General features: G+C 45.6%; 3 protein-coding genes and 2 pseudogenes across 5 annotated transcripts; 3 read left to right on the top strand and 2 right to left on the bottom strand.

Annotated features, from left to right (window-relative positions):
* Positions 1-16,362: 16,362 nt before the first annotated feature.
* Syt2 (synaptotagmin 2) lies at positions 16,363-59,652 on the top strand. The gene is made up of 9 exons (XM_032915173.1): positions 16,363-16,498; positions 51,054-51,257; positions 52,156-52,322; positions 54,070-54,189; positions 54,512-54,679; positions 54,935-55,102; positions 56,265-56,382; positions 57,373-57,506; positions 58,115-59,652. The coding sequence occupies exons 2-9, from the start codon at positions 51,071-51,073 to the stop codon at positions 58,319-58,321; spliced, it is 1,269 nt and encodes a 422-aa protein (XP_032771064.1). The 5' UTR covers positions 16,363-16,498; positions 51,054-51,070; the 3' UTR covers positions 58,322-59,652.
* A 10,773-nt stretch (positions 59,653-70,425) lies between these two features.
* Ppp1r12b (protein phosphatase 1 regulatory subunit 12B) lies at positions 70,426-262,120 on the bottom strand. Of its 3 annotated transcripts, XM_032915242.1 has the most exons (25): positions 261,678-262,120; positions 215,672-215,802; positions 209,678-209,796; positions 206,934-207,093; positions 205,662-205,806; positions 204,338-204,412; positions 201,873-201,952; positions 200,982-201,121; positions 193,256-193,368; positions 189,972-190,172; positions 188,215-188,297; positions 187,111-187,236; positions 184,406-184,588; positions 180,270-180,449; positions 155,658-155,748; positions 149,513-149,716; positions 147,741-147,921; positions 147,548-147,660; positions 146,159-146,200; positions 91,255-91,271; positions 86,883-87,027; positions 85,953-86,057; positions 83,130-83,183; positions 81,628-81,678; positions 70,426-71,322 (listed from the first exon to the last, which is right to left on the bottom strand). In XM_032915242.1, the coding sequence occupies exons 1-25, from the start codon at positions 261,966-261,968 to the stop codon at positions 71,236-71,238; spliced, it is 3,117 nt and encodes a 1,038-aa protein (XP_032771133.1). In that variant the 5' UTR covers positions 261,969-262,120; the 3' UTR covers positions 70,426-71,235. The 3 variants fall into 3 exon arrangements, with proteins under 3 accessions (XP_032771133.1, XP_032771134.1, XP_032771135.1); XM_032915243.1 differs by lacking the exon at positions 184,406-184,588; XM_032915244.1 differs by lacking the exons at positions 146,159-146,200; positions 147,548-147,660; positions 147,741-147,921; ... (14 more) ...; positions 215,672-215,802; positions 261,678-262,120 and adding an exon at positions 111,129-112,051.
* Positions 102,709-105,286, bottom strand: LOC116911324 (annotated as a pseudogene).
* On the top strand, positions 169,267-169,633 carry LOC116911325 (annotated as a pseudogene).
* Positions 262,121-273,325: 11,205 nt separating the features above from the next.
* Ube2t (ubiquitin conjugating enzyme E2 T) lies at positions 273,326-278,908 on the top strand. The gene is made up of 6 exons (XM_032915038.1): positions 273,326-273,491; positions 274,278-274,347; positions 275,987-276,092; positions 276,626-276,724; positions 276,840-276,923; positions 278,564-278,908. The coding sequence occupies exons 1-6, from the start codon at positions 273,383-273,385 to the stop codon at positions 278,690-278,692; spliced, it is 597 nt and encodes a 198-aa protein (XP_032770929.1). The 5' UTR covers positions 273,326-273,382; the 3' UTR covers positions 278,693-278,908.
* The last annotated feature ends 9,450 nt before the right edge of the window (positions 278,909-288,358 follow it).

Here is a 288,358-nt window from a genome sequence, read left to right as displayed (position 1 = left end):
CTACTAAAGCGAACCTTTGAGTTACTGGGACTACTGGTGCTGGTCAGCTGGAGCTAAGAAATTAGTGGTGATTAAGAAGAGATCAGCATCATTAAGGTGAAATCTTCTGGGAAGTGTTTTCTGAGAGCGCAAAGAGGCTGTGTTCCAGAGATAGTCAAGGTTGTACCTTGTGCTGCAGCTGTACTTGGTAATGTGTAAAAGTCACCCAGGTGGTACAGGTTTTGAAGGCATGAAGGGGTCATGAAGAACAGCTGAGGCTGGGCACTGTGAGAGGCCATGGAAGGCCATTGGTGAAGGTGCAATTGATGGTCCAGGACTGAAGGGGTCATGCAAAGGAGCTGAGACTTGGCACCATGAAGAGAGCCTGTGAGAAGCTATAGGTGAAGCCTAGCTGCAAAGGAAGACAGCAGAGTTTTGGAGATGCCAGTGCCATGAGATGACCACCAAGAGCAGCAGCAGCAGTGGAGTACAGGCATCTGGAGCCTAGAAGACAAGATGTGTGCTACAAAGGACAGGGCTGGAGAAGGGACCCAAGCCCTTGGAGGAGCCTAGAAGATCGTGAGTGGATCCCAGACATTGGACAGTTAGTTTGATTTCGCTTTTGATTGTGACTGTGCCCTGATATTTTTCCCCCTTGAAGTAAGAAGTATTTTAGTGGAGTCCACAGTTAAGAGACTTTGAATTTTAAAAAGACTGAATTTTAAAAGATATTGGATATTTTAAATGGACTGAACTTTTAATATGTAAAGACTGTGGAACTCAAAGTTATTTAGATCTTGGGGATGAATAAGAAAGTAAGGGTTGAGGCTTAATAGTGATGTGTTTGTGTGTCAAGTTGACAAGGGGTCAATTGTACTGGCTAGTTTTGTGTGTTAACTTGACACAAGCTGGAGTTATCACAGAAAAGGAGCCTCAGTTGTGGAAATGCCTTCATGAGACCCAGCTGTAAGGCATTTTCTCAACTAGTGGTCAAGATGGGAGGACACAGCCCATTATGGGTGGTGCCATCCCTGGGCTGGTGGTCTTGGGTTCTATAAGAGAGCAAGCTGAGGGCTGGAGAGATGGCTCAGCGGTTAAGAGCACCTGACTACTCTTCCAGAGGTCCTGAGTTCAATTCCCAGCAACCACATGGTGGCTCACAACTATCTGTAAAGAGATCCGATGCCCTCTTCTGGTGTGTCTGAAGACAGCTACAGTGTATTTATATATAATAAATGAATAAATCTTAAAAAAAAAAAAGCAAGCTGAGCAAGCCAGTAACATCCCTCCATGGCCTCTGCATCAGCTCCTGCCTCCTGACCTGCTTGAGTTCCAGTCCTGACTTTCTTTGGTGATGAACAGCAGTGTGGAAGTGTAAGCTGAATAACCCCTTCCTCCCCAACTTGCTTCTTGGTCATGATGTTTGTGCAGGAATAGGAACCCTGACTAAGACAGTAAGTCTGTGGGGTATTTATTAGGGCATTCAGTGCCGAGTACAAAGGGTGAATGAAGCGGTAAGGGGTTGGATGAGGTTGGACTTGCCGCCTCCTGAGTCTTTAGAATTAACCATGAGTTTGCAGGAAACAGGAGCAGCTGAGGAAGGAGGCGGGAGCACCCAGCTGGCCCAGGGTGTGGAACCATGTGTGCAGGACACAGGGCGTGGGGCCGGCCATGTGGGAGACAAATGATCTGTTTCATCCACTTAACCAATGAGGTGAAAAGGGAGAAGGAAGCTGGGTGTACGGATACACACTCGCAATCTCAGTACTCTGCAGGAGTCAGGAGGACCAGCTACGTAGTGAATTCAAGGCCAACTTTAGTTACATGAGACACTGTCTCAAGAAAGCAGAACAAACAGGGTGAACAGAATCTTGTAGAATCAAAGGAAGTCAACAGACTCAACAACCAAGAGGAACAGTGTTGACCGGAGGAGGTTTTTGTTTTCTTGTTTGTTTTGAGACGGAATCTCACTCTACAGCCCTGACTAGCGTAGAACTCGCAGTATAGACCAGGCTAGCCCCGGGGCTTCTGCTTCTCAAGTGTTGAGATTACAGGTGTGTGTCACCACACTTCACAGTTAAAGAAGCTTTAAGAAGCTTTGAGCCCCTTAGGGATATTTGAGTGTGAATTTTTCCTAGTGTAGAATCTGAGTATGCAAGGCAAGATGATGCCGTGATGTGTAGGGATGTGTGTCCAGCCTTCTTTAAGGTAGAGGGCTGTACTGAGATTCTTAGGAAATAGCATTGAAAGACTCCTGGAGCAGGGAGACCCTCACTCAAGTCTCGGGGACGGGACCCCCCAAGAACTCATGTGAGGCCGTCCTTGCTGTAATCACACGAGGTTTATTGATAGGAACCAGTGCACTGGGGTCGAGACTCATATCCCACACAGGGGTAGAGGAGTTTGACCCCGAGTAGCTGGGAGAAGGAGTATTTAAAGGAAGAAGCCACAACCTAAGGGGGCAGGGATGGCGTCATTGGAAAGTGTCGAGAATACCAGTGAAAAATCACAAGGAGAAGCTTCCTGTTTCTCAAGATTGTTTTTAAGATTTTAATCTAACTTTATGGTCAGCTAGTTCCTGGGAGAGAGTTGTCGAACCGGCTGGCGTAATCATCAGTTCTGTGGTCAGTCAAGTTCCTGGAACAGAGTCACTGAACTGGCTAACCTACACTTTTGGCTCTACTCTGTTTGCTAGGGGGTCTGAATGTTTTCCTGGTCCTTCAGCACGATATCCTGATTCATTTTAAAATAACTCCAAGAACAAGACACAGAACCCCCATAGTCCCAGGTGTGGAGGGTAATAGGTAAAACGAGACTACAAATTTTCATAAACGTTAGCACTCGCAGGCTCTTTCCCAATCCTATGTAAATTTTAAGAATGTTTATAATGAAAGTTCTCTTCATAAAGATGCCCACAAGAATGGACCATGAGCTATGAATAGACACAGAACATGGTGGGAAGAAACCTGGTGAATGGCCCAGGACTGCTGTGTATGGAATATGTGTAGTGGGGACACTTAGCCAACACAGGGAAAGGATCAGCAAGGGCTGAAAGCACATGAACTTCAGGGGACCTCAGTGTGCTTGGGGAAAGGATTGTCAGGTCTACCTGAGAACCCAGGTGGCTAAGGGAGTGGCTTCCATAGCCCGGCTAGGCGGTGGTGACACAGCCTTTTAATCCAGCACTTGGGGGGCAGAAGCAGGTAGATCTCTATGAGTGTGAGGCCAGCCTGGTCTACAGAGCAAGTTCCGTGTGTGTGTGCGTGCGTGTGTGTGTGTGTGCGTGCGTGTGTGTGTGTGTGTGTGTGTGTGTGTGTGTGTGTGGTGGTCTCTTGCTGTATTGAAGCACCACGACTAAGGACAACTTACAAAAGAAAGCGTTTAGTTGAGGGTCTTGGGGGTTTGCTTACATTTCCAGAGGGTCAGTACCTGACCATCATGGTGGGGTGTGAGGTGGCAGGCAGGCAGCTATGAGCCTCATAGGTTTGGCCACCGTCTTTCTTTACATACCTGTAATCCAGGATTATGTAAGAATGTTTAAGAAGAGTTGTGCCAGAGCTGACGCCAAGCGGAGTTCAGCGACTCGGCTATCACAGAGCACATCTGCGGACCGCTGCTGTTCCCTGCTGCCATCTCCTTCCACAGACAGAGAGCAAGCGTTTCCTCTCCAGCCCCACCCGGCACCGCTGCCTCTGTGGTTAGACAATCACTCAATGTGGGCCAGATACTTTGCCAGTAGTATTTTATTTGAGAACGGGGTCTTTTGTAGCTCAAGCTGACCTTCAACTCACGTAACCTTTTTCTTTATTTATTTTGGTTTTTCCTCAAGAAAAACTTTCACTGTGCAGCACTGGCTGTCCTGAAACTCACCATGCAGACCAGGTTGGCCTCGAACTCACAGAGATCTGTTTGCCTCTGTCTCCTGGGTGCTGGGATTAAAGGCTTGCACCACCACACTGTCCTTCTAGTATATGGACAGTTTTAGCATTGTGTGTGGTTGTGCGTGTGCCATAGTGTCAGAGGACAATTTTTAGGATTTTGTCCTATTCTGGGGGTTCTTGGGGTTCAAACTCATCATTAGGCTTTTGATGGTAAGCACCTTTACCTGTTAAGCAGCCTCCATGGTCCCAATCTTGAATTTCTGATTGGCTTGACTTTACCTTAGTTAAGTCTGAGCTGACCGTCAAACAAAGCCTGTGCCATGCCAAAAGCCTGTATTTGGTACCACAGGGCATATCTTGTGGTGAACTCGGCATGTGGCTGAAGAAGTTAGGAGCCTGCATACTCAGCTCAGAGAAGGTGGGACCCCAGGATCTCCTCAGTCACTCCGCTCCACCCCCTGCTGATGATTGACATCTGTCCTATTGGCGCCTGTGTTGTGTCTGCCTGTGGTGTGGTCACGTGTGCCTCCTCACTGGAGTGGGAGCTGCCTGAGGTTAGACACCATCTCGTCATTGTTGTATGTCCGGTGGTGAATGCAGTTTCAGCGTGGGGAGCACTCTCAAGGCATTTGCCAAGTGAATTAGTGATGGAATAAACAGGTGAAATAAATGACTAGGTCTGAAGTCGACTTTGAGCAAATCCGGGCCTCTTTTTCACACCGCCCTGTTTACAAACCATGACGCTCCCTTTGTGTGTCCACAGACCCTCCAGAGGCTGCACTGTAGTATAGCTCAGTGGTGGATCCCTGAGTAGCAAGCATGAGGTCCTGGATTCAGTTCCCAGCACTGAGAAATCAGTTAAAAATTTCCAGTAAGCGCTCCAGCAGGGCTGGTGGAGCAGGCCAGCAGCAGCACCTGCAGAGTGTTCTCTTGGAGCACGAAGCGGAGCTGGCAGGCTGGTGATGGATGTGGGCATGGCATGAAAAATCGAGGCCACGGGCTGAGCTCTCCCTGCCAGGCTGCTCGAGGGCTGCAGAATGGTGCAGGGCGGCCATGAGGGAATGTTATCGATGGCCTGCCACGACATTTGGGGGAATTCGCTTACCCTCACATGTAATTATGAAGCACAGAATTATACGAAGGGACAGAACCGGATGGGAGAAAGAAGAAATGGTTTGTACCCAGCAGTGACGGTAAGTGAGCCAGGGAGAAAGGCCAAGCCATCTACCTCTTCCAGGTGCTTCCTGATCTGCAGTTGGCGAGGCTAGCAGATGGCTTTGGGGGTGGGGGGGTGGGGGAGGCAGAACCTGAAAGACTTAGGAGCTCGCATGCTCAGCTCAGAGAAGGTGGGACCCCAGGATCTCCTCAGCCACTCAGCTCCACCCCCTGCTGATGATTGACATTTGTCCTACTGGCACCTGTGGTGTGACTGCCTGTGGTGGGGTCACTGCCCTAAGTCTTAGGGGGTTTGGAACAGAAAACCCATAGGGCTTGGGTGGCCCCCAAGGATCCTCCCCCCTTAGATTTCTTCTGGTCAGCATCTCTGTACTCCGCTTTAGTGTCTGTCATAGTGCTTGGCAAGTGGGTATTTATTGAATGAATGCCAATAAACATATGAATTATAGGGTCCATGAGGACAAGGGTGCTTTGTTATGTTTTGAGACGGAGTCTTGCTATGTAGGACAGGCTGGCTTTGAACTTGGGATTGTCCTGCCTCAGCTGTCCAAATACTGGAATTACAGGCATGCACCACTACGCCTGGTGGGGAGTTTTGTGCCCTTTTTAATTGCTCTCTCTGTCCTCAGCATGTAGAACAGCGTCAGACGTAGCACACGCTCAGTGAGCATTTGCTGATTGACTAAATGAGTGCAAAGAGAATGGTTGCAGAAGTGTGAGACTGGCAGGGAAAGCCAGAATGCTCGAAGGCAGGGGTGACGGGCTGAGGGAAGGGAGGCTGGGACAGAATTCTGCCCCTTGCAAGCATGGCTCTATGCCCATACAGTCCTTGGCAGTAGCCTCAGGACCAGCTCTTCTGTCTTTTGGGGTGATGGTTCTCAAAATGCAGCCCATAGAGTCCCAGCTCAGGCTCTTCTGGGAAGACTAAACTCAACCCTTCTTTTAATTGAATCTGGAATCGAGCCTGGGAATATGCATTTTAAGGAAAATTCCACAAGTTTTTGTTTGTTTATTTGTTTTGTTTTTGACGCCTCTTAAATCTAGGAGCCAATGAGGTATGTCTGCCTGGAGAGGGATTTCTTGCCATTCTCTGGTATTCTGGACTAGTTGTAGCCTCTGCCTACTGGGCGGATGCTTTGCCACTGTCCTGCCTGGTGAGGTAGGGGTATCGTTGTTCCTTCACCTTTGAGGAAAAGGAGGCTGACTCGCTAGTGACATTGCCTCAGGTCACAGCAGTGAGCCAGTAGCAGGGTCAGGGTGAACAACCGGGTTTTTCCTGATCTGGCTTCTGCATTCCTAGACTGATCTCTTTCACGGCTAACCCTCGGCCTGCTTCAGCCTCTTGTCTGGACCCCGCTGGAGGAGGACTGTCATTTCCACTGCAGTGACCTTGTGCTCTGGCCTGTTTTGATGGACACATGGGAGGTGGAGGGCAGCCCCTCTCTGCAGACAGGCGTCAGTCTGTTTTCACTGAAGACCTACATGCTAGACCCAGGGCCGAGAGAATCTGTGGGTTGGGGGTAAGGTCCTATAGGAAGCAGCCCTGACCCTATCGACCAGACCGTCTGTCCCTCACCCCGCCTTCCGTGTCAGCAGCTGTCACCTGCTCGGCAGATGGGCCGACTGGCAGTATCCCTCCCTGGGCTGTTCTCAGATTGGCTCTGTTGTACCCTGGCTGCCCCTGAGCTACAGCCATCTGTGCCTGAGAGAGACTAAACATCACAGAAGGGCAGACAGGGCCCTCGCAGCCCTTCCAGCTTGTGGGGAGGGAGTTTGGGACCTCTTAGTACATAGACCTCTGGTACTCAGTCCAGGCACAGAGCTGGGTCTGTTAAGCCTCTCTGAGGCGGAAATGCCACTAACTACACGTATCTAGCCAAGCGGTGCTGGCCCAGCCTGGCCTCTAAGCCACCTCTTTCTGTGGCTTTCTGTCTGTCAGCTAAGTGACCCTGGTGTCTCTCCACTGCAGCCAGAATTCCTGGAAACCTTTCTCTGAGGGAGTGCTAAGTCAGTTCCTGATTTAATCCAACCATTCTTCTGGTTTTATTTTCATAAGCGATTCAGCTTAGAGCCTTTGTTTCATTGTTTGTACTTATGAGATAGAATCTTACTATATAACCCAGGCTGGCTTTGAACTCATGATTCTTTTGCCTTAACTGGCCAGGAACTGGGATTACAGGCCCATGTTCGGTTGTCTGGCTGTTGTTGCCTTTCTAATAGGAAATGCAAAACCTTGCATTTTCTGACTGTAAGACTCTAAGACCAGAAGAAAATGAACCCAGGCAAGCTTGCAGGGTCCTTGTATAAGCACTCCCTTCCCCAAACCCTGCAGCTTACAGTGTATTTGGTATTGCCAAAGAGGGCACTGCTCCCACTGCAAAGGTTCATTAAGAGAAAGAGAGAGTGATTGATCTTTGGTGAGCCCAGCCACATCCCAGCCTCTCTGTGGAGGAACCTGAAGCCCCAGCCCCAGGGACCGGGGAGCTCAGAAGTGCTCTAATTCAACAGACGTTTATGTTCCGTCTGTGCCTGGCTTTTAGGAAGGGAAAATCAGCTCCTTTACATTCCTCTGACCAGGAGCAGGGTCCAGGGGCTCTTCACGGCCAGGCTGGTGTCCCCGATGGTAAGGAGTTGGCATAGTCCCAGGCAATCTGGCCACCCCCTTTGGAGAGCATTTGGCTTCACATTTCCCTAAAAAAAGAAGAATTTTAAGAAAAAAAAAAAAAACAAAAAAAAAAAGAAAAAAAAAAAAAAAAAAAAAAAAAAAAAGGACTACTGCATTGCAGTGCGGCTGAAATGCAGGCTGCCCAGCAGAGCACAGGGACTCTCCAGGCACCCGGGCTGCTGCCTCCTCGCCCCCTCAGGCAGCCGCTGTCACAGCCCTGAAGCCTAGAGTTGGGGGAGGGGGCTCCGGGAGCTCTGGACAACCCAGGCAGAACTTAGGAGGTAAACAGTAGAGACCTAGGTAGGGATGGTATGGCAGAGGAGGGGGAGGACAGCAGACAGGTCCGAGCTGGGAGGCAGCTATGTGTCTTATACTCAGGGAACCTTCAGTTAAGACCTATGCATGCCCATTGAGGGCCCCGTTAAGAGTGAGACACCCTCTTAATTCTCTCCGAGGTCTCTCAAAATAAAAAGTGGGAGGATGCCTTTTCCATCCACCCACTTAGAGTATCCCAGCTTAGAGATTCAAACGCATGGACCATAGGGGCTGAAAGGGGAGCTAAGAGATCATCTTCTCTTCCCTTTATCTGCAGGAGAAGGAGGCAGCTTAGCCAAGGTTGCTCAGCTGGGACAGAGCTTGTTGTAGAGCCCAGGGGCAAGGCAAGAAGGGATGGGAGCTTGCTGAGGGAAACCCAGCCAGAGGGCTCTCAGCGGGGGCCAGTGGCTTCCTCCTGACTCACTAATGAAGTCATCCAGAAGCTGCTGTTCACGGCAGCCAAGGAGGTGATAACAGGATTTGTGTGGTGTGTCTCTTTCCTCCTGCATACACATGTGTGTACATATATGTATGTATGGGAGTAGGGATGTATACATGTGACTATGAATGTGTGTGCACACAGGTACACGTGTGTGTGTGCATGCACACGCACGAGTGCACACACGTGCAGACGTGTACACATGGTTAAGTGTTCCAGAGCTCACTTCCTCCCTACTGCCACACTGTGTTCTAGCACCACTGATGATACTGGCCAGGTGCTGGGAAACATCTCAGTCATCCAAGGGCTTCTGCAGCCCCTCCTCGACCCTTCACCCTTCTGGAAACGTCCAGGCCCTGTCCCAGGCTTGGGCTTTCAGCTTCCTTCAGTTGGGATCACAGGTATGCACTGGGTATCAGGTGAGTGGTGTAGGTGTGGGCAGAACATACTCGGAGCCCTTTGCCCTGAGGGTTGTACAATGGCACAAGGTGCCCAGACGCTTGCTTCTTTCTTCTCTTGCTGCCTGACTTCCAGCCACAAGCTAATACCTTGGGAGTTACTTCCAAAAAAAGTTTTTATTATTTAAATCGTGTATATGTACTTGTGTCTGTGTGTGTAAGGGTGTCCATGGGGGTCAGATCCCTCTAGGTTAGGTCTAGAGTTAGAGCAGTTCCCAGCTGCCTGGGACTCTAACTCCAGTCCTCTGAGAGAGCTGTCCCTGCTCTGACCCACCTCTCCAGCCAAAAGGACTCTTGATGCTTCTTCTCTCTCCTCACAGTTAATCCATCCCCAAAGTCTGGTCCAGCTATTAGCACAGGCTAACCTTCCTAATGGCTGAGACCCCTTAATACAATTCTTCGTGTTGTGAGGACCCCCCCAACCCTAAAATTATGTTCGTTGCTACTTCATAACTGCGATTTTGCTACTGTTGTGCATCAATTGTAATCTAAACACCTGGCATGCGAATGGTTTTAGGCGTCCCTTGAGAAAGGGGTTGGTCAGCCGTCACAGGGATTGAAACCCACAGATTGAGAACAACTGCATTAGCATCTCTCCTGCGTCATGCACAATCTAAATAATCTGCCCACAGTGCACGTTCTTCCTCACTGTACTCTTACTATCTGTCCAGCCTCCGAGTCAGATCAAACTCTCCTTCCTCCAGGAAGCCACCCTGGTTTCCCTTTGTTGCACAGCGCTGTCCCATTTTTTTTTTTTAATACCACCGGTTGCATCACAGATATGAGGGCACGGGTGTGTGTGTGTGTGTGTGTGTGTGTGTGTGTGTGTGTGTGTGTGTGTGTGTGTGTGTGTTGAGTGGTTGGTGTCACCTCTGCAAGCAAGCCAAGGGCTCCCTGAGGACACGGCCTTGTTTGCTTCTGCTTACCGCTGACTCCTCAGCTAAGCCTTAAGTGTAAGCTGCCGAGTGGGTGGGGAATTGGCAGGTAAGTAGAGGCAGGCTTCGTGGACAGAGGCAGGTGGGATGCGGGGCTGAGAGTTCAGCTGTAGGAACTGGCCTGAACGCAGAGTGCGGTGGCTCTGTTCCCAGCACCACAGGAAGCTGGTTCATCGGTGGGGGTATGTAGGCAGCAGAAAGGCCATGAAGAATGTGTTTCCTTGGGTCATGTGACTGAAAATATTAGACCTTGGGAGCAATTAGTTAAGTTAATTGGCTCATCTATTTAAGCAGCAGCTAAAGCAACGGGGCCTGAAGACCATTTTGGGAAAGACACTCAATTATTTGCACCAATGTCACCCTAATTTCCCAGTAAGCTCGGCGGTGCCTGGGCAAGGGAAGAGGCTTGAACACTCAATTAATTTCCCCATTTGGAGGCTGAAGTGGGAGGAGGCTGGCGAAAAGCAGGCTGTTAGTGCCTGGAAGCCCCAGTGGTCATCTTACTGAAGGGTACTGACCCTTCTGACACAGGCTGAGATGTGACCCAAAGACAGACCGATTTAGTCAAGGTCACCAGCAAATCAGAGCCGGTGACACACCAGATCCCGGGTCCCTGCCTCCCAGCCCAGGACCTCCACTTCACTGCCAGGTATCACCATGGTGACAGAAGGCTGCAGCATGGCTCACCTAGGGTAATGTCCAGAAATGAGGCCACGCCTCTGTTCTGGATTCTGAGCCCGTTTCATCTGGTGCTTATTTGAAGTGGGGTTGGACATATATTAATTCCCTCTTCCTAGACTATGAGGAAAGTCGTTCATGCTTCCAGTCATTCTCAGATACAAGGTCAGCAGCAGTCAAAGGTGATGGGGGGGGTAACTGCAGAGACCCACAACCCACCAGCAGAGCCTCTGGAGACCGGTGAGGGACAGAGCAGAGGAAGTTCATGAAGCCTGGGTGTGGAGGGCAGGAGTAAGAAGCTCTGACTCAATCAGGAAGCTGAGCAGGGAAGAGGGCAGGGCAGAGACTGGAGGCAGTGGTGGGGCCAGAGGACTGAGTGCTGAGTGACCAGGTGGGGCCATGGGAGAGGGGCCATGGGAGAGGGGCCTTCGTTGTCAGAAAGTAGCACATTGGCTGGATGCTTCTGGGAAGAGGGGTGTTAGCGGTTTTTGTTTGTTTTTTTCCTCAGTTACATTTAGAATGATGCCATTGAGACAGTAAGCCGTACTATTATATGCAAAAAGACAAGGACATTCTGCCCTGGGAAGGGGCATGTTCCATGGATTGTCAGGTAAGGGCTTGCACTGATGGCTCAGGAATCAAAACTCAAAGGCGGGTGGTGGGAAGAAGAATTAGTCAGCACCGGACCCCAAAGATCCAGGATAGAATCCAGTTACGGGCATGGGTTTTCCCTCTAGGATGACTTCCAAAGGCACGTCTCCTGTCCAGAGCTTCTTCTGAACCCCACATCTGCATACATACGTGACGTACGTGCCTGCAGGGTGTTGATCCCTGAATGCAGTCCAGGATTCCAAACTGGACATGTCCCAGACCAAACTCAACTCCAGTCTCCCTGCACCCTGGTGACAGACTCCACCATTGCCTCAGTGAGGCACTCCAGTGTCCCAGAAGTTGCCCCGGATGCCTGGCTCTCTCCCTTGCTTTCTGATGCAGCTTCTCAGTCAGCAGGGAGCCTTCTAGCCACACCAGCCCACTCTTGCCTTTCTACTCGCATGGCCCTGCCATGGGCCACCTGTCTTGCCTTTCCCATACGCATATCTGCAGTACTGGCTCTGCTCTGTCTGGGTCTCTCTGGCTGCCAGTCTAGCCCTGATATACGCTTTCTACTGTGCCTCATTGCTCACGGCCTGACCTCGAAGGCCCTTTGAATTCAGGCCCCTGACACTTGAGTCCCATTCTTCTCCTTCTGACCCTGTTTATTCCTACAGTGTGCATGAGGCTGGGAGGAGTCCCTGTCTTTTCAGCAGGATCAGAGCAGAAGATGAACTCTGGGTGCCAGTTAGAGTCTGTCTGCCTTGGGAGTTTTCTCTGAGGGTCAGGCTTTCTGCTTCCAAGGACACACCCTCACCCGGTGGGTTTGCCCTTCCCTGAGCTCTTGTGCCTTTCTCTGCTAGTAAGGAAAGTGACCTCCAGCATGTCTTCCCAGGCCTAGGAGAGTGTGTGGTACATAGTGCCTCCTCGGGAAGCTTCTCCAAAGAATGTGGGACAGAAAGTTCCAGGCTGCATTCTTTTTCTCTGCAGGAAAAACCCAACTGTACTAGATGGGATCATACAGATGTGTGTTCTGACCAGTAGATGGCGATAGAGGTCACTGCGTGAGCAACGCCCGCCCCCAACCCCTTTCAGGTGGGCAGGCTTACCTGGAGGGTGGTACCCTCGATGAGGTACCTCCCTCCCGCAACTGTGAGAGGCTGTCATTTTGGCTTCTTAAATTCTCTGGAGAGAGGCTCAGTGTACAGCTCCAGTTTCCTTTCCCTCTTCAAGGCCCCTCTGCCAGACACGGATTCTTCATAGGTGGCCTGGGAATTGCTACTCATGTCTAGGAAAAGCTCTCCTTGGGGGGACATGGAGATGCTGTCTTTGAGTACAGCTGGCGCTGGAGCTATGACAGGAAAGAGACTAAAACTGGCAGTATGGTCTTGGACTGTCCCTTCCCTCCCCAGGAGGTGGGTGGCTGTCAGAACCCACAGATCGGGCCTTGAATTCCTCAGGCCCTTGCTCTGGAGGCTGTAGCAAGGCAAACCCTTGGCCTTTTCCGAGCCTCGGTTTTCTCAGCTGTGAAGCCTGGTGCTTCTGGATCTGGAAGGGCTCCTGCCTCAGTGACTAGGATGGGTGGAGGGAGGGACAACACGTCAGCACTGGTGGCGGTCATGGTGGCATCTGCAGGAGCTGGCACTCTTTGCAGAAATCTTAATTTCTGCGTCTTTGGAAGGGAAGGACTGGAACTATTGTTTTGTCTGGAACGGCAGGAAGGCGGGAGCGGACCTGGTCACTTGCTGCCACCTCTCCCCTCATCCCTCTCCCCTTCCTCAGGGGAGACCCAGGGGCGCTAACTTCCAGCAGGGTTCCCTCTGCACTGTTCGAGCAGCAATCTCACTACTTTGCAGGTACCAGCTGTGGTGTGCTCCTGCAGGTGGAGCCTCCAGCTCAGGCAGCACTGACAGGAAGGAGGACATCTGGGTGGTGACAGGGAGAATGCAGAGTGGGTTTCAGGGTACCCCTTGTGTGGATGATCCCACCACCCTCTGTATTCCATCCAGGGGCTCTGGAAACAAAAGGCCAGGCTGTGTTGCTTAGACACAACCAGCAGCTCCCTGTCTATGTGGGAGGGCTTAGAGCTGCCTCTCATTGGACTGGAAGGGGAAAGACACTTTGCTCACTCATAGATAGTATGTGGACTTATTGGAAGTGACCTTACCCTAGCCATGGAGGAAGCAAGAACCTCTTACCCCTTCCCTGGCCACTCCTGGGTTGGCCAAGGCATGAGATCATGTTTTGGGGCTGGGTTGGTTTGAGTTAGCACCTGAGACTCAGGGAGAACAATGGGTCACAGCCTCACTGGGGTGAAGCCAGGTGGAGAGGGGGAGAGCTGGTCCCAGCTGCAGTCCACTTTCCCCAGGAAGTCTAGAGCAGAAGTCAGGGCTCAAGAGCCACCAAGTGAGGTATTATGGGGTGTGGGGGGATGGTAGGTGAGGAGTTCATCGTGAGTGAGCACCTATACAGCTTTGCCTGAATTCCCTCCCACCTACCGTCCCTCAATCCTTTGGCTAACAACCCTGTTTTATAGTTAAATTCCTACATCGCTGATGAGAAAGATGCTTGAGTGGTTTCACTGTCAAGTCCCAACCTGGATGTGTGGCAGTCTTGGCATTGGATACTCAGCCTTGAGGCTACACTTGCTGAGGGTTTTCTGTGCCCAGAGGCTAGACTCAACAGGAAGGCCTCCTGTGGAGATGACAGTTAGAATTTAGGGGATGGGGACCAGGCAGGACAAGGGGAGGGGTAGGGCTGATATGAGATTTTGAGGGGATAGAGGACAGTGCCCTGCTCTAAGAGAACAGCATACACAAAGGTCCTGAACAGGACAGAGCCTGGCCCTTTCAGGTCCTGCTGGGCAGGGAAGACATCTGAGAACAGGGATGTGGGCCAGGGCAGAACCAGCTGAAACTGGAGAGTGGGAAAAGGTTAGCCAAAGGATTGAGGGAAACTCTGGTACAGGATGCTTGCTCGAAGACGAAGGACAATTGGATGGGAGGAGCCACAGGGAGGAGGGGGGAGGTATAGAGAAGTACTCAGCCCACAGGGACTAGGGAAAATCAGCATTGAGAATCACAAGGCCCACGGCTGGGCTACCATGACTCCTTGGTTCAATCACCCACATTTTAGGGGACTTCTGGTCCTTCATGGCATAACAAAATATCCCTGTCTTGCCCCGAAGCTTCCAGTGATGGTCTACATGGATTAAGAGATCAAAGCTGTAAGGTTTATTGTTACCACCCCTGCCAGGGGAGGGAGCCAACTATAGATGCCTTTCTCAGAGGACCTGCCCCATCTGCATAGGTGCCACAGGGTCCTGCCCCATCTGCATAGGTGCCACTGGATCCTGTCCCGGCTGCATACGTGCCACCAATAGTCCACTGTCCCTCCACCCCAGGAAGGGACAAGCACATGGAAGCAGTCTGTAAACGAAACAGACATTTCTAAAGAGTGTGGACATAGCTTTACAGATGGACTCCATCTCTGCCGTAGACCCCACTGCATGGCGGCAGTTTTGAGGAAGGCTCAAGGCCTCTTTCCATCCATTGACAATTTACCCATTCCCATCCTGAAGGCACGGGGTCTCCTAGCGCAGGATGCTGTTGGGCACTCTTAGCTACAGGAAATCCTGTAGTCTAACCTGAGTGCAACCTACTGAGCCTCCTTCAGTGGGGGACTCCAAGGAGGGGTGCTGCTACCCCCCAAGGAGGAGCGGGCCCCTTACATGGAGCAGTTCTCAGCTCTGTGGGTGGCATGGGCAGGCATGGGCACGGGAAGACTCCTAGTACTCCTTAGAGTCTGACCTTGAGCTCTTGACCCTCAGGCCACCCTTTCTGGAGAATGGACGCCTGGGAACAGCCTTCCCAGCACCCACGGGCAGCCCCTGTCAGGTGTCCAGAAACATGCTCCTGCATGAAATCAGCTCTTCTGTAGCCGAGGGCCCTTCAGCAAGCAGCGGCCATTCTAAAAGGAGCCACTAGCCCTACCGAGAGCAGCAGTGTTGTGGGAGCATTGCAGCTGGTGGGGATCCACCGAGAGGGGAGGAAGAATGGGTTGATGGTAGATTGGTAATTTCCGGTCTCCTCAGGTATGCCCATGAAAACACAACACACACACACACACACACACACACACACACACACACACACACACACACACACACACTCATCACTTCCTGTGTCAGGTCCTGAACTTGATTTCTGTTTGAGTGTACAGAACAGGAGGGAAAGAGGAAGGTGTTGCCGCAGAGGGTGGAGCAAGCTGGACCGGCTAGAGCGAAGGTGGGCTGGGCCCGGTAAGCAAGCCCGACACTCCACTTGGGGACCGGGATCCTGAGGACTTAGCAGCAGGGGAGCTGAGGACTGAGGGTGAGGCACAAGGGTCCGACCAAGGCACTGGGGATGAGGGGGCACCATGGTTTCAAGCCTCCCTGTCACTCCCTACTCAGTGTCCCCGCTCAGGGTTTGTGGAAATCCTTGCCCAAGAAGAAGAAAGCAAGATTTAGGGGCAAGTAGGAAGGGCTCCAGGATACAACCCTTTTACAGGTAGCTTTTCCACTTCCACGCTGTCCCCCCTCCCATAGCTACCTATGGAAAGACCCCGCACCCTGTACAGACTCCACCCTCCAGAGACTGGTGCAGTGCCCCCTGGACGACTCTCTTTTCCTCCCTTCGCTGTCCCCTTTTTGTTCCCCTTCTTTTCTTTTCTCTCTTGACTCTGAAAAGCCTTTAATCTGTATCCCTGAAGCGCGTCACCCCTCTCTCCTCTCCCCTGCGATTCCGTCAGGCGGAGGTCCCCCTTTCTCACTCCCCTCCCCCAGCCACTCTTGAGAACCGAGAAGCTCCCGGAAAAGCTTGCAGTAGCGGGGCGGGTGGGGAGTGTCGTAGGAGGGCACTGCGCGAGAGTGGTGGGGATTCTCCGCAGAGCCGGGGGGAGCCCCATGCGGTTCCGGGGTCTGAGCCGCCCAGCCTGCAACTTCTGAAATGACCGCATGCGGCTAAACCCCTCTGCCCTGTGATTCCAGGCAGCACCTCCCGGGGACTTCTCAGCTGCCCTCTGCGGACTGTCCGGGCTGAAGAACGGGGTGTGGGGTGCCAGGACAGGTTCCTGCTCCCCGAGATCCGGGATCTGGATCGGGGATCGCCTCCGAGGGGCCGCACGCGCGTGTGCAGGCGGATGTGAGGCGCATCTCAATTGGCGGGCGGGGGAAGCGGATCAGGTTGTTACTACTGCAGAGCGCGCGAGCGAGGGAGCGGGAGGAGAGCCGCAGCGCTGGCCGGCGCGGGAGTGGGAAGAGGGGACCTGGACTTCGGGGCGGCAGACTCCCGCTGCCTTCTCCACCAGCCCACACCGATCGGCTCCCGGAACATCTCCGGGTAAGAGGGAGCCCAGGCAGGGAGCCCTGCGAGGGCATCCCAAGTCCCGCAGTCCCAAGTGAGGCCACACCCAGGACACCAGCAGCTTCCCAGGGCCTGGTGTTGGACCCCTGGGATGCTGGATCACCAAATGTGACCCTGACTTTCTGGGTTTGGCACTTGCTGAGGTATAAACTAAGAGCAGGATCAGCCCTTGGTGAGATCGGGCTCCCGAAATCCACTTCTTTGTCCCAGGGGATATGTCCCGAATATCCTAGGAACCCCTCCACCTAGACCTGTTCTAGTGCTGTGCCTAGGATAACGCATCTGTGCTGGGACAGCGGGCAGCTAGGGAGCGAGGGCACTCACAGCTCATCTTGGGAAGAGGTGCCCTAGAGGGCGGATGGAGTGGGTGTGTGGTGAGAGCATGTGCGGGGAGTGGGGGACCCTGCTTGCCCCCACCGCAGTGAGGATGAGTTGGTGGATCCCACGTGCTCCGAGCTTTGGAGCCCCCTGGCGCAGAGTGGAGCGCAGTGGGGTGCTGGCAGGACGCAGGACTCAAATGTGCTTTACACCCCTCGGCCTGGTCTATCCAGACCAGAATCTGCGGACATATTTAGTGCCCCGTTCTCTCCCGAGAACTTTTTCATCTACCACCCAGAGCCATGGCTTTGTGCACTGGAGGAATGGGGGTTCTCAAGAATTGTGGCAAGCAGCCAGGGAAGGGAGAGTGGGCAGTGGCTCTCTCTGGGTTTGCTGTGTGACCTTGGACAACTGGTGTACCTCTGGGAGTTTCAGTCTGATGTAGGGGAGTGGTGTACCACACAGGGGTGATGGAGGGGAGATGGAGAAGGGGAGGAGGAAGGCTGTCCGGTGATCCGAGTCCATGAGTGAGTCTGCCAAGCTTTCTGTGCCTGGGAATTCACTGTCTTTGATTCTTGGCCTCTGCAGAGAGCCCTGTGCACACTTGGAGGGTAACAGTGTGAAACTCTGACCCTAGAAGAACCTCAGGGGGCGTCAGAAGGCATTCTGACCTGTTTGCTGACCTTGAGTAACTAACTCATTTACTACTCTAGGCCTTATTCTCTAGATCTGGAAATGGGGGTTTGGGATATTAAGGATCTTAAGTTTTCCCCATCCTGATACCTCTTGTCTGAATTGAAGGGGAAGAGGAAATGGGGGTACAGAAGGCTAGCCCCTGGGTATGTAGTTCTTTAACCTTCCAAGTGGACTGAGGCCTACAGTCCATACCTTTAGCACTGCTCCTCACAGAGTCCCCAGCCCTGACAGGCCAGTGTCAGTCCAGGACTGCTTACCCTCTGCACAGGCTTAACTTTCTCTGGGGAGAGGGTCCCTGGGGTAGATGAGAGAGTCAGGGGCCTCCCAAGGTCACACTGTCTTCTCTGCTGTCCCACTGCCTCAAGAACCCTTCCTTCGTAGAAAGAGCTCCAGTGTGAGCAACACCAGCCCATTGTGCAGCCCAGGCTGCCTGCATGGCTTCTCACTGAGGTCTTCCTTGGGGACTCCAGCTGAGAGGAGTCGCTAGCTTGGCACTGTGGCACTGGTGCTTCCGGAAGACTCCTGGACAAAGACAGGAAAGTTAGGCTGAGTTTCCAGGCTTTGGTTCTCATCTGTACGAGCTTATGTGACCTTGGGGAAGTCCCTTTCTTGCCTACCTCACCTGTGTATGAAGCAAGTTCAGCCAGAGACCGCCCCAGAACCCATTCATCTCTGACGACTTGGTGCTTACTGAGTACCAGGAAGCTCAACGGGAGCAGGGGTGACCTCTGGAACTCCCTGCACACAGCCCCTCCCTGCTTCTACCCCCCCCTCCAGAGATGCCTTGAGACATGGTCTGAGAAACAGAGTCCTCTGCCAGGCTCTACACAGCCCTGGAGTGAGACCTGGAGCCCCCATTCTGCTGGTTACCACTCAGTGACCTTGAGTGAGCGCCTTTATATCTTTGAGCTCCAGCGACTTCATTGTCAAAACACAGTGATAAAGGCGGCAGTGTTCTAGTGTTCCTATGGAGATTAAAGAAGAAACGTGTGAAGTGCTTAATACAGCGTGGCTCCCAGAAGAGCCGCAAGAGCCTTGGCCATTATTCATAGTATCACTCAAAGCCCTTGGCAAATTGGCAGTGGGGCGGCTAGAAGCAGTGACCAAGGGGGTGGGGTGGGAGACTCACAGTATGCTCAACCCCAAGGAGCTCAAAGCTTCCTCGGGGTGTGGGAGTAGCCACTATCCCTGTCCCTCTGGCCACTGGGCACTGTGCAGTAGAACTTGATGGGGAGGAGACATCGATGGCTTTCTTAGACTGTCATACCCACTTTTCCTCAGTTCTGCCTTCCTCATCTGATGTCACTTCTGGTCCTTTCTGGGGTTATGACAAAATGGGCTTTTACCTCACTCCAGGAACTGACTGGGGAAGGATGAGGCTAGATGTCTCTGGAGTATGTATGTCCAGCAGCAGAGCAAAGAGACCAGCTTCACGGGGGCTCCTAGGATTCTGGGTCTGCACCAGACCGTGTGTGCGGGGTGATGGGGAGAGGGACACAGGGCCAGGGTTTACCCAGACTTGCTGTGTGAGCTTAGATAGATTAGCCTCTCCTCTGGCTCTCCTTAAGTGGGTGGAAGGCCAGCCTAGAGGAATGGGCATTGGCCTGTTGGGAAGTTTGCTAGGATCGTTCAGGCATCTAATGTTCACTGCCCCTTGGTATCTATCTTGTGACTCAGCCTGACTTGGAGAGGTGATGACAATCCCCAGCCAGCCCTGAGGGTTAAGAGCAGAGGTTTCTTCTTAGTGCATTCTTTAGTAACTCTGTGAATTTAGGCTAGTTCTTTTATGGCCCTGAGCCTCATTTGTCTCATCTGTGAAATGGGCACCATGTTCCTTACCTTTGAGGTTTCTTAGGAAGAACACAGGGATAATTTATGTAAAACTCTTGGGGTCTGAGATGTTCCTGGTGTGACCATGGATGCTGCCTGGGCTTCTCTGTCGTACAGTGGGAGATCAGAGTTCTCTGTCTTGCAGTTGCCACATGCACAGGCATCCAAGAGAGAGCTGTGTCTCCTGTGTCCTCCCGCTCTGCATCCTGGAGTGTGTGCGCTGGGCCAGTCCTGGTCACAGGGCATGTGTCGGGGAAGCTCAGCCATGGGGTGGCCATCATAATGAGTCAGTTGAGGGCACTGGAGGCAGAGAAACAGAGGTGCAGCATCCTCCTGTTCAAGGTTTCTGTGAGGAAGGACTCATGGAGCCAGGACATTGCTGCCTGCTGGGGGTCACTGGGTAAGGGGACCTGGGAACAAGGCATCCAGAGGGACCTCAGGGCCATCGCCATTCATTCCTTTGATTCTGATTGTAGGGTGACAGACTCAGGGAGAGCACCTTGCCCAGTGTCACACAGGGTGTTAGGAGGATGGAGCTGAGTCTGCACTCTGGAGCCTCAATCTAAGGCTCTTTCCACAGTCTTTTTAAAGCACAAGAGACAGCTATTTTCCGTCGCTTCTAGGGATCAGAGCACGAGGTACAGTGCTTTGATAGCCAGAAGGACATGGGTCCTGAGAAGGGACGTCCTCATCTAGACACTGAGTTCTCTGAGTCTTACAGCCCCATTTTGTTGATGAGAATGTTGAGTCCTTGGAAAAATCCAGAGCTAGCCCAGAGTTCCTCAGTGTGAGGCTGGAGCTTTGTAGGCCACCCCATTCTGCTCTTCTCAACCCAGACATGCGTGAGAATAAACCCTCGTGGGCTTGGAAATGGGGGAGGGGGCTGGGGGAGGAGCAAACCAAGGCTAAAGGACAGACATCTGACTCTAGGACCAGCTCTGCTTTCTTGACCCATGTGGGATGGCGGCTGCTCTGGGCCGACGGGTTGACAGCCTGCCCTGCCTCCCAGAGGAGGGAGACAACAGCCAGTGCTTTGCTCTCAGTTCCACTGGCCAGCTGAGTGAAAGAAAGTCAATATTTGCCAGCGGCAAAGGACAGCAGGACTTGGGCTGGGGCAGGGAGGGTGGAGTTGGGGACTGAGTGCTCTCATCCTTCAGGCTCCCCGTCATGAATAACACTTTGTGTGTCCGAGTGCATCCTGAGCTGATCTGGTCTGGCCCGCATGCCCACGTGCCCTCCCTGCAATGCTCTCCCCTAGTACATCCCCTTTATTACAAGCCACTGCCTCCCCGGCTTCCAGCCCCCTAGAGAGATGGGATTGGAGGCTTTTTTGTAGGAAGGTCTGACAGCAGATGGCCCATTGAGCTGCCTGCAGAAGATACTGCAGAGGCACAGGAAGGCAGGCTTCCGTACCTGGATCCCCGAGCCCAGGGACAGATGCGAGCCCAGGGACAGATGTGCAGAGGCCTTGGCCGGTCAGGAAGACAATGACTTCTTTTGGCCTTTGTCATGCTGCCTGCAATTTCTTTTCAACTCAAAATCCCACTCCCTTTTCTCTGTCCTGAAGTCCCAGAGGGGCTGCAGGAAGACTGGGCCATGCCGCCTCCCTCTACCAGAGTGACACCCGCCAACTGTTGGAACGCTTCTTTTGATTTGTGCGGCTCACCGAATCTTCACCTAGCAACTTAACAAAGGGTGCGTCTGGCGGCAGATGCCTGTTGTGTGTGGCGACAGGGTTAGCAGGATGAGCTTCTGTGAGGTGGAAGGAAGGGCTCCGACTGTGGCAATCATCAGTGAGTGGTGAATCTGCCAGATGGGCACCCACAGGAAGCAACGTATGGAGCTTGCTTACTTTTTAGGACCAAGTCAGCATTGTTACTTAACCCTGAGGGGGACAGCACCTAAGAAGAGAACTGGCCAAGGCCACCGGCTCTAGGCAGGAAAGATGGAGACCATCAACAGGAGTTGCTGTGTGGCTGAGACCTCCAGCTTGGACTCGAGGGTGGTCCACTGCTTGGGACACATTATAGTCTGGCCCTGGCCTTCCCTCTAGCACAAGGCTCTTAGCACACTTCCTTTCTGGCCCCTGTGATTCTGGGAACCCACAGGATCTCTTGTCATCTTGAACATGGCTGGACCCAGTGCCCCAAGTGCTCTCCAGGTTAAGCTAAGGCGGGAAGAGGTTCTGTGTGCAAATCCCAGCTCCTCCAGCATTTTGTCCCGGGAGGTGGGGTGGGGCGCTCTGACTAACTTTCCTTATGTATAGAAATGGAAGTAACGTGGTTCGAAAGCCGTAGGGTTGACATGAGGCTCTAACGTATTAATATTTACCTAGATCCTGGAGGATATTAGTGACCATGAAGATAATGTAGTCAAATGCTTCCATGGTCTCTGTAGGTTGTTTGATAAAACAGAAGGGAGCAGGCTGAGGAGAAGGAGGTTTAGAGCTGGGAGTGGGTGAGGCAGGATATGAGCGAATTTGATTTGATAAGAAGGTTCTGAAGTATGGTGGGCCCCCACGAGTAACCGTGGACAAGCTACCTTATATCCTTGCCTTTATAATGCCTTAGTCTCAGTCGTGCCTTCTTGTGAAGTGCAATGAAGGCCGGTCTTCCCCCCTCTCCCCCAGTGTCCTGCAGTGCATGACGGCCTGGCAGAGCCAGCAGGCCTGGCAGATCCATGGGGTGGCTTCTTCCTGCCTCTTCTCTGGACGCATGCAGGTATCCTGGCTGAATCCCTGGCACCAGACCCAGTGGGCTGCTGTCCCGGTGAGGCCGCTTGGCTTCTGGGTGGCTTTGGCTAAATCTGGTTGTTTTTTTTTCTGGTCTTTGTTTATCTAGGGAAACAGCCTGGTGGTTTTGTGCTCTGAAATGCGGAGGCAGGACACTGCCACGTTGTTGTGGCTTGATGGCCAAGCAGAGAGCAGGGCGGAGGGGACTTCCTTCAAGCCTGAATGCTCTGGCTGAGAACCCTAGACAACCTGAGGTGGAACCAGCTCAAAGCAGGTGGCCCAGAATCAGAATCTTGGCTTCATACCTCATCCAGCATCTTTCCTGTTTGGAGAGCGAATGCCCTGTCCTTTCCTTCTTCCTGAGGTGAAGCAAGTAGCCAACAGGATCTGACAGGCCACAGGCCTCTCATACATCTGCCAGAGACTGTGGGCTGACCAGGCTGTGCACACCCAAAGCCAGCAACTGGGAGATGTCCACCGCCCCTTAACTCTCCATCCACTCGTGACTAGAAGACTAGAAGAGGGGAGTGTATTGCTTCAGTGCTGTCCGGGGTCTTGGAAAGGACTGCCTAGGGACTGTCCCTGAGTGTCTCCCCAAATATCATCTTACCAAAAGCCCAAAATATGAGGTTGCTTGGCCAAGATCACTTCTAAAGTCAACTATGAGCTCATGGCTTGGGAGTCAGCTGTGTTTTTTTTTTTTTTTCCTGCCCCATTCCCCAAGCTTCACTCGATAAGGCTTCAACATTGGCTGGCACTGTGGGGTTCTCCTCTGGTGCTTGTCCCCTGCGACCTTGGTCCTGACCTTTAATCTCCCTGTATATCATCCTTGTGTAAATTGCATGTGTTTAGACTAGATAACAGGTAGAACTTGTGGCGTCCTTGGTATGGGTGTAGAGGCTCTTCCCACGATGAGTATGTATGTGCATATGATGTATATGTATATGATGATGTACATGTATATGCATGTACTTGAGACAGTGTCTCTCCATATAGCCCAGGTGGTCTCAAGTTCACCGTGTGCCCCAGACTGGTACAAGACTCACTATGGAGCCCAGGCTGGCTTCAGACTTGCTGTGATCCTCCAGTAGTTCCTAGTGTCAGGGTTAGGGCCATGAGCTGCCATGCCTGGCCCTTCTAGGACATTCGAGGGCAGGCATGGTCTCCCATGGATCTGAGCTGATATAGGACATAGGGAGCCCTGGACTTGAAGTTTTAGCTGAGGTGCTAAGGGTGCCTGCCACCATCCCTGACGACCCGAGTTCGGTCCCTGGAACCCATGGTGGAGGGGGAGAAGCAGCTCCAGCACACGGTCTTCTGACCTCCACACGTGCACCGTGGCTTGTGCACCTCTATATATGAATATGCCCTCACAAATAAGTAAATTATAAACAAAAAATCCAAAATCAGGCCCTGAACCTACTAGCTTTGGTCATGTGGCTTTGGGCAGGTTTCTATTTGTTTCCTCTCTTTTCCTTCCTTCCTTCCTTCCTTCCTTCCTCCCTTCTTCCTTCCTTCCTCCCTTCTTCCTCCTTTCCTTCCTTCCGGTTTGATGCACTTCCTCTGGCTTTGAACTCATTAGGTAGCTAAGGATAACCTTGCGTCTGTCCTCCTGTCTCTACCTCCGGAGTGCTGAGATTAGGGTTTGCTCTATTGTATATAGTTTTACATGGTGCTGGGGACAGGACCCCGCCATGTCCTGTGCGTGCTAGGCTAACGGCCCAACCTTCCCAGCCTAAAATGATGTCAGCACTACCTGGAGGGTTTGTAATACCCACCTCCTTCAAAATTAGAGCTCGGTTGCTCACATGCCAAACAACTTAGGCATTTTAAGCTGCCGTACACCTCGATGACGTCACCACAGCATACTCACCTTTAGAACATTTTACCCACCCCAGAAGCCCCAGATATGTCGTAGTTCATTCTCCTACCCCTGGCCAGCTAGTAACCGGCTTTCTGTCTCTATAACTTTGCTTCCTCTGGATCGTTCCCTAGGTCAGGTCCCGCACTGTATGGCAGTGCTCCGAGGTGCCCTACTGAGGCGACCCCACACTCCCTTTGTCCCTCGTGGATGTCCTCTGGATGTGGACATGCACTGTGCTTCTGTGTTCATCGGCTGACAGGCGTTTGGGTGGCTGTTCATGGCTCCTGGACACCGCTTTGCTGCAGGAACTGGGGACACGGCTGTCAGTGCCATATTTCCATTCCTCTCGGCTGTGTACCTGGTGTTGGAATTGCTGTATTCAATTATCTATTTTTTAAAAATAAATCTTTAACTATATTTATTTCCTTATGGGGGTGGCACATGTCGCAGTACTCATGTAAAGGTCAAAGGACAACTCACAAGAGTTAGTTCTTGGGCTGGTGAGATGGCTCAGTGGTTGAGAGCACTGACTGCGCTTCCAGAGGTCCTGAGTTCAATTCCCAGCAACCACATGGTGGCTCACAACCATCTGTAATGAGATCTGATGCCCTTTTCTGGTGTGTCTGAAGACAGCTACAGTGTACTTATATATAAGTAAATAAATCTTAAAAAAAAATAAAAAAAGATCTCATTCTGATCTTCCCTAGATTGGCTTGAAAAAAAAAAAAAAAGAGTTCTTCCACATTGGGCTTTCTGGGAGTCAAAATTGGGTCATTAGACTTGACAGCAGGAACTTACTGCTGGGGCATCTGGTTGGCCCAAAGGTTTGAATGATTGGACTTAAGCTGTGTAGACCAGGCTGGCCTTGAACTCACAGAGTGTGCTCACCTCTGTCTTCCGTGTGCTGGAGTTAAAGGCTTGTGCCACCACACCTGGTATTTGTGTATATGTGTGTTTGTGAATGTTTATACACATGTATGTGCCTCTGATACTTGTGGGGATCAGAAGAGGGCACAGATCTCCTGTAGCTGAGATTATAGGAAGTTGTAAATTGATTGATGTGGATACTGAAAGCCAAGATGTGTATCTTCCGCAAGGTTAGCAAGCACTCCTAACCACTGAGCTATCTTTCCAGTTCAAAGGACTTATTTTTTTTTTTCTTTTTTTTTTTTTTCTTTTTCGGAGCTGGGGACCGAACCCAGGGCCTTGCGCTTGCTAGGCAAGCGCTCTACCACTGAGCTAAATCCCCAACCCCCAAAGGACTTATTCTTAAGTGGCATGTTTATATCCTAAGGCCCTAATCTGAGTATTCATGTGGCTTAGCTCCTTAGTCAGCACAAGACAGGCACTGTTATTTCTACATTTCTCCAATGAGGAAACCAAGGCATCATTCGTAAGACCTTCAGTTAATGGAGCTAGGACTTGGATGCTGGACTGTTAGGTCACGACTCTTGCCTCTATGTGCACAGAGTGGGAGAGCACTGCCAGCTCCTGCTAGGCCTTCTGTAGGGACTCCGTGCTCGGTTGCTAAATCCTGGAATGGTGACCAGACACTGTGTTTCTCTCTCTGACTATGGTGTGGTTTTAGGGAATTTATTTGAGCCTCAGTTTAGTTCTCTTCGAAATATAAAGCATTCGGCATGGCATCCAGTAAGAAGGAGGGAGGGAGGGAGGCAGGGAGGCCTGCTCTTCTCCTGTGAGTCCTTTCTGTCTACCCCTGCCCCGGTCCTGTTCCCTCTGTAGCTGCTGCAGCCACCTCTGAGGCTGGCCCAGCTCCTGGTACCGAGTGTCACGGATGCCCAGCATGTGTTGGTTGACTGGGGCATGGCTCCATATTGGCCAGTGGTGGCTGCAGCAGCTGATCCCCAGAGCACTTTTCCGAACCCCCTTTCTGTGAAAGCGTGACTTGTATCTGCACCGGAACCCTTTTCAGTGGACATGACTTGGCATTCTTCCTCATCAAGCAAGGCAGCCACAGCCACGTTGCATTTCCCAACCGGAGCGTGCATGTCCTCCAAGAGCCCCCTCTACTCCTCCAGTCAGCTCACCTCCTGGGTTTCAGCGGGACGTGCAGGTGCTGCAGTTAGCCTTGTGTGCCGGAGGATACAGCATCTCTACAGTGGGGGAGCAAGCTGAGGGCAGAGAAGGGACCTCTCTAAGATCATCCTGCCGGAAGGGGGCAAGGGGGAGATTTGAGTGAAAGCCATCGAGTCCTGATGCCTGTGGCACCAGGCTGAGAGGAGTGGTGAGGACTTCTAAGGGGGATGCCTGGAAGACCCAAGGCTGCCAACTCTTGGCGGGCTCACTCTGCCTTCCACTAGCCCTCTTGTCTCTTTAACCTTGAACAAAGTAGGGGTCCCAACTTGGTTCTGTCTGTCTGTCTGTCCTCTTCTGAGCCATTGTCTTTCCTTACCCTCTCCCTCAGTTTTTTAAATTATTATTCTGTTTTTGTTTGTTCGTTTGTTTGAGACACATTCTCCTATAGCCTAGGTTGATCTCAAATTCTATGTAGCTAGGGCTAGAATTGAACTCCTGATTTTCGTGCGTCTACCTCTCAAGCACTGGGATTAACAAGCCTTCACCATCACACCAGACTTGGTTTTTTGAGTGTCTAGCCCAGACTGGCCTTGAATTCACTGTCCTCTTGCCTCTGCCTCCGAGCGTGCATCACCTCACGGCAGGGCTGCCGGCGAGTGGTACCCTGGCATCCTGTATGTCAGACTTTACACAGAGGGCTTGGTGCTGACCCAGTGGCTTTCTGCATGACCGTGGAGGCCTCTGCCATGCTGCTCCTGCCTCTGGTATGCTGAGTCCCAGTGCAGCCCAGCGCCCTTCCCCCTCTGCCTGCGCACTTCCCTATTTTTAAGCTCTGTGGGCTTAATGAGCTGCGTACTGTTACACATCTCAGCAGTCACCTTGCTCTCTAGCAACCTCAGAAACTGGCTGGGCTCTTCATATCTGACAGCCCTGTCCTATCTCAGGCCAGAGCTGGCCAGGTTCCCATCCAGACCCAGCAATGGCTTCCGGATGGGCTGGGCAGTGGGACCTTGGCTGCCTTGCGGGTGGCCTGCAGATCTCAGACCCTTGAGAAAGGCCCTTTCTCCTTATGCTGTGGTCTGTCTCTTTTCCCTTCCTCCCCCATGTCAGTCCATCCTGCAAGAACAGTGGAGCATCTCACATACTGGCAGATGCTTCCCTTTGAGTATAAACTAGAGACCTAAGGGTCTGGGTAAGGCTAACTTGAAGCAAGGCCTGGGACAGTGATGTCAGAGTTGAAAGACAGTTGAAAGGGAACCCTGATGTCCTCCAGGCCAGTCCTTTGTCACCTGTCTGGACATATCCTCAATGACAGGGCACCTGTGCCTCCAGAGATGCTCCTCGATGCCTTCACATAACAGTGCTGACCTTGCAAAGATTCTTCATGTTGATTCTAAGTCAAAGGTCCCACACCAAAACGAGGGAAGGACCATCTTCCTCCAGTCTTCATTGTGTTAGAGGAGAGGGGAGTCAGAGGAAATGTTGGTCATCTTTCTAAGGAGCCACAGCACGGTACCTTGGGCAGAGCCAGAGGACCTCAGAGCCACGGACCAATGTAGTAGACACTTTTGCTGAAGGGACTCAGCTTGGGCAGCGGCTCCCTAGGAAGACATGATGCTGGATGATTCTGCCTTCCTGCCACTCACAAGGAGGTCCTCAGGTCTGTGACAGAAAAGTTAGAAATGTTGAGTTACACCAGTGACCTCTGTGGATACAAGCGAGTTCTGGCTCCCCAGGGACTTGGTCAGGTGATTGCAACACACGCACACACCGAGGGCTCCAGAACACTGCTCCAAACTGGGGTGGGGGTAGGAGAACAGTGGCTTGGGAGTCAGACTACTCTGTCACTCTGTAGCCTTGGTTTGTCACACCCTCTGGCTTAGTGACTGTAAAGTGTGCTGTAAGGACCTCCCCGGGTGGTGTAGGTGGACGTGTGCACCCTGGGGTGTGCTCTGCAGGGCAGTGTCTTCAGTGGGCATGTGACATGTGATGGGAATAGTCCCCTGCACACTTTCTGGGGGCAGCCCTCCTGACTTCTGTGCCTCTGATGCAGAACAGGGAGGCCAGAGCTCTGGGCGTTTCTCCTCTAGTTAGAGAGGGACGGTTTCCACATGTTCATCCTCCTCGACATCAGTGTAGACGAAGTGTCACCTCCTGAGAGAGGCTTTTGTCAGGGTCACCTGCCCACAAGCCAGGTGACATGACCACCTCTCTCCCCATGCAGCCATCCAGGGTGTCAGCTCTGAGTGGTAGACTCTTGGTTCCTACAGAGGAGGCGCTGATATGCACCTGCTACTCTGCTAGATGCTTGCTGCTGGCACCTGGACGCTGCCTCTGAGCCCAAATGTCTCCTTGAAACCCTTGCTTCAGAGCTGCTAACGCAGGAACCTCCCCGCGTGGGCCTCTGCACCCTTCCTTTGTGCCTCAGTGGCCCCTATATTCCCCTGTCTGGGGTTGTCCTGGAGGGCTGGAGAGAGAGCTGAGATGCTGTGTGACACTGGCCATGGCTTCCTGTGTTGTGTGCTCTGTTTTTCTTCTTCCTCCTTATTGTATTTTAACCCACACAGAGCTAACAGCTTCACCAACCACATGCAGATGTAGTGGCCATGGTGGATGAAGGAGCCAATGTTGAGATGCATAGGAGGGTGAACTGGGGTTAGGGCCAAATCAAGCAGAGGGAACAGAGGCTTTGCCACAAGCCATACTTGACAAGGTAGGCTGGGTCAGCTGAGACACGATGAGAAAAGGAAGGTTTATGCGGGGAGGTAGAGTTTGAGACAGGGTTTCTCTGTGCAGCTCTGGCTGTCCTGAAACTCGCTCTTTAAACCAGACTGGCCTTGAATCCAGAGATCTCCCTCTCTCTGCCTCCTGAGTGCTGAGATCAAAGGCCCATGTTATCAATGACTGAAGGAGGGTTTCTTAGTGGAAGTTTGCCAGGTTGAGCAGAAGCCTGTATCCGTGGCTCTCAACCTGTGGGTCCATGACACCTTTTGGGGGGTTGAACAGCCCTGTCGCAGGGGTCCCCCAAGACCATCAGAACAGATATTTACATGACGATTCATGATAGTGGCAAGCCTGTAGTGATGAGGTATAGTGTGGCCCGGAGTCCCCACAGCATGAGGAACTGTGTTAAGGGGTCCCAGCATTAGGACGGTTGAGAGCCACTGCTCTAGAAGGCACGTCCAGCGCACCGAGCCCGTCCTAGGAAATGACAGGCATCCAGTCGACTGCTAACCTTGCCTTCCCTGTTGGGTCAGGCGCAGTTGTTCCTTGAAGGCCGGTCCCTGAAGTCCCCAGAACCTGTTCTGTGTGTGACATCCTGCTTCCCTCACTGTTTCCAAACCTGCTTACTCTCTGGAGGCAGGTTCTGCCCTGATGCGACTCTGCAGGTAGAGAGAAGAGGCCCAGAGAGGTTAAGAGACCCACGTAAGCCCACTGACCTAGCTGTCCCTGCCAGGTGCTGGCTCAGCCCACTTGGTGGCATCTGCTCTCTACTTGGCCCCTTGCCATCAGGTTGAATCACCCAGGATTCCAAGGTGGGGCTTTGCAGCATACATCTTCCCCCACGGTGCTCCCTCTGCCAGCCTGTTGGCGCTCTGCGCTTTCTCCAGGCCCGTTTCCATAGCTCTTCCAGCCCCAGGTCATGCAGGAGCTTCTGGGACTCTAATTATGCCCCCAGGACTTGGCATGACCCACTTTCCTTCCCGGATACTGTGAGCTGTCAGGGGCGCTGGCAGTAATGGGCATCTCTGTCTGGGCTGACATTTCTTGGTCCTTGTTTCTGGCCAGCGTCTGGGAGGAGAGTATACTCTCGAAACAAAGGGACCAGCCTGTTCTCCCTTGGTGACCCTTTGCTGAATATCAGAGCCCCCGTTATGCGCCAGGACAGACTAGGATCTCTAGACTTTTGGGGACTTCTCACAGCCCACCCGGCCACCCGTTACTAGAAGGTGCAGCTCTCTTCAGCATTTGGGAAAGGTTAACAAGGGGGTGATGTGACAACGCTCTCTCTTGTTACCTGCTCGGCCTCAGTTTCCCCTTCTGTCAACTGGGAGTCATCAGCGTTCCCTCGGTGTCTAAGAGCATGAACTTCACCTTAGGGTTGGTACCCCTTCATGTCTCCCCTGTGAGGCCGGCCTTCTCAGAGTGGCTGATGGAAAGAGAACCCTTGGGTGGCTGTGCCAGGGCATTCAGGGGTTCACCGTGCCATCTTGGGTACGTCCTATCAGGAGTCAGGTCTGCCCCACCATCTCGCAGAGGCCTGAGTTGGCATCTCCTTGGTGAGCTGCTTCGGGATAGAGTTGGGTCTTCTTCAGGGTATATATATATATATATATATATATATATATATATATATATATATATATATGGTTAGCTTTCAGCACAGGACATAGTATGTGGTTTGGGGTGGAAGAAATCGAGTATCAGAAGAACGGACATGACTTGAGTGCGCTAGGAAGGGTCAGTCTCAAGGCTGGGGAAGGTAGGCGTCAGTGAGCAACGTCATCCCGTAGGTTTTGTTGCCAGACGTGGAGGGTGTGATGGCCAGGATACTGCCCACCCTCCCCTCAGGTGAGTCACTCCAGGGTGGCGGGCTTTGCCACCACCCTGCCACCACCCTGCCACCACCCTGCCCTGATCAGTCATTCTGGCTTGCAGCCTCGGAGTCTGGCCTAGAAGTGAAACAGGTTTCTGGGAGAAGCCCTTCCTGGTGAGACCCCACCTTCTCGGTCGTCCATTGCCAGAACGTCACCAGGCTGTTTCTTTGGGCAGGGTTGGGGTAGAAGTGAGAAAAACACAGGAAGAAGAAACAAGCCACTTCTTTCCCATGGCCTTTGTGGGCTGCGGGTTATTGATACCAGGTAGCAGTGGGCAGTCTCAGAGGAATGGATGTATACAGCTGGGGGAGAAGGCTCTGGATCTGACTCCCAGCCACCTAGCTCACCACCAACCCACCTACCCACCCTTCCACCCTCCCACCCAGTTACCCATTCACCCACCCAGTCATCCATCCATCTACCCAGGCTCTCACCCACTCACCCTCCCACCCAGTCACCCATCCACCCACCCACCCTCCCACCCAGTCACCCATCCATCTACCCCACCCTCCCCACCCAGTCACCGAAGTCCCATCCATCTACCCACGCTCTCCTGCACCCACCCACCCTCCCACCCAGTCCCCATCCATCTACCCATGCTCTCATGCACCCACTTTCCCACCCTCCCAGTTACCTATCCACCACCTACGCTCTCACCCATCCACCCACCCACCTACCTGTCTGTGTGGTAGCCCTGGCTTTCTCAGACAGAGCCCAGGCTTGTGGTCAGAGCATAGCTCTGGGCTTTCCTGTGGATAAGGATCGCAGCCCTGGCTATTCTGCAGCCCACATGGTGCTATTTGTGTCTGAGGATGGAGCTGTCCTACATTCAGGTGAGGTCTTCAAGGCTGTGGGCCATCTTAGCAGATGCAGAGCACTTTCCAAGGGCAGTCAGATAATATCTTCATTACCCAAGTGTAGGGCCTTCAGCTGTGACCACAGCGTCTCGGGCAGGTGCTGAGTGGGAGACCCAGCTGTCCCTTCCCCTGGGCTCACTGTTTTGCCCCTATGGCCACACTCACACCTAGAGTTATGCTCAAACACGTGGTGTCCACTTGTAGGTGGGCACACACAGCCTCCTGACAACATGTATACCCTTCATGGCCTGAGATTGGAGCCAGCACCCCTTCTAGCTGAGGTTGAAGATGGCCTGGCACCAACGTCAGGTTCCATTACTTGGCTGGCAGAGCCACCTTCTGCAGCTTCCCTCCTCTTTCCGTTTTCAGTTCCTTGGCCGGAACCTTGCCCAGGCCTGTGGTCAGCCTGGCTCCTGGACAGACAGCAGGGGGCACTGTGGGCCCAAACACTCAGTTCAAGCAGCAAGCAAGGAGAGGAACCTTAGCCACCTTCCCTGTCACCTGGCCACTGTCCCTGTCACCCAGTCCCTGTCTCCCCATCGCAGTCCCTGTCACCCAGGCCACCCTCCCTGCTTTTAAGGCTATCCTCTCCTTACACGTTGATACTTCCCACCAGGTAGGAATACCCACCACGCCATAAATATACCCCACATCCATTATACACAACACACCCACCGCACCACGTACCTTTATGAGCTCCCCTGGCTCAAGCGCCATTCCCAGCCCATCCCCACCGACCCCTACCCATCACAGACACCATATAGCCTCCAGAGCCCCTCCATATACCACGCCACATACACCCTACTTACCACACAGCATATGACCTGATGACACACCAGTCGGCACACCATATACACACCACCATACACCTGTCACTCATAGCCCCAGCCCACCCCATACACCCTACCTATCACACCTCTACCTGCCCCCACACCCCTACCTCTGTGCCCCACCCCACTAACTACCTGCACCTCGCTTTCCACTGTATGCTAAACTTCATACACCTATAACCTGTGACACATACATGTATACACATATGTACACACACACACACTGCACACATTCAGTATATCCCACCCACCCATGTACCTCATACTCTTGCCAGCCACACCACTACCTACTACACACACCACACACCACAGTTCTATGTCCCCGTGCCCTATTACATACTACATATGTAGCACACATTCCTAACCCCCATTATGTGCTACAGATTCACATATGACCCCCTCCTCACACCACACTCTTAGATTCCATGTCTAAACAGCTGCCCGTGACACCTCACACATTCCGTGTTTACACACCACACGCCCGTCTGAAAGCCCGAGATGTTGAGCAGGGTGTTTGTGTGGTCAGAGAGGAGGAGCGTCCATTCTGAATGAAGATAGGCCTCTGCTGTGAAGGGCAGCAGGGCAGGAGGGGACACAGCGTGCTTCATGGATGCAGAATGTCTCTCTCTCTCTCTCTCTCTCTCTCTCTCTCTCTCTCTCTCTCTCTCTCTCTCTCTCTCTCTGTCCCTCTCTCCTCTCTCCCTCTCTCTCTCTCTCTCTGTGTGTGTGTGTGTGTGTGAGTGTGTGTCTGTATATCTGTCCCTCCTCTGGGCTATCTTGTCCCCAGCCATACTTCCCTAGATTATGACCCGGGTCAGAGAATGCCTCTACCCTGCTTGTCTCTCTCCTCTCAGACCATGTGCACACCAAGGCTCCCTAAGGCCCCATAGCCAGTGCCCTACCCCTTGCTTCCCCCTGTCCCCACTTAGCACCTATGTGGGGACCCCACCCCTCTGTCCTTCCAAGTGTCATGATGCCTAGGCAGTAGATGCCCAGATAGTGGGCAGTAAGGCATCCTTCCTTCCGGAGAGCTGCCTGCAGGGGCAGGGTTGGGGGATTCTCTGGAGGCAGCTGGGGTCAGGTGACCTGGTTGGCGACTGGTCCAGCAACTTAACTGTCTTGGCTGACAAGGTCAAGGAAGCCTCGTCCCTGTCCTTAAAGTGGTGGCTTTTCCACTCTGTCTAGTCAGGCTGAGGCCTCACTTGAGGGGTGGAGAGGAGGCTGCAGATGGAGGCTGATGGGAACTCTTCCACCCTGATGGTTAGTAGCCAAGGGTACAGTAAGTACCCCACCGGTCGGGCTTGGTGGGGTGTGGAAGGGGGTGGGCAGGGGCAGGGAGTCCAGAGGTGACTGCCGTGGTCAGCCATGTGACATATCAGGCTTGGGGGGACGTTCTGCCTTCAGTTTAGGTGTCTCCAAAAGGCGGGTTTGACCATGCAAGCTCTGAGAGGCTCCTCGGTGCTCAGACCCTGGGTGTGGGTTGAGAGCTCTGAGCCTTGGGGACCACAGTGACCCTTCAGGAGCAGAGCAGGATGGGTAACCTTTGCTTAGGGCTGTGCAAGAGCTCAGGCCCAGGGAGGCTGACAGCCCTGCCCAAGGTCACACACTGCCACTGAACATGCAGCAGGGCTCAGTCCCAGCTGTCGGATCCCGAGCCTCAGCCCGCAGCCTTTGGCTTCAGGCCATCTCCCAGGTGGCCTGAGACTTACCCATCTCGGCCTAGATGTAAAGGAAGGCGAGTGAGTATTGCTGCTGCAGCAGGAGAGATGGAAGTTAGACTCAGGGATGGAGGAGTGGGGGATGAGGGGACCCGGGGGTGGGCAGCTTCCCCGAGTCTGATCAAGAACAGACCCTGTTTTTCTGTGTGAGGAATGACAGCCTGTTCTAAGGCAGAGGGACATGTGGCTGACCTGGGAAGGTGCACCAGGCCGGCATGCACAAGCAGCTCAAAGAAATGGGTGATTTATTTTCAATGTGAGCTAGAGAATGAACTCATTAAAACTTTATTCTCTGCCTCCCGGCACCAAATGTTGGACTGGAGCTTTGGTGCAAACTGAAGTTGTGAATTTATCCTTGAATATCGATCGCTTGAGCCCGACATCAGCGGCCGCCACCCTCTGGCTGGCCGTCTCCATGTCATTACCCCGCCTGCTACAAACACTGAGCTAGGAAAGAGTAAACCAGCTGAATCTAGTCACCCCTCCTCCCACCCCCTCCCCCACAACTCCCCTGCCTCAGTCAAGGCCAGAGCCGAGCAGAAAATCCGCAGGAGTCCACGGTCCCCAAATCACAGTTAATTGGTAGAGGTGGCAGTTGTGGGTGGAGTGTGCACACACGGGCGCTTTTGCCGTTCTGGAGTCAGACGTGGAAGGAAGGCTTGGTGAACTCCCATGCTGCAGGATGGGGTGGGACTCCAGGGAAGGAGCCTACGGCAGGGCCGAGGGGAAATGGGGCCCTTGGGGGTAAGTGTGGCCCTGGTGACATTTCCAGCTGTAAGGCCTCTCGGTGTGGGGCCTGTTGCTCTCTCTGATGGTGGGCACCACCTCCTGGGTGGTAAGGGGTGATTCTGTGCAGATGTGTTATTCTCGGATTCAAACACTCAAAACATAGAGACTCAAAGGGGAGCATTTACATGTCTCCATTCCCAGGGTCTCCTTGGGGGGCCATGACAGCCAGTGCCATCCTGCTTTCCTGAGCACCGTGCTGTGATATGGTCTCTGTGAAGGTTATTCCGTGTCCTTGCGTGGAAGCTAGCCTGCTGCGATGGTGAATGACTCTCTTAGGAGGCCTTCACCTCTGCTCCTGGACCTTCCTTGACATGCTCAGAGCTGAATGGGAATACAGCAAGGTCTTTTCATTCCCACCTAACTGCTCTCCCCAAGTCTAAGGGCATAGACAGTCTGCAGACAGGGGCCATTGACGCTGTAAGGTAGAGGAGGGGCCCTGTCCACCATCTTGGATTTCCTAGCTTGCTCTCTTCTCTGCCCAACCACAGTCCTGCTTCTGGCCCCAAGAGGTAGCTTCCTGTCAGTTTGTTCCACAGAGGAACAGACAGATGAAAAGACTCTTCTGCCAGGTGGTCACCTGCTCTCCAACCCATCCACTTCAAGTCACACTAGTTATCAGACAGAGATCAGGGACCCCTGGTGTCCTAGGCTTTGCTAGGATGCAGGCTCTGCTCACCTGCCCAGTGGTTCCCTGCCTGGGGCCATGTCTACGCTGTGCGTTGTAACTGACACTGTGGCCAGGGAAGGAGGGGCCTTTTGTACCTTCTCTCCTGTTCAGTCCTCACACTAGGGCTCCGTCCTCTGGCACGGTTCCCAGTTGGCCCACAGCTCCTCCCCGAGCCTTACACCTAACAGAGTGGAAAGGCAGATTTAGGCTTGAATTGTTGTTCTGCTGAACCAAAAGTGTGACCTTGGGCAGGCTGCCACTCACCTGTCTTCCCAGCAGCACTAGCCAACCATGTTTGTCCTGGCTGCCTCCCACACCAGGTGAGCTGTGGTCACTAAGCCTGCTGTTGCCATGGTGTTCCTGGTAGTTCCTTCACTTCCCAATTCTCTAGGCCTCTGCCTTCTCTGGCAGATCTTTTCAAATCACATGGACACCAGTGTCCCCATATACTCTCCCCCACCCCTAATATACTCCCCCCCCCCAGTATACTCTCCTCCTCCAACCCCATATACAGAGGACCTTGGGGTGAAGTTGCAATGCACATTGCCGGGCAATATCGCAGCCCGCTGGCCTGCTGGCCTGCTGTGGGAGGTACCAAAGGGCATGTGCATGCCAGCCAGTCTCCAGGGTCACAATAGTGACCATGCATGCCTGGGAGACCCTTCCCCAACCCGTCTTCCCCCCACAGGCCTTGACCTCAGGCCCTGTATACAGGCCACTTCAGCGGGGCTCCTCTGGAGTAGCTTCCGCCAGCTCTACCTAATGGGCCATTTCATGCTTCCCTGGTCAGGTGATGCCAGGCGGCCAGGAGCTCCTCTGGTCTGGGAGCGCCTGGAGCCGATCCATTTATCATCTTCCAGTCCTCAGCTGGCTGCCTTAGGATCCTTGCTGGGCCACAGGAGCCCTGCATCTCAGAGTGTGCCCAAGCCGGGGGCGGGGTGCAGTTAGGAGCTAGGACTAGGGGTCCAGAGACAGATTCTGTTGCCTATTACCCATGTGACCTTGACCCAGTCGGTCACTTCCCTCTCTGGCCCTCCTTTTCTTATGGGAGTCGAGGCTCCAAGCTGTGTCTTCAGCCTCTCCTCTCCTAGCTTCTGGGGATCTTTGGGGATGGAGACTCCCCATCTCTCCTCTTATATAAAGACAAGAGGAAGGTGGTTTTCTGAAGTGCTGTAGACGTGGTTGGTAAGCGGCTCAATCTGAGGTATCTGAGGAGAGCCACTGTTGACCTAATGGTTAGGAGAGCTAGCAGCCAGTCTTGTCACTTAGTTACTGAGCACCTACTAAGTGTTAGTCCAAACTCCAGCGAGTTTGTGAATATTGAACTCTAGGGAGTGGAGATGGACAGTTGTGGTGGATAAAATAAAGTGTCTGTGGTGAGCAGGTGGTGAAACTAAGTCTGGGAAGGAAGCGTGAGGTGCCACTGTTGGGCAGAGATGCTGTTTTAAACGCAGTCTTCCATGATGGCCTTTGCCATCTGAGGACATGAGCTATGTAGACCTGGGCGGGAAAGAGTGGATTTTTGGAAAAGGAACAGCAGCTGTAGGGCCTGAGGTGATGTCTGGCATGTTTGGGATATGCAGGGAATCTAATGTGACCTGAGGGACGATTGCAAGACCTGCGGGAGAGACAGGGGTGAGGGCCAGCCTTGGAACATGGCCCCAAGGGCTGGCATGATGTTGTAATCATGATACAAGCAAAAAGCAAGCAATACTTGCTTGTAATCCCAGCACTGAGAGACTGAGGCAGGAGGATTACCAGTTGGCTGCCAACCTGAGGTTATAGTAAGATCCTGTCTCAAAACAACAGCAAAAAGTGTCACTGTGGAGTTATTTCACAGAATCACTCTGCCTGGTGGACAGAAAACAGACTGGGAGGATACTGGGGACAGGAGATTTCCCCAGGGGGACTTAAATGCAGGTAGGAGGGGCAGAGGGGGAAGTAAGGCAGATACCTGTCTCTTTTTCCTCTTTGGCTTTCCTTATATCCACTGCTAAGACGATGGGGGATGGCATCTAGGGGACAGGGGTAGTTGGTCACTTTAGGGCTAGGCTCCTGATGATGTCTGAGTTCTGCTGTAGTTAGTGATGGATCTGAGGGCAGGTAGACTCAAGTAGACGAGGGGCAGGCTCTGCACTGGGCATCCAGGCTGGGTGTGTGGGTCCGCAGCGTCAGCCCCAGTCCAATACCAGCCCCAAACCCACACTGGGTGTCATAGCTGCCTCCCATGGCTCAGAAGTCTGGTGCCCAGAAAGAAACTACCCCAGGTCACATGGCTGACTGAAGTACTGGTCTGATTCCAGAGCTTGGGCCTGAGACAGGAGAGGGAGGGAGGGTGGGTGGTTCTCATAAGCTCCAGGCTTCGGTTTCCTCCAGTCTGTTTTTGGGTGATGCCCTGACTTGGTGGATGCCTTCTGGAATAGTCCAGTCCATAGCTGTGGAAAGACCTGTAGATTCTACCTGTCCCCAGTGCTCTGGTGATGTGGAAAGCCATGGTCATTGGCTTCAGGATAGCCTGGGAATGACATGGTCTGACCCAGTGACCTAAGGATCTCCTGTGAGCGCTGTGAGGCAGGAATCTGTGTTTGCGCCCATCTGCTCCAGGAGGTGGCTTCCTGGTCTGTGAGTATAGTGGAATAACCGTTAGGGGTCATTTTACGACTACTTTTGAAAAAGACCAATGGCACTTGGTTTTACCCAGTGTCTCTGGACTATATTCTCTGGTTTTGGCCATCCAAGCAATGTTAGGTATGAGTTAGATCTTGTGGAATGGGTCTCAGACATTGACTCGTCACCCCAACAAGCTTTGTGTCAACTTACCCCAGCATAGCTTGCAGGCAGGACAGCATTGCAGATCAAAGGTTTGTGACTGGATTGGTGTATACATCTTCCTTCCTTCCTTCCCCTTCCCTTCCCTTCCTTCCTTCCCTTCCTTCCTTCCCTTCCCTTCCTTCCTTCCTTCCCTTCCTTCCCTCTCTTCTCTTCCTCTCTCCTCCTCTCCTTTGGTCCAGAGTTTCCAGAAAAAATCTAGGATTGAGGACCCAGAACTCTCCTTTATTCCTTATTTCCCTTCCCTCCTTCCCCTTCCCAGTTTCTCTCCCTCTCTCCTTCCTTATTGTTCCCTCCTCTTCCCCCCCATTACCACCCCTCTTCCAATCACGTTCACTGGGGGTTCAGTCTTGGGGACCCAGGGCTTCCCCTCTCTCTCTCTTACTCTATTCATTGCTCTCGCTCCAGGGTCAGTCCATCTATAGTCTTTCTGGCTTAGTCCTCTCTGGTTGGTTGCTCTTCTCTTGTTCTGGGGTCTCTAGGCCCCTCTCTCAAGCTCTTCCAGTCCTTTCTCTGATTCCTTCAATGGGGTCCGTTCTCAGTTCAGTGGTTTGTTGTGGATTCGCCTAGTATTTGCTGTAATCTAGGATGAAGGACACAGAACTCTTAAGTCACCTGAGCCAAGCTCATGTAAACTCACAGAGACCGAAGCAGCAAGCACAGGGTGTGGATCTGCACACCCCGTCTTTGCGTGTGTGATGGATTTTAGTTTCGTGTTTTTATGGAACTCCTGAGTGTGGATGAGTGAGTCTCCAATTCTTGTGCCTTCTCGTGGGCTCTTTTCCTTCTGTTGTTTTTTTTTTTTCCTTGTCCAACTTTGATGCGCTGGTTTTGTTTTGTGTTAGTGTGTTTTATTTTGTTGTGTTTTGTTATCTCTTAGAGGTCTGCTATGTTCCAGCGAGACACAGAAAGGGAGTGACCCAGAGGGAGGCACGTAGGGAAAAGACTGGGAGGGCCGCATGTAGGGAAACTGTAATTCAGGGTATATTAGATGAGAAGAGAATGTTTTCGATAAGAGGGGAGAAAAAAGAATATAGCAAGAGAGGCTAGAGAAATAGCTCAGCTGGGAAGAGTATTGACTGCTCTCGTGGAGAACTGGGGTTCAGTTCCCAGCATACACATGGTTGGTGACAACCATTTGTAACCCTATTTCAAGGTGATCTGACTTCCTCTTCTGGAAATGCTGGAACTGACTGTAACCGATGAGCATTGACTGTTACAACAGGAAAACAACAGAGAAAGCCTAAACCTAAGTGAGGTCACAGCTTTGAGGTTAGGGACGAATCTATCTCTGTGACAGCTGAACTAGTACAGGACCACAGCCCATACTCAGGGCTTAAATGTTTTATCCTCTTTATTTATTGCTGTGATGTGTGTGTGTGTGTGTGTGTGTGTGTGTGTGTGTGTGTGTGTGTGTGTGTGTGCGCACGCGGACGTGCGCGTATGTGGGCCTATGCATGCCACAGTGCATATGGGATTCTTTCCTTCCAACACACAGGGTCTGGGGATCGAACTCCGATCCTTACACTTGGCAGCAAGCACTTTTACATATGGGAGCGTCTCACCAGCACCATACTGAAGGTTTATTGAGGAGGTCTGTAAGGTTCCAGGCACTGTTTGTCCCCCTTTTAAGGTTTAGAATTGAGTTTAATGGAGCTTTTTTTTGTGTGTGTGTGCGTTGTGCGTGCGTGTGTGTGTGTGTGTGTGTGTGTAATTACCAATTGTTTTATTCTTTGGCTACATCTTCCTGCTGGCTGTTTAAGTCCATGCAAGGTGGCCCCAGGTTAGCTCTTTTCCAGTTACTAATAAGGTCCTCAGAAGTTACTCTTAGGGACTTGGTAGGAGCTCCATGGCTCCTTTAGGTGGTGGTGGATTTTTTTAAATTTATTTTTAATTTTGTGTAGTGGCTGTGTGTGGGTTTGTGCAGGTCAGTGCAGGTGCACATGGAGGCCAGAGGATGTCGGATCCCCTGGAGCTGGAGTTACAGTCCAGCTGTGAGCTGCCCTGTGTGGGTGATTGAACTCAGGGCCTGGCAGGAGCGGTATGCAGTTTTAGGCACTGAGCCATCTCTCCGGGCCCTGTGCCCCACCCCACTGGTGTTATCTCCTGGGATGGGTCAGAGTCTTCCTGACCAAGTGGCTTTTCTTGGAGGTGTTGGGGACCTTTTCCTCTGCGCTCATCTTTCTCTTTGTAGAATAAACCTGGTGAGTTCAGCCTGCGGACTCTCCAGGTCTCGCTGATCAGGAGACCATGGCATGTGACTAGCTGGAGCTGCAGGGTCCTTCCTGGGTTGTCCCCTCCCCTGAGACCTCATTGACTGGGGAATAAATGCCAGCTGTCCTTTGGGTCCCTTATGTTCTCATCGCTGTGTCCATTGAGGGTGGTTTTGAACACCCAGCCCATGACATCATTGAAAGAAGGAATGGCGTTTAAAACTTAGCTTTTGTGTGACACCTTGGTAAAGCTCGGACAGGGACATTTAAAAAGAAATCCTGACTCTGTAAAGGCTTCTTTTTCCTGATTAGAAACTGAACTCATATCTTAATAAAATCTTAAGAGAAATGAAATCATGGTTTTTTAGGTAAGTTTCTGTAAACCCATGCTGATTTTAAGGTTTAAATTCCATAAAGCAATCTGTGACGTTAACTCTGTGACATTAACCCTGTGACTGTGATGTTAACCCGTTGGTTTTACCCTAATCTCTCTCTCTTCTTATTCTGATAGTCCTTTGCCTTTGGACAGAATTTCTGTACAAAATCCTCTCTCATCTAAATAAATTTCTTTTCTCTTTAACCTTCATTAAAATATTTTATATTTATAACATACACACATACATACACATATAATTTTTTTTGCTTTTAACAGAATGTCTTTTACTAATTCTTTGCCAATTTCATACATGAAAGCAGCGTATCTTGGTCATATCACCCTCAGCTATCCTTTCACACTTCTTGGGGTACCCTTCCCCACTTCAGGCCCTCCCCACTTTTTTGTTGTGACTCACTGAGCCTCTTAATGTTGCTCGTTGGAATATTGACTGATTTTTGTTGACTTGATCTTGTGCAAGTCACCATAGCTGAGTTGGGTTCCCAGGAGGTAACACCCCAGGGGTGGTGCACAAGGGGCTGCAGAGATGGCTCAGTGCTTAGGAGTGCATACTGCTCCTGCAGAGGTCCTGAGCTCAGTTTGCAGCTCCCACATAGGACAGCTTATGTGAACCCCGTGGCCAGGTCATTTCCTGAAGACAGAATTTCACAGGACGTCCCCCTGTCCCGCTCTTACTTTCTGTCTTCCTCTTCCAAGATGAGATGCTCCCTGAGCCTCGGGTGGGAGTGGGTGTGTCTGATACAGAGGCCCCGCTTAGAGCTGAGCACCCAGTAGTCGATTTATTTTCAATACTTGTACAAGTTGTCTCTGCCATGACCGCTACAGAAAGCAGCTTCTCTGGCCAAGGCTGGGGGCAGCACTAATCTACAAATGTAAATACTTAGAAAATGGTCTGGCATCATGCCCATATAGACATAGTAGAGCTCCCTCGAGGGCCTACGCCCTCTGTACTTACAGGCTTTTGACCCATTTCGCAGAACCTGGTATCAGTTTCCTCCTGTGGAGTAGACCTCAAATCCAATCCAAAATTGGTTGATTATCCATGTAACTGTCATGCCTCTATTATAGCAGTGGGCACGTCATGCCTAGAAAGTCAGTATTGTAGCATGCAGTGCTCATGGCTTGGTAATACCACTGCTGGCTTTTCTCCCCCTACCCCCCAGCGGCATAGCACATTGTGGCACTATGAAAGCCAGCTGTCTTAAGTTACTTTTCTACTGCGGTGGTAAAACACCATGAGCAAGAAACATAGCTAGAAAATGTTTATTGGGGGCTTACCGTTTCGAAGAGTGAGAATCCATGACCATAATGGTAGGAAGCATGACAATAGGCAGGCAGGCATGGTGCTGGAGCAGTGGCTGAGAAGTTCACATTTTGAGACCCAACTAGGAGCCAGAGAGAGCTAGCTGGGAATGGTGTGAGCTTCTGAGACCTTAAAACCCACCCCTAGAGAGACACTTCCTTTAACAAGGCCACACCTCCTAATCCTTCCCAAACAGTTCCACCAAATATTCAAACATATGGCCTATAGGGGTCATGCTCACTCAAGCCACCATGCTAGCTATTAGGAAGGTTTTAGGTGACCCCCCAGCTTGATTATCTCTGTCCTGAAACCAAGGTGTGTTAGGTTCCTACTATCTAGGTCTGGCAGATAACTAAGAAGAGTGGTCACGGTGTGGTCCTATGAGGCTTTCCTGACTAACAATACCTAGGGAGACATCCCACACTTGGCACTGAGATTTTCATTAAGTAACCATGTCTTTTTGGGGGGCACGGTTCACCTATATAGGGAGGGTATCTGTGCTCAAACTCCTTTAAAAAAAAAACCTATATTTTAAAATAAGCTTACCAAGTAGTGGATCGCTAAAGGATTTGTCACATATCCTAGGTTTTAAGTGACTCGCTCTCCCCTGTTTATCTCCTTTTTAATTTTTTGTTTGTTTTATTTTTCCTTACAAAATTTAGAAGACATTTTTAATGCAGCTTCTTTGTATTTTAATGAAACCCAGAAAGCTATGTCTGAAATAAAGGCAAAACATTTATAGCAGCCATCGAGATAATACATGGGTTTTTTTTTTTTAAACCAATAAACTTAAATGAACTAATTCGTTAAAGGTTTAAGTATTTAGAAACTGCATTTGTTTTTTTAAAAAAAAAAATCCTTTCTTATTTAGGCTCACGAAGCTACAAATCAGGACACAGCTCTGGCTTTTACTTTGCATTTGTTTAGTGTCTGCCCCTTCCCTGCGGTCTAGGTGTATACTTCTGCGGGTGAGCGTCTCATTTCTCTGGGAGAGCTGACAGCACAGGCGTAATTCATCATTCCAGGTTGGGCTTGCGGGAGTAGCAGAGCCCATCGAGTCCGGTCCCCGAAGAGGGCTGTGCCCTATTGTGAAGGCCAGGTTATTCACTCAGCGGATAGAGACTCCAGAACTAATATCAACTAAATCCCGCCTGACGGAGGCTGTTAGGTTAAATATACCCTTCGCTTTTTATTTTACTGTCTTAGTTACATTATAAACTAAAAGGCACTTGGGCCAACAACACCATTGGCTTATGGACCACGTGAACAATATAGAAGCCCTAGTATATGCCAGCAGCATACAGATACACACATAAAGACCAGTTTTAAAGGTACAGAGCCTGACATGATTGGTCAGGGGTATACACAGGGTGAACAGGCACCAATGCTACGTTCTGAAATTTATTATTATTATTATTATTATTATTATTATTATTATTAATTGAACAAGAGCCTTGAAAGGTCTGATTTCAGAAGGGGAAGCACAGGTGAACAGGCAATATCTTTTATATTTTAATGTCAATAAAAGTAAGTTGAAATGTACCTTAAATTTTAGGGATTAGTATTACTTCAAGATTTAATAACAGCCATTTTTATTGCATTTGGAGCGAGCGTACCCAGATTTTAATTTACTGCTGGTTTGGAGTGCACTGCCTATAATTTTCACTGTGAAAGGGAAATTTAATGTAAAGACCTTTGGTAAACATTTTATCCACTTTTGAAGGAAATCTATGTATCCAATGTAGAATTTCGTGGAGTTTTCTTTACCTTATGACACTGGTGAATATTGTTTTATATAAGGGAACAGCATTTTCAAGTCTTATGAGGAGCTGGTTGGATGTGTTGGGGATAGTGGGACTGGCAGTCAAGCCGGATGACCTGGGTCGATCCCTGGAACACACACAGTAGGAAGCAAGAACTGAGTGCCCTCTGACCTTCACGTGTGCGCTGTGACACGTGAGTAACCCCATCAAACAAAGGCAGACAGGCAAATGCTTTATGAGATATTTAGTAGACCCAGAGGTATCACACGAATACTTTTTTCTTTTAAAGATTTACTTATTTTATGTATGTGAATACACTGTCTCTGTCTTCAGACACACCAGGGGAGGGCATCAGATCCCATTACCGATGGTTCTGAGCCACCATGTGGTTGCTGGGAATTGAACTCAGGGCCTCTGGAAGAGCAGTCAGTGCTCTTAACCGCTGAGCCATCTCTCCAGCACTTCTAATAGGTTTAAGAAGCTAAAAGTGCCTACACTTTTAAGGCAGGGTGCCTCTATTAGGACTTTTAACACAGTCCACAGACACTCATATTTATACATAGGCCCATACAGTTTTAAACTCCGCACGCCAAAAGAGAAATAGAAAGTAAATTTAATGCACATTTTTAAAAATAAAAAAAAAGCATAAGAAAAAACTGACGCAGCTACAGGTTGAGCTGGGGGATGTTCTGGAGACAATGACATGATAGTCACGTGGAGGCCACCTGAACACACATGACACAACTATGTTAGTGAAGTAAAAAGTTTTTTTCCTCTGCCTTTGGAGAGAAAGAGGCTGAGTCTCAGGGCATCGATAATTCCGACTTTTGTTTGTCTGTCGGTGTTTTGTCTGGTACCTTCAGTCCTGTCCCGTGAGGTTGCCACGCCAGGGCCCCTTCGTCCAGGCTGCAGTGTGAGCACCAAGAAGGCAGTGTGCAAGCACTGAACTCGGGGGTCTGAAGGTAAAGTTCCTGGGCTAAAATATTCATGTGGCTAATGAGTTCTGGAATAGTCTTTGGGCAGTAAGAAGAGAGAGCCATAGGTCTGGCAGAAGGAATGTGGTTGTACCCTGGGAGGGCAAGCGTAGGAAGGCAAGAGTCTTTGAAGTCCCCATGAGACCAGAGACAATTAAGCTAGAATACAGACCGAGGCACGGCAATTCCTGTGTGCTGGTTCTTAGTCATGTTCTGGGGAGCTTTTAGAGAACACCCCAGCTTTCTCTTGAATTGCTGAAGTTCCATGGCTGAAGAAGGAGCACGGACTCTAACCGTCCACAATGTCCAGACACTTCCCTAAGGGGAGAGCTGTAGGTAGAGGAAAGATCGGAGAAAGTAACTGTGCCGTGTCCCACCATCCTCCCTCTGCTGTGTCCCATAGTCCTCCTCCCTCTGCCGTGTCCCACCATCCTCCCTCTGCTGTGTCCCATAGTCCTCCTCCCCCTGCTCTGTCCCACAGTCCTCCCTCTGCTGTGTCCCATAGTCCTCCTCCCCCTGCTCTGTCCCACAGTCCTCCCTCTGCTGTGTCCCACAGTCCTCCCTCTGCTGTGTCCCACAGTCCTCCCTCTGCTGTGTCCCACAGTCCTCCCTCTGCTGTGTCCCACAGTCCTCCCTCTGCTGTGTCCCCCAGTCCTCCTCTGCTGTGTCCCACAGTCCTCCTCCCTCTGCTGTGTGCACAGCCCCACAGTCCTCCCTCAGTCCCCAGTCCTCCCTCTGCTGTGTCCCACAGTCCCCCCTCTGCTGTGTCCCACAGTCCTCCTCCCTCCCTGCCCCATAGTCCTCCCCTCTGCTGTGTCCCACAGTCCTCCCTCTGCTGTGTCCCACAGTCCTCCTCCCTCTGCTGTGTCCCCAGTCCTCCCTCTGCTGTGTCCACAGTCCTCCTCCCTCTGCTGCCCCACAGTCCTCCCTCTGCTGTGTCCCACAGTCCTCCTCCCTCTGCTGCCCCACAGTCCTCCCCTCTGCTGTGTCCCACAGTCCTCCTCCCTCTGCTGTGTCCCCCAGTCCTCCTCCCTCTGCTGTGTCCCACCGTCCTCCTCCCTCTGCTGTGTCCCACAGTCCTCCCTCTGCTGTGTCCCACAGTCCTCCTCCCTCTGCTGTGTCCCACAGTCCTCCCTCTGCTGTGTCCCACAGTCCTCCCTCTGCTGTGTCCCACAGTCCTCCTCCCTCTGCTGTGTCCCACAGTCCTCCTCCCTCTGCTGTGCCCTACAGTCCTCCCTCTGCTGTGTCCCACAGTCCTCCCTCTGCTGTGTCCCACAGTCCTCCCTCTGCTGTGTCCCACAGTCCTCCCTCTGCTGTGTCCCACAGTCCTCCTCCCTCTGCTGTGTCCCACAGTCCTCCCTCTGCTGTGTCCCACAGTCCTCCTCCCTCTGCTGTGTCCTACTCCTCCCTCTGCTGTGTCCCCCAGTCCTCCCTCTGCTGTGTCCCACAGTCCTCCCCCTGTGTCCCACAGTCCCTCCCTCTGCTGTGTCCCACAGTCCTCCTCCCTCTGCTGTGTCCCCAGTCCTCCCTCTGCTGTGTCCCACAGTCCTCCTCCCTCTGCTGTGTCCCACAGTCCTCCCTCTGCTGTGTCCCACAGTCGTCCTCCCTCTGCTGTGTCCCACAGTCCTCCCTCTGCTGTGTCCTACAGTCCTCCTCCCTCTGCTGTGCCCCACAGTCCTCCCTCTGCTGTGTCCCACAGTCCTCCTCCCTCTGCTGTGTCCCACAGTCCTCCTCCCTCTGCTGTGTCCTACAGTCCTCCTCCCTCCTCTGTCTGTGTCCCACAGTCCTCCCTCTGCTATGTCCCACAGTCCTCCTCCCTCTGCTCTGTCCCACAGTCCTCCCTTTGTTGTGCCCCAGTCCTCTCTCTGCTGTGTCCCACAGTCCTCCCTCTGCTGTGTCCCACAGTCCTCCTCCCTCTGCTGTGTCCCACAGTCCTCCCTCTGCTGTGTCCCACAGTCCTCCCTCTGCTGTGTCCCACAGACCTCCTCCCTCTGTCGTGTTTCACAGTCCTCCTTCCTCTGCTGTGTCCCACAGTCCTCCCTCTGCTGTGCCCCACAGTCCTCCTCCCTCTTTAATGGGTAAGGTGGATTGAGTAAGAGGGAATGGAGGTGGTCCAGAGTGCTGCAGAGTGGGACAGAACATGTTACCTGAGTCCTGTTGCCCACTGCTTCTGTTTAAAGGGGGTGGGCACTAGGGGGACGTTGCCGCCGGACGTTGCCGTTTCTCTTTGCATCTCCCCCATTGCTCACAGAGAGCCATGAGAGGCTCTGTATCCTTTCTGTCTGTTCTTACCAAACCTGTCCTGCAGCAGGATGATGTTATCATTTAATTTCCCGTCTTTATCTGGATTTCCCATCACACAGCTTGTACTGAGGCCAGAGAGGATTACAGGAAAAAAACTGGTTCCTATCCCTACGTGGTTTCAGGATAAACCTTATTCCAATACTTGAGGCTGAATGGCCACAAGGGACAGGCGTACATGAAGAGAAAAGTGTTGGGGCCTCTGGCGAGAGTCCGCCTCATGTCCACCCCAAGTCCTAAGGACATCTGATGGATCTCTCCCATCACTTGTTGCCCGGGCATCCCAAGGCAGGTCTGAGAGTAGCCACAGAAGGACCGAAGCTCTCTCTGGTTTGGATCTATCAGCTCGTCCACACTTACTCGCTCCCCAGTCAGGGTCCGAACCCACCCCTTACACTGTCTCTCCCAGGACTGAGTCCTGTGGTCCTGTCCCTGCTGTGACGCCTGTGGGGTGATTTCAGTTTCCTTGGTGAATTAGGATAATTCTCTCACGAAGTGGGGAGCAATCAACAATCTGTCAGAGAAGACACTGAGTTTTATGAATGGCTTTGGCTTTGTTTTTAGTTTTAAATTGCCATTGAGGAAAGAGCGCAAATGGGTAGCTCCCCCCACCTCCTTTGGACCTCATATTCTGAAGACTTCTTGTCACCTGGGGAATTATCTCAGAATTCTTGGGGATAAGCAACAGTAAAGGGACACCACGAATTGAATGTGAATGTGGTTAGGGTATAATGAAGTAAACAAGGCATTGATGTGGTGATGTGGGCGGTCACAGTTAGCGAAGAGTTCCCTGGGAGTCTGCATGTGAAGCCTGTTGGATTTAGGACCCTGAGGGAGACAGAGTCCAGTGGCATCTATGGGGAACTGTGTCTGTAGGGTAAGAGCCATTGCAGTACCCTGTCCACAGCCCTGCCTGCCATTCCAGTCACCTTGGTGGGTGCTGGGGAAGGTGGAAGGAAGGGTAGAAGAGACTGAGTGACTCAACAGCCCAGGAAAGCGTGAGTGTGTAGGGTCTCATTAGCACCCGCATGGCTGTCCCCTATATGGTCACCCTGTGGTCAGTGACCATGCGGTCGGTGGTCAGCTCCATGAAATTCCCACATTCAGCCAATCTGAAATGCCACTATACTATACAGTCAACACTCAGTGTGTGCACCATTGTCTGGCTTACATCCCAGAAGAGCCTTGGCCATATGGACTATGGGAAAAAGACAGGCAGGGAGAGGCGGCCCCGTGCTACCCGTCTGTGGGAGCTTGCCACAGACTTCCGAGTGCTCTGGGCAAAGAAGGAAGGCAGGCAGGCAGGCAGGCAGGCAGAAAAGGAAGGATGAAAAGGAAGGAAGGAAGGACGGACGGACGGACAGATGGAAGGAAGGAGAAACGATGCCTATCGTTCTTCCTGGCTGGCTTGCCAGCTGATTCAGATACAGATTTGAATCCAAGGCTGACCTGCTGAGACTTCCAGGATCTTGTGTCCCAGAACAATAAATGAGATGAGGGACACACAGAAATAGAAACAGAGCCAGTTTATTAAGAGAGGAAACAGCCCCCCCCCAAAGGTGGAAGCAGGCTAGTGATTTGGGAAGGCAGACGCTCAAAAGTCCAGTGTTGTATTTAGGGCACTTCCATAGCACCTGCCCTCCCAACATTTGTGTATTAAGGGCATTTCTCACGCATGCCCTGCTCTGTTAGTTACACATGGCCAGAATGGTGCTGCTTGCCGTGTCAAATGGACAGTCACACGACCCCTTCCCTCCACGTCGCAGATACCCACCACTCAACGTGGCTGTAGACCTTCACGCAAGAGCTAAACTTATAATCGCAAACCTCCGATAAATCTGGGTGACATTCGCTGTGCGACTGGTTCTTAGCCACACCACTGAAAACAAGCAATCAAAGACATGGGCGTCATCAAAATTAAAGGCTTTTGTATTTTGAAACTCATCACAGAAAATAGAAAGGTGGCCCTAAGGTTAAAGAATCGTTTTTGTAAATCACGTGTCTGATGCTCCCCTGGTTCTCCGTGGGGTGGAGACACTGCCGTTGTCTCTCGAAGCAGTGTAGGTAGAGAATGCAACCTGTCAGGCTGTAACTCCCCAGCTGACAGGAAGCTGAAAGCCAGAATCTGTAAAGGACATGATTCAGCAGTGTAAAGACAGATATTCAAAGGGGGAGAATGGATTCCTTAAGTGGTCCTCTGATCACCACAGTTACACAGTGCCCAATAAAAATAAAATGATTTTTTTTAAATTGGTAAAGGATTTGAATAGATATTTTCCTAAAGAAAATAATCAGGGCTGGAGAGAGGGCTCAGCGGTTAAGAGCACTGACTGCTCTTCCAGAGGTCCCGAGTTCAATTCCCAGCAACCACGTGGTGGCTCACAACCACCTGTAATGGGATCCGATGCCCTCTTCTGGTGTGTGTGAAGACAGCGACAGTGCACTCATATACATTAAACAAACAAACAAACAAAATCACCCAATAGCTGATGAGTGGTGTCCAGCTGCCATTCAGTCAGTAGGGAAATGCAGGTTATGACCAACAGGAAATGCAAACAAGCTAGGAGGGGCGTATGTGACACAGAAGCAGCCAGTGTGAACACAGCGCAGCCCTGTCCTGTCAGGACGTGAGTTGAAGAGGCACACGACCCTTTGAGAAGGGGAACGGTGTCAGAGAGCGCACAGAGCGCAGGGGAGAGTTTGGAAGCTCATCAGGGCACAGCTTTAAATGAAGATCAGAGTTATGCTATCTTACTATAGCTGTGTGTGTATAGATGTGTGGTTATAGCCACACGTGTATGCATAGTGTATATAGCATATATACCATGCATGGTTATATAATATGTATATGTGGATGTATATATTATACATACGTGTGTCTGTATAGTGGTGCTGAGTATAGAGCTCGGGCAAGCGCGTGCTAAACAAGTGCTACCATTTAACTTGACCTCCAGCCACAGCACTGGAAACTCTGTTACTCATGGGGTGAAAACCTCACGGTATCTCCATGCACACTAGGATTATTGAGCCATTAGTGATGAAGACAAAATGAACTCACAAAGGAAAAGATAAAGAAGAATGCCAACTCCTGCATGGTGTGGTCTAGACACGTAAGGCAGAATGGATACAGGCGCAAAGTGCACCAAGAGTCTTAGTTCTCTGGTTGGTGGGATCGTTGGGTCCCCCCATGTCTCTGCCTCTGCCTTTCATCCCCCTCTCCTCTGGCTTCCCAACTTCAGTGAACGCCACCTCTTTGCTCTAGGGCTGTTGGGAGGAGCAGGGCTAGAGATGTGGACCTGAAAAGACCCAGAGCAAGGACTGGAGATTAGTGCAGAAAGGGAAGGGGCTGGGGGTGCCCTCGTGTCATGGGGGGGGGGTTGAGCCATTCTGTGGAAGTCAGGGAGCATGGAGTGGACCTCAGTGAGAGCCTTGGCCTTCCTAGAACTGTGGGAGATTAGATTGAATGACACAGGTTTTGGGGCCAGGCAGATTCTGTCAGGCTGGGTTCCCACTGGCAGCTGGGGGGTCTCAGGACAGTTCAGTGTCTCAGCCGGTTCCCCCAGCTGTTAAGTGAGAAGAATAAAGAAACAACGCAAAGGGCCTCAGAATGTAGTGGCCCACATCCAGTAGGTGCCTGTCACAGTCCGAGCGTCCGCACTACCCTACTGAGGGCTGTTGTCTCTGCACACTGTGAACACTGTGCTTAGCACCTTTGGCTACAGAGGGAGGAGCATTCTTAGCCTTTGGCGCAGAAGCGGTTCCTGGGCCTTTGTGCAGAGCATCTGGGAAAGCACCCTGCCTTCTTCCTCTCATCCCCAGCTGTCTCCTCTGCCACCATGAGAAACATCTTCAAGAGGAACCAGGAGCCCATTGTGGCCCCGGCCACCACCACTGCCACAATGCCTCTGGCACCCGCCGCGCCTGCCGATAACTCCACAGAGAGCACGGGCACCGGGGAGAGCCAAGAAGACATGTTCGCCAAGCTGAAGGACAAATTCTTCAACGAGATCAACAAGATCCCCTGTGAGTGGCCCTGGTGGCCAGGAGGGTTACAGGGCTAGCCTGAGAGGCCTTTGACAGGCCAGAGGAGGTGGGGAGCCACTGGGGTGGGATTGGCTGGCTTCCTTCTTTGGTCTCAGTTTGGATTTTTTCCCCCAGAGGCATGGGCTGGGGAGTATGATCTGGAATTAAGGAAGCCACCAAGGGAGTTTATGGTACATGCCCCAAGCTACAGGGGCCAAGTCAACTTTAAGTATGACTACCCCTCAAAAGAGGAAGATAAAAGGTGAAACAGGATAAAGACATTATTCAGGGTTTCAGCAGCATTCAGAAACTGCCGTACTTTGGAGTGTGTAAAATGAGGCTTTCTGAACTCCCGGGAAAGACTCTCTGTGTGGAACCAGGTCTGCTTGCAGGGTCAGCCACATTGGTGGGAGCCAGGACTTCAGGTATCATAGGAAGCAGGGTAGGCATTCTCTAGCCCCTCTGGCTAAGCAGGACCAGCCTTCTGGGAGAACTAGAGCTCAGAAAACCTACCTCTGAGGACTGTCCCAAGGCTGTGATGAGTATCTGCTAGTGGTGGAAAGATCAAAGTAACCAGAAAACCCCAACCCTAGCAACAGCCTGAACTTACTCCATGTACACTGCAGGCTGCTAGCTCAGCAGGCTGTGTCCACAAGGAGGCAGCCAAGAGCAAGGTGTACACACACACACACACACACACACACACACACACACACACACACACACACACACAGGGGGCAGGAGAATGGGAGAGAGCGTGCACACACACACACACACACACACACACACACACACACACGACAGGAGAATGGGGGAGTCACAGTCCCAGCCCACACACGCCCATGCTTGGGATGGGGCTGGTGAGACTCAGAGTGTTTGTGCTGTGCTGTGTCCACAGTGCCCCCCTGGGCTCTGATAGCCATGGCCGTGGTTGCTGGCCTCCTGCTGCTCACCTGCTGCTTCTGCATCTGTAAGAAGTGCTGCTGCAAGAAGAAGAAGAACAAGAAGGAGAAGGGCAAAGGCATGAAGAACGCCATGAACATGAAGGACATGAAGGGGGGCCAGGTAGGGTGCTGGGGAGGGGCCGGGCTGAGAGGTGAGGCAAGGGCTTCTGGGCTCCTCCTCTGTGTGAGCCGTTCCCCTCTGCACTCTCTAAGCAGGGGCCATAGTCTCCACATGGCCCCAGTGGCTGCACCTGTGCTATCAGGTCATCCACCCCAAGCTGGAGGGGAGGGGACTTCGCCACGTGCCAGCATGCGCTCAGCCTGGAAAAGGTGAGAAAGACGGGGACAATGTATGGACTCCCGAGGAGGCCACTGGGACTAAGTGCTAGACACCATGATGATCATCAGGAAGTCACTGTGGGTAACACTGACTCTTCCTGCCGGGAGATCTGAGGGACAGACACACTTGGCTGGGCTGGGTCCGGCCTCAGATGGGTTGGGGGCAGGTTCGAAGGCACCAAGACAGGGCCATGTGGAATCCATCACTATCGGATGATGATCTGTCACCCCCTGCCTGTTGGTGTTGGTCTCAGCAGGTCCCTTGGCAAATTGGTGCTTCCTCTAAGTTTAGTCTGGGGCTTCACTGTCCTCTGTTGTCTGTTTGGGGAATGACTGGGAGAAGTCTTTTCTCAAGGCTTTACACTGAAGGCTGGAAGGAGGGACTGAGCCCCCAAAGCAGCCAAGGGTCATGATGGCCTTTGAATGCCTGTTGGGCCTCAAAGCCAGAGTGTGTGTGTGTGTTTGTGTGTGTGTGTGTGTGTGTCTGTGCACATGTGTGTGCCATGTGCATGTGGGCCATGTGTTAGTATGTAAATGTGTGTATGCATTATGCATACATGTGTGTTCCTGTGTATATACATATGTGCGTGCACACATGTGCACATGGATGTGTGCATGCTTGTGTGTGTTAGTATGTATATGCATGTATGCATGTGTATGTGCATGCATGTGTGTTCATGGGCATATACATGTGTGTGTGCGTATACGTGTGTGTGTATGCACATGCACATGTGTGTGCACATGTGCATGTGCACATGCACATGGAAGGTGTATATGTTTGCCCATGTGTTAGTATGTATATGCATGTGTGTATGCATTATGCATACATGTGTGTTCCTGTGTATATACATATGTGCGTGCACACATGTGCACATGGATGTGTGCATGCTTGTGTGTGTTAGTATGTATATGCATGTATGCATGTGTATGTGCATGCATGTGTGTTCCTGGGCATATACATATGTGTGTGCGTGTGTGTGTGTGTGTGTGTGTGTGTGTGTGTGTGTGTGTGTGCGCGCACGCAACCCAGCCTGGTCTCACCAAGCAGCCATGCTCTTATACCACTTCCTTCTCTTTCTGCCTCTCTGGACTCGCTCTGTTCCTGACTGGACTGCAATCCTGGTATGTCTCATCCAGGTTGGGGAAATCTGGGCCGGGCAAAGGACTGAGAGGGTTTTACAAGGGAAGTGAGCCCCTGCCCCTAGAAGCTGTTTGGCCTGTGCTGTGGTGCCTGACCCCACAGGGAGGAGAGATTCTTGCCCAAGCCAGAGTCATGTCTTCCAAGTGTGGGGCTGTGGTCTGCCTGGGGGTCCTGTGAGCTGTGGGGGAGCCGAGCCCTGCACAGGCTCAGCTGAACGTTGGTTACTGTTACCTGCCTTGTACCCTAAGGCAACACAGGTCCAAGTCCTCGGATCTTCCCGGGGCATCCCCTGGAAGTGCTGAGTCACGCTTTGGGGCAGCTTCTGCTGCTTTGTGAAGGCCGTTCTGCCTTCTCCTTCAAACTTTCTCCCTACCTGCAGCTCTCCTAGGATGATGACGACGCGGAGACAGGCCTGACTGAAGGAGAAGGAGAAGGCGAGGAGGAGAAAGAGCCGGAGAACCTGGGCAAATTGCAGTTTTCTCTGGACTATGATTTCCAGGCCAACCAGGTGTGTGTGGCTGGGCAATGGGGATTGCGTGAGTGGAAGCCGTTACCCTAGAGACAGGCAGGCCTTGTGCCTTTCTGTGGAGCAGGACAGTTGGAAGCCACAGGACATATACATCTTTAACCTTGACCCTGGCTTTCACCATAAACCTCTACTGGGGAATGTCTTAGATGAACTCAGCTGTTAACTTACTGGCTAAGCTTGGCCTGGGCCCACTCCCAAGATTCCCACTTGGGGTGAGGGTGGGGTGTTGGCAGGAACCCACTGGGACTAGATCTGGTGCTGGAACAGTCCAGAGACTCAGACATATCCCCTTTTTCCACAGCTCACCGTGGGCGTCCTGCAGGCCGCTGAACTCCCGGCCCTGGACATGGGTGGCACGTCAGACCCTTATGTCAAAGTCTTCCTCCTCCCAGACAAGAAGAAGAAATATGAGACCAAGGTGCACCGGAAGACACTGAACCCAGCCTTCAACGAGACTTTCACTTTCAAGGTGATGGAAACTGATGATGGCTCTTGCTCTCTCTGCCCCTGGGTTCTGCACTCCTTGCTCCGGTCCTCAGCCGTGGCTGGAGCCCTGGGCTGTCTGGCCCAGTAGCAGGCTGTGGTAGCCTCCCTTCCATCTAACACGATGGGTTTTCCAGTCTGTCTGGTACCCTGTGAGCAACACAGGCCCACGCCCTGGGATCGTCCCATAGCATCCCCCCGGGAGTGAGGAAGCCACTTTGACCCTCTCTGTGCCCCACAGGTGCCGTACCAGGAGTTAGGAGGCAAAACCCTGGTGATGGCTATCTATGACTTTGACCGCTTCTCTAAGCATGACATCATCGGGGAGGTGAAAGTGCCCATGAACACGGTGGACCTTGGCCAGCCCATCGAGGAATGGAGAGACCTACAAGGCGGAGAGAAGGAAGAGGTAAGGTCGGAGCAGCCAGGCTTCTCACCGTTTGATGAGGTTGGCTCCGACACACGATCACAGGGAGAGCGGTGGTTTGGGTCAGGTCTGCTGGTGAAGAGTCTAGTTCCCCGCTGTCTGGCTGATGATGATCCCAGGGGAGCTAATTAACCTGAGGCTTTGGTGCCTTCCTCTAGACGGTTACAGCTGGGAATTAGCTGCCCATCTGAAGTACCTTGTACAGTGCCTGGTGTCTGTCAAGCAAACTGTGAAATAAGGACGCCATTATCACTTCTTCCCATCAGACTCTGTGCCTCGGTTTACCCACCAGAAAAGCCAGCCTTGATTCAATAGGACTCTCCATGTTTGGCTTGTCTTCTAGCCACAGCCATCAACCCCTCGTTTGCTGTGTGCTGGAATTCTCATCTTAGCTACTTTGCCAGCACCAGTGACCTGTTTCAGCCTATGTGGGGCCCTGAGGAGGTTTGGGAATAAAAGCACTCGGCCTCCTTCTGTTGTCCGAGGTGAAGGTCTGCATCCTGGAAGGAGGGCATGATTGATTGGTCTTATCCTTACCTTGGCGGCCCCATCCCTGAGAAACTGGGTGCTGGCAGAACCTCAGGTTGGGAGTCCTGAGACCTCTCCTGCCCAGAGCTGTGCTGCTGTCTGACTCTGAGAACAGGTCTCCCTGGCAACCTGGATTTCTTGTTGGTTACAAAGTGTCCTTGTGCCTTGTCACACACGAGGTTTAAGGGACATAATAAATGGGAAAGGAAGTGCTCTGAGAACCATGCTAAGCCCCACAGCTGACAGCAAAGGATGATGGGGCAGGAGAGATCAAAGAAGAAGGTCCCCAACCGATTGGCCGCCCACCTGCTTCTTGTGTCCCTTTTACTCAGCTCGGTGGGGATCTGTGCATACCCAACATCCTCCAGGTCGGCTAGGTCCCTCCGCTATGGCTTATCCTCTGCCTTCTTGAATGTCAGCTTCCTCAGGCCGTGGCTGCAAACCACAGTGTGAGGTACTGATGTTGGAAGCTGAAGATCACCTCCGCTTCAGATGTGGGCACTGGTGACTGGGCTGAAATCCCTGCTTTGCCGATCTTGGCAAGATGGGGTCAGCCACACTAGAGGCCATTGGAATTGCTGACGTGACCTGAATCCTGTTTCTTTCCCCCAAACAGCCAGAGAAGCTGGGTGACATCTGTACCTCCTTGCGCTACGTGCCCACTGCTGGGAAGCTCACCGTCTGTATCCTGGAGGCCAAGAACCTGAAGAAGATGGATGTGGGGGGCCTCTCAGGTGATGCAGAACCACTGTGAGCCACTGTGTGGCAGCAGTGAGCTAGCCACCGTTCCGAGTCCCCGGGGGAGAATAGAAGGTCTTACCCCATTCTGGTCACAGGCTTTTCAGTCCTCCACAGATGCCTGTCCCTATCTGAGTGTCTTCCATAACCTTCTGGCCTTGCTCTGTGGGCCAAGGAGGAGAAGACAGAAAAATGTCATTCTCCAAATGAGCTAACCGCACAGAACTTTTTTCAGGAAGTGTTAGAAGTGTCAGGGCAGGGCTTAACCCAGTCAGTCTTTCTGCCATGCCATCAGAGTAGGGGACGTTTTTTTCCAGAAGAGGCTGCAGGCTCTGCCAACTCTATTCTGGAAGTGGGTGCTGCTGGCTTCAGATTTACCTGACAGTAAATCTGGCATAGGGCTAGCCTGTGCCACAGGATGCTAATGGTAAAGCTTACTACCTCTGTTGAGCCTCCTCTGACAACGAGCCTTATAGCTGAGATTTGGCTGTCACTGATCGGACTTATCACCTTGGGCTGATCGTTTTCCTTGTGCGTCCTCAGATTCTCATCAGCCAGGTTAGGAAGACTGGATATGCAGGGTCAGGACTCTCAGTCACCTCCTAGCCCAGGCACCTGACCAGTTAGTCCCCACCCTTCCTTACAAGGTCTTTCTTTTTTTTTTTTTTTTTCTTTTTTTGGAGCTGGGGACCGAACCCAGGGCCTTCTTGCTAAAGCGCTCTACCACTGAGTTCCCCAACCCTACAAGGTCTTTCTTAAACTCAGAAGTTCCCCCAACTTTGTGCACTAGGAACCTGTAAGTGAACAACAGCTAGAGACAGCCTAATGCCCTTCCTACCGGTGACCCAGATGACCCCTCTGCTTCTGGGGCTTCCTGTCCCTCCTCTGGGCTTCCCAGGGGCCTGGTTCTAGCACAGTGGAGACCTTGGAACACGAGGAGGGTTGTCGGGGCTGAGGCACCTCTTGGGTTGGGACTCTCTCTGCAGACCCCTATGTGAAGATCCACCTGATGCAGAACGGCAAGAGACTCAAGAAGAAGAAGACGACGGTGAAGAAGAAGACCCTGAACCCCTACTTCAACGAGTCCTTCAGCTTCGAGATCCCCTTTGAGCAGATCCAGGTGCTTAAGCCTCCAGGGCCTGGGGTTCTCGGGCTCTGAGCTAACCAGACGAGTATGGGGAGTTAGAGGTCAGCCACGGGCCGGGTGCATTCCAGTGGGGAAGGATCTGGATCCGACAGTGCTGGGTGGGACCCTGCAGAGGACCCTGTCGAAGGGCCCCCATTATCTGAACATGAATTACTTTTTAAAAAGTTAGATATTTTTGTATATCCATACCGTTCACGGTATAGACTGACAGAGGTGAGAGTGTGCATTTAAAACGTCATTTCTATTTGAGGGACACCCGTGTATTTATTATGTCTAACACTTGCCTGTTTTTTATTACGCGTCCACTGACATCATTAGAGGCCGTTCCCCTTCCATAAGGTCTTACAGTGCCTAGAGCGTTGCGTATGTTCAAGTGCGCCTGCTGGCAGAAATATAGGTTACTTAAAAAAAAAAAAGCTATGTCTTCTACACTGACATTTAATGGCATTGGGCTGAAAGTCAGAAACCTGGAGGCACTTCCCTCCTTATCATTTGCAGTGCGGAGGGACAGAGGGACAGAGGGCATGCCACCGGCTTCCACGTCTCCTCTGAAGTCCTTCCTTCCTTTTCTTGCCTTGCAGAAAGTCCAGGTGGTCGTCACCGTGCTAGACTATGACAAACTGGGCAAGAATGAAGCCATCGGGAAGATCTTCGTAGGCAGCAACGCCACAGGCACGGAGCTGCGGCACTGGTCCGACATGCTGGCTAACCCTCGGAGGCCCATCGCCCAGTGGCACTCTCTGAAGCCTGAGGAAGAAGTGGATGCTCTTCTGGGCAAGAACAAGTAGGCAGCGGCGGCTGGGGCCTCGCCCCAGAGGACACTGACGAGCTCCAGAGCTATCAATACCTCAGTTACGCGACCTTAGAGGTTTCTTCATTTGTTTGCGGTGTGTCCTGTTTTCCTTTCCTTTTTCTTTTTCTCTTTTTAAAAACCAACTTCCTTTTGGTGGCTGTGTGGAGAGTCCCCTAAGACGTGAACGAGAAGCCTGGCTCTGTTACTGTCCCAGTAGCTGTCCTTGTTGCATGCCCTATCACGGTTTCCCCTCACCCCAAGTGGGGCCCTCTACTGTCAGAGTGGAAGCACTTCCTGCTTTTCCTGGGTTTTGGACCAACAAAGTGGCAAGCACATTCTGTGTCTCGACGAGTGTGTGTGTGTGTGTGTGTGTGTGTGTGTGTGTGTGTGTGTGTGTGTACACGTGTGCCCATCCATCCCCACCTTGCCTCTGTTTGGAATATCTCTTCGTTTCTGGAATGAGTCACGGACAATGAAGCCGTGTGAGAGAGGAAAGTCTTCAGGTACTCCGAGGTGAGGAGAGCCCACTGCTTAAGCGGTCAGAGGCCAGAAGCTCCCATAGTCCTTGCGAAAGGCCATTTGGAAGACGGCAAGATGTGATACTGGATGTGTTCCGAACTAGGACCAAAGGCTTGATGCCATCCCAGACTCCAAGGAGTGGGGCTTTGGGATCATTCATGGAAATAAACTATTTACTCGAATGGTCGGATTCAACCAGGGACCGCCAGCTCCAGGATGTCATTCTTGTTGACGACATCAAACTTTGAAGAAACAGAAGTCCCATTACTCAGCTCTGGATCTTTGCCTCGTCCAGTGGGAGGCAGATGCTTCTTCCCTCTGCAGAGTACAAGCGGTGCGTTCATTTGCATTCACGCACCATCTTGCTTTTGCCTCTGTTTCCCTTTTTGTGTAAGTGGAAAAATACCATCTGACGATAAGTGCTTTGCACAGAGCCAGAGACATATTAGAGGGATGCTTGGGTGTTTAGTTCCCTCGAGGTCCAGGTAAGGAGGGGATGTCAAGAAGGGGACCGTTGGTGGACAGTGACAAGCTAGACATTGCAGAGCTCCTCACAACTCCTATTCCTGACCCTCTGGACCCTTTGACCCTCAGTGATGGTAGCCGGAGTAGCCCAGGCAGACCTTAGGAGAGGCCCCGTCCTTCCCTTCCTTAGACAGTTTTCTCAGAATGCCAGGAAACACAGCGCATTCATTTCAGATGGGTGGTGGAGAAAATGTCCTAAGGTTTGCACCCTATGTTCAGTTTGTGTTTCCTTCCTGTTCCCTAGTTGTCCCCAGCATTGATAAAAAAGCCATATATATGTTAGTCAGGCTTGGACTAAGTATCCTTCCCAACCTTCAGCCTGGGCAAGGGGCGTAGGCTCCTTGTAACCTGAGGCTGCTCCTTTCCCTGGGTCTTACATTTGTTCTCCAATCTCTCAGGCCTTTGCTCTCCTACCACAGGAAGTATACAGCTTTCCTGAAGCCGGCGGGGGTGGGGGTGGGGGGGATGTAGGGCACTCGATTCAACAGCAAGTGTGGCAGGACTTCTGCTCTGCCCCACCTGGGTCCTTCTGCTTCTTGTAGGTCTCAGAGATGAATGGTGTTGTAGAGTTTGGCTATGAGAGCCCAGCATGGAGAAGGTGTAGTGTCTTAATTTTAGTGAAAATGGGGGATATGTGGGTTTGCTTTGCTTTTTTGGTTTGTTTGTTTGTTTGTTTTTGGTTTAAGTAGGGAGTGAGGTAACACTCCACCAGAAACAGACTGTGAAGTAGGTTCGACCTGCCTCTCTTTTAGAGACCCTTCTGCTATTGGCCCCTGGTACATGGGAAGTTGTGTATTTTATACACTCTCTGTGTTTATGCTACCCACGGAGAAGGGAGGACTCTGATAGGATTATGGGCTGTAGTCCTTGGGACCAGAGTTCCCATCGTTAGGCCATCAGGTACACTCAGAGTTCAGGTGGTTGGAGAGTACCAGAGTCCTGGCATGGACGTCTGATGTCACTGGATTCCTTTCTGTAGAATTTTGGTGCTTTCCCGGCCCCTCCCCACTGGCTCTTCTCTCACATTCCATGAACTCCATTCACAGAAACTCCCGTCAATCTTACCCTTCTTCCTGTGTTCTTCTAGCTTTCCCCAGTCATACTTAACTCCTTGGGTTCTCTCCTATAAACCTCATCCAGCCCTTCCTTCTACAGTCCTACTGTGCTGCTGACAGAGGGAAGGAGGGAAGGGATGGTGGGTGCCTCTGCGGTTTGAATGTCCCTGGGCTGAGACAGGCTAGGGCTCATTACTGTGGGCAGCCTGCCAGGACTTTTTAACTCTAGTTTGGAGCCAGCGTGGATGCTGGGAGTGGTTCCTCTTCAGGCTTGGGGCTGGTCCCGGACTAGCCACCCAAGCAGATGGCAGCGGTCCAGGTCCAGAGACTAGGCAGGAACATGTTGGGGCTTCAGGTTTTCTGCACTGGGGGGGTGTGTGTGATATGACCCAGACCTCAGCACTGCATTCCAAACCTTCACTGCCACCGGGCTTCTCTTGGGATGCCAGGGTCCTGGGTTATCAACACTAAGCAGAGAGAGTCGATGTTTCTGGCTGGCGAGGGATTCTGGATACTTTTGTGGATGAAAGTTTTTATCCCAAAGAGAGGAAAGTATTTACTCGAGGGTTTGTTTGCTTTCGTTTTTAAAGAGAACTTACGACCATGACTACCCACTCAACTCCACTGAGGATCTGGGGGCACCAGGTCTCCCTGAATGATCCTCCCAGAAGCGAAGCAGCCTCTGCAGTGCCTGGGGGAAGTTTTGGTGACTTAGAAACACAGGCTGGCCCGGGGACCAGGGAGCTCCCAGCCAAACAACTGCTTGGAATGAGCAGGGTGAGGCCCAGCCAGAGACCTCAGTCTTTCTTCCCAGGAAGCCAACATTGTTTTGTTTTGGTAGAAGTGGTCTGTGGTGATTTTGCTGGCCCAAGACCCAGTGAAGGAGGTGGGAGGCTTTTCACCACAGGCCTCTTCATAAAGGTAGTTTTTAGAAACACGCCTCTGTGCTGGACGTAAGGGTAGCTGATGCTAGCAAAGTGGAAGGACTCCCTCGTTCATTTAATGTCATGTCAGTTCTTGAGAATCCCAGGCCTCTGACCCCTGCCTAACCCTAACCCTAACCCTAACCCTAACTCTATATAGCAGCCGTCTTCCTGAAGGTAGGGAGAGATCAAAGTTTCCCCATCCTGTGCTCAGCCTGCTGCTGTGTGTTCCTCTCTCTGCAGGCTGCCTGGGGTCTTTTCTCAGAGCCAGTGGGTAGCAGTAGGGGACCTACAGCCCCACAATGGCTGCCAGATTTGGCAAATACAAATACAGGATATTTGGTTAAACTTGAATTTCAGATAAGCAAATAATTTTGGAAGTATAAGGATGTCCTATGCAATATTTGGGACATACTGTACTATAAAGTGACCCACTGTTTAATGTGAAATTTAAGTTTAACTGGCTAATCCTGCACTGTGTCTGGCAACGCACCCTCTGGCTACTTCGTCCCTCTTTTCTTCAGTCCCAGGGGCCAGAGGCCGGTGACCACCATTTTGATTTAGCCTGTCTTTTGAACTGCAATATCAAGAAGGGGACACTGTGACTTGAAGATATAGGAATATACTTTATTTTTGAAGTAACAACAAAACAGGAACCTTCTGAAGCCATTGAGCCTCATTGGATCCCCCCCCCGCCCCCCATGTTTATTTAGTTATATATTATAAAAGAAGATGCTATCTATAAACACATGAGCAGAATCTTGTTTAATCAAGATGCATGTCTACAATTCTGTAAATAGCCGCATGGCCATGCTGAGAGCCCCCTTGATCTCCCAACCCCACACCCGTTTTACAGAACTGGCTGCTCCTTGATTCTATGTTGTGTAAAGTCTTTGTCCTCACCTCCCCTACAGGGAATGACCACAGTGGGAGATAATGTTCTGGCCCTGGTGCCAGCCCTGGCCAGGGAAGATGCTGAAGGATACTAGCCCTGAAGGCAGGTCTGCTGCGTGTCTACAGGGCTAACCCTTGGGGCACGGTGCACTGTCTAGCCTGGCGTCTGGTGTCCCGTTGCTTCTGTGTTCCATGTGTGTGACGTGATTCTTTCTTCCCACTGTCTTGAATAAACTGAAAAGCCATAAAGGGCCTCCTACTGGAGGGTGCCCTCGACTCCTTCCAGGAGCCCCCCTGTCCCTCTAACTGGCTCCCCACAGAACACTTGTGAAGGGCTCACCTGTCTGTCACCCTCTCTTGCTCCCTTAGCCCTGTGTCATGAGGACAGTTGGTGTTTCAGGGCTTCTGGTGGGGTCTCAGGAGATGCCCCTGGCTGGCTTTTGTGGCCTCAGTCTGATGGTTGAACTCTACTGAGTATAGGCAGGGCAGTGGTTGTGACTCTGCAGCTTGGATATCCTCCGAGAGGCCTGGAGGCAACCAGGGTTTTCAGAAGCGGTCAGCAGCCCAGCCTATAGTCAGGTTCTCAGTGGCAGCCTGGGATGAGCAAGGCCAGCCCTGCCTACTTTTCCCTGAGCTGTCAGGACCACAGAAAGCAGTGGAGGAGTGGACCATGGGGAAAACCTGAAACTGCAGTGGTTAAACTCCCCACCAACTCTCTCTTTTGTCTAGCAGTGCCACAGAGCAGGGTGCTCAAGAGCATGGTGGTAGGTGTGGTGGTGATAAGGGGTCACTCACAATGGAGGAGCACTAGGCTCTGACCCTCACATCCGCTCCCAGGGCAGCCTGAGCAGGCATGGCATGTAGTGATTGTTTGGGTAGACAGGGCTGGAGCAGCTTGGGCACCCGGAGGACTCCCCAGAAGCCAGTCGTATGGTACTAATCCAGGGGACCTCAGGCAGAATTGGGCAAGTGTATTGGCCATGGCCAGGGGCAACAAAGTGGGGTTGGCTGGAGACTTTCAGCCTCCACAGAAACTGAAATTGGGAACCGTGGCAGCGGAGTCACGCAAGGTGGCAGGAGCTGTGTGTGGGTCTCAGTTTCACCCCTAGCTTTCCTCGGCAGCCGAGAGTTCAGGGAAGCGATCTGGAAGTCCAACCATCCTGCCCTAACTCCAGCTCATCTAAGGATTTGATTTGCTTTCTGAAAACCATGGGCCCAGAAACTTCCAAAGCTGGGGCAGAAGCTGAGTGAGCCCTGTTCCCCTTGGAATACACTGGCCCCACCAGGAGCCCTCCCTGTCTCCCTAAGAAGGACACGTGTAGCCCTCCCCCTCCCCACTCTGCTTGGCAATGCTTTCTCCATTCCCTTATGTGGACTCCATTGTTGTCTGATCTCTTGTCAAATTGTTATTTTGTAATGAGCTGCGTCTCCTTATTAAAGAAAAGAGCTGAAAGCAACCTGGGGGCGGGGAGCATTTCTTTTCTTTTTCTTTCTTCTTTTAGTGGGCCAGGGCAGGGGGCAGGGAGCTGCCGGCAAGGGCCAGTAAGGTTGGGGAGGGAGGAGAGCTGGTTTCCAGCTCAAAATGAAAGAGTCATGGCCTACTCTCTTCTGGGTTTGGGAGGAGGACAGATGGAGTATCTAGTGGATCGGAGTCACAGGGGGTCTACCCGCCCAGGGTGATAAGGACTGTCCTGTATCCTTAAGTTCTCTCTAGAGGACCTGGGCTTAGGGAACAGCAGCAGTCGGACCCTGACAATAGGGAGGCTGCTGGTCCCAGGGTGTAGATGTTTAAAAAGCGGAAAGTACAGTCTCCAATCTTACACTGTAAAGACTGCTGTCTTTGATGACGCAGAGATAACAAGGACCAGTAAGGCTTCGGAATGCTTAGGGACAGGGTCTGGGGCAGTATGGCCAAGACAGGAAAGGATTAAGCTCTGTTTTAGTTCCCAGCTCCAAAGACTGTCACTTGTCTAGGACCATAATGTATGGTCCATTGTGTATTGTGTCAAATCCAGATGGCCAAGGAGCAGGAGGGCAGGTGAGCAGCGCCTGTGTGCTGGCAGGGCCCGGATCTGGCTGTCGGGCTGTTTCGGCCCGGGTGGAGGCCATGGGCTAGGTGGCCTGGTTGCACAGGGCAGAGTTTGGGCACCTTGCTCTGTGGCTGGGAAGAACCAGGAGGGAGGGCCGGTGCCCATGAGCAGTAGAAGAAACTGCTTTACAGGACCTTCCCCAGCCGGTGGGGTCCCAGAGGAACCATGTCTGTGGTCTAGGAGCCTCTGTATCAAGCTCTGCCTGTGCCTCAAGTCCCAAGGCCAGGGCTGAACTCTTCAACTGTGACATCATCCCCAGTTCTTGCTGCTGGAGCTACAAACAGCTGGGTGACAGCAGGGGAAAAGAATCTTCCCTCCCTCCCAAGTCAGTGACCAAGGATTTCCACTTGGCAGAAAGCAGACCCAGAGTCTGGCTGCCCACTCCCCAGCCTTGCCAGCAGCCTGTGCAGTGACTCCCTGAGGTAGGCGCCCTTCCATCAGGATTCAGAGCCAACTTCTAATGACCTCAGAGTTAGTTTCATTTGCATAGTTTGCAAGTGGTTTTTGGAACTTCTGAACCAGTGACCTAAGGAACCCTTCCTTACACAGTGGAGGATGGAGGTAGTGTTGGAAACCTTAAGAGCCCAGCACCACCACCAGCCCTTACACAGTGGAGGATGGAGATAGTGTTGGAAGCCTTAAGAGCCCAGCACCACCACCAGCCCTTACACAGTGGAGGATGGAGATAGTGTTGGAAGCCTTAAGAGCCCAGCACCACCACCAGCCCTTAGCCTAACTTCCCTGTGGGGCATGGCTGTTAGGGTGTTTCTTCTCAGGGTTGTTCCAAACCTTCACTCGAGGCTTTTCTTGCCCCAGGAAATAGGTCAGGGTCCCAAGAGCCCTTCCCTGGGGAGGGTCAGGTGGTGGCTGCCTGTGGCAGAGACTTCTCAGTGGCGACGGTTGGGGCTGCCTGGTGGATGGGAGGTTCTATCAATCTCATGGCATAAAGTTAAAACACAGTTTTATTTACTCATTTATAAATACTGTTGTGTTTACAGGCATCATATAGATGTGAATATTATTCCCAAACTTTCAAACACAGAATACTTAATACTATATAACAACAACCAGTAAAACAAATCCATCCATCTCAGGGTTGAAAAGGCCACTCAAAATTGCATAAAAATACATTCAGTTCGGAAAGCCAGTCTGGCTCCCTCCCTCTGGAGCTCCTCCAGGTGTATTTACAGCTGACTGAAGTTAATCCTCACAGCTCAGCTGGCAAACAGTTCCACTCGGTGCGTTAAGCGTGGGTGAAGGGTGGAGAGAGGAAATAACACAATGCCCGCACTGAAGAGGTGACCAACATGGAGCTGAGGACACTTGCCCAGAAGGAAACCGTAAGCCAAAGCTGGGGTCTGAACCACTGATGACCCTGCAGAGGGAATCATGGCTCTGCTTGAAGGGACCAGCCAGGAGGGGGCTGAGGTGCCGAGGGATCAGGGGATGCTGACTAGAAGGTGGACGTGCTAGCTGGGCGCATCCTCTCAGAATCCTGTCCCCTGTACTGGCCTGCTGGTACCTTTACCTACAGCTGCTTTCGCATAGTGTCCCCCATCCTAGGATAAGCTGCGATCTGCTCGAGGTTTCCGGAGAGCAGGGTTGAGAGCAGCACAGACGCATGCGCTTCAGAGAGAACCAATGGTACCAGCCTGAAGTGTCCCTTGTTCAGGATCCAAGCTGAGTTCAAGAGCACGTTAGAGGCTCTTCTGACTCCTCATGGTCAGGCCTTTTGTGAATCTTCTCTCCTGCCTGGCTGAGTGGCTGTCACTATGCAGACAAACTCAGCCAACCTGTGCTGAGAAAACACTTCTGCCTTAAGCCGGCACCAGTCACATCTTTCAGAAAAGATGGGATGACAGATGTGACCCCGAAACAGAGGGGTCCTGTAGACCTATATAAGCCAAGCCTGGTCTCTGAGGTTTGAAAGCGAATGGGGGCTAGCCATGGGTGGTGGGCAGAATGACATGCTGTTGGCATTTGAAAATCTGCCAGAACTCTTGGCCGATTCATGGAAAACCTCTTCCCTCAAGCACCATCAAGTCTGAGTGTAGAAAAGCCAGGCCTAAGGCTCGTGGAGGGAGCTGGGAGGGAGGGCGGGGGAGGTGTGCTTATTTTTGAGAAGCCTGGTTTAGTATCTTGGTGACACCTTAAGGGGCCACCCAAGCAAAATTTTATTGGAAACATTAGGGGAAAATTTAGAGGCAAAAATGAAATGTTGTTCTGGCAGATTCCCAGTCTGGAAGATAAGCAGAGGAGTGGGAGAAGTGCTCCGGGAAGCTGGGAGGGTATTCGAGGAGCAGGAGACAGTGCACTGGGATAAATGCATTCTCATTCTAATCGAGGAAATGCAGACCTTTTTTTGAAAGCTTCAGCTGCGTGCGTGCATGTGTGCGTGTGTGTATTTTGTGTATGTATGGTGCGTATGTGTGTATGTTGTATATATGTGTGTGTGTGTGTGTGTGTGTGTGTGTGTGTGTGTGTGTGTGTGTGCGCGCGCGCGCGTGCATGTGTGGTGGTCCCGGGCTTGGAGAGACCCTCACATGTCAAGCCTGCTGAGGTGAGGCCAGACTATGCTTCAGTGCCAAGAGCTTAGATACCCCTCCTCTACCATCTAGCCACGGTGGGCGTCTGGGAACTGGGTAGCAAGGCACCCCAGGAGATTTGTGACCCTTAACCACAGCTCTCAAGGATACAACTTGAACCTACTCTCTGGCTTCTCAGGGGTCCAGCTGATTTTCCTCAGCCCTCGGAGGCCACTTCATTCCTTTGTAGCTGTGACAATGACAGCTTCTGGGCTCTAATGAAGTTGATCTATTTTTCCAATCTAATCAGAACACAAGCCATCAATAGTTGTCCCTGACAGAGTTGACTGCTCCGAGGAGTGTCAATACCCATTAGAGGAGCTGATTAAAATCTCGCTCAGCTGGAGCTGAGGGGAGAACGCAGTGAGACAGAACACACTTCCAGGTGCTGAAGCCTGGCTTCCTTTCTCCCAGGCTCCGGCCTCCATCCCGTTCCACATTCACAGACCTTCTTTTGCCTTTTACACACAGAGCATGCAGGCACCCAGTTCCAGGGTTTGTCCCTTTCCTCCATCCAAGCCCCAACTGTAGGTGTCTGGTAGAGCTGGGCCCCATTCTGTGCTATGTGGCCATGGCCTCTCCCGTGAACGAGCACCTTGCACATCTGCCCGAAGAATGCGCTCCTGCTGCTCAAGGCAGAGCTCAAGACTAGAAACCAGTTGGTGCCCAGCAGAAAGCCTGCTGCTTGGGTGCCGAGAAGCAGGCTGGTCACGTGGAGTAGAGCAAACCTCCCGCAGCAGCTGGTTCCCCGTGATGGACAGTGTGTCCTCTGGCAGCCTGGAACACTGCTCTAGCCTTCCCCGCCAGCTCCCACCTCCACCTCTGCGGTTGGTAATATTTTTACCTAGCCCCCAGGAGGAAAAGCAATCACACCCCTATTCAATTGTTCTCAATGTTAATCTCACTTTCCAACATGGAGGGACGGTCGCCCTTGACAGGCCAATCTTAAACAGCTTGAATTTGGGAAGAAAGCAAGACTGATCTTGAAAATTCAAAGTTAAGCACTTTTTGAATCAGAAATCTAAGTGTAAAAAAGTCCTCATATTTGAAGTATCCTGCCCTCAAAGCTGCCTTGCTTCCTGGGTTAAAGGAGCCCATATTGTTTTGAGTTTCCATCTTCAGAGTAGAATGGCAGCTGGGCATGGGTCTGGACAGGGCCCGCCTCTGAAAGGGCAAACAATGGGTTGGAGCTGCCTCTGCTAGGAAAGGGGCCAGAGAGCAGAGTCCCACAGGAGCCTGGCGTGGAGAGCCTTTCAGCTCTGGTTCCTATACTCTTCTGAGGCCTGCAGACTGTGCCTGCACTTCCTGAGTGGAAGCTGCTGGCAACCCCACCAAACAATGCTTGTGGGTCAGAGGCTGAGGGCTGGGGCAGAGGCAGGAAAAGCAGAGCAGGACATGCCCCACTGCTGGACAGACAGCTGTTCTAAAGAGTCTCTCTAAAGAGTCTTTAAAGGCAACCCTGAGAATGTGCATGGCTCTTCCCCTAGAGACAGGGACGGAGCTGAGGAACAGCACTTCTGGGAGCTGTCTGGGAAGGGTCTGAAACCCCTGAACATCACTAGACAAACTCCGGCCAGAGATCCTCTGGACTGACCGACCAGCTGTTACTCTCAAAGTCGGCTGGGTATGGAAAACTGTCCAGCGAGTAAGAACATTCTCGTCCTGTCTTGATTTCCCTTGAAGACTGGTGTGACCAGGCTGAGTCCTTCCTGCATGCTTGCCTGCTTGCTTGGCTCGGTAAGCTCCAGCCACAAGGTTACTCACGAGAAGCCAGTAGGTGAGGCTGGTGGCCACTGGGGAGACCAACGGTGTGTAACTGGCCAAGCAACACGAGAAAGGGAGACTGCACACACACAACAGCCGGCCTCAGGAGGCCCATGTCTGTCTTGGGAGCGCTCAGTCAGTATGAAGAATGCAGATCTCTTCTCTGGAAGAGACCAAATTCACAATGCTTCTAATAAAATTAGTGGCCTGAAAGGAATTGCCAGGAATGGCCTGGGACCAGGTGTGCTCTGATGGGCTCTCGGCCACAGAGGCTAGCACTACTGAGATTGAAAAGCTTGTCACAAGAAAACAGTCCTGGCAAGAGGTGGTATCTTAACATGAAGGCCAGGTAGAGCCGCAATATAATGCCAGTTTGAGGGTTTCTGAGAACCTTCCCTACAAGGCCCAAAGGCACACAACTCTGAACACCTCCTCTTGGCCTGAGAAGGAGGAGGCTCAAACTGTTTCCCTACAATCCCACTTTCTTTTCCCAAGACTGAGGCAGCAATCCCTTTCCCCAGTATACAACCCATGCCAGGAGGGCCGGCTGGCTGACATCTTGTTGACGTCTCCTAGCAAGAATGGAGTGCTTCCTATAGCAGAAGACTGGTCTCTCTCCCTGCAGGGCTCTTGTTTCACAAGAGTAGTGCAGCCCAACACAAGACTCCTCAGAAGAATGGGTTGAAGTGGAAAAGAGAATCTTATGTGCTGAAAGTGTGTAAGAGGAGATACAGTTCCCATTCTGTATCAGGGACCCTGAATTAGAACTTTAGAACTTCTGTTTAAGAGCACACAAAGTCTGCAAGGGCCACCAAAAAGGACAGTGGCGTCCTCATGAAAGAAACTAACAGAGGTAGTGTTAGAATGGTCCACATCACTAGCAACCCTCAAACAATGAGGCATTAAAGGACACGCCCTTTAATGTGAACCAAAGGACAAAATGCCTACAAAGCCACATTGTACCCATCAGCACGGGATCAGTGACAAGAGCTAGCAGTTTAACTGTGTGTTGGAATTACGGATAAGCTGAAGGGCTGCTTTTGTCTAGACTCTGGGGGATGGCAGTCAAGATGTGACAGGCACAACATCACATCCGAGGAGGAACTCAAGGGACTAAGTAAGGAGAGATAATAGCTAATGTGCTATCCCGGAAGGAAGCAGTAGACCGCAGCTTCTACCAGTAAAAACTGTAGTAGAGGTGCCCAAACGTCAAGTATGACATGCATAACTCCCAGAGGCTGACCACAGGTCAGAGTTATGGCAGCAGGGAGGCACAGGACGCTGGGCCAGGTGATCTATGGGCTTTGCCACTCTTAAGAGTCCACGAGTACTCTTCTTCATCTTCAGTCTCTACCCAGCAGCCACCTCTCCTGTTGGCTCCTAAGGACAGATCTCTCCCCTGAATATGGAAGCAAGTTACCTCCATCCTCTGAGCGTAAGCACAGCGTTCCCAGTGTCCTCAGATGCTCTCCATGTCTCTCTGGCTGCTTCCATTCTCTAACCTAGCTTCCATCCCTGCTCTCTCCCAGGCCTCCTTGCAATGACTCCACTTCTCATTAGGAGCAGGGGCCTGAGTGGAGAGTAGAACAAAGCCAAAGGAAGTGAGGTGAACTGAACATCCAACACCCAGGCTTCCTTTTTCTAGAGAGAGGGTCTTGCTATGTAGCTGGGCTCAAACTCCTGATCCTCCTGCCTCAGCTTCCCGAGTGCTGGGATTAAAGATGCACACTACTTGTACAACTTGAAGAGTTCAGAAAATCATTTTGTAAGCAGACAAGCGGGAGACATGAACAACGGGCTGACCCTTAAGACGTCCTCTAGCTTCGCAGGGACAGGGTCATGGTACCAAGGCAGCAGTGACAAGTTTCCAAACAGCTGAGGGTGGGAGCTCAGTTTCAGCTTTTACACCATCAGGGCGGGAGGAGAAATCACCAAAGGATAGAAAAGGAGCAAGAGAGTCCAAGGCTGCCTGGGCCTTGTGGAGAGGGAGAAATGAGGTTAAGACTAGTCAGCGATGTTCCTAGGTCACTGATAGGAAAGTAAAAACAAGTCAGTTCCTGAGGTGAGTAAAAGACTCAGCAGCAGAGCCACAGCCACCCTGGACTATGAGCACACAGCCCCAGAGGCAGCCCAGGCAGATCCCACATCCGCCCTTGCTCTTGGCACCCACATAGGATCCCAGAGTGGCCACCACAAGACTCACCTAAATCAAAGAACACTGGGTCAGTGTAAAGGCTATGGGTCAAAGCCTTACATATCTGGACCAAAACCAATGTGGACAAAGCAGCAGAAAGTTGGGCGTCACAGCTGAGCTTGGTGTACCCCACAAAGCTTTCTCCAGATTGCTTGAAATGGTCACAATCATGCTTCAGTTAAAACTGCCATAAAACTTGGGGTAGAGGTGCGGGGGCAACGGGGCATGGAGAGTGCAGAGACAATGTACAGTGCAGAGGAGGTGCCCTTCTCCAGCACATTCAGGTCTTTCAGCCAGAGGGCCAGAGCTGGAAACGGAGGGAGGGCAGCAAACGCCGTCTCCCCCCAGACCTGACCTCGTCTATTTGGACAGTTTGCTGATGACTCGGATGAGGGCACCATTTTCATCTTTCAGCCTCTGATTGTCAGATTTCAGTTCTGTCAACACCTGTGGAGACAGAGGGAAAGGTGTGTCAGAGCCCAGCATAATGGCTGCCTTGACCCTCCCAGGGCCTCCTGGCAGCCACGTGATCAGCTGTCACTACCCTTCTGCTCAGGGGTAAAACCCCTGGATCTTCCTATTTACTGGGTCAGAAATGTAAGCCTTCAGGGGAGACACAGCTGCTCATCTTCTGGGCCAGCTTCACCGGCTACAGTGTGTGGCTCTCTTCTGCCGAGCCAGGAACTATCTGCAGTTGTCCCTAGAGAATCTGGGGAGACTGCCAGAGCAGCTGGGGGGCACAGAGGGGAGGAGTTCGGCAAGGAGCCAGAGAGACGGTGACCTTTAAGAGTTAAAAGTTCTGCTTCCCACCCGAGAACAACATATCCAGATGACGGAGGTCATCCTGCTGTCTTTGGCAACCAGAATCCATCCAGGTTCTTACTGGTCACACTATACACGCCTATTCTCAACATTAACACCCAGAGAACTCACAGCTACGGTCAGGACCCGGGGCCTTCACCAGCACTTTAGTGGATGGTGCTGTAATTCTGGCGGACAGAGGCTTCTGGAAGAGGGGTGGAGTGGAGACTCCATCTGTCAGTTTTTCCATCTTGGAACACAACACACATTGTGTCTCAACTCAAAGAACACAGGAAAATCGAGTTCCAGCTTGGACACCCAAGGCTTTAATACATGATCAGGCACTTTGACAGATGTTTTGTATATCTGAAAAATCTTACTGAACTACAGTTCATGTATGGGCCTTCCAGGGATTAGAAGGTAATTTTCACAACGAAGGCTCCAGAAATCTGTGTCCTCCCTGTTATGCAGATGCCCTTTCTTTACTGATCAGTCATTTCAACCCTCAGAACCCACACAGTAAGAAAGGCCTTCAGAAAAGGGTGGCCGGGCTCAGGAATCACAAGGCCCATGTAGTTTTAGCTCTTGGCACTGCTGTTAAACTTATATTCCTGAAGGAATATAATCTTTGTCTTCCAAACCTCACAAGGACAATGCAGGTTATGTCATACATCGTGTGTGTGTGTGTGTGTGTGTGTGTGTACACGTATCTCCACACCCATGTCAGGGGACAGAGAGCAACGTCTACAGTGTGGGGAGTCTGACAGTCTCTCTGGCTCCTTGGGAACCGGTGCTGCAGCTGTTCTTATCTCTGAAAGTGAGGACATATGTTTGCCTCTCGTCTACGGCAGTTACTAGTAATGTACCGACGATGACATTATGCCCATCTGTGCCCAAGTCCGTAGGCCGTCTCTTCATTACAGGTGGGGATAGAAAACAAACACCAGAGCACTCGTAGCCCAGAGACAAACTCAGAAGTGGTCACTGTCAAGACCCTCTCATTGAGGTCACCTAATACCACTGGAAAACACAGGTATATATATTATTATTCATAACAGTACAGAATCACAGTTATGAAGTAGCAATGAAAATGGTATGGTTGGGGGTCACCGTAACATGAGGTATTAAAGGTCACAGCACTAGGAAGGTTGAGAATGGCTGCTAAGGCACAGTAAGTGCCGTGTTCCCTCAGATGGGCCTTGAAGAGGCTGGCATCTTCGACGGGCCCCCTGGACCCCTGGGAGAGCAGGCAAGTCATCTGCAGTCAGCAGTAAGACTGTATCTAAGAGCACAACGGAGAGCTTGCCTTTGACCCTGTCCTCCCTGACAGAGCAGCGCCCGTCAGAATGGGGTGCTCAGAAACTCAGTCAGCGAGCTCTGCCCAGGCTGCCACCTTCCATCTCTGCTCTAATGCTCCATGTCTGGGGGCTTGCGTGCCTGGGTGGGACGTCTTAATTAAAAAAAAAAAAAAGGTTCTTTTATGTGTATGGCTGTTTTGCCTGCATGCGTGTCTGTGTCTGGTGCATGTGGAGGCCAGAAGAAGGCATTAGATTCTCTGGAACAGGAGTTACAGATGGTTAGTTGTGAGACCACGTGGGTGCTGGGAATTGAACTTGGATCCTCTGGAAAAACAGCCAGTGCTCTTAACCAGCCCCTGAAAACCCTATTTCTAGTAGGATCGCCCAGGTATGAAGAAGCTGTGGGTTGTGTTCCCTGCTTATCAGAATTGAGCTGCTTTAAAAAGGAGGTACAAGTTGTTGAGTGTTGGTGACTTTCTTTTCCTCATTAAGAACTCAATTCCTTGGGGGTTGGGGAAGAGGGACAAGACAGCTTCATAGCTGCAACGTCTAACATCTTAAGAAAACGTAAAAAAGTGCCAGTAGCGTGCAGAAGACCAAGAAAGAGCACAGACTCCAGGCTCAGAGGGGGAGGGAGAGTGCTGTCTGACATTAAGCTGACGTCAGGGTTAAGTAAGAACATGTGTGAAGAACTGAGCATGCGTGAGGTTTTACAGGGTGCACCTTAACTCTCTAACTTCAGTTTCGCCACTCCTAGTCGGTTTGATGTTCAGATACTTCAGATATACAAGATCAAGTGCACATCTTCTTACATATTACTTCTTATAGCCCATGACGATGACTGTGTTCAAGCAGGGGGTGGGGCCAGGGGTCCTAGAGCTTTAGGATGTGCCAGGGCAAGGCAGGCTGTGGGTGGGAAGCACAGTGAGCCTTCCCCGTGGGAGGGGTCTTCCCTTTCTGGAAGGCAGAGCTGCCTAGCACTAAGGCAGGGGACGACCCAAGAGGGGTGACGGTGGGTTAAACTCTCTTGACCATATCGCCTGGAGTCAGCCGGCAGGCTTTTTGTGTTGAGGCCTGCACAGTGAGAACCTTAGACTAGACCACAGGCCACACAGGCTTGCTGTGACCACTTTGTCCCCTGAGTGTGGCCTAACACATACTGATAACCAGACACTTAAGTTTTGATTTGCTTTCAATAAATCTTAGTTTCTGGACATTAAAATTTGAATTCCGTGGGGATTTTATTTGTCAAATACAATTCTTTTGACATCTTTTCTAACTACTGGCTGGCTGTGAGCCACCGTTTGCTTTCCCTGTTACAGGTCATGTACCAGGGAGAGACTTTATAGTGACAGTCTTTGTAGACTATGCTGGCTTCACACTTCCAGAGATCTGCCCGCCTGCCTCCCAAGTGCTGGGGTTAAAGGCATGTGCCACCATGCCTGGCTGAAACTGGCCTGTGAAGCCAGGGTAGTGAGGAAGTACAGTTCTGTCTGACTCCTGTGCTGTAGTTGCTTGACAGATTGTTCCTACATTGTTTAGACTATGTGCTTAACAAATGATTAAGGTTGTACAAAATATGCAGAGTGCAGACTCCGGAGACTAACAGTGTTTTAGCTTCTATTCAACTGTTTACTCTCCAAGGGACCTTGAGTTTGGTTCTGATCTGTAACCTATGCTTTAAACCTATGTTTAAGCACTGGTGCTGAGGAATCCATGAGAAAACAAAGCACTCAGCCTATGCTTCAATAAATGCTAGGATGACATCTAATTTTGCCGCATGTCCTACACTGTCTTGCAACAAATAGGGAGACCAAAAATAACTGGGCCATCTTGGCGGGGGGGGGGGTCTCTTATTTCACTCCAAGTCAAAATCTCCCATGCATGCCAAGACTGAACCAAGGGTTCAAGGGTGAGGACTAGGAGCATGCCCACCACACAGCTACATGTTAGCACCCTTTCGGGATGGTTGAGGCTGAGACACAGAGTTTAGACCTAACGCTGGCTGCTCACTGCCTGGCACGGCAACACATCCCTTTCCATTTTCTTTCTACCCGTGACAGCACCCATGAGAGGACATTAGCTCAGCCTATGGTAATCTGGGTGTGTCAGTACTAGTGGGTATTAGTTGCCGGCTACTGACCCCCAAAGGCAAATGTAAATCGGCAGAAAAAAGGACAGGCCCTAGCAAGACTAATTAGATTGTTACTGAAAATCAAAAACTCATTTGGGGCAGTGTGGTCCCATCACACTATCTTCCAACGGGAAAACAATCTGCTTGAGAGTCTGAGGAAGGTTCTAGTTTGCCAAACTTTTTTTTTTTTTTTTGCGGGGTGGTTTCAGCTGAAAACAAACCCTACTCTCACTCCACTGCCTGTCACTTCCTTTGCAAGTCAGACTCATTAGGAGGGGCCCACTTAGACCCCTGCATTCTGTCACAAGGCCCCCACACACAGGGCAGGGAGGGAGGCATCTCTCCAGCCAGAAGACTTGGGAGGGGAATGAGACGAATGTTTCAGGAGGAGGACAAAAAAGCAAAGACTTAGAAGGAGGTAAAGAATTCGGATCTAGCTCTGCCCCAGTGGTGGAATGGAGGCTGTTTTGCTGGTAACAGAGGTAGGCTTGGGAGGCGGGGCCTTAGGCCTAGTTCTTTCCATCAGGAGTGCTGTCTGTCACTTAGATTAAGTTCCATCTGGTATTCAAAGGGCTGTGATACTCAACCATGGTCACATACACATCGTAGGGGACTGATGCCCAGGTCTCAATCAATCCAAACCATAGAGCACTTGGAATGGGTCCACACATGGTACATGGTAACAGCCCCGGAAGGATCTAACGTTCAGGCACATTGGAGAGCTCCTGTTCTTGGTTACTTTAGTCCCTAATTGGTACACATACATTTGGGTTGCTGTTGGCTGAGAAAGTGCTCTGTCCACTTGACAAAGACCCCACCAGTGAAATAAATATGTGTCCATGGATGCACACAGGTAAATATACACAGTTGTGTATCTATGTGCAGCTGAGTCTCTAGGGAAGAGAAGGTGATAATGGCAACTCTAACAGTGACCCCTGCTTGCCCACCACCACCCTGAACTGGTTCTTATGTCCATCCCATCGTACAGACTCCATCTCCAGAACCAGTTTTACAGATACCTGGACGTGGAGGCTCTCATGGAAAGGATGGGTACTGGGCTTCTGGGACCAACAAGAAGAGTAAACCTGCCTGGAGTAGCAGAGGAGGGAAGTGAGGTGGACAGGAAGGGCAAGAGCTAGAGCTCCTGGGTGTCCGAGGACTCGATGGACTTGGAGAGTCTGGCCACCACTCGGGTCAGGGCCCTGTTCTCAGCCTGCAGTTGCTCGTTCATCTGCTTCAAGGTTTGAATCTGTTTTAGCTGGTGAAGGTTCTGCAGAGAGTGAGACACGAAGACAGACAAGACAGACAAGACGGACAGAGGGGGAAAGTAGGACAAAGAAACGACGTGACTTTCTGTTCCTGTTTTAGTGTGCATGCAAAGAGGGAGATGGGAAAGGTAGGCGTAATGAGCGCGAGCTGAGTCAGGAGGAGGAGGAGGAAGAGGACGAGGAGGAAGAAGAGGAGGAGGAGGAGGAGGAGGAGGAGGAGGAGGAGGAGGAGGAAATGCACTAGAAGAGGAAGAGCTGTCTGTGGTCTGTGGATGAGTCCTGAGCATGCTGGGATTAGCTACATGAGCATCAAACCCCTTAAGTGGATCACTTGAGAATGAGAGGCCAACAAATGGCTTGGACCTTCTGACAAATTCACATGCAGAGCCACAGCCTGGGGACTCTCCTTCATTGTCACTGGGACTGGGCTGAAGATTTGGGAGGGGATTCCTAAATCAAACATCACCCTTCTCTCTTCATCTTGTCCTCACACTTGACCCCTATTTGTTTTCTTGCTTAATTAAAAAACACAACCAGAGGGGTGTTTTCTTTAAGCACTTCCTGCATAGAGCATGCATTAGTAAGAAGGCTGATGTGACACCTGCCAGCTCTTTGGGTGGACCTGCAACTTGTTTTGCAGGAAGCATAGTCAACTTTCCCAGTTCTCCCTAAAGCACACAGAGCTCATCCAGGTCCTGCAACTGTCAAACGGCCTCTGACCTACTATACATGAGTATATATATCACGAAGTTCACAGCTAACTTGTGCTCTCTGCCCTAGGTCATGTCGAGGCTTGGAACTACATAAATGTGTTTAAACAGATTATAGTCTGGGAATTATAAATGCACAAAAGCAGAGACCTCGTAAGTGCCAGGTGATGATGGAACTGGCTAGGTCACTGTGGTCTAACCTTGCCCGTGCCTCAGTGTTGCAAAGGAATAGATAACCAACACAGTCAGTCTTCCTAATATTTCACGTGTGACTCACAGACTTCAATAAAGGGATCACAGCACAGGCTGCCAACTCTGCCACGTGCCTTCCTAAGGACCCTCTGCACTGACCTTGAATCTAAGACTATCAGCCCTCTTGGAAGAGGGAAATGACTTTGTTATGCAAGGTCTGGGTCATAGTGGTGACAGAAAGGTTCCAGGTATCAGAGCAGACTCTCGTACTACATACACAGTGAGCGAGGACAGAAGCGAGAGATTAGTGGGGTGATGGTCTGGGAGTGAACCAGCAAGGAAATGAAAGTAGCAGGAGAGAAACAGTAAAAAGGAAAACAAATGGAGACACACTGCTGAAGAGTTCTTTGCCCAGAGAGGAAGAATGACTACCCCAGAAAAGGAATGGCCCCCAGGCACCTCTGGCAACTCTAAGTATCTTGACCACAGAGGGGACAGGTAAGGGAGACCAGAACCGCCATGGAGGGCTTTAAAGACATGAGTAGAAACACGGAAACCCCTGGTAATGCCGTTCATTGGTGCTGACCTCTGATCAAAGCTTGGAATACACACAGTCATTACAGGGAGTGGCCATTGTCTCTGAGGGGTTTCATAGCAATCCACTATAAAAGTGGCCTAGTCTGCCATGTGGACACAGGCAGCTCTAGGTGGAAGAATCTGGAAGCTATCTGCGTGGAGGGTGGTAGGGAACATCTGGTGGAGTGTTCTGCAGGAAGCAGTCATGAACACAAGCATGGCAGAGACTTGATGAGGACAAGGAGGAAGAGGAAGAGGAGGAGGAGGAGGGCAGAGCATGGAGCCCAGGGTGGGGCACAGGGCAAGCTGGCTAGCATACTTCCAGAGTAAGCAAAGTGGAGTCCAGAAGCACCTTACAGGGGGATGGCTGCTGGGCCCTTCTCATGCAAGGGCCTGAGATAGGGAGGGTAGGGTCTAGCAAGAAGCTGAAGCTTAGTGGAGGATGCATCAGTACAAAGTCGTTGGATGTGGACACCCAAGACAAGGGCAGAGCAGCTCAGCTCAACTGACATGCACCCCTGTCAGATCTGTCATATAGCTCTACTCCGATCTGGTGGAGTAGAGTTTCTCCTAGGGAGAGGCACACTTACCTTTGTGGGTAGACATCATGACCATCTCTCAACCACAGAGCCCTCCATACGCCTGGGAGGGCCCTTCTCATGGACCTTTGTGTTTTGTTGGTATCGGGGAAAATAGGCAGTGATGTCACTTTTGGACTTGAGTGACCACTGAGCTTTCAAGCAAGCACAGGAAGTCACCCCTACACATAGCGCCCTATTAATGGCTCCAGGAAACACTGGACTGCATAATCTGAATGTGCACAAACAGAACGGGTCCCGAGGCCTGGTAAGATTCCCCAGACGTGACAACTGTACTATTCACTGACCATCTCACACAGATGTTCAGTCACCAATCCTCAGAGAGTTGGTGAGCATACGTGATAACCTAATGAAGACCTTGAGAACCAAACAGTCACATTCTTCAACTCCTTTAGAGCCAGCCACAGGATTTCATAATATATTCATAAAATTGAAGAAGGTACAGACAGAAACTTAACTGAAGCGTGACTGGGCAGTCTGAAGTGCTTCCCCCTTAGGCCTGTACAAATTATGTTTAGGGCAGTACAGCCTAGGTATTTCTCCCCCATTTGGCTTTGCAAATGGCAGGAGAGAATAATGGGGACTGAGTGATGAGGTGGATTTCTAACACAATCTCAGAAGCAACTTACTCACTGGTTTGGGGGCGAGTTACGATCTGGTTCTACTTGATAATTTATATATTTCCCCCATTATGTCTATGGGCTTTAATTGCATACATGTCTGTGCACCACATGTGTGCAGTACCAGAGGTGGCCAGAGGGCGCACTGGAACCTCTGGACTGGAGTTAGAGACGGTTGTGAGCCACCAGGTGGGTGTTGAAAATTGAACTCAGGTCCTCTGGAAGCAGCTGATGCTCTAATCTCTGAGCCCTCTCTCCAGGCTCTTAAATTTGGCAAATGACTTTTGATTAGAAGGAATAAACACTTGCATGTGTTGTAAGCTCTTGAAATGCTGAAGAAATGAATGCATGGCCTAGTTTAGAAAAACACAGTTTGACAGGATAAGAATACAGAAACATGCAAACCTGTGTCAGCCCAAAGGATCGAGAGCAACTTGGAATACCAAAGAGCTTCTGCACTTGGCAGTTTAGTGTGTGTGTGTGTGTGTGTGTGTGTGTGTGTGTGTGTGTGTGTGGTGTGTGTGTGAGAGAGAGAGAGAGAGAGAGAGCGCTTCCGTCTGATTCCTAAGCTCCAGGTCAGCATTTCAGTCCGTTCTCTCTGCCCCCTGCATCTCCCTTCCCTTGTTTTTGAGATTGGGCCTCATGTATCTTACACTGGCCCAGAGCTTGCTGGGTTACACATATGCATCACCATGGTTGGTTTACGTGGTCTGAGGATCAAACCCAGGGCTAACTGCATGTTTTGTAAGCACTCTACCTAGTAAGCTACATTCTTTTTTCTTATTTTAATTATTTTTTGAGGTTGCTTATTTTCTCTTCTCTTCTCTTCTCTTCTCTTCTCTTCTCTTCTCTTCTCTTCTCTCCTCTCCTCTCCTCTCCCCTCCCCTCCCCTCCCTCCCCTCCCCTCCCCCTCTCTGTCTGTCCTGAAAAGGTCTTTATGTAGACCAGGCTGGTCTTGAACTCACAGAGATATATATGCACAATGTATGTGCTTAGTGCTCACAGAACTAGAGTTGTGGATTATTGTAAAACATCACGTGGGTGCTGGGAACTGAACCCAAGTCTTCTGCAAGAACAGCGAGTGCCCTCAACCACTGAGCTGACTCTCTAGCCATCCATGTCTAGGCCCTTCTTACCAAATGTATGGACAGCAGCCTAACCACAGAGTGCAGAGGACACAGCCGAAGGTCTCAGCTGGGAAGCCCTCAAGCAGATGGAACTGTAAGTGTCATTCATGAAGAACTGCTTGGCAATACTAGTGCACTCTGCTAGGAGGAAGATACTACAGTACGTGGGGTGGGTTTGGAAAATCCAGAAGATGAAAAAATGCCATGGTGTTTGTGAGGGTAGTGTTCTGTCTGCTCAAGAGAATCAAACACTATTCCTACTTGCTGGTATTTTTGGGTCAATTAGGAAATGTGTAGTGTCTGAAGGGTACCTGTTATTGCTTCAGATTCTACATGGCTATTACTAGTCACATGGTGGGTTGGTGACCAGGAAATGAGGGGTAGGCTTGACATTTCCCCTTCACTACAACTGTAAGGGGTACTGGGACTGAGTACAGGCTCTGAAAACTTTCCTTGTGTGCGGTGAGGTATCCATAAGCAACATCTTTTTAGGCCATTAAAACCACCACTGTCTCTTGGGAAGTAATCCACTTGCACACCAGAGACCTCACTCACTGAGGACACTGGGGATTTGTCTGACACTGCCCCAGGGTTTCTGCCTGCTAGAAATCTACATCTGACATCGCAGTCCCACTAAAATAACATTTGTGGAGGAAGGAAGACGCTGAGCAAGCTGACATGGCCGTGTAGCGCCATGAACTTCAGGGATGAGCTGCTCCGATATCTTAGACAGGTGGCTCCCCTAAGCAGCCCCATGTTCCTTGCTTCCTTCCTATAGCAACAGACTGGCACTCAACATTGGCAACTCAACATTTCCATTCAGGAAGCTAAGGGAAGTAGTACTGGTTGCTGTTGGTCATCCTTGAGAAGGATGGCAGTAAGCCCTCAAGTAGGTCACGTGGAGGTATGAGTTGCTCTAGTTCTAGTGGGTGAAGGTCAAGAACTCTAGAATACTGCAGAGGAAATGGCCTAGGACAGGAAATCAATATGCAAATCAATTTTGATACTGCTATAGAATGACTCAGCGGCTTTCCTCCTGCTAGAGCTGTGTTTGGTGAGGAAAGCCTGAGGCCACGCCAGAGCGGGGAGAATTTGTCCTAGCTCTTTCACCAGTCTCCCAATGGGAAGTCACTGCTTTGAAAACCTTGCAAGTTCAGCTTGGGAGTTTTGCCTCCAGCCTGCTGAAGGTCTCCCCTGTGTCCCAGTCAGTTGCTCCTACAGGGCCCCTGCGGTGGCCACAGTAGATGCGGTATGAACTGAGAGAGCACAAGAGGTGCTAAGGGGAGGTGCTCACTTCCGGACTTCAGCATCCCTTCCTGAGCATGCAGTTGGCAGTGACATTTAGAGCAGGCGAGCCCAGGCTCAAGTGTCTACCTCAGCAGGCGTTCAGACAACAGGCACGCGAGACAGAGAGAACGTCTTCATACCTTCATCTCTTCCTCCATCTCCGACATTTTCCGTTCCAGCGCTCGCCTCTCCTATTGAGAAACAAGGAGCTTGCTGAAGAGAGAATGGCATCTCGAAGCTGCCTCCACATGCCACACCACGAGCAGCTTCATGATCTTTGAGTCTGTCTCGACTAGGGCCGCCCTTTCTCCACACATGCACTGTCCTGCCACCATGGGACAGTGCTACTTCACTGATGATGGATGGTCCTATTACCTAAGTCTTCTATAAGAAAAGTAGAAGAAACAGGGGTGGCATCTGGCTAACGTCCTTTGCAAGTTAAAATTTTCAAATGACTGCAAGTAACTAGGACCCTTGCTCTCTACAAACAAAAATCCATCGCCTTTAGTAACATTCCACCTAGGTTCCCAGAGAACTTCACCTCAGGGAGCAGATGGGCAGACATCACTGCCTGCAACTTCTCTCTCCCCTTGCTTTCTCTCAAGTTAGTAACTCTTAGTTTAGCCTGAATTCAGCGAGGAGCTGTTAAGCAGATGAGATGCCAAGGAGGACTAGTTATAGGCCAAGGGAACGAAACAGAAAACTTAGCTTTTCCCACAGACAATGAGAAAGACAGGAATATACTATATCCTTAGAGTCAGATAGGGGTCATCACTAAATCTAACTGGGATTCCCCAATCCAAGGATATAAAGTCCCAGATATACATATCTGACATCAGGTCAGGAATCTGACTAGAACGTCCTCTGCCAGAGGGCTGATGAAAGTCTGACTGCCCAGGTCTTAAATCATAAGACCTAGATCAATGGCAAAGAGTCTTGATGAAAAACTTCCTTTAAAAAATATTTGAGTGTGTGCACATGTGCGTGCGTGTGTATCCACACCGTGGTATGGAGGTCAGAGAACAACCTCGGCCCAGTTCTCTCCATCCACGGTGGGTTCTGCTGTCAGGCTTCATACAGCAGCACTTTGACCTTTGAGCCACCACACAGGCGTCCGCCTTCTTTTGAGACTAGGTTTGCTAGTTTTGTGGATGGCCTGGAACTCACTATGAAATACAGGCTGGACTTGAATTTGTGACAATCTTCCTGCCTCTGCCTCTCAAATGGGATTACAGGTGTGTGACCAGATAAAAGTTTCCTTTCTGTCTGAGGCCATGGAGAAAGGGAGAAAGCCCTTAGACCTGTGTGCATGTTTAAATAACCAAATACCTTGGAGCTGTGTGTATGTGTGCAGTTCTGAAGGCAGAAGAAGAATGCACAGGATGACTTCCCAAGGCTCCTTCCCACCCCAAAACTGGCACGTTCAAAGTAACCAACTATACGGGAAAGTCAGACTGGTCATCAAATTACTGTCCAGAGTCAGACAAAAAAAAAAAAAAAAAAAAAAGATTAAGCTGGGAACGGAATGTGGCAGAGCTCCTGCCTTCTTAAGATGAACTTTTTCCATTGGCACGGACAACAAAGTTAGAGAAGGTCAGAGGAAGACGTGCAGCAGGCGGCCAAGGGAGACAGATGAGCATACCCGCTTCTCCACCTCCAGCACCGAGGACCGGTCAGAGGTCTTCTCTTGTTTCTGCTGTGCAAACACAAGGACAACACCTGTTGTTTAGGCTGTCTCACGTGTAGTCAGGAGCCCCGCTTTGCTCTGCTTCACCACTACGTCCAGAAAGAGGCAGCAGGGTTCTGGGATTTCCCTTTAGCGAGGGTCTCAAGCAAACAGACTGTGAGATTTCGAACCCTGACACTTGCCTTGAACAGGAAGTAGGATGGCCCCCAGGGAGGGGAAGGCAACAACAGTTTCTGAGGCTAAGCATGTGTGTGTACAGATGCTACTCGTAATACATCCCCGGCTCTCATCTTCCCTCTCCCAAATACTAACTCTCCTTACACCAGATCACCCCTGCTCCACTCGAGAGACTCAGCTTCTCTTTACAGTCTGCAGGGCCCCAAACTTGAATGCAGTCCTTGGGGCACTCTTGTAGCCATCTTTCCCTGTCACTTCTGTTCTGAGCACTGAGGCCATTTCCCTTCTAGTGCGGTAGTCTCCTTAGACAGCTTCAGGTGTCTGAACAGAACATTTCCACGTTTATCTGTTTGGCTTCCTTCTTAATCTGTTAAGATTTTACCTGACAAAGGATTTACAGTACATTTAGATCACTACTGACTTTCAGTTCAATCCTGCGGAGGAGTAAGATGATTTGTCCACTACACCTAAGAAGAGTAACTCAGGGAGCGGCCCTGCCTTCAGTCAAGGAATGTAGGAATCTCTAAGTCTCCTTTGGTCTTCAGGTTAGAGGACTAGGCAGAATTTCGTGTGTTCAATGGGCGTTTAGTGACAAAGGAGGACTCTCCTCTCCTGCCTAGCACAATGTCCAGACTGCTGCAGTAAGAGGGGACACTAGGCTGCCCTGCAGATGCTCCCTCCTCTTCCTTCCTTTCTTCTCAATTACCAAGTAGCTAAAAGTAACAACAAAACTTAGAATTCTGGCTCTCATCCTAGACTTTCACCTTCTGCTCTCAAGGTCATGGCTGTCTGCCTTTATATCGCATCTCCTGAGAAGTGGAAAGGAAAGGGGGAAACGTATTAGGGATCTCGGAATTTGTTTATAACTTCTTTTGTTTCTTTCCTAAGCTTGAAGAGCTGGGAAGATTTCGATATTTGCGAAGTTCAGAAAACAAAGGACTAGCTTTTTGTTTGCTTGTGTAGTTTTAAGTGAGTTGGCGTTTATGTAGGATGCTGCATGTGTCCATGTGGGGACTGTCTCCAAACAAATGCATGAGGCTGACAGGCCCGCCTGCCCTCCCTCCACAATCCCAGCAAACATCTCCATTTTTGGTAAATAGACTTGGTCTGTAGCACTATCATTTCTTTCTAAGCTTCAAATAGCTTGTACTTGGTAAAATTAAGTATATCCCAGCATACCTAGCAGAGCAGCTGGCTGGGTTGCGATGGCACCCCAGGGACTGGGAAGGACCAACTAGATTCTGATCTGTGTGGGTCACTCTGAGCAGTTTGTTATGCTGGGGAAGAACTCCAGGAGCCCCGGCTAGTGTCAGCAGCCCCCACTGAGGAGCAGGGCTGCAGTGCTTTTCGTGGGGAGGCTCCTTTATGTTCTGAGAGGGGCACAGCTTCTGGGAACAGCGTAAGGGCTGCATTTAGTACTAACGCTGCCCATCTGGAAGCTATTCAGAACCAAACTAGTCTCTGACAAGACATACTGCCTAGTTTAGCAATGCAGAGGGGAAAGTGACCATAAAACGTATTTATCCTGCCCCCCACCTGATGGCAGGGTTATAATTTTGTCATGGACTTTTCTTTAAATCAGAGACCTTCCTTCCCACCCCCACAACATGGCTTTAAACCTAGTGTGTGTTAGCTGTAGGCCTCAGAAAGTGCAGTAAGAGCCACGTATGGCTCCTGTACCCCTCTTTGCTGCCTTGTGCACCCCACAGGGGCTACAGTAAGATGCTAAGATAGTACTCAACCCTTCCCTGACTACATACTGTGTGCCTGGGATCCCAGGAGCCTGTAATTTCATTTTTCATTTGGGTTATATCATATTACCAGATTAAGCAGCCACCTCTGGTTTTCATTTTATATTCTCGTAAAGAATCCTTTTTTACCTCAGTTCTGCTTTTGAAATACTCAGTCCGCAGGCATTCTGGGAGGGAAATAACTGAACAGGCTTCCTGTTAACTCTGCACCAACAGAAGGCTAGCTGCTGTAGCTTTCAGCTGCAGGGCTTGTTTCGTGGGCAATGAGACCATGTCCCCCAGCGGCCTCTCAGATTTGTGTAATTAAATCAGGCCTGGTGGTAAGAGGGAGTGGCTTACCCCATCTCACTGTCACCAGTTCCATAGAACCAGATGCAAGGGGCAACACCTTTGCTTCAAGGTGGAGTCCCCTGGAACCTAATCTGGACCACTTCATCTCGGACGTAAACAAACCACTTAGGTTATTTGGGCTCCATGTTGGGTTTTCTATACTCGGTTATAGTCTAGTGCTTATTTCTCTCCACAAGGTGAGGCACAGAGGACCTGAACTGGAGCACCAGCAGGACGGGAAGAACCACTTAGAACTGACCCAGTACTGTCCCGACCTGTACTTCCGCCGTGAGAAGCTATATTAATATCAACGACTAGCATTCAGAACATCAGTTAGTGGTTCATGGAACTCAACCGTCAGTTTTCAAAATATTCCATTATTTAAGAGCTCCCACCTGTCGGCTTGAGGAAGTGTCACCTGGACTCCATCTCCCAGCCTGCCCCCTAGATAGATATCTCCCCCCTCCCTTTCACCTTCCCCTCCCCTTCCCCCTCCCTGGCCTTGCCCACCCTTCCTTACCTGGGCCATCTTCTCAAGCTTGGCTTTGATATCAGCAAGCTCCAGCTGGGCCTCCTGAAGCTTTGTTTTTAGCTTTTGGTTTTCGGTCAGGGCACTCTCATAGAGCTGTGAAGGGAACAGAACCAAGTCACTGGATGGGCTCCTAGTAGGAGAACTCACAGTTCTGCTTCGAGCTTCCATGACCACCCAGGTGCAGAAAGGAGGGTGGTCTATGAAGAGCCACTGCTCTCTGGCTCAGGGCAGTGCTCTCAGGTGCTGACACAGGAGAGAGATGGAGAGCCCCACCGTCAGGGAAGCTAAACCCTGGGGGAAAAACCACACACCCATTTCTCCCATGTGATATAAAACAGAATTATTGCTTTTGGAACTGGGTTTGTTGGGTTTGGTTTGTTTTTTTTTTTTTTTTTTTGGTCAAATTTTGCTTAACAACAACAAAAAATATCAACCAAAAAAATTCCTTAACCAAAATGTTTTGTTCCCCATCACCCCCTGCATCTCAAACACCTGAAAGGGAATGTTTCCAAAGTCCAAAGAGCAAGAGCCGAGAGAAGTAGATGATAATTTTTAAAAACTAGCACCAAAAAGTATTTGGTTGATATTCAAAACACCTTATTAAAAGCACATGTTTCTTAAAGTAAGTCTTAACCAAATAATGCTCATGGGCTCAGGCACACAGAATTATGCTTTTTACTCTTTAAAAGTAGTACATTTCTTACTTTACCCTACACTTCTGAATATTTAACTCTAGGCATACGCTAACTACGGTAATAAAAACAACACGAATAGTCTTCCGTGGGTAGAAGGTGAAGCAAACAGCTCTGAGAAGTACCGCCATACTCCTTATTTAGAACTTTGTTTTACTACTGGTGGAAAAGGCTACAAGGTTTATATGGCAAAAGTCAAGAATAGGAACCTGGAGAGAGATCCTACTTTTTTATAATCCCTGCTGCTGTCCTCTTCTACCCGGCTGGTCAGGCTGGCTAGACGAGCCTCCCTGGCCTCCCGACGGGCTCTTGCTGAAGCACGGTCACTGTGAGCGTCGCTACTGGTCGGGTTACTGCCTCCTGACTCCAACCTGTAAGAGAAATAGTGAAGTTGAAAGTTGGTTTTCAGAACAAAGTGTGTGTGTGTGTGTGTGTGTGTGTGTGTGTGTGTGTGTGTGTGTAAGAGAGAGACAGAGAGACAGATATAGACAGAGACAGACAGAGAGAGACAGCCTAAGTCTAGTCTGTGCCTTTTCTAAGAGGCTAAGAACTCTGGCCAGAAACTTACCTTCCTTGACTCTCTTAGCCAGCATGCACAGGTCTCATGGACGCACTGTGAGCGTGCGAATGAGCAATAACACAGATTGGGGCGAGATGCTATCATTTGCCAAGAATGGAGCTCACTTGAAAAATTGGTGGCTGGGACCATGTGCTGCTTTAAGTGTTAGAGCTTTGAAATTAACTGGAGTTGAACAGCTTCCTTCCCTAAAGAGTGTGCCTTTAAAACCAGTCTCTTGTGTCTGAAGGGCTCTTGGAAAATGATCACCACGCACCGTCAATGAATCGGAAACACATGGGTTTGGAGAACGAGCCATGGGGAGAGAGGCACCCACAGCAGGCCGCTTGGACTTGTGGGTGCACAACAGGTTTGCTGGAGTGAGTCCCAAGCAGCCGATTCTCTTCCCTGTATCCCACATCAAGACTCAGGCTTGTGGTTAAGATGTCTATGCCTGGCAGGCGAGCTTCGAGAGCTGCTGGTGGCTCTATTTCCAGCACTGCTCAGAGTATCAGGTAGGAGTCTCTGAGCTAATTACCAGCTAAGTGTCCTGGTGTCCTTTTAACCCTTCACACTAACTCCTGTTTTCCTGTGTGTTGTGGGCAGCACATACCAAAGCGCTGTACACTAACCAGCCCTCCAGAGCACTGGCCCCTGAACTGCTTTGGTTTGCACCATCACAGCTGTGAGACTGTCTGGTGTCTGTGGTGGCTGCCGGCAGAGCTGGCAGAGCTGGAGTAAGCACCGGGAAGGGCAGAGGAGCAGGTCCTGGAGGAGAGGGAGGTGAGAGGAAGGTGGCAGCTGCACGGGGAGCTGGGCCTTTTTCTCTTAGAGATGCCAGAACCTGTGTCTTATCGCCCTCCCCTCTCCCTGTTCACAGAAATCTTTGCACTGGTGATTTTCCTGACTACAAAAGATTGCTCCATAATCTTACCCAAGAAATAACTGCCATTAACAGTAGGTTTCATATACTTCTGTAATGTCAAATAGCAATATGTTAAAGTATATAATCCTATAAAGCCAGATGAGACTTCCATTATTTAACTCCTCCCTACACTTAGGATTCTGTGAGCACCTTCCCATAAAAATAAAAATGTACTTCCTCCTTAAAAATGACTACATAGTTCATTCTTTGGTTATCTGGTAATTTAACCAAATGTCAGGTGAGAGACGCACTGCTTCACAGTTGTTAGCTGTCACCACATCTACTAACAACACTAAAACGTGCAGTCTTATTTGTAAGTCTTGGTTCAGCTAGCCAATCACCTACCTACCTACCTACCTTCCTTCCTTCCTTCCTTCCTTCCTTCCTTCCTTCCTTATGTATTTAATTAATTAATTAATTTATTTATTTATTTGGTGGTGGTTGCTTTCTGTTCGAGACAGGGCCTCTCACAGGCCAGAGTAGCCTAAAACTTGCTGTGTAGTGGATGTTGAACTCCTGACCCTTCTGTTTCTACCTCTTGAATGCTGGAATTACTGATGTGTGCCACTTGCCACTTTTTTAGAAAAATGTTTAGAAATGTAGTATGTGATCTCGGCCAACTAGATTTTGAACACTTATTATGTGCAGCTATACTGCCTTCCAAAGAGACTTATCTCACTCCACCTGTCCTGTTTGCTTTCTGTATCTGTAATAAACACCGTGACCAAAAGCAACGTGGTGAGGAGAGGGGTTCATTTCACTTTATATGACAGTCTGTCATCCAAGAAAGTCACAGCAGGAACTTGAGGCAGGGGCTTCAGGCAGACTAACTGGGAAACAGTATGTACTCGCTGGCTTCCAGGCTCGAGTGCTGTTATCTCTTCTTATACAGCCCAGGTCCACCTGTCTAGGGATGACAACACCCACAGTGGGCTTGGCCCTTCTGAATCAATTAGCAATCAAGAAAATGGCCCACAGACGTGCCCAAAGACCAATCTGATGAGGATAATTCTTCAACTAAAGAGGGAACTCTTCTTAGGTATACCAAGTCGACAACCAAGATTTGCCATTGCACCGAGTTTACAGGAAAACGATATTCTTATTGTCCTGTTTTAGTATTTTAAATTGAGGGGAAGGTTCAGTGTTTGGTTATTCGGTGCTGTTGTTTCTGGATGGCTAGTCACACTTTGTAAAGTGTACAGCTTTCTCTGGTCACACCTCGGGAGAATGCTCTTACACACCAGGGCTTTGACAACTGTCTAACACATCTCACAAACTTTTCACTTCCCTTTACTTTTTGATGTTTACAGAAACTCTTTTCTTTTTCTCTCTTTTAGTTTCTTTGAGACAGGCCTTGTACTGCCTAAGTTGGTCTAGGACTGTCTATGTGGTCCAGGCTGACCTTGAAGTCCTGACCTCCTGCTTCAGTCTCCCAAGAGCTGGAACTAGAAGTCTGAGTCACCATGCCCAGCTAGTTACAGCTATTTTTTAATGATAACAGTGTAAATTTACATAATGAAACCTGACATTTTATAATCTTTAGGGTACTTTTGGGAAGATGTTTCCTTCATACAGATAATAAAATACTGTCTTGTGCTATTTTTGTAGAAGGGCCTTTCTCTTTAAAATGTAACTATTTGAAATATATTTGTTGATTTCTTTAGCATGCATTGAAGGATGTGTTTTCTCAAAACAAGCAAACAAACCAAAAAACCAAAACAGTACATTTTCTCAAGTACTTTATATCCACCCATGAGATGCAAATTTAGATTATATATATATTATATATATTATATTATATTATATGTATCTGAAGGCATTGTGACACAGACTGTGTTCTGTCAGTCTCTGCTTACTTTACTTTTTATACATTTATTTGTGTGTGTGTGTGTGTGTGTGTGTGTGTGTAAACATCCATTAGGAATTGGTTCTTCCCGTCTGTCATGTGTGTCCCAGGACAGCACTCTGTTGTCAGGTGTGGTGACAAACCCCTTTTCCAGTGAAGCCATCTCACCGGCCCTCTGGCCTTACTCTTGAACTGGTACACCAGTATTTTAATCATGACAATTTTATGATATATTTTGAAGTCTGCTGAGAACGTGTAGCCATTGTAACATAACTGAGTTCTCTAAAGATGAGATAAAGCAAACAAAACAAAACAAAACAAAACAACAACAACTAAAACCCTCCTTGCATGTTGTAAAGCAAAGGCATTTTACACTGCTTGGCAAGTAAATTATTCCTTCTTGGCTGGGCCTCGGTGAGAGGACAGAGAAGTGACACATATAAATCTTAGCACACATTAACAAGTTCGAACTAGCTCAACTACCAGACAGATTTAGAGACCAATTTCCCCGTGATGTCCTAGAACTACATCTGTTCCCTATCCCATCTCCTCGTGATTTCTCCGTCACAGGGATAGTGGAGAAGAAGAGGTTCAAACATTTAGTTCCAAAGACGCTGTTATTTTTATTTTCTTCTTTAAGAAGATCAGTTTTGCACCTTAGATACTGTGTGAAAAGATTATAGAGGATTCTTATTCATTTATTTTAGTAATTGCAGATCAGGCTTTTATCATGGGATAAACTGTCCATAAGCACCACTCGGATATGAGATCTAGGGCTAGGTTCATTATACAGTGACAGTACCTCACCCCAGTCTCAGCTCATGGTCTCCTTGGTAACAATCTTGTCTTCTGAATTATCAGATTAGTTTAACTGCCTCTCCCCGCACCCATGATACCCGCCTGCCTGTCGAATGGCACTTTCTGCATTCTCCTGAAAGGATTGTTGTTCCAGTAGATTGTAACTAGCTGCAGGTAAGGGCAGTGTCTCACTCACGCCATTTCCCAAGTGCCCACGGGGCCTGGCCCTGATGCAGGACCACCGTCAGCTGGAAGCACACACAGTGGACTTGAAGAAGAGTGAGTTGCAGCAGGAAGGTGAGTTGAAGCTGTTTTATAACACTGGGCAAAAGGTAAGTCTGACTATTATGGTGACTGGAGAAATGAAAAGGAAGGTTACAAAGCACACCACTTAACTATTACATGAAACTAAAGTTAACTAGGCATACATTCTCTCATAGGATTTAAGCATGCATAAAAAACAGAGTTCTTACCTAGAAAGTCTTTCATGCTAGAGAAAGGAGACAAAAACAAAAAGAAAAAAACATTAGCAAGAGACTAATTTATATATCCATTCATAAATTGTACTTTTCGAATCAGATGTGTCAACTTTCTAGTGGAGACAGGAGTTGCTAATTGAACTGACAGCACGCACGGCTGCTTGGCTCTAACTCACAGGTCTTCGTACCACAGCTCACCCGGTCTGAGGCTTTGGAGATAGCGTCCTTTCAAATGGGCAGACCCCAAAATACAAAGTGATCAAACTCCTCTCTCTTCCAACTAGACAAGCTTGTGCTGAAGGAGGGCCCGTCACTGGCTACTGTGTGACATGGAACCATTTGACGTACAATATCCATCCTATTAATTCCCGTCAGGATCCCAGGCACCCCAGGCTTCCCAGTAAACAGTGCAGTTCATAAACAAAACCTCAGGTCAGCTGCTGGCTCCTCCCAGATCACGGTAAAGATAGGGATGAGGGAGCTGTGGGCACAGTCCAACCCTAGTCCCTTAGATGCTGGTACAGACTTAAAAAAGAATAGTAAAGTATTTTGGGATCTCAGAAGCAAAGTATTCCGCAGATGCAGACTACAAGCATAGGCCTTGTTTAAATAAAAAGCAACAACAGTGACTATGTCTTCATCTTCCACCTAAAAAATTATAAATGACCTTTGACCTTCTATCCTTTCATAAAAAAAGAACTCAAGCAAACAAGCATTTAACTGATTTATGTGAATTTATCTACTTCCTCTTCTGAGATGTTAAGAGAGTAACAAAACCTCAAAGGACAGAAGAGGAAAGAATGAAGGGACGCAGAGTCCAGCCATATGTAAAAGGGGATCTTTCACCTGGGAGCAACACTCCATGCACTGCTTTCCCTCCGGGGAAGACACTATTTTGTCAGTCCAGGCACAGAGCAGCCTCGGACATCGCACCCCAGAGAGGTGCGATGTGTAGTGTCACGGCACATCTCAGAGGTGGCTTTCTATGGAATCCCTCTTCAAGTCAAGGGCTGTACTCAGAATGGTGAAAAGAGCACATCCTAATTCTGTGGGGTTTCCTGTAGCTATGGAGTAGGGACTTCTTTTATGAGTTCTTAGTTAAGTTTACACACAATTTTGTGATATATTTCTGGTTACTAATACATTTAAATTCTATCTATCTGTCTGTCTGTCCGTCCATCCGTCTGTCGTGTGTGTATGCATGTGTGCACATGTGCTACAGCACAGGTGTGGAGGTCAGAGGTGAGTTTTCAGTAGAGCATCCTCTCCTTCCACTGAGTCTCAGGGACTGAACTTAGGCCATCAGGCTTGACAGCAAGTATTGTTATCCACAGAATGATCTTGCCATAAAAACGAGACAGGTCCCATTTGAGGTAAAAGGAAACCATTTAGAAAAAATTATGGTGTATCTATAACATTCTCCTATATTTGTGACATTCTTTGAAAACTCTAAAATTTAGTAATCTGGAGTTATGGCAATTTTTCTTACATTTTTATATCTGTTTTTGTTGTTCTGTCTTCTTTGTTTGTTTTGTTTTTGTCTTGACAGAGTCTGGTCTCAAACCCAGAGATGTGCCAGGTATATATTTCTATCAGGTTTTAACATGTCATATCTATCTGTCACTGACCACCAACATTATTATTATTATTTTTTTTGTTTCAGAATTAAAAACAAGAACAGGTCTGGCAGTGGTGTTGCACGCCTTTAATCCCAGCACTCAGGAGGCAGAGGGAGGCAGATCTTTGAATTCAAGGTCAACCTGGTCTACAAAGTGAGTTCCAGGACAGCCAGGCTACACAGAGAATCTCTGTCTTGAAAAACAAACCAACCAACAAAACAAGACAAGAAGGCAAACAAGAACAGCAACAGCAAGGACAGCAAATCCATGCTTGGCAGGCGAAGGTGTGAAGGAGCTCACCACCAAGTATGCTTGCCCGAGTGCGACTCCACATGGCAGAAGGAGAGATTCCTGAGAGCTGTCCCCTGAATGCTGTGGCACGTGGGTACACACAAACATGATAAATAAATGTAAGAGCTCAGTGTGGCAGCACAGGTCTGTAATCACGGCTGTTCAGAAGGCTAAGGCGGGTCGAGCACACGTACAAAGCCTATGTGGGCTGCACAGTGAGTTCAAGGCCAACCTGGGCAACTTAGGAAGAGCTCGCCCCAGAATAAAAAGTAAAAAGAAGTAGGGTATACAGCTCTGTGGAGCACGTAACCTGGCAAGACCCTCGCCTCAATTCCCAGGATGGGGGTAGGTGAGAGAGAAGTCAGGGTGCTGAGTTTGCACCTTCAGTAGCTTTGTGGAAGATCTGCCTACAGCATGTGAGTGAATACCTACCTACAGGGAAATGTTAACTGTGACTTGTCAAATACTTGTGAATAACTGAGGCTGAAGTCATCCTGGCCAATGTGAAGAAACTGTTCTATACTTAAAGCCTATGGTATGCAGAGCCTTGCAGGAGAGGCCCAGAGAAAGAGGCCTAACTGGTTCCATGACACAGGGAGAGTCCTGCGAGCACACGTCAGGAGCCTGTCTGGAGCATGAGCGGGAAAACATGAATCTGTCTGTGGAGGCAGCAGTGATTTCTGGGCTCCAGTTAAGAAGCTTCTAGAAAGATGAGTTCTGAGAAGATGATGGCAGACACACACACACACACACACACACACACACCCCATTGTTTCAACAGTGACAACTTATTGTTATGGTGAGTGCTTTAAAGTCTTAATTTAAAAGTCTTTACCTGACGTCCACCCACTCTCTTATTCCCAGTTAACATCCTTAGTGCTGACAGGGCCAGAACATGGTTACTAGTAACTAGAGCTGGCTGAATTGTTCATGGCTCTGAGTTCTAATTTTTTACTCTTCTGCCTATGAAACTTGGGCAAGTAACCAGTACCCCCTGGTAAGAGTTACATGTGATAACTGGGAGGAAATACATTGTTAAACATGCCAGTACCCTTGCTCTTTCCCTCTCTCTCTTCAGTTATAAGCACATTGCTATGCTGGTGCTCATTAGTGTCCTGAAGTTAACTTGGTTCCTGTGAGCCAGGAAATTCAAGTCAAACGCAAAGCACTGCTTTAATTTCTCTCACACTCCTGGGCAGAGCAGCCTTTCAACACCAGGTCCCTCGGAAGCTGCATTCTGCAGCCTCTCCAGAGACAGGGCTTGCCTAGGTGTAAAGGATGACTTGTTTATAACTGGGGAGACTGCCTGGCTGCCTTTTGCTTCTCTATTGTAGCATAAGCATTCTACAGTGCACAGACTACGGTCTGGTTAACTTTCTGACCATTAAGTCAGCTCTGTCTAGCTGACTTCATTTTTCCCCAGTTGGTTCTCGGTTGGAAATGTTCCTTCAGTTCCTGCTTGTAAATAGCCTGCTATGAAATAAGGTTTTTTGACATCTTCAGCTTTCATTTCTACTGTGTGAACTCTGGTACCCATCTCTACATGATTTAAATGCATCTTGCTCCACTAAAACAGGAAGTCAGAATTTTTACTATGAATCAATCTTGGCAACTTACATATAATAAAGTGTGCTAATCATTACCATTGGTTTACCACTGTAAGAATGAAATTAACGTTTTTTTCCCTTTTGAATGTTCTGGAAACACAACACTCCACATTGTCACACTGAAGTAAAGTTCTCAGTTATTTGACTACACAGTATGGCTGTGTATACTGTACAGTCACCACGAAGGATGCCGATGTAAGATACAAGTATTTAAAAATGGAAAGTCATAGAGTAGGCTAGTATTCTCAAGCAACAGCCAGAGAAAGGCCACAGGGTACCTGGATATGAACAGGTGGATTCCACGGAGGCTCACTTTTCCACAGATGAGAGCATGTGGAAAACGATAATGCCAACGTGCTCAGACTCGTGATGCCTACAGCAGTGCTTGCCCCCCCCCCTGTCTTTAGAGATCATTCTCATTGACAGACATCTTGGAAGCTGATGAATGACACCCCTTCCTGCCTGGAACACTAAAAGCTAATCATAGGCATGTTAAGATTCTCTGCTCTCACTTCCTTTCTGGTATCTATTATAGAGTGTGTAAGAGAGGACTGATCTGATAGACAAAGCAGTTGATGGTCTGTTCCCACAACATCCCCGCTAGCTTCTACCTGACTTTGGAGTGATGTGGGATTCTTGGATTTTTGACTGTTGCACTCAAGGCTAGCTCTAGAAATGTTCTGGAATGGCTAACCCAACACATTAGAGCCATTTCCTAAATCTCAGATTTGGGTACAGAAGAGGTAAAACAGTTATCTAAATATAAACATTATTTCAAAAGACAGGAACACAGACTTGCAAAGGAGGTAATATTCTCTTTCTTAAAGAAAAGGCTTCCTTTAAGTTTATAGCCTAAGAAAAGTATGTTTATAAATTACAAGATAAGACATCCGAACCATACAGGATTTAATGTATACTTGTCTAACTCCTGATAAAATGACTTACGTTTTTAAATAATGCTTCCTGATTTTCACTAATAAACACCTCTAGAAAATACTGGTTTACTTTGCTTTTTGATATCATAGGTGATTGGAAGGTGAATGAAAAACCAAAACCAAAACCACTGGTTATGCCCAGGCAGAAAATGCTTTGGGTATCTTGGGTAAAGGGTAGAGTAACTCAGTGATATAGGAGATTTAAAGCCAACGTTTCATTCTGTTGTCACTCAAACTAAGCTCATTTCAGCTGTTAGGCTGACATGACTTCTCATTGTAGAAAGCTGCCTGCCAATTCTCAGACAGACCACTGAGTAAATCTAGAGATAAGATAAGTGGAGTGGCAGTGTGCCTAAATGGTCTCAGGGGAGCAGCAGGTAAGGAAGTGTCTTGAGAGACAAGCACATAACAGACGAGGAAATGAACACCAAAGGGTCTCTCACAGAGGAGGGCAGCAAATGAGGACCTCCAAGACACAGAGTTCAGAGACTCCAGCAGAACCTCAGATGCTTAGAGACTGGGTTGTGGCTACGTACGTTCTAGGAATGGCCTGGTTATCTTACTTCTGGCCTCTGAATAGTTTTTCTTTTTAAAGCATAATAGTTACATTTAGTCCACTTGAAGGTCTAGATGTCTCATCTCTACAAAATAACATTATGTATTTCAAAAACGGTATAAATCTTTACCCAATTTGCAAGTTATTATCTCAGACATTTTAATCAGGAAGTTTTGGAAAGAACATCTTCAAGTGTTTTTGTTTAAGAGCATTTTACTCTACCTTTCACTCAAGACAAATGAAAAATGTCCACTAAGATGGGTCTCTGGTGTGTTTGAACTAGATAAAAATTGTTCAGTGGGGGCTGGGGATTTAGCTCAGTGGTAGAGCGCTTACCTAGGAAGCACAAGGCCCTGGGTTCGGTCCCCAGCTCCGAAAAAAAGAACCAAAAAAAAAAAAATTGTTCAGTGAAGGGATTACATCACAGCTTTAGTGGCTCGAGTGGAGGCAGCAGATACTGGGACTGGGGCTCTGGAGTAGAAGAGACTTGAAGCTATGGAGAAACCAGTAAGAGCCCAGTGAGCTGAGTGAAAAGAATGACTGGCCGGATAAAACATGGTTTGAAAACTGCCCCACATTAAGAAATAGGTTCCTTCCTTTCATGCCTCTTTAAATACTCCTTAACAGCCCTTGCTCAGGCCTGCTTCTAATAAGAGAGCAGAGTGAAGACTGCCATTAATTCAGATGGCAGTCCTAGAAAGGAACAGGACCCAGGATGGTTTTGATTTCTGAAATGAGGAGGGCCTTCAAAACACCAGAGGCTAGATTAGAATATCCCCGCAAAAGCTTTTAACTTGAAAGTTATCGCAATTCAGAAAGGCACATAATTAAAACCAAACTCTTTCTACCAAGTTTAAAATAAAGTCATGGCTCAGGAAAGCTGGGCCCAAGGGAAAGGAACAGAACAAGCCACATGTCCACTGCCAAGGTTGAATGCTTTAACTCATGTTCCTTTGGAGTCAGGGTCTGACCCCACAGTGATGGGAAAAAAAATCTTCTATTTACATTTCCCAAAGAAGGACTAAGCAGAAGGAACATTTTCTATCATGTTCTGTATTCTAGCTGAGCCAGGGGAAACAAATTGAGCTATTCTGGGATGCCCCAGAGAACCAACCTTCCATTTTAGAGCTCTCAGACTCAAGGCTGATGAGAACAAGCCAATAGAAGTGAGCCTTCAAGGACAGAACTTAAGACCAGATTTCAAAGCCCCTGAAAAACCTAATCATAACACACTCCCATGCACACACGCACCCTGCTAGAAACCATTATGGTTTTCTTACTATGTCTAGCAAAGATTAAAGTGTTCTAGCCTTGCATCTTCAGGGATGCCCTTCATTACTAAAATGGATAGGATTTCAAGGAAATTGAAACAAGGATGGTTGGTATACTGCTCTGTAGTGTTGGACTTGATCTTCCTAAGTCTGTATCCCTAGTAAAATAGTTAAGATCTTATACAATGTTAAATACACAGAGAAAAAGAACAGGTTTGTGTAGAGATGTGATCGTGGGGAAGGCCAGAGAGCCGTATTAGTTCTCCATACATGTGCATCAAAGCCACCAATTTCCTTGTCATCATCAGCTTCACCAGCATTAGTTTCTATTATCACCAAAACAATGATCATGAACTCGGAATCTCAAAACACGCATGACCTCAGTCTTACAGGTCACAGGGCTGCACTGCCTTTGTTCTCTGCCTTTGAGCTCATTCTTCAGGAGACTCCCAAGATCCTGCAACTCAGGCTGCAGGTCCCTGTGGCTTTCCTGCTTTCAGCTACTGGCCACTTGGGGTTTGTGGGGTTTCCATATCCCTTCTCGCTTAGCCCCTTCCCCCTCAGTCTGGCACTGGCGCCCGGGCCCTTCCCCCTCATCCCTTTGCTCTTCCTATCATCAGGTTCATGTGAATAGATCAGGCATGCCCACTTGGGCGAAAATCTGCCCAGCAGAAGGTCAACTGTGCACACAATGGTTTCATAACCATGGCAATCTATTATTTTCATAAATAATCCGAGAGCCATTTCTAACTTTTCTCCTTTAACAACAAAACACGGTCCAGTTAATAACATCCTAGAAGAAATATGGTCTCTCAGCTACAATGAAGAACCACATATATTTTGTATCCAAACAATTCTAAAAATACTGCCTTATGTTAGAAAAAGTGATCATCCACGTGAGTATGTGAGAGACAGTGGACTTCCAGACAAGAAGTTGACAACTATAAAATCACATAAGTCTTCATCATATTAAAATCCTCATCATTTTAAACTGCTTGTTTGCCTGTACCAACTACTACATATGGAAAAAAATAGCTAACTGAGAAAGTCACCCTCACCAATTAACGCTGTCTCTATTGTAGCTATTTCTCTCTTTATTTCCATTTATTACTGGATGGGGTAGACACTGGGTGGGTGGCATCAGTCCTTTCCTTCCACACTACGTGGGCAACAGTGGGCAGTGCATCACCACTGAGCCCTCTCTCAGACCCTATACTATAAATACTTGGGGGAAATGTCACATGCTGGATAATGCATCCACATTCACTTCTTCTTTGCTTGTTTACTGTGGAGGAATACATGTGAATATCCTATCATATAAACTTTATAACACTGCAGGCAGAAGGGAATCAAGTAGCAGTAGCTTGCATGTTTTACCAGACCTTAACATAAGACAACTGGGTTGGCAAGATGACCAAGTGTGTGAAGACTCTTGCTATCAAGTCATGTAAAGTGATTCTCCAGGACCCACACTGGGGAAGGAGAGAACTAACTCCTGCAAGTTGTTCTCTGACCACTCCCCCCAAATAAATATAACAAATAAAAATAAGTTTATTACATTATAGAAATACTCATCTTCTGGGGGCATTTATTAAGCTCCAAAAACATTAGGATTTTACAGTTCATAGTTTTCCTGAAGTTCCTGAAGAATGTCTGGATTATTTTGGAATTATAAAACGTACTTACCCTAGAAGGAATTATATGAATATCCCAAGTCCTCCATAAAATATTTGAAGCAAATGATTTTTTAAAAGAGAATTCTAAGGTCCTTAGGATATATGTGTGCCTTTATAAGGTCATGCATATTCTGTACCTCATCATCCTTGTGCTGTGTCATCCTATGGCTTGGATACACCAGTGTGCATGGCTATCTGAATGCATATTGTAATATTCAAAAACTGGGCTCGGTAAGACCTGACTGTTAATACTGCAGATAGTGATTCAGAAACTAAGGACAGAGCACTTGCCTAGCATGTGCTAAGCATCATCCTCACCACAGGAAAGGAGCCACACATTCTCGAGTGCCCAGCTCAGTCTCGAGTGCCCGAGTCCCAGTCTGCAGGCGTCCTGGTGGCTCTCAGAAGCTCTTCAGCAGTTCACACTTTTTCAGGGCGGTAAGCTTCCTGCCACCAAAGCCCAAGAGGAATGTTTTCTCACGTTTGATGTTTTGAGGCAGGGTCTCACTATGTAGCCCTGGTGGCTTCTAACTGTGGCAATCCACTTGCCTCCACCTCTTGATGCTTGGATTACTGACACTCAGCCATGTCTTTCTGTGCATGTGTGCACGTGTTGGGATGATCAGTCTGACACCGTGCTTGGCTGATACGGATCTCTCCTTCTCCTTCCCTCTCCCTCTCCCTCTCCCTCTCCTCCTCTCTCAACATAGTAAATGCTGTAGCTTATTGGATAGTAGTCATCTAAATTTTATTTGGACCAAGCTGCTAATGAAAACTTTTAAAAGGGCTTTCTAGATTTCGAGGTCCTCAGCAGATAAGCACTTCCCTACAAAGATTCCAGCCTGCTAACCTGACCCACGGTAACAGTAAACCAGTCAAAAGGAAACAATCCCCAAGCTTAAGTCACACGAGGTTTAACGTTATTTCTCATAACTTCGACATATCATGGACTTCCTCTCTTTTTAGCTTTTTCTTTTTGCCCCACAGATACCCCAATATCAACTCATCTACTTTGGAGCTGTAGATGCCCTGGCATGTTAAACAGAAATCATTTGAACTGCCCTGGGGAAACCCATGTTCAGCTCTCATTTCAGAAGGTACAGTTTCTCACACATAGCCTCTGACTTTTCAAAAACAGTCAAATTTTATACAGACAGCGGTTTTCATTAAGTACCTGTGTCTTGCCAGCCTCGCCAGGGATGTAGAGAATAAATATACGATTACAAAATCTAAGATACCACTTTGATCTTATAAGCAAGCCTATAGAAGACAGCAAGGTAAGAAATGAAACTGGTTTAATGCAATCGAGGGCCAGGTTATCTGGTTCCTATAGTAAACAAATAGGGAGAGACGCATACGGATTAGAGATCTTGGACAAGGCTTTACGTAGGACTTACAGATGTCCTAGCATCTGAAGCTGGTGGCTGTTAAACATGACACAATCATGTGTGACTGATGGGGAATCTGCCACAGGTTAGGGCTTTCCTAGAGCCACAGTTACTCCATAATGTTACTCTGCTCTGAAAGGTGATGCGCCAAGAGATTAAAGCAAAAAATAGAACTAAGAAACTATTATTCTATTTTTATTGTTCCACAGAGGAACGGAGTCTTCAAATGCACAGTTGTTTGGATTTAGGAGCTGAATGGTCTGTTAAAATGTAGGCCTCAGCAGAGGCAACACGGTAGCGGGCTTGGAGGCCGGGCTAGAAGGTCCTTCAGGTAAGACAACCCTCAGTAATTCACACTCTGCTATTTATAAACTTGTTATAACTTAATAGGCTCCAAGTTGCAATATTTGTTTAAAATTTATTTATAAAGCAAATTAATAGCACAAACAAAAGAATAAAATCACCTTTCTATAAGGACCTTTTTGAGTGCTAAAAGTGGTTTTAGAGTAACTATCTGTATAGAATTAACAGATACACTAGACATGATGTGGGGTCTTACTACCACAAAGCATGGCATATTCTTTTTCCTTAGGAGCCAATAGCTTTATTCAGAAGGGGTAAGTAGGAAGTGGGCTGGATCCACAAATAAAATGTTTTACTTGAGTGCTAAGGGATTTATTTGCTCTTAATTCTAATTTTAAACTTCCAATTTTAAAATGATATAAATTTGTCTCCTTTCCAATTATTCTGTAAATCTTCCCCCCTTTAAACGAGGTTCAATCACCCTCATCGTCTTTTTCAAACCAGGCCCAATAATATTGGCAATTACCTATGAGCTCTTTCTCCCAGGCACCTCGGTGTACTGGAGCAGCTGCACATCTTACGGTGAGGATAAAGGCTCTGGATCCTGACCTACTCAAAGCACTAGCTTCCCTGTGCTTCCATGCTGCCCTATTTGGTCCTTTGATCCTCCCAAAGCTTGATGACTGTTAGAGGGATTAAGAGCAATGAATCCCTCATCACTCAAGTGAAAGATCTTATTTGTGGATCCAGACCATTTCCTACTTACCCCTTCCAGCTCACAGCCTTATTTTTCCTTAAAGCAATACAAAGATTTTAAAGATTCACTTTCATTTACTTTATGATTTAACTTTGATCTAAAAATACTTAACTTTTCACCCAGACTTTGAAAACAACTATTTATATTTGGATGGCATCGTGTAACTGAAGAAGCTTGTTGGATGGAGGGCTGCGATGACACCCAGCTTCTGATAGCCAACGCCCAAGGCATAAAACGCCCACCAGGTACAGAACCAAAAGGGAGCTAAAAAAACAAAAAACCAAAAGGCTGATGAAGTCCAACTCCAGTCCTCTCCCCTTGGCCTTCTGAATACAACTAATTGTCAGCTAACTATGAGACCAAGAGAAAAACCAAGGCAAGCCAATGTGAATGGTCTGTAAACTTCTTCCAACTGTAAAAACACAATTCCAGGCTATGCAACTGTTACATATTGAAAATAAAACCAGGATTCAACTGCAGACTCAGTCACCTGCCTCTCAGCTGTGGATCCTTTGAGAACAGAAGCTCACTGCTGTGACAGAACCCTGACTCCAATGCTCCCAGGCACAGGAAGGAGACCGGGAGCCTGCTGCTATCTTACTGCACGCGGCTCCAGTCTCTGCTGCTGGTTGCCACTTCTGCTTAACATTTAGCCCTTTCTTTATGGGACCTTTATTCTGTAGACATGGTTACCTCTCATGGTTCTACTCATTACTGTCCATCTTTTTAGTCTGAAATTAGTTTATTATGTCTTGAGTTCTAGATCAACTCTAGGTTTAATATCTCTTAACTACAATGTGCAGGATTCAAAAGTATCAGATGTGTTCTCTCTCTGCAGATTTTGGGGCATTTGCATAAGAAATGTTGGAGATAGACCCTCAAACAGGAAACTCATTTGTTTCTCATGTACCTTGGGCATGCAGCATATAGATGATTTTCTACTATATTTTTAGTGCATCTCCATTTCTACTGCGACATGAAGTCAGAAATGGGACTTTCTTCTCGTGACATCATGCTGGCCCTCGAAGTGTTCAATTCTGGAGCCTTTCAAATTGTGGCTTAGGTATGCTGAACCTACCTTGTCTGGATGCCACTATCTGAATGTCCCAAAGAGCCTCTTAGCCGTGTTTCTTCCTCAAGTCTGCCAACTCAGTTTGTTCTCTTTTCTCTGTCCCTATCCTGTATCCATCCTGCTACTCTATCAGCCCTGGAGCTTTGTCACTCCATCATCTAAACAGCAGGATGCTTCCCTGTGTGCCTGAAGAATGTCTCAGATCTGCCACGTCTGACCTGAAAGCCTGCTATTAGGGGACAACTGACTGGACCATTTCCTGCTGCCCCTGCTTTTAGCTTCCAATGCTTATTTCTCCAATATGCAGTCTGGATCACAGCTCTACTTCAGACTGTCAATCCTCCGTCCACAGGACAATTCCCTAAATCCTCAGAGGAATGACTAAGAGCCACCCAGCATGAACCCTCATTTCTCTCTTTTTTAATACACAATCAACATGTATTTATTTAATATACATTGTAAGGGTTCAAGCAGACTTAATTAAAAAAATAAAACAAAACAACAGCACAGCTCAGAAATCAAAGGGAAAGGACGGGCAATTTAAGAAAAAAGACGACAAAAGAGAGAGCTGGAGAGCTTGTGTCAGGGCTCTTGGCTGGACGCCTGCTTTGACTAGGGCTCTTGTAGGTACTTAAATGCTGTGGGGTTTTTCCAGAGCTCTGCAGCATGTGTGTTCAAAAGGCTATTGATGTTGGGTTCTCCTAGCAGGCTCTGGATGGAGAGCAAGATGGTCCTGACAGTGCAGACCACTTATCCTTGAGGATGTCCAGGCAGATGTTGCCCTGGATGTCCATGCTGGGCTGTTAGCAGGGTCACCGTGGGTGTGTTGTAAGGGTAGCCACTGGGGAACTCTAGGGAGAGTTTATACCTCAGGTGTGCATATACGGTGCCCGCTGCTCTGTGGAGGGTCCCTACTCATTTGAACAGGTTGGTGGAAATCCCTTTGTCACCAGACATCATGAGGGCCATCAGCTCCTGCTGTGGTCTCTTGCCCACAGGGCCTTGGGCAGTGCCCCTGCAGGACTTGGCTCCTTTTTGAACCCAGGCTGGCAGCAGCTGGGTTGCAGTTTTGGTGGCACGGAGACAGGAGTGTGGAGACGAAAGGGCAACTTCTCATTTCTTATTATAAATATCATCTCTCATTCTAGCCACACTGACTAACTGCAGCTCTGAAGACAACGCTGTATTTCCTCAGGCCTTTTCCCTCTGCCTCTGCAGTGTGGGCCTTCTTTGTCATCTAGGTTCTATTCTGCATACACAAGGATAATACATTTTTTATGTGACTCAACTAAAACACTCTGAACCGATGTCCTTATTAGAAAATTTATCTCCCTATGATATGAACTTCATTTCTCAATTAGAAAATATGTCTTTCACTTATAAATTCCAGAATCCAAAATAGGGGTTACAACATAGCACCTGCTTATGAGATGCTAACTACGGAAGGATTACTAGTAGAGCAGATTGGCTGGCATGAGGCACAGTCTGTCATCCCCATTACTTGAGCTGAGGGAGGAGGATTGCCCATGAAATGAAGACTAGCCCACAGTGAGACCACATATCAAAACAGAGCATATGACCTCTTACCTGCTTCCCTGGAATCATGGGAAGTAGAATAGTAAGAGCAGGACACAGCCTTCAGAATGGAGCTGATGTCTTCAAAACTCCCAGTCTTTCTGGTCCACAAACCCTGGCTTCAGAAGCTACCTTATGTATGGATGGATTAACAGAACCAGTGTGTGTCTACTTAGAACCTGAGTAATGGTTTCCAAGGGGACTCTACTTCCATCCCTACAGACTCTACCTGTACTGCTCAGGAAAATTCCCTGGACTGAAGAATTGTAGTTTACTGACTTTTCTTGAAAAAAAAAAAAAAAGGATAGTGGCTTTAATTAGGCAGAAAAAAATGGCTAACAGATTGCATCCTAATTACCCAGAAAAATGTTTCTTTCTCATTCCATGATAATGAATTATAAAGTGGAGTTTAATGAAGAAAAACAAAAAGGATTCTAGACTGTGATGCCTCAGATGTAGAATCCTAGGTGAAGAGCACGGAATGCTACTCTATAAAAGTTTGTGGTGTTGGCCAGAGGCATCCACAGCACCTCCCACGGCTGATCAATGACCCGGGCTGGAGAGGGAGTGCCCTAGTCCTGAAGACCAGAGATCCTAATAAATGAGCTCTCATGAAAGCTGCACTCTTTTACCACTCGATTCATCTAATGAATTGATTAGGGCGTACATTACTAGTTTGTATGGAGATATTTCTGTAAACTCTTTCCATTAAGATGTTAGACCTAAAGCAGCCCAGACTTAACACTAATGACCTCGAGTTATAAGTACAGGTCAAATCCTTGCACCACAAACAAGCAATTAACGCACGACTGCCTCCCAAGATTCCTAGGATTCAGATGTCCAGATGCTGATTCACCTCAAGATGTAGTCAGCACAGGTGTCATCAAACGAGCACTGCACTTTGGGTTCTACTAGCATGCATACACAGATGTGCGGGTGCACATACACACATGCACACACATACATATATGTTCTATATTCTCTCACACACATGCACATATATGTTCTATATTTATATTTGTTCTCTCTCTCTCATTCTCTTACACATGCACACACATGCACATATATGTTCTATATTTATATTTGTTCTCTCTCTCTCTCTCTCTCTCTCACACACACACACACACACACACACACACACACACACACGCACAACTTCTTTTTTGAGGTACAATCCTGTTATATAGCTCAGGCAGACTGGCTTTAATCTCGTGATTCTTCTGCCTCAGCCTCCTGAGAGCTATTCTCAGGAGTACGTCACACTATATTAAAGGGGCACATTTTAACAAGCAAATAGTACTCTGATAGTAAATATATGTGGTTCCAATTTTTTTACTTTTTTCTTTTTAAGTTTTGGTAACACTGGGATCTGACATAGGACCGTGCACGGTGCACATTCTAGGCTCCATGACTAAGGTTCCTTAGGCCTGGCTCTTTCTTAAACTTCTTATTTTGAGACATGGTCTCACTAAGTTGCCCAGGCAATCCTTAAACCTGTTGTTCTCCTGCTTCCTCTGCCTCCCGAGCAGCTGGGATCACGTGCAGGTAGGTCTGGCTTAGAATTTAATGCTGGAAAAGCTGCTCTGAAAAGAAGCCTTAAAGGCAACTATATGAATCACGCATCCCATGTTCCAGCTGCTTCACGGTAAGAGAGGAGAGTTTCTACTACAAAGAGACACCGTTCTGCTTTTCCAGGGTAACAAATCAGATGACAGAGCAATAGCTCATAGAGACGTTAGACCATAAAGCAACCCAGATCAAATATTTCAGATACAATTTTAGATACAGGATATGCTGAACTATGAGATACCAAAGAACCCGTTCAGGAAACCACTTCATTAACCACAGAAGGCTCAACCAGCAGTGCCACCAACATACCACAGCCACTCTCAGTGAGGGCTGGAGGGATGCAGGAGGGTAAAGAGGAACAGAGGAACACTTTTACCGAAGAGAGAGAAAGGCTGATGGGATGGTTTATTTTGGAGGATACACGGTTTTACATGTTGATGAAGCTAGCTTTGAACTCAATTAGCCAACGCTAGGCTCAAATTTGTGATCTTAACGTTAACGTTTTTGTCTCAGCCTCCTGAGAGCTAGGCATATGGCACCACCACACCAGGCAACAGGTATTTTTTTTTTATTTTACATGTAAGCATGTTTTGCCTGCATGTATGTATGCAGATCATGTGCTTGCCTGGTACTCATGGAAGTTACTGGGGTCTCTGGAATTGGGGTTATGGATTGTGAGTGAGTCAGCATGTGGTCTGCTGGAAATCAATTGGTCCAATATAAGAATAGCAAGTGCTCTTAATCGGGGAGCTCTCTCTCCAGCTTTTAAGGGAGTGCTTTTTAAAACAATGTTTAAGGATATAATTTATGCTCAGATACTATTAAAAAATATGAATGAGCAAGGAAACACCTATCTTGACTGTATTTGAGGACATGTATTTTCTTTTGCATATGAGGGATATTTCACTGGGGAGAAAGCCACACACTATTCAGGCGGGCCCGAGTGTTTTGTTGTTGGTGCTGGTGGTTGGTTTTGTTTATTTGTTTGTTTGTTTTACATTTATTGACTTATTTTGTGTCAGCACATGTGTTTGTGCAGAAGTCAGAGGACAACTTGAGGGGGGTTTTCCTCTTCTTCCATCATTTCCTGGGGATCAAACTCAGGTCACCAGGCTTAGTGGGAAGTGCCTTAACCTACTAAGCCATCTTGTTGGCCTGGATTAGACTTTCTTACTATTAAAAAGGTCACAGGCTTACTAAGTACGGAAATCCGGCATTAGGCAATTCAGAAAGCATCAGATACTGCCAAGAGTTCAAAAGAAAAGGTATGTGATAAAATAGTTTCTGGTTTTGCACTCAACAAAAATCATCCTATCTTTGTTTTTACAAGTTAAAAATAATACCTATTCAGCTAGTTTCAATTTACCCATAGGGCTTCTTGGACGTTTGTTGAAGAAGAAAATGTCCAAGATATTCTGTATGTAAACAGCCATCATTTAAGAATTCTCTGGTGCAAGGCCCTGGGTTCGGTTCCCAGCTCCGAAAAAAAGAATTCTCTGAAGACATTCTCCTTGTATGGAGCATTTATATTTAGCTCCTTTAACACCACTAGAATAATAATAAAATTTTAAATACCTGTTCAAAAATTCAGTCCTGTTTTGAAGAATGTTAGGCCAATCAGGGGCTGTACTTTCTCAATGCTTGCAATCTCCATTTGGGGGAAGGGGCAAGACTTCAAGATAGAGTAATTGGCCATGTCTTTATCGTAAAGGCCTAATCATTTTCTTTAAGAGAAATCTAAGGCCTACAAGGTCTCGAGATCTGTGGTGTTTCTGGCTCCAGAGGGCATGACTGGAATTTAAGAACCAGTCACAAGAGAGTCAATTATGGCCTGTCAGTTGCCTCCCGTGGTCAAAGACACAGCATTCTTCTTCCCTACAATTTCAATTTCCCATGCCCCTACAGCTACCGAGGTTTAACTATTATTTTGGCCCATAGCAGACCCTTAAACTTGACCTTCAAGTCTACCTGTTTGCATTCCAGTGTTGTTGATAAGGATTTTTAAAGTACAGCTTAAAACTCTGCTGCTCTCTCCTCTAGCCCAGCAAGATGCCCAAAGGAAAGAAGGCCAAGGGGAAGTGGGTGACCCCGGCCACTGCAGCCCCAGCCACTGCAACCCCGGCCCCTAGTCATCGTCAAGAAACAGAAGGCCAAAAATGTGGTTGCTCCTTTGTTTGAGAAAAGGCCCAAGAAATTTGGCATTGGGTGACTCAGCTGCTTAAGCTCGCCCACAAGTGCAGGCCAGAGACAAAGCAGGATAAGAAGCACAGGCTACTGGTCCATGCTGAGAAGAAAGCTGCTGGCAAAGGGGACGCCCCAACTAAGAGACCACCTGTCCTCCGAGCAGGGGTCAGTACAGTCACCACCTTGGTGGAGAACAAGAAGGCTCAGCTGGTGGTGACTGCCCACGATGTAGACCCCATTAAGCTGGTGGTTTTCCTGCTGCCCTGTGTCGAAGGATGGGGTGCCCTACTGCATCATCAAGGGAAAGGCCAGGCTGGGGCACCTGGTCCACAGGAAGACATGCACCACTGTTGCCTTCACACAGGTTAACTCGGAAGACAAGGGTGCTCTGGCTAAGCTGGTGGAAGCTATTAGGACCAATTATAATGACAGATATGACGAGATCCACTGCCACTGGGGAGGCAACGTCCTGGGTCCTAAGTCACTGCCAAGCTGGAAAAGGCAAAGGCTAAAGAACTCGCCACTAAACTGGGTTAAATGCACACCATGTTTTCTGTACATAAATATAATGACAAAATTATCTTAAAAAACAAAAAACAAAAAACCCCAACTCTGCTGCTTACTATCCAAGTGATGCTAGGCAAGCCATGTCACTCTTATGTGATCCACTTAGCCCCCAGCGTGCAGGGCAGCAGAGGACCAACCTGTTACAAGTAGGCATCAAAAGAAACATGAGTACAAAACCACAATAAATGCATTGATAAGGCATATCCAAAACACAGGTACACCCAATCTTTTAACCAGGTGCCCTGATTAGTCAAACATGAGCGTACATCAAGAGACAAATGAAATCTCATGAGAAGATTCCTACCTTGGTGACTAGTCCTAAGTGTCAACAGCCTCCAAACAAAGATATAATGGAGCCCTAGTGCCCTATGAAAAACAACATTCTCGACAGGATGGCTCACACCATCTGGTCACTGGGTATAGTAGACTGATGCTAGTGTGGGAATCTATAGCACTGACCAGCCACTAAAACTTGGAGACGGGCTCTTATTAAACCTACCCATGTTTTGCTTTCCTGTGATCTAAACCCTCACATTTTCTCGCACTGTGTCCTCTGTCTAAGGCAAGAGTGGGAGGTAGGAGAATGCCTCCACGGAAAGGGTGGAGGCAGGAAGAAGAAGACCAAACTGCCAATGAAAGAAGGAAAAAAGAAAGAGGAGGGCAGTACTAACTAGGAACTTGCTGAGTGATCACAGGTACGGCCTATGCCCGGGAGCTGTGTGTGAGAGGACTGAGCATTAACCAGGGGCTCTTCACATACAAAAGTGCCATGGAGTATGGGGGTGGGCAGTAAGAGGAAGCATTAACCAAGGTAATGGTACTGTGGACATCAACTAGGGGCTCCCAAAAAGCATCCATTGGCTCCTGCCAAAAGGGCCTGAAGCCCTGTGGTAAAGGGAGGTAGTGTCTCTTTACACAAGGGGAAGAAACATTCTAGGAGCTCAGAAAACACTGCACACCACAGCCTCCCTTGGTTCTCTCACAAAAGGAAACCTGAACAAAGCAGTTTCACATAAAAAAAAACATCTTTTTTTTTTTTTTTTTTTTTAGTACTCTAGTAAGTAAATATCTCTGGTTGGAGTCCCAGACCAATATGCTGCATTCCAAATTCTATTACATGATAACGTACACTTGGAGACACTGAAAACGAAAAATAAAACAGTAAAAAAAAGAAGCTGCTGGGGTTTCCTGCAGAATTTTCCCCACAGCTCTCCAAATAAGGGAGCCCAACTGCCCTCTTCTTACGCTGTGTGTACGCTACACCACAGTCTAGCTCCTAAGAGGGAGCTGCTCCTCGCCCACTACCTAATATGCCCATCAGGGCTTCTCGCTGCTCAGCTAGTAGCACTTCTTGCTTTTGCCAGCTTTTGACCAAGGAGGACACTAAATTAGGCACCAATGTCTCTATGTTTAAACATTCAGCAGAGACAGTCACCAGAGGCAATGGAGAAAGTCTCAAGTGGCCTTGCCTAGGATGTCACCTTAACCTCGCTGGCTGTCAAAGGTCGGAGTTATTTCTTTGGCTTTTAAGCAAGAAGTTTCCTGATGGCACCTGGGAGGAAGGTTGAATGTATCCACAAGGCTTACTTCATTCTGACTTTCTGCCACTTACAGAGACATAAACAGGCAAAGGCACACGCTATTGTATGCATACACATATGAATATGCATGTAGGACTTGCAAAGATGGAAATCTGTTTTACACAGCTTCATGCCATTCGGGAACTTTTTCTCTTGAAATAGTACTGATTCATAAAACACAGGAAAAACAGCAACTGACTATGGACAAACAAAAAAAGCAAACAAGCAAACCCTTAAGAAAATCTCCATAAGACACTGCGATAAAACCCTGGACTCTGCTAGGCATGGTGGCATACGCCTCTATTCCCAGTGCCTGGCAAGCTGAGGCAGGTGGAGCCCTTTCAGTTTGACGAGGCCAGTCTGTTCCACATATCGAGCTCTAGACCAACCAAGGCTACCTAGTGAGACCCTGTCTCAAAAAACAAAAACAACAACAACAACAAAGACAAAAAAACCCCAAACACAAAAACCAGAAACAAACAAACAAAAAAAACCCCACAAAAACCAGAAACAAACAAACAAAAAAACCCACAAAATCAGAAACAAACAAAAGAAAACTGAAAAACACAGCCCACCAACCAAAAAAATAAAACAAAATGAAAAAACTAAACAACAGATCACACAAAACAAAAAGCTCTCCAGAATCTTACTACCAAGCATTTACAACAGATCAAAAGCTAAAAGGCAGAAACCGTAGCTTGAGTTATTTAAGTCTGCTTTTACTTAAGACAGTATCGAGTACCTCGAGTCACAACCCCCTTAGGAGAGCTGGCTGGGGCTTTTCTTGCAATCTCACTCTTTATTAATTCTCCAGACTCTGAAATGCCCCGTTTTCTCAGCCTCAGCCTGCAAGTTACATGTAAACACACTTCCCACCTTTGACATGCTATGATCAGACATAAATAAAAAAAGGCTTACTCGGAGTGTCTTGGCAGTCGGGGAGGGAGATGCTGGGGGCGAATCAGACTGAGATTTCCTATTCCGTGTGAATTCCTTACTTCGTGTATATAAAGAGGACATGGTTCCCGGGGTTGGAGACAGACACCCAGCCTCTGGATTCTTCACACAAAGCTGGGATCTGTCCCTGCAGACAACTTTTACAGAATTCCTCCTTGAGCTGATATAAGATGACTTTAGAGAGAACTAAATAAAGGTGAAAAGCTGCCTTGCGAATCACTGTCTTGAGCTCTGAGCCAGGCAGTCCACAGTTACAGCGTGAGTGCTGTGTCCCATCAGCGATCCATGTACTTCAGTCACAAGCATGGGCAGTAGGAGGCGTGTGCCAAACGCCACCTTTCATGCCTAGACCGAATCCATGATCCTGCTCAGGCTGGTTTGGGAATAAGACCTGAATCTGGGCTCCCGACGACTCCTGAGTGAATTCCAGAGGAATGGCGGTCCTGGCTCCTGCTGCAGATGAGTCTGGGGACAAGTACTGTCCCTTTATCCAGAAGGAAGAAACACACGTCCTGGGGACTCACTCAGTCTCATTCCACTGGGCTGTCAGGGTCTGAACTGCTGTGCTAAGCTCAGGTTAAACGACTAAAACACAGAGAAGGAACTAAGTGTTTGTGGGAAGGAAGCAGTCTGAGGAAGTGAAGCTTTCCTAAGTTCTTCCAGACGAGCTGCCTTTGCTCTAAACACTCAGAGTCATACGCACATCTTTCCCCTCCCTCTTCTATTTTCTGACATTCCAAATCCCCATTCGCTCAGCGAGGAATGCTGGAGAGTAGCCAAGGGCAAGGATTCACTTTCAACCCAGAACTTGGTTGCCACTTGTAGAAGGAAAAGAAAGCCGCTAGCTTCTAGGAATGGAGGCTGCGGGCACGCCTAGGGCAGCCCCACAGTAGATACTACCCCAGAGCAGACAGCAGTTGCCAAGGCTGATCTCTGTAAACCCCTCTTTTGCTCAAGAGAATGGTGATTTTCAGCTCTCATATCTCTCAAGTAACAGGCCCAGACAGAAATATGAAAGTACCTTCAAGCCTTTTATGTGAAGTTTTAAAGCCTTGTCATTCTTGCGCTGCAAGAAAGGCCAGCTTGAAACTCTGGGCACTGCAGGGTAAGCTCTGTAGACCAGAGATCTTACTGGCTAAGTCTCTATTAGAAAATGTGTCAGAGCTTCATGGGACGCCCCACTCAGGAAGGAGTAAGATTTGAAAGCGGCATAAAGGTGACGGGAAACAATGACTGATAGATGACAGCAGCACAGAGAAAATTAAGAGTTAACAAGAAAGGAATTTCTTTGCTGGGCGTTGAAGGAGCTTGCACTTGGCCTTGAAGAAACATCTCGTTTAATCTCTTGCTCTCTTGTCATGGCTGCACTGTCTGGCATTTCTAGGCCAAACGCTTTTGAAGCCAATGGGTTTATCCTCAGAGTAACAACTCACTTCGCTCCAGCCTCATGGAAACTCTATCCTACTCTCCCCTTTCCACATGGAATTTATACTTTCCCCCCCTTAACTCTTCCAACTAATGACTTGCTTGCCTTGGTTGTTTTGATATCGCTTTTATTCCAAACACTAATTTTGTGAAGTTAAATAAGCAGAAGTGATCATCTACTCGGGGTGGGGGTCAGTTTAATGAATGCAGTTGAAAAGGATTTACAAAGAAGTCTTGTAAAGAAAGAAAGTCTTTCAGTGTGAAAACAGTTCCATAAGACTAGCTAATCCTACAATATGCTGGAATTATAGTTTCCGTCTAAAATGCCAATTATTGTGAGAATTCTTATCTATGAATTTTTCTTGTATTTATTTTGTCTGTGTCTGATGTGGTACACATGTACCATGGTGTGTGTGTGTGTATGTGTGTGTGTGTGTGTGTGTGTGTGTGTGTGTGTGTGTGTGTGTGTGTGTGTGTGTGTGTGTGTGTGTGTGTGTGTGTGTGTGTGTGTGTGTGTGTACATGTAAGTCAGAAGACAACTTGAAGGAGCTGCTTTTTTTTCCTTCACCATTTGGTTTCCAGGGATTGAATCAGGCTGTCAAGTTTTGAATGAGATCCTTCACCCACTGAGCTATTTTACTGATCCCTGATCTGTAAACTTTAAAATATGGATATATCTTACATAGTTAACTGTGTCATTATGTTGGATGAGTATTATCATGGTTACCCTATTCTTTGACATGACAGAAAAACCAGCCCTCAGCAGTCTCAGTTTCTGGACCTGTTTCTCTAAAGTTTATAGTAACTCCACTTCCCAGCAATTAGAGAGATCATAAACCCCCTTTATTCTTTTCACCAAGACAAGGTTTCTCTGTGGTAGACCAAGCTGAGCTCGAACTCAGACATCTACCTGCTTCTGCCTCCTGAGTGCTGGGATTAAAGGCACGTGCTACCACCACCCAGCAAACTCCATTACTCTTAAATGGCCATTCTGCCCCTTCTCATTTATATCATATATCTATTTAAGGAAGTCCTAACAGTGACAAATTCCTTTATATCAGAGAGTTTTTGTATATCCTATGTCCCTGTCTCGCCCCAACCGACTTGGCCAACATTGTACAGTCAGCTAGAAGAGAGCAGAGCCCCCCCACCCCCCGGGGATAAGCTCTTGCCAACTCAGCTGAACACAAGCTGATGTGAAAAGACCACCTGCCAATCAAGGCCACCAGGAAGCCAGGGCCTTACTGATGATTTAGAGGATCCATGACACTCATAGAACACACTGGATCTGGGCCTGAGAGAACTTCTCCAGAAAGCTGAATCTAAATTCTTTGTTTACTTGGTTTGTATATATATTTCATTTTTGCCAAAACATGTATTGTTCCTTTAAGATTCAAAAAACATTAATTCCCCCGAAAGTGAAAGCATCTTTGATATCCAGTGAAAAGAGCTGAAAGGAAATGGACTTGGCTGCAGTTATACGGAGAACCTAGTTTTCAGCCTTTGTAGTGTTACCTCTAAAGTATGGATTCAGAGTCAAACAACGGGCCTTTGTCTCTGCACTGGCCCAGGTTAAATTTTAAAGTCCTAGCTAAGGACATTCTTGGTATCTGTTTGGTTTCAGACCCCAGGCCAAGTGTCTGAGGTGCATAATTTACATAGCAAAGCAGACCAGGCCTCCAGGTTCTCCCAGCATCCCTCAGTCCCTACCTGGTATATCCTGCCCCCAACCCTGAACTTTCCAGCCTAGGAGCTGGGCTACCCTTCTCCCAGAGGCTCTTTCCTATACAAGCTAGACATTTCTTTCTCACTCTCGCTCTTGCTCTTGCTCTCGCTCGTGCTCGAGATCTCGCTCTCTCTCTCTGTCTCTCTCTCCCCCTCTCCCTCCCCCTCCCCCGTGTAAGCACACCCCTTCCTTTCTCCCTCCCTTCTCTACACAGCCCTCCCCTTCTCCATGGAGACTTCTTTGGCCTTGGTCCTTGGGACCAATGAACTTGCCCACCCAAGAGCAGCTTCCCAATAAACCTGCCTTCAATATAACCTAATCTGGCATAAATTGGCTCACTTCACTGGCAGTGGAGAAATGACCTATCAGAGCTGGTGACATAACCATACCTTTTTTTTCTCTTTCTTTTTGTCTAAAAAGACAATCAGCCCGATGGGATATCTGAGATTAAGAGCTGCCCACCTGGCTCCTCTCTGCCTCCCCAGGCAGGAATTCTTCAGTTGATAACTGAAGCTATTCTTTCTCAGAGTGGATCAGTAACCAAAGAGCCTCCTTAAGAAAATCCAGAAACAGACTCCCAATGAGCTGAGCTCTGCAGAAGACATTTGCTTAAAAAATAACTTAATTCAGAGAGGTAGGACAAAATGACAGGCTCGATTGTTTTATTTCTTCTAGGTAAGATAAAGGGAAGGGATTGGCAGGTATAAATAAATTAATAAATGCAATAGTCTCTAACCATAAGAACAAGCAACTAACGGGTGTGTGTTTAAGTTGACATATACCAAAGATGTGACCATGAAGGAAGACCCTTACTTATAGAGGCATCCTGATCAGAACTCCCATTGATTCAACACTGCCAAAACCCACAGGAAAAATTAACAGGTCAGGCCTTTTCTTGTTTTTTTTTCTTCCTTATTATTCAAATCAAGAAAATGAAATGCCATAGTTTACAAGTGACATTTGAAAACTGCTTTTCGGTGATGACCTCCATCAGCGACTGTGTTCCCACTGCGATGGCTATTTTTAGGAGTAAACTTGACACAGTCTAGAATCACCTATGAAGAAAGCTTCAATAAGGCCATCTGCCAGAGCGCAGGGGCGTGCAGGCATGCGCAGTGGTGTGCAGGCATGCCTGTGAGAGACTGCCTTGACGGTGAGTGGTGAGGGAAGACCCAGCCTCAGGTGAGCCGCACCATTCCTAGTTGGGCCTGGGCTGTTGGAGAGAGTGAGCTGTGCACTAGCAAGTGCATGCATTCGGTTCCCTCTGTTCGTAACTGTGGATGCCATGTGACTACAGGTTTCAAGTTCCTGTCACCTTCATTTCTCCGCTATGATGAAACGTAACCTGGAGCTTTTTCCTAAGTGGCTTTGTCTCCGGGTGTTTTATCAAAGCAGGAGAAAAGGCACCCATCATGCTGTGCCACATGCCAGAGAGCATGTGGGCTTTACAGTCAGTCATATGCCCTGGGAGCTAAACCTGTGCTCAACTACCTGACATGGTTGGCTTCTTTAACCTCAGTGAGTTTTATTTGGGTCACTTCCAACACAATGAAATATAATGTGCAGTTATATGGTTTAGGGTTAATATAGAGAAAATTAACTAAATCATATCCAACATGACCATACTTAATACAAGGTAGTTACCACAAAAAGTGCTTGGTGATACCCATATGGGTTTATAAAATTCTACATAAAAATCAGAGGGAGGCAAAAGCCTAAACATTAGCTTTCGTGTTTTACGCTGTTTTTCTTTCTTAAAGAATGACTTCATTTTTAAGTATGTGTATGTGCACATGACCACACAAGTGCAGGTACGTAAGGAGGCCGGAGGTGTCAGAGTCCCTGGAGTTGGAGTTCCTGGTTACAACTGCCTATGTGAGTGCTGGAATTGAACTCAGGTCCTCTGGAAGAGCAGTGCACTTTCTTCACTGCTGAGTCCTTCTCCAGCTCCTGCCTCTGCTTTTCTTAAAGCCACATAAAGACTGCTACTAGAGTGATAACAGAATCTCCTCAAGGACTTAAGGAAGAACTTCTTCCTCTGCCCACCTTGTTCCTTGTCCTACTTCCTGGAAGGTAGAGCCCGGAATAAAGGGGTGATATGGTAATGAAGCCACAGCCTGGTATAGTTAGGGGGCTGCGCTTACCTAAGGATGCTGAACAAAATGTAAATGTACTAAAGATAACAGGCAATAGGCTTTTATTGTTTTTTAAAAAAGATATAAATATGAAAGCCGGAAGACTTGTCTGTATCTTTAAACAGAAGTGAAAATGGTGATACAGTTCATGGTTTTCAGTCAGACGGTTAAATGGAAATGTGTGCATGTATATATTCCCTTGCCTTTTCTTACTCAGAGGCCTGGGAAGAGAACACCCCAGTAATATTTGGAGACCAGCAGCTGAATCCTGCTGCTGAATGCTACTCTTAACTGAAAGGAACAGCTAGAGTGGACGACTGAGTAAATTTTACAAGACCACAAGTATTCCTTTACAATCACTTGTTAACCACTGAAGAGTGAAAGGAGCTCCTCCACAGACACTCTGGGCACATAGCATCTTAATCTACAGTCAACAGGACAGTGTGACAAGACAACATATAGTCATTCCTGTGACATCATGACACCATGGTGCCAAAAGGGTAGACTGCTCCACTTACACTGAATCACTGGATACCCCCCAACCAAGGAGTATGGAAGACTGGGCTCTTATCTCAAACGTCAATGTAGAGTCAAGGAGGGACTGACTAGAGAGTAAAACCTTGGTGGGTTTATGACTCAGGTCTGGGTCCTTTATTAGAAGTGACATTGTTGTGACAATTGGTGAGACCTAAACTTGGTCACTGAGTGAAGGCATAAAGGGTTCTTTGTCCTACTCTTAAGTATTATGTGGTTTAAAATTGTTTCAAAATGAAACAAAACAGTCTGGTTCTCACATCTTACTGGGGTGTAAAGAGGACAAATGATGCCCTACCTCCAGAGAATGCTTGAGAAACAGCTTCTCACTTCAGAGGACTCTAGGATTTCACAGAACAGGGGTTGTCAAAGCAACTATTTGGGGGTACAATGGCTATAATTTGAGACTCATTAATAGGTCATAAATCAAGTTATTGGTTCACAGCCAGATCAATAAAAAGTGAAGCAGACGAGTAAATTATACTGTGTTACACAGCAGGGTTATCTTTCTTGAAACTGTTGTCTCGGTGGCACAGGATACATCTATAAATGTACACAATATGTGTTGGTTGCAGTTATACAAAGGTTTGAAGGTGATGGTGTGAAGACATGGATATAACCAAAAGATTAGTACAAGTCTTTTGGTGAAGAAAAGAGCTGAACAGTTTTTAGTCAGGCATAAGGCAAGGACAGCCATCCAATTTCTGAGCTATTAAACTGGCAACGGGTATGTGCTTGAAGTGAAACTGATCCAATATTACATTTCATCAGTTAAGTTTGAAAACACTATAGTCACTACTCACAAACCCAAATGTGGAATTTGACAAATACAAATTTATAAGGTAGGAGAAATGATATGGTGGCCAGTGTCAGACCGTTCTCCACACAAACATGGAGGTTCAAATGCATCCTGCTGTTCCTTATGTGGTATATGCCATGAAGAGTCCTTGAATGTCACTAAAAGTTTTTTGAGGCAGAGTCTGACCTTGTATCCCTGACTGGCCTCAAACTCAGAGATTTGCCTCCTCAGAGTCCTGGGATTAAAGGTGTCTGCCCCCAGTCCTGCCTTGCTGCTCCATTGTTTTAACCAGAGGAACTTGTACCTACCGTCATACCAAGGAAAGAATGTTGGGAATTATCACAGAACTTCCCCACCCCACCAAGCTGGCAATGAGAATCAAGTGTGGTTATCATATGAAGGGAGGGGCAGGAGCAGTTGCCTCTGTCTAGTTCTCAAGCTTCAATTAGGGAGAGGAAAGGAAGAGTTTAGGAAGTATATAGACTTAAAAAGAGAAGAAAGAGGGCAGGGAGATGGTTCAGCAGTTAAAATCTTAGCTGTACAAGCCTGAGGACCTAAGCTCAACTCTAAAAGCCAGGTATAGTGGCCATCTGCAATCCTAGCAACATCACTGTAAATGGAACCTGGTGGACACAGGGCTGCCAGGAAGCAGGGGCCAGCTACACCACACCACCACATTTACACTTACACACCACACACACACACGGAAGGGGGGAGAGAGAGAGAGGAGAGAGAGAGAGAGAGAGAGAGAGAGAGAGAGAGAGAGAGAGAGAGAGAGAGCGCTCTTTACGGACAGAAAAGGAGAACAGGACTATTCTGTAGTGCCCCTGTGACAGTCCTATCCTTTCTGGTAATTTCAGGATTGATCCTGAGTTAGTGCTTGTGGCAGTAAGTATTAGATGACTTTAGTGAGAAACCAGGTCTAGTCCTAGACTCTTCTGAAGAATCTTCAAAACAGAAACTTAGGCATCTAAAAGTATGACTTCTATTCTTCTATTTTTGATACAGTGACAAAATTTAATTTGATACAGCAAAACTATGGGAAAGTCCCCTAGGAAAGGTGAGCACAGCTTCCAGACTCCAAAGGTCTTCAAGGCCCAAAGGGGACCCCCCAACGGTTCACTAGACATTACCTCATCTGTCAAGAATTTCTTGGCTGCTTCCTGCAAATCAACTTTTAAGTAGCTTAGTTCGTAATAAACTGAGTTGCTATAATATGGGCATTTTACCTCAGAGTTAGGGAAGTACTGAGGAGACAAATATTACCAGCCAAGAATTATAGTTTAAATAGTTTACTCTCTCTTTGGAGCTAAGAGTCAAACACAGAACAATCCTTTTGGGGCCTGTTTATGAATTTAAGAGTCAGTGAATAGATTTTTATTTTTCATTGTCAACAGATACTTTTCCTTCATTAATCCATTCAACAACCATTAAAGTGCCTATTCTGTGCAAAGTGCTATTAGGGAAATATAAAGTTCTTTATAATATGATTCCTATCTTCAAAGAAATCACAGGAAATCTTAAGATTTATATAACTATAACAGAATCTCCTAACTGCTTAAAAAAAAACCCAACCTCTAGTCTTCTACACACACACACACACACACACACACTTAAATTATGTGTCTGTGTGGGCTATGTGTACTTGGTTCCCACAGAGGCCAGAGGACAGCAGCCGACTCTGTGCAGCTGGAGTTTCAAGAGGCTGGGAATTAGACTGGGTCCTACAGTCCTTTTAATTGCTGAGTCATCTCTCCAGGCCCGTCTATCATTTCTGACTTCATACTAAAGCAAATGATATGTTCTTTGTTGTTGTTTGGTTTGGTTTAAGTGCTGGGGCTTGAACCCAGGGCCCTGTACATGCTTTGCAAGTACTCAGATTCTGAATGGCATTCCCAAGTGCAATTGAGCTGCTTTTAAAATTCTTCTGATGGTCCGGAGGAGGCAGATCGGAAGCTCATCAGTGTCTGGAAGAGCTGCACTCACTGGGCTGTGCATTTACCCTGGTAGTTTATGGGAAGGGAAAGGCTCTCCCTCTCCGTTCTCCCATTTTACAGATTTATTTTCGTTATGAGTACTTTGCTTACATGTATGTACATGTACCGCACATGTGTCTCACACCCATGGAGGTCAGAAGAGTGTTGAATTCCTTGGAAATGGAGTTACACATAGTTGTGAGCTATCAGTGGGTGCTGGGAACAGAACCCCAGTCCTCTGCAAGAGCAGCCAGTGCTCTTACTGACTGAACCATCTCGCGCTGTAATGTTCTCCCATTTTAATGCCCGGCTTTGGCATAAGTGCCATGAAGACCCTGCTCTTTGGCAGAGGTTGGAGGGTTACGATGACAGCACAGTTAATGATGACTCCAGAGTGAGGAGAACACAGTAGGGATTCCACCACAGACCTTTAATATGAATCCTGCTAGGATGGAAGAGGGGGCCTGGCCTTCAGTACACATGCACACACATGCACACACATGCATACACATGCACACACATGCACACACATGCATACACATGCATGGAAGTGTAGAACAGAGGGAACCAGGTAATTCTTTCAGTTCAAAAGAGGGCTTTTGATTGTGTTCTTTTAGAAAAGGCAATAAAAGTTAAATCAGGATTAGAAAAACATCCACTGCAAAGCTTATGCACATTCTGTTGGGCTGTTGGTTACAAGGGGGAGGAGGCAGTGTCATTTTAAAGTACAAGGCAGCAATTGAGAAAAAAAGGAAACAGGACCTACAAACTGCCCAGTTGGAGCTTATAAATCTTTACCTCTTGTATGCATGTACACATATTTATGTTCACATATGCATGGGGTGTGTGTATGCGTACAGATGTGTGTGGGTGTGGTAGACTCTCGTGTTCACATGAGTGTGCATGGGTGTGTATAGATGTGTGTGGATGTGGTGGACTCTCATGTTCATATGTATGTGAGGGTGTGAATAGATGTGTGTTGATGTGCTGGACCCAAGACTCATGTTGGATTCTTCCTTGATCACTTTCCACTCTGTTCATGGAGTCAAAATCTCTCAGCTGAACCCAGACCTACACAATATGGCCAGTCTGACCAACCAGCTTTCCAGGGATCTTTTGTCTTCATCTTGTAAGTGCTGGGATTACAGGCAGGTCTCCATGCCCACCCAGCATGGGCTCTGGGAATACAAACTTTGGTCTTAATGCTCTTCTGGTCCTGTGGCAAGCCCTTTAACCACCGAACTACTTCTTCAACCCCAAAATAACTTTTATTAGTCCACAAAACATTACCAATTTTGTGGTCATGTACTTAAAAAATCATGTTTTAGTATTATTGTGAAAGTTTAAATCTCAAGAATGTATTTAAGGGTAAGGTATTATAATTGGTCTATTCTGGGTGTGTGTGTTACATATACCTGCTGGCCAGCGAGCCCCAGAGACCCTCCTCTTTCTGTCCACTCAGCAGTTCTTGGATTACACAAGTATACCACAGCACCTGGTGCTGCTACTTTTTAATATGGGCGCTAGAAATCCAAACTGATTCCTTATGCTTGTCTAGCTAGAATCTTACAGACTAAGGTGTCTCCCAGCCCTGAGTTTCATGTTTTGTAAGTAAGTTTACAGTAGGAACAGCTTAGAAAGGCAAGCACTTGAAGAAGGCTAATTCTTTTTCATGTGAGCAACCGAAGCTTAATTCCACTTTCATGTGTCTCTGTAATGGTGGGTTATCATCAGCTTGGAAGATCCAGGCACTGGACCTTACCCTCATAATCAAACGACTTTAGCTACAGTGGTCTACAGTTTCCAATTATGGTCAGAATAAGACGGGAGTCTTCTCTGGTCCTGGGAGAAGACATGAACTGCCTAGAAAACAACTTTAAATTTTTTTTTTTTGAGACAAGGTCTTACATAGCCCAAGCCGGTCTCAAATTAGCTGATGGTGACCTTGAATAGATAACAATTTAAACCTGGCTCCAGGGGCCATGAACCTTACAAATTACTGTCTAGCAAGAGGTGTTCTGATAAAGAGCAAAGACATTGGCCTTTCTGTAAGAGTCAAATCAAACAGACCTGTCAACCAAGAGAACAGGACAAAGTCCTTCAGGAAAAGCAGCTTGCAAATGGTATAGAACCTGCCCAGGCTGTAGACCAGGGCAGCGGCCTCTCTTGTCATTGTCTACCTCCATCCCGTAAGTGTGCTCTGCTCTGCAACTGTCTCTTTGGCCACTGACCACTCCCTCACACTCCAGGGTGTGTTCTACTTCACTCTGCCATATTATAAATCTAAATCCTGCTTAGTATAAATTCTTTTGGTGGTAACCACAAGGACTAGGAAGCCAGTGTCAGCCTCTGGTGACATATTGGTGAAGGAGGTCAGTGTGGAGATTTGCTCTTCCTCTGCGTTGGCGACAGACCCTGATAAAAGACTGAGCCTGCAGAATGCTCACGGTGCTCAGATAAGAAAAACACTGTCCACACTGCTGAGGGTGAACTCAATCTTCTCAATACGACTGAGAGCAACAAAAGTGAGTTGGACTTTTCTTGTTGTGTTGTTTTGGGTTTTGTTTTGTTTGTTTTGTTTTTTTGAGACAGGGTTTCTCTGTGTAGCCCTGGCTGTCTTGGAACTTGCTTTATAGACCAGGCTGGTCTTGAACTCAAAGATCGCCCTGCCTCTGCCTCCTGAGTGCTGGGATTAAAGGTGTACACTACCACCACATGGCTAACAAAGTGTTTTTTTAAAGTGGAGTTTAAAAAATAAAATTAGTTAAAGAGTTCAAAAATATAAAAGTAGCTCAAAATACATGACTGGGCACGGAGGCAGCCGAGGACAGGCACTTGCTGCTAAGCCAGCAACCTGAGTTAGATCCCCAGATCTAACATGTGGGAGGAGAGAAGTAGGTCCCAAAATCTGTCCCTTGACCTCTACATGTGTCCTATCATGCTCAGGCATGTGTGGTGCAAATATACATAAATGAAGAAAACATTAACGTATACCATTTATCTGTGATTTTTGTTAGGACCACAGATATTCAGAGGTAGTTTTGGGTATGTATAGCACAACATTTATGAGACGATACATTTTAAATCTACCCATTTTATCATACATATACAATACCTAAGGCACTATACAAGTCAAAGACAAAGATATGGTCTCAGCCACTGTTCTATTGCTGGAAGAGACACCATGGCCAAGGCAAGTCTTACGAAGAAAAGCATTTTTGTTTTGTTTTGTTTTTTGAGATAGAGTTTCTTTGTGTAGTTCTGGCTGTCCTAGAACTTGATCTCTAGACCAGGCTGGCCTTGAACTCACAGAGATCTGCCTGCCTCTGTCTGCAACATTTAATGGGGGCCAGCTCACACTTTCCGAGGTTTGGTTCATTGTCACCATGAGGGAGAACATGGAGGAACGCTTGGCACTGGAGCAGTAGCTGGGAGCTGCATTCTGACTGACAGGCAAAGGAGGAGGAGGGGAGGGAGGGAAGTGGGGAGATCGGGGCTAGCATGGGCCTCTGAAACCTCAAAGCCCACCCCCAATGACACATTTCCTCCCACAAGGCCCTATTTCTACTCCTTGGTGACCAAACATTCAAATATATGAGCCTATGAAGGCCATTCTCATTTAACCCATCACAATACTTGGACAAACAGGTTGTATTTATAATCTCTAGGTCGGGAAAAGTAGTCTGCCAACTAAAATATTCTAAAGTTTAGGATCTTCTACTCGATAACGGTGAGTTTCTAGAAGGTGAGACCTGTAACTTAAGACTTAAAGTTATAGTCATAGAAGCATCACAACCTGTGACGTAAAAATAAATTATAAATCCTATATATACACAAGTTCCAAAATTATCACTAGCCTCATTTAATTTTACACTTTTTAACTGAATTGAAAGCTTATAACTTTGGCCAAACGCTCTACGCGGCAGGAACAATGATCAACCAATGTAATGTTTTAACCCCCACCCCCACCCCTGCACAGGCGACTGGCACACACTCTCCCTGCTCTGTGGACACTGGTAACACATACGTGTTTAGTCAGTTGTCTATATGCTAGGTTTATTTCCACGTTCACGTTCTCTAAAACAGTTAAAGCTAAGGGGCAGCATCAAGAAAGGAAGAAGAGAAAGAAGGAAGGAAGGGAGGGAGGAAGGGAGGGAGGGAGGGAGGGAGGGAAGGAGGGAGGGAGGGAGGGAGGGAGGGAGGGAGGGAGGGAGGGGGGGAGGGGGGAGGGAGGGAGGGGAGGAAGGGAGGGAGGGAGGAAGGGAGGGAGGGAGGAAGGGAGGGAGGGAGGGAGGAAGGGAGGGAGGAAGGAAGGGAGGGGGGCAGGGAGGGAGGGAGGAAGGGGGGGAGGGAGGGGGGGGGGGAGGACGGAAGGAAGGGGGGAAGGGAGGGGGGGAGGAAGGGCGGAAGGGAGGGAGGGAGGCAGGAGGGGAGGAGGGAGGGAAAGGGAGGAAGGAAGGAAGGGGAGGGAGGAGGAGGAGGAAGGGAGGAAGGGAGGGAGGAAGGAGGGAGGGGAGGGGAGAGGGAGGAAGGAAGGGAAAGGGAGGAGGGGAAGGAAAGGAGAAGGAGGGAAGGAGGTGAGGAAGGAGGAAGGGAGGGAGGAAGGGAGGGAGGGAGGGAGGAAGGAAGGAAGGGAGGAGGGAAGAGAGGGAGAGAAAGGAGGGAAGAGAGAGGAGGGGAGGGAAGGGAGGGAGGAAGGAGGGAGGAAGGGAGGGAGGGAAGGGAGGGAGGGGAGGGGAAGGAAGGAGGGAGGAAGGGGAGGGAGTGAAGGAAGGGGAGGGTGGGGAGGAGGGAGGAAAGAATAAAGGGAAAGGGGAGGGAAGGGGAGGGAGGGGCGGAGGCGGAAGGGAGGGAGGGAAGGAAGGAGGGAGAAGGGAGGGAGGAGGGGAGGGGAAGGGAGGGAAGGGAGGAGGAAGGAGGGAATAAAGGAGGGAGGAGGAAGGAGAGGGAAGGAGGGAGGGCGGGAGAAAGAAGGGAGGAAGGGGAGGGGAGGAGGGAGGAGGGAGGGGAGGGAAGGAGGGGAGGGAGGAGGGGGGAGGGAGGGGAGGGAGGAGGGAGGGAGGGGAGGGAGGGAGGGAGGGAGGAGGGGAGGGGAGGAAGGGAGGGAGGGAGGAGGGGAGGGAAAGGGGAGAGGGAGGGAGGGAAGGGAGGGAAGGGAGGAAGGGAGGAGGGAGGAGGAGGGGAAGGGAGGGGAGGGAAGGGGGAGGAGGAGGGGAGGAAGGAGGGAGGGGGGAGGAAGGGAGGGAGGAGGGAGGAGGGAGGGAGGAAGGAGGAGGGAGGGGAGGAAGGGAGGGGAGGGAGGGAGGAAGGGAGGGGGGAGGAAGGAGGGGGGGGGGGGGAGGGGAGGAGGGGGGGAGGGGGGGAGAGGGGGAGGGAGGGAAGGAGGAAGGGAGGGAGGAAGGGAGGGAGAGGAGGAAGGAAGGGAGGAGGGGAGGGAGGAAGGGGAGGGAGGAAGGGAGGGGAGGGAGGGGAAGGAGGAGGGAGGGAGGAGGAGGGAAGGGAGGGGAGGAAGGGGAGGAAGGAAGGGAGGAGGGGAGGGGGAGGGGAGGAGGGGGAGGGAGGGAGGAAGGGGGGGGAGGAGGGAGGGGGGGAGGGAAGGAGGGAGGGGGGGAGGGAGGGAGGGAGGGAGGGAGGGAGGGAGGAAGGAGGGAGGAGGAGGGAGGGGGAGGAGGGAGGGGAGGGAGGGAGGAGGGAGGGAGGAGGAGGGAGGAGGGAGGGAGAGAAGAAGAGACAGACACCCAAGTGAACAGAATAACCCTCCCTGACCTCCAAACAGAATGGTAAAGAAGCCAGCCACTGGTCAGCGCAGTTTAACCTCCAATTCTTCAACCTCTCTTCCTCTCAAACTATTTTTTCTGAGTCAATTAAATGCTCCAGTACTTCTTTTTATCTGTCCCGTTCCCACTGACAGTTAGTGCACCTATCCTAGGCTCTTCTGACAGGATACAACCTTTGGCTTGGGCTTTGAAAACATGGCTGTTCCTTTGGAGATGAAGCAGATGTTTCTACCCGAGAGCCATGTGATACATACCCATAACCCTACTACTTGGAGGCCAAGGCAGGAACACTGTCTGAAGGCTGCCTGGGATGTACAGATGGGCCGCACAGCCAGACTGAAACCACCACCAGCACCACCACCAGCACCACCACCAGCACCACCACCAGCACCACTACCACAATTACCAATACTTCCACCACCATTGCCACTTCTTTCACCACCACCAGCACCACCAGCACCACCACCAGCACCACCACCACGTTCCCTGCTATCCCTGAGACACAGGGAGCTCACCCAAACAAAAATAAGATAAATTAAAAGCCCCACAAACCCCAGTCACCATAAGAAAAGTTGAAATGAAAATATTTTATTTTGGACTGGGGATTTAGCTCAGTGGTAGAGCGCTTGCCTAGCAAACGCAAGGCCCTGGGTTCGGTCCCCAGCTCCGAAAAATAGAAAAAAAAAAAAAAGAAAATATTTCATTTTCTGTCAGATTGTTATAGTTCATAATAAAGTAAAGAGTACTCTGTGTGCAGACTTTAGGACTTACATCCTCATCCCCACATCATAATTCAGAAACAACACTCCTTTAGTTAGACTTGGGGGAAGGGGGAACAATTCCCAGAGTACACAAGTTAATGGTCCTGTCAACTCTGTCATCCCCACAATGCAAAGCCAGTGTAATTCTATATACACACAATCATGCTGAGCCCAACACTTGCAGACTGTGAGAGCTACACATGCATTTCTCTAAGAAACACCACTCGAGAGGTTCATGAGGCATGGCAATGTTTGTGGAAAACAGGACCTTTGTGGAAATCAAACTAATTAGAGTCCTGGAGGCTGCCGCTCAGCATGCAACCTAGGAAAGAATCGAGCGTCGTGATGCCTGAACTGAGTAGCACACACACAGCCACATGTTGTCCTCTGAGTACAAAGGTCAGGCTGAAGCTAATCCTGAGCGAAGCAGGCTTTCTAAGAAGCCCGCATGGTGCAGCGTGCCCTGTGTTTGTCTGGGAAGTCACTGGGATGATGGTAACACTGTGTTCCTGGGGTTGAGATCATGAGTCAATCTCTGTACATTTAGTTAGCACTGTATTCTAATGAGTAAACTAAAGAGCAAACATCTCTGCATCACAGACGTGTATGTATTCTGTGTTGTATGCACACACGTGTGCATGTATGTCTACACAAACACACACACATACATACATATGGTCATAAAAGGTACCCAAAGTCCACCATTGCAAATGGAATCAAACCCAAAGAGCAGTGGAGGTCTGTTGTTAAGCACACAGAAAGGTCCTAGGCTCCACCCCATGAAACACATCACCTAGGCATGCCAGATGCTGGAAAGTACTTGGTTTTTGTTTCTTGCCTCCTTTTACTGTTTCTAAATAGGCAGGAATAAAGGCAAACCAACATTAATTCTAGTTTTCTTCTTTCTAGTCCCTGAAATAGCTTCTTTAATTAATCTTACTCCTTGAAGGTTTGATAAAATTTGCCTCAAATAGACCACACATTTAGTTAAAAAATCAATAGTAGAAAACTTATTTTTAAAAACGTAAGAGACAGGGCAGCGGCAGACTGCAGTGTAAACCCATGTGCACTCTGCCACTGCCTGCAGTAAATGGGATCAGAAGGAACAGAGCAGGCGGTGCTCTCCCCAGACATGAAGAACCACTGCAGTCAGCAGGGTCTTGTCATAAGCACCAGTCTGCAGCCCTGCAGCTGGAAGCCAGCCATCATCAGCACAGTGGAAAGAATGCTGCACTGGGAACTCAGGGCACTTGGCGCTCGTTTATTTTCTACCATGACGGCATTACACAACTTGGAGGGCCCCAGGTTTTCATCTGCAAAGTAGGAGCTAGGCTAGAGGAGCTTTAAAGAGCCTGTGAACTAACTGACTCTTCTTCATAAACAAGCTCACACCTCCATTCTTTAGTCTGCTAAATAAATAATTTTCCAGGTAAAGAAAATACCCTAAGCATTCCTGAAACCAATCTTCAAGTCAAATGGAAGTCAGGATCACCAGATACCTTGGCTTTGGGCACCATTCTGCAAAGGAACAACGTGGCAAGCTGGGTAAAGTTGTACCTAGGTATACTCATAATCTAAGGTCTTCTTTTTTAAAAAATTATTTATTTTTATGTATATGGGTGTTTTGCTTGCATGTATATCTGTACACCACATGTTTCCAGTATCTCCATAGGCCAGAGGAGGACATAAGATCCCCTGGACCTGGACTTACAGACAGCTGTGAGCTGCTTGGGTGCTGGGAACTAAACCCAGGTCCTCTATAAGAGCAGGCAGTGCACTCAACTGCTGAGCCATCCCTTAATCTTCGTTAAAGAGATGAAGCAGATAAACTCACACCAAAGCAAAAATCTTACTCATGAGTGTAGACAAAACCAAGGTAATATGTCTTTTCAACAGAATGCCTGTCAACTGAAATAGAATAAACCCCAAACAGAGTACAGATAGAGACAAACTGAGAAGCATGCAGCAAAGCTACAGGACAACCCTGCGGATGCAGTTATGTGAGCCGATATAGAAAAGACAGCAAGGGGCGAGTTCCGAACAGACAGAGTGGATTTGAAATAAAAAATAGGGTTGGGGATTTAGCTCAGTGGTAGAGCGCTTGCCTAGCAAGTGCAAGGCCCTAGGTTGGGTCCCCAGCTCCGAAAAAAAAAAAAAAAAAAAAAAAACAAAACAAAAAAAAAAAGAAATAAAAATAGTGCATGAAGTTTGTAGTTAGTCATAGCTCATGCAATCTTCATGGCCCTTTAAAGATACATTAAAAACAACAACAACAATAAAACAACAACACAACCCCCTCTCACATCCACAGCACTGTACATTAAACAGTAACTTGCCTCTACCATGCTACATGGTGTGGGCACTCGGCACAAAGGGAGGGAGTTCACGCTTCAGTATTTCCACGCCACTGAAATAAGCAGCTGGTTAGAAGAAAGAGATAAACATATCCAACAAAATTCTCAATTGAGGGCTCAGGAAATAGCTTAGTCAGGAAAGTATTCACCTTGCAGAGCATGAGGACCTGAGTCTGGATCCCCAGAACCCATATAAAAAGCCGGGTCCTGGGGTACCGGTCTGTAATCTCGGAGAGGGGAAGATGGGCAAGCGGCAGTAGACAGGCAGCCCATTCACCAGCCAGCTAGTCCAGCTCACTGGTTTCAGGACACTGAGAGATTCTGTCTCAAACTGAAGGTGAGAAACACCAAAGGAATGACACCCAAGGCTGTCCTTTGAGCACAGCACACATGTGGATGCATGCACAGGCACATGCCTGTGCACCCTCACACATGGGCACACATACAAATAAAAATCAAACAATTCTCATTCAAGTCATAAAGACGCTGCTGAGGCAGTGGTCGTCATTTTTCTAGGCATCTAAACTTAGGTAGGTTTTGAGGCCCAAAGTATTTATGAAGACAGATGACAACAATAACAAGGGATTGAGGGACATTCCGAGAAGGCAGACCATGCAATCAAAGTCAGTCACCCAAGTGTGATGGCACATGCCTGTTAATTCCAGCTCTCAGGAGACTGAGGCAGGAGGATAAAAAGTGCAAGGCTGGCCTGGGATATATAGCCACAATCATTACAGCTGACTTTGGGTCTAGTTCACTCAGGAATAGTTTACTTATCACACGCTTTTACCCTGCTTACATTATGTTTGTAACTCGGTTTTTGGTCTTTGTTTTGGTTTTAAGGCAATTCCATGAGTCACGCAAGGTGACTCTGGAACTTGCTATGTAGACCAGGCTAGTCTTGAGCTTACTTGCCTTTGCATCCTGAGAGACAGGATTAATAATCTGTGTACCATAATCTGTAACTCAGTTTTAATAGCTATGTTATACTGAGTTCTAGTCCACGGATCAAGCCCTAAATGGCCAGTGGTAAAATAAGCTCTGAGTCATGGCATCTCACGCAGGAATGAATCACTGTCTTCTTAACTACTGCCAGAAGGCTGGACATTTAGGTTATTTCCAATGTTTTTCCAGCATAAATAGCTAAATGGACCAACTCTGTTTTATTCAACAGGGCCCAAGACTTTCTCCGTCGTAACTAAAACGTTTTGTGGCATGATCAGGTATTTAGAGATAAGTATGTACAATAAACCTTGTAGTGGAATGTTCTATGCATAAATCATTATCTATGGCTGTGCCTGTGTGACTATTTCCTAAAATACATATCTGTGAACAGAAACTCTGGATAAATTTCAGGCTTCTGATAGTTTGGCAATTTACTTCATTAAAGAAATTAGTTTGCATTCTTAAAAGGAGAAGCGGAGAAGGCCAAGTTCCCTACTTCACATCTTAGCCCTTCAGTCTTTGTCTGCTGTAACTAATTTAAAAAATCCTACTTCCTCATAATTCTCGTTTTTGCTTTTGCTTTTTTTTAAAAAAAGCAAGTTTACATACTTTCTCATATGTTCATTAGCAATTCTGAAGTGATATTTATTTTTCTGAGTCAGGGTCTCTCTATGTAGTTCTAGCTATAGTCCTGGAACTTGATATGTAGACCAGGTTGGTCTTGAACTCACAGAGATCAGCCTGCCTCTGCTACCTGAATGCTGGGATTAAAGTATGTGCTACTGCACCTAAGCCCCAGAAATGATTTTCTAGTGACCACCACTAAGTCAAATTTGCTTCTTGAAGCTCAGCAGCAAATTGCAGGGAGGGCCAAAGCCCCAAACTCCCTCACAATATTTTCAGGAAGAAACTAAAGAAAAATTCAGAACAATAACAACAAAAGATCTTTAAGGAGCTAAAAACAGCAGGGAGTGGCTCGCTCACAGAGCAAGCTACGTTGTGACACAGGCTCCTACTCACAGGAGAGAGTTCAAACTTCCATTAGAGTTCAAACTTCTCATTACACCCATCTGCTACACAACTGTGGAGACAGCTCTAGAGTGATGGTCCATGTGGGACGGGGAGAGTCTGAGAGGACATGGTTCCTGTATAAGTCTTCAAATGCTTTGCTTTAGGAAGCTATACAGCTCCCTAAAGTCAGGGTTCTCTAGAGGAACAGAACTGACTGGAAGGCTCTGACTAAGGAATATTATTGACAACAAGACTTGACTAAGCCTGACCGTGTCACCTCATTCACTAATCCAGCAAATGAGCCTTCGCCACTGTTAGCCTAATGTGGAAAACGCTCCTTGAGTATGAGCAGGCCTATTGTTCATTCCTCCAGGATGTCCTTACAGCAGGAGGTAAGAATGTGGATCTGTCATCTGTTCTCAACAAGAAAAGAAAGCAGAAATGTGGCTGAGGACTGTGAATGGAAAGCAAGTTGGGAGTACAGCATGGAACCAGCCAGTTACCACAAGGAACCAAGTGATACAATCAGCAGATCCACTCAAACTCTTCCAGCCTCAGTAAGGGTGAGTGGGAGGGTATGTGTGCGTGTGCATACACTTGAGGGAGCGTGCAAGCCAGAGTGCCCACGTGAAGGACAGCTTTGGGTGTCAGCTCTCACCTTTCACCTTGCTTGAGACAGGGCTTTTTGCTGCTCACTGCTCCACGTGCCAGGTTAACTGGAGCCAGAGCTCCCAGCTTCCCGCATCACAGGCATGCTGGGATTACTGATGTGTGCTACCACAGTCAACTTTATGTGGGTTCTGGGATTTGAACTCAAGTCCCGATGTAAAAACTTTATCCACTGAGCAAGTTCCCTAGCCCCAGGATTGTTTAAAACAGCAATTTATTGGAGGTCTGCCCACACAGCCAACATCTGCTAACACAAGACTGAACATCAGAAGACCCATCAAAGTCATTACCTGCAGATGAGTCACAGAAGGACACAGCATTCTGTGGCATTCTCCCACTCCATTCCACTCCACTGCCCTCACACCGGCAACTTCTCCTGACCAACAACTCTACTGGATACCTTTCAGATTCTCAGCCTCTGGATTGGATCCCAGAGGGCTACTGGTGCTGTAGGCTGTCTACAACTTGATTTCTTTTTCCTCTGTAACAGAATCTCTGTCTCCTGCAGAGAATCCAGTCTAAGTAGCTGTCCATCTCTTCATCCAGTGTCTCTATGGAGCAGCTGGGATTGCTGCCATCTATCTGCTTACCAGCTTCTTCACTGCCACGCTCAGCATTGCCACTAAAGTACCCGAGGCTAACTCCTGCTGAGGGTGCTTTGCCTGGGCTCCTGCTTACTCTGCTTTCCTTCAGTGCTACGGCCTTACTCATGTGAGGCAGGGACTTAGCCATCTTCAGTGAGCTACACATTCCATCCATGTTCAAGTTTAACCACCACACTTTAGTGCCTCTTTCACTCAGTCTCATCTAATCTCTGGCTGCAGAAACTGCCTCTGAGTAGTACTTGACCCAAGCAAGGTCAACTAGACGCTAGGATATAAAATGTCTTTCGTCTTTTGTTGTGCATGTGTGTTTGTGTGTGTGTGTGTGTGTGTGTGTGTGTGTGTGTGTGTGTGTGTGTGTGTGTGTGTGTGTGTGTGTGTAGAGTTCTGTTCAAGTTCCAACTTCCAAGACTGAAGCCAGGCCAGGATGGCTTGAACCATCTTAGATTAAGTTTCTGTTAAAATCAGACCTTGAAGTTTTTACTCTTGGCTTGGTGGAACACTATCCCCTACCCCACATCCCCGCAGCATCTTCCCTTCTCTGACCTTTTCTCTTTTACATCTTTCATTGAGTAATACTCCTCTGCCTATACCTTAAATAGTGCCATGCCCAGTGGTCCACTTAGTACCATTTTAGAGTTTTATTGCTGTGAAGAGACACCATGACCAAGGCAACTCTTATAAGGACAGCATTTAATTGGGGCTGGCTTACAGTTCAGAGGTTCATCCATTATCACCATGGCAGGAACATGGTGAGATACATGCAGACATGGTGCTGGAGAAGGAGCTGAGAATTCTGCCTCTTGATCAGAAGGGAGCAGGAAAAAACTTTGAGCCACTAGGCCTGGCTTGAGCTCAAAACCCACCTCCTAGTGTCATTCTTCCTCCAACAAGGCCACATCATTCCAACAAGATCACACCTCCTAATAATGCTGCTCTGTGTGGCCAAGCAGTCACACACACAAGTCTATGGGGTCACACCTATTCAATCCACCAGAGCACCCCACAGTCATTCTGATAGGAATCCCTGGCCTTTTTGCTTGACCCCAAACCCCACTTTCAGAACCTTAATGTTGTTGAAAAGTAATGATTCCAGGTTCTCTTTCCAAATATTTACTTCTATTAACTATCATCTCAAGCAACCAAGGTCAAAGCTTAACAGATGTTTGATGTCCTCTTTATAAATCCCCAAAGTTTCTCCTACATAATTCTAATAGGTTAAAAGTTGACAAAGCAAATACACATACACGCATACACACACACACACAGAGACACACACACACAAACACACACACAGATACACATGCACACACAGACACAGACACACACACACAAACATACAAACACACACACACATGCACACACAAACACACAGATACACATGCACACACAAACACACACAGACACACACACAGACACAGACACACACACACATGCACACACAGATACACATGCACACACAGACACACACACACAGACACAGACACACACACACACACGCACGCACACACACACAGATCCACAATCCACCCCGACTGAAAGAGTCAAACTGTAACTGTCAATTGATAGCAATGCGCAGTTTTCTACAAAGGACCCTTCCAAAGATTCTTGTGTGTAAAAGGCAGTTACTTACAGTTAACGTACATACAAGCAGAATTTCTTGAATGTCACCCCTAGACTTTAATCTTTACTAACCAACCTTAGAGATTGGGCTTTGTGGGCTTAAGGAGGCATAGAACCAGATGAGAAAAGCAAACATAGATACATTTTAGGCTCTCTTCTTAAAAGGCATCAAACAGAAGCAGAGTAAATAAACTATGCTATTGATATCATCATCATCATCATCATCATCATCATCATCATCATCACCACCACCACCACCACCACCACCACCACCACCACCACCACCACGCAGGTAGCCTGGGCTGGCCTCTCTCTCACTGGATCTGGAGATGATTTGCTTCTGATCCTCCTGCCTACTTCCCTGAGTGCTGAGATGATGAGTGAGCATCACACGAGGTTTACTCAGTGCCGGGACTACAACATGGGTTCGTGCACATTGGGCAGGTAGTGTACGTACTGCGCTGTACCTCTGACCCTGAGAAACTATATTTAAAGTTAAATGAAAACGACTGCCTTTGTCTTCGTTTTCTTACCCAGAAGCCTCTCTTTAATGCTTTATCCATGGAAAGGCAAACAACATATATCTAGCAAGTGAGACTTCCCTTTCTCTGCAAACTGCTCGAAGTAAAGAATCAAGAGAATACTCCAGTCAGGTCTCTGATGGCAGAAAACTGATGGAGTCATACTGACATCAGCAAACACCATGTGGACCAGTCAGTAACCCATGGCAGAGACCATGGAACTGTGGCCAATCCAGGACACCAGCTTGCTTTTACACATATGGTTTGGTGGGACATAGCCACTTTCACTGACTTACAAGTTTCCTATAACTGCTTTCCCCCTGTGTCACAAGAGTTGAGCAGTTATCATATGCTAAGTGTCTCCCAAAGTAGAAAAGGCTAGATCAACGGACTTCAGAAAGGCAGTGCTGACTCTTCAGAATGGCCAGCAACCAGCCACACATGACACCTGAGCCAACGAGGGACTGACTTGACTCATCAGCACAGCACACAGCCAAGTCTCACCAACCTGGCACTTCTCTTTCCAAAGTCCTGGGATTCCTAGGTAAAATGCTACCTTAGAATATAAAGTTTTATTTGGTGATATAATACCAAACATGCTACTTTTCTCTTAAAATGTTTTTATTACCATAAAAAGTCTTCAGAAGCATAGTTAAGAGCTGTGAGTCCAACACCATAAGTACAGCCTCAGCTCCGAGTAACTGGACTGTGGGCATGGACGTGGTGCTTGAAGCTGACGTAGTTTTAAAAGGCACCTCCTTCCACTCTGTAGCCAACCCCATGGACATTGTGTAAGATAGAAGAGTTCAAGTGCATAACGAAACATTTAAAAACTTCTAAAACATAAAAAACACCAAACATTTTTAAAGCCCACTCTGCTAAGGCACTTGTGTGTAAACATTTATGCAGTTTAGAGGATCAAGTTTAAGGTATGAAACTCTGGTTTGCCTAAGAGATCCCTGCCACTCAATGACTGTTACCTAACTCTTACATATGCTTCATTGGCAACAAGATGGTAGGAGGAAAATCAAAACTGGTAACTTTTAACCACTCGTCTTTACATTTTAACCATCCAATCTTTTAGGTCTTGGCTAAAATAAAATAGCACATCTACAAGTAGCATCTGTTAATGCCACAAGTTTAACATTCCTGCGAGGGCACATCTCTAAACACTCCATTTGCTGAAAAGGGGCTTCAAATCCCACACTAAGCTTTCCACCTCAATCACTGGGCTAGAACATAACATTAGTTAACCAAAGGCCATGGTTAAGGCTCTCCAGCGTGCTATCAACACAAGAAATGAATACCTTTGTAACCAAGGCGATCCTTAGACTCCGGCTCAAAGGGGAACAATTATTTCTGGAGGCGCTTATGATCAAAGCCATCAGACGACTGACTACTTTGATAAAAGACTTGAACCCAAGTGCTTTGAAGACAACCTTGTGAAACTGTCATCGTGGTAATGATGGGGTTTCAGGAATGTTCAAGTAGAAAATAATCCTTTCTTAAGAACATTAAGTTGGTTTTGAATATGGACTGAAAAATAGAAACACTTTGGGAAAATACAAAGAGGAATTTCATTAAAATGTGTTTTAAATTGTTTTTTACTTCTTTACTTATTAATTTTGTGTGTGTGTGTGTGTGTGTGTGTGTGTGTGTGTAATTATGTGTGTAAGCCCACAAACTATGGCATACATGTGGAAGTCACAGGACACCTTGAAAGAGAGTCAAGCCTCTTCTGCCACGTGGGTTCAGGGTATCAAATTCAGCTGGCCCACAGTTTGGCAGCAAGGTGCCACTACCCAGAGCTCCACCCCAGGTCATCGGCAGGCTAATAGTGCTGTCTAAATAATATGGCCACAAGGTTTTTCTTATTCTTTGTGGCAGAGGAAATTCGCTTTTTATGACAAATATTTTAATACCCTCACCTTTACCATTCTGAAATGAAGCTGTAAAATTTAACTAAAATATTAAAATGAACAAATAAGAGTACTATATAATGAAATATATACCAGCATGCACACATTATTTTGATAGTAGATATTTAACCAGACACACACACACACACACACACACACACACACACACACACACACACACACTCGGGGGGATTATATATATAAATAAAATTCTTGGATCAATAATACTATAAGACATAATTAAGAAGCTTATAAGGATGAGGTCAAACGCAGACACAGAGCTTTTTGTAAATGCCTCCCAGTGGCACTGCCATCAGGGGTGAGCACATCTAGGTATGGTTTCCCTCTAACTTGTGTGGTGCCTGAATTTTTAGATTTGCCCCCTACCAACTGAATTTATACATAACCGACTTTAATTTCAGGCTCTTCTAAGACTTCCTAGGGAAGTCTGTCTCACGTGGAGCATCACAGGACAGTACCTCTGCCTCCTCCCAGTAATTGCACACAGGGTCCCCAAACAACATGCCCTCTGAAATCACTGCACTTTACACTGCCTCAAGAGGTGCTCCCTGCTGCTTTTGAGAACCAATTTTATGCTTTTCCATACTTCATAAATTTTCTCTAATGAAATGTATTACCTTTTTATAAGCATTAAAAAAAAAAACACCTCTACTCTGAATTTCAAGCTCATGAGTATTCCCCCAACAAAACCATGAAAGTTACAGGTTCTAACAAGAACTAAAGCCTTGTAGGCAACTGGAGGCAGCAAGAAGACAGACTGGAAAAAGAAAAGGTGAGGAGGTTGATTAACGTTTGCTAATAGTTGGTAAATCTTCAGATAAGACATTTTGGAAAAGCCCAGACAGATTACCTCGAAGGCTGGCTTATTCAATCTGTAAAAAGGTTTCTGATTAGAGGGTAGTTCACTGACGTGGCATGACACTGGGTCCAAACCTACTGGTTTCCAAGGAGTACATGTGAGTTTTGATTACTGAGAGGCCCTTGGCAACGGTATGGCCTAAAATTAATGGAGCTCATAAAAGGAAGATGCCAAAAGGAACTTTGTCCTTGAGATGGTTTATGCAGCTTGGGCTAGAGCAAGGCACAATCCATATATAGAAAACTAGAGTCTGCAGTATTTTAGGAAACTACAGTTGCAAAACCTGCACAGATGCACAGTGAGAGCAAAGATGCCTCCAGGTCAGGGCGGTGGCGGCCACCAGGGAAGGCTCTTCAGGGCGTAAAGGGTTGGCACGCCACTTCCCAGGCTGCCACGGCTGCAAACTACACAAGTCCAGGACAGCGTGCTCTCCTACGAAAAGAATGCCTGCCAATCCCCCCAGGACTGGCTCCCAGAGGGCTGCTCTTAGCAGTTATTGCTTATAAATCTATCCCTATTTTTAAAAAAATCTTATGAACATTATCGTGTTATCAAATTTCCCAAACATCTCAAAACTCTCTCATTCTGGGTGCTTTTATGTATTTATTCTCTCCCTTATCTGTCAAAAGATAAAGAAGTTGAGTGGAGAAAATCTGTATTTTATTATCCTCTTAACTCTGTTAAAAGCAAGAGAAAAGCCTACTAAGAAAAAAAAAAGATTGTGGTTGTTATATGGTATCCTATAAAAATATTACTTTACTACATAAATAACCAGGTCTATCTGATAGCTTACCTACCGTGTCTTTAAGCGCAGGCACGCGGTTGTTCCAGGCGGCAGTACGGCCTTGCCTGGGAAATACCTTACCTTATTAGGCAATCAGGCCCCACTAGAGAGGAGAAGGCAGACAGCCCCAGGACTTTACCTAAAGGAGAAGGGCCAAGGCGCTGCCTAGCAGAGAGCTAGGTGCTTCACCAGATTAAGTGATGAGACTGAAAACTTCTGCTTGAGAGGAAAGATCCAGCAAATGGCCAGGAGCAGTTATGAGAGATTAGAGAAATAGCACAAGTTTGTCTGGAGAGAAGGGAGGAGAAAACTAGTAAAGATCTGTATAAACAGAGCTGCTGGAAAAGCCACAGAAGAAAAGCAAGACATGTCAGTACTCTGGGCTCAACAGTGCAAGGTGGCTTGACCCACAGAGAAATTTGTAGGCATATGATTTGTTTGGAAGCTCTTGGGATTCTGAGTGAAATTTTGAAACATTTGGTCCTGTTCTTTTTTACACATTTTTTTCCTGCTAACTCAGCAATTCCTAAAAACTATTTCAAAATATCTCAAAGCCAGGTATGGTGCATGTCTATAGTCCCAGTGTACAGAAAAGGGGGTGGAAGCGCCAGCCTGGGCTCTGTAGTGAGCCCTGACCTAACCTAACAACAATGAAAGGTTCCTCTAGAGCCATAGAGGAATCTGGGCTATTTCTCACATTTTTTTTTCCTAAGGGAAAACTAAAATACATGGTTTTAAAGGCTGATGAAAGTCCCAAAAGGCATGTTCTAGACTGACTTAGGAATTTAGGAATCACCATTAGTAACTTACATGTAGTGGTTTCATTTTTATTACATAAGCCAAACAGTGTGCGCTATAATTATTTTTAGTTTATAAATGAGGACACTGAAGCAAAGAGAAGCATCTTATCCAAAATAGCGGGGCAGGTAAGCTGGAATGTAAGCATAGGGAACTTAGTTCCTGGGTCTGGACTCAGCTTTTCTGCTCTCCTGCGTGTCAGCAGACCAAGATGCATGGTAAACAACAGATATTAACGTACAACAGAAGGCAGTGTGACGGTGTAAGTTGGGAATGGAATGCTCCTTCTTTGCTTGAGTTCACCTCGAGGCCTCTGTTGTGACTTTTTTTTTTTTTAACCATGCAGTCAGTTTCTGTATGTGTGTGTGCAGGTGTGGGGGTCAGGGGTGCAGGTGTGTGTGGGGGTCAGAGGTGCAGGTGTGTGTGGGGGTCAGAGGTGCAGGTGTGGGGGTCAGGGGTTCAGGTGTGGGGATCAGGGTGCAGGTGTGGGGTGTGTGGGGGGGTCAGAGGTGCAGGTGTGGGAGGTCAGAGGTGCAGGTGTGGGAGGTCAGAGATGCAGGTATGGGAGGTCAGAGGTGCAGGTGTGGGGGGTCAGAGGACAACTTTTGAGAGTGGTTCTCTTCTTTCACCATGAGTTTTACACCACTGCACCACTGCACAGGCCCTGTTATCCTCAAAATGAGATAGATGGTTAACTCAATGGCTTTAAAGATGTTCCGTTCTAAACTCAGCTATGATGGTCATTTGAACCAGCACAAACTAAATCCAACTTTAGAATTTAGTAGCATCTAGAAATGAATGTTTCTCAAAAAAAAAGCTTCACAACTGAGAAACTAAGACAGAGCAAAGAGAACTAAGAGGTGAGTCAACTCAAGAATGTTCATGGCTTAATCTGCAGCTCCCCTTGGGGCTCCTCAAGGACAGACACAATGCACTAGACAAGGCCTGCAGAGAGCCGTGGTCTTTATGTCAAAGGGTGTCAGAGGAGTCTCTGGGATATTCAGCTCTTTCAAACCACTTTGATTAAAAAAAAGGACAAGCAGATTTTATGGTTAATATCACTAAACAAGTAAAAAACATGGCAAAGAACAAATCCAAAACAACTTATTATACTGTTGTTTATAAGTTTGGAAAAGAATGAAATGAACCCATATTCTTAAAGTTAAGAGGCAAGACTGTCCCCTCCCATAATAGTTCTCAGTCTTCTTGCTTTGAATTTTGGAGTGCTCCAGGGTTTTGTCTTTGGTCCTTCTCTGTATTTTCTTGGTCACTGCATCCAATCCCCTGGTTTTAGACATGATCTGTATGTTTACTGACATCCCAGTTTAGAAACCCCGCCTGGACCTCTAACCCTGACTCTAGATGTACATTTATGTGCTCTCTTAACATTTCCATGTAAAACATGTCAGTTGATCCCATAAGCACAACACATCTAAACTCCACGGCAGAGGCCTGCTCTTCTGCCAGACATGTTCTTGCTACAGCACTCTCTATTTCAGCTATGAGGCTCTCCTTAGAAACGACTTAACTCTGGTGTTGGCTTTCATGTCTCGTTCTTCATACTATATGCAAACCAACAGTAAATCTAGGTGGTTCCAATTTCAAAATGCATCCTGAATGTAACTCCTTAGAATATTTCTGCTATGAGCTTGGTCCTAAATCACCTTCCTTCAGTTTTCCTGTACTGTGGAACCAGCCTCCTAACTGATGTATCCCCTCAGAGAGTATTCCTCAATATGGCAGCAGAAACCATAAAACACGTACACACAGCACTCGGGTGTGAAAAAAACCTACAAGAGGTACCCATATCTGCAAATGAAGCCTGAAGCTGTTACAGGGACTTCATCTATTTTGTCTGCCCCTGTGTTCATTCTGCTGTGGCCATACTTGTGTTGTCAGTCTGTCCTCAAACACGCAGGGCACACCTGCCTTAGGGTCTTCATGACTGCTGTTCTTTTCTGCTTTCACCCTACCCTCCTATGTCCAGCATAGCTTCCCATGTCACAGCCCTTACTCTGCTTTTCCATAGCACTTAGCACCTATTTAAGTACATTTTCATTGGAGGTCTCTCTTCTTGGACAGTAAATTCTCCATGAACACCGCATTTTCTTCATTGTTGTATCCTCAGAATGTAGAAAATGCCTGAGGCACAAATGGTGCCTAAGAGCATTAGAGAAAGAACAGGAAGAGCCAATGAAAGGGAAGCAGCACAGAGTACCAAGTGCATTTAGTGGTCAGCACAGACATTTCTGGGGCTTTTATTTCTTGTTAACATTCAGAAATAAGTCTTGCTGGCAAAGTTAAGTTGTACTCTTACTTACTAGGTTGGAAAATGCTTATATTAAATGGTTTACCTCTTTTAAGAGCACCCGACCAACACATCTCTCCACTAGCAGGCTAACAGTTATCTAGAACAGGTCAATACCTCAAATCCACAAATTAAGGATGCATTTTAAAGAATGGCTCTTGGTTCAATCTACTAGTTCCATTCAGGATTAATACAGTTCCACTGCCCACGCAGAGGGCAAAGTTTCAGTGAATTTGTGCAGATTATCATCTGATTCTTCTAAAAGATCTTTAGGGAATTACGGGTGGGGGTAGACTTTCCTAACAAAAGAATGTTAATTCTTACTTCCTGACAGAAATAGACACTGACCTATGTGGAGGGACTCTTACTCACTAAACAGCCTTGAAGTTTTGTAAGATCCTTTATTCAAGGAGGTCAAAAGCAAGTCAGTTCAAACATGGAACCTGCTATGTAGACATCCAAATGGATAAACAGGGTATGGCATGGAGTGCAAGTCACATTTTCATGTCTGTATCACTACTGTCTCATGAGAATGTCTCTGATGCAAGCTAGGGTCACCTAGAGATTTCATGTCTCCAAGTAACCAGCATCTTTAGGCCTTAGTTTTCTTAACTGTGAGATTAGGTTCTTGAAGTAAGTTACCTCTGAATTATCTTATAGCCCATGATATAAAAAGTTGCAAGGCAAATGTCTTTACTCTACTGAACGAGCTTCTTCAACAATTCCTTTAGAACAAAGCAAATGTCTTTACTATACTGAACGAGCTTCTTCAACAATTCCTTTAGAACAAAGCAAATGTCTTTGGTTCTGCTTCTTTTTAGGGCGTCACTGTGCTGCTCACGGACATCTTTCCTGCTGACTACTTGTGCCCTCTAGTGATGAAGTCAATTATACTCAGGATTGAGCTGGGAAACAGACTGCCCCACAAGAGCAGATGGGAAAAACAAGCAAACTTCAGGGCGAGCAAAAGGCAGACCAAAGATGAAGACAGGAAAAGACGGAAAGGATCCAAACACTGTGCCTGTGGCTGCTCCATGCAGAGCAGATTCTCTCGAGTGCCTGCCCCCGCCCCCATGCCCCCCAATAGCCAGACCTTTTCTGCGTTTCCTTGGGTTTAGCCACTTATAGTCAGATTGCCTGAAAATATTAAGTGCAAATTCCAGGCTAACCAATTCATACATTTTAAAAATTGTGTGTTGTTTTGAGTAGTATGATAAAATCTCACACAATCCTGTTCTGGCCTGCCTATAACATGAACTATTTCTTTGTCCAGAACCTGCCACATTCCCCCTAGTCAGTTAAGAGCATTCTTAGCATTAGCTCAACATCTAAGACATTAGGATCCAGTGCCTATGTTCCAGTCACCCTTATTTTACTAAGTAATGCCCTGCAGAATGAGAGTAATAATAGTCATTTTATTCAGTGTACAGTTACATATGTTCCATTGTATTATTGTTTACCTTGACCCACTTGTAGGTTAAATTCATGGGTACGTATGAGAAAGCATAGTACACAGACTACAGTTCTACCTTCAACTCTAGGCAGCCCCTGGGGTCTTGGAAACCATTCCCGTGGATAAAGGAGGACTGCTGTATAGAAAACATCAAGCAGACTCTGAAATATAAAGGCATCCATATAAACATTTACATTCAGGGGGTTTTGACTTAGTAAGACAAGATATCTAAACATTCCCAGAGACTACCTACTACATAATGGAGATGTGAAACAGAATAGCTTAAACACATCTGTCAAGGAGGAACTAAGATTTCAGATTACAGTCTGTCAGTTTCACTAGCTGGTGGATTTACCAGTGGGGTTGGTTGTAACCATAATCATTTACTCTACTAAGCTTAAGCAAGGCCTGTAGACTTCTTACTGTGTTCTTTACAGACACAAGAACAACAACATGTGACTGTCTTCTTCATCTAATCTGTCTGTGAGAAAATATCTGTGCTGTTCTTGGCTATGAATCTCATGTAAACGAATCTTGATTACAATGTAATAAGTACTTAAAAGAGGAGATGGATTTTAGTGATGCCAGCAGAGCTCAGGTTACACAGACAGCCTTCTTAGCCACACCATTGTTACTGGCAGGTGGTCAGACACTAAGGGATCTTCTGAAATATTTAAGAAAAGAGGAAAGAATCATATATATTGGGAATCATTTTGCTCTAATCCCAAGTGGAGACATACGGTAGAGATAATAACTACTGAAGTTTGTTTCTTAAAATTAAATATCGCTGAATTAGTCCATAAAAAATTATGGTGAAAAATCAGAAAAATGGTTGTCTTTTAGATCAAAGAATTGACTGAAAAGAGACAACAGAGAACTTTATGAGGTGATGAAGATTACATATCCTGCCAGGTGGTAGCTACACTGGCAGATGCAGGTCAAGATTCCCAAAATGGTACATTTTATATTTATATATTTTATTAGCTATAAGTGATATTTCAGTTGACAAACAGATGTCTGAGTCTTGGGGGGAGTCAACCTTAAAAACAATAAGTATTGCCACTAGAGGAAGAGAGAGAGGGAGAGAGAGAGGGAGAGAGGAGAGAGAGAAAGAGAGAGGAAGAGAGGAGGAAGAAGAGGGGAAGAGAAGGAGGGAAAGAAGAAGAGAGAAAAGAGAGGAGAGGGAGAGAGGGGAGAGAGGGGAAGAGAAGGGGAAGAGGGGAAGAGGGGAAGAGGAGAGAGAAAAGGGAAGGGAGAGAGAAAGAGAGAGGAAGAGAGGAAGAGAGGTGCTGGTATAGCCTTACAGCAGATACAGTTTCACTGAACCAAAGCCACCGAGGAAAGAACTGCCCTGATGTCTCAGCAGTATCCACACTGATTAGCAACAAGGACACCTCAGCAGCCAGGCCCTCTTTTGACTAGCACATTGGATTCTGTAGAGCCGAGCCAATTTTACTACTTAATGGAGGGACGATATGTTATAGGAAAGAGAGCATGGTCCTAAGAGTCATTAGATCTACTGACTATCCTAAGGTAGAACTGTAACAATTTACCCTGGGCATTACTACATATTTTTTTCTGTGGGCCCATATGGATAATGCCAACTAGAATTAGCAAAGAATGAACTAGGATGGAGAAAAGATGATAACAAGTAAGGGAAGATGCAAACATGAGACTGTTTTTAAAAGCAGCCTCACCTAGGCTGACTCAGCAGCAGCCTTTCCTTTGCAGAACTCCAGGTAGTGCAGGGGAATGGCACCTCTTGGCAAGTGCTTGGGCCAACCTTAGTGTGGTGGTTTGAACATGCTTGGCTCAGGGAGTAGGCACTATTAGGAGATGCAGCCTTGTTGGAAGTGCATCTCTGTGGGGGTGGGCTTTGAGACCCTCCTCCTAGCTGCCTGGAGGCAGTCTGCTCCTGCCTTCCTTTGGATGAAGATGTAGAACTCTCAGTTCCTCCAGCACCATGCCTGCTTGGACACTGCCATGTTTCCTGCCATGATAATAATGGACTCAACCTCTGAATCTGTAAGCCAGCCCCAATGAAATGTTGTCCTTATAAGAGCTGCCTTGGACATGGTGTGGTGTCTGTTGCCAGGAATGGAAACCTTCACTAAGACACCTAGGCACCCAGCTAGAGGTATTGTTTGCTTAGATTAACACTGGAGTCTACCTGACATATGGGAAACACTAGGAGATGCCACAAACGGTTGGATACATGGAAATTCTTTACCTGACCTTAAGTGTCAAGCTTAACAGACCATGCTTTTCTACACAGACCACAAAGTCTGCTCCATGAATTTAATTCAACAGTCTTAAAATGAAATTCCCTGAGAGGAGTTTCCCTAAAAGAGATTCTCTAAGCATTGTATCAAGATCACTTTTAATTCTTCTTACTTCATGTACATACCCTAGGCTAAGATTTTCCAGTGCCAAGAAGTTTACTACAGAGATTTTTTTTTTACTGGCAAAAGACATTCTATGACAACAAAATCTGCCCTATAATTCCTAGGATCTCGACAACCTGTGCTAACCCTATGGGGATTTGTAATCTATTACTCAGATTCCGTTTAAGCACAGTTCCCCAAGGAAACCTTTCTGCCTCTAAAGCCTTTCCAAATCCCTTAAAGAAGAAAGTCGCTGGCATACATGCACAGTCTCATGCGTGCACACACACACACAGGCTCCAATGAATTTTTCTGTGTTACTTCTAAACAACACAATTCATCTTTGTAACATAGTTTCAACATCAATCAAGGTAGACAATTCTTACCTATATTATCATTAATTATCCCTCCCCCTCCCATTTGAGACAAGGTCTCACCATGTAGTCCATTCTGGCCTTAAATTTGCCATACAGGAGCTAGAGACGGCTTAAATGGTAAAGTAGACCTGAGTTCGGGATCTTAGTGCCTATATAAAAAGGCCAGACATAGCACTGTATGTCTATAATCCCTGCACTTGGCAGGTAGAATTCAGAAGGATTCATAAAATTTGTTAAGCAGCCAGTCTCGAGCAATTAATGAGCTCCAGGTTCGGTTAGAAATCCTTTTGCAAACATTAAGGTGGACGCCTTTGATCCCATACAACCTGTGCATACATATACAAATGCATCCACACCTATCCCAACACACACACACACACACACACACACACACACACACACACACACACACACACACACACCAAAACCAAGAAACTTGTGATCTTCCTACCACAGACTCACAAGGGATTGTAAGCACATACCACCATACTACTACTGCTTGGGATCTTAACTATTTAGATAGAACAATTATGATTTACTCCTATGCCTATATTGGTAAAAACGAGCTAGCTGATTTTCTGTAAAGATCATTCAATTTACTGAGAATAAATGTACAATACTAGACTGCATGGTGATAGAAGGCTATCATTTTATATGCTTTGAAAAGCAAAGGACATGGGTTTGTATAAATGCTTACCAAAACCAAACTCCCTCTTTCCTGTAAACAATACTTCAGTGTTTTAGAGGTATAAAAGTAGCTCAGATAGGTAGTGCAGAGTTACAAAAGGTCAAGCTACAAAAGAGGTGAGGGGCTCACCCTTACTCAAAGACAAATATAAATAACCTTTAAATGGCCTCGAATGCTATGCTCTCGATATTTATGTTCTTCTGTTGGAGGTGAACCATTAGAAACCTGGATCACGTTTTTCTTTTCTTCCAACAGTTTTTCAGAACTTTATCCTGTCTAGTAGTAGTCAAGAGAGAGGAGAGCAGAGCCTGTATCAGGGCTGACGACTGGCAGCCAGCACAGCCAAAAACTAGAAAGCTGTTCAAGGGGGTGAGCAGTGCCACCGCCTAGGAAAGACCAGCAAGAGGCCTGCCTCACTTCTCAGAGGAACGCTCATCTTCACCCTCAACACACGCATGCCCACATCTGCTCATCTCCTAACACTGTGTGCCGCAGAGCAGGCCAGCCCTGAAGGGACTGTGTGCCACGGCTCGGTCACTTACCCATGCTTCTTTGACCTCTTCAGAGACATCTGTTTCATCCTCCTGAAATGGAAAGGAGGAAAACCATAGGGATCAGAGTCACAGACCTCTGAAAACAGCAAGGTCAGTCCTACCCATTATTTGAAAGGCTACTTCCTGGCCTTTCAAATGTGGGCAATGACACTGAAAGCCAAGTGACACCACCACTGCCACCTTCAACACCTGCCACAGGCAGGGGACTTAGAAACATCACTGTGGTAATAAATGTTGAACCAAATAGGGCAAGGAAAAGGTAATTTTCAGAAAGCAAGACTTCATTTCACTCTGTCAAAAGTCATCAGCCTACGGTCTGAAGATGCAGCTTATTGGAAGAGTGTCTGTCTAGCGTGTGCAAGGCCCTGAGTTCAAACCCCACCGACAAAAGCGAAACCAAACACTATGAATTCAGTCCTAAGACAAGGAAATGTATCTTTGCTAAAAGATGGTTTGAAATGGATGACTATACTATTATATTCCTTGTGTTGTATTTATAGTTTTACCTAACTTTCAAATTGGTCATTAGGAACCAGGGCCTCTGGGTTCAGATGCAACCATTTGGCTTAAAAATGCTAGCAGCGAGGCTTGAATGGAAGGCTGGATGCAGCTACGGCGGGAGTGCATTAAGGTACTGTGTGTGTTTGTGGTTAGTAAGTGGTGACCGGCTTTCTACAATTTGATCCTTTACCTCCAGAAAGGTAAGCCTTAGTCTGATAAATTAGTGTCAACTTATAGATTTTAAGCCCTTTGAAATGTTTTTGAACTTTTTTTTTCCTAAAAAATTTCCAAAAGGATGCATTTGCTTTATACATCTGAATGTTTTGCCAGCATATAAATAAAAGTACCATGTGTGTGCCTGTTGGACCCCTGGAACCGGGGTTATTGATGGCTGTGAGCCACCATGTGGGTACTGAGACTTGAACCTTGTTCTTCTGAAAGAGCAACACGTGCTCTAAACCAAGAGGTCATCTCTCTAGCCCCCCGTTCAAAATTGTATTATCCTAGAATAGTTAGAATCTTGGTTTATAGGTGGCCTTAAGATACTGTCGACTACGTGACTCTCAGGGACTATTAGAGAAGACTGCTAAAACTTGCCAAATTTATCCACTTGTTTGCATGGTAGTTGCAAATTTCCAGCTTTCAAAATCCTTTATCAGTTACAGTGTCTCCTTTGTGCTCAGCACTGCTCTGGGCACTTAGCAGAGATACACCGAATGAGTCCCATGCTCGCAGAGTCTTCTCTTGTCTTAGTAAAAGTTCTTTGCCATCTCTACGAGAGTCACAGCATCACATGGTGTTCTTTCTTTTGCTCTCTGCGGGAAGGCTGGGAGCCGCAGGTGATATGGTGTGCCCCATGCAGACTGATGTACTTACGTCCTTTGTCCAGAAATTAATGCCTGTGCCTCTTCGCCGATCTCTAAGTCGTCTCCTCTCGCGGACTGACAGCCTGTTGGAGGACTGATCATCCAAATCAGCTTCTTCTTTCTCTGCTCAAAGATAACACACAATGTGGATCTTAAAAACCTGGGCCATGCACCCGGAGAGTGACTTCAGAAACTGTACATACCACTTGTGTCCATTTCCTTTGCCGCTGTGGCGTTTGTGGTGGCCTCTGGGTCAGGGACCGAAGCTCTACTTGTGTGCAGTAGCTGAGAACCAGTGTATAGTGAGGGTCTTGACGCAGAAGGAGAAACTGGTGCTGTGAGTTTGTCTGGCTGAGTTGGACACCTTAGGCGATGATAAATAGGCTGGAAATAATTCACAGGATGAGATGTTAGGGGTCAAGTTCAAAGGGTAAACACAGTACGGGTCCTCAAAATGGGCCCCTTCCATATTCAGCAACTTATTACCAGGTGACGCTCAGTCAGCATCCATCAGCTGCATTGGTAGTAAGTGGTCAGCAAACAGCAGCCTCAGACACTGTTGCCAAAAAGACCAAAGGTACTAAATAGGTCAGTGTTAATAAAAATTCCCTTGATCTTGAAAATGGGGAGAGCAATGGTGTTTTAAAGATGGAGTGCTCAAAGGCAGAGGACGTGGGAAATAAAAAGCTCAGGAGTGTGAGGGAGGGAACGAGAGTGAGTGACAGCCTGAGGAGGACAGATAGCAACCGTCCAGATGACCCACTGACATGCCACATGACTCACTGAAAAGCTCTTTTCCCACGGCCTGGCACACACTAGGCAAGGCTAGACCACCGAACTACTTTCCTGAAACTAAAAAAATTTCTGGTTTCCCCTGGAATTTTTTTTTTTTAAGAGTTAAAACAGTTAACTGGAGATTCTTCTAGGTTCACAATGTGGAGGTTATATACCTTTAAATTTATAAACTATAAAGACAGAAACAATAAAGTAAAAAAGTTTTGGAATGAGATAGAACTTGGCTAAATGTCTATCCTCAGTAGGCAGTAACTGTGTGAACAAAAGTTAACTTCTCTGGCCTCAGTCTCCTCATCTGTAAAATAGGGATAAGCCATCCTCAGCCAGAATGGTGAGGGGCTAGTTAGACAATGTGTGTTAGGTACCTGAACTCCACCTGAGAACCAGTACTCAGTAAACAATAACTTAACAGAACAACGACATGCATGGCACTCTCAGTTCACAGGACCTAGCACTCAGAGCACCAACAAGTGAGACAGCTGCTTCTAGTCACTACAGTAACTAACGGTCACTCGGAGCCCACATCAGGACACTTCTGAGAGAGAAGGAGTGCTGATGACAATGACAGGGAAAACGGTTGTCACGGAGACCAGGAGCATGATGTCCCTCTCTTCGAATGTGTCCTCCCCTAGACACATGTCCACACAGATGGTGACTCCCAGGTGTTTAGGAAACAAGCATTAGTGTCAAACAAGCTCCATGGGCAGACTGCCATATTCCAACCCTTACTGGCCTTACTGGCCGACTACTCCATGTGTAGAGTAAAGGTAAGTTACTCAGCCAGTGGGACTCAATTTCCTCATTTATAAACAGGAATACTAGTATCAATCTCAGAGGGGTCTGAGGATTACACCAATTAATCTACTTTAAATGCTTGAAACAGTGTCTGGCATAAAAACACTTATCTCTTAATTTGCATCTTATTACTCTATATCCTCTCTGTAAAGAATAGTAAGACATCCACTCAAAAGCATTAGTTAACCATGAGGAGAAAACTTGAAAAACTGAAGTCTTTTGTTTTTTTTCAGCCAAACAGGCCTGCACCAAAGACAGCTATAAACACACAGTGTCTTTGAGGAATTGTTTACTTCAAGGCAGAATAGCACTTAAGCCACCACTGATGAAGGATCACCAAATTATCGTGCTTGTGGGGCAGAGCATGCTGGCAAAAAGAGCTCACCTCTTCATCCAGACTTCTGCCCCAAGGTTGCTGGCCCTCGCCAGCTTCCTTTGTTGGGGCTGCTGACGGCTCCTGCTTCTTGGTGCTCCCTTCAAGTCCACCAGAATCTTCAAGCTTCTCACCAGGCTGTTCCTGCACTTGTCTCTCTGCCCTCGATCGGCTGAAAGTCTTTTCTGCCTCTTGGAGGTCTGTTAGGGTAACACCCTGGGAAAATATCGAGTGGTAAAGACAGTTTCACATTAACACACAGAATTCTTGAGCAGGGAAACTGATGCCCTCAAAACAACCCAAATGAATCTCCCAACAGAGGGTCATTTCTAGCAACACATGTTTAAAATAAGCACTGTGGTGTATGAGGAACTCAGACCTAAATGTGTACGCTCTGAGCTAATACTTTAGCTTTCCTACTTTGGTCTTCCAAAAATAGGCCAACAGTGATATCCACTGTTACAGATGTACTTGATCCATACCAAACTGCTCAGTTACTGAAGTGCACTTTACCCCCTCTCCAGATCAAATGGTTACCCTCTGAGCAGTAAATACTGGAAAAACCAAACTTTTTTTGTTTTTATTAACTTGAGTATTTCTTATTTACATTTCAATTGTTATTCCCCTTCCCGGTTTCCGGGCCAACATCCCCCTAACCCCTCCCCATCCCCTTCTATATGGGCTTCTCCTCCCTATCCTCCCCCCATTACCGCCCTCCCCCCAACATTCATGTTCACTGGGGGTTCAGTATTGGCAGGACCCAGGGCTTCCCCTTCCACTAATGCTCTTACTAGGTTATTCATTGCTACCTATGAGGTTGGAGCCCAGAGTCAGTCCATTTATAGTCTTTGGCCATATACCCAAAAGATGCCCCAACATATAAAAAAGACACGTGCTCCACTATGTTCATAGCAGCCTTATTTATAACAGCCAGAAGCTGGAAAGAACCCAGATGCCTTTCAACAGAGGAATGAATACAGAAAATGTGGTACAGCTACACAATGGAATACTACTCAGCTATCAAAAACAATGACTTTATGAAATTCATAGGCAAATGGGTGGAACTGAAAAATATCATCCTGAGTGAGGTAATCCAATCACAGAAAAACACACATGGTATGCACTCATTGATAAGTGGCTATTAGCCCAAATGCTCAAATTACCCTAGATGCACAGAACACATGAAACTCAAGAAGGATGACCAAAATGCGAATGCTTCACTCCTTTAAAAGGGGAACAAGAATACCCTTGGGAGGGAATAAGGAGGCAAAGTTTAGAACAGAGGCTGAAGGAACGCCCATTCAGAGCCTGCCCCACATGTGGCCCATACATATACAGCCACCAAACTAGATTAAGATGGATGAAGCAACTGAACTGAGAATAGGACCCCCGTTGAAGGAATCAGAGAAAGAACTGGAAAAGCTTGAAGGGGCTCGAGACCCCATATGTACAACAATGCCAAGCAACCAGAGCTTCCAGGGACTAAGTCACTACCTAAAGACTATACATGGACTGACCCTGGACTCTGACCTCATAGGTAGCAATGAATATCCTAGTAAGAGCACCAGTGGAAGGGAAGCCCTGGGTCCTGCTAAAGACTGAACCCCCAGTGAACTAGACTGTTGGGGGGGGCGGCAATGGGGGAGGGTGGGGAGGGAACACCCATAAGGAAGGGGAGGGGGAGGGGATGTTTGCCCGAAACCGGAAAGGAATAACACTGAAATGTATATAAGAAATATTCAAGTTAATAAAAAAAAAAAGGTGTATATTTGTAAAATAGATTTTCCAAAAGCTATAAAAGTCACTGCCGTTTTATTTATTATTTATTTTAGGGATCACTTAATTAAAATACATATAATAAATAATTCACACTTAAAAAAAAAAAAAAAGATGGATGAAGCAAAGAAGTGCAGGCTGACAGGAACCGGATGTAGCTCTCTCCTGAGAGACATAGCCAGAATACAGCAAATACATAAGCGAATGCCAGCAGCAAACCACTGAACTGAGAATGGGACCCCTGCTAAAGGAATCAGAGAAAGGACTGGAAGAGCTTGAAGGAGCTCGAGACCCCATATGTACAACAATGCCAACCAACCAGAGCTTCTAGGGACTAAGCCACTACCCAAAGACTATACATGGACTGACTCTGGGCTCCAACCTCATAGGTAGCAATGAATAGCCTAGTAAGAGCACCAGTGGAAGGGGAAGCCCTTGGTCCTGCCAAGACTGAACCCCCAGTGAATGGAATTGTTGGGGGGAGGGTGGTAATGGAGGGAGGATGGGGAGGGGAACACCCATATAGAAGGGGATGGGGAGGGGTTAGGGGGATGACCTGGAAACCGGGAAGGGTAATAACAATTGAAATGTAAATAAGAAATACCCAATTTAATAAAGATGGAGAAAAATAAATAAATAAAAATTTTTAAAAAACCTGGTTTAAGAGGGTGAAAATTCATAGCTAGGCTAAAACAACAAAACTTTCTAAAATGCTATATTGGCTTTTTTCTCCTCTACCATCATTTCCTGAGTAACTCTAGGAATCACACAGAGATATCCTGGGATCATTGGAGCAGCATGGGAGAAGCAAAGCCAAGTGACAGACCTGAGGCAGGACAGTACTAAGAAGAGAGTGAGATCAGTGAATAGAGGGCTTATGCTTTCAGAGCCTCAGAGGAGGCATGTCCCAAAGCTGCAAGGCAGACACTAACTACTAAATCCATTGCACCTTTTTATTTTATAAAATTATATGTAACATACTCTTATGTGTGGATGCAAGCATATTGTTTGTAGAGGATGCCAGCTCTCCTGAAGCTGGAGTTACAGGTGGTTATGAGTCACCTGACAATGTGGAGACCTCTGCAAGACCAGAAAGCACCCTTGACTGCAGGACTCTCTCTAGCCTCATAGCTGCCTTTAAAGAAAATAGCTCTTCATAATTTTATTCACTCTTTTAAATAACTAATGTCTTTAAACAATTAAACTACAGAGGCAAGTCAAGTAATTCTTTTCAAGAAACTTTCTTCAAAGATTATTTATTTTTAGTTATGGGTATGTGTGTGAACCTGCCTGAGGTGATATCCACATGTGCATACTGGAGCCTACAGAAGAAGCCAGAGGGGGTGTTGGATCTTCTGGAACTCGAGTTCCTGGTGGTTGTAAGCCACTCTTTAGACACTGGGAACTGAACCTGGGTCCTCTGCAAGGGCAGTAAGTGCTCGTAACTGTTAGCCTAGCTCACCAGCACCATTTTCAAGAAACTTTTCATCTATCAGAAATCACATGAAAAAAAATGTATGATCGTAAGATATTGTGTACACATTAAGATAGAAACCCTGGGACATGAGGAGACAGCTCGGTGGATGAATGAGTGAGAGGACCAGAGTCTGGATCCACAGAACCCAGGTAAGCACACCTACGGGGAGATGGGAAGCACAGACTGTGAGGAAGCACAGATGCTCATAAAGCAAGTGCACTGCTCTGATCAGCAGTAAGCAAGAGACCCCGCTCAGCTCCAGAAGGCAATGACTAACACACGAAGTTGTCCTCGGACCTCAGCAAGAGCTTCCTTGGAAGGCTGTGAGGGGTAAAAGGCATTGTGGCTAAAGGGGCCTGTCCAAAGACTCAGAAACAGGAGGTCAGGATGGTGCAGGTGTCTATCAGCAAAGATGAGGCAGTGGGAGGAAACCAAGGGCAATGAGACCTAGGGAGCAGGCAGAGACCGGGGCATCCACCACAGCAAAGAACTGGATGCTTACTTTCTGATAATGTTTCTTCTGTGGACCCTGCATCTCTTTAAAAAATAATAAAATATTTTCAAAGGTCACGTATACATTCTGAGGAGTCTGAAGATCCTTCCTCGTTCTTATGTGGACCTTGGCTCTCTCTACTGAGTCTTTTTCTACAAAATTTCTCTCCTTTCCTTCCTTCCTCCCTCCCTCCCTCCCTTCCTTTGTATGTAGCCCAGGCTGACCTCTTAACTACTATATAGTTGAGCCTGGCCTTCAACTCCTGCTCTTACTAACTCCCAAATGCTGGCATTACCAGTGTGCCCACCATGTTTGCTTTCATTACAAGACACTTGTGCATCTTTGCCTCTTCCACTTTTAATTATATATTATTCTCTAGATATGTTTTCCTGTTTCTTCACAAATAACTTAAAACATGTAAGAACAGTCTGTCAGATAAGACCTATGAGGACAGCAAAGAGAAAGCGCTCCGCGTCTTTGTATAGCCACAGAGGACTGAAAGCAGGGTCTGGAGATGTGTGGACAGCCATTTACAAGGTTTATTTTGGGAGCCGTGTGTCCACTAAAAGTGAATGATAAACAAACTGTGGCATATACATACAGACTTAAGACATGGATAACATGAATGAATGTAGCACTGTTAGGAGAAGTGAGCCAAACGGGTGAGACACATGCCATGTGACTTCATTTATATGATTCATAAAGCAGTCAAACTCATAAAGAGAGAAAATGGAATATTGCTTTTTTGCATAGAGTGATTGCTTAATGAATACAGAGTCAGTTTGGAAAAACAAAGACCATTCTGGAGACGGACAGTGCTGATGGGAATTAATGATGCTGAACATAAACTTAAAAATGGAGAAATGGCCAAGTTTTCTTATGTACATTGACTAGAATAAAAACAAGAAATAGCCATGAGCCATGGAAGATTGAGTCTATGGGAAGAACAGACACACAGACCCATTCTAGGAAGGTCAGGAAAGGCAGATGCAGTCTTTCTGTTGCCATATTGTACGATGTCCCTTTCCCAGCCATCCACTTTCTTTCTTGACTTCTACACCATCGAAATAGAAAGAACAAGGCTCCTTTCGGCCACACAGGTTTCTCGCTCATCTCTAATGCTGCTGCTGTTTCCTGGTTTCCCCTTCATTCTGTTTCAGTGTTCTCTCAGCTTCCTTCAGGGCCCTTCTGGCAGCCTTTCCTCCACATTCACGGCCATCACAGCCCGAGGTTGGCACGGCTCAATAGCTTCCTGTTTCCTGGCTTGGCCAACATCTTCTACCTACACGTAATTTCTGCAAATAGTGTAAGCTACATCACATTCCTCCTTAAACCACTTTCATGGCTCCTGTAAAGACCTTTGTCCTAACTGAAATATAACTCATGTATCATAAAACTCCCCCTTTTTTTTAACCTTGTATGATCTGACGGTTCCTGGAATGCTCTGAGCTCTTCCACCACCACTGTTCTCAGCTCTCAGGACATTTTCATCTCCCCCAAAAGAATCCACACCCAGCAGCAGGTCTTTTCCTATTCCTCTTCCCTGAAGTCCAAGCATCAATCGTCCGCCCATGCGACCTCCCACCCCCACCTTGGCTTTACCATTTCAGTCGCACACACAATGATCTCCTAACAAATGGGCTTTGTGCCTGGGCTGTTTTACTTGAAATGTTTTCTCAAAGTTCATCCGTGCTTTAATTTTTTTATTTATATGTATGTCTGTGTGTGGATTTATGCATGTGTATGCGGACACCCAATGGAGGCCAGGCAAGGCTGCTAGGTCTCCCGGGTCTGGAGATGCCGCTGCTGTGAGCTGCCTGATGTGAGTGCTGGGAACTGAACTCTGATCCTCTGCAAGAGCAGGCAGTGCTAACTGCAAAGCATTCTTTCCAGCTCCTGTAACATTCAATTTTAATTTCAAACAGTGTTTCCCTGTATGAATACAGCATGCTTTATTCTTATTATTCATTCTTATCATGGAGTACAACACTGGGTTGGTTGTACTTTTTGGCTATTTTGAGTAATGCTGTTATATAATTCTCTATACAAGGTTTTATGTGAAAATACGTTTTCATGTATTTATCTAAGAGTAGTCTGTGTGTGTTGGGTCAAATGCAAAGTGTGTGTTTAACTTCTGAACTGCTATCAGTTAGAGATTCTCCGTGTGTAGAGGGCTGCAAGGCCTCTTAACAGCTCTTCAGCAAAGCTGGAATGAGCGTGGAGGGATGGAGGCGAGTGTGAGTAGAGACAGCCATCACCTTGTCTGAGTGCACACAGTTCACCCGTAGACGTGACAACTGTGATGAAGCTGCTAGAACAGAAGCATTCATCTTACCATGTTCACTACATACTTCCTCTGGGGAGGAGAAAGACAAAAGAACACCGGGGGCGGGGTGGGGTGTCGTGCTTACTTGAGTAGACCTTCTTGTCTGCCGAGCTTGTCTGGAGCGTGCTTTCCGTAAAGACTCTGCCTCCTCATCCCGTACAGGAGTCAGATAAGACCTATGAAGAGAAGAAAGAGAAAGTTCTCCGCGTCCTGAAGGGATCCTACCTGCTGAGGATAAAGGTCAGCAAAGGTCACAATGGCTGGAAGGCTGTGTGCCTTCACCTTTGTAAATGTGCCACTGCCCATACAGAGTGTGCATCTGTAGAGAGAGAAGTGCATTTTGTTTCTTCCTTCTTGTCCTAACCATTTCTCTCTCTTCTTCCTTACTTTTGTGACAGGGAGCTGCAGGCCACGCTGAAGAGAGGCAGTGATAGAAAGTGTCATGCTTTGTCCCTGCTCCCAGCACTTCCCCACGAAACAGGGTTGATTGGTTATGAAGTTTCTTTACACACAACTCATCAATTAAACTAAAACTTCCTATTCTTACAGGAATCCGGCTAAGGTTTGTCCGTACTGATGCATATGTCTACATGTTCACATGGAGATTAAAGGTGGATATCAAGTGTCTTTGTCATTCTCCTGCGTGTGCCATGCACCCACACATTAATGGGTACAGATGCAGGAATGCAGCCATCACTGTGCACACATACCGCATGTATGTATGTGCGGAGGTTAGAGACAACCTTGAACAGCATTCCTTATCTCTACTTTACTTTGGACAGGCCTGCCGTACTACTGCAAATGATGGGCTAGTTGGTCCAGAAGCTTCTCCTGTGTCTACCTCCTATTCCCCATAGGACCATCTGGGTTACAGATCTGCATCCAGCTTCCATGTGGGTTCTGAGCTCAGGTACTCACACCTGTGAGGCAAACACTCTTACTCCTGTGTTCCTTGCTTGGCCCATGCATATTGGTTTTTTTTTTTAAATAAAGTCTTTCACTGAAACTAGAGCTCACTGATTTGGCCAGACTGGCTGGCCAGTACAATCTGGCAAACCTCCTCGCCCTGCGTCCCCAGTGATGAGATTATAGTTGTACACTAACTCACCTTTTAGTGCTGGGGACCTGAACTCAGTCCCTCATGCTTGTATGGCAACACCACATTGAGTTTTATTTAAACTATGTAGCTTCAAACAAAGGCCCCAGGCTCTGTGTTTTGTGTTTTTGCTTTTGGCCTGTGTAGGCGTGCTAGTCAAGCACTGTTATCACTGAGGCACACTTAGCTCAGATATAAATGTGTAAATACGTGCGCACACCCAGTGGGGTATGGAAGCCAGAAGTTAATATCACGCGGCTTCTCTACTCTCCACTTGTTTTGGACCAGGGCTCTGAGCGGAAGCAGGCCCTCATGGGTTCATCTAGACTCGGTGGCTAGCAGGCCCCAGGGATCTGCTCATCCTCACTGCCCAACATGCTGGACTATCGTTGTGCCGCTATAGATCTTCATGTTCACATGGCAAGCATTTTACGAGCTCAGCCATGCCTCAGACACAGTATGTATCATATGTATGTATACTATTGCATGTAATACAATATGTAGTACAATATGCATACCTTAAGAAAAGGAATGTGGTCTCTGATTTTTCTTTCTAATGACCAGCTTTGTGAGTTAAGGTTACATCTCTTGGGAAGAATTCTCTGCTGATCTACTTTCTGTAATAATATGTATATGATTTGGGTTATACAATTTTTAAAATTCACTAATATTATTTGGTGGTATATAACTTTTCATAAAATCCTTATACTAAAGTCTAATTTCTATAGAAGTAGTTTTCTTTCATTTGTTTGTTTTTGTTTTGAGACAGGGTTTCTCTGTGCAGCCCTGGCTGTCCTGGAAGAAGCTCTGTAGACCAGGCTGGCCTCAAACTCACAGAGATCCACCTGCCTCTGCCTCCTGAACACAGGGAATAAAGGTGTGCACCACCATTGCCCATTTAGCAGTTGTTTTCAGTAAATCAATACCTAAAGGACTTAAATTTGATCTAGTTCTAAGATTCAGGGTAGAGATGATAAAATTATCCCTGCCCTGCTGATACGACAACCAAGGCTCACGGGAACATAAAAATAGCCAAGACCACAAGGTCACTCCCCAAAAGACATTACCATGATGCTCTCCTGCATCCAGAACTTCCCTACTTCATTCCACAATGAACCGTTTGTTTCCTTGATGAAGCATCATGCTATTTCAGCTACACGGATTTCAGCTACATGCAAACCTAGCAGCAGCAGGACGGCAGACTGAGCTGTCTGGACTGCCTTCTCCTGGCATCCTTTCTATCTCACTAATGTCGCAGTGCTCAGCAGTTTGATGGCACAGGATGGTTCCCACATTTACAGAAGCTGCCATTGACACGTTACAGGCTGCTGTGAAAGAACCATAAAAATCAAATAACCTGAGGGACTAAATTCTCCTTTGGAGGACACTGACTCTACAGTCAGGTGCTGCCTGGTGCAGAATGGCATGGGGGGCTAGGGAAGTACCAATGTAGAACAGGAGAAAAAAGACTGCTGCATTCTTCAACCTCTTGGTCACAAAATAAAGGAGGTAAAGTGTTTCTCGGGACTTCAGTCACCTTTAACCATAACGAATCCATATTTATGCTGATTGTGGAAAAATGGTTCTTGCTAAAAGCCTATTCATTGGTCTGTCCAAACAGACTCATCTTTAAATATTCCAGGGTGCTTGGACCCAGGACCCCACCCCCATCCAAGTACCCAAAGCCATGAATGCTCAAGTCGCATATAAACTCACACAGTATTGGCAGATATGTTAAACAGCCTCTTTAAACATATACCTTAAATCACGTCTGGCTTACTTTCACTGTGCAATACAATGTAAATGCTGTGAAACTTGTCATCATACTGTATAAGCTAAGGAATAACAAGAGAAAATTGCCTGTACATGGTGAACGCAAGTATATTTTTTTTCTCCTGAATATTTTCAAGTCAGTTGGTTGAACCCACAGATTTAGAACTTGTGATACAGAACTTTGATTATACTAAGCTTCCCATGTTTCTATGGGTTTCTATGGTCTTTTATTCCTTAAATGGAACTTTGTATAATAATGGAAGTGTCCAATATTCAGTCTTATACAGAAGCCAGTAGTCACATGTGGCCACTAGACATTTTAAATGTGGTCAGTGCAACAGAGGACATTATTTTTAACTTGATTTGCCATTAAATTTAAACAGCAACCCAAGAATACTGACTATGACACTGGGAAGCACAGCTCTGCAGTTCTGGGACTGTTCTGAAGAGACACATTCTCAGCTCTCTCCTTAAATGTGTAAAATGCACAGTGAACAGAATTCAGAAAGATGGAGTGCTTGAGAGCAATTGATTACATTTTCTTCTCCAAGTCTTCATTTTTCTCCGTGTTTCCCATAGGCCACATTACTATAACCTTATGCTTTTATATGCGGTAATCTTAAATTTTATGAGCTAGTGCCAGCTCCCACCTTCAGGGTATTTATGGTACAGCAAAGAGAAAGATGTTCACAGACCAGAGTACCTCAGAGCCACAGTTTTTCTAATTCCAGCATTTATATTCTCTGTATCCATATGCCTTTACCCACACCACCCTGCTTTTCCCTTTGCCCCCCTTGACACAGAGAACTCCAAGAAAACAGTTACCTCCTTGTGCAGGCCTGCATAGCAGAATGAAGGTCAAGACATGCATGGAGATGAACAGCAAGAAAGGTAAGTGGCTGCTGGGAAACGCTGCAGTCTCAGCACCCGTCTCCCTTGGAAACTAGAGAAGCCTGCACTGCTCCTGCTACAGCAAGCCAGAGGCAGAGCTTTTGTAATTTGTTAGGAAGCCTGTTCCTAGGAAGGGGGAAAAGGAAGGGGAGGAGGGCAAAATCCCAGGGCTCAGCAAGACAGTGCTACTAACAGTTCCCAAAATACCATTCCATTAGATGCATAGTTTATATACTGTACCACGCCAATCAATACTCCTTGTCATCTGACAGAAGGGAGAGGGAGAGTTCTTCTCTATGTGAGGGAAGACAGAGTGGAAGGTGCAGCACTCCCGTTCTGGCTACTTCATCTGCCCTTGGGCTACCCTAGCTGTGGCATCCACCCAAGGGAGCTGTAAATACAGCCTCACTGGAGGCTGGGACCCAGCCAGCTGCTGCATGCCAAGAGAGGAAAAGAGACAGATACAGAAGAGCACATGACAGACACAAGGACAGACCTCATCTCTGTCTAAAGGGCTAAGCTGGACAGGAGAAAGCTGTAAGCAGTGCTCAGACTGAGACGCTACCTAAGGAGCGGGGAGAGTTCTACATCTGAGTTTGCTTTCTGATATTATGATAAACACTGACCAAAAGCTACTTGAGGGAGGAAAGGGTTTATCTGGCTTACAGGTTACAGTCCACCATCTAGGGAAACCAGGGCAGGAACTCAAGGCAGAAGCCTGGAAGTAGGAACTGAAGCCAAAGCCACAGAGGAACGGCTTACTGGCTTGTCCCTAGGTATCATACATCTACCTTTTTTATGTCACACGGGGTCACCAGCTTTGGGGTGGCACTGTCTTCAGTGGGCTAGGCTCTGCTCAATCATTAGGAATCAGAAAAATTCCCTACAGGCGTGTCTCTAAGTCTATCTAATGGGAGCGATTCTTCAGTTGAGGTTCCTCTCCCCAGAAACGTCGAGGTCTGTGTCAGGTTGACAAATAGCTAACTAGCCTACTAGTCTATGGCATATATTAAGGTCTGGTCTGATTTCACAGTTTAGTGTAATGAAGTCCAAAGGATTATGTGACACTGTGCACTCTAATGGCACTGACATCAGAGCTGAAGTTCAAGAAACCATGCTATCACCTCATAACCAAAAAGAGAGAAACAGGTACAGAGAGAACACAATGTCAGGGCTGGGGGTTGAGCATTTCGGAGTCTTCTAGACTGGCACTATCAGGGACAGTTTTGCATGTCCCTTCCATAAGGAAGGCAGAGTTATCTGGCCCTAAATGTCAGTGGTGTAGAGTCTTTAGTTCCTGAGTACTATGTTCAAGGAAGGGGCTACAAGCCATGCTGGGCTGCAGACAGTGAGCAGACACAACAGTACCCTCATGGCCTACAAACCTGGCTTCTCACAGAGAAACGCTGCAGACACCTTATTCTAGTCTCCACGTTCTACAGCACACCACTATGGTTCAGAGTGTACAGCCAACATGCCTATAGTTTGTGACCTGCCTCCAGTCAGCAGAGTGTAATCTCGAGTTCTCCCCATGCTGAGCTGTTGCTCAAGAAAAACCACATCAGTGTTCAGAGCAAAGCCTCTTTCACAAAGGACAGTGCTTTACTTATGTAGGTCACTTTACAATCAGTTCACTGGTCACAGCGGGTGTTACTGATGCCAAGAATGACAGATTCATGTGCCAACCAGGCCAGTGCTGCTCTACTGCATGCCTACAGGTTATGCCATCCATGGAGACCTGAGCAACCGTCTCCAGCATTTATCACCTAATGCAAAATAGAGTAGGGCGCCATCCCTGTCCTGCTGTTTAGAATAAGAAAGCCAACACACACACACACACACACACACACACACACACACACACACACACACACACGCAGGCAGAATAACTCAAATCTTAATGTGAAGGATGATAAATGATGGAGTATCTACATGATAAAAAAATCACACACAAGATAAGCTAAAAGTATGTCACATATACAACAGAAAATACCTGAACTTAAAAGACATACAACAAAACAATGACATCAAATCAGCAAAATGTATTTTCACAAAAGTTAAAGAAACAGGAAACCAGAAAAGCCTATAAACAGAAGAGAAAATGTTTCACTAGCCCCAAGGAAAATGGTGTTAGAACCAAGAAGAAGCTACTTTTATCTTTCTTTGATAGGCAAAAAAAGAAAAACAATGTTTCAAATGTAACCCAGTTGTAAACAAGAGAAAAATATGCACTCACACATTAGACTCAGATTTTCCATTGGAAAGATCCAGGAGAAACCCACATATTTATACATGGAAACATGAACAAGAGCACACACAGCAGTGATGTCATTAGTACCGTGTGTGTGTGTGTGTGTGTGTGTGTGTGTGAGAGAGAGAGAGAGAGAGAGAGAGAGAGAGACAGAGAGACAGAGAGACAGAGAGACAGAGAGACAAAGAGAGAGAGACAGAGATAGAGACAGATAGAGACAGAGACAGAGAGAGCCCATCTGTTAGCCGAGAAAACATTCCATCCACCCAATGCTAACCACCCTCTGAAGTCCTAAGAATGTGGGCATTTATTTTTCTTTGTCATTACAGCATTAGCAGACAGCATCCTGCCTACTCTATCGGGTACTCCAAGTAATTAGTGAACTGAATTAAGGTTATGCACAAAAAATGGAATCTAGGTTATGACTCACAGTTATGTGTCTTATTATGTGTAAACTTCTATTCATTTGGTAACTTACTACTTCTTAGTTTAGCTGGCAGCGCATTGGTTCATTCATTCTGGTTGTTTTCCTATCTTTCCTTCTGTTTTATCTACCCTGGATACTATATATAAAATGAAGAACACTTGATCTTATAGGAAGATGTACACAGTGATAAATCAGTTTTTAAGACCAAAAAATGCCCAAAGATTCGTCTGGAGAGAAAAACCTTATATTCTTTGAGGGCTAAGGAATGAAGCACCCAGGAGAGTTAAGGAGTTAAGAGGCTTCCTGGGGAAAGCGGGGCACACTTCTTGGGGCACAGTCTCAGGTCCTGGTGAGGACAGCAGAGCACACAGCCTTGGAGAGAGGGGCAGGGAGGGATTCCGAAAGCCACAGGTTCAATGGCAGGGCCTGAGTTAATAGAGCACTACAGATGAAGAAGAACAGAAAATGGGAGTAGTTTAGGTTTTAGATGTACGGGGATCAAACTTAGGGCCTTGTACATGCCAAGCAGATACTCTACCGTTAGGCTGCATTCCCAGATAGAAACCAGAGAATCCTTAAGGAGAAAGGGAGGGTTTGCTCACAGGGGAATGTGAGTGGAGAAGGAAAGGGCTTCTGGCAAGTGTTTGCATTGACTCTGCCATGGTTTGTATATGCTTGGCCCAGGGAGTGGCACTATTTGGAGGTGTGGCCTTGTGTCACTGAGGGCATGGGCTTAAAGACCCTCATCCTAGCTGCCTGGAAGTGACTATTCTGCTAGCAGCCTTCAGATGAAGATGTAGAACTCTCAGCTCCTCCTGCACCATGCCTGCCTGGATGCTGCCATGCATCCTGCCTTGATGATAATGGACTGAACCTCTGAACATGTAAGAAGCCCCAATTAAATGATGTCTTTTATAAGAGTTGCCTTGGTCTTGGTGTCTGTTCACAGCAGTAAACCCTAACTAAGACAGGCTCTCCATCAGCAAACTCTTAGTTGGATGCCTGAATTTCTCAATTTGGTAGCACATATGTAACATGGCATTTTTTTTTAATATATAAAAGACTTTCTCTGTTTTAAAGTCCAGAAGGTAGAATGGTTTAATCTAGTTTGTCTCTAGACTTTTTCTTAAGGGGACTTGAAAACCCTAACAGAAAAATCCATAACAATACTTGAAAGAGATGTAGAAATAAGGGTGATGGGCTAAGGGGAAGGAAAAAATAATAGCCACTGTATTTACTTCTGTATGTCTAGAGAGTAAGCCAAGCACTTCGCTTAGCCACTATGCATCATGAAGAGCACCAAGACATCCAGGACAGAACACTGACAGAGGAAAGAGCTAGAGTAGATCTGTTAAAGAGCAAAGAACTCTGGGAAGGGGAGGGAGACGCTCGCTCATTACAAGAGAGACTTGAGAACAACAGAGGGCATCCATGAGAGAACAGTACCTGAGGGGATATTTTTAAAAAAATCAGTAGTGAGTTTTATAAAGTGCTACTGAGAGTTCATGGTAAAGGATGAAGAGACCCTGGAATCCAGTCATTAAGAAGGATGTGCATCTCCCCTGGCAATGGGCAAAGAGACACTGTATTGGTCAGGGCAAGCAGAGGGCATACCTGCCCTCCACCCCACCGCCAAGGTGGGCTATATACACACAAAGCCTTGCTACTACCACGCAGTACATTGAGGGAGGAGGAAGACCGACAGAATTATGGATGACCGTATCACCCACAGACCTGTCCTCTAGTGCCTAGTGGATTGAGGATGTCACCTAGGGACCTGCCAGCCATATAGCCAGTCTGCAGCAGGAGCCACCACAATGTGTAAGCATGTAGTGGACAGATGGGAGAGAAAGAGAAGTGGGGCAGCTTGAGCTAATATTATGAAGAGAGATGGAACTGAAGACTCCTTAGGGTGGAGAGGAGGAGCCTGCTGAGAGTGGCCAGCCCTGCCACCTGTTGCCACGGTGAGGTCCCAGTCTGAGCTGCCTGCTGATGGCCATGTTAGTATCTGTGGCTATTCAGCAGCAGGTGTTGGGGTTGATGACTATGGCTCGTATTACACCTAGAGAATAGGAGCACCCACTGGGGACCACATGGATGTCCAGGGGGTATGCAGAACTGTTCCTATCCCTCACTGGCTCCAGAGCTCTGGAGAGCAGGCCCTACCTCTCACTGGCAGTAGCAGTTGGGGGAGCTGGCTCTGTACCTCACTCAGGCTACACAGTGGAGCTGGCCCTGGTGGCAGAGGTGTGAATGTGGGAGAGCTAGCTTAGCTACACACTCAAGAGAGTAGGCCCTGCATCTGGTGTGGACAGAACAGCAGAGCTGTAGGTGGTGGGGCACAGGTGAGCCAACCCTGGGGGCGAGAGTGTAGAGAGCTGCCTTGAGGTGTGGCATGAGTACAGGGATGATGCCCTGACCCCTCATCACCTGCAGCTGTCAGAAGAGCAGGCCCCAGGGTCATGAGAGTGGGTGAGCTGGCCCTCTCCATCACTGGCTGCAGCACTTGGGAGAGCGGGCCTTGCACCTTGCCTGACCAGCATAGTAGGGCTGGCCCTGGTCAAGAAGACATGGGTAAGCCATTCCCAGGACCAGAACACAGGAGACCTAGCCCTGCCTTGATGAATGTGGAGGTGATGCCCCAGCTTTTGCCCCTCACCATTTGTGGAAGTCAGGAGAACTGGCCTGGCCCTGGGGTCAGGAGGTGTGTGTGTGTGTGTGTGTGTGTGTGTGTGTGTGTGTGTGTGTGTGTGTGTGTGTGTGTGTGTACTGGCCTATCTCTTGTTGGCTGTGGCACCTGGGAGAGCAGGTGCTATACTTTGCCTAGGCAGCACAGCAGTTCTGGCCCTGGTAGAGGGGCCACAGGTAAACCAGCTCTGAAGGCAAGAGAAATGGAGAACTGGCTGTGTCACTTGTCTAGTTGGGAGAGCTCATCTGTGGTAAAGTGGCATGGGTGCAAGGGGGTTCCTGCCCTCATCCCTCGTCCCCTGCAGTGTAGTTAGCAGAGCTGGCCCTGAGGCCATGATAGCAGGAGAGCTAGCCTTGTACCCTCAGTGGCTGCAGCACTTGGCAGAGCAGGTGCCTGGGCAATACACTGGAGTTGGCCCTGATCATGCCAAGGGTGAGCCAGCCCCAAGGGTTGAGAGCACTAGAGGTGGCCCCACCCCTTAGAGGATGCAGCACTTGGGAAACTGGGCACCCTGACTGCAAGCACAGTGGAGCTGGCTCTTGATGCATGGGTCAGTAATGAGTTTGTTCCATTATATAGTAATTCCGGCTAACTTTACAGATGTCAGGGTGAGCCAGCCCCAAGGGTTTGAGAGCATAAGAGCTGACCCTTCTTTCTGTCGATGGCAGTATTGGGTGGCCTAGGTGGAGGAGTGCTAGAGAGCTTGCCCTGGTGGTATGGATGAGGGAGAACCATCAGGCTGACTAGCTCAGCTACCACTCAGGCTGGGGCCAGGGCTCTAAATTGGCCCACCTGAAAATCACCATCATCTGAGGGAGAAGTGAACGTCGTGCTGATCCAGAACTACAGGCTCTCCATGACACAGGGCAACAATGAGATAACCAGGACTCCCAGTGCAGATCCAATATTGATGGTGTCAGAGAAGCCAGAAACCTCAATCCATTTGCAAGTAGATGTGAGGACAGAGGGATATACTATGGGGCGCATTGTGGCACACTCTAGCTTCCACAATGAGATATTTTTCAATGCTTTGCTCGTGTGTGTGTGTGTGTGTGTGTGTGTGTGTGTGTGTGTGTGTGTGTGTGTTCTCTTGTGGGGGAGTTGCAAGAGTAAGGAGCAGATATGAGGGGATGGGGAGATGAGTGGAACTGGGGTAGATGAGATAAACTCACAAAGAATCAATAAAAAGTTTTTTAAAAAAGAAGAGGAAGAAGAGGAGGAGGAGGAATACAAGGAAGAGGAGGAGGAGAAGGAATACAAGGAAGAGGAGGAGAAGGAATACAAGGAAGAGGAGGAGGAGGAGGAAGAGGAAGACGACATGGCCTTTGCCAGAGCAATGTCACTGGGTTGGCAGGTAGAGAAGAATTTCTATTTTAGTAGGCTGAAGAGTGAATAAGAAGCTAGAAAGTAAACAGAGTGAAATCAGAGGGCCTTTCCAAGAGCAGCACGCAGCTAAGCAGGGTGAAGCTGCTAACATCAGAGCAGTGTGGGCCAGAGCTGAGTCCTAAGATAGGAAGAACTGCGCCTGCCAAGGACAAATCATATCTGTCCAGGGCACATTTGTCAGAGAACGACTAAGCTTGTGGTTTACTTCCCATTATTTATGAATCAATTGTACCAAGAGCTGAACACAGCTGACTTCATTATAATGATGTTGGCTCCTGAAGGGCACTTGAAGGGTCACTACGTTTTACTTCCATGCCAGTAATCAGTGGGCCATTTCCAGAACCAGTGTCAGGGGACCCCCAAAACACGCCCTCCATCCCATCCACCTCAGGTTAGAGGAAATAAATCAAAGAGATAATGGAAGAGTTACTTTAAGACCCTGAGGAAGAAAGATTGTTATTTAAAGAAGAACCAGGAACAGTCATCCAGGTAATTGCTTTCAGCTAAGCCCTATTTGTAAATACTTCTTGAACAGAAATATCTTACCCAATGTTCCAGAACTCTGCCAAAGATAAAACTCTTACAGTGAGCATCATGACTCAATACTGTACTTTCCCTTCTGATTCTCAGAAGCCCTTCATTTCCCATAAGATTTGAAAGAAAATGAAAAGTATCCATTTGCTGTGTTTTCCAAAATGACTGCTCCCTAATACTCATTTCTGTGTAGCGCTATGGTTCCTTTAAAGACATTACGAGAGCCAATCATCATGCTCATATTGGTAAGCTCTTGATGTGGAATGGTCCATCTCAGGCTAACCTTTTAGATACCTTTGTGTGGTCTTGCTGCAGCCAAAGAATGGCAGTAGAATCCTGAGGACGAGGTTTTAAATTCCTGCTTTTTTCTTTACCAATTCTGATTACTTAAAAGTTCGTTAACCTATCTGAGCCTCAACATGTACTATGGGGAAAAGCAGATGGGGCATATAATAAACTTTCAAAACCATTAATTACTTTAGCCTAAACCTTTCATATATATAAAAGCTGACTCAAATTCCACTTCCGTGAAGCCTATTCTATTTATACTACCCTCCATCATTCACCTAGCTTTTTTCTGAAATCCTAATATAGCTGGCCAAATACAATGCTGAACTTAGGGAGAAAATGAGCATATACGAGATCCTCAAGGCTGAGAGTACAAGGTATGGCATGTCCATAATGAACGCAATGAACATAATGTAACCAGGATCCCATAGCTTTAGAATTTAATGCTACCTATATATTCCCTAACCCACACTACCTAGCCAGTTAGAAACTCAGACTAGAGAGGTTGCAAAGCTTGCCTGGGAGACATCGACTGCTTTATTGGAAGGTAAAGCATGCATCCTACTTGCAACACAGGGAGCTTTTTATCCCGTCTGCTGCTGTCCTCTGAAGAAGTACCAGGAAATCCACAGGGCTTTCATGTGCTAGAAGCTATTTGCTTTCCTATATTAAGACATTTAAAATGGAATACGGGAGATGTGCTCCTCGGAAAATTGATTCAAACACAAACTAGAGTCTTTGATGCCATCCATCTGAGTACTTTAACTGACATTTCTCTGCTGCCACCTGAAGGGCATAGAAGATTCCTACAACTGACCTAACCGATGTAGTCAGCTCTGTGATATGAAGAAAATCCAGTAAAAAGCCACCTGACAAGTTCACAGTGCAGGGACAAAAAGGAACAGATTACCATTTAATTGGTCAAATCTGTGAAGAGAATTCTGGGTTCAGCCTGGAGCTGGAGAGCGAAAGTAGTCAGCAGTGGTATTTAAAACGGAGGAGCTCTTGCTGACAGACTTTCTGAACACAGCACTGTTAGCACAGGCACAATGACCAACAATATAAAAATGGGACCTTGTGAAACTGAAAAAGCTTCATCCTACCTCAGACACATTTGCTCAACTATGAACATAGAGCCAGAAACTGGAAAGACCCTAGATGTCCCTTAAGAGAAGAATGAGTTTGCAGGCAAATGAATGGAACTAGGAAAAAAATCACTGAGGAAGGTATCCAGACTCACACAGAGACGGTGTGTGTTTGTATCTATGTGGAGAACGGCTGTGAACGTCAGTGATAAACCAAGCTACATTTCACAGGCCACAGAGATATAAGTAGAGTAAGGGACTAGATTAGTTGTTCTCAACCTTCCTGGGGCTGAGACCCTTCCTCATGTTGTGGTGACCTCCAACCAGAAAATTACTATCGTTACTACATCATAACTGTAATTTTGCTACTTTTATGAATCATATGGTAAATATGTGTATTTTCTGATGGTCTTAGGCAACCCTATGAAAGGATTGTTTGAACCCCAGTAGGTTGTGGCCCTCAGGTTGGGAACCAGTGGACTAGCGGGAGCAGATTGACTTCATTAGGAAAGGGAAATAGAATAGATCTGGGGTGGGGCTGAATGGGAAGGGAGAGGGAGCCATGAGAAGGATTCCAGGAGAGAAAGCTGATGTTAAGGGGCACTTGAGGGGAAGTATGAAAACCTCATACAGTAGAAACTTCCTAAAATATATACATATATGAAGGTGATCTAAATGAAATCATCAAATAATGAGGAGTGAGAGTCCCAACTGGACATCGCTTATCAAACAAAATTTCAGGTGCTGGGATTGGGTTACACATAATTGAGTTGTTGGCCAAAGGGGCCCCACAGGAATCTCCAAGCAACTCAGGCTGTTGCCAAGACAGGTTGCTCTCTAGAAACAGACAGCAAGGCCTCGCTGCTGACAACACCCACACAACTCAATGAAGAAGAAATGCCAAGCTGGTGCCCACGCAGTCTTCATCCTACATTCCAGTGTCTTTAGTACAGAAACATTCTGTACACTCTCGCAAACAAACAGAAAAACAAACACATAAACACCAAGTCAGCCACAAACGATTTATCTACAGTGGTGTACTGCCTGCAAAGTATTCTAGAAAAATGCTGGCACAAAGCTTGTGGGAGTAACCAACCAATAACTGATTTAACTTAAGGCCCACTCTACAAGATGGAACCCATCCTGACACTGCCTGGGTGAAAAGAACCTGTGACTAATAGTGCAGAGGCGAAAGGTAAAAACAAACAATAATGGTCTTAAGAAAAAGGAAAAAACTCTCGAACTGGGCAGCCTCATCCTCGAACAGTGCAGCAATGGCCAAGATTAAGGCTTGGGACCTGTGCGGCAAGAAGAAGGAGGAGCTGTTGAAACAACTGGATGATCTGAAGGTGGCCAGCTTCGCGTGGCCAAAGTGACAGGCAGCGCCGCGTCCAAGCTCTCCAAGATACGAGTCGTACACAAATCCATCGCCCGTGTCCTCACCGTCATTAATCAGACTCAAAAGGAAAACCTCAGGAAATTCTACAAGGGAAAGAAGTACAAGCCCCTGGACCTGCGACCAAAGAAGACAAGAGCCATGCGCCGCCGGCTCCCCAAGCATGAAGAGAAGCTGAAGACCAAGAAGCAGCAGCGGAAGGAACGGCTGTACCCACTGCGCAAGTGCGCAGTCAAGGCCTGAGACAACGACCGTGACAATAAAGTGCGAGACTGACAGAAAAAAAGAAAAGAAAAAGGAAAAAATGTGGTGATGAAATGACCCCTAGTGAGCTGCTATACTCTTAGATTAGGGCCTTGTTTTAGCCATCATCAGAGAAGTTTCTCTGCAGCAGATGGGAACAAATACAGAGACCCACAGCCAGACGTTATCTCGAGAATGAGACCTTAGAACACTCATCCCTAAATGGATCAAATCTCGGTCAAATCCCTCTCCTTAGAGCTCAGGGAATCCTGGAGAAGAGGGGGCAGAAAGAGTCTATGCCTTAGAGAATTCATATTCTCTAAGAATGGGAAGAAACACCAGTCTAAGCCAGCTATTCTTAAATATCTGCATCTTATTCTTACTACCTGCAATTTCTCCTTCTCTAGCTACACCATTAAAACAACCAAGTTAACTTCCCAAAGAACCACAAGGAAAAGGAGACCATAAGGACAAGCATGATGGGGCAGATGTTGGGGTGGGCCAACTCAAAGCTGGGGATCTGGGCCAGGGTGGCGCTAACTTGGCCAGCTCTCCTGCAGTAGGCAAAGGACAGGACCAGCTCTCCCCTGCTCATCTGGGGCAGCTCTCTGTCACTCACACCACCAGGGACAACAAGGGGCAGGGACAGCTCTCTGTGCAGGTGTGGGGCAACATAGCAGGACGGACAGACACATCCACTCAGCCTTTGGGAATAACATGGTAACATGGGCCACAGACATCCACATAGACCCCTGCTGCTACAGGGCCAGGGATCCAGACATAGCCCTTGTTAGCAGCATGGGTAGGGCCTCACCATGGCCTCAGGTGGCAATACAAGCTCCTCACATCAGACTGTTCCTCACCACCTGCTGTCACCAGTTCCACTTCTCTTCACAGTACACAAACTGTTCTGCTTCTCTTTCCCATCTCTCCACTACATACTTGCTTAGCACAGTGGTGTACTCCACACTGCATGGTGGCGGGCAATGGCCCCTGGGTGTCTTCTGCTCTGCCCAGGACTCATGGCAATGGGTGGGGGCCTACTAGTCTGCCTTTTTTAAAAGACAGGGTCTTAATATATTGCCCAAGCTGGCCTTGGCTCATAATATTATTGTCTTCCAGTTTCCCATGTGCTAAGGTTATAGGTGTACCCCTCCACACTCAGCAGGAATGTGCCTGCTTTGAAATGGTGATAAATAGTACATTGCTACCCAAGGAACTACAGAACAGAAGGATGCTGGACAGGACCGGAAAGTTCTGTTTTAGCATGGCATTTGAGTATCTGCTATATGATTTGGGGTAAAGCAGGTTTCCTTTCTGACCTGTTCTTTGTGTGTTAATGAGAGCTCAGAATATCTTCTTTGTAAGTTTGTTGTAAGGATTAGAAATAATTGATGGAAACGAGTATTTCAAACAAACTGTAATTTACTTGACAGTATTCATGTTGTTATTTTAAAAATGTCTTTCTGTGCCTGGCTTCTCTAGACCTGATAGATTTGGAAATAAGATCTACCCAAAAGTCTAAATGGTGCACTATTTTAGATTTCAGATTGTTTATTTCATTTTATTTTTAAACCCTGTATGCTGTAGGGATCCTGTGTCTCAGGCTTTGAGACTATGTTTTTAATGTGGGTTCACCTATGTCTAACCTCCTTGTCTCTCAGTTACAGAGATTCCAAAACCAACACAGTAAGATGAATGTCACTGTAATAAAGCTAATCTTTGGGTTTTCTAGTGCATATAAACAAAATGCTTAGTATTTTTAAGGTCAATTTTGCTGTGGCGGTACCTAAAAACACAATGTATTCAACTTTAATTTAAAAACTTTATTGTGCTGACAAGATGGCTTAGTACATACAAAGACACTTGCCACTAAGCCTGGTGACACTGATCGATCCTCTCTGTCTGCCTCCTTCCTTGCCTCCTCTCCTCTCCTCTCTCTCTCTCTCTCTCTCTCTCTCTCTCTCTCTCTCTCTCTCTCTCTCTTTCTTTTTTTCTTTCTTCTGTCCATCCTGAAACTCACTCTGTAGACCAGGCTGGCCTTGAATTTAGAGATCCACCTGCTTCTGCTTTCTGAGTGCTGGGATTAAAGGTACATGTCACCACTGCCTGGTCTTCCTCCTTTCTCTCACTTATTAATTTTGGATTTTCTGAGATGGGTTTGAGACAGGCCCAGGCTGGCCTCAAGGTTGTGCTAATCCTGCCTCAGCCTTCTCAGTGCTCTGCTGTACCCTTCCTTTCACGGAAAATTTCTGAGTAGCCTTGGATACTTCTGATGCTATTTTATTTTCCATGTACAATTTGCCTACTATCATGTACACTTTGCTCTCTTTTTGTTCAATATTCGCACAAGGAAATAAAGATGTCAATAAAGAAAAAGTAGGTTCAACTTTGCTATAAATGTTTGGACAAGGAAAACATTTTAGAGCAAAACTGAGGAGAAATTGGGAGACTCTATAAAATCTCTTCTTTAATTGGCAACTTTCATAGCTTAGAGATAGTTTTAAGTGTTTTTAAAAATGATGGCTTAATTATTTGTTTTAAAATTTCTAACATTCCAAAGATGATAACAAATCAGCCTACGGACAGCTTCATATCATCTGGAATAACTACCTAAGTTAAAGAGACACCAAGGCACTCAAGAAGGTTGGTTTGAGGGAAGATGACTCTGTCAGTATCTCTCATACCTTGAGAAGCAAGCAGAGCTGAATATAATGTGGGTTATTCAGAGGGACAAGCAAATTTAGCCTCTTGTGGAAACAAACTATTTATAGCCATTTATAGCCATTTCTTGGATGGATGGGAGGAAGGACATCTGAAGAAAGTAATATAAAATTCAGGGCTGGTTAGAGGGAAGGAAAAAGTAGCAGGGAGAGAAAGAGAAGAAAAGGCAGGTAAAGACAGTCACTTCAGACTTAACATCAGCCCCGGGGTTATTTATATTCTGTTGCAAAGGAAGGCTTGGAGCTTTGGAAAATGAACTTGACCACTACATGATTGTGACAGCTGCTACTCGGCCTGGCATCCCTGCAGAGCTGCCTGCCAACTGCTGGCCACTTGCCATTTCTGTCCTGCGGTCTACAGGTCAAATCATCTGGCTCTTCAGAGCCACACGAGCAGGCTGTTTTCTGCAGTGCCCAGGTCAACCCAAAACTGGAGGGCTGTGACTACTGATAAATTCTGGGTTGCATAGCAAGACACGCTGGCCCTGGATTCAAACTTTTATTCTGAATGGGTATTATTTTAATTCAAAAGTTATAATATTTCAATATAGAGGAAAAGGGGGTCTAGCCGATGGTAAGTGAAGACTTTACACAGTCTTATGACTTCAACACCCCTTTTCATTAAAGTAAGGAACCTGTCTCCTGCTCCTTTCCATCATGGAAAGAAAAAAACAGCTGGACATACTACAGCTTTTTCAGGGAGGCGGGCGTTAGTAAATCATATTCTCCTTAATATTGATAAATCAAGTTGGAGAGATGGCTCAGCGGTTAAGAGCACTGACTGCTCTTCTAGAGGTCCTGAGTTCAATTCCTAGCAACCACGTGTTGGCTCACAACCATCTGTTATGTGATCTGATGCCCTCTTCTGGTATGTCAGAGAACAGTGACAGAAATGACATATATAAACAGTGACAGTGCTCACATATATAAAAATAAATGAGTCTTAAAATAAAAAGACATACTCACATACAGACATACAAACACACACAAACACACCCACACATACTCACACAGAGACATACAAACACACATACACAGACATACACATGCAGACACATATACACATAAACATACACACAAGCACACATGCACATATACATATACATACATACATACATATTTACACACATATAGACACAGAGAGACAGACAGATACAGATACACACACACACACACACACACACACACACACACACTCTTTCTAGAATTCTGAAAATCTACACTTGCTATGGCAATTCTCATTGGATGGACATGGCCTCCTCCACAGACTAATATCACAAGGGGAACTAGTTCCTTGAGCAAATTTCTTTTCAATTATTTCCCCCTTCCATTCCATCATAACAATAACACTTTTTCACAGAAGGTGGGCAGGCTTTCCCAGAAACCATCCCCCACACTTGCACCCAGGTTTGTACATTTAATAATGTATCAGTGGTCAACTGAGCCCAGATGCAGTGCCAGAAGGATAAAGCTAACACTGATTATTGACAGTTCTACACTTACTCACCATGCCTTCCCAGAAACAAAACCTCTGAGGAAGGACAACTGTGAAATGGGGTGCTTAGTCCCACACCCCAGTCTAAGTGACTCAATTACAAGGTAAAAGGGGATTATTTCTGAGAGGTGGCTTTCTTCTGCTTAAGTCTTGCAGTGGCCTGCTTCAAATCCCCACTTATCCCAATGCTACTAATTGTTTCAAATTGGACCTGTGAATGAAGGCTTCAAGGGCCCACTGTGGTTTCCCAGCAAGAGTCAAAACACTTCTACAATGAGCTGATTACAGAGAAAGCTGAAGCTTCAAAGGAGAAGAATTATCACTCAGCATGCTCTTTCAGAAGAAAAATGTAGCTGTTTCAAAACATCTGATGTTTTTTCCTTTTAGTTTATGCTCATCTAGAGGGAGAAACTAAATGGCTTTAATTCTGTAAAGGCTTAAATGATATGTTTTATGTGATCAAGTCATTCCCCTGCTGAAAATTCTACTACGGCATTTCACAGCTCTGGGAACAGAAGATCAAGTTTCTTAACATAACCCAGACAAAAACTGGCTTGATTTGGTTCCTGCCTACCTCTGGAGCTCCACAATTTTCAAAGACTATCCAGAGGAATCTTAATATGGGGGTTTCTGCAAGGCAAGAACTACCTCACTGGGTACAGCACAGGGTACTCATTCCCAAGCCCCACCTTCAACCACTGCTCTTCCCAGATGACCAGAGAAGGCTTCTGAGTGAGCCTGTTTAACTTAGCTTAATCCATCCTTCTCCAGTGATTTGCCTTCACCTCACTCCCTTCAGCTAGCCGTTCTCACAGCAGACACTTTCTGAAGTGCTACTGCGACCTTGTCTTCCACAGCCTCAAGGACAGGAAGCTTGTTTTTGTTTCCTCTAAAATCTCACGCTCCCATTGCTATTGATTAATTGCCAGTTGCCTCTAGTCATCTCCTGGCATCAACACAGTGTGATTCAGATTCCCTTCCTCCACATCACACAGAAATGTATACATTTCCTTTTGTGGTGTGCGTGCGTGCGTGCACACATGAGTGCAGTAGCCTTGGGATCCCAAGCTGAGCGTCAGAGCCCCTGGAGCTGGCCTTATGGGAAAAGAGCTGATGGGTGTGGGTGCTGGGAACCAGATTCAGGCTCTTTCCAGAGTAGAAAGTGCTCTTCACAGCACAGCCATCTCTCCAGTCCCAATTTATAGATTTCTTCTTCACAGGGCTTTACAATTACACTGTAGTATCTGATCTACCTTGTTGGCTTCTCAAAATAGATTTTCAATACTAAAGATCAGGAAACAGGTTTTCCCCCTTTGATTTCGATCTTTGTCTGACAGGTGGCAGGCAGAGTCCTTCAGTAAATGGCTGTTGGATGTTCCATGTACGCGTCTCCATTTAACAAGAGAACTCATAACACTCTATGCTTGTGCCAGGGTCCCACGCTTTCAGGAATAAAGACCTAGCTTTTATGTTAAATTCTTGACTTGGGATTCCAAATTCTATGTGTGGTAAATTTTTTTCTCCAATTACATTTCTGTCCCTGCCCAGATTCTCTTCCTTTCCCTTTTTTTGAGGCACAGGATTTACAATGTACACTTCTCCTGAGCTGGACAGCCACTCCAGAGTTCTAACTTGCTATCAGTTCTTGTACAGGTCTCAGCTAAGTGTGTCCTCACCAGTGACAGTAAGATCTGAGCCTCCGTATCCATGGTGCTACATATAAATATAACAATAATTGTGGCCACCAGTCCTGACAAACTGAGCTCATGCCCCAGGACCCACACGGGGAAGGAGAGAGCTGACTTCAGCAGGTTGTCCTCCGACCTCCGCACACGTGCACGGCATCCACCGGCCCCTTCCTCCAAAGTATGAAGTGTGATGAGTACATTTTACCACACTCGCTTCCCTTCCTCTCCTCTCATTACCCCAGTGCAAGCCCGACTGATGCCTCATGCGCCTCTCTTCCGTTGCGGTCTCTTCAGTAGTCACCTCACACCCGTTATTACCCTTCCGTTCCTGTCTAATAACCTCAGACAGAGTTTAAGCCAGAACTTAAAAAACATTCGTGATGCCTTATGCTTAAAATTGTCTGGTGGCATATTGCCCACAAAATGCACTAGTAGTGTATACATGTGAAATATATCCACATAAAAATGTACACACAAATGTTTATAGTAATATTATTCATAACAGCCAGCAGGCAGAAATAATGTGAATGCCATCCATCTATGAATAAACAATATCAGATGGTAGACTATAAAAAGGACCAAGTCCTGATACCCGCCTCAACATGGATGCTCTTTGAAAATATACCAGAAAGAGGCCAGTCATACCCCTCGTCTGGTTTCCACTTTACATGAAAGGTTGGAAATAAGAACAGAAAATACAGCAGCAGCTGCTTAGGCTGCAGGGAAATGGGTATAAGACACTCGAGAAATAGGAAATGGATTTCTATTACAGGTAATGAACGTTCAAAATTCACTGTGCCAATAGTTACACCAATTGGTCCATATTCTAAACGCAATGTCTTGAGATGGAGAGATGGCTCAGTGGTTAAGAGTAGTTGTTACTCTTACTGCTGGCCCAGGTTCAGGTCTCAACACTCACAGGGCAGCTCAGAACTATCTGTAACTCTGGTTCCAGGGATCTAATGCCCTTCTTGTAACCTCCACAGGCACCAAGCACACACATGATGCACATACATGTATACATACGTGCAAAACACTCACACACAAAAAATAAAAAAATCTAAAAATAAAATAGAACAATGTCTTGCCACTTTAAATACGATATATGAGTTATGTCTCTATGAAGCTGTTGGAACATTTCTACCAGACCGTCATGGCTCATAGCACACAAACCCCAAATCCTCAGCACTGGCTAAGAGATGCTGGTGCGATATTGTTACCTCCTACCTCCTCCCCAAGCCTCGTCTTAAACCACTCTTCCCTCAGGTTTCATTTTAAAAAAAGGGCCTTACAGTTTCTTCAAACAACCTTATTCTACTTAACACTTACTGTCTTTTCAGCTGCCGTGACTTTGCTGAGAAAGTTCATCTCCTAGGGCTGAGAGAGGGCTCAGAGGTTAGGAGCCCTTGTTGCTCTTGCAGAGGATCCAGGTTCAGCTCCCAGTACTTACAACCATAGTGGTTCACAACAATCCACAACTCCACTTCTAGGTAGCCAACACCCTCTTCTGACTTCCTGGGCATCAGGCACAGGTGGTGCACATATACATGCAGGCAAAACACTCGTACACATAAAATAAAATAAACCTTTTTAAAGAGTTCTATTGTGTACTTATGGCAATCCCCCTGCCTCAGCCTCCTGAGGGCTAGGATTTCATATAACACCATAGCTTACTTCCTATACAAAATTACTTTTAAAGATTGCATAGGATAACCTCCATGTTCTTTCATAACTGCTACTTATCCTACAGACCTTTGCCTAAGCGCCACACTCCCATGGCAGCCTCCTGGAATCCCCCAGGAGACGTATTCACAAGCAGATCTCTGTTGACACACTGTTCATAACTCACACTATCTCTCTATGGCACAGGCTGAACACCTGTGAACCAAACTGCGGGGAACCAGAAGCGTATCAGATTCTGAAGTATTTTCATAAACATAAGGAGTTACTTTGGATAAGAAATCCGTATCTAAACGTAAGACTCATCTAGGTTTCAGACGGTATGGCCCCAACAACACGCTCATGCCCTGAACACTGGGGCTCCAACCGCACGCAGGCCAGTGAGCAGACATGATGGCTCACTGAGTAGGCAGTGCTACAGACATTCAGAAGAGCGGCTTCATTCGTGGGACTGACCACTGGAGGGGCATCCCTAGGAGGAGCATCGGTCCAGCCCACGCTCTCTGCTCTCGACATCTTGGTTGCCAGGATGAGCAGCTTTGCTTGTCCGCATTCCCATCATGATGTTGGCCTCACCACAGGTCCGGAAACAAATTTCTCTCAGATTTTTTTTTCTTTTTTTAGTGTCCAAAAACTGACACATCCACCCTACACACATAACACAGAGGTTATCTTATACAATCCTTAAAAGTAATTTTGTATAGGAAGTCAGTTACAGTGTTATGTGTAATCCTAGCACTCAGGAGGCTGAGGCAGGGGAACTGCCATAAGTTCAAGGCAAGCTATATACAGTTAAGTATCAGGCCAGCCAGAAAGACACAGCAAGACCTGTTCTCCAAGAAACAAAATCAATGTTGTGTATGTATGGAATGTACATCTGGATACAGCATACTTACAGTTCACTAATGTCTCCGTTTAGTCGTTTTTACTCTTTTATTTGTTTTATGTAGACAGGGTCTCAGTATGTACCCCAGGCTAACCTGGAACTCACAGAGACGCTGCCTCTGCCTCCTGAGTGCTGGGATTAGTGTGCACCACCTACGCCCAGCTAGTTCTTTGTTCATAGAGTTGCTACTTCTTGAGGAAATGGACCTGGTTCACGCTATTTGTCAAGGGGAAGGTGCTTGGTGGATAGCCCTGGACTGACAAAACAGCCAAAATAGAATCAAAATCTGACCCAGTTGGTAAAGTGCTTACTGTAGCTTACAAAATTCAGAGGCAAGTGGCTCTCTATGATTCTCTAATGGAAGCAGCAATTCCATACAGCCTGAAAACAAACATGATTTCTCCTCTTTCCAAGGGTCATAATCTTAATGCATCTAACTTGCTTAAGTTCTCTCGGCTAGGAAACACTGTGTGTGGGAAGTGTGGGTGTATGTGTTTGTATGAGTAAGTACATGTTCACATATGGTTGTGAGGAGGGGACGGCGTCTTCCTCAACTGCTTCTCTGCTTTAAGTTTTTGAGTCAGGGTCTCTCACTGAACTGGCTATGCTGCCTGATCAGTGAGTGTGGAGATTACAGATGTGAGATGCTGTGTCCTGTTGTTTTGTGGTTGCTGATAATCCGAACTCATGTCCTCGTAATTGTACAAAAAACACTTTCCAACGGAATCACATCCCCTACCCTAAGAAACGTTTTTAAAGAGTGATTTCTTCTTTAGCTAATAGAAGGCTGCTCTTCAGTGTCTCGAAAGAAACTGACGGTACTTGCCTGTGCACCAGAGTAAGTGTATGAGTACAGTCACCAGTGACTTATAATATTTACCTGGCTAGAAGTCAATTAGAAGAGGACAAGTGAGAGGCGAGGGAATAGCTCAGCCCTTAAGAATACTTGCTGCTCCTCTAGAGGACCTGAACTTGAGTCCCAGAACCTGTAGTAGGAGGCTCACAGCTTCCTCTAACTCCAGCTACAGGGTCTCTGACCCCTTCTTCTGGCCTCCAAGGGCACTAGCCACACAGATCCACAAGCAAACATGCATGCACACATGCAGGCAGGCATGCACCCATACACATGAATTAACGTCTTTTTAAAAAGAGGATGACTACTAGGTCACAACCCTGTTAGCCCAGGCTACTGATTTCCTTGACGTGTTATGGAAAGAACAATGCAGGAACATGCTGTTTTACAACACTGCTTCTCCCTCCTTCTCTAAATGTGTGTTTTGCGTTATCTCCACAATAAACAAAGAACTAAAACGTTAGCCACTGTAGCTCTTAGGGTACATTTCCTGGCGTCTCACATATACGTACATACTGAGAGAGAGAACTAAAAATCTAAACCTTGATAAAAGTTTGTTCTTTTCGTAATCTTAAAAAACCCTACCCCACAGCCCCATGGGATTTTATGGGACTTCAAGCTTGTCACAATGTTCAATGGCTTTTCCTTTTGTCACACTCCACAATCTCTTAATCCCAACAACTGAAAAGTTCTGCTCTTTTTCAAATCTACATCTGCTTTCTAGGAATTTTTCTCTAAATTAAACACTGCAGTGTGGCAGAGCATGACAGTGACCATCTGCATTCCTAGTCTCAAGCAGGCTATGGCTAGAGGACCGAGAGATCAAAGCTGGCCTGGGGTACACAGCAAGTCTCAACAACTGCGGACAAGCGAGTGACAATCCCACATTACCATAAATGTTCTTTTCCTTCCCCAGTATTATTCTCACATGAATTAAATCTATGCACCCAGCACTGCTTCTTTGAGCATTTTATCACAGTATTACTTTGCTACACAAAGTGATCACAGAAAAATCAGAACAAAACAAAGAATCTTTCTCTGTGCTTTAAGCTCCCCATCACAAAAGGCAAAAATATGCCTGTCAATTATAAGACAAGTAGGGGAAAAGACTCTGACTATACACACAACATAATGCTAAACAACTGCTAAACAGTCAGAAATAAGATCTCTACCAACCACAAAAACCTCCCAAGCTAAGATATAACTCAACAGTAAAATTAAGATCTGTTTGAGCTTGGGTCAGACACTTCATACCCACTTCTCTGTCTCTTTTCTCAAGGCAGAGTCCTGCAAATGCACCGGCAAGCTCATACCTCCTCTGCTCCCGGGGTTCCACAGAGGCGTCTGCTGCAGGGGAGGAGAGCACCGTGGCGGCTGGAACCCCATTGGCAGTGCTTGGTGCAGGGCGGTTGGTGATCACACACAGGGGGGTGCTGGAGGAGCCGCTGTCTGTTCTCTCTGCTGTTGAGTCAGCCTGAGATTTGTAAGGAGTCCTGGAATTAAGAGAAGACAGGAGCAAAACGAGAAGGTCAGGCATGGTGTACAGCAGACACTGGCACAGAGAAAGAAGGCACGGGTCTAATGAGAATCTTCTTGCTCAGATTTTGTTTGTTGGTTTGTTAATTCTGAGCTTGTAAATCTGGAGCAGTATGATTATACATTTAGTCTGACACCTGCCCAGACTTATTTGTTACAGGATATTTTTTACATGACATTAAAAAACAAACAAACAAAAATCAGCTGTGGCACAAGGCAAGATACTGACATATGCAGGAGTGTCTTAATGACTCACCGCCACCTGACCTCCCTCCGCACATGCACAAAGAGAGAGGCTCTCACTACAGGTGAAGAAGACACTAGAATCACTTACGATGTTAGTCTCCACCTTCCCTCAGTTCTTGGCAGGGGAAGTCTTTGTGGCAGTCCTCAGCCTAGATTTGATGATCATCTTCTTGAGTTCTCCATTTGAAAAGTATTCTACAACCTCAGTCTATTTGGCTCTCTCTCACCTAGTCCAGCAACTGCAGTCTTTCTTCCATTTAGCCAAGTGCCTAATTCTCTACCTTCATAGCTGCCTAAGTAAGAGACTGAAGCAGAAATCGAGCAGGATCTATATGCAACCTTAACTACAGACTGCAACAGCAAGCTGTGTAATTAAAGTCATTTCTGTGGAAAGAAGATCTTTGTTTCTTAACAAAGAGTCAGGAGCAACCACTGGCTTTCCACCCAAAAAGCTATCATTTGTGATGTCACAGCTTGTTGCTGGGGTAACAGAGATCCAAACTGATACTTGCAGAGATGGGAAAAGCAATGAGAAGCATGAATGTTAAAAATCTGTTTTTCACCTACTCACAGTTATTATCAGAAATGTTTACAAATAGCTATAAGCTCACTTCCAGATAATCACATTATTAGAATAAGTGTAAAAAAGAAACCAAACCATAAAGTCTAAATATGGCATTAAGAAACATAAAAATATAACACTTTTGAAGATAGAAACTCCATCTTAAAAAATGAGCTACTTCTCCAGGAGGAATTAATATCTCAGCATAAGGTGATATTTATATTCATTTTCTCATCTAAAAAGTTGGAGATAAATAATTTCTCAAATTTATTTGTATACAGGAAATACTAATAAAACTAACAAGAGGCGTGGCCATAAGAAATGTGGGGCCAACCAGGAACAATGCACACCCTATAGCTCTTAGCAGGAGGAGTCTCTGAACCTAAGAACTGAGACCAGTCTGGGAAACAGACTCCACCCTCCCCACCAAAAAACAAAACAAAACAAAAAACAAAAAGATCAAGCAAATAAAACAATAACAACAACAAAAACAAACAAAAAACTCCTTTCTGTAAGCTCATACTTAACAAAAGCTCATTGAAGTTTCTTTTTGGGTTAATAATGTGTTTTGGCTTCTCTGCAATTTCTTTTTTTTTAAGTTTTATTTATTAATATGCCTGTATGTACACAATATATATGTGAGGAGGTCAGAGGACAACTCCTTTACATGGATTCCGAGGCTCAAACTCAGGTGACCAACCTGTGCCCAATGTACCTTTACCTGCTGAGCCATCCTGCCAAACCTGCAATTTCTTAGACTGTCGAAGTCACAGAAATTTTATTTTATTTTCCTGTGCAGTGGGATGTTACTATTGTTTGAAGCATGTTCTGACTTTACAAGCAAGCTGCTCAGAGCTTCAGGGAAAGTTCTACAACAGGAGCGGGAGCTGCACAATGGGGCCACGTAGTGCAACAACCGACTTAAAGATCTTATATCTTCACCTACACAATACAGAAAATAATACTGAATCATGCAGATATGAAACCTGTCCCCAATGGTTATGTGATCTGGGCAGATGATTAAGCTTCTGGTTTACTTTCCTCATTTAAAAATATATACAGAGGGGTTGGGGTTTAGCTCAGTGGTTAGAGCGCTTGCCCAGGAAGCGCAAGGCCCTGGGTTCGGTCCCCAGCACCGAAAAAAAAAAAAGAACCAAAAAAAAAAAAAAAAAAAAAAAAAAAAAAAAATACAGTGCTTAATACGCCAGGGGACTACTTACAAAAATATAAATGACATGAATGCCCAAGGCAGGAGCTACCTGACTAATATTCATTGCCTCCTACGAGATATCCCGAGACACAGCGTAGATGTAGTGTTTCTGGAAAGAGTACTAATTTAGAAGTCTCTCTTTGCCTATCACATCCTACGCAGAATGGAGGCACCATGGCTAGGGCTCTAGCAGTTACTCTGGACTGTGAAGCAAGCCCTGGAAATAAAATCCAGAAAGTAAAGAAAAAGCGCTGGATCTATTAGTGATTTTGGAGCTACTCTGAAAGCCTGTCTCTGGACTTTCTTACTTCTGAGAAAGAAGGAAGAAGCTTTATCATACTTAAAGCAATATTATAGAGACTTCCTGCTACTTGTCAGTAAACATAATCCCAGCATACGAATCCTTTTTGTAGAGAAACTAGTCCAGTACCTGTCACAAAATGGGGTTCAACAAAATTTTGCCCAGTTTCATCTGTGATTTCTTCAGTGCTGAGGATTGAACCCAGGCCCTTTAGGCATGCAAAACCATTTGAGCTCCCATCCTCCTGTCTGCATTCTTCATCTTTAGTGATAATATACACAAGGCCAACACAGCTGTATTATTATGGGACTCTAATAAATTTCTAGGCAACTACACAGTGTTATTAATGGGGTTATAAGCCTGAAATCTCCACATAATTATAACAGTATTAATGACAATGCATTATGAAATAGTTCTTCCTAACCAAATTAATGGTGACTTTGCTTCAGGGAAAGACATCTAGTAAGCTGGCAAACATCACCCAAGCACCACCATAACAGGTGCTCTGGCAACAACACTACCATCGTTTCTATTTCTTTATTTCTCATTCTACCACAAGACCTGTAAAGCCTTACGACCAAAACAAAACAGCCTCCAACACCCAGGAAAGGGTAAAAAGCTGTAATGTAGCTGACGGCTGGAGAAATGGTCTGTCTGGTTTTGAGAATTTGATACTCATACAGAAGACCCTGGTTCACTAGCACCCACTACAAGTGGCTCACAACCACCCCAAAATGGCGTTCCATGTCAAATGCCCTTTTCTGGCCTCAGCAGGCACTGTACACATACAGACAGGCAGGTATACACACAAACACATAAATTAAGTGTGTGTGAGAGAGTGTCAGCCAGGTGTGATGGTGCATGTCTTTAATCCCAGCACTTAGGAGGCATTCAGTTCTAAGCTACCTGGGTTTAGATAACGAATTCAAAGCTATTATAGGCCTACATTGTGGGACCCTGTCTCAAAACAATCAAACCAAACAACAACAAAAAAAAGGAACTGAAATCCTGACATGCTTTCACAGCCAGTCTGCTATGCTGTCGTTAGATGAATAGAAAAACCAGAATGATACGCTCCCAGTACAGTTCCTGAAAACACAAACCTCTCTCTTCTCTTGGTGCTCCCACAGGAATACTAATTAGCATTTCTCAGAAGGCTATCAGGAGGTTTTTGCAACCTGGACTAGCTTTCCCTCTAATCTGAGTTTGTTTGTCATCTTCTAAAAGACTACATAAGATTCTTACTAGAATGTTAATAAGTAAAATATATAACAACATTTTTAATACATGATTTACTATCTTGGGTCTGACTCTAAAACTGTGATCACAACTGGAAAGGTGGCTAAGAAATGAAAGCAATCGTGCTATGTTCACCTGAACATCAAGACAGTGACGTGGATCCAATGTTACTCAATGAGCAACTGTTGGCCAGCTAGTAAATCAAAACAAAAGCATCTTCAGTAAATTCTGGTTACGGTCACAGGAATTTAAACTTGCTCCTACACTGACAAAGCCTCTTTGCTTCAAATCTCATATGTGTTTTCGGAAGCATTAACTGTGACGATGCAACTCAAATGGCTCCAAGAGGCCTTACCTGACATGCTGCACAGATGCAGTAGTGTTTGTACTGACTGGTGCAGGGCAAGAAGAGGCAGGCTGCCACTGGCTGCCCCGAGAGGTTGATGAACCAATGGTAATGGGTGAGGTAGCAGGAGATGAATTGCGATTGGCTGAAATGTAGGGACTTGTGGGGTCACTACTTTTACCAAATGAAGCACTGCAAAACAGCATACAGTCACTTTCTTCAGGACATGCTGCTCACCCACCCTTTCCCAACACCACCTTCCCACCCACACTGTGCATGTGAAAGGAACGCAGGCCAAAGATGGCATGGCAACCTAGACGTGGAGAGGTAACTCCAGCCAGGGCCGAGTCTCCAGCAGCAATCACCCGAGAGTGAAGCAATCATCACTCTTTGAAGGATGATTTTTTGTTTTGATCAATTATCCAAAAGAATAAAGGAGGAGAGGTGGCATTCACCAACGGAGAGCGAGAAAGTAGAACACAGAACAAGAGACTATTAGAAGAGAAAATCCCCATCAAACCCAAGGCCCCACATCATGCGACACAACCACCTACACGAGAGAAGAAATGCTGCAAAAGCCAGAGGACCCAAGAATTGGGGGAGGTCTCAAGAAAGCACAGGAGAGAAAGGAGCTGGTAGGGAAATGGCTTGGAAGCTGCAGATATTTAGCTTAGAGAAAAAGGTCTTAGGGAGAATGTAAAGCTTTAACTCCACAGAGTAATAGTGTGTGGGCAGAAAGAAAAAGTCAGGGTTTTTGTTTCTTTGCTTTCAACTGAACACAGTAGGGACTGCCTCACTGCAGGAAACATTGTTTGGGCTAGGAGTTTGTAAGACGCTTTCTGACTGTAACAGTGCTGAGACCCTGGGGGGGTGGAGGGCAGTGATGATAAAACGCTCTGAAACCTTCACTAGCAAAGAGGCGTTTTACTGGACTGTATGAGATCACTTCCTGGCTGAATATAAGAGATGATGCAGAAGATGTGAGGAAGACCAAGGCTTAGCACAGCAGGGTTAAGGGGCTCCTCCTTGCTCTTTCTCTTTAAAATGGTGGTGGCACACAATTCTCTCTTCTTGGGAATAGCATGGTAGGGTCACAGAAAGGGAGCGCTAGAAATCTAAGGCATCAAGCAAATTGTAGATCTTTCCTCAAAAGCTGCTCATGTAATTAAGCACAATTTTCAGCCCTTTCTTCTTGTGTTCACTCTAACTTTCCCCAAACTACATCAAAGCAAAGCGACTCAAACCCATTTGTTGATGAGTGGGCCACAAACATCAACCTCAGCCCAGGTGACTCCACATTTGGAAACTAAATTGAGTTTCCTTTTTCCTGCATCTACAACATTATTCTCTTAGAGAAGCTTTCTTTGATGCTGGATTTGACTGTAAGAGATAAGTAATATATCTTGGTAAAGCAAAGCATATGTGACCCCCTCATGAAACCCCAACCTCCTGTCCGTGTAATAGCCGGTGGGCTGGGATGCGGCTCAGTTGGTCATACTCTTGCCTAGCCTGCAGGAAGCCCTGGGGTCAGTTTCTAGCCCCATAAACTCGTAGTGATAAATGCCTGTAATCTACACACTGAGCAGGTAGAGGCAGATAGATCAAAATTCCAGTTATTTCAGCCACAGGGTAAGTTCAAGGCCAGCTGAGATTACATGAGCCCTGTCTATATAAATAAATACATAAAATAAGTGCTATTGAGATCAATAAGCTGTACTTGTATACTTTCAAAATCAAGATCTTTCTTAGGATGTACCTGCCAAACTGAAGAATTAAAAGGCAACTATGTCTGTTTTCCATTATAGCTTATTTCCCATTTTCCAACATTAACTACTTGCTTAGAGTCTTCCTGTTGGGAAGAAATAGTTTGGATTGCAAACATCTAATCTGCTCATTTAAGGCATGGCTAAAGCCTGTTTCTGGGTGGCCATCTAGAAAGCCCAATGATGAAGGCAGAAGGTGGCAGCTAGAAGGGTTAAGTGGAAGTGAAGAAAGAATTCAAAGTAAGCAATGAAAAACAGATTCTTCTACATCAGCAGCAAAATTCAAACCAAAATATTCTCAAGTGTCTCTTGTAGCTTAATGGTTCTGGCAGAGGTGCTTTGCTGGCTAGCTTGTGGCAAAGAAAATAACTGCAGGAAAGAGAGTATAGATGAGAGCAAAGGAAACCCATGTACCTTCTCTGCACACCAAACTTGCGAGTTTCACATCTTGATGGATCTGAGGGCCATTAAAGTCATAAAAAATAAAAACAACTCAAGTCCCTAAATTAACAGGCTCAATATGATATATCTTAAATCCAACAGAAAACTGTCCCCATTTCCCACTCCTTACCACCCTGTGATGCCCTCCCTCTCCCAACCCTCAAGTATAACATGTGATGAACCTGCCCTAGTTTTACAAAAGGGAAAACCAGGACTAGACAAGAGTGCATATGTCCCACCTTCCCCAGAGGTCACCAGATGCTGCCTCAGACTGTGGTTTTAATAGGGCTGAAGGATGGAGTATAAAGTCAGGTCTTTGGTGGGGACTGGAATGGGCTAACGTTAATTCATTAAAGAACAATTAATCTGAAATCAGTGAAAATGTTGATCCCAAGAAACCTAAAAGCCATTCATTTCTGTGGTGCTAATCAGATATAAAAGCATGCAAGCATTGCCCATACCCCACGGTCAGAATGAGGAAGTCACCTCCCTCCCCTCTGCAGCTGGTACCTTTTCAAGTAAGTTGACGTGTAAGTGGAAGGAGCGACTGTCTGTGGGGTTTCATTTCCCTTTGCTTCATCCCTCCACAGCTGCCTGGTGTGGGAGCCACTCCTTACTAGATTAACAGCTGACTCTCTGGAGAGGCAAGGAAGAACAACAACACAATGACTCCTACACCAATTTGGACTATAAAGAGAGAAAAGCCAATAGAAAACTGTAACATGCTAAAGAAACAGGCACATTTTTCATGTGATTCTGTTTTTCTAAATATCTGTTTCTTATACTACTGTTGGCTTTCTTCTATCAACATTAAAGCCAAGTTTTCCCACTGGGAACCAAATTCTCCTTCACATCAAACAGCCTGACTCCTTTGTGATGAGGACTCCTTCATTACTCTCATTTAAAAGCCCGTGCACTGATGTCCAATGGCAGGCTGCAAAGGAGCGAATGAGGTTTCTACAGAGGGAAAAGGGCAGGGGGCTGCTGGTGCCTCCTTACCATTACAGTATTAAGATGTCCAGAAGGGCCTGTCATTGGTTTTTACACTCATAATTGAGAACTGGGGGTCTTCATGGGTTTTAATGTTTACTGAGTCACCTAGGAAATTCTGCCAAAATTCAGATTCTGATTCAGCATCTCTGGGCTGCACGCCTTCAAAAAAAAGGGGTCTAGTTTGAGTATGCCTTAAAGTGTAGCAATATTTTTAATCTCCTTTATTCATTTAATTGATGAGGAAGGCATTAAAATTTATTTCCTTACTAATTAGAAGCTGATGCTTTCAAGTAAACGATCTATTCAATGTTTTCTATGTGGTATTCAGTACACAGGTGTGGCAGACACAGACTGCTTTTACACAAACTGCTGGGGCCCAAAAACTAACTCACACTTGGAAGGTCAGGGTCCTACAGACAGCACTGCCTAAGCTGGAGTTATAATCTAAAGGGTGAAGGACTGGCAGAGAGAAGAGAGAAGGCCGGGAGGTACACTCTGAGCAGAGGGACAAGCACTCCATAAGGTACCCAGAACATCTGTGGGAAAAGGCAGAGGAAGAAGAGCCAGGTCACCATGACCCAAGGGCTAAAAGAAATCATGTCTGGCATGTGTTGTGATTACCTGTTCTCCTTTTCTTCAATGTCACTTGTGCTACTGAGCCTCCGGGGTACTAGTGTACTGAAATAGCTTCTGTTTTCTCTTTCCTATAAAATAAAAGAAAGTAAAATGCAAGAAAGGTTCAATGCTGACACAGCATAAGCAACTCTGGTAAAAAAGCAGGACCGTGCTAGGCACAGTGGCATACTTGCGACCCCTGCCCTCGGGAGCAAAAGCAGGAGATTTCCGTTCAGGGCCAGCCAGGGCTACAGCACTGAGACTTTCCTTAAATCTCAAGAAGCCCCTGCTTGGGGATAGAAAGTGGAGAGGGGAATGGTTACATATTACATATCTCATATCTGGATTCATCTTTAATTCTATTTCCAGTAGTATCACAAAAGGTGAGCTTTCCAATGTTTATTCCTACCTTTCCTTCCGCAATATCCTACAGAGAGGGAAATAATTCTCAAGAGGAAAGTCAGAATGTTCCAGTGAAGAAAACAGCACAGCTAATACAAAGGACGGCCCTGAGGGGAGTGAGGGGTCTGAGGAGCCACAGCCCTGAGGGGAGTGAGGGGCCTGAGGAGCCACAGTCCTGAGGGGAGTGAGGGGCCTGAGGAGCCCCAGCCCTGAGGGGAGTGAGGGCCTGAGGAGCCACAGCAGCTCCGTGCAATGCCCTGTGGGCAAAGATCTCCTTCCGCCTCCAGCTATTTTTCCTTGGGGACACATACGACTGACATCATGCAGCTCATCCAACTGCTGGCCCTCATCTCTTCCAGTGGTCTCCAGAAAAGCAAGATAGTAAGAGGACAATGATAACCAGAACCCAGATAAGAATACTGAGTAAGCCTAGTACAATCTAGAACCAAATTCTTCTTTGATGAATAAGATGGTGAACTATTTGTGAAGTTGGCCTAATCATATATTTCTATAAATTAAAAAAAAAAAATTACAGGTTAAACTTTTCTACCAGGCAGGGCATGGTAGTGTATACCTGGAATTCCAGCACTTGGAAGACTGATCCAACATAGCAAGATCCAGGCCAACCTGTCTTAATTTTTGATAAAGAATCAATAAGCTATTAAGTGCTAATGTGCCCTGCTGCGTTAGAGTTCAAAGTTCAACTATACTTCTAAGCATCAAAAGAGTAAGTGTTTCTGGTACTTAGTTAGAAGAACCATTTGGGCCATGTTCAACTTTTCCTCAGTCACTGTTCTGCTCTAGGGGGGGGTGGGAGATGGAGGGAAGGAGGGAGGGAGAGTGGGAGGGAGGGAGAGGGAGGAAGGGAGAGAGAGAGAGAGGGAGAGACAGAGACAGAGAGACAGAAAGTTGGGGTGAGAGGAAGGAAGGAAGAAGAGAAGAGGAGAGAGAGGAGGGAGAGGAGAGGAGAGGAGAGGAGAGGAGAGGAGAGGGGAGGAGGAGAGGAGAGGGAGAGGAGAGGAGAGGAGAGACAAGACATAAGAAAAGCTGGAAGGAAAAACTATTTTAAAGGATTTCTTTTTTGGCCAAGAAAATGCTAGCAACTAAATAACTGCTTGATGAAACTATTAGAGTGACCAGATCAACTCCTTTTTACAGACACCAAATACATATCCCAAAACTCCTCCTTTTGTAATGAGGAATTACTTTTGTTCTCCACTTAAAAACATCTTCACAGTCTGTACTTCCGCAGTCAACTTGGGGACTAGCAAAAAGAATTCCATTTGTTGTCGTGACTGAACTTTCAGGGAAGCACACTGCCTTGGCATCCCCCGCATGGACCCTTCCGTCCCCCCATGCACCTTATCTTTGTCATCCAGCAAAGCGGAGATCCGAGGGCTTGAGGAGGAACGGTAGATGGAAGAGCCTCGGTCCCTGAGGGCCTCCCTGGGATTGGCCACTTCACTCAGCATGTTGTGGCTACCAGTTTTTCTGAGTCCCAGTCTCCATGAAGAAGGAGATTCATCTTTAGGCTCTTCTGCCTTGTTGAAAAGACCAGACAACTATAGGGGAAGAAAGAGAAGGGAGAAAAGTTCTGGTGGTCTAGTCCGCTCTGCCCTACTTCTTTTCCCTACTTGATCGAGTTCAGTGGAGCAGCCTCGGATGTACTGGAACAGAGCCCGGCAGGCTGCTGCCCTGTGCCTACTCACTTGGCAGATGCTAGTTCTCCCAAGGGCTCTTCCTTCAGAAGCCAGCAGTGAACTCCCATCCTTGGTGCTCCTACCCACAAACCTGCTCCGAGAGAGGAAGGAGCCCCTTTGCTGTCCTTGTGAACCAGCACCGCCTCGGAGCACCAGCAGACTGCGCTTCAGTGACTCATCTCCTCTTGACTGGCTGGGTCCCTAAGAACAAGCTACTTTTCTTCTCTATGTCTTAATGCACAAATCTGTAAAACTGATAATGAGCGTAATTCTCCCCTCTAACACAGTCTGAGGAAACAGGATGAGCTAATGCATAAATATACATAACAGCAGGGTTCTTTCATGTGATGAGCCAATTATTTCCTCTTATTGAAAACATTTCTTTTACTCACACAACATACTATGATTACAGTTTCCCTTCTGTCTGCTTGCAGTTCCTCCCGACCCTGCCTCCCACCTGGACCCCCTCCCTTTTAATCTGTCATCAGAAAAAAAAAAAAAAATCAGGCTCCTATGTGCTAGTCCTAAAATATAAAAATAATAATAACAACAAAAACTAACATATTAGAATTGAACAAACAAACAAACAAAAGGAATAGACTCAAGGAGAAGGTGTAAGAAACAGTTCCCACACTTAGGAATCCCATAAAAACATTAAACTAGTATAATATACACAAAAAGTCTGGTTCAGACCAGTGCACGGTGCCCTGTGCATGCTGCCTCAGTCTCTGTAAGTTCATGTGAGCTTTGACTGTGTTGATTCAACAGAGCCTTGGTTTCTTGGTCCCCTCTATCGACCCTCTCTGGCTCTTACAAGTGTTCCTGCCTCCTCTTCCACTGGGTTACCAGAGCCTTGAGGGGAGGAATTTGAGGGAGACTTCCCATTTCAGCCTGAGTGTTTCAAGCTCTCTCATGTGATGAGTTAATTTTAAGTTAATACTAATGGTGACTTTACAAAATTCTAACTATAATATTAGGAAAATAATCTATTTGATATTAAGAAGAAATTTCAAAGAGTTTAACAATTTCATTGAATAAGAAATTTTAAAAGGTAAAATCTTCACCATATTTTTTATTCTGCCTAGACAGAATATCTTTCAAAGAGATCACTAGCTCACTACCACCACAATTTCATTAAAAACAATTTTTTAATATAAAAAAAGGAAGTGTTGGTTGAGCATGGTGACATATGCCTATAATTTTAGCATTTAGAAGGCAAAGTTTGTTAGATCAAGGTCATGCTCAGCTACACACGAAGCTTGAGGCCAGCATGGCCTATGGCTATGGAAGACCCTGTCTCAAAACCACAGGAATGGAAAGTTAAGTCTCCAGTGGACTATAGCTCATAGTAATATGCTTGTCTAGCATGTTCAAGACCTTACCATCTAGTGTCAGCACTAAAACCACAAAAACACTGCATGAACAATTTTACACAAAGCAGGGACAGGCTACAAATGTGGTTCAGTGGTAATAGTGCTTGCTTAGTGTATACAAGGCATATCCATACAAGTTCAATTCTGCAAAAACAGAGAAGCACAGCAGGGCAACATCATAGGCTAGCATTAGCCAGAAACCAGATTAGGGTCTTTAGGGCATAACTGGTCCTTCAGATGCCAGGAAACAGTCCTTTTGCTGGGGTCTAGGGACCTTTATCAAAAACAAAAACACCCAAAGAACTTGGATCTTTCTTCCAAACCCAGGTCATCTTTGCTGCTTCACCACTAAAATCAGCCAGTCACTTCCATCCACCGTCCACTCAGATTTTCTCTTGTCTCCAATCATCTGGATATACACATTTATGAGCCCCTTCCTTTTTACGAACCACTGTGACTCTACTGGAAATCCTTCCTCCCTTCCCAGTATTATTTTACAAAAACAGAGGAAGTACATGTGTCTGTATTTCTTAAGCTGGCATTGTTCTGTTATAAAAAGTAGGAAGTGCAGTCACACCTAGCAGTGCCAGCATCTGAGGTGCAGCGAATGGCTGGATAGTGGGCAAGGAGATCACTCTACCTAAAGCCTGGCTAATGAGTCATTCACAACGATGCTTCCCAGACTAAAGAAGGCCTGGCTACACTTTGTCTCATTTGCACTAAGGAGGCCAACCTCTAAGGCCACAGAGTTTTCCCAACTGTCCATTCCAGATACCTCAGACCTTCCTGCCAGAAGCCTACAGCTTCTGAGAAGCCTACATAAAGTTGATCTGGGAATGTCTCTGGCATTTCAACAGCTCCTTCTTCTCCCACCCTTGCCCATCGCACACGACAACAACCTTACTCATGAGACTAAACCTTTCCTGAGAAGTAAAAAAAGGAATAGCCATAAAAACCGTTCTGGATGCTAGGTGCCTTCTACCCAGTCTACTCTGTACACAGCTATCTTTGTTCTCACTGTGAAGAAAACAGGTAAAACAGGATCTGTCTGGCCCTGGGATACTTTCTTCCTGTTATTGGAGCACTTTGGAGACATATTTGTTTGGCATTGACTTTTCAAGGACATGAGGAGCAATGTTATGGACAGAATTTGTGTCCCTCCCTCTAAAATTCATATTGAAGCCTTAAAGCATCAGGGCTGCATCTGGAGCCTGAGCCTCTGAGGAAATAACAAAGGTGGAATGAAGTCAACAGGGTAGCTGGTGCCCTTCTCAGAGGGAGACACTGCTACCCTTTCTACATGTCAGGCACAGCAGGAAGGAGGCATTAACACAGGAAGACAGCCCTTGTGGGTAACTGGACTGGCCAGCACATTGTTCTGGGAACTCTCCAGCCTCCAGAACTGTAAGAAGCAGATTCCTATTTTTAGAGTCACAAGTTACAGTAATTTGGTGTAAGGGCCTAATACAGACAAGAACCTGCTCCTACTGTTCCGCAAGAGTGAGTCGTTGAGGCCTCTGTGCATTGCTGTAGTACAGAGAAATACAACTCAGATCAATCCCAAGTACTCACTCTCCTAGCTGAAGAGGCAGAGAAGGTGTTCTGAGCTGGGGTTGGGATCTGCTCCATGATCCGACTCTTGCTTTCAGAGTTGGAATGGTTGACAGTCACTTCTGGCTTTTTATCTGTTATTGAAGACAAGAGATGCAACAAGTATAAAGATGAAAATCTTATCTTAGTGTGTATAAATCCCTTTCTACTAAGAAAAAAAGTTTTGCTATTATCAAAGCAGATTATTAGGACCATGGAATGTCTGAACTCATAGTAGAACAACTTCTAGCAAATACACGTAGAAAAAAATAAACTGAAGGGTACCCTTATCTTGGTAGGCTCCAATTCTGATAAAAACTGTCTGTGCATCAGTGCATGTGGATAGTTACACTGTAAAAACTGACTGTTGTGGAAGAATCTGTTCAGTTTTGTAGGGAACTCGGCTGGGAGACAAATGCACACAAAATGCACATAGAAAATGCACATGCTAAACTTTGCTTTCTAGGAGATTACATAAAAAAGGAATAAGACGCATTATAATAAAAACACAAGATGATATGGTTGATGCTGTAAATGTTAAAGAAGAGCAGAGCCTCTGAGGAAGAAAATAAGGAAGCTGCTTCTCCAGTCGGTCAGGGTTCTCTAAAGAGCTCCAGAGAAAGCTGAAAGACAGACTGATGGATGGATGAACGGGTGGATGGACGGACGGACAGACGGATGGGGAATGCTTACTCAGAGTAATGAGTAGTTCTTAGGGGTTGCAATAGGACCTAACAGTAGAACGGATTTCAGACAACGCAGATTAAGTCGCAGAACTTTAGTCACGGAACTCGCATAAGTAGGAGAGGCCCAGCCCAGCAGGGTCACCGACCTGGCTGTGTATCAACTAATAACGAGCACAGTACCTGGACCTAGCAGCTATAATTCTGGAATGTATACTCTGAAAACAGATTCAGAGTAAACGACATGGATCCTGTGGTAATTATAAGCTACATCTGTGTGATAGTAAGTTACATATCATATTTAAAGCTCTATTCGCTAATTAATCAGAGAATTTTAATTCTTGCGTAAAGTGAATTTTTATGAAGATTAGAAATAGCGTTTTAAAACTACATAGCTCATTGACTATTGTAAGCTTTTTTACGTTATTAATGCTATTGTTTGGTAGCTATTATAATGATCAAGGCATTTTTTAGGTGCTAAGCTCAAAGAAACCTAGCACACTACCGAATGAAACAGGTGGTTACAGTACTGGCCAGCGATCATCATGCATCCCTGAACCTGTAGGCTCAGGCAGCACATGCTTCACACCAAGTCTGCGCTTGGCCAGGCGACTTGCTATGGCCTCTGAAGTGTCAGCAATTGAGACCCTCAGCCTCGCTCTCTATAAGTATCTTTGGAATCCAGCCGCCATGTGAAGAAATATGCAGGCCTGCTCGATGAGATGAGATCACTCACCTAAACATCACAGCAAACACCAGAAACGTGAGCACTGTCATCGAAGGCCAACTGCGCCCCCACATGCTTTACTAGCTGAAGGCACAGCATGAAGAAGCAGCACACAAGCCTTAAGGAAGACGCACGCTATCCAGCTGGTCCCCTCCCCAGTTACCTAGCCATACAACAGAGTTCACGGAGAATCTTGGTCTGTTTCTAACTCCCTTTCTCTCACTGAGACAGTCTTATGTAGCTCAGTTTGACATCACACCGGCTATGTAACTGAGGGTGAACTTGAATTTCTGATCCTCCTGCTTCTACCTTCCAATTGCTAGAATTACAGGTGTGTGTCAGCAGGCCAGGGTTTAGGCAGAGCTGGGGGTCTAACCCGGGGCCTGAATAAATCAGCAAGCACTCTACCAGCTGAGCCAGATCCTAGCTCAATGGTTACTGTTTTAAACCATTCAGTTTGGAGGTGGTTTATTATGAAGCAATAGAGAATTGATATATATCTAAATATCTAAGTTGGACTAAAAAGAGAGAGAGAAAATAGAATTTCTAATCAAAATGCTTATATTCACCTCAAAATACAATTGATATTTTTAATAATATTAATGTGTAAGATACATGAAACTATAATTTTTTTGAGGTTGTATCCATGGAGCTTTAAAAATGGAAGAACTGCGGTAAATCTCTATTTTTAGTATCTACTCATGTGATAAGCAACATCAGGAAAGGCTTAGGTAAACCCACTTCTGTGCACCAGCTAATATTTAAAGAACACCTACACACAGAAGGCCATATGGCATGCAGAAAGCTAGAGAAGACATAAGAATGTCCAAACACACCCAAAGCTTGTCCACTGGGACAGCAGGAGGGGTGAGGAAAAAACAAATAACTTGAATATTAAGTAACATGATAAAATTAGTGTAAAAGATTTCAAACAAACAGCTACTAAAGTCAACAGAGGGGGAACATGTCATCTCGATGGTAAGGTAACAGAAGTTGATGTGTACTGAGCTGAGACATGAGTAATATCCCAGTTGACACAGAACTGCAGAACTGAGCAGAGGAGTTTGCTGGAACCATTTGGCTTCTGCTAACGCCAGGCCACTAGACCTGCTCTCTGGGGTTACTGGTGATGTCCTGAGTGCTGTATGATCCATACATGCCCCCACTGCTCAGCACTGTGGCTTCTCTGAGACAGAAAAAATGCATGTCCTCTTGTTCATCCGTCTCCTTCTCCCTCACTAACATCACCTCCATTTCTAAACACAGAATGCCGAGATTCTTTCTCATCTCTTCTACAGTCTCTGGGAACCTCATACTTTTATACAATTTTAATTATTATTATTTTTCTGCATATGTATGTGCATCACAAGCCTGTCTAGTGACCACAGAATCAGAATCCTCAGGAATCCTCTGCCTAGAGTTACAGATAGTCGTGAGCTGCTGCCGTGGGAGCTGGGAACTGAATTTAGATCCTCTTCAAGAGCAGCGAGTGCTCTTAAATGCTGAGCCATCTCTCCAGCCTCTTTTCTACAGTTTTTATCTTTCACTTCTTTCCACTGTCCCTTTCTACCATGTAAAGTTCCACGCCCAGTGAGCAGTGCCACTGACTAGCTCTGAAACCTAGTTCACCTAACATTATTCAGTGTCAATATCTCATTCTAAAAGAGAAGTAATAAGGATATATGCCCCAAGGTATGGTTATGGGGATTAAATAAAATTGCTTAAGTGTGCTGCAAAGTAAAAAGCACTATACAGATATAAAGTTGTATTCTAATTCCCAGAATGAGCCATAATCTTACCTACTAGTGACTGGCACTGACTGCATTTACTTCTCTCCCATGACCTGTACTTTATTACACAGTGCTATTCCCCTACTAGGTATAGTCAACAGAACCACTTAATGAATACGGATGGCTGCCATATGCTGAAGCCTGGAGTAAAATAACAAACGCAGTAGAAACTGGTAAGGACTAGAACAGAAATAGGTGCACCATGCTGCAGAGAAACGGAGTAAAAAGCACAGGGTAGAAAAACCACAGAAAGGGATTTGTATTACTTACTTGCTTCATAACAAAAGACCTGACAAAGCAACTTAAAGAAGGTGTTGTTGTGGCTTACACTTCTGGGATATGTAGTCCATCATGAACGGAAAGCTAATGGGCAGGAGCAGAAGTGGCTGGCCTCATAATGAACAGAGTTGGACAAATGCTCAGCTAGCCTGCCCTTCTTTCTGTAGTCTAGAAACCCAACCTATGGAACTGGGCCGCCCAAACTTACAGAGCATCTTCCCATCTCAACCATAACCTAATCTAGAAAGTCCTTCACAGACACGACCTATGAACCTGAGAAATCTGCCTTCAAAGTGATTCTAGACCCCAACAAGTTGGTAAGAATAGCCATTCCGGGGCTAGGATCAGTCCTTACTTACTGTTTATACTCACTGAGAGGCGAACGGATCCTAGGGCTCTGCCTGACTGATGATATGCACTGACACACTCAGAATTTGCTAGCACCCTTAGGAGATAATAGGAGGTGAACAGGGCACTGGGAGTATATTGTCTCTGACCCTTTTCTGTCTCTACTTCCAGGCTGCTATACTAGGAGCAGCTCTGGTCTACCACATCTATCCCATCCCATGACATTCTTTAACCACAGTTCTGAAACATGGAGGCAGTTGACTGTGGACTGAAACCTTGAAACCATGAGCCAAAATAAATCTTCCCTCCCCTTACACAGTTCCTCTCAGGTACTTGTCACTGTAATATAAGATAATTAATACCAAATTGTTCTAACTTTCTGTAAAACACTTCAATCTTCTAGACCCTATACTTTCTAAAAGAATTCACCCAGCAAGTATTTTTGATGGTATGAAGAGAATTCAAAGGTAAAAATAAACACTCAAGGCCAGGAATGCTGAGGTCATATTTGAGAAAGGAAGCAATCCAATTTAGTTACAATATGCCCTTGCCTATGCAGAGCATTGGGAATGTCTGTTGGACCCATACTCCAGAAGCCTTGAAGGCTAAACTACAGGGTTTAGAACTTACTCTGCAGACAAAAACAGAATGAGGGGGCTGGCCATAGAAGATTTGTGAACAGAAGTATACTCTAATCATGAGGGTATTGTCAACATTTTATTCCAATAGTAGTATGGGCATGGTCTGTGTACTAGACAAAACTAAGACTAAACTAAAACTAAAACTAAAACTAGACTGTGTACTGACAAAAACTAAAAGGTTGGAGAAGAAGAAAACTCAATTACAAAAATGTCCCGAGCCAGGCAGCGGTAGTAAATACCTTGAATCCTAGCATTTGAGAGGCAGATGAAGTCTATGTCTGTGAGTTCCAGGCCAGCCTAGTCTACAGAGTGAGTTCTAGGACAGCCAGGGCTACACAGAGAAAAACTGTTTCAGGAGGAAAAAAAAAAAAAAAAAAAGGAAGAAGAGGAAGAAGGAAGAAGGAGGAGGGAGAAGAGAAGAAGAAAGAAAAGGGAGAGGGAGGAAGAGGGAGAGGGAGAGGGAGGAAGAGAGAAGGAGGGAGGGGAAGAGAGGGAGAGAGGGAGAGGAAGAGGGAGAGAGGGAGAGAAAACTCCTCCCTAAGATGAGGCTATAGGCGGGGGTTGGGGATTTAGCTCAGTGGTAGATCGCTTGCCTAGAAAGCGCAAGGCCCTGGGTTCAGTCCCCAGCTCCAGAAAAGAAAGGAAAAAAAAAAAAAAAAAAGATGAGGCCATAGGCAAGCCACCTGGACAAGCCTGTTGTGTAAGCCTGCTGTGCATTTTCTTAACTAGTGACTGATGGGAAGGGCCCAGCTCATTGTGAGTGGTGCCATCCCCGTCCCGACTTCCTTTAGTGATGGATGTGGATGTGGAAGCATAACAAACAAACCCTCTCCTCTGCAACTTGCTCTTCTTTGTCATGGCGTTTAGGAATAAGACCTGAGGCAGGAATATAAATCAGGAAGCAAAAGCATCAGTTTGGGTCGCTTCCTCCCATTTTCCTAATATCATAGTAGCTAACAAGAAAGTGTAGCATAGAGAAAGCCGAAATATGAATTCCAGATACTGTGTGAACACTAGACTATGACAGTACTCAGTAAATAATACAAATAACAAAAAATACACATTTGTAACTTTTGGTGATGTAATACCAGCATTTCCAGAACAAACAACAAATGATCAATAATAGATTTTTTATTTTATTTTAAGAGGTTATAGAGATGGATTAAACAGTCAAAAGCACTGTCTGTTCTTCAAGAGAACCTGGGTTCCATTCCCAGCACCCACATGACATTCACAACCATCTGTAACTCCAGTTCCAAGGGATCTGAGGCTTCCACAGGTACTGCATGCCTGTGGTACACAGACATGCACACAAAACACCATATACATAGAAATACTAAATACTTGAATGGAAATCTAAGGCTCTATAAATATAAAGTCAGTTCTCCTTTACTGAAAACTTATCTGATGCTTGCCTTCTCTATAAAACTCTAACTTTCTTTGGTGACAGTCGATGAGCTTCAGACACGAAAAAGGGCAGTATTTGCCCAAGATTGAGAAAACTATAAGCAAAGCCAAACAACTAAGATACAGTTTCAGTCCTTCAACTTACCATGAACTGAAAATGTCTGGAAGCAAAAACCATGACCTAGAATTTTTTTTCTTTTTCAGATGTGTATTCTTATATTTTCATCATTCCATTCTTAAGCGGTATAATGTAGAAATCATTTACATTGTACCAGGTAATATAAGCAGCAGTAAGACAGTCTGAAATACACAGGCAGGTGTACACAGGTTCAACACAAACACTGCACACACACACACACACACACACACACACACACACACACACACAAGAAAGACTTGTACATCCAAATATTTTGGTTATCTCCTAAGACAATCTCTGATGGGCATGAAGGATAAATGTATGTATTATTAACAAGAGTTATAAAGGTAAATCTGATTTTTCCTTTCATTAATTCCCTCACTCAGGAACTGAAGCCTTACAAAATAAGAAAAAAAAATTAGAATTCAGTTTAGAGAAGCAGAATCACATAGTAACTACATGCAAATTTTTACCAACATGTTGAAAATATTAACCTGACAGGGAGGAGAGGAGGGGAATGTGATCAGGCATTAGGGGAAAGGGGGTGGGAAGGCAGAACTGAAGCCCTGAGGGCCAGCTGAAAGAATGAAAGCAGGCAATCTTGGAAATTAGGAAGTTAGGAGGACCCTCCAGAATGTACCAGAGACCTGGGAGGTGGGAGACTCTCAGGTCTCAAAGGGAGGGACCTTAGATGAAATGCCCTACAGTGGGGAGAGGGAACTTGCAGAGCCTACCTCCAGCAGAAAGACAGGACATCAAGTGAGGTATGGAGTTACCATTCCACAGTCAAAACTCTGACCCACAATTCTTCCTGTCTGAAAGAAAATGGAGAGGAGCCTGAGGAAAAGGAGGTCTAGCAACAGGCCCAAAGTGGGGTCCAGCTCAAGGGGAGACTCCAAGGCCTGACACTAGTACTGAGGCTATGGAGCGCTCACAAACAGGGGCCTATCCTGATTGCCCTCTGAGAGGTCCAAAAAGCAGCTGAAGGAGTCAGATGCAGATATGTGCACCCAACCAATAGACAGAATGGTCATCAAATTAGGGGAAAGCTGGAAGAAGCTGAGGAGGTGGGTGACGCTATAGGAAGACCAGCAGACTCAAGTAACCTGGACCCCTGGGCTCAACTAGGCAGCACGCACCAGCTGATATGAGGCCCCCAACACATATACAGCAGAAGACTGCCAGGTCTGGACTCAGAGAAGATGCACCTAAGCCTCAAGAGACTTGGGGCCCCAGGAGTGGGGAGGTCTGGTGGAGTGGGGGGATGGAGTGACATCCTCTTGGAGAAGGGGGGGTAGGTATGGGATGTGGAACAGTCAGAGGATGGACTGGGGGGGATAAAGTTTGGACTATAAAAAAAGATTAAAGAATTTTAAAAAAGAAAATAGCTTAAATCCTTATAAACCCTATGCTTCTCAGCATACTACCTTGTTGGAATCTAGTCTCTATGGCTGACCTATCAATCTAAAGGCAGAAGGCAGGACAGAGGATTCCTTCATGCAAGATTTCTCCATGCACCTTACCATATGTCTGTGTCAGAGCTGGCAAGTATATTTTAATTGAGCTCAAGGCTTCTATAAGCACATTGTCATTAGCAATTCAATTTCTTAGGAACTACTTCAAGCTCTTTCTGGAAGCCTGTGAGGCCTAACCAGCCCCTGACAGGCAGTGCACACGAAGGGCCTCTATCCTACCTGCCTCCTTCTCAGTTTCTGATTCAGAAACTTCATCTTCCCCTTCCTCCTCCTCCGAGCTGGAGCTGCTGGATTCTTTGTTCTCTTCCTCTGTTTCTTGGGACTTGGGAATCTCTTCTTCATAAAGCATCTTCTCTTTGCTAAATTAAAAGTACAATTTGAAAGCAAATTGAGAAATGACACAAGTCTGCTGACAGTCAGATACAATAAAGTGAGCAAATCTATAAATCTGTATGCAGAAGCAACAGTAAAACACGACGGTCCTTCTTATTCCTGTGCGTTGTCCTCTTGGACTATGACTCCAGCAGTCTAAGGCTTACTACTGACGTCAGAACACGACACAAGGAGACTTTGTCATTCAATGCACAGACAGAGGAGAGCCATGAGGAGATGCTAGTAGAGCAGATAAATGGTTTAAAATCACCACACGAATCTTCACTGAGTCCTATTACATCCCACAAACCTCGCTAGGGATTGAAACAGTGGCCGACAAAGAGACAAATTCTGAGCTGAGGAAACCTCTGTATAATCAGGGGAGCAGGCAGGACTAAGAACCCCTGGGCTAGGCTAGAAGAGATGCTGCCAGCACAGTCTCCCGGTGTAATGCGTATTCATTCATCTTCAGGCCCAGCTCAGCGCTACTTCCCCTGCCCACAAACATTCCCATGCTTTGAAGATCATTGGACTGAATGAAACACACAATCATTTTAATATAAAAATTCTCAAGTAAAACACACACACACACACACACACACACACACACACACACACACACACACACACACACACACACACACACACACACACACACACACACACACACACACACACACACACACACAGCATCCAGGGCATCTCAATTCCTTGCATACAAGTAAGCTTGTATCTTACTTCTTAAAGAGTCCACTTTGAAACTTGCTATTCAGGTCTGACTCGATAAGCTTATTCCGTGTTTCCTTTTCACTTCGAAGCTGGAAGTTAAGAAAATAGAGAGAAGGGGGAAAAGTTGACAATTTGTGAAAAATCAATAGTATTGAGAAGGGCCAAAATGGGACTACCCTTCTGAAAACACAAAAAGTAAAAAACAAGACATAACCAAAAAAAGACAAACACATCATCAATCTGCATACGACTTTGTCCCCAGGAGAAAGTAACAGAAGAAAATTCTTATCAAAATAGAAAAGGAAACTATGCTGCTAGAGATTCAAGAAAATTATCCCTTCAAAACCCAAACCAAACCTTAATACCAAAAAAAAAAAAAAGGAAGAAAGAAAGAAAGAGAGAAAAAGAAAGAAAGGAAGGAAGGAAGGAAGAAAACAAGAGCCTAGCTTATAAGGGTTAAGAGCCAAAAGCAAGCTGGGAAGAATGCTTTATGAGTCATACAGCAAAATAAGTTAGCAATAATTCTAAAGAAAGCACAGACGCTATATGGAAATAAGCCCTGAGGGGAAAATGGTCTGGTACTTAGATGTGTACTCGAGACAAAATATATTTATATCTGAAGGGGGATGCTCTGATGCTAATGTCTTGCTCCCCAATTGGCTCTTGATTTGTCAGTAAAGAAAGTCAGGGACCAATTGCTGAGTGGAAGGTACAGGTGGAACGTCCAGGTCCCAGAAAGAAAAAGTAGACAAAAGGAAGGAGAGAGAGGTCTTTCTGCTATGATTTGGAGGAAGAAGAACACAGCAACCATGTGTGGTCTTAGCTACAGGGGGGTGGCCAAGGATGTTTGGCAGGGGCTAGGTGGGACTAGCCACTGAAGTTTAAGGTAAGTGGAAAGACAGAGATAAAAACCTGGTAAGGACATGCTTTTCCAGGTAGGAGACAGTAACACCCAGCAACTATGCCTAGAAGGCAAGTTGTAAAGTAACAAATTGTGTGTGTGTGTTTTATCCGAGGATTCAGGGAAGCTGGGAGAGGACTGGTAGAGTGGTGAGCTAAAGGCAGGTACAGTAAAAGGGAAGCCAGGAGGGAGCTGGTAGGGCAACCTATCCCAGAGTAAAAGGTGGTAGCATAAAACTACACGTAACATATGCTAAGGTTATGTAGAAGACAAAGAAAAACACTGGCTCCTTTAGAATAGCAAGGTTTTGTGGGGAAGCTGAGTCTGGGTGTGTAGGCCATCATACTGGTTACTAGGACGGCTCAGGCAGAAAGACTGTAAGTTCAGACTAGCCTGGGCTAAGGAATGAAATCAAATGGTTGAAGGAGACATCATTTATGTCTAAAACCCAATTATGTTAGTTAAAGGGCATGTATGTCTGCAATTTTTATGTGAGTCTAAAAATGACTTCAGATGATAAGATTTTACAGAAACACAAAAACTTAACTATGCAAAGTGGAGCACTAGTCTAAGGAAGGCTGATGCTGCTATCATTGGTGTTAATACTACCTTTGGATTGCGCTCCCACACAAGTGATCCTGAATACTCAGCAGAGAAAACATGAACCGTTCGTTGTTTGTCTGAAGTTCATGTATGTAGCTGTCTAACTGAGCCTAGAGTAACAACAGTGATCCAAACACCCCTCACGTTAGAGACATCAGTGTTTCACAACTGACTCATATAGTTGTGAAATCCACTGAATCGAAACCCACTCTATTTCCTACATTGGTCCTAAACTTAAGTTCCCTCGCCCTACACTACATGCTAATGGGGGAAAAGGAAAACCAGTGCTTTCTGTCCCATACTAATTTTATTCCCCTGTCCAATTCCTCACTGGCAGAAAATGGGAGTGGGTCACGCTTCTCTGTGTCCTGGTGGCTTTCTGATCACACATGCCGCTCTTCTGCAGAGCACCAGGAGAAAGGCAGACACAATCAATAAAGGTTTTAAAGTAAGCAGGAAAGAGAAGAGAACTAAATTCTGGACGTTTTCTCCATATAAAGTAAGTGTGAATCACTACTAACCAAGCACTGTCCAACACCTTGTGACAGCTTTGCAGTATTACCTCATTAAGAAAGAAATACAGTGGGGTGGTGGTGCACACCTTTACTCCAGCACTCAGGAGGCAGAGGCAGGTGGACTTCTGAGTTCAAGGCCAGCCTGGTCTACAGAGTGAGTTCCAGGACAGTCACGACTACTAAACAGAGAAATCCTGACTTGAGGAAAAGAAAAAAAGAAAGAAAAGAAAGAAATACATTCCTCTCTGCAGTGGACCATAGCTGCCTGAAGGCTATTGTATGTAGCCTTTTACAGCATGGTTCTCAAACATACTGTTGACAGTTTCTGAAGGGAACAACATCTGTAAAGTATAGATATATCCAGTTCAACGCTGAGCAAATGACACTGAACCACGGGACTGAGACACAGAGTAACTGCTAACTAGAAAAGCTGTGGAAGCATCGACCAAACTCACCACATCTTGCTTCTTCTGAAGCATCTCCAAGTGTTCCACAAGACCTTCATCGGCCACATCGAATGGCGTCTGGCCCTAGCAGAACACAGGGCACCACGGCAGAGAGAAACAGAAGCAGCAGTCATGTGACTGTTTCAGGGTCTATTCTCTATTTACTTACTGACTTTTATTACCTATACTATAAGCTGAATCTCCTTTGTCTAAAATGCTTAGGACCAGAAGTGCTTCGACTTTAGAATATACGCGCGCGCGCGCGCGCACACACACACACACACACACACACACACACACACAGAGTCATCTTGAGACTAAGACTTAAATATAAACATAAAATGTATTTGTCTCACATATATTGTACAAATATAGCCCAATGATGATTTTTATAATAGTTTAAGTAATTTTGTGGTTTCGTGGTCTGGAATTTTCTACTTGGTATTCATATCAGTATTCCTAAAGTCTGTGATTATGAATATTTCAGATTTCAGACTTGGGTTGGAGATGCCCAACCTATAGCCGCCTCCCTAATCTGAAACAGCAAACCCTTCGAACACAGAGTTCTGTGGCGTAAAACGATGCAGAAATCACTACACCAGTTGTAATGCTGGACAAACAGTCTAGGGGAATCCCTATTCATACCTCTTGTAAAGTATTACTGTGATGACGAATTCAGTGAACGCTCATGGGTCACACCCACACTGAAGACTAACAGGGATGCTCTCCCTTTAAGGAGGAGGAGGGAGCCAGGCAAGTTACTTCTTTTAGGAACACAGGAACAATTACACACTCTGTATTCTAAGAGTGAGACCAGGAGTCAGGAGTTGTGGGAGAAAGACGGGACCATGTGCCTGGATTCTATTGAGACATAGGGGTAAGAGTCTCAGGGTTCTAAGTTGTTTGAAGTGAGGCTAATAGGACCACTTTTAGTCAAAATGGGACAATCATTGCCACTACAAATTGTTCTTAAAGGAGTCTGTGTGCCGAGAACTCAGCAGTTAAAAGACTCAGAGTTGAAACATAGTAAAATCTTTCGTACCTCACCACAGACAGGGACCTTGGGCATCTCAAAGTTCATTTGTCATCAAGAGCAAATATCTTTAGTCATTTGCTGTTTCTTAGGGGCTGTAACACACGTAGATGCAGAGGGGGGTTGGTGGAGTTTATTCTGCTTCAGTATTAACTGTATTTCCATGGAGATGAGCAGAGGAGCGGGAGTAGAGGACACCGCAGCCCCAGGGTAGTCCTGGCCACTGACCAGGACTTCAAGCCTGTGCTAGGCACCCAGCCACCTGATGTCATTGCCCTTTTAAGGCTCAGGCTCACTAACCAGTTTGTTCCGGATATCCATGTCACAGAGGGCTTCTGCCAGGATGGAACAAGCCTCTTTCACTCCCCAGTGTGCAGCAGCATGAAGAGGAGTCCAGCCATCATGATCCTGAACATTGAGTTCATAGCCAGCTTGAATGAGAAGTCTAGAAGAAAGCCCAAAAGTACATCTATGGCCTGATTGTACACATTTCCACCAAACGGGCTATCGCTCCACTAATACCTCAGATGCGGCGGGCTAACCTCCAGACACCCTGTAATTTCTTCTGCCTTCTAAGGGACAGCCTACAATGCATATTACTCACTTTGGGCATTGCTTATGATCTTCACTGAACTGTAAGGTTATACATATAGCATTCCCTACACATGCCCACGTTACACTGTGCTGGTTAGTTTCTGTCAACCTAACACAAACATGTATTCTGGAAATCTTGTCAACGCTAAACACCAAGAGTCGGATAAGGCATGAATATAAGAAAAGTAAAACAGGGAAAATAGTAGAGTCTAATTCTCTCGCTTTTTTAAATTACATTTTAAATTGGTTTCCTTAGTGTGTGTATGTGTACGCGCAAGCACATGTTTTGCACATGTTTGCATGTGTGTGCGCGTCTATGTGTGCACATGCATGCATATGCATATGTATATATGCGCATGTTTGAGTGTGTGCACATGTGTGCACGTGGGGGGGTACATACATGCCACAGTGCACAAGTGGAGGTAGGAGGACAACTTGGAGGAATCTGTCTCTCTAGCATGTAGGAAATTGAATTTACTTCATCAGCTTTAGCAGCAGATGTTTTTACCCAGGGATGAGCCATCTACCTACACACATGCATGCGCATACGCACACACGCACATGCCTGCATGTACGCAGGCATGTACCACTCTATAATTCTCTTAGTAAAGTTGGATCTTGTATACTCAAGATCTATAATTGACCTAATGAGCCCAGAAATGGTCTAAATCTTAGAACCAGAAAGGTCAAGGTCTGTACAGTCACAGAGGAGGTTTCAGGAGAACCAATGGCAAATCACAGAGCTGAAAGACATGTTTCTGTGTCGCTGTGCCTCAAGTCTATCTAACATCATGCATACATACAAGAAGAACGACTGACAGTAAGACAGGAAGGAAGACCACCTATGGAGGAACACCAGCAAAATATAAGAAAGTTTTACAGGGCGAGAAGAATCCGACAACAAGAAAATACACCATGGTTAAAGATTTCTACTTCTAAAACTCATGTCATCGTCTTCCAGCGTACGCAGTTCCTTACCTGAGGACTTCGGAGTAACCCTTGGCAGCAGCTACATGCAGAGCTGTGGCCCCGGAGCGAGCCTGCCTCACGTCTTCTATCTTCCCGCTGTTGAGCCACTGGCGGGCATCCTGCAACATCTGCTGTTCTTCCTCCTTCCTCGACTGCTCCAGATCGACTCCTGCAGGGGCCAGACACCAGACAGCACCGTATTAAAGCTCCACCCATGTCTGACAAGATGTTTCATTAGGTTAGTAACACACAAATATTACCACAAATAACAGTTTCCCCTTCAAGTTGGTAATTCATCAAATCTAAGGCAATGCCATTTGTGTTACCAAATTGCCAAGGCTAAATAAGCCAGGCTCAACATTGTGTGGTGCACATTCATGAAGGGCACACACCTAACACTTTACAACAGAACATAAAAGCCAGAGGACACACTATTTTGCTTTATAATATTTGCATGAAGTTACAAGTGCCAAAGTCCTCTAACATTTTATATGATCTTAGTTCCCCAGCACTCTGGTGGAGTAACTACAAACCTCACTTGCCATATGAGGAACTATACACAGGATGCTTTGCATATGGCCCCAAACACACCATGGCAGAGCTCCCATTAGAATTCCTAGATGCTCTTGGCACTTTTCTTTTCCACTCATTACACCGCAAGAATACTATCAAAGTCTTTGTTTCAGGTATAATATGCTGTAGAAAAGTGAACTCCTAAAGCTCATTTCCATATATATATACACTTGTATATTCTTACATAGAGCAACCCTGAGATTAGAAAGTGATCTGAAGCCAATGCTAGTCTACTTTTAAGGCAATGTAGACTTTGTTTCCCTTATGATCTATCATATGGAGATAATCAAAGAGTTCTTCCCTTTAGCCATCAACTCCCCAATAGCTAGGCCAGTAAACATGGCCTTAGGAAAGAACATTCTTTACAAAGTAACAAAATGTTCTGAACACAAACACATACATTCAAAAGGTTTCACGCTCATAAGCAGACTTTATCTGTGTTTTGATCTTCTTTTTGACTCTTACATAAGCCACTGTGAGCTGCTAAAAAATTGCTTGTCTGGTGTGGGAAACGCATAGGGTGAAGAGGACACCCACTCAGACACGGTAGTATTACCAGGGCTGTGAAGTAAAGCATACATAAATGCTTGTTTCAACAAAGCATTCAAGGAAGAGTCAGAATTCAAAATAAACAAAGTTAGCTTTCGACCTAAAACTTACTTTTAAACTATAAAACATTTTAGGAGAGATGAATGGAAGTTGGAGATGGCTCAGCAGTTAAAGGTACTGGCTACACTTCCAAAGGTCCGGAGTTCAATTCCCAGCACCCACATGGCAGCTCACAGCTGTAGTCCTATGGGATCTGCTGCCCTCCTCTGTGTGCAGAGGTAGACAGAACATCTATATTTATAAAACAAATAAATCTTTTTTTAAAAAAAAACAATATATTTTAGGAGCTAAAGAGTGGGGTGGGAGGATTAAGTTAGCATAGAAAACTTTGATTCAGTAAAGCACAAAACCAAATATGGACCTCAGCAATAGCACAACCTAGAGTAGCCACCACATGAGGCAAGTTCTGCATAACTTCTATAAGAGGTCAGATAATGTCACTGGGTCAGATTCACTAGCCCTCCAGTCTGCGATACTACTCCATTCCCTGACGCAGCACCAAGGCAGCTTTGAACAATAAACAAGCAAGTGTTCTAAAGGACCGTACCAGGAAAGTTCACCAAAGCTTTGGAAATGACCTTGGTGGCTTAGAAGAGCCTTCCCTGTCCCTAATCATCCCAGACCCGTCCAGAGGTCCATGATAGTTCTATCAGAATCCTAAGACCTACTGTCCATGGATATTCAGTAACTTTACATGGAAAGAATTTAAAAGCTAGGTTTGGTGATGCATGTTTGAAATACTGGGGTGGAGAAGAAGATTTGAGGCAGCTCTCCATGGACAGCCTAGACAAGACCGTGGATAAAAAGAAAAAAAACCATGACTTTGAGGTGTGTGATAGGAGAGCCCCCACCCTACTTCCTGAAATGAGTTTCTTCTAAAACTACAAAATAAGAACATACAATTTCAGGATATATTCTTCTAGGTTAGGTTTCTTACCTCAAGAAAGTTCTAGAACCACGTATGGTGAGTCACACCTGTAATCTCAACATAGGGAAGCAGAGGCAGGAGGATTGTTGCAAGTCTGAGAAGAAGTCCGGGCTACAGGGTGAGCTCTAGGGCACATGGAGCTATGAAAACACTGCCTCTTAAAACCTCAAACAAACAAAAGAAACTATCAGAATAGTTTCCACAGTTACACTGACTAAAGATCCTTTCAGAGGGCTTAATAAATAACTTCACAGTGCCACCTGCAGGCTTCCAGAGAAAGGATACCCCCCTAAGTCACAGGATGGGTTTGGTCACACTGTATTCCAGCTTTTTTTCAGGCAATCTTGAGCCACAGAGATAACATAATGTACACACACAGAAAGGACAGACCACAGTCTTCCTCAGGTCACTCCTAACTAGAAGACGGGTATACAACCTTGGAACAGCAAAGACAGGGAAAGCCGGTCATCCTTGGGCATTTGGCCTACGCTTGTGCGAGTTATTAAGGAGATGCGCTGGTAATTGATGACTAGTGCTGTGAGGACAGAATTAACCCTGTCCTGTCACGTGATGATGGGGAGGGCTCACGTTCTGTAAGGGGCAGTGTGAGAAGGGCCTCTGCTGGCCGCGCAGTCCTAATTACCTTGCTTCTTTACTTGTTCCAGAAGAAGATCTTTCATGGCAGGCTCTTCTGCAAGGTCAGAAGGAACTTCTCCTTCACTGTTCACAACACCCACACTAGCTCCATGGCTAATGAAATACCTGCATGGCAAAAATCAACATGGTCTCTGTCAATCTGATATCAAGGCATACTTGGGGTTTTACATGTGGTACAGATGAGACGTTTCGTTATTCATTTATTATTCATTTTACACCCTATAGCCTTTGATATTAAGACCATAGGTTCCGGGCTGGAGAGATGGCTCAGTGGTTAAGAGCACTGACTGTTCTTCCTAAGGTCCTGAGTTCAAATCCCAGCAACCACATGGTGGCTCACAACCATCTGTAATGAGATCTGATGCCCTCTTCTGGTGTGTCTGAAGACAGCTACAGTGTACTTATATACAATAAATAAAATAAATCTAAAAAAAAAAAAAAAAAAAAAAAAGACCATAGGTTCCTCCATTTCCCAACAAGAACAACGCCAAGATTTCCTACATACCAATTCTTGCACTTCTGGAAATACTAAGTCTTTCTAAACACTATGGGGAGCAGGGTAGGTGTACAACCCGCAGCTGTAATCCGAGCTCTTGGAAGGCAGAGGCTGGAGGAGCTCAGGATTGAGGCCAGCCTGGCCTGCATGCTGAGTTCAAGACTAGCCTATACGACAGTGTGAGAGCCTGTCTTACGGGTAAAATAGGGAAGACACACAGTCCTCACCCCCACAACCTCCTAGGATCCAAGTGAATTTTCAGAAAAAAGTACCATACTTCAAGTATTATAAATAAGAACACTCAAAAGCAATGTAACCAGATCCCACTAAATATTCACAGTGTCAGGTGAAGTCTATGTAGTACTGCTGGAGGTGTGAAAGCGGAAGAAAAAAGCAGGTATTAGAATTTGAACAAATTGTACTTCCACAAAACAAGCCATCTATATAACTCTGCATTCATAAAGGAAGCTAAATTACTAAAGAAGAAACGTTTAAAACTAAGCAGATTTGGAATCTGCACAGAATGTTGGAGAAGAGCAAGCGATAACCTCAGTGCCTTGCCTCATCTTTTAGTTTTCAGTGCTCTCCCTACTCTTTTCCCATCTCCTCCCCACTCTGCACACACATGCACACAGACACAGATCAATCTTAAACAAAATTATGATGATGACCACAGCAGCGAAGTACGCTACCCTTTAAGAAACAGAGGCTCTGAGTGACATAGCTGGGGAGAGTTGCTGACGAGACCAATCATCTGACTTCCATCCCGACATGGTGAAGGGGGACAAGTGCCCTCTGACTTTTATATGCAAACCATTACACACACATACACACAAATTAAATATTTAAAAAAATTTAAAGAACCAAGGTTAAAATAGGCTAAGTAATTTTCACAGGAAAAAAATGTAAGTAAGAAAAAAAGTGATTTTCTCAAAATCACATAACTAGTGTATGGCAGAAACTATTAGCCTCAGTCTTTTAAGTCTAAATCAAATTAGTGTTAGGCCAGTTAGAATCCCAATAATTCTAGGAGTACTATCAGATACTCAGAGGTATTTAAAAGAGAAATAAAAACTATGTAAATTTTACTTCAATTTATTCGACAAATCAGTAAACATCAACAATTCAATCAATATTTATTGAGCTACTATGATATTCAAAAAAACACATTTTTAGATGGGTTAGACTTAAAATAAAATCAATGTATCTATGCCTAGTGTATTTGAGAGCTCACAAAAGAGGGGGGGAAATCAATAAAATTGAAATTAAAAGTCGAACTTTGCTTTCTCAGTGCCTGGTAATAATAATAGGGCCTCAAAAATGTTGCTATATCAACTCTACATATATACAGCCTATGGTGGTTTGAATACGTGTGGCCCCAGCAGGCTCATAAGCTTGAGTACTAGGTCATTAGGGAGTAGCATTTGAAAGGATTAGAAGGTGTGGCCTTGAAGGAAGTGTGTCACTGAGAGTGGGCTTTGAGGTTTTAAAAAGCCCATACCAAACCTAGAGTCAGTCAGTTTGTGTGTCTGTGTCTGTGTGTCTCTGTCTCTGTCTGTCTGTATGTCTCTGTCTCTGTCTCTGTCTCTCTCTGTCTGTCTCTCTGTCTCTGTCTGTCTCTGTCCCCCCGTACCCCCCCGTCTCTCTGCTGCCCGCAGATCCAGATGTGGAACACTCAGCTACCATGCCTGCCTGGATGCTGCCAGCTTCCCACCATGATGATAATGGACTGAACCTCTGAACCTGTAAGCCAGCCCCAATTAAATGTTTTCTTTTATAAGAGCTGTTGTGGTCATGGTATCTCTTCACAGCAATAGAACACTAAGACACAGCTCAATGGCATTTCATCCCTCAGAGACTCAGGGAAAGACACCTTACTCAACTCTAAAGCTAATTGCTGCTACTGTATTTTTAAATCTACTGAATACCAGCATTGTATCTAATTATTCCTTCATTTCTCTATAGCCAATAGTTTTTGTTTTCTGGTTTCTTCCCCGCAAGCCAAGTGAGCATTCAACCATGCATCCTCTACACTGAAAAAAAAATCAATATATAAATAGTATATACAAATGAGTACATGATAAATATCGGTTGCACTGAAATATACACTGCAATCAAACGCAATCATTTACCAGTTCCCCAATCCCTTCACATCCAGCTCCGCTCCTCGGGATGAGCTATTCCTACAGGTGAATGGAACACACTCCCTTCCCTTCTCCCTTGGAGACACCTCTCACATCTTTCAAGGTCCATTTCAAGTTCTTATGCCTTCAAGGATCTTGCCTGTTCTCAACTGAATCCTATCTTTCCTTCCACTGCAAACATTAGCTGTACCTCTTCCATGGCTGACACTGGATCTCAGTGCTTTCTCTCTTGGCATTCTATGAACATTCCTTGAATTAAATATCTTGGTCACTGTTCTAACATTTCTCCATCCCTGGATGGGTCAGGCACAACATCCTCAGAGTACACAGGCTGAGCCTTCTGTTCTTGGGATAATAACCAAGAAAACTGGATCCTACCAAGGAGTACAGCTTTCTGTTTTTCCACATTTTCCCCCATTCATAGGAGAAAATTAAAGCCCTTTAGCCCTGCATTTGTACTGAACAAGAGTAAACACCAGCATATGATCTAGTAAGCAGCAGGAAACAGGAGGAGCCTACTAACTGTTGAGAGGCTCAGAACTGCTGTTAGAGCCATACAAGTCCCTGGAAAGACCAGCTGGTCATCGGTAAAGGTATTTTGCTACTGTTTCCTAACACTTACCTGTTTCCCTATTCACTCCCTTATTTGTTTATTGGTGTATGTGCACATGAGCAAGCTAAAGACCACAAAAGAGGGCCAAATGACAGCTTCCAGGAATCAGTTCCCTCCCCCACCATGTGAGCTGCAAGGATCAAACCAGGGCACTCAGACTTGGTGGCTGTGCCTGTGCTTGCCGAGCCATTTCACTGGCTCCCTTTGTTGCTCTCTTAAGGAGGGAAAAAGTACAAAAATAAAATATGTTTTCAAAAAACTCAAAATATGTTAGCACTGCAATAAACCATAACTCATGCTAAGTGCCTGGGCCAATTTGCTGCTTCTGAATTAAATACCACTAGGAATAATGCAGCTAATAGTATTCTTCTTGAACTCAAAATGAGGAAAAAATAAACTCTAAACACACACACACACACACACACACACACACACACACACACACACACACGCACCATCCGTACAGAGTAGAAATACGTGGCAATAAAGGATCACCAAGGATCATGAAAGAGAATGGCCATGGGTCTCCACATAAAACCACTTTCTCTGACCTTCATTCCCCTCCCTTGCAGGTCAGTGCTGGCAATTATCCTAGAAGTAAATTTAAGGTATAAGTTCTTCAAGACACAAACAGATGCCAATGTGGAGAAAGTACACATCTGTGACCCCAGCACTTGGGCTACTGAGACAGAAGGACTGAAGTTCAAGAGCTGCCTAGTAAATGGAGCCCAAGATCGTCCAGAGCCACATGGTGATATCCTGCCCCTCACTAATTAATTTTTTAAAAATATTTTTACTATTTTGTATGTATGGGTGTTTTGACCCAATGAATGTCCATACACCTCATGTGTGCACAGCCCGTGGAAGCCAGAGAGGGTGCCAGATCCCCTGGACTGTAATAGTAGAGGGCTGTAGAAAGCCATGTGCTACAGATCCAGTTCAGGTCCTATATATGAGCAGCCAGTACTCAACTTCTGAGCCATGGCTCTGTTTCAATCCCCACTTAAATAATCATGTTATTTCTCTGTTATGTTACATTGAAATATTACAAATAAAGAGTAAAATAAACTCCTGTCTAATAATAATGTGTGTTACAAGGTAAACCGAGGCATGCTAACTCTAGCTCCATCCACATCGGCAGTGGATTCCAGTGGATCAGTTCACTATGGTCAGACATTTATGCAGAATTTGTGTTGGTCACTAATAAGCTTACTTCAGTCAAGGTAATATTTGATTGAGCAAAGGATTTCTAATTTTAAATTTATTTCCAAAGGAACTATGCTTGTCTTTTAAAATGAACTAAAGGAACCGCAAAAGGCATTACAATAATTCTCTATATGCAGCTTCCCAGAAAGATACTACCACATATTATTCTAGTTTTAAGACTCAGCTGTGCAAAAAAAAAAAAAAAAAAGAAGACTCAGCTGGTCCTAGATAAGTGAGAAAGGAAAGAAAGACAGATTAAAAATGATTTGTTGAATATAATGAGATTTTGTGGCTCAATCACAAACATTCCACCTGAAGGCACATTCAAGTACAAATGAGAAGCTGATGTCCCTTGTTTCTTAAATAAATGTTCTAAGTCCAAAATGGACAAAGAAGTCATCTTAGCACCTATGTACTGGAGCGCTGACATCAGTGATAAAAATGAACCAGAGCTTCTGTATGGGCCTGAAATGGAGGCAGTCTGCGTGGTGAGGAGGTCACAGATCTTTACTGTTAGAGAGCAGGGAAAGGAGTGAGGAACCAGGGAAACTCTACTACCCAGAGATCTTGACTGTGGTGCCAATCCAGTTACCTACCGTCTTAAGCGACAGCCTCGTCCACCACCTGCACTTGTGCCTCATGTGTCTCTGCTCTGACACTCCCTGGGTTTAACTTCTCCAACTGAGAACCCCTGGGTCAAAAGGAAACCCAGCCACTTAGAGATACTCCAGGAAACCTAGAGTATGCAGCTCTCAGACCTCTACATGGCTGTCTGTCCTTTACTGAATAAGGAAAAGAAAAGTGCTAGCCCCAATCATATCATTTAAACAGACTTAACTAATATGCCTCCCGAAAGACCACAGTCTATCCTTATTAGATTGACTTTAGCAATCAAAATTTGCCCTACAAATTTTAAAGATGTTTCAATGCCAATGTTTCTTTCCTAAGTAGAAATAAAATCCTGATCACCCTTCCATATACTAGACACCTACTTTGTGCTTCTCATATGCTAGGTGCCATGTGATCAGAATTCTTCTACCCTGTGCTGGGCAATCTGGTCCCACAGAGGTCAACAGCTACTAATGTATTAACCATATTCAACCAATTCATTCAACCAATGTGGAACACGCTGCCAATCACTACTTTGCCTTGGTCCCATGTCTTCCAATTTGCCATTTATGGCAGTGATATTTATAAAGACAAACAAACAAACAAACAAAAAACCAGGTTTATAGAAAACTTAAAAAAAGTTTACAACTCACAAGCTGTTTAGAAATTAGCCAGACAGCGTACCAGGCTAATGCTGCCTCTGTATAGTCTAGAAATTATGAATTACATGAAAACAGAAGCAAACATTGGCGATAAGAGCTGTGCATTAGATACAAAGCATGGTGTCAGCTGGCTCTTGAGAGTCAATTTCCTACTTTAGTCATTTAGAGAACTTCATAACTCTTTGTGAAATTCAATTTCTGGGAAGCAGAGGAGGAATCTGCATCGAACCCACAACAGACGCTCACTCACTCTGCTATGTTGAGATAACCACAGGAAGCTGCTGCATGCAGGGGTGTCCAGCCCTCGTTGTCTTGCTGGTTTATATTGGCTCTGTTCTCCACCAGAAACTTCACCATGTCCAAATTCTCATCAATACAGGCCTGAAAAGAAAAGCCCATTGATTCATTCAACAAGTATTTACTGAGCCCTCTTATGAACAGACAGTGCTCTGGACAGCGGCAAGCAGATCTGACGCACTAGTCATTTTTCCTAGGAAGCGTTTGAAATATGACATCCAGTTTAGAAGCACTATTAGATGTTATTCTCATTATTAATAGGATTAACTATGAAGTGATTTCTACAGGATTGTAAATGGGTAAGCTATTGCAGCATTTTGTTATAAAAGGAAAATGTTAGAAATGTTTTCACATGCTTTTCTAAATGGCTTTGAATGATACAGGAAAGTGTATTTGTAGTTGTAGACATACTGTTCTCTGCCTTCATCACAGCAAGTAGGGAAAAACACAAGGTTGTTGTTGTTTAATAAAGGGCTTTAAGTCTTTAAAAAGCTTTAAAAATAATCAAAATAAAATCTGGTTGATCCAGACATGGTGGGACACAACCAGAACTCCAGCATTTGGAAGGCTACAGAAGAGCTCAAGGCTGAACTTGGTTATATAGTGACACTCTATTTCAAAAATATTAAAAAAAAAATCAGGGCTAGTTCCATTTCCAGAACCTATGTAAAGCAGCTGGCATGGTGGCATGTACTTGTAATTTCAGAGCTCGGAGGCAGAGATAGACAGATTCATAGTGCTCATTGGCTGGCCAGCTTCCCCTACTACTAAGCTCCAGGCCAGTGAGACCCGGCCTCAAAACACGAGGATGGACATTACATCAGGTTGTCCTCAGGCTGCTCTAAGGTTGTCCTTAGGCTTTTACACACACACACACACACACACACACACACACACACACACACACACACACACACCACCACACCACAGGGGGGGGGGAGGCAGGAGGAAGGAAGAAGAGAAATAAAAAGGCTACTTTAACACAGAATAAAAAGGAAGCTGGCGTGACAGTGCACACCTTTAATCCAGCACTGGGGAGAGAGAGGCAGGCAAATGTCTTATGAGTTCCAGGCCAGCATGGTCTACATGGGAGAGCTCCAGGCCAGCCAGGGATACACAGAGAGACCTTGTCTCAACAATAAAAACAAAAAAGAAAAGAAAAAATAGTTGACAAAGATAATTACTCAGGCTCAGACAATTCCCAAATAGGAAAATTCAGGACCTAGAAGGAAATAAGACTACCTCTTAAAAACTTGCCTATGGCCCAGCATAGCGGTTAAATGCCCGCATCTTAGCACTGGGGAAGCTGAAGCAGAAACACAGTCACAAGTTTATAGCTCCCTGAGCTATGATGAGGAATTATAAGGTCAAAAACAAGAAAACTTGCCTGTGAATCCCCTCCTTCATGTTTCAAATAAATAGTTAAAACATTAGAATTAGAATTCATTAGCAAAATAAATTTTGTCTTCTCAATAATACTAGAAAATTGATTGTTTTCTCTTTGTGTTGACATTTGCACTAATGATGCCAAAGCCATGGTAGGTAATCTGCTGCTGGGTAAATACACCTTATTTAATCAAGGCAACTGCATCAAGAGACCACTCAACCTAAAACTGACTTTTATGAAGTGATAGAGATTGTTTAGGGGCTGGGGGAATGGCTGAGTGATTAAGATCACTGGCCGCTCTTCCGGAGGATCCAGGTTTGATTCCCAGCACCCACACAGCAGCTAATAATTATTTGTAACTCAAGTTCCAGGGGATCTAACGCCCTCTTCTGGCCTCCTCTGGCACTGCATGCACATGGTGCACAGACAAACATACAGACAAAGCATCCCATACACAAAGCATTTAAGAAGATTACTAACAATTAAAACTAAGCCTTTGAAAGGATGTCTTTTTAATACTTCTGTGTGACAAAATGGAAAGCACACTTGAAGTCCTATTAAGGCTCCTGCAATCTGATGGTTGTTTCTAGGAAAAGTACTTGGGTAGTGTTGAAAGATGAACTAGCCACTTTTTCAAAATATATTATTTGTACAGAAAACAGTAACTAATAAAAAAGTATTTGTTATTCAAACATCGAAATAAACAAAGTCTCAAAGAAAATAAAGAATTTTTGTTGCTATAATAAAATTTGACCATGGAAATGAAAAACGAAATTTTGGGAAGCACGGCCACTGTCAAGAGCTCAACAGTTTCCAGATAATCTTCTGATACTTACAGTGGGATATCTACAGCAGTGGTTCCCAACTTTGTCACCCTTTAATGCAGTACCTCATGTTATAGTGATCCCCAACCATAAAATTGTTTCATTACTACTTCATAACTGTAATTTTGCTACTGCAATGAATTGTAGTGGGAACATCTGATACGTAGGATATCTGATATGTGACTCCCAAAGGGGCTAAAACCCACAGGTTGAGAACCACTGGTCTACAAGTGTGATCAGTTAGTAAGTATCTTATAATGAAATGTATCTATACTCAGAAGACCTACATAAATCAAGGAGCCTGTGTTTTTCAAATATTAAATACATAGTGTTAGAAAATCAGGCATCAGATTAATTCAAAAATTAAGTTAGATTAATGGGTTTTGCTGTTGTTTTGTTTTGTAGACATGGTCTCACTATGTAGCCCTGGCTGGCCTTGAACTCAGAGAGATCCACCTGCCTCTGATACCAAACTGCTAGGATTAATGCCATATGCCACCACATCCAGATGATTGATGGGTTTTAACGCAACAGAGTAAGACAGTGCACTGATACAATTTCAGTCTCTACTTCCAACTAGCATTTAACAAACTAACAATGTTCGGGATATAGTTCAGTTGGCAGAACTCTGCCAAGCATGTGCAAAGCTTCTCTCTGCAGCTTCTTCAGCATGGTGCACATCTGTAATCCTAGCACTTGAAAGGTAGAGGTAGGAGGTTCAGCATTATCTTTTGCTGCACAGCAAGTTCAAGGCTAACTTTAGATACATGAGAATCAGAAAAAAAGCAAAAAGCAAATTACTTCTGCTGCTGGAACTTCTGATAACTATTTAAGAACAGTAACTGACTGACTACTGAGCAGTCTATTAAAACACCCTTTCTGCTTCCAAGTATATATCTATGTGAGACTCCATTTTCTTTATATACTTCAGTTAAAATGCTATAGCCACTTGAGCGCAGACAGAGAGAGAGAGAGAGAGAGAGAACACAATGGACACAGTTGGGGGAGGGATTAAGCAAAAACAACAATGTCTGAATTACTCAGATAGAGTACCCCAACTCTTCAAACCATACTCCATTCCCTCTACAAAGTGCACGACACACACTGTTAAAAGCATCAGCTTTTGCGGTCAGACAGAACAGGGTTTGCTGATGCACATAGCCTTGAACTGGGGGACCTAACCAAAGCCTAGTGCACTCATCCAAGGCACTGTGAATCTACCCACCTCAGGGAGTTTGGGAACAGTTCCTGGCGTTGTTTTAAGCCAATACTTTAACAGCCACATGCACCAAATGTATTTAATCCTCACTCACCATGGCTCTCACGGCTCTTACTAGTACTTATGGAAAGAAAGTAATTTGACTTAAAATGTCTCAGAACTAGCCAGACATGGGAATTTGTGTATCTAATTTCAGAAGATTCTCTAATTTTCAGAGTACTGTGGATTCTTGGATGCAGGAGTTATATGACTGGACTGGGAAGAACCATGCTAGTGATGAGCCACAGGACTCTGCAGTCTGGATATCATGGACTGCCAGTGCCTCCGCTCCACCCACCTGCCTTGGTTCCAGGAGGGTATGGCTGGAGGGTGGAAGAGGGAGAGGATGCTCCCGGAGCTCTCCTCCAGTGAATAAGGACTAAATTTAGATGTCCTCTGCCCACTCCATCTGCAGCTGTGCTGCTGACTCATGACTGCAGATGGACCATGAGCGGATTCACCCATCTGCAAACTCTGCCCATGCCTCTGCCCAGAGCTGTACTGAATTCTCCAGACAGGAGCTCATTCCTTTCCTTGGGAAGAAAGCTAAACAATCTTTGGGTGTTAACCATTATCGCTTCAAGTCAAATCAGTGGCTTAAGTGCATTTCCTCTTAGCTTGTATTCCTAAAGACACACAAAATATTACTTTAAAAAATTGTTTTAAGCTCTGATGGAGGTATGTACTTAATTCATAGCCCAAAAGAACTATATTCCAAAAGTTGCTTGGTAAATAAAGGGTTTCACAATCACCATATAATAAAGAGGAGCTCTACTGGAAAGCACTCTCGTTTATCAATAATATGGGTACTGTGATCTTTCTACTGTACTTAACACTGCTCTCTAGATCGAAGGCTGAAGTGGCTTGGGTTGACTAAAGCCAGAGTTAATCTGGGAGCCTTACAAAACAAAGTCCTCTGGGTCCCAGAATAGCCTCCAACTGTCAGCACCACTGAGTGCTGGCTTGCAAGGCTGACCTTGCTGTTGTGTCCCAAGAGAACTCTAAGGCTACCTTTTTGCCTGCAGACAACCCTTCACAGAGTCCAGCTCTGGTGCTTATTGAACAAGCTAGGTTCAGTAGAGCCTAACTCCTACATTTGTTTTTATCCTGTGTTTGCCTCATTTTCAATAAATCCTGATGGAAAAGGTACTGTCACTTTTAGGGGTCTGGAGACACCAAAAGATAGTTGCCTCAGACTACACTTGGAACAGAGAGAAAAATTGAAAGCCAGGTGCCTGATAAAGACATATCTAGAATGTATGGGGCACATTTAAAACTCAACAAAAGCAATCAAACTTTATGGGGAAAGATTTCAACAGACTTTACTCTGTGTTTAAAAATGGCCAAAAACACATGAGAAAGTACTTAGAATCACCAATCATTATGGAAATGCAAATCAATACTACAGTTGACAGGCTTTAATCCTAGCACTCAGGAAGCAGCCACAGCAGATCTTGAATTTCAGGGCAGCCTGGTCTAAATAGTGTGATCTGAAAGTGAGGCTGCACAGTCAGAGTCTGTCTCAAAAATAAGATAGATAAATTAACAGAAAATAAAGGTTTTTTCCTGGTGTGAAAAAATTAAGCCTGTGTCCACTGCATTAGTGTACAATAGTATAGTCTCTACAGAAACAGATGGTGGTTCCTTAAAACAAAACAAAACTAACCAACACCCTGCAATTACCATTTCTGATGTCCAAAAGTAGAGTTTGAATCATAAAAATCAAAAGACTTGGAAGCAGTGTCTCAAGGAGTACAGCCAATGCTCCTGGAAGCATTTGCTCGCCATCCTAAGCTGAAGAAATACAGATAAGACACACCATCCAAGAAGGAATATGGCCCTACCTATATCTTGGATTCAGACCTCTGTTTTTCCACAACTAGGAAGAATAACTTTCTGTTGTTGGAAGCCAAGTTTGTGGCAGTATATTACAGAAGCCTTAGGCAACACCAAATTGACACAGATTAGGGAGTCCAAATCGAGAGAGTGCCTTACTCTCAACTTCTTGCTACATTCACTGACAATATCAGCAGTCACTGATTCCCTCTTTTGCAAATGAAAAGTTTCCCCAAAGATTACACAGCTCTTCAAAATAATCCATTAAATACAATGTTTTCCTTCTTTAAATCAAGCTTAGCTCAAATCATAAAGCCCTGACAGATCTAACCCAATGGTTCTCCCATAAACAGGGGGAGAGGCTGAGATGGGATATCATGTAGCCAGGCTTCAAATTCACTATGTATGGAGGATGACCTTAAATTCCTGATCCTCCTGCCTCTACCCCCCAAGTAGTAGGAATATAGGTTTGAGTGACCACATCCAGATTTTCTGGAGGTATTCTGGATGAACACCAAAACAGAAACTATCCTTATGCTCCCGTAAGATAACTTCGTCATACGCCAAGAAATTACACAGGTTCTGTATTAGTAAGTTTGGAAATCTCCACCATCAGAGATCATACTACAAGAGGCTTTAACATACGGTCCTTAAGACTGACTGATCTGGCACTTCAGTAAGTCCTTCCAAGTACCTGTCTCCCGTTCCAAACATCATATAATGTGACTGCTGCTTAGAGCAGTCTACACTGTGACAGGTGACTCCAGCTGCCATCAGTCCTGAGTGAAAGACTCAGAACTCCACTGGCAGAGAATGTCTGGCTCTTAGATGGTAAGAACTATATCTGACTATGCACTCACTGGTCAGGCGGGCTCTGGACACAGATCAGTGGCCTTTCAAACACAGATGGCCAAGAGACAGCAGAAGAGAAGAATTTTCCATTAGCCAGACGTAATGGCACATGCTCCCTAACTCAGCAGTCAAGAAGGCTGAGGCAGAAGGATTGACAAGTTCAAGGCCACCCTGGCCACACAGTGAGGCTGAGGCGGCTACAGCTATATAGTGAGATTCTTTCTTAGAACACAAAAAAACAAAATCTCCCATTAACTGTCACATTGAATATGACTTTTGTTCTCAGAAGACTAGCATTTATTTCAACACTACATGTTTATAAATTAAGACCAGAGAACATCTTCCTTCCCTTACCAACAAACATGATATGCGATATGGCCTAAGAATTAATAATACTTAAATTTCAAAATTATGAGCCTGCAAGATGACTCTGTAGGTAAGATGCTGACCGCCAAACCTGACAATCTGAGTAGAAGGAAAGACCCAACCACCACAAACTGTCTTCTGACCTCCACACTCACACACATGCACACGCACATATGAACACTAACACTTTAAAGTTGTTAAATAGAGTTGAAAAGATTAAAATGCCAGCACACTCTTCAGGGCCAGCACTATCCTCACATAGAAGACTCATGCTGTGACTGCCCTGTCTCTACTCTCTGCTCCTGAGAGTCCTAACTTTGAGGAACAATAAAGGAGGCCTATTAGTACTGGTAAAAAGGCCAAGGGTAATTTTTCCCCTTAGAACAAAAAAGTATATATATGGGGGTTGGGGATTTAGCTCAGTGGTAGAGCGCTTGACTAGCAAGCCCAAGGCCCTGGGTTCGGTCCTCAGCTCCGAAAAAAAAAAAAGTATATATATATATATATATATATATATATATATATATATATATACACACACATACATATTATATATATATTTGAATAACTTTAATTCTTCTTTTTGTTTGTTTTGTGGCACTGGAGGCCAACACACTGGACAGCGGGCCCTAGCACTGCGCTCTATTGTGGACACCTTGTTCTTTGGAGTTGGTCAATGAAATGGTGCTTGACACCAAACCTGACAACCTGAGTCCAATCTCTAGGATTCACGCATTGGAAGGAAAACCTGACTCCAGAAAACTGTTCTCTGATCTTGACACAAGCACCATAGCACTCATATACAAACACGAATAAATAAATGTAATTTTAAGGTATAATCTAATGACTTATTTAATATTGCATATTCAATTGCAGAACCAACTAAATAAATGTTTTCTATCTACCAATATAGAAGTATCTAAAATTGAGTTCATGGGCCAGGGATAAGATCCCACTTTGCTTATAAATCATGGGTAGTTCTTGATCCCATCTCTCTAAAAATAATTCTAACACATATTTCTTGTTATTAGTCTAATCCTCCAAATATTTTCTTTGAGTAAAGTAGACAATTAAGTAAAATTGGATTGGCCACTCCGAATTAGACTAAGTATAAAATACAAACTGCAAGGAGCCCACTGAAGTGTTCTCATTACCATTCTATTTATTAGCATGGGTCTGGATTAGAAACCTCCTTCCTATCTTGGCTACCTGTCTTAGCCACAGCCCCCCAAAGGTCTATTCTTCTGCCAATTTGGCTTGTAGAATAAATTGCTGTTCCATGGAGAGGGATTTTTGTATTTAACTCCAGATCACTCTGTGCCCATAAACAAGTGTTTCACAAGCCGCAGGAGTACAGCTTGAAAGCCAAGGCTCGGGCAAAGATCCATGGCTTAGGGGAAAAAGGCAGGCAACTCTGCAACCCAAGTTGGATAAAGCATGGAAGCCACAAAGAAATGACAGGAAGTTCAGACTCCCCCAGTGTGAGTCAATATCCACAATTTTCATCCTAAAAGGACCTATTAACAAGAAATCCTTTTCCCAACATATTTTCAATAGTTTTGTACAGTCAAAATTCTGTAATATACTGGTCGATATCACATTCGTGCCCCACATATTCCATACATCCTATACAGTAAAAGATACTAAACAAATAGTTATATAAACTATTATAGTTATATAAACTATATAAACCTATGTAGAACACTATGCTAGTTAAATATTAAAAATAGACTATGGAAAGGGAATTCCTGGACTCAACTCCCAGGCCTATTATTATAGTCCAGTGATCTCTTTAATAAGCTTTTTCACCTGTGAAAATATCATGTCAATAATTGTAAGGACTTTGTGGGGTCCCAATTAGGAAAGAATGCCCATCACATGGAACATGGTCACATGCCATGTAAACAGTTGCCATCATTACTAAACATCTAATAGTGTCCAAGAGTCTGTGAGGTTCACTCTTTTCCACACAAGGAAGCTAACGCGCGCGCGCGCGCGCGCACACACACGCACGCACGCACGCACGCACGCACGCACGCACGCACACGTGCGCACGCGCACACCCATATCTACAGCAATAAGTGTAAATATACCATGAACTCTCCATGAGTCCCAAATAGACCCCATTCAAGCTTCACTAGTAATAGAAATAAATGAATGTCTGGCTACAGATGCAAGTCTACAGACACTGGCTCACATGACCAAAGAGAAGGCTAAGGATTTGCCAGTATCAGAGGTCTCATACATGAAGTGCTTTTCCACTTAGTCATGTAGCAACCATTTACAGACACATCCTACATTATTCCAGACAGTCCTTTGGAGGACATGGAGGGTGGAAATGAGTAAGGTTTTGCTATTTTGTGCAGGCAAGAGAAAAGACAGTGGTCAGATCCACTGGGACTCATGCTGTAATATAAAATGATCAATAAGAACAAACCCTATAGTATGCTGTAAGAAGTTACTAATGGGTGGGGTGGGATATGACGGACCATGCCAGAAGATATGACTTACATGTTATGAAGCAGGATTTTACCAACTAGACAAGCAAAGATAATGACAATTTGCAAGAATAACATCCACAAAGGTCTGCAGAACAGAGAAAAGTGCCAGTTATTTGGAACAATAAGAAGTTGGAATACTTGAACGCAAATGGAATAGGGACACATATGGAGATCTAAGTAAGGGTTCATTTGCCAGACTGAAAAATTTGCACATGACTCTACAGGCTAATAGGAAAGCAGTGGGCCCTGGACACTGGTGGCTACCAAGGCTCTCGGGTTCTAACTGTGGTAAAGAGCTTTACCTCTCTCCTTCCAGCAAGGGAGAGAAAGAGTGACCCTGCCAGAATTACACCAGAAAGTCTGATGGTAGTGGGAATACAAATTGAATTCTGCCAGGAAAAGCTCATTGTAAAGCCACCACTCAGGCCACGAATGCAGGCTACCTAGGATGAGCTACTGAAGTAAGGGACTGGCAAAGGAGATGCGTGGGCTGAGAGGACGGACCTGAGAAGCCTTCCTAGCATAGAAGGAACAGAACGATCAAGCGGAGGTGAGAGAGAACAGCACTGAGATTGTTAAAGCTTGGGGCTGGAGTTAACTGTGACATCACTGAGTGGAGACAGTATAGAAGGAAGTCTTAGAGGCTACTTCTGTTTCAGAGTCCCCTCTAGTGCTAGTTTCTTGAAGCTGAACTACATTAGGGAACTCTATCTGTGGAGCAAACTAGCGTGTGCTGCTACCCTTTCCAGGTTAAATAATCCTAAAGTGAGCCTAGAGACACGGGTGCCAAGCCGTCCAGCCTCACAGCTGTTCCCTGACCCACAGCAAAGTCCTGGGTGGGTCAGTGTCATAAATACTGTGACATGCCCTGGCAAGGAGCATTATTGTAGAGCAGCCACGACAGGGGAACTGAGGTTACGGGTAGAGGCTCTCGGCTAGGCTGAAATCTCTTTAAAGTCACAGGTTAATAATGACAGTGGTAATTTTACAAGAGGATGTCCCAATTTCTCCTCTTGACTTGAAATCTTAGGAATATAGACTGGTTGGCAAAAACCAAAATTGTTTTAGATGCATAGGATATTTTAAAAACAGAGGTTCTCTTGCTTTTGTTGCTCAAGCAGGGTCTTAGCAGAGAGACCAAGCCGGCCTCAACCTTGTGGAAACCCTGCTGCTGCAGCATGCTAAGATTCAGGTATGTGTCACCAGTCCTCGCTAGAACGATACTGTTTTGCTTTATTTTTCAAGATGGAGTTTCTCTGTGTAGCCCTTATGGTCCTGGAACTTACTCTGTAGACCAGGCTAGTCTTGAATTCAGAGCTCTACCTGCCTGTCTTTGGAGTACTAGAATTAAAGGTGTGCCCCACCACACCGGCTTAAAAAATCTTTAGTACATTTTTCCCATATCTGAAATCTAGACATGGTAAAATATGGCCATTACTCCAGCACGTGGGTAGCTGAGACAGAAGGACCCTAAATTCTAGGTCTGACTGCCATAGTTACATTCTGTCAGAAGGTGAGATTGGGAGGAAAAGATGGAGAGAGGAAATCCAAATTGGGCAAATGCCTATAATCTTAGCACTTGTGAGGCTGAGGATGACCTTGCCTCAAAAAAGACCCATGAATGGGCCAGTGATTTGGCTCAGTAGTGAGGGGACTCACTCATAAGCCTGAACCTAAGTTTAATAATCTTTCAATTTGTCTTCTAACTTCTATAGACAGACAGACAGGGACAGGGACACACACACACACACACACTTGTTTAATGTAATAAATCCAGATTTTAATAATAAAAAGCAAAAGGAAGAAGATGTTTAGTGGATGAAGTGCTGGCTTTTGTAAGCATGAACACCTGGATTTGGGTCCTCACCAACACTCAAAAGCAAGGTCTGGTAGCTTGAGTCTGTACTACAAGCACTGGGGAGAGAGTGGGAACAGAGACAGACAGATGCAGGGGCTTGCTGGCCAGCCACCAGTCTAGCTGAAACAGCAGACTACGGGTTTATTAAAAAACCATGGCTCAAAAGGCAAAGTGGACAGGAATAAAGGAAGACACCATTTTGGTTCCCATGAGTACATACAGAAGTGAGCATCACACACACACACACACACACACACACACACACAACATTTGCACAATGATGATGACGGCAACTATAACTACAACAAAAGAAAACAAAATCTATATTCAAAACTCCTTTTTAGCCAGGGGTGGTGGTGCAGGCCTACTCGGGAGACAGAGGCAGGCAGATCTCTGTGAGTCTGTCAGCCTGGTCTACAGAGTGAATTCCAGACAGACAGGGCTACCCAGAGAATCCTTGTCTATAAAAACCAAAACCAACCAACCAACCAATCAAACAAACAAACAAACAAACAAAAACTCTTTTTTAAAACTCTGGGCTAAAGAGCTCAGCAGTTAAAGAGCTGCTCTTCCAGAGGACAGGATTCAATTCTAGCACCCAGAGGGTAGCTCACAACTATCTCTAACTCCAGTTCCAGAGGACCCAACTCCCTGTTCTGACTTCGAGGATATGCATGTATGTGGTACACATAAACATACATGCAGGCAAAACATCCACACATAAAAATAAAAACCAACCTTTCTGTAGAAGTTATGTAATGTGCATCAGTACTGGACTCAGACCCACAACTAGCAGGAGTTAATAAAGCTGCTTCTTTGAGCCTAGCACCAGGACACAAGCGTTCCCTCCATCCCCCCCACTCCAGCCTGCATTAGTAATTCACACTACCCACCCTACCCATTGGGAATTTTCCCCAAACACAGTGAAGTGGAAAGAATTTCACAATAAACGTCTACAAACTAAATAAGTTCATTGTCAATTCTCCATCACACTTGCTTTAACCTAATCAATCCCCTTATCCACCCAACAGTTCAAACATAATTTCTTCAAATACTTCACTACACACACCAACACTACATTTCAGTATTTGTTTTCAGTATCATTTTTCTTTTGAGATAAAATTTGCATACTGGAACTGTATTTGAAAACTGAAAGTCTAGTAGTGTCTGTATTGACTGAGTTTTAACAAGTGTCCACACTGGCTCAGGTCACCCCTGCAGGTGTCTGAGCTGATCCTCTGAGGCTTCTGACCCTTTGCACAAAACAAAGTTTTTTCTGTACTACTCTGAACTAAGCATTGTCCACAACCAAGGAAATGTTGACTATGAACTTTTTAAAACTGCAGTTGACTTCCCTTAATATAGCATCTTATTCGTGAGGGGTCCTAACAGCATAAACCTGCATATAACCAAGTTTACACCTGGTAATACACATTTACCTCTGCAAGTGAAAAGGAAGACATTTATGGGAAGACTTTAGAAATGTAAACAATTTGTTTGGCACCAAGCTCAACTTTGCATGCCCTGGGATGGTTAATACAAGGTGATCAGTAACACAAACATCCCTTGAATTCATACACAAAAGAGCTAGATTCCACTTTCCCTGAACAGCTTGGTGCTAAACTCACAAGGGAAGCTTCTGGAATCTAACTAGAAAACACATTCACTTCCAAGCTCAGGAATAAGAAAATAGTTCCAAGAACAGAACAATGAGGAGGAACCCAATAGCATAATACAGAGAGGCAGGCAGGAACCTGAAAAGGGTTCAACAACTGTTTTAAGGTAAAGACTTTCTGAACAGCCAGGCAGTGCCGCAGCATCCCTTTAAGGGAATGAAATGAGAAATGTCCCTGACTCCTTTGCTGGGAAGTGCTTACTTATCTGCAATCCAATCCAAGCCTCCTGGAACATGTCACCGGCAGTGGGCTCTGAGTTAGGTAGAGCTTGCCAGTACTGAATTTCAGACGCTGTTGCAGAGGTGACAATGGCTAGGGAGAGATCGTGTGTTGCCTTGCTCCTTCAATCTCATTTATGGAGTGGCCTGGAGTGCAAGCTCTGAGCAACTGTCTATCTAGGACAGAGGTAGAGGGCAAATCTTAGAACGGAATGGAGACTGCAAGGTACTATACAGGCAGAAGGATCTGACTTTAATATGTCATCCCAACTAAATATCCTGGCTGTAAGATAAAACCAAATGTAACTTTCTTTTATTTCAGGGTTATGCAGAGACACAGAAGGTGAACATAAAGACAAAATTCTAAAGGATAGTTAGTGCAAGGGGCATACTGTTTAGGAACAGAACATTTGCCTGGAATGCTTGGGGCCTTGTATTTAATTTGTAACACCAAAAAAAAAAAAAAAAAAAAAAAAAGGAAGGGAGGGAGGGAGGGAAGGAAATACTTGCATATTAATTCAACCATTACAGTTAATGTTTGATCACTGTGTTGATAATAACAAATGTAGGCAGGTGTGATGGCTCAAGCCTGTGATACCAGCAATCGGGAGGTGGTGGCAGGAGGATGACTGCCATTAGTTTAAGGCCAGCCTGGATAACACAGCAAGACCCTGTCTCAAAAGACCAATAATAACATTTTTTATTTTCTTATTTTAAAAGTTCAAGGTTTATAAACGTCCTATTGAAAGAGGCAAATAGAAAGTACTTTGGGCTTTTGGAGGTCACGGGCACTCACAAACACTAAACCCAATCACTGTGATATAAAAGCAGCTATATACAATGTTCCAATAAAGTTTTCTAATCAAAATTTGAAATTCATGCATCTTTTACATATAATTTTTAAAAAACTTTCCCAATTCTCTAAGCTTATTTAAAAAATTAGCTTATAGGAGTACACCATAGGACAAGAACAACCCCCCACAAAACAACAACTAAACAGGTAGTAGGGAGTGTTTGGCCTGTATGCAGGGTGTTCCTGGCCCCTGATTTCCAACTTTGGCCAGAAATTTTGAATTAAAATGGCAGCTGTAAAACTTAAGAGAAATAAGATCTAGTCTAACTTGTTAAACTTCTTCCTATATCAGTTATCTCATTGTGAAGATGGAAATAAAAATAATTACTTTCTCTCTTAGAAGGATGAGCATTGCGTGACCTAACATGGCAGGGAGCTGGAGCACTGAGAACACAACTTAGCTGGCCCTGAAGACAGCTGTTGGTGCTCCTGAACCACTTCCTCATGACTGCTAACACTTCTCCTCGAATGCCTCAGTACACACGTGTGTCCTCTTCTCTGCCTGTATCAGAGCTTCTGCACGGCTCCGAGGCTTAGCCTCAATGTCACCTTTTCTAAGGAGCCTGCCTTAGCTGCTCTTCCCGTCCTTGCAAGAAGGAACCATTGTCTCCTGAGTTTTCAGTCACCGATGGCAGCCCACTGGCTTTGATGTCAGTTGCCTTTGACAGATTAAGTCCCAGCCAGACGCCTTCCTATAGACTCTAGTGTATTATATTCCTGTGCCTAGCACATGCTCTCTGGAGAGCATCATTAACAGTACAGAAGGTAACCCAGTACAATAATAACTAGAATAGAAACTGCCTTACTTATGTGACAAATAAGAGTAAAATTAAATATGAAATGACATCAGAACAATTCTCAATAAAATAAATCATGCTGGCACATCCAAGGTTTATCCTGATGCTGTTATTAGTTGGTAGCAAACATCTACACATTGATAATTACAATACTAACATTTAGCACTTCAAAAGCCTATCTCCAATCTACACACACACACACACACACACACACACATCTGAGTACAGCAGTGGAAGAAAGAGACTAACTAATGAAATCTGAAAAAGCAGTACGTCACCAGAAGCGGAGCCCTTTCCTGAACCTGCGCTTGAACTTGTCAGGGAATAGTCAATAGACAAAGGCATGCATTCTGCCCTAGTCAGGATCCTAACTAAAAGGTTACTTGGGCGACCCAAGACTCTTGCCGTTGTCACCAGGCCAGGGTGTTCTGCCCTCTGCTTATAGCATGCCTGGCATGTCATGCTCCATGCTCACAATCCTGTGCCACAATCTAACACCATCTAACACAAGGTCCCTGCGTCGACTAAACACTAACAAGCCCTCCCATACTGTCTCCTAAAATCCCAAGGCTCTTTTAAAGGAGGAAGCTAAACAGTGAACCTTTCCGAAGGGCAAGCTACTGTCATCAAAACCAGTCAAATGCATGGCTATATGGACCCCAGTGAAGACTCAGGTTACTGCCCATAAACTAACGCCAACAGGGCAGTGAGGATATGCAATGGGCTTGGATTTCCTCAGTTGTCTAAGTTACTGTCAGTTTGTAAATCCTATACCGGCAGCTGTGGAAGTAACATCAGAATTGGTTTGTTCTTAGCTTTCTATTTGGATTATTGTTGCAGTGGTGTTGGTAGTGATGGACTTGAGATGCCCTGGCTGAGAACGAGCAGTTTCTCCAGAAGTCCCTTTCTGTTTCAGGGCTCACGATCACACACAGAAGCTGTTTCTGTCAGAGCAGGATGCCGCTATCAGCACCACCTTCAGTACTGTTTTCACTGCCAGGAAATGGCTTCTCATATAGTGTATGAACACTGCTGAATCTGGAAACTCATAATTGCTAACTCATAAAATAGCAATTTTTAGGCACCGTATTTCAACATTTTAAGTCCAATAATATGCTTCTATAGGATTGAACTTTGTTGTACTTTAGAGATTAATTTCCATGAATCATAAATTAGGGCTGGAGAGTGACTCTGTGGTTAAGAGCACCGAATGCTCTTCCAGAAGTTTTGAGTTCAATTCCCAGCAACCACATAGTGGCTCACAACCATCTGTAATGGGATCTGATGCTTTCTTCTGGTGTGTCTATAGAGAGCAACAGTGTACTCACATAAAATAAACAAATATATATATATATATATATAAAATATATCAGTAAATTATAATGTCACTTTTTTTCTAAAAACAAGTATCAAACTTTAAATATACAAACACGAATCTTTCCGAAAGTACTCTATGACAGGGACAAGTTGGTAAGTGATGATAATAAAAGTGAGGCAGCAGAGGCAGGTGGATCTCCAAGTTTGAGGCCAGCCTGATCTACAGAGTGAGTTCTAGGACAACCAGGGCTACACAGAGAAACCCTGTCTCATAAAACAAAACAAGTGAGCAGGAACTGAAGAGACAGCCTAGCAGTAAACCACTATGTCCTGCCAGAGGACGAAATGAAGGGCTGTGCTGTGAAATGGTGAGTGCAGAAACCCCTTTCCCTGTGCAGCTTTCTGTAGGGGCATTTATCATAACAACAAAAAGGAAAGGAGCACCCGGCAGAGAAAGGAAAGAGAAGGAATCCAGAGTGGTTTGGAGGTAGAAAACTAAAGGAATGTCTGCAGTCCCAGCACTAGGGAGGCAGAGGCACCAGAAAACGCCAAAGTCAGCACCAGCCTGACCCAAACACTAGTCCAGGCTGTGGACTGTGGAGTGAGACACGAACCAACAAACGTCTTATAGTATCGAGGGAGTGGTTGGACGATAATAATGCTTACTGTCTATTAAGTACTTACTATGGGTTGACCAGTGTCCATACTTCCTACTCATTTAATCCTCTGAGTAAGCTTAGAAGAGGGCTCTAACTTTTTAAAGTCATATGGATAAAAATGAAGAAACAAACACTCAAATCTAGTAACTCTGGCTCAAAGCCTATATTCTGAGCCATAATTAATGTAGCACCCTGAGATCATAAAGACATTAACAAACCTAATGTTTGTGTAGAAGCTTTTTTTCCTTTCTTCTTTTTTTAATTTGATTTTTTATTTATATTTCAAATGTTATTCCCTTTCCCAGTTTCCCGTCCATAAGCCCCCTATCCCATCCCCCAACCCCCTTCTGCTTCCCCCTCCCCAACCACACCCCCTCCCCGCCCTGACATTCCCCTACACTGGGGGTGGGGGTCCAGCCTCGGCAGGACCAAAGGCTTCTCCTCCCATTAGTGCCCAACAAGGCCATCCTCTGCTACATATGCAGCTGGAGCCATGGGTCTGTTCTTATATACTCTTTGGGTAGTGGTTTAGTCCCTGGGTGCTCTGGTTGGTTGGTATGTGTAGAAGCTTTTTTTGTGTGTGTGTGTGTGTGTGTGTGTGTGTGTGTGTGTGTGTGTGTGTGTGTGTGCTGTAATAAGAGACAAAAACTAGGTCAGAGTAGGCTGTGAGGAGAGAAGCAGTCAGAGGTGAGAAAAGGGAAAGGTTTGGCTGAAGGTTGAGGTATACACACAGTATGAAATGATCCTTTCAGAGACACACTGGAGGGTTTGAAACAATGTCCTCCTCAGACACTGCATACATGTGGTGCATAAGCATACATACAGGTAAAGCACCCATACACACAAAACAAATCTTTTCGAAAAATTAAAATCTAACAGGATGGTTTGTCTTCACCACCTCACTGAATGGTCTCAGAAGTTCAAGGACCATTCAGGTTCTCAGGCAAGGCATCAAAGACAGCATGGCAGGAACTCTGAAGACAGGAAGATATGGCCCAATTGGCAGAAGTAGGGTCTCTTCTGACACCTCTCTAAGGAGCAACCAGGCTGATTCCCAGGTATAAGGCTAGGAAGTAGTGAGGAGCAGGATGTGTGGCTACCAATACCCACTTCTTTGATACAAACCCACTTCTCCAGGTGAGAAACCCTGTCACCTGCAAGGCTGTTAGCTTGAGGTTCACAATATCTCAGGAGGGTGTATACAGGGATTTGAGCCACAAGGGTTCTGCCCTCAGCATAATTAATACCATCTCATAGAACTGACTTCTAGTCTTCATGGGACTGGATAATTAGGGCTAGAGAAGTTTGGTTTGGTTTGGTTTGGTCTGGTTTTTAGAGCAAGGTTATCTTTTTTGTTTTATCCCTTCTACAAACTACTTGCCTTTCTGTTTCTACCATGAGTTGATAAATCCAAGATCCTCACTAAAGCCAAGGAGATTCCATTGCTGTGAAGAGATACTATGACCAAGGCAACTCATAAAGGCAAACATTTAATTGGCTGACTTGCAGTTTCAGAGGTTCAGTCCATTACCATCATGGTGGGAAGCATGGCATCATGCAGGCAGACATGGCACTAGAGGAGCCAAGAGCTCTACACCTTGATACACAGCAGCCAAAAGGAGCCTAGACTTGTTAGATTAACACTATGTTCTGCCACGTGGCTTGTTAGTTACCTCTCCTTCCTCTTGTCCTGGCACCTGCTTCTTCATCCATGGCTGGTGACTGGCTCTTTCTTTCCCAGAATTCCTCTCTGCCAGGATACCACCCCTATCTCCTGCCTAGCTATTGACCATCCAGCTCTTAAGTGTCTTAGGCAGGTGAGGAAGGACAGAGAAACATAGTGTACAAAAAGATTCTCCCAACAACACTCTACATGTTTTCTGTAAGGTGGTTTGTACTTAGAATATCAATTATTGCCTTCCCACTGTGGATTGGTCTGTGTAGGTCTACTGTTTCATTTACAACCCCAAAAGATGCCCATACCTTGAATATATATTGTATTTTACTGTCCTCCTGTTTCTATGTAGAACTAATTTTTATTGCTATAAACAATGAATAAAGGAGCACTTCTGGGGTTGAGGGCTCAATAACAACAACACTTGCTGAAAACGTGCAGGCCTTGCTTTGGTATGAAAAATAACAGGTAACTGATGAGCATTCCCACACATATATCTCTCTTGAAAGACAAGCTATAGTTTTATAAATTCTGCCAAATTGCCTTCTGAAGAGAATTTGCCTGGCTACAAGGCAGTATTTGGGACTATTTGTCCAAGTCCATCTCAATACCCATACTTAACAGAAGCAATTTTAAATGTTCTGCTAAAATACTAACCAAAAAAGCAGTGTTTCAATAGGTATTGTTAATAATGAGGCTGAAAGGTTTCTCATATGTAAATATGCAGATTTATTGAGATATGATTCACATACGATACCATCACCTATTTCAAGTATGGTAACTCAATTATACACTAGTTTTTATAGGAGTTTTTAGTATCTATTTTAAATATTAGTATTTTGCTTGCATGTAATGTCTGTGAACCACTTGCATGCCCAGTGCCCAAGGCACTGAAAAAAGAGGGTGTCAGAACCCCTGAAACTGGAGTTACAGACAGTTTTGAACTGTGTGTGGGTGAAATCAACCCAGTTTCTCTGCAACAGCAACAAATGCTCTTAGCAGAGCCGCCTCTCCCACAACAGTCCTCCCACACACATTCCTCTCTCGTGTCCCCAGGAGTAGACTGGATAGGTCTACAACACTTGAAGTCTATCCTTCATTGTGTTTTCAGTAATTACTGAAATTTTTCTATGTCCTTGCCAAATTTGCTTTTTTATTTATCGATTTTATTTGTGTTGCATATGTGTGCAGGTGTGTGCATGTGTCACAGTGCATGTGTAAAAGACAGAGAACAAGTTGGGGGAGTAAGTTCTGTATTCCTACCATATAAGTACCAGGAATCAAACTCAGGTCATCAAGTTTGTCGGCAAAAGCCCTTATCCACTGAGCTATCTTGCTAGCCCATTTTATGACTTTTTAGTCCTAGCCATCATAATGAGTAATGGCAACAGTGATATAAAGTGATGTCTCACTGTGAATACTTGGTTTTGTTTTGCTGGAGATCTGACCAAGGGCTTCCTGTATACTAGCGTAGTTCTGCCACTGAGATACTCCTGCAGCCTTCTCATAGTGGTTCTGACTGCATTTCTCTGATGACCACTGGGACAGTTTATACTGTCAACTCCACCAGTTCTTGAATCACTAAGGCAAGCCTCTGAGCATGCCTACAGGGTTAAATGAGGTGAAGACCCACCTTAACTGTAGGTGGCACCGTTCCAGGGTGGGGTTGGACTGAATAAAAAGGAGGCTCTCACCACTCTCTGCACTTCCTGAACGCCATGAGACAGCCGCCTCACATTCCTGCCACCATGGCTTCCTTACAACAATGGACTGTCCTCTCTAATTACAAGCTGAAATAAATAAACCCTTTCTCCTCAAGATGCTTCTTGTCAGGTTTTTTGTTACAGCCATCTACTTTCACGCTGCTGCTGTGATGAGCTACTCTGACCAAACACAATTTAGGAAAACAAGGCAGTTAACTGGCTTTGACCTACCGGTCCCAGTTCACCATTGCGGGACGTCAAAGCAGAACTCAAGCACAAACCTGGAGAGAAGTCATGGAGGAACACTGCCTGCTTGTTAGTTCATGCTTAGCTAGCTTTCTTACCCAGCACTGGACCACAGACCTGAGAAATGGTGCCTCCACAGCAGGCTGGCCCTCCTGCATCCATCAATAACCAAGACCCCACAGGTATGCCCACAGGTCAATCTGACCTTTATATTGTTCCTCAGTCGGGGCTCTCCTGTCATATGACTGTAAGCTGTGTCAATGACAAAGCTAACTACAAGGAATTAACCAGTACAACCACTGTTGTTGAACATCTTTCCGCCTATGCTTTGGGCACCTGTATCCATCTCTTCACTGGAGATGTGACTATTGGTCTATTTTCCCTGAAATATTTAACATTTTATTACTGATTTATTAGAGTCCTTTATATAGTCTGGACAAATGTTACTTATCAACTATGCAATTTGCCACTATTTTCTCCCATTCTGTGAGCTGTTGACTTAAAAAAAAAAATGTGTGTGAGTGGGTGTTTTGTCTGTCTGGGTATTACATGCATGCCTGGTACCTGAAGAGGCCAACAGAGGGCATTAGGTCCCTGGAAAATGGAGTTACAAACAGTTGTAAACCATCATGTGGGTACTGGGAATTGAACCCAGGTCCTCAGAAATAAAGAGAAAGCTCTTTAACACTAAGCCAACTCTCTAGCCTGCCAATACGCTCTTGATAATATCCTTTTCAAGCATTGAGGTTGAGTCCAAACGATGTTTTATATTTTGTTGCTAATACTATGGTACCAAAAGTAAAAGTCCTTTTCTAAATCAGAAGTCATGGAGAACATCTCTCTGTGTTTCTCTAAGATTTTCAGGTCTTTGATCTATTTCGGGTTAAATGTTGTATATGATATTTAGAGTCTAACTTCATTCTTTTAAAGATACTATAATATATTATAAGATATTATATCATACTATTATTATTATTTTTATTAGTGTGTGTGTGTGTGTGTGTGTGTGTGTGTGTGTGTATCTGTGGGTCTGTGTGTGTGAAAGCCACTCATGTTCAAGTGCCTGTAGAGGTCAAAAGAGGGCATCGACTCCTGGAGCTAGAGTTAAAGGCAGCTCTGGGGTCATAAATGTGAGTACTAGAGGACAAACTAAGGACTGCTGAACAGAAGAAAGCACTCTTAACTACCCAGCCATCACTCTATAGTCCCCAACTTGACAACTCCATCTCTTTTACATGTAACTATTCACCTTTCCAGGAACCATTTGTTGAAATACTATTCTTTCCCTATTTACTGGTGGTGGAATACCTTTGTTGGAAATTACTTAACCACCTCAGACTCTCAATTCTACACCTGATTTATCTGTTTTTCTTGAGCTAAGGTCACAGTGTCTTGATGTGTGGGATGTTAGGAAGCTGGAGTCTTTCTCCTTTGTTCTTTTCTGGACTGACTTCATCATCACAGTCCCTTGCAACTCCATTGGGATGTCACATTGTATTTTTCATTAACTGTATAGATAATTGCCAATGATCAACCTATTTTTTTCATTAAATAACAATTTTTAAGTTGTTGGATAGAAAGATCAATATTCTAGAAATAAGCCTTGGGAAACAAAACTTTTTTTCTAGTCTGTCACTGATCTTTCAAATATATATTCTTTATATGTATATGTATATATATTCTTTATATATATGTGTGTGTATATTTATATTCTTCCCAAACTTTACTTGCATTATAATAAAAATATTCATCTTTATTTCCTTTTAAAAAATTATGCTGTTTTACATATATAATTTTGAGTAGGATTATGCTTATTTTATAATGGCCATAATAACAGCAAATACTACGAAGTTCACGGTGTATCTGTAATTACTTGAAGCCCTTTTATGTTTAACTCAATCCTGGCAGGGCTCTGCAGTACCTGCTGCTGTAGGACAATTAGGAAACTGACACATTCTGAAAACATTACTAGTGTCTCCACAACAGCTCCTGCTAGGCTTAGGGATGTGTGCTGCCATACTCGGCTTCTCAATGGTCTCTGTGAATCTTACATGTGTTGGTCATGCACAGGGCCAACTATCAAGCAATATGCTCACTAACCCCTTGATATTTTGCTACCAATCACTACGAGTTCTATGCAGCAAGTCAAGACACTTATAACTAGCATTGCTCCTCTAGTGCTCTCAGAAAACAACAGTTAAAGAATCATACAAGTTCTCATCTGAGAAACCTGTGATATGGGAAGAGAACAGAAACGCACAGAAGCACATGGAGCAGCAAGAGCTCTCTCACTGAACTGCAGCAATAGAGGGGCACTGCAAGCACTCTGAGTAGCACGTACAGTGAGGCGCTAACTCCAACAGGTTATCCTCTGATCTCTACACACCACTGTGACATGCACGCACTAACAGAATATAAAAGAACTAGACATATGAAAAATAGAAAATCCTAGGTCCTGAAATCAGTTGCTCAGAAAACAATGTCTCTGGGTGCTGAATTAATACTCATCTATTTGAACGTGGCTAAATTTGCTAACAGATCCTTCATGGTCCTTTATCTCTTTTATTTTTAGCTGCTGCCCCAATGATTCTGACCTTGAACTACTGAGTTGCTATGATCTGAATGTGAATGTCCCCCATGGGTCATTCCCAGGTGGTGAAGCTGCTTTGGGAGACATAATCCTTTAGGATATGAAGCCTAGGGAAATGGGTCCTGGGAATTCAGGTCTTGGTATATGCTCTCCCTGGCAAGTTCTTCCCTGACTACCAATAACCCACCGACACAAGCTGCTCAGCTGTCATGGCTTCCCTCCATGATTGACTGAATCTCGTCAAACTGTGAGCCAAACTAAACCTTTAAGTTACATCTTGCCTGGAATTTGGTCACAATGATGAGAAAAGTAATACATTTGTCTGTGAGATAGTCAAAAGAAATGACAGTGGCAAATAATTTTAATATTCTACATATTAACAGATATATAAAAGGATTTGGGGTAAGTATCTCTTGAATCACCTACAAACCATAGAAAGTAAATCACTGGCTTTCCCATTTGAAGTCGTTAAGCTGGTTTGAAGGACAGAGTAGAATTATGCCAGTATTTGCAAGTAGTTTCCTATTAGCTTAGAACAATACAGACAAACACACAGCCATAATTGAAGATCAATGCACAACAACCCATCTGGAAAGGACCACTGCACTCCAGGCATAGGCCACAGGAGGATGCTGAAAGATGATAACACAAACCTCCTCACAGTTCATCAAAGCTACCCCAACTCTCATTCACACAACACTCAGATCATCTATACCAGGTCAAACTGAATGACCTTTCTTTTCTGTGAAAGGAAGATAAATGGTCACTAGGGACTTCTGTCCCCACTACAGTTAATGGGAAAAAAAATAAAGGCATTATGTTTCTCTTCTTTCTTCATCATCATCATCATATTATTATTATTATCATCATCGTCGTTGTCATCGTCATCATTGTCATTGTCGTCGTCGTCATCACCATCATCATCATCATCATCATCATCATCATAGAAGTCTTGCTATATATATATATAGCCCAGCCTGGCTTCACATTTGCAATCTTCATGCTTCGGTCATTACAGAATTATTATTCTTACACTGAATAACTAACAAATAACTGAGAATTTAATAACCTTACAAGTATATATTTTTGTACATATATGTGTATGGAATAAGTACATATAATATCTGCATTTATATAAGGGATAAAAAATATACATGTAACTAGGAAATAACTAATATATGTACCATCATTGAGAGGGTACCTATAAGAAAGAATATAGCTAGACACTGGTTAAGCAAATGATTCTTTTTTTTTTAAAAAAAAAAAAGATTTATTATATATTTATGTATGTGAGTAGACTGTAGCTGTCTTCAGACACACCAGAAGAGGGCATCAGATCTCATTACAAATGGTTGTGAGCCACCATGTGGTTGCTGGGAATTGAACTCAGAACCTCTGGAGGAGCAGTCAGTGCTCTTAACCCACTGAGCCATCTCTCCTGCCCCAAGTGATTCTTTTATATGCTGCTATCAACACAATCTAGTTATCCTAACAACTACACAAAGCCTTGATAAAGATGAAACTTTTAAAAATTATACCATGGATACTTGACATCTTTAAAAAAAATTTTATTGTATGTGTGTAGTTTTTTTTTCTACATGTGTACCATGTGCATACTTGGTACCCATAGAGGCCAGAAGAGAGTGAGGGTGTTGGATCTCCTGGAACTGGAATTATGGATGGTTCTGAGCCAACTATGTAAATACTAGGAACCACTCTCCAGCCCTCTTAAAGAACAACAAATTTCTCAACCACTGAGTTTACTCTCCAGCTCCAATATTTGATATCTTAAGTTTTTTTAGAGTGTTAGGACAGACTATGACTCAAACAGAAGGAGCTAGGGAAAAAAAACTAATTTATTTCAAGAAATTAAAAGGTCTTCAAAGGGATGCATTCAAGTTCAGAAAAATTAACTACCAGGATGTAAAGGAAATATCTTGGAATAAACCACTAACCAAAGCAAGCTACAGAAGAGAGAAAAGCCATCTACTGACAGTGAGAAAGAAGAGTGTTGAAACTTGGCTCTCAGCAGAGGAAATGGGTTTAGAGTCTGAGTAATGACTCTAGAGTGGAGAGGAACAAAGTACAAGAATCCAAACCACACTCAGACAGATTATCTGAAACACATTTTCCTCTTTATTCACTTGTCATATCCTCACTACATGACAACTATCTACCCAGGGGCAATCATGCCTCTGGTCTGGAAGCACTAACCTCTAAGGTTAGAGACAGCTGAGGCCCAGAAGTACTCGCTGCACAATCATAAGGACCCGAGTGAAGCATCAGGCATAGCGTACACACTTCTAACCCCAATTCTGGGGGTGTTGCCTGTGTGGCAAGCTCCAGACCCAATAAGAGGCCCTGCTCTAGTTTGCTTAGGGAAGGGAAGGGTTTACTGCAGCTTATACCTCCAGGTAACAGTCCATCATTGAGCGAAGTCATCTCATGCAGTAACCACGAGGAACACTACTTACTGACTGGCCTAGGGATGGTTCCACCCACCATGGGCTGAGTCTTCCTTCCACATCAATCAATCAATCAATCAAGACAATCTCTCACAGACCTGGCCACAGGCCAATCTGATCTGGGCAATTCTTCAGTTGAAGTTCCCTCTTCCCAAGTGAGTCTAGGTTGCGTCAAGTTGGCAAAAAACTAACCAGAACAGACTCTTTTTCCCCCAAAAGCAAGATGGCTGGCGCCTAAGGAATGACACTCAAGGTTAATACCTGGTTTCTACACATATGCTTATGCACAAATGGGACTGTCTCATTTTCTAAGTTTTCTGTTTATCATACAAGCATGATTACCGAAAAAGATTTGATAAACAACCTGTGCAGCACAAGGGTTCTACGTTTCTAAACCTCAATTCTCGTTGACTAGCTGGAAAGGATTTTTAAACTCAGGCATTTAGATGACAATTTGGAGACCTGGTTTAAAAGTCTTCCCTGTGTTCAAAATGTAACATTTTTTTAAAGACAAATTCTATGTCTCAAACACAGTATGTAGCTGAGGGTGGTCTTGAACTCCTAATCTTCCTACATCCACCTCCCTAGTGTTGGGATTACAGCTGGTGTCCCCAGGTCCACCTAATACCTCTTATTTGATGGTAACATCCAAAATCAGTAATCACAACTTAGGCAACAATCACAGCCAGAGGCCAAGTGGAGGCGACAGTGGACATCTCAGCACTCAGGAGACATGAGAATTTCAAGTTCAAGGCAAGGCCAGACTAGCAACATAACAAAGTCCTGGTTTAAAAAAAAAATAGGACTAAACAGATTCTAAAAATAAAAATTTTGAGTCAGGAATACACATCTATAAACCTAGTACTCAGAAGGCTGAGGCAGGAGCATTAGCTGAAGTTTGAAGTCAGCCTGGGCTGTTTCAGCCAAGCCAGCACTGCAGAACAAGATCCAAAAGGATCTCTGTTCCCTGTTCGAAAGACAGTCACATCTTCTGATGCTATGCCAGTGTCATCTCTTAAACACGACAGTAAAAGGTCAATCTGAATGCACTGGCCATACTGAGCATGTGGTCACCAGGATTGTCCTCAACTTTGTCAAAGTAGATACTTCCGCCATCAATGCCCCCTTCATTGACTCATACGTGATCTACATGGTCTAGTCTAATGGCACATACAGCAAGTTCCATGGTACAGTCAAGGCTTAGACTAGAAGTATTTCTTCCAAGAACAAAATCTCAGAACCATATGTTGTCTAGTTTTATGTTAACTTGATACAATCTAGAGTCGTCCAAAAAAAGAGGAGTCTCAATTGAGAAAAATGCCTCTACAAGATCAGGCTGCAGGCGAGCTTATAGGTTATTTTCTTAATCAGTGATTGATGAGGGAGAGCCTAGTCTATTTTAGGGAGATGGAGGGAAATGGAGAGGGAGAAGGGGGGTAGAGGGAGAGGAAGAGGGAAGGGAAGGGGGAGGGGGAGAGGGAGGGGGAGAGGGAGCCACCTCCACCACTGGCAGAATTCTGATACAGGATAGCTCATGAGTTTAGAACAATAGATTCTTCACCCAGCCATTGAGTTACCTGGCCAGTTTTAAAATATTAAAGCTGACTGGTGTTCTCCATCTGTGATGAACAAGGTGGTCTGGAGAAAAGGCACAGCCGGGGCAGACACTGACGAAGCTAGCAGCAGGGTGGTTGGCAGAGAGAGCGATTGCAGCTCCTGGTGTTAAATGAAAAAGCATCAGCTGGTAATTGGTGGAGCTGAATGAAGCAGGCGGCTGCTGATCACAGAGCAGAGACAGGAGTGTGCAAAGAGCTAGTGTGTTTTTGGTTTTGGTTTTTTTTAAAGATTTATTTATTTCATGTATGTGGGTACACTGTCGCTGTCTTCAGACACAACAGAAGAGGGCATCAGATCCCATTACAGATGGTTATGAGCCACCATGTGGTGGGAATGGAACTCAGGACCTCTGGAAGAGCAGTCAGTGCTCTCAACCACTGAGCCAGCTCTCCAGCCCCCGAGCTAGTGTGTTTTTAAAATTACACACTACAGGTGTGTGATGTAAAACTCTCAGAGACTCAAAACTGATATGTGGGAGAAAAATAAAATAAATAAACCTTCCTTCCCCGGGTTCCTTTTGGTCATGGCATGTCATCAGTGCAATAGAGCCCCTAACTTAAACAACTGCCATTTTACCTACTGTGGTGAAGGTCAGAGACCATGTGAAGGGGGGAGGCAAAAGGGTCATCATTTCTGTCCTTCTGCTGATTCCCATTTATTTAATGGATGTGAAGCACAAAACTCACTCAAGATTGTCAGCAATGTCTCATGACCACCAACTGCTTAGCCCCCAGAGCCACAGTCATCCGTGACAATTTCAGTATCACCAAAGGATACATGACAGAGGTGCATGGCATCACTGCCACCTAGAAGACAGTGGAAGGCCCTTGAGGGAAACTGGACTGATAACATGGAGCTACCCAAAAATCATCTCTGCATCCACTGTAACAGCTAAGACCGAGGGCAAACTCATCCTAGAGCTGAACTGAAAGCTCATGTAATGGCCTTCCATATTCCCCCTCACAATGTGTTCATCGTGGATCTGACAAGCCACTTGAAGAAAGCTGCCAATTATGACATCAAACAGCAGTGAAACAGGCATTGGAGGGGCCCCTAAACGGCATTCTGAACTATACTGAGGACCACATTATGTCCTGAAACTTAAATAACAACACCCACTCTTCTACTTTTGTACTAGGGTTGACATTGCTCTCAATGACTTATGTTGTCAAGCCCATCTCTATATGACAACAAAATTTAGCTACAGCAACAAGGTGATGGACCAAATGGTCCTCATGGCCTCCAAGCAGTAAGAACCTCTCGACTACCCACTCCAGCAAGAACATGAGAGGGAGAGAGAGGTCTTTGGCTGCTGGGGAGTCCTTGCCCCAACTTAGGCCCCCAAACACTGAGCATCTGCCCTCAATCTCCATCCCAGAACTCTAATCTATAGCTAATCAGACTTTATATATACAATGGGGTAGACAACTATTCAGGAAATAGTTAGCTATGTATTGGATTTCTTCCCACTAAGGAACATAGGTAATGAATAAGGCAGTCCAAAGAAGCCTTAAATCTAAACCCAAAGTCAATTCCTTTGTGTAATCAGTTATTTATAGGTTTTGTATGTCTGTTTTAGACATGAATGCACACTCTAGTTCTGTAAAACATGGCATTCCTCATTATCTAGAATAGTGCCTGGTAGGTAATGACTGCTCGATAAACATACTTATAGAGAAAATGATTAAATAACAAGTTAGACAACAGAACAAATTCTTTTTCCTTAGCTTTCAGGATATACAAACTCAGTTCCCTCCCACCCCAGTCTTTCATCACTTCTTGGTTTGTTTTGTTTTGTTTTTAGATTTTAGATACATCAATTCACCAAAGGTCAGTCTTCTGTTTTCTGCTCTTTTTAGTGCTGAAAATGTTCACCTCACAGAACCTCCCTGAAGGGATTCGTGCACCCACATGGTACACTGAGAGGAAAAAATGAGTGAGAAAGAATTCGTGCCATCAGAGACTCAGACTGGCACGGGAAAAGTCAAGTATGAAATTCTGTAAGACAGTATCGTGTGTACTTGCTGAACTAGCAGCACGAACAATATGCTGTGAGAAGGAAGACCTGCTGGCAGGATGGACGTCACAGAAAAAGTGAAACCGGAGCCGCACGGGATTAGGAAGAGTTACTAAGTACAGCAGCACAGAGGGACAGTCCAGGCAGAGAAGACAGCACAAAGAGTGCCGAAGAGACTGCAAGCAGCAACCGAGGAGTGTGGACATGGCTGGATGAGAGGAGAGATGATGGAGGCTCAAAAGAGTTCACTCTGACTCTGCATGGCACTGATTTCAACAATCAGAGCCAAAATAACCTAGGGTCCTGGGCAAAAACTCTAGCTCTCCTCTGGATCTGCTACATTAACTTTCCAGAGCTAGAACCCTGGCAACTGTACTTTAATAAAAATTCTGGATCGGTGCTACAGCTCAGAAAGTTGCCTCCAAAACTGACAACCTGTGTTCCATCCTCAGGATCCACATGGTAAAAGAAAAGAACCAACTCCCACAAGCTATCATTAACTCCCACATGTGCCCATGGCAGCATGTACCACACTACCACCTACATACACACACACAGACACACACACATGCACACACACACACACTCACATACACACAACATATATACACACTCACACACATACACACACATACACACATACACATACACACACACACACACACACACATATGCATGCATGCACAGGGTATTGTCAAATGCCTCAAATGAGAGTGTCTAATGGTATTTTTTAAAGAAGAGAATGCAGACAGAAGAGCAATAAGATTGTGATAAGAGGGGTTGGGGATTTAGCTCAGTGGTAGAGTGCTTGCCTAGCAAGCGCAAGGCCCTGGGTTCGATCCCCAGCTCCGAAAAAAGAAAAAAGAAAAAAGAAAAAAGAAAAAAAAAAGATTGTGATAAGAATGATTTGGCTCTGGAAATACAGGGACCGAGATAAACCCAACAGGACATCTGGATTGAGATGTCTAGTATGCACTAGAAATCCTTCTGGGGCAGGCAAAGTTTCAAGCCTCGAAAGGTCAAGGGCAGAGGATCTGAACATCATTAGTACAAAGACACTTAGTTGTCTCCACACCTCCAGACTGTCTATGATACCCTTCCTCATTTCTTCCTCTGTATGCTGACACCAGTTTTCTCAGGAGAACAGCAAACCAATTGTCTCTTGATTTCTGACTCCTGTGCCATGCCTTTCCTTCTGAGGCGTGGCATGCATTCACACAGCCATGTTGATATGGGAGGGCCCAGTTCACTGCGGCCAGTGCTGGCCCACTCAGGCTGCCCGTCTTGAGTGGAATAGAAAACCGTGCAAGCATGGCAGGAGCAAGCCAGTAAGCAATGCTGTTCCATGGTCTCTGCATCAGTTCCTGCCTCAACTTCCCTGGATGATGACTTACAAGCCGTAAGATGAAATAAACAATTTCCTCCCCAAGTTTTGGTCACGGTAACCCTATGGCCTATAGACAGCACTGGAAACCCTAGTGAAGACACGGGCACAAAGAAAAATAAACTTTTTAAAAACTTTATGTTGAGAGTACTTGTAAAATGGTAAGTTGTGGTGACTATTAAGACCGAGGAGCCACCTCAGTCTTTTTCCTCTCCCACACTCCCCTCTCCAAGGTCTCAAAAACTTGCCTTGAACTGGCAAGCTTCATGCCCCCACTTTTAGATGCTGGAACCAGGGGATTTAGCCACCACTATGGAGTTGGCTGATTCTGACTTCAAAACAAAGTATTTGATCTAAGCTCTATTGTTCACAGTTATTAACAGCTTCGTTATCTCATAATTTTACCTCAGGGTCTAAATACTTAAAACTAAGCATTTATTTTCCTTCCCCTGTACCAGCCCCTTGCTGCCTTCCTATGTGTGCTCACACTAGAGTGTAGCATGAAAGCTACTTGGAAAGGACTGTCTTCCTACCCCTGACCATAGCATCCGCTCACCTGTCTTCCTATCCCTGACCATAGCACCCGCTCACCTGCCTTCCTACCCCTGACCATAGCACCCGCTCACCTGCCTTCCTACCCCTGACCATAGCACCCGCTCATCTTACTTGATTTCGTGCTAGGAACTGCATCTACTTCTTGATGCCTGCTACACAGTGCCCTGAGCTGCATCCCCAGCCTTCCAGCTACCCATCTCCTCTCTCCTCCTCTAATCAATGCACCCAACACAGTCATAGCAAACACTCCTTTAAGAGCACTACCTTTACATATTACTTCACTGTTCCAAAACGTTCCATACGTTTAAATAAACACTTTTTAAGATGACCGATCTGCCAGGAACTGGGGTTTTCCAACTGAAAATAAATTCTAGCTCTTGAGAACAGTTACTTTGATTTGTCAATTTACTCATTAAGCAATTGAACACCTGATCTTTTTCCATGTAATTTTGTCTTGGTATAATTCCTAGAGGGAGAAAATGTTCATTTTTTTAATGCATTGACACCTAAGATATGGTGTCATCCTATTACAACTTTAATGACCCTTTCTGAATTCTTTTACTACAAATTAACAACTACAAGCATATTTATATCAAAAAAGTGATAAAGGTTAATTGCCTTAATTTTCAAAGGATTCTGTTATCTCTTTATGTAAGTCTTCATTTATGCACCAAGCCCTAAGCTATACTACAGTTTGTCCTATCCTTGTTACCATCCCCACATTCCTAACAAACCATTCAGTTTATATTTTCAGAATGCACGCACCTGATTCCAAAGCTGTAACACCTGACACACAGCAAGCCGGCTGAGGTCCACAAGAACCTTCAACATCTGCGGTCATTCCTCACAGCTGCGCTCCTTACACTAACACACTCCCCAAAGAAAGCCAAGGACGGGAATTCTTCAATATTATTACCAACACGTTTTACCCATCTTATGCTCGCCTAAGTTCTCTTGGCCTGTAAAAAGCATCGGAACATGCTATCAAAAGTGTAATTTCCAGTATGCTCCAGCTAACCAAAGTTTAGCCTATAGAATCTGAAACAAGAATCAATTGCTAAGAGTGGCAGCATAGTACACAAATTTCATCCCAGCACTTACTTGGGGAAGAGAAGGAAAGTGGATCTCTGTGAGTTCAAGGCCAGCATGATCTACAAAGCAAGTTCCAGGCCAGCCAAAATACATGGTAAGACCCTGTCTCAAAAATAAAAATAAGGAGTTGGGGATTTAGCTCAGTGGTAGAGCGCTTGCCTAGCAAGCGCAAGGCCTTGGGTTCGGTCCCCAGCTCTGAAAAATAGAAAAGAAAAAAAATAAAAATAAAAGACACAACCAAATTAAAAACCCAATTACTATGAAAAAGAAGTCAAATAATTTGAGGCAAAAGAAATTACAAGAATATAATATAAACGCAGCTTCCAAACTAATTATTTTCATAGTGAATTCCAGACCAATCTGGACTACAACATCACACCTAATCTCAAAACAAATAAATGCAAATAATTTTTTCTTTAGCTAGCATAAAGGTCCGCACCCATAATCTTATCACTTGAAGACTAAAGCAGGAAGACTGCCAAAAGCTCAACCAGCCTGGGACACATTGAAATTCCAGGGGACTCAATCTCAGAACAAATCAGAGGTTAACCTGGGTTTGAGAGACCCAGTCTCAACAAAGAAAAAATAAAGAAACCTAGGGGCTTTTCAACAAACGGTATGGGGAAAGATGTACGGCCACTACATACAAAAAAACAGTTGGTCCCCTACCTCATACCATATATAAAAATCAAAGACTAAATAAAAGATCTAAACTATGCAACTTTGGGGGCATGGAGAACACAACTGTAAATCTTCAAGACTTTGGATCCTTTCTTATATTTATTTTATTAACATATTTGGGTGTTTTGTCTCTGTGTGTACATGTGCACCCCATGTGTGCCTCATGCCTGGAAAGGTCACAAGAAAGTGTCCAATCCCCTGGAGCTGATGGCTGTGAGCTGCCATGAGTACTGGGAATCTTACCCAGGCCCCTGCAAGAGCAGCCAGTGCTCTCACTGAGCTAACTTTCTAGCACTTGGATTATTTCTTAAATAAATAAAGCATGGGCATGGTCTGAAGTGATAGCACATTAGATAAGAGCAAAGCCAAGCCCCACAAATGCCTTTAACTTGCGCTCTAAGGGATGTGTTCCTAAGATCTCTTCCTTAAGAGAGACATAAATAATGTCTGCCCTTCCACCAAGGTCCCAACAACAGACTGAGGCACAATTCCACCACAGTTCATTCACTCAGGAAAACCAAGGTGCTTATTAATTAGACTTTCTTTCAGAGCATTGGTGAGTGGTGTGGGTGTGTCTTCCTGAAAAGAAAACACCAGAAAGTCTTTACCCAGTAAGGATGATGGCTCTCCCATAGCCACGTAGATGGAAATACTCCCCCACCCTTCCCAGCCTATATACTCTAGTCCCTCGCAGAGGCCATGTGCAATTAGGGCAGAGTTGCATACAACAGGTGGTGAGAAGCAACTGGATGCTCAGGTGAGGGTCTGGGAACACTCTCTGCCCTTCTGTGAGGAGAAGTAAACAGTCAGCAAGCCTGGCTGGGACGATCTTTTGCAAGACTCCCACAGCTGAATTCACCAAGATGGCAATGGTTCAGCTCAAAGATAGTCACATACCACAGGAGCCAACACCCAATTCTGGCCTCTGTACACACGTGTTCACACATGCACATATACTCATAGATATACATACACAAAACATAGGTATGAAAAGTATGCAAATTCATGATCATCGTCAAAATTTAAAATTTTAGAGAAAATTTTTTTAAAATATCACAGCTAATCAATGCTAATATCTTACTGGAAAATCCAGGATTTAACCAGGCATGGTGATGACTCATTCCTGGAACCCCTGCAGCACACAGAAGTCTAAGATGGAGGTTAGCCTGGTCTACATGGTAAGTTTCAGGCCAGCCTCGGCCTGTGACCTTTCTCTTTCATCCTTCTCAGGAGCTGGAGTTTACAAACGTGCGCCAGCGGGTAGCTCATTATCAGAAGCAGCTGTACTAACATAATTCATAATAAGGGAAGCTTTATTCAGAACACCAACAAAAATAATAGATTTCTTGTTTAAAGAATATAGTTATGCAAAAAGAGAGGGAGCCAGTTGAGGTAGGTGTGCAAGAACCTTCTAACCTGTCTTTATAATGTTTCTTTTTTAGTCTAAAATCATTCCAAAAAGCGTTTGTTAAAATTATAAGAACTATAAGAACATGAAAAAAAGTAAGGTACATACTGGGGGAAATATTCATAATACATATCTGACCAAGGACTCATACCCAGAAAATATTAAGAATGTCTGCAAATCAGGCCAGGGAGACAGCTCAGTCAGTAAAGAGCTAACCTTGCAAGCATGAGGGCCTTGGTTCAACCCTCAGAGTTCACACGCACACATGCACGCACACACACACACGCACACACAGCTGCATACTTATAATCCCAGTGCTGGGAAGGTGGTGGAGACGAGGGGCAATGTATGCTTTCTCCCAGGTAGATTTCCTTTTCCTTCACAAGACTTGTCATTTCCTGAGCACTCCCCTTCTCCATGTGCACCAAGCAGCCAAGGCCCAATCTCCTCAGGTCATGAGCTACATCAACTGGAAGCATCGCCACCTCTCAGCAATCAGACAGGAGCCCTGTTGTCCCTGCTGTTGTATCTGGGTTTGGGTCTTGATGGACCCTTTTTGTAAAAAGAATTAACTGCCTTGCTGGGCTATTTTCACTTTATTTGTGTGTTCCTTTGCTCCACATCAAAACTATTCTCGTCTCTAGCATAACTACAAGCCATTCCGACCTTGCCACGCACATCTTTCTTTGAAATCTGGATAAAGTTCCCACAGTCCTACAACCACCACATTCTGAACACCTGCAAAAACCAGCAGTAAGGCCAAGGTCTGCCTCAAAGAAGTAGCCATAGTCCTTGGAGCTCAGGGGACCTGGACAGCTTAACATACACACTTCTTTGATGGCTCTGGGCAAGCAGGGAACCCAAGAGCAATGTGTTCCAAGTGAGTCACTGCCTTGAACTTGCTGTAGGAGGAGGGATCTAACCAAGTCCTGAGATACCTGTGAGACATCTTTCCCACTGTCCTGTGCAAAGCACTTAACTTCTTTCTAATGACCCCAATCTCTTCAGTGACCACTTCCCTCCCTCGGGCCCCAAGTTAACAACCTCTGTTCTAGGTAATCTTTTATTTATTTATTTTTTTACCCTCCAGATTTTATTCCCCTCCTGGCCTACCCTCCGACTGTTCCACATCCCATACCTCCTTCCCTCCCTATCCATGACTGCAGTCCACACCCACAGACACCTTACTTCTCCAGCTAACAGACTGCCAGGGTTTTTTACCTGGGGAAGTGAGTTTACATCAAAAGGAGTGTTGGTGGCCACACATCTTGTTCTCCTTCCCAGGCTCCTTTCTGAGAATCAAAAAACCTGGCTTCAGGCTTATTCTGTGAATCTGTTTATCCTTTGAAAGGAGTAAGAGGAGAGTGCTGACTCAGCAGCTAAGGGCACTTAACACCCTGGAGATCCAGGCTCAGTTTCCAGCACCTACAGGAAGGCTTACATCCATCAAGAGTTTTAGATCCAGGGAACCCAAGATCCACTATGAAGAAACCACACAGGCACCGGGTGCACAGACATACATGTAGGCAAATACTCATACACATAAAATAAATAAAGCTCTGTCAGGCATAATGGCACACATTGTTAGTTAAAGGCCAGCCTGGTCTACACGTGAGTTCTAGACCAGCCAAGGTTACATAGTGAGAGGAAAAAAAAAAAAGACCCCATTTCTGCCTCATGGGTCCTGATCGCCTTTCTTGAGAGCCTCTGCCATACTGTCTGTCCCTAGAGCTCCCACCATGCTGTTGTCTGTGTCATTAATAACTTCTAATAAACATTCTGCTCCCAATAATTCATTTTACTGTTTCTTTTGAACCCCCATCATAGACCTTCAATCCACCCATGTAAAATACAGTTTTCCATTTAATTTGCTCTAAAGTTCCCTTAATTTTTGTAGGAATATCATCATTGTTGTCATTGTCGTCATCATCATCATCATCATCATCGATATAGCCAGTTAAGGAATATCATTAAGCATTTCTTTTTTTTTTTTTTTTTTTTACTTTTTTTTAAGACTTTATTACAGATGGTTGTGAGCCACCATGTGGTTGCTGGGATTTGAACTCAGGACCTCTGGAAGAGCAGTCAGTGCTCTTAACCACTGAGCCATCTCTCCAGCCCCCTCATTAAGCATTTCTAAGTGGAAAAAATGTATTTTTCCTCTTATTAGTGTGTGTATGTGTACATATATGCACATGTGTGAGCTCTTACAGAAGTGCACTTGCCACAGTACACATGTGGAGATCAGAGGACAGATTGTGGGAATTGGTTCTTTCCTTCTACTTTGTGGGTCTTGAGGATAAGATCAAACTCAAGTCCACAGGTTTGGCAGCAAGCATCTTTAGCTGGCTCTATTTTGTTCCTCTTGGCTATTAGTTCTTGGTCTATTTATTGACTGATCACAGATATTTATTAAATTGGTCAGTGTCTGATTTTTAAATAATTTTTATCACAACCAAGAAAAAAGAATGAACAGAAAGGGACAGTGCTGTGGGGCTGGAAGGGTGAGGCTGAGGAAGGAGACTGAGAAAGGATAACACTAAAGCCTGTGGAGTACAGAAACCTATGTGAGAAGCTTCCCCAAATACACACATATACACATAAAAAGGACTTAAAATGGAGTTACCATCTAATGGGCAGAGAAACTCCCCCTCCCCCAGATACTACTCACTATCAAAAAAAAAAAAAAAAAAAGCCAGGGATGAGCTGTTTTCACATTGCTGACCTGTGGCATCCTATACCCCTCCACATACACAAACATTACAGGCTACTGCCATCCACAATTAAATAGATATGAGAGAATTAATACTGTCAGATACTGCTATATATCTTCTTGTTATTGTTTGTGTGTATGGGATGGGGTAGCGACTGGGAAGCAAACCCAGAGCCTGTGTGTACTAGGCTAATGCTCCATCACTGAGCTAACAGAACCACAGCCCCATTGCTGCTAATTTCTTCATGGTCCATTTAACCCTCATAAGATTTATTCTTGATTGGTTACCAGGAAGGAATTGGATTTAAAGCCTGCTCCATAACATGATGGATCCTATGCCTGGTACAGTTAACTAGGCCAAAATCCCATGTCTGGCTAGGTCACGGGCCCTAGAGAAGAACCCAGTACTGTTATTATTCTGCTAAATGGACATAATACTAAATTTGACCCTAAACTCTTCTTTATACCAATAGATTGGTGCATTCTCAGCCACATCAGTGAAGCTTCTTTTTGCAATAGACGGCAAATGGTCAGTGCATAGAAAATGAGAGATTGAGGTGTGCTCGGTTCTAAATGGGACATCTGTATCACACTCCCTCCCCAACAAGAATCAGAGCTCATTACAACCAGGGGTCAGAAAGACTAAGAACACAGGGAACAGTGGATGTCTGTTGTGAGAAGGGCTTTGCCAGACATGATAGAACAGTTGCACACATGAACTCACATGGTTGGGATTACATGCACATATTTGCACAAGAAGGGGAGGGGATGCTCATGAAGTCCCACCAATAGTTGATAGCCACTGAGAGGGAGGTTAATGGGCCCTGGGCTATGCTCCAGTAGACAGTCACACACCCATGCATACACAAGCAGCATCAGATGGACTCGGTGAGTATTAGTCTAAAAGAAAGAGAGAGAACATATGAAATTGAGAGGGAAAAGTGCGCAGTCAGGGACAAACTGGAGTAGAGTATGTGTCAACATATATTACATACATGCGTAAACATTAAAGTATTTAATAAGATGGAAAACGTAATAAAGTTTTACAACTTCCAATCCCCAATGTATCAGAGAATTACCAGTGTCATTCTCTGAGTTAGTCCTCATGACATAATCCCAGCTACTTGGGAGGCTGACTGCAGGTTCAAGATCTGCCTGGGGTACAAAGTGAGTTCTAGGTTAACCTGGAAGAGCAGAAGCCGGCCGACCCCATCTCCATACGGACACTCCAAGTGTCGGCTGCATTCTCTGAGACAAGCCCATCACTCGCTCACACTTGGCATGGATTCCTCCTATCTTCTCCTTCATGAGGCAGTGCCTGTGCAGGAAGCCATTCGCACAGCCAAAGGGCCCTGCTTATCTGCTTTCCGGGTTAGGACTTTCACATTTCTTTCATAAGGGACCAGGTGTCATGAGGCCAAGAAATCTTTTCTAAGATTTGCTTATTTTTATATGTATATTTTGTTTACACAATGTCTGCACACCACATGTAGGCCTGGTGTCCACAGTGGCAAGCAGAGGCTGCTGGAGCCCTTGGCACTAGAGTTACAGACGGTTGTGAGCTACCAACCATGTGGGTGCTGGGAATTGAATCTAGGGCCTTTGGAAGAGCAGCCATTAAAAGCACTGAAATCATGTTGTTGAACTGGAATACTCCAGAATAAATGTTGTCAGGTAGGACAACAGGACAGACTCCACAGGTTGGTGGTAGAGCGCTCGCAAGCATACACAGGCCCCTGGCGGGAGAGCAGGCATAAAGAACAGCAGAGGAGCTCTACCCCACCATCGTATTGCATACTTACATGTTTACATATAGCCTGAACAGAACTCTTGGCAACACACCAAGTCTTGCACAGTTCATACACAACATCTAAATTAGCTCCTTAACTTACAATCCTTACAAATTAAATTTTCATATTTGTGTATGTGCGACAAAGTGCTATGGCATGTGGGTACAGTTCGGAGAACAATTTGTGGGAGCCAACTGCCTCCTTACCTGTGCGGGTTCTTGCTGCTTTTTTTTTTTTTTTTTTTTTTTTTTTTTTTTTTTTTTCCGGGCTGGGGACAGAACCCGGGGCCTTGCGCTTGCTAGGCAAGCGCTCTACCACTGAGCTAAACCCCCAACCTCTTGCTGCTTTCTTATGGGATACTTAAAGAAACAAAAAATAGAATGGTCTGATGAATTCTCAAATAATTAACTAATGACTAATCTTGTTTCTTTTGTGAGAACATCAACCCCATCCTGATAGAGGTATTTTATAGCCAATTATAGACATCATCCCATTTGTAAGTATTTCAATTTACAAATTGCAAGTATCACTAAGAAATAAGCATTTAAGTAAAATCAATCATAATTCCAATAATTTACCCAAATATCAAATATTCTCATATTATCTCTCATTCTCTCTCTCTCTTTCTCTCTCTCTCTCTCTCTCTCTCTCTCTCTCTCTCTCTCTCTTTGAGAGAGACAAAGAGGACAAAGAGAGGTGAGTATGGACACCTCAGGAGAATCTCCTCCTTAAAAATGTTCCATAGTGTTTAAGTTTCTCCATTGCTAGATTTTTAAAATAAGTTTATTAGAATCAGCAGGGCAGTAGTGACACACACCTTTAATCCCTGAACTTGGGAGGCAGAGGAAAGGCAGGCAGAGCTGAGTTTGAGGCCAGCCAGGTTTATAGAGAAACCCTGCCTTGAAAAAACAGAAAACAAGAAGTTTACTAGAATCATGTTTCAGGCAAGACTTGTACCTGTTGGTATGTATCTTAAGACTCTGGTATCTCTAGAGAGGAAGGATGGAATCGTGAGAGGAATGATAGTGTTCTTTATTATGATGAAGTTGCACATCTGTGTAACTCACGGAATTCTCAATCAAAGGGTGAATGTTACAGACTATGCAATCTGTCCACCAACTAAGGTGGAACACATCTATTAATCCTAGAACTCAAGAGGCTGAGTTAGGAAAATAGCAAGTTCAAGGTCAGCCTAAAGATATCATATAGTGAAACTCTGCAGATGTTTAGAGCAAGTTGGAAATAACTAGAATGTCCTAAAACACACACACACACACACACACATACACACTCACTTTAAAATATTTAAAAATGGCTGGCAAGACAGCTCAACTGTCTGGCATCCTGACTGGAGGCAGAGGAAGGCAAATCTCTGTGAGTTCGAGGTCAGCCTTGTCTATAAAGCAAGTTCCAAGACAGCCAGGGTGATTATATAGAGAAACTCTGTCTCAAAAAAGAGCAAACAAACAAACAAACAAACAAACAAACAAGATAGCTCAACTAGTGAAGGCAATTGCTACCAAGCCTGATAGCCTAAGTTCACTCCCTGGAACCCACATGGTAGAGAAAGAACCAGCTCCCAGAAGTTGTCCTCCGACTTCTAAGTGTACAAACCCAGAGAGACAGAGATAAGCTAGGGAGAGGGGAGGAGAGAGAGGGAGGGAGGGAGAGAGAGAGAGGGAGGGAGAGGAAGGAAGGGAGTAGAGGAAAGGTGGGGTGGGCAAGGAGAGAATATGAATAAAGAGGAGAGCAGAGATATCTGGTCAGGGAACAAGAAAATGAGAGTCAATTCCATGTGCACTTCAAAACAGGAAAAGAATCCGGTTCAATGGCTGAGGTGTACAGAGCATGGAAACTTGGGACTCATGCTCACAGGGCAAGGAGCCAGGTGCCCAACATAGCCTGATGCATCATATTAGAGAGCATGACAGTGTGCTATTGAAATGAGGGACAGTGACAGCTACAAAGAGTCCGGAAAGAGCCAACAGGCTTTTCCAATCCCGGTTGCCCTGCTTCCCACACTAAGCAGTTAAGTCAGTACTTGGGAGACGGTGTGGGTAAGGCACTTCACAGATGGAAGAAACCATAGAGAAGTAAGTTACGAACTGGAATGAACGGGACTAAGAGACCAGCCCTATTCTTACAGACAAATTAGCACGTGAAATACACTCTTTTCTATTAACCTGAATGTGTGTGCATCCTAGTCTTCGTCTATCTCCCACTGAATAGAGACTGTCCTACCTTCCTCTTGTCTGCACCACTCCTCTGAACTGCCTGAAGCAGTTCTAGAACACCAGAGGTAGCCAGGTGTGGTGGTAGCACACGCTTGGAATGCCAGCACTCAGAGCAAGAGGCAGGAAGACCCCAAGTTTGAGGTGGCATGGTCTAGATAGTGAAATCTGTCTGAAAGAAAGGAAGGAAGAAAGGAAGAAAGGAAGAAAGAAAGAAAGAAAGAAAGGAAGGAAGGAAGGAAGAAAGGAAGGAAGGAAGAAAGGAAGAAAGAAAGAAAGGAAAAAAGAAAGGAAGAAAGAAAGGAAGAAAGAGAAGAAAAGAAAGATAGCTACACAAGTTGAATTCCAATCTGAGATTACTCTGAGGGTCCAAGTTCGGAATGTGTGTAACCACAAACCTCTGTCCGAAGCTAGACCACGCAAGTTCATAATTGTGAGGATACCAACACAGGCAGTATTTACCCCTACTAAATAAGGGGGTTGGATTATCATCACATACATTTCTTATGAATGTATATAGATAAAATGGAGGTTCCCGTGCAGAAACAAGAGCTTCCAAGGACTGCATCATTAGATTAGCACCTTCCTCACTGAGCCTCTAGGACATTTAATGCACCTACCAAATCTTAATTTACTCATCAAAATACATCTAGTCTACTACTGTAGAGATACATGTCTAGCCATGTTGACTGCTGCCCCATTCACACTGGCAAGGAAATAGAACCAGTCTAGATGCCCAACGACAGATGAATAATGGAAATATGGTAACGTGCCTGCAAGCTAGTTCCACAGGTTATGTAAGGTCCCTGACATCAAACCCAATGACCTGTGTTCAATCCCCAGGAGGGACCGACATGCTAGAAGTTAAGAACCAACTCCCAAAAGCTGACCTCCAACCTCCACATGAGTGCAATGGCACACAAGTACACACCACACAAGTAATAAAAATTTTATTTTTATTTTATGTGGATTGGTGTGTTGCCTACATGTACATCTGTGTGAAGGTGTCATCGGATCCTGGAGTTACATAGAGTTGTGAGCTGCCATGTGGGTGCTGGAATTTGAACCTGGGTTCTCTGGAAAAGCAGTCAGTGCTCTTAACTATCAAGCCCCCTCTCCAGCTCTATGATAAAAAAAAAACTTTAATGTGATAGATATATAGTGGTTTGAATGAGGATGGCCCTTATGGGCCCATACATTTGAATGCTTATTCCCTAATTGGTGGAAGTATTCAGGAAGGCTTACAGGGTGTGGCCTTGTTGGAGAAGGTGTGTCACTGGGGGTGGACTTTGAGGTTTCAAAAGCCCAAGACAAACAGATCCATCTGTCTGTCTCTGTCTCTGTCTCCCTCTTCCCTTCCCTCCAGACCGCCCGCCCACTCTGCCTCCTGCCTGTGGATCAGATGTAAGCTCAACTACTGCTCCAGTGCCTGTCTGCCTGCCTGCCTGCCTGCCTGCTGCCTGCCTGCCTGCCTGCCTGCCTGCCTGCCTGCCTGCCTGCTGCCTGCCTGCCTGCTGCCTGCCTGCCTGCTGCCTGCCTGCCTGCCTGCCTGCCTGCCTGCCTGCTGCCTGCTGCCTGCCTGCCTGCTGCCTGCCTGCCTGCCTGCCTGCCTGCCTGCCTGCCTGCTGCCTGCCTGCCTGCTGCCTGCCTGCCTGCTGCCTGCCTGCCTGCCTGCCTGCCTGCCTGCCTGCTGCCTGCCTGCCTGCCTGCCTGCCTGCCTGCCTGCCTGCCTGCCTGCCTGCCTGCCTGCCTGCCTGCCTGCTGCCTGCCTGCCTGCCTGCCTGCCATGAGAGGGTCATAAACTCCCTGAAACAATGAGCAAACCCCCAATTAAATGGTTTCTTCAATAAATCACCTTGGTCATGGTGTTTCTTCACAACAGTAGACAATAACTGATACAATAAACAACGGGATTTTACTCGCTATAAAGAAAAATGAAATTTAAAGGAAAATGGAATGAGCTGGAAAATATATTAAGCAAAGAGACCCAAACTCAAGATAACCGCCATGTGTTCTCTCTCATGTATATATGTGTATAAACAAGGATAAAGGCTCAAAAACCCTAGAAAGGAGACTAAGAGAGGGTGGAAAGAGGTGCCGAGGAAGAGGGAGATGTTCGAAAGGGCACCTGTGGCATGAGAGCAGAAGAGGGGACTCGAGGGGAGTCAGGGGAGAGGAGGAGGACAGCAGAGGAGCACGGGAGTGAGTGGACAGTCAACTCAAACACGCTTTGTCTTAAGAGGCCATCATAAATTTATTTTTTAAGTCAAAAAAAGAAAGCCATTGCGATATCTAATACCTTGTGTGCTAATTTTAAACTATAAGATTTAGGGCTGGAGAGACAGCTCAGTGGTTAGAGGCACTTGCTGCTCTTCCAGAGGCCCTGAGTTTGGTTCCCATCATCTACATCGGGTGGCTCAAAGTCAGCTTAGGCTATACAGTCCGTTTCAGGTTAGCCTAAATCATGGTGTGAGACCCTTTCTGAAAGGAAAAAGAAAACAAAACAGAGAACACACAAAACAAAGTTGTTTGACTTGACACCAAATCTTTGAGCAGAGTAATCTCTAACTGAATGTGTCTAGTACTGAGTACACATATTCAACCTGAATGACATTAGCTATTGTCTGCTTTTGAAGAAACCCCATGGCAAGGCAAGGCAACTTATTAAATCTGGAGACATTTTTCTATTACATTTGTAGATTAAAAAAAATTATTCCATAGCTAGCATCCCCTCCTCTCCTACTTCAATAGTTTAAAGAAGGTAAAGAGTGCATCAGCAGAGAGACAGAGCCCTTCCCAATCAAAGCTGTTAGTGGAGGGAGGAGAGGCAGCAGAAGGCTATCAGTCTCCTGATAAAGGCATGAGTGCTGGAACAGCGAGGGGAGGAGGATCTGCCATGAGTGACTTCCCAGAGTGATAGTAAGCTGTATGAAGGACTACACTCAGCCAGCAGAGTCACGTGGAAAAGAATCGAGGGTCTGACAACTCCGTTCCTTCCATCTTCAGAACCCAGACTCCACCATGAACGGAGCAAACTGGCTCCCCTAAGTTGTCCTTTTCAATGCCACCTGACCATAATGGCACACACACACACACACACACACACACACACACACACACACACACACTAATCAAAATAAAAATAACAAAAGAAACACTGATACTGAGTTATACTCTACTATACTAAAAAATACTACTACTACTAAATATTAAGGTGAAGAATGATTGAAGACACCCAGCCGAGCTCTACCCTTCACTTGTATAGAGAAGTCACCCCTCCAAGAGTTCAAACCTTTAGTTTGAATCCGATTTAAAGGTGACTGTAGTTCTCTTAGTTTTTACCACATTTTATACCCAGTTCCTTACTCGGTGGCTATGGGGCTTTGTGGTTGAAATCGGGTAACTTTCCTCCTTCCTGGATTCTCACACACACAATTTTTGGAGTTTCACCTTCCCCCCTGTATATGGGAGTCACGTCATTACCAACTATACCCACTACAGAAGAATACCACCAAGGTTACATGAGAGAAGACATGTAAAACCATTCGTGAACAGCAAAGTACTACATAAATACTGGTTGCTAGATGTAAAACTTTAGGTAGGATCCTGAATAAAACAGGCTGAGAGGGTAATTCTCTTCCATATGTTGAGAGCAATAAGAACAATCTTAAGCTATTAACTAAATATATTTAAGGAAGGGGCTTAACGTAAACTTGAATTATTATTTAAAAGTGGTTTTGTTTTGGGGGGTTTGGGACGTTTTACTGTTTGGTTGCTTGGTTTTTGCTCTGTTTTTGTTTTTGGGGTTTTTTGTTGTTGTTGTTGTTGCTTTTTTGTTTTGTTTTTGAGACAAGGTTTCTCTGTGTACCCCTGTCCATCCTGGGACTCACTCTATAGACCAGGCTGGCCTCAATCTCAGAGATCCACCTGCCTCTGCCTCCTATGTTCTGAGATTAAAGGTGTGGTCCATCACCACCTGGCAAAAAGTTGAATCTTATGTGAACACACTCACTTTTTACATACAGCAAAAGAAAAATAAGAAAGAGAGCTGTGCTTGTAGCTCTGTTGGTAGAGTTCTTGCCTGGCAAACACAAAGTCCTAGGCTTGATCCTCAGTGCTTCAAGACTGGGCAGTCCCAGCACTGGGGACATAGAGACAGAAGGATCAACTACATGGAAAACTTTTTAAGTCAACCTGAACCTGAACTACACGAGGGTCTGTGTTGTTGGTTTTTTAAAAAAAGAGGAGGAGGAAGAGGGGGAGAAAGAGAAAGGGAGGAGGAGGAAGAGGAAGGAAGGAAGGCAAAAAAGAAAGAAGAAAGGAAGGAAGAAAAGAAAGAAAGAAAGAAAGGAGAAAGAAAGAAGAAAGGAAGAAAAGAAAGAAAGAAGAAAGGAAGAAAAAAGGAAGGAAAGAAGAAAGAAAGAAAGAAAGAAAGAAAGAAAGAAAAAGAGAGAAAGAGAGAAAGAAAGAGAGAAAGAGAAAGAGAAAGAGAGAAAGAGAAAGAAAGAAAGAAAGAAAGAAAGAAAGAAAGAAAGAAAGAAAGAAAGAAAGTATGTATGTATGTATGTATCCAGGTCTCAGCTCACCAAAATAACTGATGAAGTTCAAATGGGGAGAGAGGGTGGAGCTAAGACAGTCAGTATACAAAGAATATTGTTGCATAAGTGAGAAAAATCAAGGCGTTATTATTAAGCACGGAACTCTCAGATTACCCATAACTCATATAGTCATTTCTTTTTTTGAAGATTACCATTTCTTCAGAGAGACTCAGAAATAAAATTCAAAGTCTATACCAGACAGAAATAATTCTGTCCCTGAGTGAAGTAGCTAGCGCTGTTGCAGAGAAAATAAGACACCCATAACAATGAGGTCAAGGGTGTTCTAAGGGTGGCCTGGAGAAGGCATGGATCACACATCAGCAAAACAAGTGTCAAAAAAGCTGCCTGTCTTCATCCACTACTGGGGTTTCTCTTTAATTTACCTAAGACGTTTTGATATCTGGGCCACGCAAATAGAAAGTTGAATTTTCTGAAAGGGTTATCAGGTTAATGACACTAAGTGTATGAGTGGCATGATGTACAGGCACAAGACAGAAGTAAAGATGACTAGGGAGATAACACCAAGGACCAAATCATCAGTCACCATGACAACCCAAGTAGGTGGAGGGAAATACAAACACTGACCAGTCACCCGGGTGACACCAGACCTTCAAGTAAAGACCCTAACCCTGGTTATGAGTGGAAAAGGGTAACCAAGAATGTGAGTTGACTGAAGTGGCATGGTCTTTGCAAGAGGGTTCTGAGGTGACACTAATAATACTCTTGGTGAGGCAGCTCACAGGGTCACAGGCTGGCAGGCAAAAGACCCCAAACAACCAAAAGAAGTCCTACCTGGTGCAGGGCTGTCAAGCCGTCCACGTTGACTGTGTTGATGTCCGCACCTCTTGCCAGAAGCTTTTTCACCTCGTCGGTGTCCCCGCTGGAGCAGGCAGCCAGAAAGACCGCACCATCCTCGAAGCGGACCCTGGGGCTCCCGCGTCTGGTCTGCAGCTGGCGCCCCGCGCCCTGTCGCTCCGCGGGCTCCTGCTCTGTCAGCGAGCCCCGCCAGCGCCGCAGCTGCTCAGCCCGCCGCGCTCGCGCCGACTCTGCTCGCTTCCCTCCCAGGTGTTCCAGCTCCGCCATGGCTCGAGCTTCCGCAGCTGCTGCCAAAACTACCACCACCAGACTGTTGGTAGCCCTGTGTGGCCACCGTCGCCTCCCTCGGAGGGCTTCAGCCAGGGAATGAAGGCGGAGGCCCCCGCGCCGCCATCTTTACTCCTCCCGCTACTAGCACCGCCCACACGCTCCTTTAGCTTCAGCACGCAGGCGCTGCCCAAGCCCCGCTTCAGTACGGGACTTGTAGTAGGAGACCTGCCCTGAGGGCGCACTGGAGCCCTATGGGAACTACATATCCCTGGATGCATTAGAAACCAGTCAGGGACAAGTTGTACCCTCCTCCGAGGCTGGACCTAGCACCTGTGCCTGGAAGAAACTGCTACTGTCTCTTGGACCAGTGGCAACCTCTTTCCCTAAGCATTTGGGGAGTTGTAGTTTTTTTTATTGTTGAGATCACTAAGCTTAGCTCCCTAATTATCACTTAACACTTGAAGAGTGAAAAAGCAGCAGTAATTAGCATGAAGCACCAGAAAGACGAGAATTCATGTCCTGGTTTTACATCTAGTTTTATTAACAAGTATTAGTTTATGAATGTGCGTGAAGAAACGTATACAAGCACATACAGTATTACATAAATTATTTTCAATATGACATTCATGCCAGGTCCGAAAAGTTTCCTGACTGAGTGAAATTTTTCATTTCACAGATTTCACACACACACAAAAAAAAGTAAAAATGATTAGGTCATCATACAGGGAAGTTTTATTATTTCCTAACAAATGAACACTTGCCCGTTGCTCCTTTTCTATTGGAATAAACTAGGAATCATACGTTGAAGAAATAAGCAATACCAGGTAATTCACACCTGTAACCACAGCACCCAGATTACCGGGAATTTTAGAACAACCTGGACTAGACAGTGAGTTCAAGGTTAGCCTGGGCTACAGAGTGAAACTTCTCAAATCTACTCCCGCTAAAAAACAAAACGCAAAAAAGAGAGAGGAGATAGAAAATGGGAGAGAAAAGGAGGGAGGGAGGGAGGAATGGTGCTGACTTGTTCTCTCACCCTTGGGAGCTTCAGATAGGAGTATAAGACTAGGAAATCAAGGTCATCCTTTGCTGCATAGGCAGTTCCAGGCCAGCCTGGACTACATGACACTTAGTCTCAATAAAACAAAAACTTCTAAAAAGTAATGAGATTTTCTTGGTAATTTGTCTACGTGGAACCTCTTCTTATTAATAATTAAAAGTACCCAACTGCCCAAATAGAACTCTGCCAAGACAATAAAAGAGATATTGATATTGAAATAACTCAGGAACTGGGCATGGTGACACACACTTATTATCTTGGAGGATCAAGGATCTGAGACCAGCCTGAGCTGCAGAAGAAGACTGTCTCAAATACAAACACACTGATAACTTAGGGAAGATGAGGTAACCATCAGCCTCTCTTTGCAGCCTTCCTGCCCTGTTTTAACAACATGGTCCTAGAAATAACTAACAGCTTTGTGTTTCAAGGCTGCTTTAGATTTGCCAATATACTGTCTTCTAGGAAGAACTTTTAAAGTAGGATAAAACTTTCGGGGTCCAATTATGTTCTGTTTTGTTTGGTTTTGTTTGGTTTTGTTTGGTTTGAGATGGAGTCTCGTTTACTCAGGCTGGTCATTTATTCTCTCTCTCTCTCTCTCTCTCTCTCTCTCTCTCTCTCTCTCTCTCTCCTCTCCTCTCCCTCCTCTTTTCCTCCCTCGCTCTCCCTCTCCTCCCTTCCTCTTTCTCCTTTCTTTCATTTTTTTATTTAAATTATTGTTTGTTGAGGAAGGTTCTCTACAGTTTAGGGTCTCTAGAACCCAGGCTAGCTTCCAACTCATGGTATTCCTCCACTTTGGCCTCCAAAGCCCCAGGAATAAGCATATATATGTTCTAACAATAATTCAGTCTTGGGTCTGGGGATGGATCCAAATGATGGTTTGGCCTGCACAAGGTCCTGTCCTTCATAAACCAGTCAAAAACACTTGTCTGTAATTATAGCACTCTGAACATGGAGGCAAATGGATCAAAGCTATCTTTATGTGGGGGTCTTGAGGTCAACCTACAGCAAAAGAGACCCTGTCTCAAAAGAAAAATCAGTCTCAATGGTGGGAGGTTCCAGGAACAGGAAGAATACTAGTTTCTTACTATAACTGCAATATAGGTTTTTTCCTTTTTTTTCTTGTGAAAGTAAAAGTATAATACTTTCTTTGGCAACTTTTACAGAAAGCATAAAAGGCTTAATTCTTTAAATAATTTAAGTGCATACCTACCTATTTGGAAAGAAATGCATCTTCCAGCTCTGTAGTTAGTGAGAGCAATAATAATTAATATTATCTTAATCACTTTAACTACGTCAGTCAAAAATTATACCACAAAACATCTGTCTTCATAGACTTGAGCATGTTTTGTTATTTAAAATTAAAGCTATATGTTTTTCCCCAAACCATCTTCACCCAACCAAAACTCTCAAAGGATAAATTTATACAGTCGACTCATTGAACAAGCTTGATAGCTTAAGTTTCCTAAATACTCTAAAAAAATTAAAAATTTATGTATTGCCAGGAGCCTTCCCCAGCACACTGACAGGGTGGCCCAAAAGATGAGACAAGGGGTGAGTTAGGCTTGGTGGTCAGGGGGATCCTGCAATTCTGACTGACTGGTAATCAGATTGCTTCTTTATTTAGACAGGTTTCACAGGACAAAAACAGATTAATGACTATCCAAAAAGTACAGATTATATCATTTTGCCTCTGGACATATGTTTGAATTTTCATTACATGTTAGGGGGTTACAAGTTCAGTCACAATTAGAAAATACAAACAGAACAGATTTTATTTTTATTATGAGTCCTATAACTCCAATTCAAAGAATCCAAAGTATGTCTTCGTCAAGGCAAACACACTTATTATATGACAGCCTGCTTTTAGGCTGGCAAGAGAGTATCTGAACCGGTCCTTTTATGCATAGCAAATACTAACACCTAACTCCTTTTACTTTATCATTTCATCATCTACTCTAAAAAGTAGGGAAGGTTATTTTAGTCAATCTTATTTACTGAGCTCTATTCCCCCAGGGGTGTACCCTGAATGACTACCCCTATAATCTTTATACTGCATTTTCAGAGAGCTCTAAGGATATTGTAAAAAGAGGCTTAGAGTCTGTTTCTAATTCTCCAGGCCAGTCAGAGCTTGCCGATTACTTCTGTTTACTCTGTACCAATTATACTGTTTGCTTAGGGGTGGATACACCAAGAAGAGTCCTAGATTCATAGCCTCATCTAGAAATTTCTAGCTTCTGGTTATCTGAGCTCATCACAATCTTCAGGACATAGGGAAGACTTCCACATAGTGGCCAGAGAAAGTTGTTTCCCTGAAATGAGAAAGGATTTTCCTAAAAATGACTCAGACATAATTTTCTAAAGAAAAGACATCATATGAACCATAATGCAGAAAGTCCCCAAGAATGCAGCATGTGGACACCAAAACCTAAAAGCAAGAGACAGAAGGACAGCCGTGGACCATAGCGCTCGGCGCAGCCTCGATGGAACTGTGTCAAACAGCTGTCCCGGCTCCATGGCTTCGATTATTTCCTATGACTGTGCCAATGTATTGACATGTGTGTGCCTGCATGAGTGTCTGCACACAGGTATGTGTAAGTACACACCAATGCCAGAAGAGGGCACCATTCAACTTGATAAATAGGTGCTGGGATCTGAACTTAAAGTCCTCAAGATTGAATAGCAAGTATTCCCCCTACTAAGACAAACTCTCCATCTCTCTAATAAAATATTTGTAACTACAAGTTAAGTCCAAACAAACAATCCTGTGTACAAATTAAATACTTTTTTTATATTTTCAAAATAACTGGTCTGGGAAGATGGCTCAGTGGGTAAAAGTACTTGCTTTGTAAGCATGAGGACCTGAGTTCGAGTGCCCAGCACCAACATAAAAAGCCAGGCACAGCTGATTGTACCTATAACGCCTGCATTGGAAAATACCTGGTGAATCTCAAGAACTGGCAGGCCAGCCAGTTTACTTAAAACGACGTGCTTCTGGATCTGTGAGAGACCCTCTCCTCAAACAGTAGGGTATAGAGAAATAGAGGAAGACCCCCACCACCCTGGAGTCCACAAGAGCTACCTAGGTGCACATACTTACACACTCGAATGTGCCTCATGTAGACACAACACACACATACCGCACACTACACTCACTCACTAAGTAAATAACAACTGATCCAACCCAGATTTTTATTAAGTAATAATTTTCCATACTCACACTTTAATTGCCACTTTAGAACACTCTACTTCTAAAAAACAATGACTGGCTTGCCGTGGTGGCAGAGGCTTATAATCCTATCACTTAGAGTTCTAGACTAGTCTTGGGGCCTGCTTGAGCTAACTAGGACCTTCCCTCAAATGAACAAAATAAAGTAAATAGTGATAATACCCAGGCAGGAGAATTGTGCTGAGGTTCAGAATGAGGCTTTTGCCAAAACAAACAAACAAACAAACAAACACCCTCTCCTAAACAAGGGTACATGTCTTTGAACCCAGAACTTGGTAGGCAAAGACGGACAGATCTCTATGAGTTGGAGGCCAATTAGGGCTGCATCATGAGACCCTGTCTCAAAACATCCTAAATTAATTAATTAATTGTTTGAAACTAGCATATAGAGCAATCTTTTTGGCCTCTATTCCCACCAGTTAACATACCTCCCTCTAGTGGACAAATGGAAACTTTCGCTAGAATGGGGCCTTTCCTCTTTGTCTTTTCCCTCTTTCCTTTGATCCAACTCAATGCAATCTGTGCCATTTCTCAGGGACATTTTAAACTCTGTTTTTCAAAGAAGGTTCCGTTTCAGTTCCGAAGACAGAACTAATGGGCATACAGTCACTGCTGGAGTAGGGAGATCAAGAAAAGATGCCCAGAAAATTAGATATTGTTAGACTGCATGAATGCCTGCCGCAGTAATTCCCAAGTAGTAAGCGAAAACACTTCACCGCAACGAATAAATCCTAACCATGAATACAGCAGATTGAAAATCACATCAGACTGTTGCATGACTCTACAGCTCCTAAGTTTGTAACACTTCACCTAATTCACTAGCTACTCACTGACTCAGTCCCACTACTAAAGTGAGAAAGCCCAGAGCAGAGTCAGAGTCCTAGTGAACATGAGGGTCTCCAGAAGACAAAACACACCATGCGACAACCTCCACGAGGAACCAGTTGCGCTTAACATCAGTTTGGCCTGAATGCAGAAACCACCGCAGTAGCCAAAATTACATTAGCTTAGTTCACAAAGACCGATTGCTAGGCCTATGCTATGAAACTGTACAATAAGCTAGGGGCAGTGGTAGAGAAAGGGTGGTTGCTTGGCTGGGTTTCGGTCCTGGCCCCAGGGTTCCCATAGCTGAAACCAATTCTATTTCTGCAGTCTCAGATCTTACGCTTTCCTCTCTCCCAAGGACTATCCACTTCCGGCATCCCCAGCTGGGCCATCAAAGCTGACTTGGTTATAAGCATGCACTTGGTTGTTCAGAAACGATTATCTTTCTAGAGGTGGAAGAACACCTGAAAGTCATTTATTCCGTGGTTGGTGAGTGACTCAGGGATCAAAAGCTGGCACAGTATGTAGGAAGAGCTGGGCTTGCTTTTCAGCACAGTGAAGGGAGAGGGAAGGGGGCAGTCCTTAACTTCCTCATAGTGCAAAGGATCTCTTGCATTAACCCCTAACTTCAGCTTCCATATGAACACGTCCAATGGTAAAGAAATTTACCCTGTCCACTTTATTCTTCAGAGTCCTGATGGAATGCTTTGTTCACCAGAATTATATATTTAAAAAATAAATTTTTTTTTCAGCTGGAGGAAATCTACGTACTTGGTCAAGGCTGGTCTCAAATTCTCAAATCTTTTTATTTCAACATGCCTGCGCCACCGTGCTCGACTAACATTTTTTTATCTTTCGACTGCTGGTCTTAGATGAAGTAGAAAAGTTTCCCCTGACATTACTTAAAGCCTGGGCGACGTGGCGCAGGCCTAATTCTAGAACTTGGGAGGCTGATGCAGGAGTGCTAGGAGTCTCAGGCTAGCCTGAGCTACACAGCAAGTTCCAAGCTAAGCAGGAGCTGCATCGCGAGAGAACCCGTCCCAAAGAACCAAAACAAAGAAAGAAAAGCAGCTATTCAGCAGTCACTTTTCCAGACTAAGTGTCCGGTTGCCTTTTTTCCCTCCCCTGTAAGTATCTTCCAACCACTGCGTCAGCTGGAACTGGGAATTCCGGACGCGGGTGCGCGCGCGCGAATTTGAGCCCTGCGTGAGCGAACGCACGCTCGGAGCGCTGGCCAATAAGCGGGCGCGCGTCTCTCCGGGTTTGCTGCGGACCAATCACAGTACTCTCTAGGATGGGGGTGGAGTCATTTCAACGGTCTCCCGGGTTCAGCCTGGGCACTGCAGACGCGCGCCGCGGAAAGCCGGGCTGCTGAGGAGTGCTGTAGGAGCCACCTGAGGGGACGTACCCGACGTCGCGGTGAGTCTGGGGAAGCCGCCCCGGGAGAGAGAACCGCCCTGGGCGCGCCAAGGCTGTGCCTCGGTGCTGCCTATCCAGGTTCTGTGCCTTGATTAATCGCCGCAGGCCTGGGGCACAAAACAAAACGCCGGCGCTCTGGGGTCTGAGGCGAGTCAGCGGTACAGACTGAAGATTTATGAAGAAGCACAGAGGGTGGAAAGACTAGAGATGGAGGGCTGTCCTTTGATGTGGCCTCACACATAGGTGAGAAGGAATTTAATGAATAGTCCGGGCAGTTGTAAACATACGTTTGTGGGGAGTGATTACTGGAAAAGAGGCAGAAAACGCCGGTTTAAAACAATTAAAAGGAAAACACCTTTTGGAGCTGTAGTGTAAGGAACTTTTTTGTTATGGTTATTTGGTTGGGGGTTTCGTTCATTTTGTTGTTTGTAAGACAGGTGTCGCTGTAGCCCAGGCTGACCTGGAACTGACTAACGCCTAGGCGCCTCCAGTTAGGTGCCACCAAGCTCCTGGAGCTCTGCGAAGAACCTTTATATTCAGAAAATGCACCATAACAAGTGGCTTTTATGCCAAAGGACTTTTTGAATTTTTATTTCATGTATATGAGTGTTTGTCTGCATATACGTATGCGCACCACGGGTGTGCCTGTTGCCCACGGAGGACAGAGGAAGATGTCAGTTATGAGATGTCAGATGCGTGTTGGGAATTGTGTTGGGTCCTCTGGACTCTTAACAGCTAAACCATCTCTCTCTCACCCCAGAGGACTTTGTATCATAGTTACTTAGTATCAGTTGCTATAATAGTCTGGTGGCTTCTTTGAGAAGAAACTGCCTTATTTTTTCTCATTCTAGTCTGACTAGCATGTGTTCCACTGTGTTCTTATTTTATATAAAGATACAGATTATAATTCTAGTTTTGTTGTAATTGACTGTCCAAAGACAATGTTGTGGAGATTGTTCTCTCCTACTGTGGATTACTGGGATCAAATCAAGTTGTCAGGCCTATGCAGCAAGTGCTTTAACACCCCATCCCCCAACCCCCTGCTAAGATATTTTTCCAGTCCCCTATATTTGTAAGAGTTTTGTTTTACTGAAAATAGGCCTTCAGATTACTGTATAAAATAGCAATGCTTTGAATAAGTCATGGGGAGCAAGCCAGTAAGCAGCACCCCTCTGTGGCCTCTGCATCACCTCCTTCCTCCAGGTTCCTGTCTTGTATGAGTGCCTGTCCTGGCTTCCTTCAACAATGTACTGTGATATGGAAGTGTAAGCCAGATACTGCCCCTCCCCAATACCTTACCCCCAATAGCAATGTAATAGAAATGATAGAGTCTGAGCACGACTTCAATCCCAGCAGAGGCAAGCCAGTCTTTGAGTTTGAGGTCAGCCTCATCTACAAAGCGAGTTGCAGGACAGTCAAAGGACTACAAAGAGAAACCCTTGTCTTTAAAAGAGAGAGAGAAAGAAAATTAGGATACAAAACAAAATGTAAATTAAGATATTAAATTATTCTGAGATTTTTTTTCTGTTATATGGAAGGGGAGTCAAAGCACCAGTTAATTTTTATGTTGTATGTATAAATGTTTTGCATACATGCATTTATGTGGATCACGTGCATGCCTGTTGGATCCCCTGGAACTGAAGATGGATGGTTATGAGACCATGCAGGTGTTATGAGACACCATGTGGGTGTTGGGGATCAAACCCAGGTCCTCTGCAAAAGCAGCAAGTGCTCTTAATTGTGCCTGCTTCTGCGCCCTCTTTTTTTGTTTTATTTTGTTTTGTTTGAGACAGGATCTTGTATGTATCCCTGTCTGGTCTGGAACTTGACTTGTAGATCAGGCTGGTATAAATTTTTGAGTAATCCTCCTGCCTCAGCCTCTCAAATGATATTACTGCAGAGTTATATCTCCACCACTGGCTAAACTTTTTTTTTTTTTTTTTTGGTAGCTGTGGAGATATTTTTGATCTGCATTAAATAATTAGATTTTTGTGTATGTCATCAATACCTTTTATTTCATCATTATTATGGGGTGTACATCAGAGCACCTTTGGGAAGGTCAGAGGACAACTTAACAAGAGTTATTTCTCTCTCCTCTCTCCCCTAGTGTTGTGATTAAACTTGTGTACCAACACAACTTTTTATGAGGTTTCTGGATTAAACTCAGATCCTCAAAATATCAAGCATTTTAACAACTGAACTGTCTCTTTTGAAGCACACATAGGGCATTCTGAGCAAGACTCAGCAGTTTTAAAGGATATAAATAACATGTTAGAAACCAATAACAAGACCGAACGTGATGGAGTTCTAGCATACGGGGAGCTGAGGCAGAAGACTATGGGACCAACTTAGGGTTGGAGGAGACATTATGACCAATCCCAACTCTTATAAAAGGAAAACATTTCATTGGGGCTGGTTTACAGTTTCAGAGGTTCAGTTTATTATCATGACACGAAGCATGGCATCATTGTGCAAGCAGACTTAGTGCTGGAAGAGCAGAGAATGCTATGTCTTGATCCTAAGGCAGCAGTAGGAGACTGTCTTCTGCAGGCAGCCAGGAGGAAACTGGAATTCCATACTGGGTGGAGCTTAAGCATTGGAGACCTCAAAACCCACTCCCACAGTTATACACACACTTCCTCCAACAAGGCTACATCTCCTTATAGTGCCATTCCCTGAGAGCCATGCATTCAAACACAAGAGTCTGTAGAGGCCAATGCTATTCAAGCCACTACAGGGGGAGATGTTAATATTGTCAACTTAAGTATAGGATCTAGATCACCTAGGAGATAGACTTCTGGGCATGTCTGTAAGAAGATGTCTAGATTGAATTAATTAAGGTGGGAAGAGTAACCATAAATATGGGTGGGATCATTCTACAGACAGGAGTCCCATACTGAGTAAAAAGGCAAACGTGGGTGCAGGGTGACCAGCTTCCTCCTAGTCCTGCAGTGCTGTCATCTCCACTACCCTGGATAGACTGCATCCTCAGGCTCTGACCCAGAATATACACTTCCTTTTCTTGAGTCGCCTGTGTCGTGGATTTTGCTGTAAGAAGAAGAAAACTAATACAGAGGACCCCACCCTGTGGCCCAGGCTGACCTCAGACTTAGAATAATCCTACTTCAGCTTGCTTAGTGCTCTAAGTACATACCAGTGAGTTTGTTTAAGACAGGGTCCCATATACACCACTGGCCTCAAGGATGGCAGTGTGTTGCTGATCTTCTTCCCACCTCAGCCTCCCGATTGTTGAAAGTATAGTTGTGTCCTGCCCATGCCCAGCATAATATGTGCAATACTTACTTACCTAATGACTGGTTTGCTTGCAGCCTTCCCCTACCCCTCACACTCGCCTAGTAGCGCAGGGTCTTGCTCATACTAGGCAAATGTCCTACCACTAAGTCTAATCCCCAGCCCCTGAACTGAAACAACATTTTTAATTTACATTAGAAATGAAAAATAAATAAACTGAGGTAACTGGAACAGTGGAGTTTGATTCAGAATATTCTAGATAATGAATGGAACAAATCTAGAATACTCAAAACAGATCCACACATGTTTGAAAATGAATTTATGGTAATGTTAGAAGGGTGGAGTTTCCTTTTTTCTTTTTTTTTTTTAAATAGTGCTCAGACAATTGGTTATTTTGGGGGGAAAATTAAAATTGGACCTTCTACCTCTTACTATGCACAAAAAACAATTACTCATAGCCAAAAGATTTAAGTAAAAAGAGCAAAATTATATTTTTTAGTTATTTTTATTTTAAGTGTTTGGCCTGCATGTGTGTCTGTGTACCACCTGCATACCTGGCACCTGAGGTGTTGTGAGAGCTTGTGAGCTGCCAGATGGGTGCTGGGAATCAAACCCGGGTCCTCTGGCAACAAGTGATTATAACCACTGGACCATCACTCCAGCCCAAAAGTTATATATTCACACATACATATATATGTATATGTATATTAAACATAAAGAATACATAGGAAAATATCTTTAAATGTGAGAGTATGGGAAAGATTTTAAATGGACTAAAATTAAGAATATATTCATTAGCTGGACTTGGTGACCCAGACTTCTAATCCCAACTACTTTGTAGGCTGAGGTAGGAAAATTGCAAGTTTGCAGGCTTACTAGAGTGAGCTCAAGGACAGCCTGGGCAAAAGCTGAGGAAAACTTAGGAACAAAGCACTGCAAGAAAGAAAGAGAGGACGATGTGTTCACAAAACTATAGCAAAGCTAGCTATAATGTGTGATGTTGTATGTGTGATGTACAGCAAAGCAATAGTGTTCTTTAGGTGGTTGCTGATCGAGTGGATGTGTTTGTGGTGTTACTTCAGGTGAGAGAGACCTCAGAGAAAGTTTAGAATGTTAGGCGTGATGGGCTGATTGACAGGGTGAGTTCCATGAAGGATAAAGAGAATACAGAGTCCATGATACACGGAGAGACTGGCAAACACTGAAACACTAGCTTGCACGTACCTCCACGTGTTGGCTGCTTTCCCCTGCTCTCACAGAGCATAAAGACTGCACAGTCTGTCCAGTCCCTCACTGCCCAGGCATACTTAGGATATATTTGTGAGCAGAATCGGACCCAGGCTCTATTCTTATAACTTGATAACTTATTAATGGAAGCAGACATTCAATTTAAACTTTTACAATTATTATTATTTGTATGTGTAGACCAAAAGTTGATGCAGAAATGGAAAAAGTCAGACTCCTTTTGTCACAAAGAGGAATAAAAATCTGTTCTTCATTAAATTGAAGCTGTGCTGAAATTGCTAGTCAGTGTGGCTATTTCATGGTTGCTTCTTTTCTTTTCCAGTACACCCCGCCAGCCCTTAGTGTGGAGCAGGGAACTGTTTATGGTTCCTTTCACTTGAGACCATGCAGAGAGCTTCACGCCTGAAGAAAGAACTGCACATGCTAGCCCTCGAACCTCCCCCAGGCGTCACGTGCTGGCAGGAAAAGGACAAAATGGATAATTTGCGAGCTCGTAGGTATCCCGTCGTGCCTGCCCTGTTGAAGATTGTTCTGAATTTTCACACATTGATATGTATTAAAGTAGTGCGTAGTAAGGTGAAAGGTCCCTGCAATCTTCCTTCCTCAGTTGATTGCTTGGTGTTTGACTTATGTCTTGTACTGGTTTGTAATTAAGCTGAGTGTTGGTAGCACATGCTGACAATCCCAGGATTCTGAAGGCTAAGGCAAGAGAAAGGATTGCTTCAAGTCTGAAACCAGCTAGGCTACAGAATGAGATTTTGTCTCAATAAGGATTTTGTTGGGTGGTAGTGGGACAAGGACAGTGGATCCATATGGTGGAAGGAGAAAAACAGCTCCTATAAGTTGTGCCTAACAGAGCCAGAAGAGGGCATCAGATCCTCTTGAGTTAGATACAGGCCACAGTTGTAAGCTACCTGATATGGGTGCCAAGATTGGAGCTCTGGTCCTTTGGTAGGACATTGAGCACTTTAACTGCTGAGCACCTCTCTAGCCCTTAGTCCTTGAACTATAGATCTTATTAGGTTCATTTGAAACAGATTCTGTTGTTGTTTGCTTTTGGAAAAGGGTCTCATGTAGCCTAGATTGGTCTCAAACTTTTGATATAACCTGGGATGACTTTGACTTTCTAATTCTCCTGCCTTTGAAGTACTAGAATTTCAACTTGTGCCACCATGTGTGGCTCATACACTGTTTCCTGCTCAACTTGGGGTTTATATGCTAGGTCAGTGCTCTACTGAGCTAAATCCTCTTATAACTTTTCTTCCTTTCTTTTCTCAAGAAATACTAGGTGGAGCCAATACACCTTATGAGAAAGGTATTTTCACACTGGAAGTTATCGTTCCTGAAAGGTGAGTGTGAATTAGAGTCAGTTTATAAGGTAAGGCACAGCCACTGAAAGACAGACAGTACACTATTTAGGCCATTAAGTGTAGCAGTTAAGAACCATGACTAGGACTGTGGTATGTTGTTTTTGTCTCTTTGGAGTTCAGTTTCCTTCTCTATAAACTATGGACCACATTGGAACTGAGCCCCTCCCTTTATAAAAAATGTAAATATATTTTTTATATAATATAGAATTGACCCTTGTAGCCATTTTAGGTGTAAATTTAACATTATTGTGGTTTTTGTTTGTTTGTTTGGTTGCTTTGGTCTTTGTTTTAGATTTTAGAGGCAGGATTTCTCTGTGTAGCCCTGGCTGTCCTGGAACTTGTTCTATAGACCAGGCTGGCCTCTAACCCAGAGATCCACCTGCTTCTGCTGGGATTAAAAGCAGTGCCACCACCACCTAGTATATTGTGTAATCATTAATATTAAATCTAGAACTTACTCATCTTCTCAAACTGTAACTTCATATCCATCAAAAATCCACCCCCTCCAGTCTTCCCTGACACCAGCCCTTGGCGCCCACCATTGTTCTCTCCACCTTGGTCAAGTCAAGGCCCCTTCAGTCAAGTGTCTTATAAGGCTCCAGTCAGGTGAGTTGGAGCTGGAGTTCTGTGTAGCGTGACGAGAGATGAAATGAGGATCTTAACTATTAACACTGGAAATGTCTGTACCATGGTGGGAGCCTGGACAAACTTGTCAAGCCTGAATGAGTAATTAATAATTATGTCACATCAATTCTGAATAGACTAGAACTTCGCAAGGTTTGTTTGTCCCTGAAGAGATCTGATACCTAAATCCAATGTGGAAGTCCAGGTGGAGCCTGTTTGAAAAACACAGCTGTAAAAATACTTGGATACAGGGACTGGAAAGATGACTTAATGCTGTTCCTACAGGATCTGGGTTCAGGTCCCAGCACCCACATGGCAGCTCCCATCTGCCTATACCCCAGTTCCAGGGGCTCAGACACCCTCTTCTGGCCTCTGAGCACCAGGCATGTTAATGGTATACAGGCACATATATGTGCCGGCAACCACACATAAAAGTAAATAAAATCATCCTTTTTTTTTTTTTTTTTTTTTTTTTAATTTGGAGACAAGGAAGTTTGAATGGTAAATGATAACTGGGGAATTCTTTTTAAAAACTTTCACAGATATAATGGTATCATAATAGGACAGTATTCTTATACTTAATAGATACTTGATAGTATTTAGCAGGTCAGGGGATTATGAGTGTTTTTAGTACCATTATTTCAACTTTTTGATTGATAATATTTTTGATTACTGGTAAATGTGGGAATCTGCCTTCCAAATGCTGTCTTTCTAAAATTTTCTAATTCATCTTTAATGTTGGTAGCTACTAGTGAGCAAGGAAGGCTTTAAGGTGTAGAATGAGCTCCCAGCCCTAACTGAGACGCTAATAAAACTGATGGCAGTTGATAGCTCTGGGGATGGAGAGTCACTTTTCTTTAAGGCCTCCCTTAGGTTAACCATGCTCTCTGGTGGATGGCTTCACACACATGAGTATATGGGCACCGTAAATTGTAAGGCTCAGTATATTCATGAAGCAGCACTAAAATAATTTCCTCCTCTTACACATTCACAGGTACCCATTTGAACCACCACAGATCCGATTTCTGACTCCAATCTATCATCCAAACATTGATTCTAGTGGAAGGATTTGTCTAGATATTCTCAAATTGCCACCAAAGGTGAGGAAAGGTTAAGAGTTGACTCTGACATCTGTTTTCTTGACATTGGAAAGGGGAAAGCAAACTGCGCATGGCAGCTCATGACTGTAATTGTAGCACTCTGGGAGGTGAGCTGTGTGAGTTCCAGGACAGCTAGAGGAACCCTGTCTCAACAACGAAAGGAAGGAAGGAAGCTAAGTGAGACATTAAAGAAAAGGAAAGAAAAGGAAAGAAAAGAAAAGAAAAGAAAAGGGGGTGGTGGTGCAGGAAGATTAGGAATTAAAGTTTGTCATCCTCACTGATGTAGCAAGTTCAAGGCCAGCCTGGGTTACATAAAACCCTGTCTAAACAAGCAAACAGAAAGTCCTTAAGTTATATACAGTGTCACATTCTTTCTGATTTTTTGAGGCAGTGTCACTTAGCCAAAGTTGGCCTTCCACCTCCTGGTCCTTCTGCCTGTACCTTATAAGTGCTGAGATTATAGGCATGGGTCACCATGCCTGGCTCAACAATGTCACACTGTCACACAAAAGCAATTGTTCATTTGTACATAGGGTGCATGGAGACCGTCCCTCAACATTGCCACTGTATTGACCTCTATTCAGCTGCTCATGGCAGAGCCCAATCCTGATGACCCACTAATGGCTGACATTGTACGTATCCCCATTCTTTCAGCAACTATAGCCTACTTTATCTGTACCTCTAATATTTCAGCTGGTGCTTATCACAGAAATCAGTTTCTCTGTTTTAACTCTGAACTCATTTTAGTCTTCAGAATTTAAATATAACAAGATCGCTTTTGTCAAGAAAGCAAGACAGTGGACAGAGACTCATGCAAGACAGAAACAAAAGGTATGCTATTGGCTAATGTGATCAGTTTGACTAGTATATCTATGGGATGAGAGGGGAATGAGCTCCCAACCCTGAGACGCTAATAAAACTGATGGCAGTTGATAGCTCTGGGGATGGAGAGTCACTTTTCTTTAAGGCCTCCCTTAGGTTAACCACACGCCTGAGTATTATATGGGCAGTACAAATTGGACTTGGTGTGTTATATTTAAAAAGAAAATCAAGGCCCAGCATGGTGATGCGTCTTTAGTCACCTCACTCAGGAGGCGGAGGCAGGTCAGTCTCTGAGTTGGAGGCCAGCCTGATCTACAGAGTAGTTCCATCCCAGTCAAAAAAATTTTAATTAAAAATAAAAAGATGGCTTAATATTGGAGAAAGATAGGGGATGGGTCTGGGAGTAGGCGGGGAGAAATAGGGAGTGAATGTCATCAAAATACATTGTATGAACTTCTTAAAGAATTAATATAATATATACATACTATAATGTATGTCCTAGGGCTGGAGAGACAGTGTAATGGTTAGGAGGGCATGCTCCTCTTTTCCTGACTCTTAATTCAACACCCAACATTCCTGTCAGGAGACTCACAACTGCCTCTAACTCCGGCGCTTAGGGACCTGACACCCTCTTCTGTACTCCATGGGTACCTGCTCTCCTGTGTACACAAACCCACACACAGACACATAATCAAAAACACACTACGTCTTTTTTTAAAAAAAGAATACAGATCTCTATCCCAGATTCACTTAGATAGAAATAGACCACATATCTAAACAATATTTATTAAATTTTCTAAATCCACACTGCTCTGGAATGGGAATTGGATTCTTTCTACTGTAACCATCTAAAATTATTCAGCAGAGTGCTTAGCTGCTCATCTAACAGTCGTCATCTTCTGACAACACTAGAGGGCAGGCAGCATCTGCCTGATTGTTTTCTGTTCTTGCGAATAGCAGGGATAGAAGTACAGTGACTCATTCAAGTTTTTCTGATTTGTCCTTTTTAACACTGAGCCAGACACTAGTTAAACAATAATGAGAAGGCAGGCTTAGGAGGGAATGTTTTATTTCTTATGGGACCACATTCATGGAAAAGGGGGTATTTAAGTTGATAGTGTTTTGGTTTGTTTTTGAGATAAGGGTTTTTTTGTTTGTTTGGGTTTTGTTTGTTTTGTAACCCTAGCTGGCTTGAACTTACTATGTAGGCCAGGCTAGCCTAAAACTCAGTAATCCTATCTTAACCTCTTGATTATTATTGTTGGTTTTTTCTTTGTTCCAGTTTTTTGAGACAGGGTTTTTCTGTGTAGCTGTAGTTGCCATGGAACTCAATCTGTAGACCAGGATGGCCTTGAACTCAGAGATCTACCTGCTTCTGCCTCTTGAGTGCTGGGATTAAAGGTGTGAGTCACCACTGCTTGGTACCTCTTGATTGTTGTAGACATACATCATTATACCTAGGTTTTTTTTGAGTTGGTAAAGTTTGAAATGAAAAAATAAAGTATGCAAAAAATATTTGACAAAGATGCTTTTGAAGGAAATACATTCCCACTAAAATCTTAAAACAAAGACTATCTGGACATAGCATTTCAGAGCTGTTTTCCATTAACGCTGTGGATGTTGTGTTTCGCTCCCTCTCTCCTTCGCAGGCTGATGAAGAGGAGGTTGGTGACTCTGAGGAAAGCCACTCCACACAGAAAAGGAAGGCCAGGCCACTAGGAGGAATGCAAAAGAGGTTTTCTCCTGATGTTCAGAGAGTCTGTCCTGGTCCCTCTTAGTTACTGGCAGTCTGTGTCAAGGTGGTCTCCTTGCTTGCTTCTTTTCAATGTTTTTCTTTGTGTTTGATGACAAATGTTTGTATCCTTACAAAAGACCTCGTATGTTTACGAATTCTGCCATGCAGCGATTCTTTAAGAATAGTTTGTTTTATTTATCTTGTACATATGTATTTAGAAAACTTTTAAACTTGAAAAATAAATAATACTTAATGTTAAGTGTGTGTTTATATGAAATGTGTGTCTGGGAGTGAACTGGTTATATAGTACTATATGATCAGAATGTTAAAATGTTTTGTCAACTTACCATCACTTGAGACACAGAGTGTTTGAATACATGAAAAATCGCTGTTAAGAATCATCGCCCTAGGCTTTGGGGAGTGTGGTTTTTCAGAAGCCTTAAACTGTGGACTAAGTCAGGGTGCCTTTTGCCAGTGCTTAGTCGTTCTCAGCTTTCACGCTGGGATTTATGTAGCTGGGAATTACTACAGTGTAACTTTCATTTGTTCAACAGTCTCTTTTGTTGTATGTTGAGACAGAGACTTGCTGTGTAGTCAAGGCTAACCTCAAATGCACAGAGGAGTGTCTCTGCCTCCCAAGTACTAGGATTACAGGCATATGCCACCATGCCTGGCCTGTGACATAGTTGCCAGACTTGAATCCCCTACTTATCTTGTGGTGGATTTGGGGTCTTACCTGGCCAGCACTTTATCCTCCCAGTCCTGTTGTCCCGTTAAATGACAGAGGTAAAAAACTAGAGCATAAATCAGTTGATGCAGGAAAAGGGTACCTACACTGTGTGAGTACAGGGGATATAAAGGCTGGACCTGCCTAGACAGAGACTCTATCCCAGTAAGGCAGTGATGGTTTTATATATAAGATAATGCCACAATAGGAAAAATGCATCTCTGAATAAGTGTGTGTTCTGCATCTGCTGTCCCTCAGTAACAAGCTGCTCTACGTGATCTGACTTATACAGAGAAAGTCAATGTGAATTTATCTGCTTATTAATGACAAGTAACATTTGCTGAGAATGCACATTTCTGATTTCTACAGATTGGGATTGAACTCACGGCCTTGCATATGGTAGGCAGATGTTGTATTGCTGAGTTACTAGATCACCTACCCTTACAGATTTCTTTCCTAAAATACATTTAATTTTATGTGCAAATGTGTTTGTGTATGGTTGTATGTGTGTGTACCGTATGATGCAGGAGCCCAAGGGGCAACAAATCCCCTGGAACTGGAGTTACAGATGGTTGTAAATTGCCCTGTGGTGGTAATAGGGCAAAACCAGGTCTTCTGCAGGAGCAGTAAATGCTCAACTGCTGAGCCATCTTTCCAGCCTCCATTACATAATTCTTGAGCCCACTTCTTAGAGTCAGTTACTATTCTCTATATTCTAGAAATTAATTTTCTCCCAGATTTGTATCTTACATTCATTAGGCAGACTTGGAGCTCTTACACCATTAATATGTCAGTTAGGGTGATTTCAGCTGTTAGTGGCATCAGGCTGGCAATTATAGAATCCACTGTCCTCCTAAATGGAAAGGAGTGGGGTAAGTGGATTGGTGGCTTCAGAGGCTCAGCAGTGTCAGGAGATCTCGGCCACCCCATCTGCTTTATATAGTACCAGCTCTGTGTGTCTGTTTATCCTTAAAGTTCTCTAGGGTGAGTGACAGTCATTCTTTCTTATTCACATCCAGCAGGCCCTGGAGCTCTGCTTTCCGTTGAACAAAAATCTCATTGGTCTGCCTTAAGAGCAATCACTGTGCCAGGGAAATGCTCTGCGCTGGTCGGTTTGGGCTAAAGGAAAATCATAGAACAAAATCCGCTACACTGATTTATCACCTAGGCTAGTCGACTCCACAAGGCCCCTCTCACTTCTGCTGCCAACATCCTAGTGTAAGTTGCCATCTCACCTGTACCGGGGCCCATAGCCTTCTGGGTTCCTCAGCACTTATTCTATGGTGCTCCCAGATGCAGAAATGATCTCAAGACAGTGTAAGTCTGATTTGGCTTCCCTCCTAAAGCCCTCCAAGTGGCTTCCATTTGCAGTGAAGATAGTAACAACAACAACAACAAAATTAGTCTACTTCCCTGACCCACAAGCCCTTCATGCTTTATCCACATTGCACCTCCTTCCCCTGTAGACCCCTACACCTGCCATGGTAGTTTAACTCAGGGCAGCCTCAGAAGTTTGTTGGCCAACAAAGCAGCTCTAGAGCCTTGGGTACTGCCCCACCCCCCACCCCGCTCATAACTCATATTCAACTAGTTTTCTTGATAGCCTAAGAGAATGTTTGTGCTGTCTGACTTCATGTCCTGGGGATAGAGTGGGAATGGAGGGGACTTTTCACAAAACATAACAGAGCTGAAAGTGGAAGTCATCCATCCATCCACCTCTAGTGATTATATAGCACAGGCTGGGGGAAAAAAAATGACATCCCCAAAGATTAGAAAAGTCCAAATTCCTTCGCTTATCGTTGATGGCTGGGAAATGGCTGAAAACATGGGTGAATTCAAGATGGAGTCGAGGGGTTGGGGATTTAGCTCAGTGGTAGAGCGCTTGCCTAGCAAGCGCAAGGCCCTGGGTTCGGTCCCAGCTCTGAAAACAAAAAACAAAAAACCAACTAATCAAGATGGAGTCGAATTCAAGCCATCCTCAGCTACATAGCAAATTCGAGACCAGCTTGGGCTACAAGACCTTGTCCCCCACCCCTTTTTATTTAATTTAGTCTAGAAAGAAATAGGAAAAAGAAAAGCCAGTTTCAGCTCTGATGGGTACTGCTTACCAATTTAATACTCCTAATATTAGACCTTCCTGTGGAGGTTTTGTCTTTTATTGTCTATGGTAATGCTAAGTTCAGGTCCCTAAGGCCTACAGGTAGCCCCTGCGACCCAACCCCCAGTTAATTGTGATTGGTAAATAAAGATGCCAACAGCCAATAGCTGGGCAGAAGAGACATAGGTGAGATTTAGGTTTCCCAGACGAGGGAGCATGAAGAAGAATGTACAGGAGGAGATAGAAGAGCCACAATGGGATAGCCGAGCCATAAAAATGTAGCCACATGGGCTGGCCAATTGGAGTTAAGAGCAACCCATAATAACATAAATAAGAACTCAGGGCTATCGATAGGAAATATTGATAGGAAAGTAGATTCTGATAGCATGGAGGGTGGGCAGCTGCCCAGATACTGTGCAGCCTAAAGCCTATTAAATATAAAGGCTGTGCATGTGTTTCATCTGAAAACATAGTCTAAGGCGAGAGGAATCCCTGGGCCAGGATTTTAAGTATTATCAAGTACACCTTCTGGCTTTTCACCTGTGTAAAATAGCCACCTTGTGGAACTTAGAGACTGTTGTGAGCATGGAATGAAGTGATGCTTGTAGAGCATCCTGCATGGAGCCCAGCATGGCTGACACTTGTACAGTACTTGCAGGGGCGTGGAGACAGTGATCCAAGCATAGGTGAGCCCTGGGGAGTTGCCATGGCCTACTTGCCAGTTTGCTTTGTTCCTGGGACAACAAAACTGAGCTGTGTTTTTTAACTTCAAACCCCTAATTAAGGAGGAGAGATGACATCCATGACTGATCATATAAACACTGCAGATTCCAAGTTCCCCTCCCCTCCCGCCCCCCACCCAGTCCCCCACTTCACCTCTCCCCGCAAGCTATCTAAATAAGAACAGATTTTACCACCCACCTTGTGGGCAGGCAGCTGAGGCTAGGACGAGCTATTTATCCTTCGGGAATTCAACACATACAAATAAAGTTCCTTTTCCAGCCAAGTGTGTATTTTTCCATCAGTGTGCCCCCTGCCCAGGTTGTCTTGTTTAGGTTGGGGTAGCCTAAAGAAGGGAAGGACAGACGGGGGTGTGGTTTAGCCAGGCTAACTGGCTGCTGGGCCTGAGCAGGGCTGCCATGGAAACCCAGGAGAGGCGGAGCAATGGTCAACACAGGCTATGCGTAGAAACAACATTCTACTTTGCTGCTTAGCAAGTGTCACCCCTGCCTCCTGCCATCCCCCCCTTACCCCCGAGAGTGGCCATCCCTCTAACAAGTAGTTTATATCAGACATGACAGTCTGTCTAGTGTCTTTCATCCTTCCCAGCCTACACTGGGATTTTACCTTTTATGTCCTTATTTTCCTGACATTACATCCCACTAGCCTATCCCTTCCCTATCATCACCAGGCTTCTTTACCCAGGATCCTGGAATTATTTAATCTGGACAAGCGGCTCCTCTCAGAGGAACTTCTCAGACCTCCCACCAAAAGCACTTAGGGGTTGAGTTCTTCCATCTCCAGGTTTCTACTTAACAGAGTCACTGCCAGGTTCTAGCTCTTACATTAAAAAAAAAAAAAAAAAAAAACAAAAACATTTGATCTCTCCAATAACCTGCAGCATTTCCCTACTATCGTTCTCATTTTACTGATAATGCAACTGAGCGAGGTTAAGAAAAACCTAAGGACAGTGGCTGCTCCCTGCACTTCCTCCTGAGGCTAACATTCAGCGAGCAGTTGTACAGCTCTGGCACTAACTGCAAACTCCAAACAGGGCAGTGCCCAGTGGCTTTGACTACCTTCTCAACTCCTCTTTCCATTCTCCCCTGCCTCCTCCTTCAGCATCCTCTAGCCTTAAGTTACTCCTTAGGGGCTCCCACCCAGCCCCACGTTCACATGATAGCTGTCCTGGCTGGCTTATGTCCTCTTGACAAGCTAGTCATCAGAGGTGAGGGGGCCTCAACTGAGAACATGCTTCCATAAGGTCAGGCTGCAGGCAAGGCTGTTGGGCATTTTCTTAGTTAGTAATTGACGTGGGAGGGGCTCAGTCCACCACTGGGGATGCTGCCACCCCTAGGGTGGTAGTCCTGTAAGAAAGCAGGCTGAGCAAGCCATGAGGAGCAAGCCAGTAAGCAACTCAGCCTCCAAGTTCTTGCCCTGTTTGATTTCCTTCAACAATGGACTACAATGTGGAAGTGTAAGCCAAATAGAGTTTTCTCTCCATCTTGGTTCGGTCGTGGTATTTCATCGCAGCAATAGCGACCCTGACTAAGACAGTAGCTTATCCTGACTGTCGTGAGAATCCTCTATGACCACCAAAACTCCAATAGATGCCTTCTACTACTCTACGGTTGGTTGCTAAGACAAAGGCGTTCACTTTTACTAGGCTTGGGTAGGAGCTGACAGGTGGGACTTGTTAAAGGAAACTCTTGGACATCTTGCCGTGAAAGTACCAAAACTCCCCACACATGCAGACAAACATTGGCTCACTGCCTGTGAAGTCCAGGAGTGTTTTAGGCGTGGCTAGTACAGAAGCTCCGGTGTTTCTGTCAGGACCCATTGTTCTCCAGGAGCCCAGTCCCTCCAGTGCCTGTGCAGCCTCCCAGGCCCGCAGCTCCAGGGACAGAACTTCTTATCACTCCGCCAAAGTTCTTGGATCAGATCTTACTACAAAACTTGGTTGTGAGCCCTTCTTTTGGCCAATCAGTGAGGCTAAAGATAACACTGAGAAGACCCAGATCACATTCCCACCCATGAAACCTGGAGTGAATCCAACCACATACTGGGGGGGGGCACTTCCTGGAGGAAATTGTTTCCAGAAGGAAGGAAATGGTTACTGGGCAGGAAACATCTACTCTAAAACAGGGGTAACTAGAACAGTATCATTTCAATCATGATAGCCAGGAGAGAAGAGTCAGAGACTCAAACCTTTAACCCTGCCTTCTAAATAATCTGTATACAGTGTTTTTTCTAAGATTTATGTGTACGACTGTGTACCTGCTGATCAGACAAGCCAGAGGGAGGCATTGAATCCCTGGGAACTGAAATCGTGGGTGATTTGTGAGGTGTCATGGTTGTGCTTGGTAAGAATATCAAGACTTTTAACCTTTAAGCCATCTCTTCAGCCCCTCGCACCATCCTGTAAACCCAAAGATCACAACACAGACCTGGAAAATGGACAGTGACGGTTTTTAGAGACAGCGCTAACTCAGACAAGAGTATAAGAACATAGGAGCGGCAGCATGCCTCAGTAGGTGAAGGCATGTATCACCAAGCCTGACAACTGAGTTCAATTCCCAGGACCCATATGATGGAAGGAGAGAACTGAGTCCCTTTCATCCTCTGACCTCCATATAATCCATGTACACACACACACACACACACACACCAAAAAGAAATGGGGAAAAGGAGGATAGAAGATTATAAAGGAGTCTGGAGAGATGGCTCAGCAGTTTAGAGCACTGGCTGCTCTTCCAGAGGTCTTGAGTTCAAATCGCAGCAACCACATGGTGGCTCACAACCATCTGATGCCCTCTTCTGGTGTGTCATCGACCATGTACTCACACCACAGCTTCTGTCTGCTGACTCTGAAGACATAGTCCCAGAAAATGTCACCTCAGTGATGCTATTCTCTCTCTCTATTTTCGAACTGGGGACTGAACCCAGGGCCTTGCGCTTTGCTAGGCAAGCGCCTACCACTGAGCTAAACCTGACCCGCTTATTCTTCTTAATCCCGGATAAGTTTTCAACCCTGGCTGGCCCTGACAGTCCCAGCAAAGCAAATGTTCACTTACATACACAAACAACCCCAAGAGAGTCTTTTCATCCCTCTGAAATGTCACAGTCCTGGCCTCCACCATCTGCATGGCTCTCAGCATCCTTGTTGTCTAAGTTCCCACAATAGCTCATTATGCTCTGAGCACTCAATGGTTTTTCCAGCCCACAGTAGTAACCATTTCCACAATCCTTCCAAAACAGTATGAGCAAGGCTGTCACAGTGATAGCCCACGGCCCTGGTACCATTTCTGTCTTAGTCTGTTTTCTATTGCTGTGATAAGACACCGACTAAAAGCAACAAAGGTTTGTTTGGCTTAATCATATTCTATCACTGAGGGAGGTCAAGGTAGGAACTCAAGCAGGACAGGAACCTGGAGGAAGGAACTGATGTAGAGACCATGGGAAAATGTTTCCTACTGGTTTGTTCTCCATGGCTTGCTCAGATCTCCCACTTCACACACACACACACACACACACACACACACACACATTATTTATATCTTGCACCATGTGTTTGCCTGGTGCCCTCAGAAGCCAAGAGAGGGTTTAGATTCCTTGGGACTGGAGTTACAGGTGGTTGTAAGCTATCATGTGAGTGCTGGGAATTGAACCCAGGTCCGATAAAAGAGCAGTCAGTATACTTAACCAATGAGTCTCTCCAGCCCTCTACTAGCTTTCTTTTTGTTTTTTTTTTCCGGAGCTGAGGACCGAACCCAGGGCCTTGTGGGTGTTAGGCAAGCACTCTACTGCTGAGCTAAATCCCCAACCCCTCTCTACTAGCTTTCTACTACTTGCTGGGATGACAACCCCATGGTGGGATGGGTGCTCCCTCATCAATCATTAAATAAGAAAATGCCCTTACAGGGGTAGTTTATTGACCTGTAGTGGCCAATATTATGCAAACATTTTCTCAACTGACAAATTGAGGTTCCCTTTTCCCAGATGATCCTAACTTGGGTCAAGTTGACAAAGACAAAAACAAATTAAAAAAAAAAATACTAACCAACACAGAAAGGATATAAAGTGCTATGGAAAAATAAAAAGGCTTTTATATTGATATCTGAACTATAATTGACTTTTTAAAAAGCAGAAGCTTGGGGTTGGGGATTTAGCTCAGTGGTAGAGTGCTTGCCTAGCAAGCACAAGGCCTGGGTTCGGTCCCCAGCTCCGGAAAAAAAGAAAAGAAAAAAAAAAGCAGAAGTTTTCTTGTGGTATGCTGCACCACCCCCCCCAAAGCCCAAATACATATGTTTTTTTAAATATGGATTATAAAAACTCTGAGTTAGGAATCTGACCAAATAGTAGATATTTGCCCAGCAAGCAGAGGGCCACGGTTCAGTTACCAGTATTCAAAAAAAAAAAAAAAAAAAAAAAAAAGGTGGGGGGACCCAACAACTAGGACTGGAGCTCAGTTGGTAGAATGTTAGCTGAGCAGGTACACTGCTCAGGGTTTGATCCCCAGCACCGCATGAATATGGAGAATGTGTCCTTAATTCTGGTACTGGGGAGGTAACCACAGGAGAATTATCCTCTGCTAAACACAGCAAGTTCGAAGCCAGGGTGTGCTATATTGAGACTCTCAGAAAAAAAAAAAGAAGCCAAGTGTGTGTGTGTGTGTGTGTGTGTGTGTGTGTGTGTGTGTGTGTGTGTGTGTGTGGTGTGTGTGTGTGTGGTGTGTGTGTGTGTGTGTGTGTGTGTGTGTGTGTGTTGTGTGTTTGTGTGTGTGTTTGTGTGTGTGTGTGGTGTGTGGTTTGTGTGTGTGTGTGTGTGTGTGTGTTTGCACGAGCATACGAGTGCACACACTCATGTCTCTGTGTGTGCATGTGCGTGCATTCTGCATGCCCATTCTTGAAGGATGAGACAGTGTCAACACTGAGAACCAGGGAAGGCTTAGAAGTGGAACAGAGAGGAACAGAGAGGGGAGCAGACAGGGGAGACAGACTTAACCTCTGCTATGCGAGCCATGTCAATGTAATACTTGTTCAAAAATTAGATTAAAGCTTTTAAACAAAAGGCAGCAGGAAGGGAGCAGTTGGTTGTGGTTGCAAAGCAGATAGACATAAAAACAGGCCTATGGAAAACAGCAGGGCACGCTCGTGGTGGGCATGAGTGACTAATACCAGAATCCCACTGAGCTGTCTCAACCAGAACAGTCTCTGCGTTTAGATAAAAACCCTACCACACCAGGACTCTCTGGTCTTTGGTTTGCTTGGATGCTCAGATTCTGAACACATTTACTGGAGTCAACCACACGTTTTTCCTCTTAACCAAGTCTAACAAGGCTGAGAAAATGGGTTCCCCTGTAATTGAGCCAGAAGGATGAGGAGTTTGGAATATTCCATTCAAAATGAGCAGAGCTCGGGTGTTTGTGAAGACATCATCTGTCTCTCAAAAGGGAAGCAGGATTATGCATTGGCTAAAAAAAAAGTATGTTGGAAAAATATTTAAGTGTAGGGATAGAAGAAGAGGTAAATGGGAGGAGAAGGGGAAGGGCTTCTGGCACTAGGTCCATGTCTTAGTTTGCTTTCTAATGCTGAGATAAAACACTGATCAAAACCAGCATGGGAGGGAAGGGTTTATTTCAGCATACAGCTTTCAGTCCATCTTGAAAAGAAGTCAGGGCAGGAAACTGGAGGCAGGAACTGAAGCAGAGACCATAGAGGAACACTGCTTACTAGCTTACTCCCATAACTCACTCAGCCTACTTTCGTAAGAGAAACTCAGGACCACCTGCCCAGTGGTGGTACAGCTCCCAAGTAGGGGTGGCCCTCCCACATCAATCATTAATCAAAAATAAATGCCCTACAGTTCGTCTGCAGGCAATCTGATGGAGGCATTTTCTCAATTGAGGTTCCTCTTCTGGGATAACTTTGGTTTGTGTCATGTCCCATGATTGCAGGGTTCTGTGAATCTTTATCACTTTGCCTTCCCCATTTCCTCGGGAGTGTCATCACTTCAGGGAAGGAAGAAGGAGGATGTAGGTGGTAAGTTTGTGCAATGAAAAGAAAACAAGCTGATTCTTTGATGGAAACCTCAACAGGAGGCTTGGGTCTGGCAAGGCTTCAAGGTCTGAGACACAGAAAACCTAAGCTGTTCACAGGTCTCTT

The sequence above is a fragment of the Rattus rattus genome, chromosome 10 (assembly GCF_011064425.1).
Source record: "Rattus rattus isolate New Zealand chromosome 10, Rrattus_CSIRO_v1, whole genome shotgun sequence".
In the NCBI taxonomy this organism is placed as follows: Eukaryota; Metazoa; Chordata; class Mammalia; order Rodentia; family Muridae; genus Rattus; species Rattus rattus.
Note: the sequence above shows the minus strand (reverse complement) of the source record. Positions and strands in the feature narration are given on the sequence as shown.

Bases quoted from the DNA above. Each gene is read 5' to 3' on its own strand.
- Ppp1r12b (XM_032915242.1), bottom strand. From the start codon at position 261,968: ATGGCGGAGCTGGAACACCTGGGAGGGAAGCGAGCAGAGTCGGCGCGA. The intron at 205,807-206,933 runs GTAAGGAACTGC...GCTTTCTTCTAG, and splicing joins GGTTACTCCGAAGTCCTCAG to ACTTCTCATTCAAGCTGGCT. The intron at 187,237-188,214 runs GTAATCACAACA...TTGCCTCTCCAG, and splicing joins ATTGAAGAAAAGGAGAACAG to AGAGTCAGCTGTTAATCTAG.
- Syt2 (XM_032915173.1), top strand. From the start codon at position 51,071: ATGAGAAACATCTTCAAGAGGAACCAGGAGCCCATTGTGGCCCCGGCC. The intron at 51,258-52,155 runs GTGAGTGGCCCT...CTGTGTCCACAG, and splicing joins CGAGATCAACAAGATCCCCT to TGCCCCCCTGGGCTCTGATA. The intron at 54,190-54,511 runs GTGTGTGTGGCT...CTTTTTCCACAG, and splicing joins ATGATTTCCAGGCCAACCAG to CTCACCGTGGGCGTCCTGCA.
- Ube2t (XM_032915038.1), top strand. From the start codon at position 273,383: ATGCAGAGAGCTTCACGCCTGAAGAAAGAACTGCACATGCTAGCCCTC. The intron at 273,492-274,277 runs GTAGGTATCCCG...TCTTTTCTCAAG, and splicing joins AATGGATAATTTGCGAGCTC to AAATACTAGGTGGAGCCAAT. The intron at 276,093-276,625 runs GTGAGGAAAGGT...ATTTGTACATAG, and splicing joins TTCTCAAATTGCCACCAAAG to GGTGCATGGAGACCGTCCCT.